At 39.4% G+C, this 288,358-nt stretch overlaps 2 protein-coding genes and 1 pseudogene across 2 annotated transcripts; 2 read left to right on the forward strand and 1 right to left on the reverse strand.

The window, feature by feature from the left end:
• Positions 1-4,924: 4,924 nt before the first annotated feature.
• Positions 4,925-173,468, reverse strand: MORC1 (MORC family CW-type zinc finger 1). Its single transcript, XM_069552938.1, has 27 exons — positions 173,314-173,468; positions 168,763-168,816; positions 164,823-164,857; positions 157,837-157,905; positions 153,852-153,942; positions 153,093-153,201; positions 146,311-146,470; positions 144,418-144,523; positions 120,776-120,901; positions 110,684-110,763; positions 108,033-108,106; positions 105,836-105,900; positions 102,419-102,562; positions 100,047-100,201; positions 76,301-76,429; positions 71,298-71,403; positions 65,876-66,014; positions 55,154-55,219; positions 53,961-54,203; positions 48,798-48,884; positions 32,671-32,740; positions 30,369-30,435; positions 27,869-28,015; positions 18,717-18,804; positions 17,178-17,231; positions 8,461-8,655; positions 4,925-5,692 (listed from the first exon to the last, which is right to left on the reverse strand). Exons 1-27 carry the CDS (start codon positions 173,376-173,378, stop codon positions 5,534-5,536), a joined length of 2,883 nt encoding a protein of 960 aa, XP_069409039.1. The 5' UTR covers positions 173,379-173,468; the 3' UTR covers positions 4,925-5,533.
• Positions 173,469-187,814: 14,346 nt separating this feature from the next.
• C1H3orf85 (chromosome 1 C3orf85 homolog) lies at positions 187,815-204,854 on the forward strand. The gene is made up of 4 exons (XM_069552939.1): positions 187,815-187,908; positions 188,009-188,061; positions 201,924-202,057; positions 203,585-204,854. Exons 2-4 carry the CDS (start codon positions 188,013-188,015, stop codon positions 203,672-203,674), a joined length of 273 nt encoding a protein of 90 aa, XP_069409040.1. The 5' UTR covers positions 187,815-187,908; positions 188,009-188,012; the 3' UTR covers positions 203,675-204,854.
• A 72,026-nt stretch (positions 204,855-276,880) lies between these two features.
• LOC138431573 (U6 spliceosomal RNA) lies at positions 276,881-276,979 on the forward strand (annotated as a pseudogene).
• The last annotated feature ends 11,379 nt before the right edge of the window (positions 276,980-288,358 follow it).

Below are 288,358 nucleotides of genomic sequence, written 5' to 3' on the forward strand. Positions count from 1 at the left end.
TTTGAATGAGAATTGCACATGCAAGGATACAAAGGAATATTTCAAAAAATAAAATTATTAACTAGCCCTAGCAAAACAATGGAGAAGGCAATGGCACCCCACTCCAGTACTCTTGCCTGGAAAAATCCCATGGACGGAGGAGCCTGGTGGGCTGCAGTCCATGGGGTCGCTAAGAGTCGGGCATGACTGAGCGACTTCACTTTCACTTTTCACTTTCCTGCATTGAAGAAGGAAATGGCAACCCACTCCAGTGTTCTTGCCTGGAGAATCCCAGGGATGGGGGAGCCTGGTGGGCTGCTGTCTATGGGGTCGCACAGAGTCGGACACGACTGAAGCGACTTAGCAGCAGCAGCAAAACAACATGAATCCAACAAGAAAATAAAAGATGAAATGATCAATAGAGAAAATAGAAAATTTTTGTTTTTTAGAACTCAGCACAAATACAAATAGAAAATTAACATGCAATGATATGGTATTGCAGATCACTGGGGAAAAGATTGATTATTCGTTTGTTAATTCTGGTTCATTATTATGGCTATCTTTAAATATACACAACAAAGTCAGATTTCTAACTTAAGCCTTACATCAAAATAAACTCTAGATTAATCAAAGATTTAGCAATATGATTATCAAAATTATTAGAGAAAGCAAGGTAAACTTTCTTTATAATGTTAGCATTGAAAAGTACTCTCTAAATATGACTAAAAACCCAGAGGCCATAAATGAAATTAAACCAAAAATTTCACATGACTCACAACACCATAAAAAATGAAAAAATGAAAAACTGTGATAAAATATTTGTGATACACATCATATAAAAGATATAAAAATATAAAATATTTAATATAAATATAAAAATAGCTCCTATAAATTAGCAGGGAAATATAGCCAAGTTGAACAATGAACAAAGGCCAAATTCTAAAATTCAAATGAACTCTAACCACAAAAAAGCACTCAGTTTTACTTATAAGAAATGTGTATTCTCATTATTAGAGAAATGCAAATCAAAACCACAATGAGGTACCACTTCACACCAGTCAGAATGGCTGCGATCCAAAAATCTGCAAGCAATAAATGCTGGAGAGGGTCTGGAGAAAAGGGAACCCTCCTACACTGTTGGTGGGAATGCAAACTAGTACAGCCACTCTGGAGAACAGTGTGGAGATTCCTTAAAAAATTGCAAATAGAACTACAGTATGACCCAGCAATCCCACTGCTGGGCATACACACCGAGGAAACCAGAATGGAAAGAGACACATGTACCCCAATGTTCATCGCAGCACTGTTTATAATAGCCAGGACATGGAAACAACCTAGATGTCCATCAGCAGATAAATGGATAAGAAAGCTGTTGTACATATACACAATGGAGTATTACTCAGCCATTAAAAAGAATGCATTTGAATCAGCTCTGACGAGATGGATGAAACTGGAGCCGATTATACAGAGTGAAGTAAGCCAGAAAGAAAAACACCAATACAGTATACTAACACATATATATGGAATTTAGAAAGATGGCAATGACGACCCTGTATGCAAGACAGCAAAAAAGACACAGATGTGTATAACGGACTTTTGGACTCAGAGGGAGAGGGAGAGGGTGGGATGATTTGGGAGAATGGCATTCTAACATGTATACTATCATGTAAGAATTGAATCGCCAGTCTATGTCTGACGCAGGATACAGCATGCTTGGGGCTGGTGCATGGGGATGACCCAGAGAGATGTTATGGGGAGGGAGGTGGGAGGGGGATTCATGTTTGAGAACGCATGTAAAAATTAAAGATTTTAAAATTAAAAAAAATAAAAAACTAAAAAAAAATAAAAAAAACAATTTAATTAAAAAAATAAAAATAAATAAATAAATAAAAGAAAGAAATGTGTATTAAAGCTACAAGTATATATCACTTTCAGCTATTTGATTAACAACATAAGAGAGTTTGATAATTCATGATTTTGGTGAAGATGGGAGGAAACAGGCATTCATATATTGTTGGGGGTGTTTATTAATACAATTTTTATGAAGTGCTATTAGGCAATATATAAAATGTACATACACTCTGACCCAACAATTCATCTTCTGAAATTTTATTTAACAAGTACAATTGCACACATATGAAATGAACATATTTATAAGAATGTTCACTGTTGTGTGCATGTAAATGCAAAAGGATGAGAAAATATAAATGTGGAAAAAAGAATGAATACTAACAATGAGATATCAGAAAGGGAATATAAAAAAAAATCCCTTTTAAAATTGCATCAAAAAATATTCAGGAATAAACTTGATCAAGGAGGTGAAAGATTTATATGCTAAGAACTCTAATATATTAATAAGGGAAACTAAAGATGATTCAAAGAAATGGAAAGATATTCCATGCACTTGGATTGGAAGAATTAACATTGTTAAAGTGGCTACACTACCCAAAGAAACATACAGATTTAACACGATCCTTATCAAATTACCCATTACATTTTTCACAGAACTAGAATAATCCTAAAATTTATATGGAACCATAGAAGACCCAGAATTGGCAAAGCATTCCTAAAGAAAAAGAAGAAAGTAGGAGGCATAACCTCATAGATTCAGACAATACTACAAAGCTACAGTAATCAAAACAGTGTGGGACTGGCACAAAAACAGACATATGGAACAGAATAGACAGCCCAGAAATAAGCCCAAACATTTACAGTCAATTAACCTTTGACAAAGGAGGCAAGAATATACAATGGAGAAAAGACACTCTTCAGAAAGTGGTGTTGGGAAAGTTGAATGGCTGCATGTCAATAAATGCAGTTAGAACACACCCTCACACCATACACAAAAATAAATTCAAAATGGTTTAAAGACTTAAATATAAGACATGAGACAATACAACTTCTAGAAGAAAACATAAGAAAAACATTCTCTGACACAAATCTTACCAATGTTTTCTGAGGTCAGAATCCAGATGCAATAGAAATAAAAGCAAAAATAAACAAATGGGACCTAATCATAGTTATAAGCTTTTGCAGAGCAAAGTGAAGTGAAGTGAAGTCACTCAGTTGTGTTTGACTCTTTGCAACTCCATGGACTGTAGCCCACCACACTCCTCCATTCATGGGATTTTCCAGGCAAGAGTACTGGAGTGGGTTGCCATTTCCTTCTCCAGAGGATCTTCCCAACCCAGGGATAGAACCCAGGTCTCCTGCATTGTAGGCAGACACTTTACTGTCTGAGCCATCAGGGAGTCCTTTGCAGAGCAAAGGAAACCATAAACAAAACAAAAAGAAAACCTATGGACTGGGAGAAAATATCTGCAAATTATGTGACCAACAATGGCTTAATTTCCAAAATATACAAACAGCTCATACAACTCAACAACAGCAAAAAAATTAACCAATCAAAAAATGGGCAGAAGACCTAAATAGACATTTATCCAAAGAAGAAATACAGATGGCAGTAGGCACATGAAAAGATACTTAACATCACTGATTATTAGAGATATGCAAATCAAAACTACAATGAAGTACCACCTCACACCAGTCAGAACAGCCATTACTAAAGAGTGAATGCTGGAGAGGGTGTGGAGAAAAGGGAATCCTCCTACACTGCTGGAGGGAATGTAAATTGGTGCAGCCATTATGGAAAACAGAATGGAGATTCCTTAAGAAAACTAAAAATAGAATTGCCATATGATCCAACAATCCCATTCCTGGGCATATATTTGGACAAAACTATAATTCAAAAAGATACACACACCTCTGTGTTAACAGCAGCACTATTTGCAACAGCCAAGACATGGAATCAACCTGTTTATCAACAGATAACTGGATAAAGAAGATGTGCTACAAATAGACACAATATTACTCAGCCATAAAAGAATGCAACAAGGCCAACTGCAGCAACACGGATGGACCAAGAGATTATCATACTAAGCAAAGGAAGTGAGAGAGAGGAGGACAGATACCATGTATCACTTATAGGTGGGGCCTGAAATATGAATTTACCTATGAAACAGAAACAGACTTACAGACATACAGAACAGACTTATGGTTGCCAAGGGAGGAGAGGGGTGGGGAAGGAATGAACTGGGAGTTTGAGATTAACAAATGCTAACTATTATATATATGTATAACTGAATCACTTAGCTGTACACTAGAAACTAACAAAACATTGTAAATCAACTATACTTTTAATAAAATTAATTTAAAAAAGAATAAAAAGCACAAGCCTTATAAAAGAGAAAAAAAGAAAAATGTAAATGTCCCTCATAAAATGTATATTTACATAAAATAAATTTTGGTGTACCTATAGAATGGAATAATAAGGAGCAGTTTAAAGATGAGATAGTTCTACATGTACTAATTCTGATATGGAATGATCTTGAAGATAAATTAAGTGCCAGGTCCATTTAACCTCTCGTCTCTGCTCTATTCCATCATAGTTGTTCAGGCGGAGGGAGTGAAAATGGCAAGATAAATTAAGTGGGAGAAAAACAACAGCATTTTTGGATGCTATTACATCCGTATTTATAGCCATATAATAATTTATAAAGTTTTATATACATTGACTGATTTTGGATGAATTCATAAGTAACTGTTAAAAGCATGCCTCTTGAAGAAGAGTAATTAAGCAGCTAAAGGCAAGAATGTGGTAAAAACTTTCACCATATTCCATTTCACCTGTTTTCAATTTTGTATCACAGGGCTTCCCTGGTGGCTCAGATGGTAAAGCATCTGTCTGCAATGCAGGAGACCCGGGTTCAGTCCCTGGGTCGGGAAGGTCTGCTGGAGAAGGAAACGGCAGCCCACTCCAGTATTTTTGCCTGGAAAATCCCATGGACAGCGGAGCCTGGTAGGCTACCATCCATGGGGTCGCAAAGAGTCAGACGCGACGGAGCAATTGTACTACATATGTGTACATAAAAATAAAATTATACAATTACACAAACTATTAAATGTTTTATTGCTTTTATCCAAAGTTGCAAACATTTCTAAACAAAAGTTATCAAGGAAAATGTACAATTCTTACATATATGTGTAATATGTATTCACATTATACCTAGAAGATTGTTTCTTTAACTCAATAATAAAATTATCATATAAAATATATCTCAAAGTTGTTTTGGGAATGTATATTACCTGCTTTACTGAGTGCTGACTGTAGTGGAGAAGGGGTATAATGTCTTTCTTTTTCAACTGAAGTTTCATAAGGACGTGATTCTGTAGTCCTTTGAGTATTGCTCTTAAGAACCATGCTTTTACAATCTTTTTAGTGAAAACAAAATATAAGCCTAAAAGACATATCTTTCTTAGTAGCTCACATGAGAATTAGAGAACTCTGGAAATGGTTTCTGAAAGAACAGGAATAGTTACAGAACAGAACTGGTAAATATGCAAATTATAACTCAGTCTCCATTTTTAAAATACAAAATTTTCTTACCATTAAACAAGGTGAACTTTACAATAACAAGAACAGAGGAGATTTCTCTTTTAAAAAAATCTTCCTTTCTTATTAGCATTTTAAAAAAGGGAATGCCTTTTCTGACTTCTAATTTTGAGAAATATTTTTCTTTTTTTCTAAAAGGAGACGATGCCCTGTATCTGTAGTCACTTTATTTACAAAAGCCTTCTGAAAAAGGAGATTATCTTCTTTCAGCAAAGCTTCTAAATAAGCATCAATCTGCTCCAGATCTCCGGCTGGACCACCCTGGAAAAGAGAAGCAGCAGTCACAACTGGGGAAGAAGCTACAGGGTTGAGCCCGGTTGTCTGGGTGACCTTGGACCAGTCTTCCCTACAAATCATGTAGCAACAAAACCCAGTTTGCATCTGAATAATGCTTTTAACCTTTTGAAATGATTTTGCATTTAATCTCATTTTATGTTCACAAGTGGTTAGGACCTTGGATCTTTTTATTCTTCTTCTGTAGTGGAGGTTGTTTAACTGTGGTCTTTTTTTTTCCCCTTTGATTTAATTACTTGTCATATTCCTAAAGCCCCTACTCATCTCATTTTTGTCTCTCTGTGTGTGTTATAGGCTCTCCTCTTAGGGATGACCGAGGATGAGATGGCTGGATGGCATCACGGACTCGATGGACGTGAGTCTGAGTGAACTCTGGGAGATGGTGATGGACAGGGAGGCCTGGCGTGCTGCGATTCATGGGGTCGCAGAGAGTCGGACACGACTGAGCGACTGAACTGAACTGAACTTCCATCTTAAAATCCATGAATTTTGAGTCTTAGAGGCAAAACAGATGGGTAGGCAAATTCTGACTTCTCTGTTTCTCCTCTTTCCTCTGCAGCATCTTCCCCCATAGCCTTCGGCTTGCTGCCCTGATCTGTCCCCCCTTCCCTTTCTCTGCCTCTTTCTCTCAGTACTCTATTGGGGTAATCTCAAGCTCTCCTTTCCTGAGTTTCTTGATCCATGAACAGTTGGACAAATGCTCCCTCTTTCCCTAAATCACAGTCCCCCAGGTCCAACCACAGGATCAACTTGCTCTCCAACTGAGCTTATGGACAGGAGAATTTTCAGGAAGGACCTTTCGGGAATAATCCTGATGTTATCACTACTTCCAAGTATCTGGCACTATGGTAGTCTCTCCATCCCTCATCTGGTTCCATTAAATGTGTTGTTTGCTTTGTTCCTTTTGCCCTAGACTTGTTCAGCCCTCTAACAAGTCTGTACTATACTGCATTCCAGCTTTGTAACTAGGACCCTGTTTCTGCAGATGGGTTTCCATGATGCTGATATTCACTAGGGTTTCAAAATATTCACAGACCCTGAGGCAAGCCCTGTGTGACCCTTTCTGACACTAACAGCTCTCAGCCTGTTCAGTCTGGTCTAATTCCCTGGCTCCTGCTTTCTACGCAGCAGGCCAGACTTCCTCCTAGGACTCCAGGTTGGTTCTTGTCCTCAGCTTCTTCATGAGTTGTCCCAACAGACTGCTCCAGGTCCATTTAACCTCTCGTCTCTGCTCTATTCCATCGTAGTTGCTCAGGCAGAGGCAGTGAAAATGGCAATTTCAACTAGGGAAAGCAGGAGCCCTTTGAGCACCTCTCCAGCAATACTGGATAAAGCATTTCACATAATGTGGCTAAAGCCCTTCACCTCTTTTCTAAAGTTTGTGAATAAAGCAAATTAAGTTAGAGATGATATACTTACTTTGGTTACTTTGAGGAAACTTAGGGTCTGACACAGAAAGAAGAGTAAACTACTATTCTTTCATTAATTTTTTCCTAGCTGAACAGATTTGCTATTATGAGACCCAATAGTTTTTATGAACTTTCTTGATAGAGAGCCGTATTCTATTACTGTGATGAAGAACTTTGGTCTTTATAGTTTTTCTTGTTAGGGAAACAACAGGCATCACTGAACCCTATCGTGGTTCACCAGCAAGGCCGTGCTCCAGGCCGAACTCTGTGGGAGACAGCTCCTGCCTTCTCACCCTGCATGGCCCAGGAAGGACCTGTCTCCTGTCCCAGACTCAGGGCCGATGTCAGAATTTTCTGTGCAGCCCAAGACAATTTTCTCCCCCTTCAGACCCTGTTCCGTATATTTTTAAAGCAGGTTTTATGATATCTAAGGATCTTCCAGGTTACCATGACAATGATCTGAGCCAAAGGCTGGGTGTGAAGCAGCCCCAGGAGTGTGCCGGTGTCCACCCCCAGGGCTGGGGAAGCAACACGATCTACGTTGCTGAGTGTGCGATGACAAGTTGCTCCAGACACAGACCTGCCCCGAGGGCCTCCACAAAGCTCTCTGAGCCCCTCTTAGGGATCTTTCCTAGGAGTCCCACTCAACCACCTTTGTTTACACCCCGAGAAAAGCTGAACAACACAGACATAGTTCCTGGGCTCACTGCTGATTTCACAATTTATTTTTTTAGCATCTACAGAGAGACTTTTTCAACATTGGCTATATATATTTGAATTTTTGATAGATTCTTCCCAGCATTTCTGTATACTGTAATCAAAGACAGACTGTTCCTTACTGACCCAATATATCACAGAAGCCCAATTCTTTATGTATTTAAATACATAAAAATAAACAAGAGGAACAGCAATTCATACTTACATGATATTTCCTGATTTCTCTAACCTTGCCTCTAAGATTAGAAAAGTCTATTTTTTAACCTATATATTAGGATAAAAATTAAAATCTTTTCAGTTGTCTGAAAAAAAATTTTTTAAATTCCTACCAGAAATAAGCTAATGAAAAGACAGAATAATTGAAATATATCAACAGCCCAAAGCTTCTGATTTTTTTTTAAGGGAAAAAATAATAGGCCTTTGAACAATGTTCTAACTTGTACTTTTAAGGCTCATTTATTTGTGATTTGCAGGTCTTAGGGAGAGTGAGGGCTACAGTAAGTGACCCGTCCACTCAGTATGTGGACGACGATGTCAGGAGAGGAAGTCAGCCCAGGGCTCTCTCCACAGCATGTGTTCCTACTAATCAAACAACACTTCACTACTTACCAGCTGAAGCTTCTGCAATAATACTGCCAGTTTTACACGAAGCTTATTCAGTTTATCTTCAGTAAGTTTTCTTTTTTTTTCACATTGTCCGAGAGATACTTCATTAACCATTTCTCTTTGGTTTGCGTCACAGATAACAGACTGAATTTTGGTCTTTAGTTTTTTTTCATATTGGACCATGTAAACATCACGGATCTGGGAAAGTTTTTAAAACAGTTTTAGTATATTTTAAAAATATTACTTTCCCCTTCATATCACAATTCTACACATCTGTCTCTATATGTATGTACTCTGGGTAGTCTACGTTTAAGATAGACTGGTCCCTTAAGGAACTGACAATCTGATGGAAGAGAAAGGAGGGAAAATGTACAACAGTCTAGTAACTATAATATGAGAGGGCACACCAAGGTTGGCTCAGAAACCCTTGCTTTGAAATGAAGAAGAAACTGAGTAACGGTTGGATTTGTTCTCCCAACAGGGCCACCATATTCTTCAGGGCACAAAGGGACAGGCGCCTGTGCCCCCTCTCCATAGCAACAGCAGAACAGCCAGCAACTTGGGGTTTCCAGACAGATTATGTATTGTCTATGACTCAAATTTGTAGCATCTGAAAAACATAGACGCTACAATAAGAGGAATTCATAGTTTGTCACTCTCCTTGGGTTGTTTAATATGACATAAAGACTATGGTTATCTACTAACATGTATGACCTTTGCTGATTCAAGAGCCTTGGTGATTTTCCGGAGCTCATATTTATTATGCCTGAGACACCTACAGGGCAGAGAGAAGGCATGGAGCAGCAAATGCTTCAATTTCAAAATGACATTAATTGCCTGTATCAACATTCTGAGGAGGCCAGGGGGTATTCTGAGAACAGAGATATAGGGCAAATTCTGTTTTGACAAACATTTGAATGCTTTTGCAATAAAGAGATTTCTGTGTTCTAACAGGCTGGGTTGCCAGGAAAATTGTAAGGTAGCCGTGTTTGTTTTCCACCACACTCACTGCACATGCAGGCTCTTTCCCAGCACTGTCCATGTATCTCCTTTCAGTACTCCTTGACCTCACACACAATTCTCCTTTTTCTATAAAATTCTTTAAACAAACAAACATCCCTAGGTACACTGATTTCTGTTTAATAGTCACTGACTACTTCCTAAATTCAAGGCACTGAATTTTATAATAGTGATGAAGAGATATACAGGGTTCAGTCTTTGCCCTCAACAACCTTCTAGTCTATAGAATAGGAGAATACAAGTATGTGAATATTATATCTTATGGGAGAAAATGGACTGTGCCCCAAGTAAGGCACAGATATTACTAAAGTTGAGAGGAGGGTGAGGAGTCTCCATTAAATTGAAGAGCATTAAAGTCCCAACTTAAGGTATTTGAGTTAGGTTAACATCAGTAATTTATCCCCAAAGGTAAACTTCCATGTGCTATTAACTGAGGGGATATTTGGGAGTGGGGACCCAAATACCACTCCAAAGTGGCAAACATTGGCCATATATACACGTGTTTACACACATACATACACTCACATATATCATGTGTGGTATTAAAGGCAAGACTTCATTTTGAGATCAATAGATTGCCATGTAAGGAAATCTTAGATGTTTTAAAGACTTACATTGCCTGGATGTTTGTGTGAGGGATGTTTGTGTGAGACTCTGAAATCCTTGACCTGGCTTTCCCTCTTCTTACCTTACTTCCTAAACTCTAGCCCTCGATCTTCCTGGTATACACCAAGCTCTCTCTTGTCACAGGCCCTCTTGCACTTGCTGCTTTCTTTGTTCAGTAAATTCAGCTCCAGGTCTACACAAGGCTCCTTCCTGGCCTCAACCAGTATTAAAACATGGCTCAGATATTCCTTGCTCTCTGTATCTGAAATAGCCTCTTCTTCCCCAACACACCAAGACTGTCTATCCCCTGGGCTTGCACAATTATTTTACAGCACATCACACTGGATATTTATTTATGTCTTATTTGAGTGTGTATTATCTATCTTTCCCTTTGGAATGTAACCTCAGTGTAAAAAAACAAAACAAAACAAAACAAAAACTGGTTTCATGCACCTTTATTTCCAATGCCACAGGAAACTAAACAGTAAAGAGCTGGGACAGCAGATGTTCAGCATTCACCAGCAAGGGGTTTTCACACATGTGGGCCAATCCTGCCTTGAAAAACAGGCTACATTCTGGATCTTGGAGGGGAAGCCATTTTTGAAAATCCTTCCTTCAACCTACAAGAAGCTGATGGCTTACAACTAAGGCAACCACCACCTCCTCCAGGAAGCATCATAGATACTTCTGGTGGAGGCTTCTGTCAAATCTAGGAAGTAAGATCTCCCACGGCCTGAAGGGAGAGCAGGGTAAATAATGCAACACAGTGGGAATAATGACGGCAGAGTGATAGACGGTTCAGAAGTCAGCAGCCAACTACAGTTCTTAGTTTTCAGAACTTCAGAATTTATAGCTTTTGCCATCCTGAACAATAGCCAGGAAACACTTTCTTATAAAAGGCAACAATAATAAAACAAACCAAAATAGATAAAATTAAAAAGAAACACAGAATATGAAAAACAATGATTACTTATTGCTCATCAGCAATAAAAAGAAACACACAACTGTTACACTTAATGGATTTGAAGGGAATTTCATTGATGAATAAAGCCACTCATAAAATGACACCTACTCTATAATTCCATTTCATTAACATTGCTCGAATGACAAAACTATAGAGATGGATAACAGATTCGTGGTTGCCTGGGGTGAGGGGTGTCTGTGCGGGTGGCCTCTGACTATAGCGGGCTAACACAGGGGGATCTTTGTGCTAATGGGAGCTTGTATTCTGACAGTGGTGCTGGTGACACAAATCCACACACATGATAAAATGAGACACACATTCTACCAATTTCAATTTCCTGGTTTTGATACTGTACTATAATTATATAATTATGAAAGATACAAGCACTGGGAAAAATTGGACGAAGGGTACATGGGACCCCTCTACTAGTCTATAATTTGCTGTGTATCTACAATTAATTTTTTTTAAGTTCAAAAGATAGCACTGTTAATACAGTATAGCTTTAAGAATGTTTATATAGCACACTATATTCAAAATCATATTCAGTCTCTCAAAGTTCACTATTTTGTAACCAGTGAACTCTATTTCCTTCAAACACTACTGGCTAACTTAGCCAGTTTCTTGATTTATGCTTCTTTCTCAGGCTAACATCTCCACAAGGTTTCTATAAAAGGTGACAATTTTGATAACTTTGAAAGCTGAATGTAAAAGGACTTCTGGCTGTTTTAACATTTTAATTAAGGTGGGTAGAGAATTGTAACAGGATGAGAGGCTTAGTTCTGCTGGTTAAACTCACTTTTGTAGAGGTATTTGTGGTGGATCAAAAATGGAATTCTTCCAAACCCTATTAATTCAGGATGGAATTAGGATTTGAAAGAAAGGATATTCAACTGAGATTTAATTTTCTGCCTTGAATTTAAAAAGTCAGAGCTCTGGCAGCTCTGGAGCTCCAGAATTTTAACAAGTTTGCACAAAGTAAGGCAGGCCTACAAGGTCTATAGATTTTAGTCCTCTATAAGAATATGCACGTGTTTGTGCAGGCAGGCATTACAGCAGAAATAATCACCTTTGATTCAATGCACAATAGTAAGGTCCAGATGCATCAAAGGTTCTTATTGATGCCTCTAGAATATGAGTAGATTGCTAATTTCAAGGATTCTATAGTCTAATTGGGGAGAAAATGAAATACAAGAAACTACTGTAATATAAGGCAGAAAATTTAATTAATACTAAAATATAGTTTTAAGGTTCTCTCAGAATACAGAAGTCAAGATGAGTTAGTTTCATATGGAGAGACTAAGGTAGGCTTGACATAGAAGGCAGCATTGGCTAAGCGCTACAAAGAGTGGGTAGACACCTGTGGACTGGGGAAATGGGAAAGAGTATTTGGTGGGGGGATAGCACGGGCAAAGGCTCAGAGGCTTGCCAGTGTAGTAGGTTGGGGCAATTCCATTTTGGATGGAGCAGATGGCTTGCAAAAGGAAAGAATGAAAGATGGTAGTTCAGGTTGGGTTACACAGGACCACCAATGCTGTTATGAATCAGCTGCTGTTCTAATAGTTATGGAAATTGCTGATGCAGTCAGGGCAAGGTGACCAAAGAAGTTTGTAACTGCCAGGGGTCCTCTCTTCATTAAACATACATACCTTAAAGCAAGGTGCATAGTTATCTCCTAACAGATTTCAACAAATGATTTTAATATTAAGTTTTTATAACCATGCACTTAAAGCTACTAGACATTAACAAAGTCCCTAAGATCAGTTTCATGTGAGGAAACTCATGATTTCAATTATTCTGTATTTTGCTTGTGCTCTCAGTTTCAAAAGGAACTCATGGTCTCCTGACTCTATTTGTTTTGATTCTTTGAATCCCACCTGCCCTGAACATTAAGAGGATTCTGCTGCTGTTGCTGCTAAGTCGCTTCAGTCATGTCTGACTCTGTGCGACCCCATAGACGGCAGCCCACCAGGCTCCCCCGTCCCTGGGATTCTCCAGGCAAGAACACTGGAGTGGGTTGCCATTTCCATCTCCAAGGCATGAAAGTGAAAAGTGAAAGTGAAGTCGCTTAGTCGTGTGTGACTCTTAGCAACCCCATGGACTGCAGCCTACCAGGCTCCTCTGTCCAGGGTATTTTCCAGGCAAGAGTACTGGAGTGGGGTGCCATTGCCTACTCATCCTCTATTAATATCTTGAATAAACAGTTATTCAGTCTGGCCTCCAAGACCCAACAACTTGGCTCCACTATCAAGTGTAGACACTGAAAAAATATCATTTAGAACAGATATGAAGGACATGTATATAGCTGGATAAGCTGAAGATGTATGACAAACTAATTTGTAGAAAATTTCTAAGTTTTACAGTGTAAATATTTAAAACAGAGTTCCCTAACCAACAGATAAAGATCTGCTGAGAGATTCAGGAGCCTTACTGGCAATTTGTTAAGCTGGCTACCACAGACTTGGGACAATTCCTGGCGGGACACTGAGCAACCTACCTACCACATGCCCTCTCGACACCATATCTTACTGTCAGTAGCTCGCCATATACAACTCGTCCTGTAATGTCAAGGTGGCTAGTAAGTAAACAAGAATCTTTTATACCAATAGGCTGAGAAGCTGTAGTATAGCTGTTGTTGTTGCTGTTTAGTCACTAAGTCATGCCCAACTCTTTGGAACCACATGGACTGTATAGCCCACCAGGCTCCTCTGTCCATGGGATTTCCCAGGCAAGAATACTGGAGTGGGTTACCATTTCCTTCTCCAGAGGATCTTCCAGACTAGGGGTTGAACCCATGTCTCCTACATAGCAGGAGGATTCTTAACCACTGAGTCACCTGAGAAGGCTGTAATATACCTACTACAAGTAATACATGAAAATTCTATAAAGATGACTGTTACAGTCTGAATAAGAGAAAGATGGAAGAAAGTGGGGTCATGAAGAGCTCTGGAGTGGGACAAATCTGGGTTCCAACCCTGAATCTACTACTTACTTGTATTATGACTTGGAATGTTATCTTTCTGATTCTCCATTTCCCTATTACTAACATGGAGACAGTGGCACCTACCTTCCAGGTATTGTGAGAGTTAAATGAGGCAACATAAATAAAAGCCTAGTTCAGTGCCTGGCACTAGTGACTCTTAGTCAATCACAGTGTTAGATGCACTGATGAAAATATTAGCACTAGTGCTAGAATAAGATCAAAAATATATTGGAAAAAAGGCTGTCTTTTATTCTAATTAGGGAATGCTGACAGCTAAGTCTTCATACTGAAAATGTTCAATTGCAGCTTTCTCAAAAAAACATTATCCAGAAAAGAAATTCATTTTGCAGTTGAACAATGATGAGAAATTGAGAGTTACAATATTCCTTCATTTCCAGTTGCTTATCACAGGCCAGCAGACACTCAGGGAGAGACATCAGAGGCAAATATATCAACAGGGGTATTAGGTTTAGACACACCCTAAAATTGAAACAGTTTGTGACACAGCCTTTTCAGAAGAAATCTAGATTAGGTTCGAATTTTCATTTCAAGTCTGCCTAGTTACATGCTTCGGGGAACTTACTTCCCAATTCTATTTCATTTATAAAACATGAATATTCAAATGTACTCCATTCCCTACAAAAAGGATAAGGAGATGCCTATGCTTATAGTTATACTGAACACAACTTCAGGGAGCATGATTCACCTCCCAATCTTTATAGATTTACATGTTATTATGAGAACTTTCCAGAAGATGGCTATAAACATAAGCACTAGGAAGAAGATGCTAGTATGTGAGCTAGTGATGGAGCTGGTGCACCTGTCGGAGCAAACACAGGTGATGTGTCAGTGGAGTCCAAACATCTCAGCATTGATCCTGGTGCCATGAAAAGTTCTAGACTGTTGTGGGCTCCATGAAGTATCTGGGAACTTCGGGGGTGGCACTGGCTCCAATGCTAATCCCTTGTATTGGCTGGGCCAAGTTCACACCTTGCAATCTCAGTTCCCTTGAGTGTGAATTAAGGAAGCTGAGGGCATATGATTTTGAGGTATTTCTCCAGTAGAGCCAAAGGACTCTGTGGACTCTCTTCCCCTCCCCCACCAAGGGAATCTTTAAGAACTAGATACAGAGTATTCTAAGAAAACTGTAAAAAAAAAAAAAAAGCATCTGCTGAGAGAAAGATTATAATGAAATACACCAAAAAATACCAGTGATTTGTGAATGGTTTGAGACTATGGATGAATTCCTTAAAATTCCTTTTAATTTCTTTTATTGCCATTAACTATTGAGCTATTTCAAATCCTAAAAGATGATGCTGAAAGTGCTGCAATCAATATGTCAGCAAATTTGGAAAACTCAGCAGTGGCCACAGAACTAGAAAAGGTCAATTTTCATCCCAATCCCATAGAAAGGCAATGCCAAAGAATGCTCAAACTGCCACACAATTGCACTCATCTCACACACTAGTAAAGTAATGCTCAAAATTCTCCAAGCCAGGCTTCAGCAATACGTGAACCGTGAACTTCCAGGTGTTCAAGCTGGTTTTAGAAGAGGCAGAGGAACCAGAGATCAAATTGCCAACATCTGTTGGATCATCAAAAAAGCAAGAGAGTTTCAGGAAAACATCTATTTCTGCTTTATTGACTATGCCAAAGCCTTTGACTGTGTGGATAACAATAAACTGTGGAAAATTCTGAAAGAGATGGGAATAGCAGACCACCTGACCTGCCTCCTGAGAAACCTGTATGCAGGTCAGGAAGCAACAGCTAGAACTGGACATGGAACAACAGACTGGTTCCAAATAGGAAAAGGAGTACATCAAGGCTGTTTATTGCCACCCTGCTTATTTAACTTGTATGCAGAGTACATCATGAGAAACTCTGGGCTGGAAGAAGCACAAGCTGGAATAAAGAATGCCGAGAGAAATATCAATAACTTCAGATATGCAGATGGAACTACCCTTATGGCAGAAAGTGAAGAAGAACTAAAAAGCCTCTTGAAAAGTGAAAGAGGAGAGTGAAAAAGTTGGCTTCAAGCTCAACATTCAGCAAACTAAGATCATGGCATGGAGTCCCATCACTTCATGGGAAATAGATGGGGAAACAGTGGAAACAGTGTCAGAGTTTATTGTTTTGGGCTCCAAAATCACTGCAGATGGTGACTGCAGCCATGAAATTAAAGATGCTTACTCCATGGAAGGAAAGTTATGACCAACCTAGACAGCATATTAAAAAGCAGAGACGTTACTTTGTCAACAAAGGTCCAACTAGTCAACGCTATGGTTTTTCCAGTGGTCATGTATGGATGTGAGAGTTGGACTGTGAAGAAAGCTGAGCACCGAAGAATTGATGCTTTTGAACTGTGGTGTTGAGAAGACTCTTGAGAGTCCCTTGGACTGCAAGGAGATCCAACCAGTCCATCCTAAAGGAGATCAGTCCTGGGTGTTCATTGGAAGGACTGATGTTGAAGCTGAAACTCCAATACTTTGGCCACCTGATGAGAAGAGCTGACTCATTTAAAAAGACCCTGATGCTGGGAAAGATTGGGGGCAGGAGGAGAAGTGGACAACAGAGGATGAGATGGTTGGATGGCATCACCGACTCAATGGACATGAGTTTGGGTAAACTTTGGGAGTTGGTGATGGACAGGAAGGCCTGGCGTGCTGTGGTTCATGGGGTCTCAAAGTGTCAGACACGACTGAGCAACTGATCTGAAATGAACTGATAGCCACTTTTAAAATAGAAAGATCATAAACCCAAAAATCTGTTGATAGAATTTTAAAAAACCCAGAGAGATATCATATTGTCCAAAATAAAGATGTTAACATACAAATGATTTCTGATTTAGCACAGTGTATCAAAAATCCAATGACTCTATTTCTTAAAGACTCCAAATGTCATATTTCCTGTTCAAAATATAGTCCAATAACAAGTGTTTAATAAGCTTTATGGTTTGGAAACATTTGCATCTTTAAAATTAAAAAAGATGTTGCTTTGTGACATCTGATATGCTACACATTAATCTAAGTCTTGATAAATGAGTGCAAATTTGATTTTCTTTCAAATGTAACATTTGGAAATGTGTATTATTTCTCCTTTGGAATACAGGATCATTTAGAATATAAATGACTACACTGAAAGGAAGCTTACCTGGTTGAAACACATTTTCAGCTTTTTGTTTGTCTGTTCTGGGCACTGCTCCAGCTGTTTTCATAAATGATAACAGAACAGGATATTAACTTTTAGAGAATGAGCTGTCTACAGTTGAGCTACAGCGTGTAAGTATCTAGTAGTATAAACAAAGCATCAAAGCCTAGAACTTGCCAATATTGGTACTATGGGTTTTTAAAATCCAAGTTAAATTAATTACCTACAGTAGACCTCACTTCATTCTAAAAATTATTAAGATAGCTTACATTATACAATATGGTTTTAAAAATTTGCAGATGAAAAAGAAAATCAAGGTGAGGGAAAGTAAATGATAAATAATAAATAAAGAAGCTGGAGTTAGGATATCATGGATGGGGGCACAACAGCAATAATCTGGGGAGAGACACTGACACATGGGTCAGTATTTAAAGTTAGAGACTAGTTGAGGTCACCTAGAAACATTTAGTAGAAGAAAGTGGTACAGGAACAAGCCCTCAGAAATGCCAATGCCTAGCAAACAAATAGAGAAGTTGCCAGCACAGAGGATGGGGGAGGGAAGCAGGAAAATGAAAATTTTGTGCTGTCATGGAAGTTACAAAAAGAAAGTGCTCCAGGAAAGAAAGAGGGGCCAACTGAAGTGATGTCTCTGAGAGGTCAGGCAAGAGAAGTGACTACGGCATTGGTCAGGAGAGTGGCCACTGGTGGCCTGACAAGACAGTCCCAGTGAAGTCGTGGAGTCAAGCTCCATGGGAGAGAACGAGGTGACAGTGGATGGTGAAGAAGCAGAAGCGATGATGGACTTCATCCAGGATCAGATGAAGGCATACGGCACCTCTGCAGATTATCATGTGGTGCTCTTTTCACTGATACCTTTTCACGTGCATCTATCTTTTCCACAAGCAACACCAGGCATGAGATTGGAGACAGAGCCCCCTAACCTCATGTACCCGGTGGGCCTCCTCCAGCTCTGGTGAGCAGCTCTGGTGGCCTCGGGCCCGCACCCCTCACTCAGCTTCTGCCCAGCCTGCCGGGACTCAGCAGCTTGGGGACTGCTCCTGGTGAGCGGTGCCACACTCATCCTGTGTGCCCCAGGGAGCTGCTGGTCAAAGTTTTCCTTCTCATCATATATAGTATTGCCACTGAGAGGAGATTGCGTAAATATGGATACAATGTTCCTCATCCTTGCCTGTGATGTCTTACTGATTCTAACCCAATCTTCTCCTTGGTTCTTCATAAAAGGTGGCTGAGGGAGAGTATCTAAGGAACAGGGACTATTTCTGGTGCAGGGAAGGAAGTCAAGGACTATGTCCTGTCTCTTTCCATCTCAGTGACCAACTACTCTCAGTCTGTACAATCTTCCCAGAGTTTAATTAAACTTTGGCCACGTTTGTTTCCAATGCAGCTTTAATTCTCAGCCACCCACTTGCTATAAAGTTCCTAATTCACTAAATCTATTCTAGGTAACCCTTTACCTCTTCACTGAAGATTCAATTCAGGGTATTATGTCATCTCCTCAAAGTTTAAAAAAAGCCAGCTTACCTCAGAACTTGCTGTAAGTTCCTCCAGAGATGTCTGGCCAAACTCTGATGGTAGCTGATACTCAGGAAAAAAATACAGAAGAATCTCCCTAGGAAGGTAAGCACAGTAGAGATGGGAATACACCAAGAAAAGAGACGCAGCACTCATATGTCAGAAATAGATCTGTCTCCTGGGTTCTGTGAAGTTATCTTGGCAAAGATAAACATTCATAACTGGCAAATAGTTAGTTTTTATCACTGGCATCAAACTGTTCTACAAAAGGCACTGACTTTTGTAGCGGGGACAGGGAAGTGGCTATCTGTGAAAGGGCAGCACGAGGGATCCTCTTGGGGATGGAAGTGTGTATCTCGGCTGTGTCAATGCCAAATATCCTAATTGTCATACTGTTCTATAGCTTTGCAAGATGTTACAAAACCAGATAAAGGGTACAGGGGACACCTCTGTATTATTTCTTACAACAGCATGTGAATCTGCATTTATGTTAAAATAAGACGTTGATTAAAGCAAGCGAGCATGAGCTCACAATGCCCATCCCTAACCAAGCAGTCCAGAAGACCCTTGCACCTACTTGAATGTTCTCCCTGGCAGAGGTCCAAGCCAACACTGCAAATCTCCTGGAGGAAAAGAGGCTGACTGATTTTTTTTTTTCCCCTAACAAAACCAAGGAACTTAACTCTCGGGAGCAGTTTTTTCCTCCAGGACTATTTCAAGAGCTCATACTGGACCCAGCCCTTTCTAGACAGCAATGGTCATTGTCTGACAGGTGCTTCATTTTGTCAGAAGGCAGTAGCACTCTGCCCTAGTGTGGTGACTTTTCTAGGATTAATCACATAGATGATACACATTTCATTCAGGAACAAGAAATCTAGAAATTTACAGCTACCACATCTTAAAAGTGAACAATGTTTTATGTTGGAGTGTTCCAAGAACTTCCAAGGGATTTACAAAATTTTTTCAATTATAAAATAACTTGGCACACAAAGAAAAACATCTTTTTCTCATATAATTTACACTACCAGTATTTTAAGTATATTATTGGTGGTGATATTCATTTGTAATTTTAAGGAGATTTAATCTAAAAAGTTAAAACTCCTCAGGATTTCACAGTAGTGAAAGTAATACACACACATACAACACCTCAGAATTATTTGCCTGGCTAGTAAGAAGCTGAGCGAGTAGGAGGCAAGATGAAATGGAGTTTCTGGGTATTTGAGCTGAGCAGAAATCAGCTCAAATAGAAATAAATGCTTCAACTAGACTCCCTGGGAAAGGGGGCCTGTGGTTAAGAGTATGCTGGTTTGGTGAAGCAGAATTGGTGAGAGGTTTTTAAATCCAAACCATCCCTTTCCTTCCCTAAATCTAGCCTCCTCCCCTCCAATATGAACACAGGGTTGAAACCTCATCTAAGCACTGGTCCTTTTCACGGTGGGTATAAATTCTTTTGGGTTTATATTTAGAGCTAATCAGCAATCTTCCAAGGAAGTATTTCTAGAAAAACAAATATGTGGAGGTGGTGGCATGTGGTGGGGAGTGGGAGAGGGCAAAGGGGCAGGTTGAGGAGAGACAAAGCTCTGAATCAGTTCTGCATTATTCTCAATCTGTAAAATCTCTGCATCAAAATTTACATGAAACATCATTATAGTCTGAATAATGTCTCACACATGTGTACTACTATTTCTAAAGACAGAGCGGTAAAGAGACACACACACACAGAGGGAAAGACCATTTTAAAGTAAAACACTTTATATAAAGGTTTTATGGAATCGCTTGTTACAAATAGCTCTTGTCATGGTTGTATTTTCTCAATATCCTTAAGCTCATTCATTCCACAGACATTTCCCAAACCTCTGCTAAAACCCAGCCTGTATCTAGTGGCACTTTCCAGAGACTGGCATCATGCCCCCATGCTAGGAACCCAATACAACCTTATTACGCTGAATTCAGCCTCGTAGAGAATGCAGACATTATGAAGCAAACTATCCAATCCAGTGTCACAGAGGCTAGAATGAGAATGCAGCCTCATGGTTACCTAAAGGATGGGACCCAACCTTGTGCTTGGGAAGCCCCAAAGGAAGAGCCGGAATTAGCCAGCTGGAGGGGCAGGGGATTCAGCCTGTGAAAAAAGAATTGCAGGCCAAGCGCACTATATGCTGGAGCACTGAGTGTTTTCTGATGGCACTGAGAGCCCTGGTCAGATTCAACCACTCTTTCTAAAGTGCTAAAAATGTGCTAAATGTTGCTGTAGGCTTTATATGCAAAACTTCATATAATACTCATGGAAGCTCTTTGATTGAGGACTTTTTCCTACTTCAATCTGTCTGGTTCTCTAATCGTTAAGGACCCTCATCCCTACCCTGGGACTTCCCAGAAGGATCAGTGGTAAAGAATCTGTCTGCCAGTGCAGGAGATGCAGGTGACGTGGGTTCGATCCCTGGGTAGGGAAGATCCCCTGGAAGCAGAAATGGAAACCTATTCCAGTATTCCTGCCAGGAAAATCCCACGGACAGAGGAGCCCGGTGGGCTATGGTCCATGGGACTACTAAGAGTCAGACACAGCTGAGAAACTGGGCACATCCCCACCCCAACCTTCAGTCTCCCTCTCTGCCCCTCTCCCTCTGGGACCTCAGTATCTAGCTTTGTACCCTCTTCTCCACATGGCTTCTGCTAAACAGTTCTTCCCTTGGGGATTCTGTCCCATGAGACTGACAAAGGAAACAAATTATTAATATCCTGCTCTGCAGTTTGTAAGTACAAACACACAGACCTTCACATTTTCCTTTTCCTGAAAAATTAATTCAGGAAAACTGTTAGACACTACTGAAAAGAGGGTAAGCTACCAACAATTACAAATGTAGGGTCTGAATGTAGATGCTTAAGAGCTCTTTAAAAATTCCTTTATTTATTGCCCTGAGTCCCTTTCTTCAGTGATAATCTTCAATGACACCTTCTTTTGTTCCTGAGGATATATTTCATCAAACCTCTCTCCACCCTCAAACTTTAGGTTCCCTTTAAGACAGAGATAGTGATACTCTAATCCACAGAAGGTCCCACAAGGAGGTGCTCAGCACAAAACAATAGGAATAAACTGGTGTCTGGAGTATCCAGGTGGATGCTGTGTATTTTGGGGGGGACTCATGAACAAAGTGGGCTTTCCTAGTAGCTCAGACAGTAAAGTATCCGCCTGCAATGCAGGAGACCTGGGTTCGATCCCTGGGTCAGGAAGATCCCCTGGAGAAGGAAATGGCAACCTGCTCCTGTATCCTTGCCTGGAAAATCCCATGGACAGAGGAGCGTGGCAGGCTAGAATCCATGGGGTCACAAAGAGTCGGACACAACTGAGTGACTAACACACAGACACACCAACCAAGTGCCACCATTCACCGGGAGTCTTTTGGCACCAGGAACACCCCTTCTTCCCTTGGAGCATTTACTCATAGTTCTACCCCCAAACTTGACAATAAAATCAGGAATTTGTCTTTAATAACATTATCTCTCTTCTTGGAAGCTCAAGACGTAAGTATCCTGAAGATCCTTCAGAGCTATTGTTTGCATCCAGGACTGTGATCTAGGACTAGCTAGGATGCCCATTTCTGCAGAAATCATATCTGTATCTGCAAGTCTGAGCTGCAAATTTTTATTGAGTTCAACTACTTGAGCTACAACACTGAATCAGCTCTGTCTCCATATATATGACGACCAGGCTTTGAAAATCTCCAGCTCAGGGCCATTTCCTTTTCAGTCCATGGTCATATCCTTTCTCAACAGAGTACTTTTTCCTTAAGAAAAATCTTTCTTGCATTAACACAGCTCCACTCTTTCTATATATGAGCAGAGATACATAGAGTTTCCACATTATCTTGTTGTTCTCTTTGAAGTGTAAATTAGTTAATAATAAGCTTGGTCTTGGCTAAGCAGAAGAGCAAGCCTCCTACCTGAGGAAGAGTGAAACTCCCTTCTTCACCTCAGTGAAAAGGCTATAGAAATGACATGGCTCCACTTTTTAAACCCAGGAGTCAAATCCTGATTTTTGACAGACCTCAATTGCTAATTAAAAAAAAAAAAATTGTGATCTTTTCTTTTGCTTCCGTAACAGGCATACATGCTCAATTGTTCAGTCATGTCTGACTCTTTGCGACCCTATGGACTGTAGCTTGCCAGGCTCCTCTGTCCATGGAGTTCTCCAGGCAAGAATACTGGAGGGAGTTGCCATAGCTGGTAGCAACCTATAAAAAGTGACTTTCTTTTTAAATTTTTTTTGGCATTTTTTAAAGTTAAGATAACATAAAGCATACTTGTACTTTTGTACAGGTGAAATCAATGAAGTCTGACATTATCAAGTTTACATCTACAATGATAAACTAAAAAGGCACTACAGGTTAGGATTTATGAGTAAAAACTGTGAGACCAGATTGCCAAGATTTAAATCCCAGCTCTACCACTTAAGAGTTATGTACTATTGGGCAAATTACTTAACCTCTGCATACCTTAATTTTCTCATCTGTAAAATAGGGATAATGAAACTATCTATTTATAGGGCAGTTGTAAGATTTAAGTGAGTTAACATATGCAGAGCCCTTAGGACAGTGCCTGGCACATAATAAGTGGATAATAAATATTACTATTGTTGTTGAAAGTGATCTGAGATTTGATACTGTTTCAATATTTAGGACCATCTGACAAAATTCAGCAATCTGGATCTCAGTTTACCTTATTTACCTCTTACTTACACAACTCAGATGCACCCCATTATCTGAAAATACTTTAACATCCAGCAATATTATTCACTGCTTTTTACAAAAATCCCTTTCAAAAAAAAAAATCCCTTTCAATTTAATTAAAAGAGTTCTTTGAAAATCTACTAATATATGTTAGACATGGTGTGAAAGATTCAATCTGTTTTAAAAAGGAGTTACTATATTTGCAGATTAAACAAATTAATATACAGAAAACAAAAATAACACAAGACAGGAAAATGCTAAAGTAAGCATAATAGGTGATAAGATGGATGATAAAAACTTCCATTTTTAGTGGAAGAGGCCCACTTAGCAGTGTTGAAAGGGGTAAAGATGATGTCACATTCAAAGTGACCCGAGTGGAGGGAACACTCCGCACCCTGCAAAGGAACTGACTGCTCTTTTATCTGTGACAAGCAAGACAAGTCTGGTGGACAATCATGATTATAAAGAATATGGTGCCCTCCATACTGTAGACAGGCCACCAAAACCTTCATGGCTGGAAGAATTTAAAGTCTAGTTAACATAAGGACTAAGATATGGACCAAGCAATATATCAGTGCAGTATAAGAAGGAAAAAAAAAACAAACATAACACAGAAGGCAAGAAATCTTTCTTCACTGGTGAAATGTAAGAAAACACACTGCTGCTGCTGCTGCTAAGTCACTTCAGTCGTGTCCGACTCGGTGTGACTCCATAGACGGCAGCCCACCAGGCTCCCCTGTCCCTTGGATTCTCCAGGCAAGAACACTGGAGTGGGTTGCCATTTTCTTCTCCTATGCATGAAAGTGAAAAGTGAAAGAGAAGTTGCTCAGTCATGTCTGACCCTCAGCGACCCCATGGACTGCAGCCTTCCAGGCTCCTCCATCCATGGGATTCTCCAGGCAGGAGTTCTGGAGTGGGGTACCATTGCCTTCTCCGAAGAAAACACACTACATCTTGCTAAAGGCAAAAGAGAAAACAGGTAAATGAGGAGCTCCTTTTATTCCAGTTAAAACCTTGTGTTGTGTGCAATTCTTTTCCCAGTGAATATTTTTATAAAATAATCACCACAAAAAATTCAAGCCACTATAGAAAGGAGCTTATTTATTAACTCATTTGGCTTTCAGAGAATTCAGTTGATAATAGTATGATGATTTTAAGTACTAAAGATTCTGCATGTTCATTAGGGAGATGGTTTCTGGGAAATTTTAATTTTCGACTGATGCCTAATTATAGAAGTGGATGCACCTTACAGTCTTAGTACTCTCAATCAGATCATCTCCTTTTTGATCACATGTAACTCATTAAAATGAACAGTAATGATACACTTGGATGCAGAACAAAAATTAGACAAGTGAAAAAATAAAGAAAATGATAATGTATAGTTGTACATCCAAACTCTGCTACAAGATAACCAGGCAAGTCTCTCCAGGCTTACAGTGTAGAGATGGCAAAGCATGTGTGGTATCTGTATGTGTGTATGTATTACAAAAAGTGTGTGTGTGTATATGTAAGTGTGTACATCTGTATGTATGTGTGTCTGTGTGTATACACTGTGATTAAGAGGATGAAATTCCAAATCAGGGAGCCTGGACTCAAACACAGCCCTGTCCTTGGCAGCTGTGTAATTATATCTGTGATCTGTGACTTCAAGAGTTACTTAGTTTCTATCTCCCTTTTTCTTTTTGGCCATATCACGTAGCATGTGGGACCTTGGTTGAATTGAGACCAGGCCCCCTGCACTGGACGCTCAATGTCATAACTACTGAACCATTAGGGAATTCCCTAGTTTCTCTTTTTCAGTTTAACTTTAAAAAAAAACAGTTAAAAATAATATCAGCTTTGTAAGTTTGTGTAAGGAGCTAATGTATAAAAAGAACTTGAGTGAATGAATAAAATAAAATAATAATGATTTTTAAATGATAGCTATTATTATCAAGAAGGCCTGGTTCACTTGAAGCAATGTTCCAGTCATTGGACATGTCATATACATTGTCCATACATTTGAAAATAATATGCATATATTTATTTGCATAAATAAATGTACACAGACATATTCATATATAATTTATTGCATACTACCATATCTTAGGGACCAATTGACATGCCTGAATCTTATAACTAGTAAGAATCCAGGATTCAAATTTATGGCTACCCAACATCAAAGATGAGGATCTTACATAAAGCTTCTGATCAAGTACCGATAGAAGGCAAGAAAATGGGTGGAGAATCCCATTCTTTAGGGACTAGACTGTGGGCCATGGCAATATGACACGGACATCCACCATATAATCGGGTGATACTGGTCCTGTCCTGAGGTCTGGTTTTCTCTGTTCTATTCCCATGCTAGTACAAGCTTGCCAGCCAGGCAACATGCAGAGCTGGTGGTCACGACTTAGTGTTCGGGAACGCAGCACTCTGACTTCATTCCTTGGTCAACAACTTGTCACTGGGTTCCCACTGGCATTAGTGAAAATGTGTCCTGATGCAAAGTCCAAAGTGGATCCACCTACATACAACAAGAGCTTCCCTCTTTCACCTGGGGCAGGATAGGCATTAGTCGTTACGTTCCTAAAGGATAGCAGGTGAGCCTTCATCTCATGTAGTAGAGCCCCATGGCCCTGGATGCTGCCACAGAGACTTCCCTAGAGCCCAGGGCAACGACAGAATGGCATCCATGTCTTCCAGTGGTTTGCAGTCTATTTTCACACACAGGGGGCTTCCCTGGTGGCTCGGACAGTAAAGTGTCTGCCTGCAATGCGGGAGACCTGGGTTCGATCCCTGGGTTGGGAAGATCCCCTGGAGAAGGAATGGCAATCTACTCCAGCACTCTTGCCTGGAAAATCCCATGGACGGAGGAGCCTGATAGGCTACAGTCCATGGGGTCGCAAAGAGTCGGACACGACCGAGCGACTTCACTTTCACACACAGGACCCTAGACCCTGTCCTGGGCCTGAGTAGGGGCCTTGGCTCCCTATATATATCCCCTACCTCACCTTTCTCTTCCTACCTGTCTGCCAACTCTCTTCTTCAGGAAGATTGTCAGTCTCTGATAAGAAAGTCAAAATGTCCCAAGGGAAAATACTATTCCAGCTAGAGCACACTATGTGTTTCCTTCTGCTAAAAGTCTCTTACCTTATCCAGGCTGCTCACAGTCTGTGAAGCCCAACCAAACCAACTGGCTGTGCTAATTTAGTGGTGTTTCTGCTCCTGACCCCCACCCTCTCATATGACACCTATTTGAGGGCATTCTTCTGTATAGTCACTTCTTTGGCTTGATCGTGAAGCCCCCTATCTTTGGCCCCTACTTGGAACATCTCTGAACTTTGAACTTTACACTCATGTCTCCATCCTTGCCGGTAGTACAGATGTGAGACTTGGGCCATAAAGAAGGCTGAGCACCAAAAAACTGATGCTTTCGAGTTGTAGTGCTGGAGGAGACTCCCGAGAGTCCTTTGGACAGCGTGGAGATCAAACCAGTTCAATCCTAAAGGAGATCAACCCTGAATATTCATTGGAAAGACTGATGCTGAAGCTAAAGTTCTAATTTTTGGCCACTGGATGCAAAGTGCTGACTGACTGGAAAAGACCCTGATGCTTAGAAAGACTGAGGGCAGGAGGATAAGGGGGCCACAGAGGGTGAGATGATTGGATGGCATCACCAGCTCAATGGACATGAATCTGAAACTCCAGGAGAAGGCCATGGCAACTCACTCCAGTATCCTTGCCTGGAAAATCCCACAGACAGAGAAGTCTGGTAGGCTAGAGTCCATAGGGTCTCAAAGAGTTGGACACAACACAGCAACTGAACAACAACTCCATCCTTTGAGAACTGAGACCCAGACATTTAAATCCCTCATTAACCATGCCCGTGAATGTTAAGGTTCTACACTGAAGCAAAAGGTAGAACAGTTTCTCTCAATAAGTTCAGCATCTAAAGCTACAAAAAAGACTTCTTAGAAGGCCATAATGTCATTAGGGTCTTAGTGAGGCAGAATTAAAAAAAAAAAAAGGGGGGGGGGGAAACAAGGGAAGGAGGGAGAGAAGGAGGGAAGGTAGAAGAGGAGAAGGAAGAAGGAAGGAGAACTTCAGTAACAATTTTCTTTTTCCCCTTTCTGATAAATGTCCCTCATTCCTTTGTTTTTAATAGCCCTTTCTGTCCTATCTTCTATCCTTATAAATTCTGATTCTTTATTACACTGGAGAGAAAACTAACATCCACTAGATTGCTGGACCATGTAACAATAGGACAGTTAGTGACAATAATTTGATTTGAAAAGACATGTAACCCACACTATATCTAAATCAGTGCAGTTAGGAGACAAATCATAAAGTCATTCTATTGAATTTTCTCAATAATATCACCACTCAATAGAGAAAGAAAATCAGGAGTTGTCACTGCTTAGAAAATTCAACAAAGCAGGTAAACATCTTTACCTTAAATTAGATGTCAGTTTTCTTACTGTTTCCTTGACAGACGTGCTTTGAGAAGATTCTGTCAGTGAAGAAGCAACTTTACAACCACCACTCACAGAAACTCTGGCTTTATATCCAGAACTTGGATTTAAATCTTCCACTGGCATACTGGGCAAAAACAAGCTGAGGGTTAGAATTTCTAAGTGGAAATCATATTAGATCTAATAAATGAAAAAATATTAATACACAACAAATGAGGTGTTAATATGTAACAAATGAATGCATGGACATAAATGTAATGCTGAAAACTGTCATTTACACAGATATAAAAAAGCAATTCTCAATTATATGAATACTGTTTATTCCTAAAAAATCTTGTTTCAAGGTTTTTGGGTAACCACAATTAAACAGAATTGGCAGTACTTTATTTTTAACAACAGCAGTGATCTACCACTTGCCTCCTATTTGTTGGAAGGAGTTTTTAAACTCAAGTTCTACTTTAGCCTGTGGGAGAGTGAAAATGTTAGTTGCTTCAGTCGTGTCTGACTCTTTGCGGCCTGCCAGGCTCCTCTGTCCATGGAATTCTCCGGGCAAGAATACTGGAGTGGGTTGCCATTTCCTTCTCCAGGGGATCTTCCTGATCCAGGGATCAAACCCAGGTCTCCTGCATTGCAGGCAGATTCTTTACAGTCTGAGCCACCAGCCTGTGGGAGAGTGGGTGCTAAAGGTAGGTCCAGAAATAAAGCAAAGTCAGTTGAAAGAAATATTTAGTCAAGATCTGATGGAGGAAGAGGGTTTCAGGTAAAGTGTAATGATACTAGGGTAGAAACAAAGTAGGGTCCTTGAGAGATACTTGAGAAGGCCGGGGCTGCAGGGCTAGGGCACACAGGAAGATGCAGAGTGGACCTGAGAGGTACTGGCTATGGCGTGGGGACTGGAGCTTATTTAAGCAGAGCAGGTGCTCCCACTCGAGGGTTTCTTACATGGGAGGGAGGTAATCTGATTGACACATGTTTTAAAAGGATAACTGGCTGCAGCATGGAGATTAACTAACAATGATGATTCATGAAGTAGTGTATAGTGTGTTAATGAGGCCTACAGGTTTCAGTATTATGAGAATAAAAATGCTTAAGAGGGCTAGGGGATACACAATATGGGAGGCAAACCTGGGTAGGTAGGTTGGGACCAGATGATGCAGAGTCTTGTCTATCAAGTGAAAAGGAGATTTTTCTAACCCCTTCGTGCTAACATCCATAAATTAAGACCACAGCTCTAGAGAGCTTCCTGTATTCACACTATATGGGTCTTTTTTAAAAAATTGGATAATAGTTTACGGCAAATGGAAAGCGCTTCTACTGTCAACAGTTCTTTGGCATTAATTATACTGTCTAACTTGAGCTGATACTTTATTTAAGATTAAGAACATTATAACTAATGCTTAATTGTCCATTAAAGAACATTCACACAGGGTCTGGCACTTATTAATTATAACCTCCTTTATGCTGAAATTTTATTAGAGAAGTCCTTAAAGTTTTTTTTTTTAACTTTACCACTTTGGGGATGCTGGACACTCAGCCTGCTGTTGCCATGGAGGGTAAAATGCACTACACCAGAAGACACACATGCCTCCCTGAACCTTCGTTTCTTCTCCTGCCACATAATAACAGAGCCTACTTCACAGGGCTGTGCCAAAGATGATACAAGATACACACAGAATTTATGCATGCTGTTATTAAGTCCTCAGTAGAGGGTACCTAGTTATCACTGTCTTTAGAATCATCTTTATTATTACTACCACTACTAAATGAATTTGATAAGATTCTTCCATTAAGATTTTCTTAACTGGATCATAGTTCTAACATTCACATTTGAGATATGATTCAAAGATTATTTGAAGAAAACCAAAAGTTCATAAAAACCTAAGAGTAATATATGAAATAATACACAAACACACATAGACAACATGTGTATACACATACACACCCACACACACAGACACATTCAGAGCAGAGTGAGGCAAGAATTTGCTTCCTTGAAAACACTTTTTCCCTCTATTGGATAGCCAAAATATTCAGCTGATTACATTTAAATGTGACAAAAGCCTCATGTCAAGAATGTCGTAGCATACAATGATTATTACACTTACATATATGTATGCAAATAAGATTATAAGCCATACCAAAAAAAAAAAAAACTTGGTCATGACTTCATAGTCATACCTTACATGACATTTTCATTCTTTGACTATATTAGAATAATTTGAATTAGTTGCTTGCTATGAGTAGGAAGTTACGCCTGTTCCATTCCTGAATCCTCACAAAAGAAAATAAAAGGTTTGGGAAAAGAGTAAGAAATCTAGGGTATTCTATTCTTTCCTGTCTCCTTTAAAATTCTGTTCCACTTTTAATTGCCTTTGCTTGTTGCTATTATTTTCTTTCTCCTTGTATTTAAACACTGATAATTACTTTTCAACAGTATAATTGTACTCCCCTGGAATTTTGTATAATTGCAGTACACTCACCTTTCCCATTTAGGTGATGAAGAATTTCTCTTTATTTCTGGGGTATCACTGCACAGCTCGTGTTTTTCTTCAAAAGAACATAGACAAAAATGAAGATAACCACATTTTGGCAATCACACATAAGAGTGAACTAAAGGAAGTGTTAGCAGCTCATTAACAACTTGCATGTAATTTGGCTTTGTATTCAAACACTCTTTTGTAAAACTGCACCAATATCTTCTCAAGACAATTTACAATAACCTCTTAATAAAGTGTACATAGTGTACAAGAATCTGAGAGCCTCTGTAGCTTGTTTTTTTGTAATTTACTTCTAGTGATGCTTATTTTCTGTTATTGGTGTGCACGGGATAACTAACTGGAACTGTTTAGTGTCCCTTCTCTCAGCAGCCTCTGCACCCAGACAACTACTTGTCTTCCCTAGTATCTTACTCTCTTCCTTTGGGTTCAGGTTCAAAGACATCCTGAAAGACCCCAATCAGAAATGTGCCCCTAGAAGAGACCTGGATTTTAAAGCAGTAAGAGACCTACAATCATCGAGTTCGTCTTCTCACTCAGGGAACCTCGGAATCAAGAGGTTCAGAGAGGTGAGTGCTTTGTTAACAGGCCATAGAAAAGCAGAGACTTCCCTGATGGCTCAGATGGTAAAGCGTCTGCCTGCAATGACGGAGACCTGGGTTCGATTCCCGGGTTGGGAAGATCCCTTGGAGAAGGAAATGGCAATCCACTCCAGCACTCTTGCTTGGAAACTCCCATGGACGGAAGAGCCTGATATGCTTTGATCCCCTTGGACTGGTTTTGAGAGGATCTTGGGGAGAGCCTAAGAAATAAGTCAACGTGTCCTTCTTCCATCTAACTCTAGAATCCTTTGTGATAACTGTGATATTGTTCCACCAAGTAAACCCTTGCTACAAAGTCCAAGGCCATTGAAGGCCAAGTGGAACAGGAAAGCAACAAGAAATGTTTTAGATGGTTAGGACCTGCCTGACTACTCTAAGGAGACATAAAAGAGAATAGACAGAGAGGTTTTCCAAGCACACAGCAGGCACTGTTGGTTTTACTCATGATCTGCATGCAAAGTGAAATTTCTTAACCTAATAGCCAACTAATTCATGATTACAGTCATTTGAAAATATTTCACAATTTGTTCCTTCCAAATCCAGGATGAGTATTTGAAATTAAATGTTAATTTTAGGATCAAAATTGTACTAACAATTTTTCTATTACAATTTGGAAATCCAACTGGCACATACTTGAAGGCACGTTAATAGCTTGAAACTTCTATAAAAGATTGGCTTTAAAATTAAGAGATTCTTACAATAGAAATCTTGATTGTATAATGGCAAATTATCCCAATTATGATGAAAAAGAAAAAGTGTGATTTCTTATGGCCCGCACTAATGGGTTCAAATATAAAGATGTGAATGAATGACTGATTAGGTTACCTAAGCAACAAAGTATAAAGGAAAAGAGTGCTTACATCTAAGGGTGAACACGAAATGATGGCATGGATCAATACAAAAATGACTGGGAGTGATTGAGTCAAAATGAACAGAGACCTATTTAGGAGACTAAGAAAGCCTTTAAAACTTATTTCAGATTAAGAAGATGACAATGAAAAAATAGTGGTTCTGCTGTTTAGGCCAATGGCATAATATTACTATAAAGGAGACAATGGTATAATAATAATATGAACATAATGAGTTCTAGTAATAATAACAAATGAACACTAAAGAAAATGAAATTTTCTGAGTCTAGCTTGTTTCCAGCTTCTCTGTCCTGGGAAATTGTCTTTAGATTGAAAATTATAACATGGCAACTTTATGTTTTAAGAAAGGTCAAATCTCTCATCTGAGACAAATTACACCCCATGGATAATAAATGTGTTTGTTGAACTACTCTTAGTGATCTCAGAGGAGTCATGCAAAATAGGGAAAGAGCTAAATGATTGAAAACAGAGGAAGGTCATCATCATTTTCAAAAATAGCTTTTGAAAATGACAGACCGGATATCAATCCACAGCAGATTTCTAAATAAAATTCGATGAGGAGGGTGGCATCTGTGCACTCTTGGGAATTCTAGGCAGTGAGGTCATGCAGGGGGCATTACTCTCAGGCAGGGAAGGCCACTTCAAAATGTGGGAGGCTGGCAGCTCAGTCTCTATCACCTCTCCTCCCACTGCTGGAACAACAGATTTAATTTTTCAAAATCCAAACTGCTACCATAAGACATGTCACATAAGTCAAACTGAAAAAAACTCAAGACATTACAACTAATATATGTAAACTGAATTCTTTTTTTTTACCTTTTTTCATAAGAGAAACTTCCTTTTTTTCTTGTTTCAATGGAACATCAGTGTCACTTTCATCTAAAATCTGAAAAACAAGCTCTTTATTTAAAGCTGCACCAAAACAAAGGGTATATTGTAAGGTGAAAAAATGACCTTGAACATCAATGCCCATATCAGAGAGAGAACATAAAGTATACTTTAGGGACATGTTATGAAGGGAGACAAACATACATGTTGTCAAAAATTATACTGGCATGCAGCTCAAGTATGGTTGCATTATAAATGTCATATTTACATCTATCATTTCTCCAAAGGAATATTTATATTCCTACCAATACTGCAGTAGATTTTTTAGAAAACCCAAATCTTAGGTGGACGTCATGTTGACTATAACACATGGGCCAAGTATTTGATCACTAGGAGCAACCATGGCGCCTCTGTTGTTGGGAAGGGCAGTCCCAGCCCTGGTTGCTACAGAATAGACATAGAGAATGAACTCGACATCAGCGCAGTGAGAAGTCTGGGGAGGCTGGGGCCTCGGGCCCAAGAGTATGATGGGGAAGAATGCAGCCGAGGCTGGGAGCACACCTGGGAAGTTGAGGGAAGGGACACCTGGTCTTCTGACAAAACAGGAAATCTGCTTCAAGTGGGTTGCAGAGCCTTCATGTGTTGAATGCAGGAGTGAGGAGGGTTGGTGGCACTGAGAATGAGGGGAGGGGTGTGTGTGTGTGCGTGTGTGTGTGCGTGTGTGCGTGTGTGCATGTGCGTGTGTGTGTGTGTGTGTGAGTGGTGGTGGTAGGGGGAGGGGATGGAGGCTAAGTGGAGTTGGGAGAATTTGGGGGGTAGAATATGACAATCAGAAGCCAGGTATCCCATAACTTTGTGAACTCTGTAAGCCTATTTTTCAAGGCTCACACAAAATAAATTTACATTTTGGGAATACACTTCTTTAGAGCAGAGAGATGGCAGGGGGAGGAGTAGAGAGAGAGAGTTTATTTATAAGTGTGAGTTGCTCAGTTGTGTCCAACTCTTTGCTACCCCATGGACTGTAACCCACTAGGCTCCTCTGTCCACGGAAGTCTCCAGGCAAAAACACTGGAGTGGGTAGCCATTCCCTTCTCCAGGGGATCTTCCTGACCCAAGGACTGAACCCTGGTTTTCTGCATTGCAGGCAGATTCTTCACCGTCTGAGCCACCAGGGAAGCATGAGTTTGTTCATACCACTCAGGAAAATAGACCCAGAAGCTCCTTCCATGTGTTTTCAAGTGTGTGAGAAGGTAGGGCAAAGACAGTAAAAAAGGAATATGGAGAAGACAGGAGGCAAAGCAAAAGCTCTGTCTGCTCCTTGATCTGAAAACCTCTGAACACGTGCTGAGATGCATGAGGCTCCTGACTACATCACCTGTTTGTGAGGAGCTGTCAATTTTCTGGAGCTCACCCTTTGTGTGTGTATCCTTCGCCTTGTGTGTCCCCTCTAAACTACTAGACAAATGTGGAACAGAGAGGCTATCAACCCTTCTTCGCTCCTCTCCCAGGAAACAAAGGCATGTATTTTACACGGTGTTCGGGAAACAATGCTCTGTCAGGAAGCAGGTTAAATGGGCACACATGTAACCTAGCAACAAAACAGCAGTGAGGCTGTCCATCACCATCATTTTCTATTCCACCCAAATCAAGAGAAAGCAAGCTTTGCAGGTAGGGGAAATAAATAAAACTGATTCTAAGCTACTTTGGTCTATTTCAAAATGTTTTTATTCTTACACTGTGAATAAATTCATGTGCCAGGAAGTAAATAAAATGCATATACTTTCAAAAGTTCATCTTGCAAAATGACTTTAAAATGGTTATCTTATTTCTGATGTAACAGAAAATTTAAAGTTATCTTCTGATGTGTTGACATGTAAGGAAGATCTACATACTTTAAGTGTCTCTCCTTTGAACTGAATCTTTTTTGACTACTTTATAAGCAGCATGGGCTTACCTGGTGGCTCAGATGGTAAAGAATTTACCCACAATGTGGGAGACCTGGGTTTGATCTTCGGTCAGGAAGATCCCCTGTAGGAGGGCATGGCTACCCACTCCAGTATTCTTGCCTGGAGAATTCCATGGACAGAGAAACCTGGCAGGCTACAGTCCATGGGGTTGCAAAGAGTTGGACAGGACTGAGTGACTAACACTTTCACTGAAGCAGCACACACTATTTCCCACCACAGTTAACAGCAATCACAAGGGAACCTCAGGAGAGGAATGAACTACTTAACGCCTTTAGTAATAACCACTTTGTAATAATCTATGATGATCCTGCTCAGATGTGTTTATTTTCTTTGGTAACCTCTCCTTATGATGGAAATCAGACAAGATAAAAGAATCCAAGCTTAAAAAAAAAATGGCAGGACTCTCAGCAGGAACTCTTCGGGGTGGTATTATTAACTCAGTCTCCTGAAATTACTTTTGCATTTTATTATTTAGCTCTCTGCTTTGAGCTGGCTATGTGTAGGTCTGTTTCCATGAGGATCAGATATGTCCACTCACCCCCCTTGCCCAGATATTACTTAAACAAAGCTTTACCATCTCTATTGCAGGAGAGACTTCTTCTTTTCCTTTCTTATATTTCCTTTATTCTTTGGCATAGGAATGTTTAAAATATTTTGGATAAATAATTCACAGTCTACAGTATTTCTTTTTGAATGACACTGTATAAATATCTGAGTTCATAGGAAACTGTTTTTTGTTTGTTTACAATGTAGTTTTGAAGGTCTGGATTTTTTCAAGCTGAGACAAGAAAACATGTAGTTGTTTTTTCAATGACACTATTTGTATACTTTGATACTTGCGGAGCTCTTTCACATACATCATTTCATTATAGGAATGTTCTCCAGTCTCTTAGGCTTAACTGTGTCTCATACTCTGCAGTCTGGGGATATCTCTTTCCTAAGATTTTACCTCTAGTCATGAAATAGATAACACTTCCCACACAGTAAATGAGATTACAGTTAAGTCTTAACGAGAGGTTTTAGATACCTTAATTAAAATTATGTTAACAATGAGTAGAGTGGGATTTGTCAGTTCTCCAAGGGATGCAAGGGATCAGCATAATACCACATGTTCAGTTTTGTGAAGTATCTATTTAAGAGGATAAATAAATCATAAAAAAGTTGGAGAGAGGAGAAAGAACACATCATAGTCAACTGTGTAACAATTTTCTCTCAACCGTCCTTAAGGAAGCCTGAGAACTGTTGATATCACTTAGGTTTCTCTCCGTTTCCTTGCCCCTCCACACCCATCCCAAACATCTTATCAAGGACCCATGAAGGCTACCAGGCCAGTTTGTGCCCTCCTGCCGAGTTCCAAGACCCTTCCTGGTTTTACTCTCTCATAGTTAATGCTATGTTCTAGGTACCTCCCTTTGGTTCATTAATGTATTCAATAAAGTTGAGTTTCCTGCATGGGTCAGATGCTGCTATGATGAAGACAACAAAGTCCTTCCTTTGTGGAGCTTATTTTCTAGCGAGGCAGAAAGACACTAAACAAGAAAAATGACAGTTATGTAACTCTGCAAGTTCTGTGAGAAAATAACGCAGCTGAGAGGAGAGTGAATCAAGTTATACAGCGGCCTCTCTGGGCTCACAGTTCTCTTCCACACTCGCCTCTTCCAGGTCTTGGACTTGCTGTGGACTTGTTTATTCCCCCAACTTTTTTCTAGTCTCTCCTCACACACCCTCGTTCAGCTTGGCCTTGCTTGCCCCCTCTATATAAAACCGCTCTCACTCTCATCGCCCAACAAGGACACTTCTACCCCTTCCTCTGCTCTATTTCTCACCTAGGCACTTACCATTGCCCACCATGCAACAGAGGTTACTTACGCATCTTGTCTGCTGTCAGATCCCCCGCTAGAATGGAAGGAGCATGAAGGCTGGGAGTAGGACCTAATTTTTACCTGCTGTATCTCCAATATCTAGGTCAGTAACTGACACTCCATATATTCATAGAAAGAAAGGGAGTTAAAAAGCAAGTCAAGAAAATCCATGTGTGTCGCTGAGGGTGGGGAGTTGTGGAGTCCAGGCCTTATGAACAAGGGAAAAGGACGTGAAGGAAAAATAAACTTTTAGAGTTGGAGGCCAAGGTCGATGAGGGTGACTAGAGTGAAGTGAGAGAAGGAATGAGTAGTAGGCAGTGAGGACAGAAAGGAGGTGAGGCCAGGTCATACAGGGCCTTGGAGGGCACTTCATTTTGTTCTAAATGTGAGCAGAAGCCATCAGAGGGTTCACCTCCCATACTGTTGGTGGGAATGTAAACTGGTGTAGCCACGATGGAGGTTCCTTTAAACACTAAAAATAGAGTTGCCATATGATCCAGCAATTTCACTCCTGGGCACATATCCAGACAAAACTCAAATTTAAAAAGACACATGAACCCCTATGTTCATGCAGCACTATTCACTGTAGCCAAGACATCGAGACAACCTAAATGTCCACTGGCAGATGAATGGATCAAGTGGTGGAACAGCATTCATCTATAAAAAAGAATGGAATATCATTCATCCATAAAAAAGAATGGAGTAATGCCATTTGCAGCAATGTGGATGGACCCAGAGATTATCATACTAAGTGAAGTGAGTTAGAAAGAGAAAGACAAGTACACATAAGACATCACTTACATGTGAAATCTAAAATAACCCCACAAATGAACATATGTATGAGACAACAGACTCACAGACATAGAGAACAGACTTGTGCATCAAGGGGTAGGGGAGCAGGGGTAGGAAGGACTGAGAGTTGGGGATTAGCAGAGGCAAGCTACGATATATAGGGTGGATAAACAAGGTCCTACTGTATAGCAGAGGGAACTACATTCAATATCCTGTGACAAACCACAGTGGAAAAGAATATGACAAAGAATATATGTATGTACGTATGTATAACTGTGTCACTTGCCGTACAGAAGAAATTAACACACATTCTAAATCAATTATACTTCAGTAATATTTTCTCGAAAACAAGCCATCAGGAGGTTCTATTGGTAAGTAGGACAAAAGCATAATCTGATATATTTTGGATGAGATACTCAGATTTTCACACTGTGGAGTCAAAAATAAGCAGTGGAAACATTTATAGGGCTATTATTGTGGTCCTGGTGAGAGATGTTAGTGAATTGGCCAAGCGGGTAGCTATGGAGGTGACAGAACAGAGTATATATTTGAAGGTTGAGTCAGTAAGATCGGTAGATAGGTTAAGTACAGGCTGTGAAAGATGGAGAGAAATTCAAGTTTTGGCCTGAGTAGCTATGAGTGATGGTAACATTTACTGATATGGAGAAGCATGCAGAAGTCCCTTGGAATTTTTTTCCCTCTTGATTTAGATATCCTTCTGTGTCCCAACTCATCCTGGTAATTATTATTTTTCTGTCTATACTCAATCCCTCAAATAAAACTTCAGGGGGTTAAATTATACTAAACTGTGGAAAATTCTGAAAGAGATGGGAATAGCAGACCACCTAACCAGCCTCCTGAGAAATCTGTATGCAGGTCAGGAAACAAGAGTTAGAACTGGACATGGAGCAACAAACTGGTTCCAAACAGGAAAAGGAGTGTGTTAAGGCTGTATATTGTCACCCTGCTTATTTAACTTATATGCAGAGTACATCATGAGAAATACTGGGCTGGATAAAGCACAAGGTGGAATCAAGATTGCTGGGAGAAATATCAATAACCTCAGATATGCAGATGACACCACCCTTATGGCAGAAAGTGAAGAAGAACTAAAGAGCCTCTTGATGAAAGTGAAAATGGAGAGTGGAAAAGTTGGCTTAAAGCTCAACATTCAAAAAACTAATCATGGCATCTGGTCCCACTGCTTCATGGCAAATAGATGGGGAAACAGTGGAAACAGTGGCTGACTTTATTTTGGGGGGCTCCAAAATCACTGCAGATGGTGATTGCAGCCATGAAATTAAAAGACGCTTGCTCCTTGGAAGGAAAGTTTTGACCAACCTAGACAGCATATTAAAAAGCAGAGACATTACTTTACCAACAAAGGTCCATCTTGTCAAAGCTATGGTTTTTCCAGTGGTTATGTATGGATGTGAGAGCTGGACTATAAAGAAAGCTGAGTGCTGAAGAATGGATGCTTTTGAAGTGTGGTGTTGGAGAAGACTCTTGAGAGTCCCTTGGCCTGCAAGGAGATCCAACCAGTCCATCCTAAAGGAAATCAGTCCTGGGTGTTCACTGGAATGGCTGATGTTGAAGCTGAAACTCCAATACTTTAGCCACCTGATGCGAAGAGCTGACTCATTTGAAAAGACCCTGATGCTGGGAAAGATTGAAGGCCCGAGGAGAAGGGGACGACAGAGGATGAGATGGTTGGATGGCATCACCAACTCAATGGACATGAGTTTGAGTAGACTCCAAGAGTTGGTGATGGACAGGGGTGCCTGGCGTGCTGTGGTCCATGGGGTCGCGAAGAGTCGGACACAACTGAGCGACTGAACTGACTGAACTGATGCAAACAATGGCTTCACTGCATCAGCCACCCTAACTCCACATCTTTGCCCCAGTTATTTTCAACTGATTTAAGGACACTGACCCTGCTAAAATTTCAAATCCTCAGTGCCACCCTTGCCCACTTAGATTCCTCTGGTCAAGTCCTCTTTATATTTATAATGACATCATTGTTCCAGGTTTCCATCTCAAAACTGTCATCACTGTTTATGGTTTAATCTACCATACACCCTTCCAGGTTGTGCTCTTTTTCCTTCAAAATGTTTCAATATCCCATGTCTTCCTGTACTAAAATCTCCAGGCAGAAGATTCCAACTTGGTTTTTTCATCCTTAGTTTCTCATCTTTGCAGTACTGCTTGACTATCACATTTTCATAACATAAAGAATTAATTCTTTAGAGAAAATCTCCACTATTCAACTTTCCTTCTCAAAACTGGGCTCTAGGTCCTGACTACTTTCTCCTTCAGGTACAAACCCTTAACTGGTTTTCAAAGCTCTTTTCAATGTGATTCTAAGATATCTGGAAATATTTTCAGTCTTTCTTAATAAGCATCCTCCGTAAGAACCAAAATAGTTCTCTTCAGAATCCCCTGTGAGCATCAGGTAACCTTCTGCCTCCATGCCTTGCCCCACACCGTCCTCTCAACCTGAAATACATTCTCTCCTCCTTTTCTTGTAAGTCTCTCCCACATTTTAAGACAACTCCCACTCTTTCCAAAATGCCTTTTTTAATTTGCTCTAGCATATACTCTTTTCCCTGAAGAAGTATTAAAAGTAAATTACAAATAGTTTTAATTATTTTCATATCTATGGGACCCAGACAAGAGTAGAATCTTGTAGCAGCCTTGATTCTTATCAAGACACTTCAAAACAGAATTCAACACCTGAATCCATCTCCCAAAATCAAATCCAACTGTGCAAAGCATTAATAAATATACCGGTTTTACTGAAAATTCTGTTGAGAAAAGGAGGAAACATTTAAAGAAGGCAAAAATCAGCTTAAAATTACCATGAAAACACTCTAGCTTACTTCTTCAGTTGCTAGCTGCCTCATCTCTCTCTATACACCTACTCCTCCAGACTCCACAGCACCAGTGTTTTTCTACTTGTGGGATTACCTCCTTTTCCCTCCCTCCCACCTCTTCCCACATACACAGGGTCACTCTTCAGCTCTGGCTTCTTTTCCACATTGCATTGTCACTCTCTCAATTTGCATTCTTTACTCCCACCTCCTGGCCCCGCCCCGCCGAAGGCAACTGCCTTCTTTGGAATTACAAAAGGTGGTTTTTAAAAATGTTTTTCATAATATAAAGAATTATTTTCATTCTGTTACAAATCATCCCATCAGTTCTCATAATAACCCTAAGAGTAGGTAATATCATCATTCCCCTTTTATAGGTAAGAAAACAGAAGACCGTGAGCTGATACAGCTGACATGTGGCATGTAGGGCTGAATGTGAACCTGGATGAATCTGTCAGAATTCATAGTCTGTCTCCTTTCCATAAAACAATGCTAACTCGTGGTTTTATAAAATCGTCTTCCAATTTTTCTGCTCCTCTAGGGTAGAGATAATGGTTTTTGTATGTGTGTGTGTCCTTCCAAATCCCTAATGGAGATTCAATAAATGTGTCTTAAATTGGTGTATGGTTGCTGACAGTTCACAAGCTGGTATTTGAATATTTAGATTCATTATAATCCACCCACGAGACTTCCCTCTAGGTCAAGGGCGGTATCACATATTGTCTTTGTGTCTGTCAATCTGTCGGTGAGTTGATGAATGATGCTGCAGAGGCTGAGTATAGACAATTTTTCCTCCAAAGCCCTTGGGGCAGCTCTGGTTTTTATCTCATAAAGGGGCTGCTATATCTGAAATTTCTGATACCGTCAGCAACAATCACAGGACAATACAGGCTCCTACAGAGGCAATGGTAACATCATCAACCAGGAAAATGGACTAAGAAACGGCCTGCTTTTGAAAGTAACACATCTTCAATCATCTGAAATCATATGGCAATATCAATGCAGTTTCCTACTAAATTTTTTTTCTGTTATAAGTCTGAAAAATTTATATATCTAATTTGTATATTTAAAGGGTGAATGTGGCTGATTTAGGGATTAGCTATGCAAGTTGTTTACTTTTTTTAATCTTTTTTTGGGTTACTGAGTCATCTTTTCATTTTCACTGTCATACAGTACTAATGCTAAAACTTATTGTTGTCTTTTGTTTGTTTTTGGATTTGGGTTGCTTCTTGGGGGTACTACCATAAAGCATAAACCTAGACATGGGGAACTCATCAGCTCTTCCAGACCTTCCTCAGCTTCTGTGTTACCCCACAGAGGCCCTGTCAATGACCTCAGGGATTCAGAGTTGGTTGATGCCTTTCCTGGGCTGGCATCGGCGTCTTTTGAAAGATGCCAGAAAGAGCTAATCAGGTGCAACTGGTAAAGGATTTAATTTATGCTGAGACTGGAAGATGGTTCCACCCACTCATTCCTTTACTCATCAATCTTTTTTCAGCCCCAGAAAGTGCCACACTCTGAACTAAATGCTGGAGGTTACATCTTTCAGAGAAAACCCTGGAGACACCATAGTCAAATTCTCAAAATACATCTGTCAGTGGTGATGAGGCCACTGAGTTTTTTAAATGTCTGTGGTTTTGAAAAATGAAAGGAATCCATCTGTCAGTGTGTTCCTAAGGCCAGGTACAAAGCAAAAAAAACTTAAATGACCACAGAGGACAAAAGGGCTAAGGCGAGTCCAACCAAAAAGGTAGTATGGTTTGTGATTATTAAACAGGCAGGTCCAACCTGAGTTAAAACAGCTATACTCTAGATATTCTTTCCTTACCTTAGCAAATGATATTCAGAGCAGTAACTGAAAGAAAGATTATTATAAAATATGGAAAAGCAACAGATACTGGTATAGGAAAAGGTAAATGCTGTTTTGTGTTAGAGTCAGAAAATTTGCATCATGTCAACTTGGAGTACATGCTGTGCCAAGAGGAACAAGAGCATGTGTGTAACAAAAAGTACTTTTATCACCCTGACTTGAGTCTCAGAAAATTATTCTTGCTGAACTTTTCTAACTTACTGTTGGCATTGGTAATTTTATTCCCTGCAGGTTCCTGCATTGTGAAGCATTCTGCTAATTGATCATTTGCTTGCCTGACCATCTGTTGTGGTTTGGCAACCTAATTTTCCCCATCACCTTTCGGAATAGATCCCCGAGAATGTCTATTCCATAGAGTCACTCCTTATATCTCAACTGGTGACATAACTTGAGACTGCTTACCTCTTTGACAAGATGCTTGAGAATCTAGCCTATTGCTTCCTTTTTATTGTTATTGCTTCTATTAAGCATGGTACAATGACAGGTGATCAGATCACATCACTTTGAGGGGCACTAGGGTCCTATGGAGCTCATATGCCAAATTTTTGCCTGGAGTAAAGTTGAACTGCCAATTTATCACAGAACAGTGTACAAGGAGCTTTTAATTGAACTCAGACAAACCCTTAATTACAACAGTACCACGGGGCATTGCTCCAGTAAAGCAGAACTGTCTAGCAAGCTTCACTCAGACTTGGATTCCTCAGACATCTGTGAGAGGTGCTGCAAAAGAATTTCTACTTCCTCCCCTTCTGGAGTTAACTGGGACATGTTTGAACTTTACACTTGAGTGTGTAAATATCTGAGACAGAAACAGTTCAGAAGAGCCAGTATTCATTAAAAGGGAGGGCAGGGTGTGTGTTTTGAGCATGGAAGATGGAAAATAATATTTTCTGGAGGCCAAGGGTCAGGAGACACCAGCTCGTGGGAGGAGTTGACAGTACAGTTATGATCACAACTCTATTATCACACTTACAATCTTAGGAGAGGAGAAAACTCTCCTTTCTAGGAATCAATCCTGAGACGATTACCCTGATGATTACTATGAGATTCTAGGTTGACTGGAAAGAAAAGCGTCAGATCTTGCACACAAAAGGTCAAGTTTGGGGTGGATAAGGTAAGAAATGCATTAAAGGGAAGTTAGCTTAATCTGGGCAATGAACGGATGATGACTGGATTTAAAAAAAATGAATTCAAGACTCTTGGCTAGAGAATGCCCATCTATGAAACTTTGGAAACCTATCTAAGCCAAAACAGGCTGAATGTGAATCAATGCAGTATTTATCTGTGCCTTCAAATCCTGACCCCTGAGTAAGGAGTATCTGTGCACTCCACCCAATCTGCGTGGGATGGTCTGGCTGAACTGATGTGGGGTCAGCACACGGACATGAATGACAGAGGGAGAAGTCCTAGTGAGAGGTTAAGGAAGCGGGAGCTAGGGTTGAAGGTGACCACTTCCTGAGAGTGTGATCCTCAACAAGTTTACTTTCCTCATCTGTAAAAATGGGGATGAAAAGAGAACATATCCCTTCTGTTATTAAAAAAATTAGATGAGATGATACATGTGAAGTATCGTAGCTGAATTTCATCATGGTCACACAGAAAAAGGAAAGGCTAACTCCATGAAAACACACATAGTATACACACACACACACACACACACACACACACACAGAGTAAAATTTCAGAAAAAAAATACAGTTTTGCAGGAGCTGAGATTTAAAAAACTGGATTGCACTAGTTACCTTGAAATGGGGGAGGAAACCATGGCTAACAAGCTTGTGCTAAATAATGAAAGAAGTCTGCTGCAGCGCAGACTGGTGATCCCACAAATAACATCTCTGAAGGTCCAATCGAATGGCTATGTAGGGCATTCTGAAGAGGGTTAAGATGTCCTTAAAAACAAAACTCATTATTTTCATGACAGTTTTTAATCTCTAAAAAATGCCTGGAGTTTTAACTGAATCCCAGTTGGATATTTCCGCAGCTCCAAATGACATGCAAGCAAGGTCTTATCAAGAACACTCTTACTGCATGGATTTGGAAAATGAATGGCCCATGGTGGCTGAAAGGCCAAGCATAAATTAGTATCAAAAAGGAAAAAGGAAGAGAAAGAAGGGAAACTGCCACAGAAGTGACACCTGCAAACTACGTGATCAGAAGGAACTGGAGGTAAGGAATATGAAGTCCAGCACCCCATGAAGGATTAAGGAGCATGTGAAAGGTGATACACATGAGATGCAAACATTAAAAGTGACTCAAAAATAAGGATTACCCCACTGAGAAAGAATTTTTTTTTTTTAAGAAAATAGCCTCCAGAGACTAGGCCTTGGAGAAAAGAAATATAAAAAGCATTCAATCAAGGACTAAGGGGAGTAGGAGGAGGAAGAAGTTAGGAAACAGGTCAAACTGCTGTAACCTTGAGCCCAGCAAATGAGGTGACTTTGGAGATTATGACAATATAACTGAAATAATCAGCAATGGTTGGATTCAATATAAATCTGAAAAACAATCAATGCTTTTATCATTTCACTTGAAATGGCACAACTGTTGGTACAAGAGCCAATGTAACATGTGTCTGAAACTTGGAAGAGAGGAAGATGAAGTACTCTAATATGAAAAAAAGATTCTTTCCGAAGGCAGACGGACAGACATTAACAACACACAAAAGACAGAATGTGCTGATCAGAATAAAGACATTCACAGTATTATTTATAATAGCCAAGACACTGAAGCAGCCTAAGTGTCCAATGACAGATAAATGGATAAAGAAGATGTGGTAATACGTACAGTGGAATATTACTCAGCCCTAAGGCAGAATGAAATCTCGCTATTTGTGACAACATGGATGTACGTGAAGGTCATTATGCTTAGTGAAATAAGTCAGATAAAGACAAATGTTGTATACCTTCATTTATATGTAAGCATATACATGCATTCATGCTTAGGGAGCATGTGAAATGTGATATACATGATATGTAAATATCAAAAGTGACTCCAAAATAAGGATTATTCCACTGAGAAAGAATATTTTTTTAAATAGCCTCCAGAGACCGTAGGCCTTGGATAAAAGAAATAGAAAAAGCATTCAATCAAGGATTAAGGGGAGTAGGAGGAGGTAGAAGTTAGGAAAACAGATCAAACTGCTGTAACCTTGAGCAGATCATTCATTTGAATAAATATAACAAAACAGAAACAGATTCACAGATACAAGAACAAACCAGTGATTGCCAGAGGGAAGTAGGTGGGAGGAGTGGTGAAATAGGTGAAGGAGATTAAGAGATACAAATTACCAGTTATAAAGTAAATAAGGTACAAAATGTAATGTATAGCACAAGGGATGCATTCCATGTTTTATAATAGCTTTGTACGGTACCCGATCTATGACACTAGTGAATGACTACATTATATACCTTAAACTAATGTCATGTTGTAAGTCAATAAGTATTTCAATAAATATTTAAAAAGAGTGGATATAAAGCCTACTGTTGGGCACTGAAAAAAAAAAGAAGAGAGACGTTCTCCATGTAATGTGAACAACAACAACAAAAAACACACACTGGAAGAGCACAGGATGAGGGAGCTGGGCCAGTGCCCTTCCAGTGTTACAGTTGCAACTGGTCACATCATTCCAGTTATCCTGTGCAGGGAAGTGGACACAGCAGGCTGTCTTAGCTGGGAGCTCTTTAAATATTCAGGCACATAGCTTACCAGCACTGTCAAACTGCACTGGCCAACCCATGCAGACTGGCATAAAGGGAGAAAACACACGGTGAAAGTCAGAATGTGTCTTCCAATTGGACTGAGGCTGGGTTTATCTCTCAAATGACTAAACGGCTGCTATGATATTATACAACGGTCTTATGAGTTTGGATAATGTGAAATCATTTCTGTGAGATAAGACTTTCTTTGGTGAACTGAAGATATATTTTAGAGCCTATCACACCTGATGCTTTCAAACTGTGGTGCTGCAGAGTCCCATGGACAGCAAGGATATCAAAACAGTTAATCCTAAAGGAAATCAACCCTGAATGGTCATTAGAAGGACTGATGCTGAAGCTCCAATACTCTGGTCACTTGATGCGAAGAGCTGACTCACTGGAAAAACCCCTGATGCTGGGAAAGATTGAAGACAGGAGAAAGGGAAGAAGAGGATGAGATGGGTGGATGGCATCACTGACTCAATGGACATGCGTTTGAGCAAAGTCCAGGAGATAGTGAAGGACAGGGAAGCCTGGCATGCTGCAGTCCATGGAATCACAAAGAGAAGGATACAACTTAGTGACTGAACAATAGCATGACCCCTGAAAATAAGACCCTAGGCTGCAGTAAATTCATCAAAATAAATAAAAACCACCTAACTGTGGCAACTGGTGGGTAGCCAACTACTCTTCCTTAAGGGATAACCCAATGCAGCCCTGCGTGCCCTCTTTCTTGAAATTTGACAGGTGCACGGTCAGAATTAAAGCTCACACACACGTACACACACACACACACATACAAGTACCACAGTTAGAAGATAACTGGGGAGGAGCCCAGGGGTTAAGAACAATCTTTTTTAATTTCTAAGTTTAACAAAGTACAGGCAGACAAACATGCGGAAGCGATTATTTCCTACTTGAATTGCTGCAACCACAGCCACACAGAAAAATTAACGGGCATCTCTGGATAATGTATAGTGTTTATCCAGATTAATTAGATACCATGAATTTGCAAACGGACTTCCTGCTAGGATCACAGGGACCCAAATCAGTCATACCACACACATTCATGCAAGTAACATAAGAACTTGAGAAGTATTACATGAAAAGACAACAACAATTTTAACATAAATGTTATACTTCATTTGTGAAAAAGCACTTGCTAAAAGCTGCATGCAGAGGACAGAGAAGTGACAAAGCAATGGCTACATGAAAAACACACAAAGACTTTGAAGATTCTGCACAGCAGGTGGGGACGAGTAATATGCAAGGGTACAGTTCTATCCATTTGGCTTCAAAGAGGTTCAGAGGCTGTGGACCCTTTTCCTTTTGAAACTATGTTGGTGCTCACTTCCTCCACATCCTATATTTAGTTGTTCCTTCCTGTCAATGTGAGGGGTTTTTTTCCTTTTCCCATTCACAAATCACTTCTAGAGCTTTTCAACATCCTTTCAGATTCCTTCTTAAAACAATTATAATTGTGGAGGAAATGATATGATATTTGGGAGTAAAGGGGGTGACCGGGGAGGGGGAGGACACAGATGAAACAAGGTCAATCATGAATTGATAACTGTTGGAACTAGGAAATGGGCACACATGGGTTGACTGTGCTGTTTGAAATGTTCCATCTTGGAACCTTTTAAAAATAAACCTCCATTATTGTTATGTCATGTACCTTGTGACAATGTTTTTCTGCTGAAGGGCACATAAATTAGGCTAAAATTAGAAGACATTGTGCTTCTCATTGACTCATTTGTAATTAAAACTTAATCCATAATTCTAAACTGCATTTTGAGATAACTTACCTAAACACATGAAAAATGAGGCAGGCATTTGTCTAAATACTCTCACTTATATTATCACGTCAAAAACTTACCATCTACGCAAAAATAGTTATTCTTATATAGATTACAGTTCAGTTATAAGCTTCTTGGAAATCAAGGTACAAAGAGAACTATAGTGAGTAATAAAATTCATATTCTGATAAAAGAAAGTATCAAATAGATTTTTTTCATGACATTAAATTCTAATATTCAAATGAATCTTTTCATTATTTATATAACACAAAGGGTGCCGTATAACATAACAAAGTCTTCAACATGGCTTCACAGATAAAGCATTTTTCATAGTCTTTGTGTCAGTTCTTCCCACATATGCATGATGAGTCGCTCAATCATGTAGGACTCTGTGACCCCAGGGACGGTAGCCTGCCAGGCTCCTCTGCCCATGGGACTATCCCGGTAAGAACACTAGAGTGGGTGGCCATTTCTTCCTCCAGAGGATCATCCTGACTCAGGGATCAAACCTGCCTCTCCTTGCACTGGCAGGTGGATTCTTTACCACTGAGCCACCTGGGAAGCCCTCTTCCTACGAACCAAGGACTTTTACACTAGGTTCAGTCAGGAAAACGACCTCTGCTAGGGTATATGGTAGAATAGTACGAATATGCAGGCCTTTGATATTGACTACCAAGTTAGAATCAGGGACACACAGTCTATAGAGAAGCCCATGGGAAGCGTGTCCAGATTTCTTGAAGAGACTTCTCTTTGAAGGGTTTTTGGCAGTGTCCTAATTTAAGTCAGTTTAGAATTATACTTTCTAGTAAGAATCCACACAATGAATTACAGAAAGGTTCATATGCTTTGGATTTGGGCATGTAGGTAGGTTTTGAGATGAACTTCAAGTTTATATACATACACACACACACATATACAGTTTATGTATACATTAATACAATAGAATGGGGTCACAAAGAGTTGGACACAACTGGGCAACTGAACAATATTAAAGCTTTCTCACCTTGACAACTAAAATGAAAAACACTACAGATTAGTGGTCAAGAGGCATAAATCTCAGTTGTATTTTCACTAATTTGTGTAGTTTTGGGCAAGTAACAAAACTTTTCTGAGTCCTGTTTCTTCACCTAAAAGCAAGGTTATTCAATTAAATGTTTCAGTTACTTTGGGCACTAATGTGAAATACCTCTTGGGTTCCTCTAATCTTTACAAATGTGAATAAATTTCAAGGCATCATTTAGTCAGCAAAGTTTGTCTCACCTGGATTATGTCTGAATTGCTGTTGCTGGTTTCAACTTCAATTGAAGGAAGGTTTTGACTCCTCTTTCTCTTCATTTCCCAGGAGGCCTATAGCAAGGTATTAACAAAAAATATACAAGGATTAGTAGCAATCAATGGTACACATTAAACCAGCGTCACTATTTCCTTCCTTCAGCTTCTATTAAGTGCTGGCTTCTGTAGGATAAACAGAGGAAATTCAACAAAATAACATCATAATGCAAGTTAAGTATGAAATGAATGGTGTAGACTATGGCACTCAACAGTGAATCAAAGGGCTTGTAGTATTTTGCAAAGAATCTGCATGAATTACTTTCTATATATTGGATATATAATGTTTCATATGGATATATATATGTATATATATACATTGTTCTTAAAATTTATGTAGATGTTGCTGGGAGGAATAAGATATATGTTCATTAAAAAATATCTATGATGGCTTTATTTACTATGTCATCCTTAATCAGTAGATGTTGAATATGCCTAGTATGTGAGGTATCTGCAGTCATTAAAAATTTTTTTTGACAGTTTCAATGTACATTTTATAAAATATTGGGTATATTTCCAATGTTGTACAATATATCCTTGTAGCTTATTTTATATATAATAGCTTGTATCTCTTAATTCCCTGCACTTACATTGCTCTCTTCTGTTTCCTCACTGATAATAACTAGCTTGTTATTTATATCTATATATCTGCTTCTTTATCCTTATATTCACTAGTTTGTTGTATTTTTTGATTCCATATATAAGTGATATCATATAACATTTGCTGCAAATGGCAAATTTTCATTCTTTTTATGGCTGAGCAATACTCCATTGTATATACATGCCACCTCTTTAGCCACTCATCTGTTGATGGACACTAAGGTTGCTTCCATACCTTGGCAATCATAAATAATGCTGCTATGAACTGCTATGAACACTGGGGTGCTTGTATCTTTTTAAACTAGAGTTTGGGTTTTTTCAAAAATAAATACCCAGGAGTGGAACTGCTGGATCATGGGGTAGTTCTTTTGTTTTTTCGGTGTCTACAATCAATTTCATTTTAATATAATCTAAACACATACCATTTAGAAAATACCAAGGAAAATTTCTGTACAAAAGTTGATACTATTGCATTTGGACAAAGCTGGCAAGTTCCTGCTATGAGCACAGCCCAGGAGACACCACTGAGGAAACCTAATATATTGGACTAGATGTTAGCTATTTGGTCCACGGTTTGACAGCTCTCAGGGTTAACACTGAAGTTGTCAATGTTTGGTACTAGATGTAAAATTTCACTGGTTACCCTGTAATCATTAAGACTTCTTAGACATATCTAAATTTTTAAGCAGATTTTCATCTAGAAGTCCAAGTCTTCTAGAATAGTCTGCAGTGCTAACCTTGCAAACCAAATATCAATCTCTATCCCATCAAAACACTATTTTTTGAGAAACCTCCATACTGTTTTCCACAGTGATTGCACCAATTTACATTCCCACCAATAGTGTACGAGGATTCTCTTTTCTCACCAACATTTATTTGTGTTCTTTTTAATGACAGCCATTCTGACAGATGTAAGGTGATATCTCAAAGGTTTTGATTTGTATTTCCCTGATGATTAGTGATGTAGAGCATCCTCTCATGTGCCTTGTTGGCTTCTGTATGTCTTCCTTGGAGAAATGCATATTTAGATCTTCTGCCCATTTTTTGACTAGGTTGTTTCATATATATATATATATATATATATATAGCTGTATTAAGTTGTTTGTATATTTTGGAGCTTAATCCCTTGTGGTTACATCATTTGCAAATATTTTATCCCATTCTATAAGTTGTCTTTTCATTTGGTTTGTGGCTCCCTTTGCTGTGCAAAAGCTTTTAAGTTTAATTAGGTACCATTTGTTTGTTTTTGCTTTTGTTTTCCATTACTCTAGGGGACAGATCCAAAAAAAAAATCTTGCTGCGATTTATGTCAAAGAGTGTTCTGCCTATGTTTTTCTCTAGGAGTTGTATAGTATCCAGTCTTACATTTAGGTCTTTAATCCCTTTTGAGTTTATTTTGTCATCAGTTACAAGGAAAAAACTGGAAAAAAAAACCCACATGGAGGCTAAACAATATGCTACTAAACAACTAGTGGATCACTGAAGAGATAAAAAAAGTACCTAAAAATAAATGAAAACAAAAACAAATTTTTCCAAAATAGAATATGCAGGTCTAGGAGGGAAGTTTATAGTGATACAAGCTTACCCCAAGAAACAAGAAAAATCTCAAATAACCTAAAAATTCTTCACAAGAGTTGACGTACAACATGTCTTTATTTCTTCCCCTTCCACTTGCTAATCAATCCACTGTAACCTGGTTTCTATGCTCTCCAATAACAATGAAATTCCTCCTGTGATCATTCCTATTACCACTAAGTCATTAAGTTAGCGGACTTTTTTGGCCTTTGGCCTGGTTGAGTTGACCTCTCAACGGCATTCAGCCTCTCTGATCATCTACACCCAATATCTCAGCAAATGGGTCAGTGTTCTCTCCTCAAGCCAAATACACAGGAACAAATACATCCACTTCTCTCCCCGCCACATGATCACCTCACTCACACCACCATTATTTCCCCCCAAGGCCACTGCAATAGCCTTTTAACTGCTCTGCCCACATTCATTCTGTTTGCTGAGAATCCATTTTTCATACTAACCCAAAACAATCTTTTCTAAAGGAAATTTTGATCATACCACTTCCCTGCTTAAAATCCTTCAGTGTTTTTCTGTTGCTTTCAGGGTAAGTACAAAATCCCTTATCAAAGTATCAGCTTGCATGGTTCTGATCACTCCCTGCCCATCTCACACCACAGCCCCCTTTCCCTCACTGCCCCACCAGAGCTTAGCTGTCTTCTTAGTGTCAGTGAAGTGTCAGCCGCTCAGTCATGTCCCACTCTTTGCAACCCCATGGTCTGTAGCCTGCCAGGCTCCTCTGTCCATGGAATTCTCTAGGTAAGAATAGTGGAGTGGGCTGCCATTCCCTTCTCCAGGCAGCTGTCTTCTTAGGTACTTTGTACTCCACGTTCCCTCATTAGCAAATAATGTTTGCACTGATTGGAAATGATCTTCCTCTTCATCTAGCCGCTTAATTGGAATTCAGTCCTAAAAGTTATGTCATCACTTTTTCAAGGAAGACTTCCCTGTCCTCCCAGGGTCAAATCTCCTATTATAAGGACTCACACTACTATGTCATAAAAACTGCCTCAGTGTCAGCTTCCACTTATCTGTATAATCATTGGATTGTCTGTCTCTATCACTAGACTATAAGTTTAGCGGGGACTTGGGACCATAGGTGGTTTTGCTCACAGCTAAATCCCCTGTAGCTGGCTAACATACTGAACGGCACAAAACAAATGATTTTACACATATATACATATATATATTCACATATACATATGCGAATCTCCATATTTATGTTCTAAAATGTGCTATTCTGATACAACTTTGTGATCACTTGTATGTTGTCTTTGGAGCATGCAATCTACCCATAAAAAAAGTCTACAAATCCCAAATCTTGAAATTCCACAGTTAATGAAATCAGGAGTTAAAGGAGATATAATTATAAAGTGATAACAACTGCTTTTTATATTATAAGCATGCAAAAGTTGAGTATCTGCTGAATAGATGAGTTCCTACACTCAAATATAATGCATAATTCAAACTAAAATTCTGAAGAGGGTAGACAGATTCAGTTTGGCCTCTACAGTCTCAAGAAAAGACTGAGGGCCAAAACTTCAAAATTATAGCGATCCGTATTTCAAATAATCTAAGAGAATGAGCTATCCAAAAATGAAGAAAAGGCTGCCTTAGGAGGTAATGAGCCTATATCACTAAAGATTTTCAAGAATCCACATACCATTTTCCAAAGATATTACAAAGGAATGTGTGAGATATTTCTGTAATGTAACTATTATTCAGAATAATTCTTTTTTAAAGAACCATGCCTGAAATCTTGTCTTCCACCATGCTTAATACAATATTTTACACAGGGCAGAAGCTCAGTGGATATTTGCCAATGAAATCAGTTCCTTGCTTTCAGAGATGATGTCAACTCATTGGAATATCTTCCATGTGGCCCATATTCACCCTTTCAGGGTAAACTTAATTTTTAGAAACAGTAAAAAGACATCAGTAATCAAGTTTTATCAACAAGGCAGATAAACTAAGCAATAAATTTTGGCTTATAAAAGATTTTTTAAAGGTAGTAAGATAACAAAGTGAAGTGAAGTGAAAGTGTTAGTTGCTCAGTGGTGTTCAACTCTTTGCGACCCCAAGGACTGTAGCCCTTTGGGACCTCATGGATTGTAGCCTGCCAGGCTTCTCTGTCCATGGAATTCTCCAGGTAAGAATACTGGAGTGTGTAGCCATTCCCTTCCCCAGGGGATCTTCCCAATCCAGGGATCGAACCTGGGTTCCCCATGTTACAGGCAGATTCTTTACCGTCTGAGCCACCAGGGAAGCCAGTAAGATAATACCTGTGGTCACTGAACACTGATCAGGCACAGGGTAAATGCCCACTCAATTTTAAGTGTTGTTATTATTATACACCAAAACTAAGAGCAGATTCTCAAAGAGGAATTAAATAAACGTCAACACTGTAAGAATGAAAGTGTAATTTTTTTTAAAAAAAGAAACAAACTCATTTAGATACATGGAAATCCCAGGGTGTACATTCATTATAATCAAGCTCAGCATTTAGCTACATTATCAATATCACATTTTATTTTTCCAGAACTTGGACTACAGGGATAACTACTTATGTAAAATTTGACCAAGCATTTTTGCTATAAAACATTGAATGCAAAACTCTCAAGATTACAGGTTTATCCTATATGGATATTTCTCTCTTAAATACAGATTAAAGTCTTTATCCCATAGAGGTGTTCTTTAGGAGCCCTTCAGTGCTGATATTAGCAATCTGACTTTTCCTCCAAAAGAGACAATGTAGGGAAAAAATAGAAATTGGGACTTTGTCCAGGGAACTCAGATTACAATGTGTATGCCGTAATTAGAGTGCTTTAAAAAATGTGAAATGAAACAAAACCTTTAAAAAATGTTATTTCTGGAAAAGTGAATGACTACACATTTTTGTGAAAAAGTAACAACAAAAAAAATCACCTGGTCTCTGCTAGCTAGTTTGACGTTTTCCAGTGGAACTGCTGGATACCTCTGCTGTTGAGGTTTCACTTTCTTCTGCCCAGACTTTTTCATAATTTTAGTCTCTGAAATAAACTCTACATCGGAGTCCGATCCTTCTGTTTTTTTCCAGCCTCTGTGGTTGACCAAAAGCTCAAAGGATGAAAGAGACTCATGCTTCAAGTCATCACTGGAAGGTCTGATTCTCTGAATTTTCTTATTTCCCTTAAATAAGAAAGAACATGCTTTTAATTTGGGGTAGCTGGCTTATTTATAATTAATTACCATTCCCTTATAATCTTATGATATTAGGTGATATTTATTACTAACAACAGTCTTAAAAATCAGAAGCTTAGAAAACAAACTTTGGCAAAGGTATACTGCTATAATGGCTCATTCAGAATTTGATTCAGCAGAGCTGGGCTGAGTCAAGGAGTCTGATCTTAAAAAAAAAAAAAAAAGATGCAAAAGACTCCAAATTGGTAATACACTGTTGCTTCCTGACTTACTCCTGAGCAGAGATTTTCTTGCTTTTGGATCCCTGGTGCATGTAGGTCAGCTATCGATTAGCTTAAAATTTGGTTGAGGTTTACAGTCTCATCATTTGCCTGTTAAGAAATCTGAATAACCAAAATTGTAAAGAGTTTTCTATAATCCTGTGTGTGTGATTGATGTAACTCTGAAGGTTCAAAAATTTTTAAATTTTAGATAATAACAGACATTGGAGGAATAAAATGTAATATGACATTTAGGAAACATAAGAAACAATGTAGGAATTATGTATAGAACATATTTCTAGGTAAATATATACCCACAGAGTCACATACACATTCTCTCTCTGATTTTATATGCATAATTTTATATAACACATATATATTATAAATAATATACTGGAAAGATATAATTATAAACATGTTAATATATCTAAAATGGTCATCATCTCCACACAGTAAGACAATGGGTGGTTTAAATTTTCTTATTTATACTTTATTATTTTCTGAGTTTTTCCTAATAAACATGAATTGTTATAATAAAAAAATGATGATGATATAAAAATATCTATGAGTGCTTCACTTTCTGAACATATTAAACCATGATGACGTTTGGCCCTTGGTAAGTCTTATCATTCATATGGGAAATGTCACAAATGACTCAATCCCACTTTAATTACTCACCTTAGATGTTGAAGCTTGGCAGGGACTAGTGAACTCAGTGATACTATTCACTGGTATAAACTGAGGCTATTATGGGAAAAAAATCATTAGACAAATGTAAGTAAAAACAACTTTTAATTGGCATATTATGATAATTCAGTGTTCTTCATTTTTTTAAAGAAGTGCCAAGCTCACACATTCTTGCCAGTCATTAAGGAGTCCCTTTCAGTTTAGACATACAGCAATGGTATATGATTGGTAGTGACGGAACAGTAGAGATAATGCAATGAAGTATTATAAGCAATACAAGCAAAGTTACAAGCAATTACAAGCAAACATCTTACGAGCAATCCAAGGGTGCCATGGTATCAGAAATTGTCTCCACAGCCCTCATCTCCCCTCTCTGGAGATCCTTTTTCTCCATGTGTAGTTCCCAGCATCTGAAACAAATCTTGACCTTTAGCAATAGCTCTGCACAGGTCAGAGCCCTGGGTCTGAGCTTCAAGGGACTGCTGAGGATACACTGCCCTTAACTGTGTCCCTAATAACTGACATCCATATTTATATGGTGCTATATTCATATATTACTGGGATATTCTTTTCTTTTTTGTAGATATTTAGCTGCTATCACAGCATCTTAAACACATCATTGTAAGAGTTTGGTTTTCCTAGACTAATTATCTGCCAGAATTTTCTATAGGAAGGGTAGGTGGAGGATAAGAGTCTAGGCGAGTTTTTCTTTTTTGTTTCCATAAGCAAAATCTCTTTTCTCATTTCTCCCCAAGAGATTCTTTTTCTCATCTTCTGCAAACATGGCTTTTTGAGTACTTTCATGTGCATTCCACATCTTCTGTGAACCAAAGCAGGTCCAGTAAGGTTCCAAGGCTATAGATTTTCCATCTGCAGATGAACCCTTCTTTAGTAAGTGTATTTGTGTTGGTTCTTTAGAAGTGCTATTGCTGGGCTCTTTCTTCCATTTCTCTCCTTTTGCTTCTGTGGGATTCTTGCATTATCTTGACTGCCTAGGGCAGCCCTGGGGTATTCTGGTATATATTTCCTAGCTCGACTGAAATTGGAGTTTGCATTTTTGTTCTCTGTTTTCCTGTTGCTCTTACAAGACTCCCAGGAAAAGAACAGGAAGATGCTACATCTACATAGCCATATTTATAGCAGAAATCACGGTATGTATCACATTGTCTCATAGTCATGGTAACACTTGTATCTCTCTCTGAAAGTCATTTTTTTAATCTGTAATACCCATCACAAAAGTACCTATAAAGTTTAGCACTTTATAGGTACTCAATAAAATGTTGGTGATTAACAGGATAAACAGATGTTCCCAGAGACTATTGCTCATTTCTTTCTCTGTTGAAATACCGCCACAGTTCTATTCTGCACTCATAATGTGACTACTTCTTCATTACCTGTCAGATGTTATCACATATTTGAGATGCTTTATATTAAATGCCAGTGTCTTGTTCCTGATATAGAGAAATGGATTGAGGGTAGCCTAGTAACAAGGTATTATACACTTACATCATTTGGCTTTGTATCACTTTTGGTGCTAGCTTAAAGATAATTACTTTTTGATAAAAAGTTTTATTACAGTGAGTAATAATCACATCACTGAAGTTGTAATAAAAATTTTAAATTCCATTCATTTTCCTTTTTTTATATTCATTTCAGAGTTGTATTTCTACAAAAGAACTTCAGACATCATAAAAATACACAGCAAAAATGTCTCAACTACATTTTGAATAGAAAAATACCACTAATGGTGGCACGTTTGTATTTTTTGTAAAACAGAAATCTAGGTACCATAGCTAATCCATCTCAAATTCTGTCTCAGTTACTTAATGAATAATTGTTTGCTAGTGGTAATATCTTTATCATCACCATCACCTCTTCAGATTTCAGAGACTCATCATCACCTTAGAAAGCTTGCTAATATTGGTATTTGTTTTTATATGATACTCATAAACTCTCCCCAGCAAGACTGTTACATTTCTTTCCATGTTTGGAAAGTCCTGAAAATCACAGATTCAATAGCAAAAGCTGCAGAACATGAAGTATCTCTGCCAGCAGGAAAAACAAAGGGTCCTTAAGTCAGGAATAAAGGAGAAAAAGGCTGTGGTGCATAAGAATCATGCGAAGAGAGGGACAGAAAAGCAGATTCCAAGGCTTCTGTCTCAGAGACTTGTTGAATCAGTCTGCTGTAGACCTCAGGAATCTGAATTTTTACAAACATGTGAAGTTCTTACACAATGACCTGATCATCACAGACTCACAGCCCTGGAAGGCAGAGAATTCTACCTTTTAATTTTGGATTCATGCTTAGTGGGACTGTAGAGACAATATTTTTATGTTTCTGTACCATGAAGGCTTTCTGATCAAATTTTACCAAAACTTTAGACCTAGCCTAGAAGAACAAATTTTAGAATTTAATTTATGACTAATAGTGAGAGAGTATCTGAAGAGATTTATCTCCCTAGAGGTATGTATTTACATGTTAAGGAAGGAATGAGATCTGAGGACACAGAAGCATAGCTAAAGAAGCTAGTCTTATCTTTCCCCTAAGAGATTTATTTATATTCCAAAGGATAACAGTAAGAATCCAGGATCCTTCTCAAAGAGCAAAGAAGTATGTGTGTCTGACAGGCAATAAAGTAGAGTTAGGGAGGAGGCTGTCCCTCTCCTATATAAATAGCCAGATTCTTTTTTTTTTTTTCCAACTTTCTTGCTGATGGTACAAACTCCAGTATATGTAGGATAACATATGATCTGCCTCATCTCATCCATTTCCCCAGGGGTACAAATTAGGACAAAAGGGAATCAGAGTAATTATTTGCTATAATTAAATAATAGATCTGCTCTGCTCCAGAAACCTCATATTTGTATTCAAAATAAAACAAATATATACAGGCATTACAAACTTAACACCCTGTAAATGAAGATGGGCAACTAATACTCATGGGCTCTAAAACTGGACAAAAGTGAAAGTAAAAAGTAAAGCGTCAGTTGCTCAGTGGTGTCCAACTCTTTGCGACCCCATGGACTGTAGCCCACCAGGTTCCTCTGTCCATGGAATTCTCCAGGCAAGAATACTGGAGTGGGTTGCTATGCCTTCCTCCAGAGGATCTTCCTGACCCAGGGATCGAACCCAGGTCTCCTGCATTGCAAACAGATAAAACTGAATGGATATTCACAAATACCTAGTTTAATCCTATTTTTACTGGGCTGAAGGGGGAGAGGTGTGCTAGGATCAAGGACTAGTGACATCAAACGGACCCGAGGTCACTCAACTTATAAACAACTCTTCAATAAAAAAGAATAAACTCTCACCATTTGTGACAACATGGATGGACCTACAGGGTATAAAGCTAAGTGAAATAAGTCAGACAGAGAAAGACAAATATCACATGATCTCACTTACATGTGGAATTTAAGAGGAAAAAAAAAGAACAAACAAAGCAATTAAGAAACAGACTCATAGATATAAGTTAGTGGCTGTCAGAGGATAAAATGGTGAGGAAATGGGCAAAATAGGTGAAAGGGATTAGGAGGTACAAACCTTCAATTATAAAATAAATAATTTTTATCAAGAGGATGCAATGTACAGCATAAGAGATACAGTCAGTAATATTCTAATAACTCTCTATGGTGGCTAAACATCACGGTGATCATTTTGTAACATAAAAATATTGAATCATTATGGTATACACTTGAAACTACCATAACACTGTATGTCAATTAAAATTCAAGAGAAAAGAAAAGATCATGAACAAGCAAATCAAGCCAAGGAGTTGAATAGCTACTGTTGGACATCGACTGTGCCCAATACTGAGCCAGATGTAGTGAGGGGAGATACATGAGGAAGTGATCTCATGGTATCTGCCCTCAAGGAATTTCCACACTAGTTCCTCATGAGCAATAGTGGCTCGTTTGCTATACTGCGAACACAGGGCCCAGAGATGTGACCGTATCATGCATTATCTCTTTTGGAATGACAGGCATCACCACAGAGAAATTAGATCTTTGTCACAAGAGTAATCAAGTAAAACATTTCAATTACAGTGAGCATCATCAGCCTCTTGTTAGACAGAGTGTCATAACAGCTTAGGTGTCATAAATTTTAGATCATGGAAGTTTATGTAAGGAGGCTGAAAAGCTTGATAAACAAATAGATTTTCTAAGGCATCTAGCTCCATAGTATACAGATTAGAAATCTCAGCATCCTATACAACAATGACACATTAAAAAGATTACATTCTAAATGGGAAAATGTATTCACATTCTTCATTATAAAGTTGTGCTCAGATATACCATTTCATTTTGAAAAACACAGCTAAAAGTTCAGCAAGGCTTCTCTGCCTTACATTTACTGCTAAAATGTACACCTCCTGTGGGAACTGTCAGACCACACGGCCTCAGTTTTTGTGTCCATGCAAGCACCATGAAAGAACAGAATGCTATTGAGTTTTCTCAACAGGCATGGAATTTTACAAAGGCTCTTCATGTGATGCAAAGACTATGAATGTAACAAATGAAATCCAAATATAGTCTCTATACTCCCACTCAAATGCAACACTTCATTTTGACCAAGTGTGAGAACATTATAGTGTCCAAGAATAGATGTAGACAGTTTTAAGTCTAACCTACATAGCTTCAACCAATCCAATGAAAAATACTTATCTTTTTATCTAATTGTGAAGAATTCTGCATAAACCAAATTGTTCCTTCAACCCTTCACTCACTTGGCGAACATCTACTAAAAGGTCCAGGTCTAAGTGTTATTGGGAACACAAAGATGAATAAAAATGTTCCCTTATTTCAAAAATCTTACAGTCAAACATAGGAGACAGATCAGACACATGATGAACTATAACATCAGGTAGAAAGTGAAACACGGGGACTTCCCTGGTGGTCCAGTGGTTGAGAATCCATCTTCCAAGGCAGGGGATGCAGGTTTGATCCCTGGTTGGGGAACTAAGATCCCACCTGACAGGGGCAACTAAGCCAGTGCACCGCAGCTAGAGAGAAGCCCACATGCCACAAATAAGACACGACCCAGTCAAATATATGGAGAAGGCGAGGGCACCCCACGCCAGCACTCTCGCCTGGAGAATCCCGTGGACGGAGGAGCCTGGGAGGCTACAGTCCATGGGGTCGCGAGGAGTCGGACACGACGGATCGACTTCACTTTCACTTTTCACTTTCATGCATTAGAGAAGGAAATGGCAACCCACTCCAGTGTTCTTGCCTGGAGAATCCCAGGGACGGGGGAGCCTGGTGGGCTGCCGTCTCTGGGGTCGCACAGAGTCGGACACGACTGAAGCGACTTAGCAGCAGTCAAATATATAAATAAAGTTTTTTAAAAATGAAATGTGCCCTTAAGAAGGACACACATGAAGGGTAAGAGGAAGTGGAAGAAGGGGATATTTTTACAAGCAGGGAAATGAGAGAAGACTTCATACAGCAACGACATTAGTTTTGGACCTTGAAGGAAGAGGGAAGGGGCAGGAACAAAGGCACTCAGACAAAGTGGCAGGAATGAAGGCACGCGGCATCAAGGAAGTGGAGAACACAGAGGAACCTGGGGGAGCTCAGGGAAAGAATCCTGCAGAAGAGAAGAAACTTCCGCCGAAGGACTAGTGTCAGATTAGAGAGAGCCTGGACTGTGGCTCCAGGTGGGAAATTAACATTAATCAGAGAAGGTTAACCCAGAAGGACCCAGAGAATACACAAGCAACACAGCACGTCTGTACAAATGAATTGATTATATAAATATGCTATACTACCCACTGACTTTGAAAAAAGTGAAAGTATTAGTCAGTCAGTCTTGTCCGACTACATGAGATGCTATGGACTGTGCTCACCAGGTCCCTCTGGCCGTGGAATTCTCCAGGCAGTGGATTGTTAATGGATTCTCCAATGGAGTGGGTTGCCAATCCCTTCTCCAGGGAATCATCCCAGTGGTACAAACGGGTAAACAGAGTAGGCTTCATTCAAGGAATCAAGTTATCATTTGCCTTATAATGATTTGAAGGCATTAAGTGGATTTAAAGTGGTACCAAAAATCCCTGAATGAAATGGACCTAAAACAATACTCCACGTGTGTGATTATGACACAGCTGTCCTGTTGAACAACAGAAAGTAGAAAAGACTGTAAAGTGTGACGTTAAAACCGAGAAAAGGGCAAAACTGAGTACTGCCAAATCCTCAAATGCAGAGGACTTGATTCTGACACTCTGTCTTATGGTTTTAAAATTCTCGTCTAGGTTTACTGAAAAACAGAATGACAGTTATCTAGCTGATGGACCAATTAGTAGCTAAACAATCAAGTGATGATAAAAATGAAAATGCTTCATTACTTGGCCAGCAGGTGTCACTTGTCACTCGGTATAGAAAACAGCAGGTGATGAGGAATGAGGGGAAACCACAGTGAGGAACCCTCATTCATCTCTTCAGAGAGGAGAAGGAGCAGAATGTGCTGCTTCAGAAGCACAATTTATAAAGTGGCTCTTGGCTTGCTGGCACAACTTATCAATTACATCTTGGATTTGAGCCCTCCTACTAGGTTTATGAACTTATACATTTTTCTTAACAAATATGATTTGCATTACATCAGCTTGTTGCCTTTGTGAATGTTTTCATATCCTTCTTGACTGTATTTTCATATGAGATTGTGAGCAGATTGTGTTGGAATTAGGCAAAAAGGAAACCAAAGTTAACTTCACCATTTAAAGACGTATGACTGATTCAACTTACTGAATTGCTCTGAAATTCACTCTCCTTCTGATGTTATAATTGTTATAACGGTAATGTGAGGATTAAATACAATACTACCTGTGGAAATGATAGTAGCTTTGAACCAACATGTTTAACTTTCTCCTAGAGGACAAGATCTAATCACTGAGGTACCTCTTCTACCAGCAGTTTTCTGACCCACTGTGAATCTTCTCTAAGTAGGGCATCCTACAGCGGGGCACCTAGAATCTAGACTTTGTCACTCTGCATACCAGTAGTATTTATAAAGGGTGGAGAAGATACTGCAGCTGCTGACTTCTGATACTAGTACCATCATACTACCCTTCCTACCATTATTCCATCCTCCCTGGTTGTCAATGACACAAAACCAAGAACCAAAGAATCTAAGATCCTGAAAGGCTTTTGATTTACCAAGTCAACTCTTTGTTTTTCAGATCAAGATGCCTTCTGCCATTAAAATGGAAATGCAAGAGAGTAAGAAATAAGGTATGCAGATTTGGGCCATTTTAAGTGAACATCGGTATGCAGAGGCAGGAAGAGAGAACAGGAGGTGGGCAAACCATAATTTCACGGCATGCAACTCATTATTTCCTGATATTGAGAGAATGGGCACCGCTGATAGATAGAGTGGAATGATGGTAATACACTAGCCATTACTTGATTTTCCAGTGGTGTCTATCCTACACCTGAACAGTGTGTGCACTGCACCTGAACGGCACCAATGCACTGGTTTTCTGACTTTTCCACCCTTCCTATGTCATGGTCTAACAGCACCTCTTCTAAAAAGCAGTCAGGAACAAAGTAAATTCTCATTAAATATTGGATGGTTTTGAGTCTTTTTTTCTGGCATCAGACAGCTATTACCAAATTAGTTTTTGAATACTTTCCTAAATAATTTTTGTGAAAGGGGAACTGAGCTCACCTTTCAGAGGTCCTCTATTCAGTAATTACCATATCTTATAATGATTTATACAGTTTTTAAAAGACACATATGTCACAGAAATGCTGAGTTTATTTTTAAAAATATCTAAGTTTAGCATGTAATTTAAAAGACTGGTTCCATGAAGGAAAAAGCCCATGCTCATCCCCAAGTCTTTGTTTATAATGTTCTTCTCACCTAGAATGCCCTGTTCTTTCCCTTTATTTACCCTAAATAGACTTTAAGATACAAGTTGTGTCACTTCCTCTATGAAACTTTTTAGAATGAAGCTGCCCTCCCTATCTCCTTGTAATAAACTTCTGATTTAGTTTCAGCTATGGTAAAGAATCTGTCTGCAATTCAGGAGACCTGGGTTTGATCCCTGGGTTGGGAAGGTCCCCTGGAGGAAGGCATGGCAACCCACCCTCTCCAGTATTCTTCTCTGGAGAATCCCCATGGACAGAGGAGCCTGATGGGCTGCAGTCCACTGGGTCACAAAGAGTCAGACACAACTGAGCGAAAAAGAACAGCACGTGATCAGACAAGTACTGAACTAGTACTGTTTTACAGTGGTTGTTAATGTTTAAATAGCTGTCAGACTTGGTCCTCGAAGGGACTGTATATTATCCAAGGTCATGTTTTATTTCATGATTCAACAACTATCTGTTGAAAACTACTACACGCCAGGCAGTGTTTTTGGTAACAGAGACAGTGAACAAAACCAAAACTATCCTTGCAATCATGGGGCTTACATTCTGGCATTAGAGTTACTCTATTCCTCACCCTGCCAAGCACAGGACAGAGCCAAGGCCAAGTATGTGTTTAATGACCACCTCAAAATTATGCCAACAACAGAGGAATGGATAAAGCAGATGTGGCACCTATATACTCAGCCATAAAAAATAATGCCTTTTGCAGCAACATGGATGGACCTAGAGATTGTCATACTGACTGAAGTAAGCCAGACAGAAAAGGACAGATATATATGATGTGGTTATGAATGGAATCTAAAAAAAAAAAAAAAAGGTGTAAATGTTATTGACAAACCAGAAGTAGAGCCATGGATATAGCGAACAAACTTATGGTTACTAGAGGATAAGGGGCAGGGAGGATAATGGATGGCTGGGATTGATGTATACACACTACTATATATGAAACAGGCAAGTAACGAGAATCTACTGAACAGCATAGGAACCTCTACTCGATACTCTGTAATGTCCTATATGGAAATAGAATCTTACAAAGAGCGGATATGTGGATATATTCGATCGATTCACTTTGCTCTACAGCAGAAACTAACACAATATTGTAATTCAACTATACTCCAATAAAAAAAAAATTAACTGGTTGCCCATGGTTAGGTGAACCCTAACCAAACCTTTCCTTGATTACCACAAAAACAGGGTCGGTTAAGGACCCCGAACCCTGGAAGCATGTTAAAGACGTAAGGATTGTTTTCACAAAAGCAGGCGAGGGGAAGATAATGACTCTTAACATCTTTTGAACTGTTTGGAGTAGGTTTCTATTCAAGCACTGCTAAACTTTTTTGTTTATATCTGAAACAGACTGAATCTATAAACCTGGCTCAAATTTTTATGAAAAAAGAAAGAAGGAATAGGTAGAATGGATGGCTCAAATCTGTTATTCCATCAGCCTCCATCAAAATCTCTACCTTGATGATGAATAAAACATCCAATCCTAAACAGAAAAAGGTAATTAAGACTTCATGACTGACACTCTCACTATCCAAGGGTCAGTGCTGTCCTCTATAGGAAAAAAATATCCAGAGACTGCAATAAAGATAAAACCAGTTCAAAATGTGCTGAATGCCTTCACAAAAATACAAGGGGTGGTAAGGGAAATAAGAAATAAAACAAATAAAGATATTTAACATTGAAAAGCTCTTTCACATAATTGCTTATTAAAATAACAACCAGTGATGATCTCTTTATGTCTGACCTGTTATAAAATGCAAAAGCAGACACTCAAAGATGTGTAAAAAGTTGAGCAACTTTGAGGATTGAAGACTGGTTAGGTGAATATGTTTCCAAATGACTTTCACTCTCCTCCCCAAAGAAACCCTGAGACTTCAGGCTAAAAGGGAAGAGTCGGTGTTTGTTGCCTGTGACCCCAGGTGGTGGCTGACCTGCATGGTAGATCCCCAGCAAAGGGAGAGAGGTAAGAAGATAAAGCTCGGGTAGGAAAGAAAGTTGATTTTCCATGAACCCAGGAATACACATAATAAGCAGGTAGTAAGCCTGAGTGTCTTAACTCCCAATTCAGGAAGGGAATTTTCTACTCAAATGAGCATTTTATTTCCTGACATCCACACAGGAGTCAACACATTTGGACACATGCTGCTGACCTCCTCAATTTCTATTTGAGGAACTTGACAGGCAACACAATTAAAAAATGTTGAACTTGGGTGCTAAATCTATACAAAGGGATGCAATTACTTGATTAGTTAAGAGAAAAACAGTAATTCTGCACACCACTTTTTCTTTCACTTCCAATTGTCATGGTTATCTATATTCACTGATACTGCGTTATTTATTGAATTTTCTTAACAATTAAATAAGATATTAAGTTCCTGTATTAAGAGGCTAATATTTTTTAAGAGAATAACTCTTTATCTCTAAACATTTACCCTCAGGGAAGAAGCCTAATGAGATAAAAAGACCATAATTTTTGTAATTATATACATTTGTGTCCTAAACTTGACTCTGTGACCTTTGACATACTGGCGGACCTCTACAAGGCTGTAAGTGGAAATATATTCCCCTATTTCTCACACACTGTTGTGGAGATGGACTTAGATGATCACATATAAAAATACAGCATTATTTGAAGAAATCCTTTCTCTTTCTGGATCCCTGGAGTACCTGTGCTCACCTCTAGAACAGTCCTTAGATTGAAAATGAAAAGGAGGTGACAAAAAAAGAAGAGAAAAAGAAGCTACACATTTACTTGGGTAAACCACTTTAGTTAATCTGTTCGCATGAAATCAACAGCTCAAGAATCTGGGTAGCTTCTGGAAAGAATTACTAACAGCTCACCTGTTGACGCGGTTCTACCAGTTGATTTTGATACCTCTGGACTGACTCTCGAAGCTGCTTGTCTTTCTCATTTTTTGACTGTGATACTATGCTCGTAGTGCCCAGGGGTATGGAAGGTAGATGTTCTGTCCGATGACAACTTTTCACAACCAAGTACAAGAGAGAACATCAGAAAGAAATATAAAACTATTTACTGTCTGCAAAAGATTATTTACTTCGACAAGGAATTGTCTCTGGCTTATACCCAAAACTCAAATACAGCATTGCTCAAATATAGCATTATATTGAGAATTTAGGTAATACATTAAATCTCCACTTTTCTTGGAAAAGAATTTAATGGAAAATGTGGAGGGTACTATAGATTTACAAGAAAGGGAGAATATTCATTATTTACTAACGTTTCATTTATCCTGAGTTATCACCAAATGAGAACTTTTGAAAAAATGTTTTTTAGATAACTGACGCTTAATTCATTACTACCATACATTATTCTTTTCCCAAAAAATCTGGGATAGAAATCTGTGGTGGTGGTTTAGTCGCTCAGCCATGTCCAGCTCTTTGCAACCTCATAGACTGTAGCCCTCCAGGCTCCTCTGTCCATGGAATTCTCCACTCAAGAATAGTGGAGTGGGTTGTCATTTCCTTCTCCAATATGTCTCTGTAAAATAGACCAAATAATTCTGCTTCGGAAGCACACAGATCCTTCGTTTGAGGACTGAGACTCTCTGTGAAGACCAGTGACTACTATGACGGGAGGCAGCACCCTGTGGTCACCTCAGGGGTTATGGAGCCACATGGTGGAGCCCCACCGAGCTGCCCAGCACCCTATCTTCCTCTCTCTGCTGCTGGAGGCACACCAGCTGCTAGTGGACTCTCAGCTTCCTAGCCTTACTGATGGGCTGTCTCCAGTTTGATTATGCATTACATAATCAAGCAGAATTGTCTATAAATTGCAATAAGCAGGCTGTGCCTGAGGGCTTCTGTCTTTATGGTTACAAAGAATACTAACGATTTTTGAGACAGATGCTTGGGAAGGTTTGAGGCCTTTTTTCCACCCTACTTCCGGTTTCATGGGTATGTTCTGGGGAGCTGAGCTAGCCAAACTGCTGAAAAATTGAGTTACCATCTTATTTCACTTTGGTATGGCGGCTTGGGAGGGACAAGAAGTTCCATTCCTATTGGACATGGCCTCAATCCAGGGCATGGCTGAGGACATGCAGTGTGGGAAGGGGGTACAAGATGCTGAAGTTGATTCTCAGAGGCTTACACAGGAGTTTTTCTACCACTGGTAGGTACCAAAAAGAGGGGGAAGTGAGTGTCATAAAATACATGGGTGCTAAGCTAGGAAAGGGAGGAGGAGGTTGAGAATAGAGAGGAGAGCTTCTTCAATCTGAAACACTGCAGGGAAAGCTAAGCATCTCACTCCCACTACATTTCTCTATTTCCCAGGGTTCAGCATGTATTTTTCTTGCCCCCACCAACAGAGAAGAGTGAGGACTACAATCAAATTCAAGTACTGCTGTGAAAAACACTTAATTCCACCCACATATGGTATTTGTTTTTATTGTTATTTTCAAAGAAAGGTGGTAGATAAATCAGGGGGACACCTACCTATACATATAAAATCTATATATATAAAACCACATGTAGTGTTCATCTGAAGACATCTGTGGGATAGTACCCACACAGGTTTCTATTTCATTTGAGAAAAGAACTTTGTGGTAACATTAAGTTTTTATTTAGAAAAGAAAAACCTCAATTAATTTATTAAAATGCAATCTGTTTGATTGTCCTCAAAGATTTTTATAAACAAATTAAATCTTAATATGCAATATAAGCCATATTTAAAATATTTTTAAATATCCTTTCCAAAACTCAGACTTTTGGGTCTAGTCAAATAATAGGTATCATTTTCACCCTGCTGGTGATCCCTATTCTAATATATACAAATACATAGAATGGATGTAATGGAAGCACACTGATATTTATTTCTTGGACACTGTGACCAAAATGTGAAGCCTCCCTCTGTGCTTAAGGTGGAAAACAAAACAAACAAACAAAAAGGTGACTTGGGAAAGAATGAGTCCATTTTAAGCTGCCTGAGTCACCAACGCAGAACACCATCATTTGTAAAATGGTATGTTTTACCACCATAAATTATTTGTCTGGAATTAGGCTTCCTGAGCTAAAGATCCCTACAGAGTTGGGGGAGTAGTAAGGTAGAAAGAGCACAGGTTTTGAATCAAAGTGCTTGGATTCAAGTTTCAGGCTTAGGGAGGATTGGTGGACAGGTCACTGAACCTCCCTTAGCTTCACTGTTTTCTCCTCTGAGAAATGGAGAAAGCTCACGTTGTTATTCAGAGACGGCGATGGCACCCCACTTCAGCACTCTTGCCTGGAAAATTCCATGGATGGAGGAGCCTAGTGGGCTGCAGTCCATGAGGTCTTGAAGTCGGACACAACTGAGTGACTTCACATTCACTTTTCACTTTCACGCATTGGAGAAGGAAATGGCAACCCACTCCAGTGTTCTTGCCTGGAGAATCCCAGGGACGGGGGAGCCTGGTGGGCTGCCATCTATGGGGTCGCACAGAGTTGGACACGACAGAAGCGACTTAGCAGCACATGGTTATTGTAATGAAATGATATAACATGTAACTGCAATGTAAGAGGGAGCTATTATTATGTTTCCTGTCCCAGTTCTGGTTACACAGACTTTGATCATTCAAATGCTGTTCACTGGCTTTAACCCTGCTGACAATTGGCAATTAACTGCTGACAATAAACTGCATTTTCTGTAAATACAGATGATGCCACTTTTCACCCCATATTGCTATCCTTTCACTCATCCAGTATTGCCTAATAAATAACTATATTTCCTTTCTCATCACTTTAACACACATTTTATCCAGGTCCAACAGTGCATATATATCAGAGTTTTGCTATTTCATGGCATAGTCTCAAAGTATGCATAGTCCATTTAAACATACTGAATCAGAGGACTGAATGAGGTCATCAGATCAACTTCTTTTCCCATGGGAATCTTCATCTGCATTGCTGTTGATAATCTCCCTTAAAGGAAGTATCAACTTTCAAGTAACTGCCCTTATAATCAAGAGTTTTTCTCCATAGCTCCCGTTTCTAAATCTCTTGCTACCACTTTAAGCATTGTTTTTGTCCTCATCTTTTCAGTGGAAATGAAAAGCAGATGGTCAAAATTATGTCAGTATATTTAAAGAATCAAGGACTTAAGAAATTATAAATATAAGACTTTTTGCATTTCAGGCTTTTAAGGGCCATCCGTTTTCTGTGAACATGGCAAATTTATCTCGCCTGTCATCAGAAATGGCAGTGTTTTGATGTATAAAAGAGACAGAATTAGTATGGCTTTGAAACTAATTTTATAACATTCAGTGATGGCATCACCACTTTTCAAGGAGAAGGGACCAGCATGTCAATTCAAGGATAATGGTTAACTGGAAAAAAGGGAATCTATAGAGGTCAGATCCCCAGTTCTGTGAGAAGTCATAGACATATGGCTAAAATATAATGGAAAAAAAAGTGAAAGTGTTAGTTGTTCAGTTGTGTCCGACTCTTTGCGATCCTGTGGACTGTAGCCTGCCAGGCTTCTCTTTCCATGGAATTCTCCAGGCAAGAATACTGGAGTGGGTTGCCATCTCCTTCTCCAGGGGATCTTTCCAACCCAGATCTCTTGCATCGCAGGCAGATTCTTTACCATCTGAGCTAGCAGAGGAATCTAAATTCTCATGGCTTATTACTCAGGGGCTCCCAGTGACCAGGGACTGAAGACTGTCCTTAACAAGGGGTTCAGCTGGACCTAGAAAAGGTGCAGAGGGTACTATTATTGTACTCTATTATTCTAGGTGATAGGAAGATGAGTTAAAGAGAGGTTTTATCATTTGTCTAAGGCTTCACAGGCTAAAGGAGACAGGAGTCAAACCCAGGCAGTCTGGCCCCAGAGTCTAAACTTTAAACACTATCCTACACTGCATGAAAGTTTTGAGCTCACAGAAAGTGATCAATATTTTCACCTTATTTTTGGACATTTGCGGGGTGGGACCAATTTCATTTACATTTCCAAGCACAAGCCTTTCCACAGAGAAATTTAAAAAACAAAACCAAAACAACAAAAAAACTTCTTTTAAACAACACATGGGTGAAAATAATGAGAGTAACAATGAAAATACTATCTATCAGACTATTCTTAATATTGAAACTGAGCCACTACTGTGTTCCTATTTGAGAGATAGTCAAGTTACAGGTTAGGACTAGAATCAGGTTGGCAGTTAGAAGATCAAGGCCAGCAGCTTCATAAATAGTCTTCTCAACCCCTGTTTGGGCTTCAATTTCCACTTCTCTTAAATGAAGAAGTGAGTCTAGATAAGTGTTTTATAATCATGCTCCCTGGAGCTCTAGGCTATTTACAGAAAGCAGGAGACAGAAATGAGAAGTAGATACCTCTGGCCCCAAGATTCTCAGCCTCCAATTCAATCAGGACAGTTCTGTTTTTATCTGTTTTATATACCTTAGGTCAGAGACAAATTTTATTTGGGGATTAAAAAAAAAAAAAGGTTCTGCTGCAAACCAAGAAAGGGAGACTGAAAAACCCCTTGGGCCATGTGAAATCTAAGAGTCCTATCACCTATGACATTTTTCATTAATCTCTAAATATGATTAACTTGAAGACTCCAGGTTGAAGAGGTTTTAGTAGCAGTTTCTAAATGTTTTCTTCCTTCTTATTTCTTTCTCAGGTGCTCTTTTTTTTCAGGGCTGGATAAAAATAAACAAGAATTATTTCCCTAATGTCTGTATTAGCAATATCGATCCACTCATCCAGGTCAAAGAACTTAGAATAAACTCCATGGAAAAGTGATGCTTCACTTAAAGGTGCCTCTGGTAAAGGGGCGTATTAACTCTTTAGCCCACAAGGAAAACAAGTAAGTCAAAAGGGGTTTGCAATAAGGTTGACATCCATCAATATTTAATTGACCTTTTTCCTGTTTTAGTCTGAAGTTCTTCCTCCAAAGGCACAAAGCAATGAAATCAATATATGACTTAAACAGAAAAAGCACATGGTAAGTATCTAGATAAGACTCCTGCACTATAAGATTGTACTTTGTGTGAAAATGAACTGGAAGGCAGAACTCTTAAACACCGAGGTAAGGTTTTCTGCCAGTGGAGGTGCAGAGCTGCACACTCAACATTAACAAAAACGTACACCCAAGTGTCTTTTAACTTGATGGAAAAGAGCACTAATGAAATATCCTTCCGGAAGTGGCAATAGGCTAGAAAGAGTTACAAGGGATGATAGCTGCTAAGGGATGACATTTTTAAGCTTCATACATGTAAATTATAGGAATTAAAAATGGATAGAGAATTTTAGAAAACTATCAAAAACTACCTGTTTTCCGAGAGGTTAGGGTTATTAGCACAAATCCAGATATCAAACAGTTCTTTTTCCTGATAATCAGTAGAAGGAGGCAAGACTCTCCACTTAAGGCAAAGATCTAAAATCATCAAAACAAAAACCACATATAAGAAAGACCACAATCAGAAGTGAATCTACCATAGTAAGATGTCAGGCTGTATATACTGAAAGTATGAAACTATCTTTCAGTCCAAAGACAAGTGAATTCTTGACCATATACCATTATATTTGATGACACAAATGGTCCAGGATTCTGAGCTACCTAGAACACCATCGATAAATTATTATTGTTGCTGCCATTATTATTATTATTGCCACCATTGCTTAAGTTTTTTCCAGTTGGTTTCTGCTGGTTCCAGCCAAAAGAATATGAAGTAATAGGTGTCCCTTCACCTTTTCTTAAAACACAGGAAGGCATCCAGACTGACTCTTCCTTTTTTTCTCACTGTTTATCTGCCAACACCCCCATCCATCTCCACCCACATGACTAAGATAAGAAGGAAAACCAAACTCTACCATTTACACAGTTCCTTGTTCTGCGTTTCTTAGCGTTCTTATTCTGCTCTCCAGTCTGCACTTCTTGACTTCCTTGTCTCTTCCCCCTCTCAGTCCCTCCTCATTTCCAGGCACTCCACTCTCTTCAGACTACTCCTAACTTCAACCCTGACTCCTCTCTACACCCTTTGTTGGCGGCTCTTGGGTAAATACTTCTTTCTCTCTGTTCATCTGAAATGGAGGCAGTCTGCACAGTGGTTAAGAATACGAGTGGTTTCACTACCTACCAAAAGGGGTTCCTGAGGCTTCTAAGATATAATATAATGATTAAAAAGACAACATTAGTAGCCATTTGGGATGGTTAATTTTATGTGCCAATTTGACAGAGCCATTGGGTACCTGGATATTTCGTCAAACATTATTCTGACGGTGTCAGTGCTTTGGATTAGATTAACATGTGAGTTGGTGGAATGAACAAGGCAAATTATGTTTCCTAATATGGTCAGTTGAGTTCAGCTCAGTTGCTCATCATGTCCGACTCTTTGTGACCCCATGAATTGCAGCACTCCAGGCCTCCCAGTCCATCAACAACTCCTGGAATTTAACCAAACTCATGTTCATCAAGTCGGTGATGCCATCCAGCCATCTCATCTTCTGTCGTCCCCTTCTCCTCCTGCCCCCAATCCCTCCCAGCATCAGAGTCTTTTCCAATGAGTCAACTCTTCGCATGAGGTGGCCAAAGTCCTGGAGTTTCAGCTTTAGCATCATTCCTTCCAAAGAACACCCAGGAGTAATCTTCTTTAGAATGGACTGGTTGGATCTCCCTGCAGTCCACGGGACTCTCAAGAGTCTTCTCCAACAACACACTTCAAAAGCATCAATTCTTTGGCACTCAGCTTTCTTCACAGTCCAACTCTCACATCCATACATGACCACAGGAAAAACCATAGCCTTGACTAGACGGACCTTTGTTGACAAAGTAATGTCTCTGCTTTTTAATACACTATCTAGGTTGGTCATAACTTTCCTTCTAAGGAGTAAGCGTCTCTTAATTTCATGGCTGCAATCACCATCTGCATTGATTTTGGAGCCCCAAAAATAAAGTCTGAAACTGTGTCCACTGTTTCCCCATCTGATTCCCATGAAGTGATGGGACCAGATGCCATGACCTTCGTTTTCTGAATGTTGAGCTTGAAGCCAACTTTTTCAACTCCTCTTTCACTTTCATCAAGAGGCTTTTTAGTTCCTCTTCACTTTCTTCCATAAGGGTGGTGTCATCTGCATATCTGAGGTTATTGATATTTCTCCTGGCAATCTTAATTCCAGCTTGTGTTTCTTCCAGTCCAGCGTTTCTCATGATGTACTCTGCATATAAGTTAAATAAGCAGGGTGACAATATACAGCCTTGACATACTCCTTTTCCTATTTGGAACCAGTGTGTTGTTCTATGTCCAGTTCTAACTGTTGCTTCCTGACCTGCATACAGATTTCTCAAGAGGCAGGTCAGGTGGTCTGGTATGCCCATCTCTTTCAGAATTTTCCACAGTTTATTGTGATCCACACAGTCAAAGGCTTTGGCATAGTCAAGAAAGCAGAAATAGATGTTCTTCTGGAACTCTCTTGCTTTTTCCATGATCCAGCAGATGTTGGCAATTTGATCTCTGGTTTCTCTGCCTTTTCTAAAACCAGCTTGAACACCTGGAAGTTCATGGTTCACGTATTGCTGAAGCCTTGCTTGGAGAATTTTGAGCATTACTTTACTAGTGTGTGAGATGAGTGCAATTGTGTGGCAGCTTAAGCATTCTTTGTCATTGCCTTTCTTTGGGACTGGAATGAAAACTGACTTTTCCAGTCCTGTGGCCACTGCTAAGGTTTCCAAATTTGCTGGCATATTGAGTGCAGCACTTTCACAGCATCATCTTCCAGGATTTGAAATAGCTCAAGTGGAATTCCATCACCTCCACTAGTTTTGTTCATAGTGATGCCTTCTAAGGCCCACTTGACTTCACCTTCCAGGATGTCTGGTTTTAGGTGAGTGATCACACCACACTGATTATATTGGTCGGGAAGATATTTTTTGTACAGTTCTTCTGTGTATTCTTGCCACCTCTTCTTAATATCTTCTGCTTCTGTTAGGTCCATACCATTTCTGTCCTTTATCGAGCCCATCTTTGCATGAAATGTTCCCTTGGTATCTCTAATTTTCTTGAAGAGATCTCTAGTCTTCCCCATGCTGTTATTTTCCTCTATTTCTTAGCTTTGATCTCTGAGGATGGCTTTCTTATCTCTTCTTGCTATTCTTTGGAACTCTGCATTCAGATGCTTATATCTTTCTTTTCTCCTTTGCTTTTCTCTTCCCTTCTTTTCACAGCTATTCGTAAGGCCTCCCCAGACAGCCACTTTTCTTTTTTGCATTTCTTTTCCACGGGGATGGTCTTGATCCCTGTCTCCTGTACAATGTCACAAACCTCATTCCATAGTTCATCAGGCACTCTATCTATCAGATCTAGTCCCTTAAATCTATTTCTCACTTCCACTCTATAATCATAAGGAATTTGATTTAGGTCATACCTGAATGGTCTAGTGGTTTTCCCTACTTTCTTCAATTTAAGTCTGAATTTGGCAATAAGGAGTTCATGATCTGAGCCACAGTCAGCTCCTGGTCTTGTTTTTGCTGACTGTATAGAGCTTCTCCATATTTGGCTGCAAAGAATATAATCAATCTAATATGGTGGGCCTCAACAAATCAGTTGAAGGCCTGAATTGGGGGAAAAAGTTGACCCTCTTTCAAATAAGAGACAGTTCTTTCCGTCTTGAATCAAGACATCAGTTTTTCCTGTCTCCAAACTAGAACTAAACATCAGCTCTTCTTGGGTATCAAATCTGTCAATATTTAGATTGGAGCTATGTTTTCAGGCCTCCTAGTTCTCAGGCCTTGAAGCTCTGGAATTAAACCAACGGCTCTCCCAGGTCTTTAGCTTGCTGACTAAGATCTTGGGACTTCTCAGCCTCCTCAATCATCTGAGCCAATTCCCTATGATTAATATCTATCTATCCATCCATCCATCCATAAATCTATCTATCCTATTGTTTCTCTTTTTCTGGAGAACATAATACACGATCCTAAGCACTGAATAAAATTTACATGTGTTAATTAATTGTATTTTCACAAAACTGCATAATGTAACTATAAATACTAACTTCATTTTATAAAAAAGAAAATCAAAGCTTAGAGAAGTTAAGAAATTTGCTCAATTTCACATGGCTTTCAGGTACTAGAGATTGGATTCTGGCAATAAGTTGCACATATCAAATACACACAGTCATTTTTAACCAGCAATGTTATCATCCAATAGGTTGTTGCACACAGTCATCAATTTTCTCAATTACACCTTCTAAGTGCCTGTCATGTGTGTTCCTCTTAAATCTCACTGCCATACCTTTATTCAGACCTGTGTAATTCCTCACCTGGATCCTGGATTATGCCAAAAGTCTTGTCCGCAGAGCTATGACCCTAACCTTTTCTTTAGGCCTTCTCCAAATCATCTTGCACTGAGCTGCCAGAGCAACCTTGCTACAAGTGACATCTAACCAGTCAGGTCCCGTTTGGACCACCCCAGGCTCAAGGCTGGGGAGGTGTTCCCTTGTTGTTCTGTCACTAACTCATGTCCGACTCTCTTTGAGACCCCATGAATTGGAGCATGCCAGGCTCTCTTGTCCTTCACTATTTCCCAAAGCTTGCTCACATTCAAGTCCAAGGGGTTCCCTTGGCCCTGTGTAAGGAGCTACAGTGTGATTGTTTGTTTGCTTGATTGCTTCCCCCACTGGACGGCAGATTCCCTGCAGACAGTGGAGACCCATAATAAGCTTCAATGCTTTAGTGATATTTCTCTCCTTTTGAAAAACTTCCAATGCCTCTCCATTGCTTATTAAAGCTAAAACTCCTTATCCTGGCATTCAAGGCCGTTGAACATGTTTACACAACCTAATAATTTTATCTTTTATTATTTACTCATTATTGATTCACTCAGTAGTCAATTGCTAAGTATCTACTATTATTTAACACAGTGTTAAGTATTAAAAACTGGAAAATGACTGTTTCTATTATTCACCACAATAATATTAGCTGAAGGGCACACTATATATTAACACATATTTCCAACTATACCTCTGCTTTCAAAAACTGACTTGAAAGACCAAGGCAAAGGCCGCCTTGTCATGAAGGCTTGCTTCAATTTTCTCTCTTCCCTTTCTTTGAAACCTCAAAGAATTATGGGTCTCTTTGAGATTATTTACATTATTTTCACCTCTATTACAATTACTTTCATGCTTGTCTTAACCTTTCTCTTAGACCCTAATCTCTTGGAAAGCAAGAAGCCTGTCTTACTTCATCTTTGTCTTTTTTTTTTTTTTAACACAGTGACTTGCAATATTAGGCTCTTACTAAAAGTGTGCTAACTTGAATGGAATTTAATACTCACCACACTGAATCATGCATGGGATGGCCATGGCTTGTCTTCTTTGATACTGAACAGAATCTGAAGATTTTTCCATGTCCTTATTATCTGGGTATCCAAATTCATTCCAAAATAATGTTAGATTTCTGTTACCTAGAAAAAAAGAAATTAAAAAAAAAAGGCAAGAAGAAAATAATGAAAGAAAGTAAAACCAATAAGATCAAGATGATAAGTAAAGGGAAATTTCGACATAAACACATGTACATACAATATGATTTCAAATATGTAAAAACTAATAACATATAGAAACAAGTGATTAAGATGTTTAACACTGCTTTTGAGTATGGATGAAATTGGTTTTCTACTTTATACTTTCTTGCACTTTTCTAAACTATATACAATAGATATGCATTATAATAAAACCACAATTATAAAAATAGATCTATACTTTTATTGTTATAATAAAATACACTGACATTTAAAACTGTACTGATTAAAAAGCCACCCTTAAGACTAGTGGTACAAATATTTATCATCTTGTTTCACAGCCGGTTTCTATTTTATCTCTGGCTCCCTTTTCTTTCAGGCTGTATTGTTTATGCCCTACCCTTGCCCCGGATTCTGAACTGCTCCCTTGTTTAGAAGCAGCACTTGTCAGGCATCCTCCTTAAGAGGCTGTGTTCTTACCCACTGATCCAGCAATAGAACTGTTAGGAATCTTCCCTACAAAACATACAGCACAATGGCCATATACATGAGAGCACTGTATGAATAGGAAAACAAAACAAAAAAAACCCTGGAAACAAAGTAAAAGCCTAGAATTGTTTAGTCACTAAGTAGTGCCCGACTCTATTATGTAGCCCGCCAGGCTTCTCTGTCCGTGGGATTTCCCAGGTAAGAATACTGCAGTGGGTTGCCATTTCCTTCTCCAGGGATCTTTTTGACCAGGGATCAGACTCACGGCTCTTGCATTGGCAGGTGGATTCTTAGGGAACTGACAAATCCCATTTTCAAACAAGGGGACACTAGGCAACCTTTAAATTAAAAAGTTAGAGCTAAATTTATTATTGTGTCAAGATCTTTAAAAGATGTAAAATAGCAAACCTAGTATAATCAACTTTTGTAATGTAAAAAAAAGAGTATATGTATAAAATGCTGATAGCCATGCTTTTCTTTTCCTAACAGCAAACAAAAGAAAGTTTTAATAGTGGATACCACTGGGAAAAGGATAGAGAGAGAGAGGAAGGCAGGGAAAGGTACTTTTAATTTTCATTTTTCACTTTCTGAACACCTGAGTATTTTTACATGTGAATTTATTACTTTAAAAACTGGGACGACCCAGAGGGATGGTACGGGGAAGGAGGAGGGAGGGGGGCTCAGGATGCGGAACACGTGTATACCTGTGGTGGATTCATGTTGATGTATGGCAAAACCAATACAATGTTGTAAAGTAATTAACCTCCAATTAAAATAAATAAATTTATATTAAAAAAATAAAAATACTTTTTTGAAAAAGAATCCAAATTTAACATTCTGTCCAACATGGTAATCAACTGGCCACATGTAGCTACTGAGTGCTTGAAATGTGGAAGACACAGAACATTTCATCAAAGTACATGTAAGGTTCTAAAATATATACCTTAGAAATAAAATATATAAAATAGGGCCAGCCTTATATCAACCTTAATATATGACCAAGTAATCCAAGCAAAACACCAATAAACACCTTTACATTTTCCTATACCTGTTAAGATTTAGGTTCAGAATGTTATATGCCTTTAAGACCAGCAGGGAAGGGACTCAGTGTTGAAAAGGCGCTTTGCAGTTGGATGCATTGACAGTTCAATTCAGTTCAGTTCAGTTCAGTCGCTCAGTTGTGTCCGACTCTTTGCAACACCATGAATCGCAGCACGCCAGGTCTCCCTGTCCATCACCAACTCCTGGAATTCACCCAAGCCCATGTCCATCGAGCTGGTGATGCCATCCAGCTATTTCATCCTCTCTTCCCCTTCTCCTCCAGCCCCATATCCCTCCCAGCATCAGAGTCTTTTCCAACGAGTCAACTCTTCGCATGAGAGGGCCAAAGTACTGGAGTTTCAGCTTCAGCATCATTCCCTCCAAAGAAATCGCAGGGCTGATCTCCTTCAGAATGGACTAGTTGCATCTCCTTGCAGTCCAAGGGACTCTCAAGAGTCTTCTCCAACACCACAGTTCAAAAGCATCAATTCTTCAGCTCTCAGCTTTCTTCACAGTCCAACTCTCACATCCATACATGACTACTGGAAAAACCATAGCCTTGACTAGACGGACCTTTGTTGGCAAAGTAATGCCTCTGCTTTTCACTATGCTATCTAGGTTGATCATAACTTTTCTTCCAAGGAGTAAATGTCTTTTAATTTCATGGCTGCAGTCACCATCTGCAGTGATTTTGGAGTCCCCCCCCCCAAAAAAAATGAAGTCTGACACTGTTTCCACTGTTTCCCCATCTATTTCCCATGAAGTGATGGGACCAGATGCCCTGATCTTAGTTTTCTGAATGTTGAGCTTGAAGCCAACTTTTTCACTCTCCTCTTTCACTTTCACAAGAGGCTTTTTAGTTCCTCTTCACTTTCTGCCATAAGGGTGGTGTCATCTGCATATCTGAGGTTATTGATATTTCTCCTGGCAATCTTGATTCCAGCTTGTGCTTCTTCTAGCCCCACAAATTCCCTGGTCTCCTACCTTGTCTCTTCACAAAATCTCTGCTAGTTCTTGCCAAAATGTCCCTTTGTATTCTGCTTCCTTGGTCTTTCTCAACTCAGACTTTCAGTTTTCTGCTTTTTGCTCAGCATGTGGTTTTGGCCCAGCCCAGACTTTACCCTTTCACTGTACACCAGAACCTGATTTACTCTTTGGTGTCTGGACAGGACTGCTAAGGTCTTGTTCTCTGATTTCCAGAAGAACTACTCAATTCTTGCTATGTTAAGGCAGAAAGAGCTGTAGATTAAAGTCAGGTAACTTTGAGTGCTGTCTCTACCACACACTTATTGTGTAATTGTGGGAAGCCAGTAAAGTTTCTTATTCATAAAATGAGTGTCTACTCTAACTTACCTTACTTACATGGTCATCACTAATAATAAATATGAAGGTGCATTAAAAATTATAGTGTTGTGCAGAAACTTATGCTGCTGTATCATATTTGTTCTTTCTTTAAATGTTATTTCCTCAAGAACACCTCACCTTCTCAAAAAAGGAACTGTGTTTATTAGGTACTGCACCCTGTACCTAATAAATCCACAAAATGTTTTGCTGCCGTTCTTGACAAAATAGCTCCTTACTGTGTTCTTTAGGGTAAAATCAAAGTGAAATAATGTCTCTCCCTAAAAATATTAACTAATCACAGCTAACACAACCCAGCAAACTTATAAAACAAGTATCAACTGTGAAGCCAATTATAAACATCTTAAGAGCAGGAAAACTACTAGGATGTTAGAAACACAAGTACATGCCTCTCAGGGGTGGGTGATAGCTGCTCTGTGATCATATCACTCTTACAATGCTTACACATTATATTTCAGTCCACTTTATGCCTGTTTTCCCTCTAAAAAGTGAAATTCTTAAAGATAATGGCTATGTTTAGGATCTTGTTTTTACTAGCTGACATTCAGAGCTTAATGTTTACTTATGAAACTGAATAACTCTAAAGAATTACTGGCTATCAAAAGCATGAGAACACTCAGTAGCTCAACATCTAATGACCAGGACTTACAGAAGATATGCCATTTGAAGTCAGTATCAGGGCAAAAGAAACAACCAGCTATATTCAATCTGGGAATTAGAAATGGTTTTCCCTAACTGCCAATGCAATCTTGGCTTTTTTTCCCATCAGACAGAAGCTATGCCAATATGCACAATTTCTAATGTGTTAATAAAACAAATTTCCATTGAATGAACCCTGAAGACTATATAGATGCTTCAGCAAGTGGCTAAGTTGGCTAAAGAAATGGCCACGGGAGGAAACATACCACACACAAATTTTTTTTTCATGTGTTACTCAGTCTACAGAGATTTTTACAACTATCCTGAGGGGGAAAAAATTTCTTCCATACAAAAAAATAATCAGTGGATTTCCAGCAGAAGTCTTATAGATGAGGAGAGAGTGGTATGATATAATCAAAGCACCAAAAGGAGAAACAATAACCTGCCAACCAAGAATACATTACCAATATTGAAACTGTCCTTCAGAAATGAGGTAGAGATAAAGAATTTCCAAAACAAACAAAATTGAGGGGGTTCATTACTAGATCTGCCTTACAAGAAATGCTATAGGAAATTCTTCAAGCTGAAATGAAAGGGAAATAGTAACTTAAAAATTTGAAAATACAAAACTCACTGGTAAGGGTAAGTATACAGTCAAATTCACAATATTCTAATTCTGTAATGATGGTATGTAAGTCACTTAACTCTAATATTAACATGAAGGCTAAAAGACAAAGTTTAAAAAACAACCATAGCTACAATAATTTATGAATGAACACAATATTAAAATATGTAAACTGTGAAATCAGTCAGTCAGTTCAGTCACTCAGTTGTGTCCGACTCTTTGCGACGCCCTGGACTGCAGCATGCCAGGCTTCCCTATCCATCACCAACCCCCAGAGCTTACTCAAACTCATGTCCGTTGAGTCGATGATGCCATCCAACCATCTCATCCTCTGTCGTCCCCTTCTCCTCCTGCCTTCAATCTTTCCCAGCATCAGGGTCTTTTCCAAGGAGTCACTTCTTCACATCAGGTGGCTAAAGTATTGAAGTCTCAGCTTTGGTATCAGTTCTGCCAATGAATATTCAGGACTGATTTCCTTTAGGATGGACTGGTTGGATCTCCTTGCAATCCAAAGGACTCTCAAAAGTCTTCTCCAACACCACAGTTCAAAAGCATCAATTCTTCGGTGCTCAGCTTTCTTTATGGTCCAACTCTCACATCCATACATGACCACTGGAAAAAGCACAGCTTTGACTAGACAGACCTTTGTTGGCAAAGTAAAGAACATAAAATGCTTGTAGGGGGAGGGAGTAAGAAGGTTTTTCTATGTGACTGAAGTTAAGTTGCTGTAAACTTAAAATAGACTGTTGTAACTATAAGATGTTTCATAGTTATAGTTTCACAACCACAAAGCAGAAATCTATAGCAGATGTACAAAAGAGAAAGAGAAAGGAGCCAAAGCATAGCACTACAGGAAATTATCATATCACAAAGGAAGAGACCAAGAGAGAAAGAAACAAACAAACTACAAAAAAGCCAGAAAACAACTGATAAGATGGCAATAGTAAGTCCTTATCTATCAATAATTATTTTAAATATAAATGGACTATATTCGCTAATCAAAAGATGTAAAATTACTGAATAGATAAAAACCAAGACTCCACTATACGCTGTCTATAAAAGACTCACATCAGTTTTAAGGATATACATAGGTTCAAAGTGAAAGGATGGGAAAAAACATACCATACAAATGAAAATCAAGAGAGTGGGTAGCTATATCCAAAACATACTTTAAGTACGTTGGAGGAGAAAAGAAGATCATTATTTAATGATAAAGAAGTTGATTCACCAAGAGGCTATTAACATCATATAAATACATACACTCACCGTCAGAGCACCTAAATATATTAAGCAAATATTAACAGACCTAAAGGTAGAAATAACCTCAGATATGCAGATGACACCACCCTTATGCAGAAAGTGAAGAGGAACTAAAAAGCCTCTTGATGAAAGTGAAAGAGGAAAGTGAAAAAGTTGGCTTAAAGCTCAATATTCAGAAAACTAAGATCATGGCATCTGGTCCCATCACTTCATGGGAAATAGATGGGGAAACATTGGAAACAGTGTCAGACTTTATATTTTTGGGCTCCAAAATCACTGCAGATGGTGACTGCAGGCATGAAATTAAAAGACGCTTACTCCTTGGAAGGAAAGTTATGACCAATCTAGATAGCATATTCAAAAGCAGAGACTACTTTGCCAACAAAGGTCCGTCTAGTCAAGGCTATGGTTTTCTAGTGGTCATGTATGGCTGTGAGAGTCAGACTGTGAACAAAGCTGAGTGCTGAAGAATTGATGCTTTTCAAGTGTGGTGTTGGAGAAGACTCTTGAGAGTCCCTAGGACTGCAAGGAGATCCAACCAGTCCATTCTAAAGGAGATCAGTCCTGGGTGTTCTTTGGAAGGACTGATGCTAAAACTGAAACTCCAGCACTTTGGCCACCTCATGCGAAGAGTTGACTCATTGGAAAAGACTCTGATGCTGGGAGGGATTGAAGGCAGGAGGAGAAGGGGACGACAGAAGATGAGATGGCTGGATGGCATCACTGACTTGATGGACATGAGTCTGAGTGAACTCCGGGAGTTGGTTGATGGACAGGGGGGCCTGGCGTGCTGCGATTCATGGGGTTGCAAAGAGTCAGACATGACTGAGCGACTGAACTGAACTGAAAGGTAGAAATAGAGAGCAATGCAATAATATAGGGGACTGCAATACCCTTCTTTTAACAATGGATAGACCATCCAAAGAGAGAGTTATAAGGAAAAATGGACATTAAATATAAAATGTACCCAACATTAGAAAATACAATATTTCATCCAAAAGCAATAAAATTCACATTCTTCTTAAATGCCCGTGGGATATTTTCCAGGACAGATCATATATTAGGTCACAAAACAAGTTAACAAATTTACAAGGACTGAATTGTATCAAGTATCTTTTCTGACCATAACGGTATAAAACTAAAATCAACAAGTGGAAGATAGCTGGAAAATTCACAAATATGTGGAAATTAAACATCAGACTACTGAAAAACCAATGACTCAAAGGGGAAATTAAAAGGGCAATTTTAAATATATTAAGGTGAGTTCTACACAACTGAAGTGACTTACCAGCAGTAGCAGCAGCAAGGTAAAATTAAGGAAACAATTCCATTTACTACTGCATCAAAAAGAATGAAATACATAGGAATAAATCTACCAAAGAGGCAAAAGACCTATACCCTGGAAACTATAAGACACTGATGAAAGAAACCAAAAACAACACAAAAAAAATGGAAAGATATACTATGTTCTTGGACTGGAAGAATCAACATTGTTAAAATAACCATACTACCCAAGGTGATCTGTAGATTCAGTGCAGTCCCTATCAAATTACCAATGGCATTTTTCATGGAACTAGAACTAGTAATTTTAAAATATTTATGGAAATACAAAAGAGCCTGGATGGCCGAAAGAATCTTGAGAGAAAAAAAGAACAGAGCTGGATGAATCAGACTCCCTGACTTCAGACTATACTACAAAGCTATAGTCATCAAAACAGTATGGTACTGCCCCCAAAACAGAAACATAGATTAATGGAATAGGACAGAAAACCTAGGAATAAATCCATGCATAGCGATAAACACTTCCATTAAGAAATAAACAAGAATGATATAACAAATAACATTAAATTAAATACCTCAATGAACTAGAAAAAGAACTAAGTCCCAAGTTAGCAGAAGGAAAGAAATGGAAAAGATCAGAGAAGAAATAAATGAAATAGAGAACAGAAAAAACAATAAAACAGATTAATCAAACTAGGAGCCTATTTTTTGAAAAGATAAACAAAATTGCAAAACCCTTAATAAGACTTGGGTTTTCCCGGTGGCTTAGATGATAAAGAATCTGCCTGCAATGCAGGAGATCTGGGTTTGATCCCTGGGTCAGGAAGATCCCCTGAAGAAGGAAATGGTAACCCACTCTAGTATTCTTGCCTAGACAATCCCTTGTACAGGGGAGCCTGGCAGGCTACAACCCATGGGGTCACAAAGAGTTGGACATGACTGACAGATTAGCACTTAATTAGACTAGATAAGAATAACAGTGAAAATTCAAATAAATAAGATCAGAAATGAAAAATGAGACATTAATGTGGATACCACAGAAATACAAAGGATCTTAAGACACTACAATGAAAAATTATATTCCAACAAATTATATAACATAGAAGAAATGGGTAAATTCCTAGAAACATACAACCTACCACGACTGAATCATGAGGAAATAGAAAACATGAACAGACCAAGAGTGAATAAAGATACTGAATCAGTCATTAAAAATCTCCCAACAAAGAAAAACCCAGGACCAGATGACATCAGTGGTGAGTTTTATCAAACATAATAATAATAATAATAATAATAATGCCTATCAATCTCTTCCAAAAAACTATTCCAAAAATTTTTTCTTCTTTAAAGAAAGAAAATTTCCAAACTCTTTTTACGAGGTCCGCATTACTTTGATTCCAAAACCAGATATGGGCTTTATAAGGAAAGAAAAATACAGTCTAGAATCACTGGTGAACATAGATGCTAAAATCCTCAATAAGTAGAGAAGGGAATGGCAACCCACTCCAGTATTCCTGCCTGGAAAATCTCATGGACAAAGGAGCCTGGTGGGCTACAGTCCATGCGGTCACAAAGAGTTGGCCACAACTGAGCGATGAACACATATAGTCTTTTTAATAAATGGTGGGAAAATTGGATGTACAGACAAAAGAACAAAGCTGGACCCTATTTCACACCACTCATAAACATTAACCCAAAGTGAATTAATGATTTAAAGGTAAGACCTGAAACCATAAAGTTCCCAGAAGAAAATATACAAAAAGCTCCTTAACATTGGTCTGGGCAATGAATTTTGTTGTCGTTGTTCTTGATATAACACTAAAAGCATAGCAGAACAAAAAATAAACAAGTGGGAGTATGCTGCTAAGTCACTTCAGTTGTGTCCGACTCCGTGCGACCCCATAGATGGCAGCCTACCAGGCTCCTCCGTTCCTGCGACTCTCCAGGCAAGAACACTGGAGTGGGTTGCCATTTCCTTCTCCAATGCATGAAAGTGAAAAGTGAAAGTGAAGTCGTTCAGTCATGTCTGACTCTTAGTGATCCCATGGACTACAACCCACCAGGCTCCTCCGTCCATGGGACTTTTCAGGCAAGAGTACTGGAGTGGGTTGCCATTGCCTTCTCCAGTGGGAGTATATCAAATTACAAAGTTTTTGTATAGCAAAGGAAACACTCCAAAAAAAAAATGAAAAAGCAATATACAGAAAGGGAGAAAATATATGCAAATAATTTATATGATAAGGTATTAATGTCTAAAATATATAAATAACTCAAATAATTGAATAGCAAAAAAAGAAAAAAAAAAACCCTCTTATTGAAAAATGGTCTGAAGACCCGAATAGACAGTTTTCCAAAAAAAAGACACACAAATGGCCAACAGGTACATGAAAAGATGCTTAACATCACTAATAATCAGGGAAAGCAAACTGAAATCACAGTAACTTATGACTTCACACCTATTAGGATGGTATTGTCAAAAAGAGAAGTGATAGTGTTGTTGAGGATGTGGAGAAAAAGGAATCCTTGTATACTGTTGGTAGGAATGTAAACTGGTACAACCATTATGGAAAATAGTGTGGAGTTTCCTCAAAAATTAAAAATGTAGCTGCTATATGATCCAGAAACCCACTTCTGGGTATATATCTGAAGAAAATGAAGACAGTATGTTGAAGAGATATCTGCACGCCCATCTTCACTGCAACATCAGTCAGTACCGGCAAGATATGGAAATATGGAAGCGACCTAAGTGTCCAATGATGGATGGAAGGTTGAAGAAAGTATGCATGGATGTGTGTGTATGTGAGAGAGAGGGAGGAGAGAGTAGAATATTATTTAGCCACAAAAGAGTTGAAGATTCTCCATTTGTTATAAGAATGAAACTGTAGGGGATTATACTAAGTGAAATAAGCCAGACAGAGAAACATATAATATGATTTACATGTGGAATCCAATAATACTAATAATAAGGTTGAATTCATAAAAACAGAAAGTAGAATCACGGTTGCTGGCAACTGTGGGCCAGAGATAATGGGGAGATGTCAGTCAAAGGGTACAAACTTTCATTTATAAGCTTGATAAGTTCTGAGGATCTAATGCACAGCATGGTGACTATACTAAATAATACTGTATTGTATACTGGAATGTGCTGAGAGAGTAAATCTGAAGCATTCTCACACCTACATAAGCAACATGGTAACTGGGTGAGATGATAAGATGTTTTAATTAACTTGACTGTGGTAAATATTTCACAATGTATATGTATAGTGAATCACTCTGTTGTTCACTTTAAGCACATATAATTTTTTGTCAATTATACTCAAGAAACCTGGAAAAAAAATTATTGCCTATCCTAGTCTGGCAAGAAAGAGTAAAATGTTTAATAAAATTCATTAAATTAGGTAGGCCTTAACATATGAAAGTGAAAGTATTAGTTGTTAGGTCATGTCCAATTCTTTGTGACCCGCAGCCTGTAGCCCACCAGACTCCTCTGTCCATGGAATTCTCCAGGCAAGAATACTGGAGTGGGTTGCCATTCCCTTCTCCAGGGGGTCTGCCTAGGCCAGGGATTGAAGCTGGGTCTCCTGCATTGCAGGCAGATTCTTTATCATCTGAGCCACCAGGGAAGCTCAAAAGGTTTTAATAAACCGTATTTTGTTAATGTGTATTAGAGAAGTTTTTAAAATTTCTCTTTGATCCAGAAGTCAATTAAGAACAAAATATTGTGTCTCAAATATTTCCCCCCACCTATAGAGAATGCTATTTCCCTTGTGGTTCAGGCGATAAAGAATCTGCCTGCAACATAGGAGACCTAGGTTTGATCCATGGGTCACGAAGATCCCCTGGAGTAGAGAATGGAAACTTACTCCAGTATTTCTGCCTGGAAAATCCCATGGACAGAGGAACCTAGTGAGCTACAGTCCATGGGGTCTCAAACAGTCGAACAGGACTGAGTGACTAACACTCAGGGAGAATGCTATGTAGATAATCCCCAAATTATTAATTTCATAATTATATTAACATCCTCAAGGTATTCTGATTTTAAAATCCATTTTACTTTCGTGAACAGGAAATAGAGGAGTATATATTTTGAGACTTTTGTTTAAATAATCAACAAGCTTGTTAAACCAATGGAATAATCAGGACTTAATGCACATAGAGAATTAAATTGCTAATTTCTAGAATAAGTATCTGAGACAAGCTGTGAAAATCTAATTTACTGCTAGCTAGGTATGGAGTACTGTATTCAGAAGATTCCCAAAGTTTAAATTAATCTAATTTTTCAGGAAAAAATAATGGAAACTACTGAAATAACTTACTAAAAAGTTGTCAAAACCCAGTAACTAAAAGAGCAGTTCACATAGATTTTGTCTCTTAAAGGGGGAAGAAATCTAATAGCCTCTTAGAGGTCTGTTTCATATGTATTCTTCGAATGTACAATGACATCCAGGGAATCAACTGACCAAGTGGAAAAGTAATAAAATTCAGTAATAAACTACCAAAGCAATGTTTGATGTTTCCAATCAAATAATAAAACCTAAAACAGTTTATGAAAACAAAGCACCAAGAAAATCTGAAGATGGCAATGGTATTTAAACGAGGTCCCTGCCTTCAGGTAGTTCTGCATCTAAATAGATATTTATGTTCTACTTTTAAAGATTTCATGATCTGAGCACAGTCAGGTCCCAGTCTAGTCAAGGTTATGGTTTTTCCAGTAGTCATGTATGGATATGACAGTTGGACTATAAAGAAAGCTGAGTGCTGAAGAATCGATGCTTTTGAAGTGTGGTGTTGGAGAAGACTTTTGATAGAGTCCCTTGGACTGCAAGGAGATCCAACCAGTCCATCCTAAAGGAGATCAGTCCTGGGTGTTCATTGGAAGGACTGATGTTGAAGCTGAAACTCCAAAACTTTGGCCATCTGATGTGAAGAGCTGACTCATTTGAAAAGACCCTGATGCTGGGAAAGATTGAGGGCACGAGGAGAAGGGGACGACAGAGGATGAGATGGTTGGATGGCATCACTGACTCAATGGACATGAGTTTGGGTAAACTCCAGGTAAACTCTTGCCATCTCCTGTTTGACCACTTTCAATTTGCCTTGATTCATGGACCTAACATTCCAGGTTCCTATGCAATATTGGTCTACAACATCGGACTTTGCTTGCAAAACCAGTCCCATCCACAACTGGGTGTTGTTTTTGCTTTGGCTCCATCTCTTCATTCTTTCTGGAGTTATTTCTCCACTCTTCTCCAGTAGCATATTGGGCACCTACTGACCTGGGGAGTGATGCTGAAGCTGAAACTCTAATACTTTGGCCACGTGATGCAAAGAACTGAGTCACTGGAAAAGATCCTGATGCTGATTAAAGGCAGGAGGAGAAGGGGATGACAGAGGATGAGATGGTTGGATGATATCATCAACTCAATGCACATGAGTTTGGGTAAGCTCCTGGAGTCCATGATGGACAGGGAAGCCTGGGGTACTGCAATCCATGGGGTCGCAAGAGTCGGACACGACTGAGTGACTGAACTGAACATTAAAGATCTCAAATAGAAATTACACATCCATTCTTGGAGGACTGTAGATCACACTTTCTCCTCTGGTGAATACTGTCCTGTTTGTCCTTATCTTTGTAATTCTTAGCCAAGCCAGATATGAGACCCTTGCTAAGCTGATCCCTTGTGTGATCATTTATCATTTATGGTCTCGACAGCGTCTCTGGGTCAGGGATAGGAAACTGGTTTCAAGTGACATGCCAACTCCGATCAGCTGGTGGTGATGCCTATACACTCTCGAGGCCAACTACCACTTATCAGAAAGAACTGCCGTGATGGCTTAGAGAGTGTGCGGTGTATGTGAGATGAGAGAGGCCCTATATGATCACTTCCCAGAGGACTTGATTTGAATTGAAGGAAAATGAGGCGAGATGTCTTCAGCAGTGGTGAAGATGTTTCCAGCACCCTTCTTTCTCTTGGCTCCTGGGTGTGGTTGAGGTGGTTGGGATGGTGTACCATCTCCCAGTACAGCACAGTCGATGGTACAATTAGGTGGCAGCTGCACACAGCAGGCTCCATAGCAAAACTCCAGGAATCTGCAGAGTTGGTCCAACTTTGCAGTAATGTCATGACTTCATCTGACAATGGAGCATCATTTTCTTTCATTCCATATTAGCTGCTTCCCACGAGGATCTCCTTAAGCTGAAAAAAATGATTTTAGGACCACCACCATCCTGACTTGAGAAAATACATGATGACAAAATAAATAGATAAATCATGAATTCAATCATACTTTTAAGGGGTTTTATGTTTTACTACTTACAACTATATCTCTATATTTGAAAATATGTAGCACATACATGTACAAGACATAATGCTGTCTTCGACGATCATCAGTAGCCAGGGATTCAAGGATTCCAAGCCACACTCTAATCTCCCCTAGGCTTTGTGGCTCCTCCCAGTTCAGAACAACACTATTATGTGCAGGAAGATGGAGGGAAGCCTTATGAGGACATCTTCAAACACAAACTTAGGGAAAGTTAGGTTTCTACTGAGTTCTTCCTTATAAAGAAACAATTTCACTTTCCTTTTTTTGGTTATATTTTTATTTAGTCACATTCATAGCTTTTCTATATGTGCACTAATTTTTCCTATTGTTTCTAAAGAATGGAACTCAAAATTAGACAGAATAATATAAATATATTCAAAAAACATACTGTGTTATCATGGGCAAAAGCCCAGTCAGCTACCTAAGTCTCCCCAACACCTAGGTTAGCATAATTTTTCTTTCTACCAGGATTCTCTTTATCTTCGGTTCAGTTCAGTCACTCAGTCATGTCTGACTCTTTGCAACCCCATGAACCACAGCACGCCAGGCCTGCCTGTCCATCACCAACTCCCGGAGTTTACTCAAACTCATCTCCATTGAGTCAGTGATGCCATCCAGCCATCTCATCCTCTGTCATCCCCTTCTCTTCCTGCCCTCAATCTTACCCAGCATCAGGGCCTTTTCAAATGAGTCAGCTCTTCGCATGAGGTGGCCAAAGTATTGGAGTTTCAGCTTCAACATCAGTCCTTCCAATGAACACCCAGGACAGATCTCCTTTAGGATAGACTGGTTGGATCTCCTTGCAGTCCAAGGGACTCTCGAGTCTTCTCCAACACCACACTTCAAAAGCATCAATTCTTCAGCGCTCAGCCTTCTTCACAGTCCAACTCTCACATCCATACATGACCACTGGAAAAACCATAGCCTTGACTAGACGGACCTTTGTAGACAAAGTAATGTCTCTCCTTTTTAATATGCTGTCTAGGTTGGTCATAACTTTCCTTCCAAGGAGTAAGCGTCTTTTAAATTCATGGCTGCAATCACCATCTGCAGTGGTTTTGGAGCCCAAAAAATAAAGTCAGCCACTGTTTCCTCTGTTTCCCCATCTATTTGCCATGAAGTGATGGGACTGGATGCCACAATCTTAGTTCTCTTAGACATACACAAAGCACCATGACAATGTTCTCAAAAGTCTAAAGATTCGTTGTTGTTGTTGTTAACACAACTTATGTTTAATTGTTTAATTCTGATTTTGCTGTCTTAAATTCAGTCATTAGATACAACTTATTCTTTTTTCTAAAGTACACACATGCAGGCTAATGAAGAGTGTTGAGGCTTTGCTTCTTGTGTGGCAGGGAAAAGTCAAACTGTAAGACTCAAAGTGTATTTAATTCTAGACAAAAGAAGGGCTGGCTTTTTTCATATTTTATTTGCAATATAGGTGAGATCTTCTGAGATGTTTTAGCAAGAAATTTCCTTGTAGATGTTAAAAATATCATTATCATGATAATAATGCAAGCGCAGTCAGAAAGAAAAAGAAGCATTAAGTGCTGTCAATGGTGATAATTTCAATTATCAGGTGAAAGCACTGTAAATGGATAAAATCTAAGACTGTGATATTTTAAAAAAAACAGAAGCCAATGCATTGAACTCCTGAACCATCCTGCTATTTTCTGGAAACTGGTACAAAGTAACAATTTTAAATAGAATATATATTTATGCAATAAAAATCAAGCAAAAATGTCTATAATGTTTTTTGATATTTTATCTCCAATTCCTTTCACATAAAGCTTTTAGCCAATGCAATTTTTTTAGTGGTATAGAGTTCTACTGTTGCTGCTGTCAAGAGTAAGGTCTCAACAAACATGGGTAATCAAATGGTTGATAAAAGAAGTTCTTCTTTATAGAAGTATTAGTTAATAAGCAATGAAAATTGATTGAGTTAGAATGCAAGATTTTGGGACTCTAAAGGGATATGAGTCTTGATCACTAATTGTTAATATTATTAAAAGAGAACAATTTATGGCTCCTGATAGAACACCCTACAACCTATGAAGCATCTTGATAAAACAGCAACAAAAGAACACACCTGAATTTGGTCAAGTTGCTAGATTCTACCAATTTACAGAGAAATAAAATAAACAGAATGAAAGAATCTGTTAAACTACACCAAGTAATGCAGTCAGAAAAAATTAAACTGTGAAAACTGTAAGACAACCAATTCTTCCTACAAGTAAATGGCCAAAAGAGAGAGAGAGAGAGAGGGAGCAATAAAGAGAAACATGAGGATAGGATGGAGGGGCTATGAAATATAACAGAAAATTCAAAATATAAACAAGAGATAGGATATTTTTATGATATTAAGAAAGTATTGATAATTTTTAGAGGTGATATTCATATTGTGGTCATGTTTTTAAACAGAGTTCTTACTTTAAGAATACATGCTAAAATATATACAGATATAAAGTGTCTGGAATTTCCTTCACATTCCAGTTGTGGGGGAGTAGGTGGAAGTATGGATAAAATCAGTTTGCTGAGGAGTTGATAATTGTTAGGGTTGGATGATGGGTTTATGGATTTCATAATCAGTTCAGTTCAGTCTTTCAGTTGTGTCCGACTCTTTGTGACCCCATGAACCACCACACGCCAGGCCTCCCTGTCCATCATCAACTCCTGGAATTCACCCAAGCCCATGTCCATCGAGCCGGTGATGCCACCCAGCCATCTCATCCTCTGTCATCCCCTTCTCTTCCTGCCCTCAATCTTTCCCAGCATCAGCGTCTTTTTAAATGAGTAAGCTCTTTGCATCAGGTGGCCAAAGTATTGGAGTTTCAGCCTCAGCATCAGTCCTTCCAATGAACACCCAGGACTGATCTCCTTTAGGATGGACTGGTTGGATCTCCTTGCAGTCCAAGGGACTCTCAAGAGTCTTCTCCAACACCACAGTTCAAAAACACCAATTCTTCAGCGCTCAGCTTTCTTTATAGTCCAACTCTCCCATCCATACATGACCACTGGAAAAACCATAGCCTTGACTAGATAGACCTTTGTTGGCAAAGTAATGGCTCTGCTTTTTATTTTTTTTATTTTTCTTTTTTACTTTATTTTAATTTACAATACTGTATTGGTTTTGCCATACATTGACATGAATCCACCAGGGGTGTACATGTGTTCCCAAACATGAACCCCCCTCCCACCTCCCTCCCCATGACATCTCTCTGGGTCATCACTGTGCACCAGCCCCAAGCATGCTGTATCCTGCGTCAGACATAGACTGGCGATTCGATTCTTACATGATAGTATACATGTTACAATGCCATTCTCCCAAATCATCCCACCCTCTCCCTCTCCCTCTGAGTCCAAAAGTCCGTTATACACATCTGTGTCTTTTTTGCTGTCTTGCATACAGGGTCGTCATTGCCATCTTTCTAAATTCCATATATATGTGTTAGTGTCTCTGCTTTTTAATATGCTCTCTAGGTTGGTCATAACTTTCCTTCCAAGGAGTAAATGTCTTTTAATTTCATGGCTGCAATCACCATCTGCAGTGATTTTGGAGCCCCCCAAAATAAAGTCAGCCACTGTTTCCTCTGTTTTCCCATCTATTTGCCGTGAAGTGTTGGGACTGGATGCCATGATCTTCGTTTTCTGAATGTTGAGCTTGAAGCCAACTTTTTCACTCTCCTCTTTCACTTTCATCAAGAAGCTCTTTAGTTCTTCTTTACTTTCTGCCATAAGGGTGGTGTCATCTGCATATCTGAGGTTACTGATATTTCTCCCAGCAATCTTGATTCCAGCTTCTGCTTCATCCAGTCCAGCATTTCTCATGCTGTACTCTGCATATAAGTTAAACAAGCAGGGTGATAATATACAGCCTTGATGTACTCCTTTTCCTACTTGGAACCAGTCTGTTGTTCCATGTCCAGTTCTAACCAATGCTTCCTGACCTGCATACAGGTTTCTCAAGAGGCAGGTCAGGTGGTCTGGTATTTCCATCTCTTTCAGAATTTTTCACAGTTTATTGTGATCCACACAGTCAAAGGCTTTGGCATAGTCAATAAAGCAGAAATAGATATTGCCTCTAAATCCATCTAATTTGCAATTTACCATATATATTAGTTTACTGCTGCTGCTGCTGCTAAGTCACTTCAGCAGTGTCTGACTCTGTGCGACCCCATAAATGGCAGCCCATAAGGCTCCCCCATCTCTGGGATTCTCCAGGCAAGAACACTGGAGTGGGTTGCCATTTCCTTCTGCAATGCAGGAAAGTGAAAACTGAAAATGAAGTTGCTCAGTGGTGTCTGACTCTTAGCGACCCCATGGACTACAGCCTACCAGGCTCCTCCGTCCATAGGATTTTTCAGGCAAGAGTACTGGAGTGGGGTGCCATTAGTTTACTAGGGCTGTTATAACAAAACACCACATACTCGGTGGCTTAAACAACACAAATGTATCTCCTCTCAGCTCTGGAGCCTGGAAGTCCAAGATCACAGTGCCAGCAGGTTTGGTTTCTCCTGAGGCCTCTCTCCTTGGCTTGCTCATGGCCACCTTCTCCCTGTGTCCTCCCGGGGTGTTCTCTGTGCACACCCATCCCTGGTGTATCTTTGTGAGTCCACAGTTCCTCTTCTTGTAAGGACACCAGTCACATTAGATTAGGGTTCACCATAATGGCCTCATTTAAACAAAATCACCTCTTTAAAGGTCCTGTCTCCAAATATAATCACATTCTGGGGGTTCTGGGAATTAGGACTAAAACATATGAATTCAGAGGAGACACAGTTCAGCCCCTAACACCAGAATGAAAATGTTTTAAAATAAAAGATAAAATACAATATTTTTAAAATAGAATACACAAAATTCATAACTTCAAAAACTGAATTTTAAAAAAAATGTGACTTGTTGGGGCTTCCCTGGTGGTTCAGTGGTAAAGAATCGGCCTGTCAAGATAAGAGACACAGGTTGGATCCCTGGTCTGGGAAGATCTCACGTGCCATGGAGCAACTAGGCCCATACCCCACACCTACTGAGCCTGTGCTCGAGAGCCTGGGAACCAAAACCGATGAGCCCATGCACAGCAACTAATGAAGCCCGTGAGCCCTCGAGCCCAAGCTCTGCAACAGGGGAAGCCATCACAACGAGAAGCCTGCGTACTGCAACGAGAGAGCAGGCCCCGCTCTCTGCAACTAGAGAAAAGTCTGCACAGCAGTAAAGACCCAGAACAGCCATAAATAAATCAATCTAAAAAAAAATATGACTTGCTTCTCAGCTGGCATCTTTAGACAAATTTGTCTCATAGTCTCACCTTTTAATACTTCCACAGGCCTCCTCACTCAGTGTGGATTCCTAGCAGAATGTTGTGTTTCACTTTTCTTAAAGTACTTTCCTGTGATCTCAGAGACTTAAATATAGCGTAAGAGAAACAAAATTTTGCTGTAGGCAGCTAACTCTATCGGGCTACTGCACAGTTATGGGCTGAATGTTTGTGTACCTCCTAAATTTCTATTTGACACCTAATTTCTAATGTGATGGTATTAAGAGGAGGGGCCTTTGAAAGGCAATGAGATCATGAGGGAAACCCAGCATGAACTGCATCAGGACCCTTATAAGAAGAGGCCAGAGAGCTTGCTCACACCTGTTTCCACCACAGGAGGATACAACAAGATGTTAGCAGTTTGAAAACCAGAAGAAGAGTTCTCACCAGAACCCAACCATGCTGGTACCCTGATCTTGGACTTCCAGTATCCAAATCTATGAAAAATAAATTTATGGTGTTCATAAACTGGTCAGTTTATGGTATCTAGCTATAGCAGCCCAAGCTAAGGCATCAAGAACTATCTGTTTTAAAAAGGATTATTCATTTAACAAATATCATCCCTTACTCTCAAAATCATACAGACCGAGAAATTGCGAAGAGGGCTAACTGTCCTCACCCAGTGTCCCATTTCTACCTCACTGGAGGTCATCAGGAGAAGGCCAAGTGCTTGCTTTCTGTATCCTGTGCTACAGGATTTAAATAAAATTCATAGCGAAAATGCTGGCCAAACCTCATGTACAAGGAAAAACCGCACATTAGGTAAAAGTTAACATCAGATTCCAAAAAAGCTCCCATTTTTTCATACAAAAAACTGAGGCCTAATAAAGTGATTACGTTTAATAGGAATAAATGTAAGAGTCTACTCTAGTGTCCAAAAACACTTACTGGAAAAACATAAAAGAGATATGACTTCACACACATTAAACATTTTATTAAGGATTTTAATTGTTAATAAAGACACTGAGGGTCAATAATATGCTTACTGAAATGAATATATTACGCTACAGCAACAGAATTACAACTTAAAGAAATGATAATCCCACTTTACACAAGATTTCATCTGAAATTTGTTTCTAGGTGATACACTTTATGAAGAATAATGTTAAAATGGTGAATATATTTAATGCCTTGTCAAAGAAAGAGTATCGACAGAACTTGAAAGTGCTGGAGTAAAATAAGACTGAAAAGAGAGACAAAAGACTTCAAACACCTGAAGGTCTGTCATTTGGAAAGGCTTTAGGCCTATCCTTCCTGCCCCAAGGGGAAAGAAGGACGTTAGCCTTGCTAACTCCTCATCCTTCAGGAAGTATCTCTTCCTCAGGGAGGCCTTCCCTAGCTTCTACACTGTGAGCTCCTGATCGCTGGCTCCTACACACTCATTCTCTCTTGGGCACCAATCCCATTTCTAATTGTCAAACTGTGTTAGCCCTACTAAACTGTAAATTCCCAGAGAGGGTGGGCCACGTCTGACGTATCGGTCCTGTAACATTCTGTGCCTGGCACCAATGAATGAATGAATAAAAGAACACATGAGAAACAGATTTGACATTAATATAAGAATGTATTTTCTAACACAGTTGTGCAAAGATTCATAGCTGCCTCAAGAAGGAGCAATTTTTCTTTCATGAGAAAAATTTTACCCTGTTTAGGCATAAAATGGCTCCCACTTGCCTGGGACTTCCCAAGCGGCTCAGTGGTAAAGAACCTGCCTGCCAGTGCAGGAGATGTGGTTCTGATCCCCGGGTCAGGAAGATCCCGTAGAGGAGGAAATGGCAACCCACTGCAGTATTCTTGCCTGGGAAATCCCATGGACAGAGGAGCCTGGTGGGCGATAGATAGTTCGTGGGGTTTCAAAGAGGCGGACAGGACTGACATGACTGAACAGACGGACACACACACAGTGCCTGGGGCAGGGTTGGGTGAGGTAACGGGGGGTTCATGCACAGTGGGGGTGGGTGACTGGATTAAACAACTTTTAACCTTACTGCCAACCCGGGCCCTGTGGTTTGCGTTCTGCTGGTAAAGGCTGTGTTTATTACATCGTAAATTTCATTTTAGCTGATCAGCTATAATCTGATCTGTTTTGAAAAATTTTAGTGATACATTTCTGTGTAATTACTTCTGTTCAAATTCAAATTTCATTTGCTATTTCTCCCTATCTTTTCCTTCTCCTTCTCTCTCCATTCCAAAAAGCTGATGATTAATATTTCCATTTTACTGTAAGGATGCATAAAGTTTCAGAAAACACAGTAGCAGACAGTGATGTGAGGACAGATTCAGAGACAAGAAGAATACTTCTGAGATTCTTAGCATCAACTGCGCCAAAAGTAAATGCAGATCTGACAAATGACACAAAATCATTACCTCGCCATTTCCTTTTCTGCTGATTGGATTTTTAAATACAAGGGCCCAATTTTCGATAGAAACAGATCAGATTTACAGCAAATACAAAAATTGCATCTTTTATTTATAAGGTTAAAAATCTACCCAAATACTGTTCATTAAAATTGTGTGTCTGTAATATTGACTTTCAGAGGGTTAGTCAAGCATTACATAACTTTGCTTCTTCCTGTGGGAATTAATAAGCAGAGACCTTGAAGGTCAATCTCCTCATCACAGTTCCTGAGACTACTGATTCTGACCTTGATTACTTGATTCAGTTTGATATTGAAGTAGTTGTGAGATATGTGAGGAAATATACATGCTCACTCTCCTTTCTCCACTCTCTGCTTTCTTTCTAGAGGAACATCTTTTGTGAGAGCAACCTCTAGTCCTAACTCCATTCATGGACAATTATGGAACTAGGACATCAACATGTTTTTAACCATTAGTGATTAACATAAAAATATAACTTACTTATTTTGAATCATACTACATCTTCGGTTGAGAAGACTTCGAAAAAGTTAGGTAGATAAAATAGGGATAGGAAGTTATACAGAGGGGAGAAACTTGGCAAGTCACACTCTGTGGAGTTGACAGCACCATGTTGGGAGGGCACCCACACTCCAAAGGAACTTACAGAGACAACCCGTATAATCAGGACTGTGTATGACTGTCTTGAGTAAATCTGGGCTGGATTGAAATCATTCCTATAGTCTTTAAACTGAATGCCTAATTCCTTCTGAGGACTTAATTCTTTACTCTAAGGATAAGCTGAAGGTTCAATACTTTGGCCACCTGATGCGAAAAGCCAACTCACTGAAAAAGATGCTAATGATGGGAAAGATTGAGGGCAGGAGGAGAAGGGGGCGACAGAGGATGAGATGGCTGGATGGCATCACAGACTTAATGGACATGAGTTTGAGCAAACCTTGGAAGTTATTGAAGGACAGGGAACCCTGGTGTGCCACAGTTCACAGGGTCGTAGAGTCAGATGCAACTTAGTGACTGAACAAAGATATGCAAGGATAAACAAGACAAAGAGATTATGGAGAAAATATGAGGATGGAGGAAGTTACATAATTTTCAAATGCTTAACGTTTACTTTTTGAACCATGTTATGCTAGCATTTAAAGACCAGTGAGTAGATCACTGATTTACACAACCTCACTCCGTATCTTCCAATGTTTTATATAGCTTCAAGCACACCCTGCCAAATAACGTAGTCTTTCCTACATTCACTATAACTTCAAACATGTCTCTGAGAAAAAAACATACATGTGAAACAGTATGCCTTTGCTAAGCATAAGTAACATGCACGTACTCTTCAGAGAAGTGTTTCTTAAACTTTATTGTATATTCGCATCTCCTGAAGACTTTGCTAACATGCAGATTTTAATCCAGTAGGTCTTGGGTGGGGCCTCAGATTCTGCATGCACACCAAGCTCTCAGGTGATACTGATGCTGCTAGTCCACAGACCACACCCTGAGGAGGCTTTAGACTATGACAGGAAAATCCAGCACCCACAGGAAATTAACACCCTCAATGTCATTCCCACCTTTATATTTGTTTCCCCTGAGCTCTTTCACTCTTTCCTGTTTCACTGGTATGAGACAATTTCAGGATCAAGCAGAGTGGGCGCACACACAAAAAAATTCTAAAATTACAACTTCAAGTGAAACAATAATAAGATTTTAAGTTGTCTCAAGGGTAGGACATAATTTCTGATATGCATGAATTATACATACTTCATGCAATTCACTGAACAAATACACAATAGCCTGTGTATTTCCATAAATGAAGCAATATGTCTGCAAAATTTAAAGGAAGCCTAATTAATGCACAGCACACCATTTCATGTGGCTTCCCTCATAGCTCAATCGGTAAAGAATCTGTCTCCACCTGGGTTTGATTCCTGGGTGGGGAAGATCCCCTAGGGAAGGAAATGGCAACCCACTCCAGAATTCTTGCCTGGAGAATTCCAAGGACAGAGGAGCCCAGCAGGCTACAGTCCATGGACTTGGAAGAGTCAGACACGACTTAGCGACTGAATCACTCGTCATCATCACACCACTTAATTGTCAGGCGTCTCTGGAGAGTGAGGTGATCTGAATAAATCAAATTTTCTAGATAGTTCAGTTTATCTCTTTACATTTCCAAGTGTATGTAGTGATTTTTCTTCTAAATCTTTCTGTAATTAACATATTCAAGACTTGTCAGATATACAAAACAAGGTTTAATATATCTACAATTATTCAGGGTCAACAATGATTACTCTATAGAAAGATTGAGGGGAAGAGGAGAAGGCAGATGAGATGGTTGGATGGAATTACCGACTCAATGGATATGAGTTTGAACAAACTCCAGGAGACAGTGAAGGACAGGGAAGCCTGGCGTGCTGTATTTCATGGAGATGCAAAGAGCTGGACACAACTTAGCTACTGAACAACAACAATAGGAGCTGCTTAGGTCTGTGTGGGACTCTGCACTCCTATACAGCAGAGTCCTAGAGTGTCCTTTCGGTGGTTCTCAGCGTATTTCCAGCAAACTTCTGCCCCCTTCCTACATGATCAGCTGCCACTGCATACTGCTCTTTGATCGCCTTCCTCTTACAATTTTTAATCTGCTGGCTTATTTTTCATGTAATATTCTAGGGAAGATTCTGAGACTAACTTCTTTCTTATTTCCCCTTTGTTTGTCTTATTAATTCAGGTGAATTAATAGTTCATTCATCTCTTTCAGGCTTTTGGGTTACTGTTTATCTGAATGAGTACAATCATTCCACCGTACAGACATCATCAATTTAATCCCCATTAAGCATCTCTTATCATGGCTACTGAATACTCACTGATCCTGGTGTCCTTACAGTACTGGACCAAGTATTGTCCCATAACTTTTAGAAGATGATTATACTCATGGACATTGAGAAATTCCTGCTTATTATGGGATGGTTCCATGATCTCCAAGGGTATATTAACAATTCCAACTACACCTGCACCGAGTCTGGAAGAATAAATACATATATAAATTATGTGAAATTAAGCTAAGAAAACAGAAAAGGCTAGTATTTATCTTTCAAAATCCATTAAAAAAATAAATTCAGTCATTTGGTCCAAAGCATGTCAAAATTAACAAGTTATAACTTTTTAATGTAAGTCTATGGTCATTCCAGTTGTGTTTGGTCCCATAATATAAAATGTCTTAATATGTCATTACTGAGTTAATATGACTCCTTTTCTAAACCTATAACCTGACATGGGGAGTCAGGGTGAGTAAGAAAATGAGGACTTGAAGCAGTAAACAGCCCTAACAATCCCTTACAGAGATAAACTGACACAGTCCTCTTAACAATACAGGCCAGACAGTTGCTTTTTTTCATCCTTGTTTCACCTGTCAGGTTAGATTTCTCCTCATCATTATAGAGGTCCCCGGGTGCTCAGTGAAATCTATTAAGGGAATATACAGGCTGTACTATCTGAGAAAGGAATAGCCTGATGGATAAACTTGGTTTTTTTTCACATTTCAGCAGCTCTTGATGTATGTGGCTGGGCTCTTCTGCTTAATGCTGTAATCTGTTTGGGGAAAAGGCATCCAGAAATCGGGCTCTTCAGGGGCTCCCAAGGCCTCTGCCTACGGCTGGTGCACAAGCCATGCCTCCCCAATTTGTGGCTTTCCGTCATATTTTCCATCACTTTCCCTTTCCACCCTGCCCTTCCTTCAACTATTCATTCTGTGAGACTAAATTTAGGCATCATTTCTTCCAGGAGACCTAACTTAACTTTCTCAGGTTTGGTTCACTGCCCCTCATAAGGGTCTTTTTGCACCTGGTCCTTGCCTATAACAGATATTTGTTTGTTCATTTATCAATTCATTCATGCTCAGCACCTGGTCCCATGCCAGAAACCAGGAATACGTTATGAATAAGGAAGACAAGGTCCCTGTTTATGAGATTTCTCTTCTATTAAAGGCTGAAAGCCATTACGGGTGACAAGATAATTTCAGATGGTATAAGCGGTGTAAGCAAAATACAGCAGGTGCCATAATATGTGAAGAGAGATAAGGTGGAAGGAGTGATGTCAGAGGCTAATTTTAATTATATAGTCCAAGAAACCTTCCTATGGAGCAGATTTCAGAGCTGATGCCTGAGCGACATGCTAGGACCATCACTTAAGAAGATCTAAGGACAAAAGGTTCAGTGCAGAGGGAATAGCAAATGTCAAGGCCCAGAGGCAGAAACGAGTTTAGGATGTTTGAGAAACAAGATGCCTGCCGGTGTGCAGGGAATGCTGTCGGAGGGTGGGTATTGGAGTGGATGTCCCAGAGCCAGGCAGAAGCCAGATCACTGGCAGGACATGAAAACCAGTGCTATTCTACACGCACTGGGATTTTAAGCAAGAGAGTAAACTAATTTATATTTTAAAAGCTCATTCTCACTGTTTCCACAGAATATAAAAAATACGTATTTATACACTTGTCCTTCTCACCTGACTATAAGTTCCTTAGCAAAAGGTAGTAGGTCTTCAGCATTTTGTCTGTAGAGTTTAGTACAGTGCCTGGCACATGGTACTATAATACCAGTGCTTGCTGAATAAACAAGTGAATGAATCATGATCTCCTTGAGAGTGAGGAGACAAGATGAAGAAATGTTCCCCTGAGCTATCCTATTGCTCTTGGTTATCCTGTCTGATTCTGTAATTTTCTACAGTCTCTCTTCAGGGTTCTACGTAATTCACGAGAGCAGCTTGTGGAGCTTCAGACCAACCACTGGGAAAGCACCAGAATGTATTCCTCTGGAATCCAGGCAGGCTGGCGAGAGCTAAGAATATACGCTCATGCAGGTAACTGGCAAGAACTCATACATGCTGGGGCTACACAAAATGTTGAAAGGGTTGTGTTACAAGACTATGGATTTTTCTTTTCTAAAATTTCTTTACTCTGCTTGCATTATTTTTTAATTGGAGAAATATCAGCAACTTCACCCGAGTAGATGGCACAGAAATGGTAAAATTTCCAAAAGTGTGCTTTTTCCTTAGAGCAGGCATGCAATCCTACTGATATTATAAATTAGGCAGATGAATGACTGCACATTAATGGGAAGGGTGGATGGGGGACACGACACCTGCTCCCATTATGATTAATTACTCATCTAACTCCACAGACAGGATCCTACCACATCTTCCCTCAGCCTGCCTGTGCCTCTGAAAACAAAAACATACTTACAAGGACTTCAGTTTCAACTGTGGGCCGACTTTCTCGTGCATTTTGATCAAGCGGTTATTACTATAAATGAACATCCCAGCTTGGCTTCGGTTTTCTATGTTCACACCAAAGAACAGGGTGAGTGTCCTTGCTTTTTTTAACTCTCTAGCATTACATTTAGAAAGTTAAAAAAAAAAAACATTAAGTAAAAATATACATTTTACAAACTAATAATAATTAAATAACTCAGAAGGTAAACATAAAGGAACTATATATATACATATATATATAAAATATCCAGGTATTTTGCAAAACCTAGTTGGTGCATTCAGTATCTCTCTATTGGCAATAACCATACCAGTCAAACATAAGCATTGCTTGATTCACATATGAGTTTGCCAATTAAATTTATAAGAACTAGAAAGTGCAGTGGAATTGTGAAACATTAACTGGTCTAATAAGCACATTGCAGCATTTTTGAAAAATGATCATCTGACCATGTGAAAATATAGGTATTTCCAACACTGAATGTGATTTCTAACCTTCATGTTCTCAAACCTCCAAATATTCTACACAGATTCAGTTCAGTTCAGTTTAGTCGCTCAGTCGCGTCTGACTCTTTGCAACCTCATGAACCACAGCACGCCAGGCCTTCCTGTCCATCACCAACTCCTGGAGTTCACCGAAACTCACGTCCATTGAGTCGGTGATGCTGACTCTCAATGATCTCATCCTCTGTTGTCTCCTTCTCCTCCTACTTTCAATCTTTCCCAACATCAGGGTATTTTCCAATGAGTCAGCTCTTTACATCAGGTGGCCAAAGTACTGGAGTTTCAGCTTCAACATCAGTCCTTCCAATGAACACCCAGGACTGATCTCCTTTAGGATGGACTGGTTGGATCTCCTTGCAGTCCAAGGGACTCTCAAGAGTCTTCTCCAACACCACAGTTCAAAAGCATCAATTCTTCAGTGCTCAGCCTTCTTCACAGTCCAACTCTCCCATCCATACATGACCACTGGGAAAACCATAGCCTTGACCAGACGGACCTTTTTTGGCAAAGTAATGTCTGCTTTTCAATATGCTATCTAAGGTTGGTCATAACTTTCCTTCCAAGGAGTAAGCCTCTTTTAATTTCATGGCTGCAATCACCATCTGCAGTGATTTTGGAGCCCCCCAAAATAAAGTCAGCCACTGTTTCCACTGTTTCCCCATCTATTTGCCATGAAGTGATGGAACCGGATGCCATGATCTTCGTTTTCTGAATGTTGAGCTTTAAGCCAACTTCTTCACTCTCCTCTTTGACTTTCATCAAGAAGCTCTTTAGTTCTTCACTTTCTGCCATCAGGGTGGTGTCATCTGCATATCTGAGGTTATTGATATTTCTCCTGGCAATCTTGATTCCAGCTTGTGCTTCTTCCAGCCCAGTGTTTCTCATGATGTACTCTGCATATAAGTTAAATAAGCAGGGTGACAATATACAGCCTTGACGTACTCCTTTTCCTATTTGGAACCAGTCTGTTGTTCCATGCCCAGTTCTAACTGTTGCTTCCTGACCTACACAGATTGGAATGTGCCAAAAGATATTCTTCAGTTATCTTTTTCCAAATTCAAAAGTAAATAAGAGTTAATGAAGCATGTTTACAAGGACAACAGCTTCTGTTTTTCTGACTCTATCTGCTGTACTATGTTTTATGTGACATTTGCATTAAAAGTATAAAAGCAGAAATTAAGAGACAGCAGAATACACAAGAAACCATCATAGGAGCAGGAGGCTGAAAAGCACTTGCATGTAAGAACCAGAAAGAGGGGCATTACTTCGAGTACAAGCTCATCTCTGTAATAACCATATGACTACGGATGAGCCACTTCAACTTTTCGTCTCATCTGAAAAATGGGCATTGTATCTGTCTAGCCACTTGGGATGCCATGAAGATTAAAAGAAATGATACTCTGCATGAGTCTGGAAGACTTTAGGTGCGTGGCAAATGTCATTCTCCTTTTCCACCAAGAATGGTATCAAACGTAGTTCTTTCCCTCCACTCATCCCGTAGCTCCCCTCATTCCACAGAAACAGCTTCTTTCTTTTCAAATTCATGATCATAGGCTATTAAAATTAATACAATATACTTGCTAGACTGGTTAAATATATCTATCATTAAAGGACAATAATAAAGCTTCAGCAGTCCTTCTCTGTGGATGTAATGACAGAGTACATTAGATTTTCTGAGGGAATTACTGACATGAATTAATATATTATGTATTTTTAAATGCACAAACATGTAGGGTTAAATATATATGAATCAAACTTTTTCTCAAAAATGTCTACTCTATAATTAGGTCCCTGCTGTTTAACTAAAAAGAATATTGATTTTGTAAAGAACCCCAAAACAGAGTATTAGAGGGTATGACATAATCACTCTGCGATATGGCATACTGATTGTCTTCAAATATTAAAAAAAGCATTTTGCTATAAAAACAAGTCCACCCCAACTAGCATTATCATAAAATATAGGTTTCTCACCTTTTATGTCTATCATTGTGATAACAAAAAAGTCATCAACCAGCTCTTTCCTTCTGAAGACTTTAAAGTGGCCTTTGCTTTTCAGTAAAGGATCCTATGGCAATTGTTTGTTATTTATTTTGATACATGCATAATTAGCAGTTCAAATTTAAGTTGTGAGGAAAGTTATGGCTATATAGTGGGCTTCCCTGGTGGCTCAGACAGTAAAGAATCTGTCTGCAATGCAGGAGACCCAGGTTCAATCCCTGGGTTAGGAAGGTCCTCTGGAGAAGGGAATGTCAACCCACTCCAGTATTCTTGCCTAGAGAATTCCATGGATAGAGGAGCCTGATGGGCTACAGTCCACGGAGTTGCAAAGAGTTGGACCTGACTGAGCAACTCACACACACATGGTCATATAGCACATCACAATTCACACACACCAAAACATGCTGAAAACCAGTAACACTTCCCTATAAATTTGTTTCTAAAAGTTACCACAGTTTTCAAAGTCTGGCTTAACTTGGACAACAGCTATTATTTTCAGTTTAATTTGTTTAACACTCGAGCTGGACAGCAAGTCAACCTTACCAATGTAAACAATGGTTTTGTAATACAGGCTTGCTATTTTTATTTTAATTGTATATAAGCGACACTTTTACCTGAAATATCGTCCATCTTAAATTGAAAGCAGTACTGGAAGAGGGAAGAAACTGGGACTAACCATTCAGAGTTCAAATACCAGAGGACATAGAGAAAGTGAAGCTGCCAGGTAACCCCTTGAGCAGTTCACTTCTTCATCATAAAATGATGACTAGCATAAAATGTCACAGGCTAAGGAAGAGACACTGTCATAATAATCACCAAATCTGTCTACAGTGAAATCAGAGTTTAACAAAGTGCAGAGGGTTCCAACGCACAATATCTCCTGTCTTACCTCTGCTTCTCTTGAAGAATCTTCTGCTTTGCTTTAACATCTTCCAGAGCTTTCTGTAATACATCCTAGAAAAGTACATTTGGTTAGGAGAAAACATAATGCCACTAAATTAATGAGAGCTGAGTTGATATTTATTATCCTATTATCCAGGGGTTTCACAAGGGTAACAGTGATAGGTCACACTGCCTAATGCAATTCTACCACAGCAAATACATACTCGATAAATACTTGAGAGATATGAAGTTCCAACAGCTAAGAGGAGAAACCAAATCCAAGCCCACAGTTCTCTTTCTGTACATATTCCAACGTCCTCTCTGTCTTTAGAGAAATAGCCACTGCTCCCTTTAAAATCACAGCGGCTTTCACACAAACAACGTGAAAGCTTGGGAAAGTCATTCAGTGTATCTGGCCTTTGTCTGTGAGAATGGACAACGCTTCACCATGTGATCCATCACTAAGGCCCTTTTCAGGAAAAAAAAGAAATTGTGACTACAACATTTTGTCAAAGGCCAAAAGAAAATGTCTCCTCTGTGTCAAGCTCCACACAGTCTTCACTAATACTCCCCAAACTTTCCCCTTAAGGATATCCCATCCCTGGATTTTCTCCCTTTCAGAATGCCTCCATACCAGTGCCTGCCTGTCTTTCTTTTCTTCTAACTTGATATATCAGCTCATTCATAACACTATCCCTAGTATCTTCCCTCCAGTCAGGCAGAAAAGAAATAATGCATCATCACTATTTCACAAATAAGAACAAACTTTTAACCTGCTCCATCCACCTGATGTGAAAGATGGGCATCTCATTTGATGGGTAGACCAGAGTGAACCTATTTTCACCGACTTGTAAAAGAAAATGGTAAATGCTTGGTAAGTATTTCACTTCAAATTCAACCACTCAACTGCCTAGAGGAATTTAAGATGTCAAAAGCTGAGGTCATTCTGCTTAGCTCTCTTCTCTGAGTTAAGAAGTCAGGGCATATCAGAGCAACAAAGTAAGTTGCTCAAAGATGTCCCCACCTTTCCTGTCAATAGACTTAGAGCACAGAGCAGAGAGGTGGTGAGAGGTAATGGGCTCAGGCAGGGAGAAAGCGAGGTCCTGACCCATTAGAAAGCGTCTGTTTCTTTTGTTTTGCAAACACATAAAACTAAGGAAATTGATTTTGTTTAGAGACAAAATAAAGCTTAAACTTTCTTTTAAAAATCTGTAACAATAAGATAGGTCTATATTTACCTTAAAAAAAGTGAAAAGAAATAGGTAAAAGAGTTTTGGGAAAACCATGGAGCACTTTGGGGAACTACCATGTGCCACTCTCTGACTTCATCCCGTATTCATGACAGATATGAGATATGAAAGCTCTTCCTCACAGCCTTGGTCCTTGAAAGTTTAAGAGCAAATTACAGAAAGAATTCCTACACTGAGACTGTAGAACAGGAAGAAGGAAGGGTGACGTAAAGAATTTTTTTTCTCCAAACACCTCCTTACCCCATGCAAGCAAAGAAATATGCCAAATGATAAATATGCACTACAGTAGAAAGTCTGGTACTGTATTTTTGGTAAAAGTTAGCAAACTTACATGTCCTGCAGCAACATTCTTTTCCTCTTAGTTGCTATGTATTGTAATTAATAATAATAGTTCTTTACAACCTATCTTACTCATGGGCATATTGCAAGGATTACAGAGAATGCTTATGAACTGTGTGGAATAACTCATAAGAAAAGAGCTTTGCAAGCTGGAAGCATTGTTATTAATATTCATAATTACAGTATATAGCTCCTGGCAATAGAAAGAAGGATTGCTTATTAGTGTTCTCTTTGCTCTCCCCATTCATTTAGGTCCATAGGGAGCTATAATTTGAAGAGATATTTTCAGGGAGACTCGATGGGCTAGTTTTTCCTTTTAGCTTTTCATTATTTTCTCCCTTTCTTTATACTTTTCCCTTCATTTCAAAGAAATGAGTTGTGATGCCCTTCCCCACTGTTCCCAATTCACCCCATGTTTAGTTCATCTTTGCTCTCAATCTCAGCCTTTTCCCAACTTGCTGAGTTTCCTCCCCTTTCTCTGCACTCATCTGTTTCCCTTGTGTTAAAACGAACTTAATCTCCTCAGCTTGTTTAGGAAGTAAGTGATAAGAGACAACTATGTACAGGAAAAAGCAAATGACCCTGTTCGCCCTTTAAGAAGACTATATGTCATACCTTGGCAGAGGAAGACAAAGAAGTTCTGTCAGAGTAGTTTACTTTGATCTGTGCTTCTTTCAGGATGAGTTCAGCTAGAAACAGAAGCAAGATAATTTAATAAAATAAAATTCTTTCAAACATCTTTAAATGAATATTACATACACATAATACATACATGACCGGTAAGAATGGCTTACAGATAATAATTTCAGAAAATTCTATATTCTACAGTTTTCCCACATTCCATGATTAGGTAGCTATACAGTGTTTCCTCTAAGGCATGACACCTTACAGAGCATACACTTGTCATTTAGTTGCCAACTCATGTCAGACTCTTTGCAACCCCACGGACTGTAGCCCACCAGGCTCTCTCTGTCCATGAGATTTCCCGAATACTAGAGTGGGTTGCCATTTCCTCCTCCTGATCTAGAAATCAAACCTACAGCTCCTGCCACCATCTCCTGCATTGCAGGGGGGCTGTCTATGTCTGAGCCACCTATACATATACATACAAATTCAAAAGTCATGAATGAATGTTTGGTTGACTGAAACGCTCTAAAATCCATGAAATATGGATTCAGAGCTACTCCTCACTCCTGGATCACTGGGGAAGGATGACTTTGTCCTTTTGTGGGAGGACTGATCGTGTATAGCATTCTGTCTTAAAGTGGATGTAATGTCAGTCTCTAAAATTATCTAACTCTGCAACGGAACAATGGGGGTTTCTTTTTTTTTTTTTTGGCTGTGCTGGGTGGTTGTGGCATGTGGGATCTTTAGCTACGACATGTGAACTCTTGGTTGTGGCATGCGGGATCCAGTTCCCTGACCAGGGATCTAACCCAAGCTTCCTGCAGTGGCAACAAGGAGTCTTAACCGCTGGACCATCAGGGAAGTCCCTGGGGTTTCCGATATACATCAATCTAGTTTCAAGTGTGTCCTTAGAATTTAATTATTTTGTAATAATAAATAATAAATAACATATTTAGATAAAACCAAAGACGGAAAATGTGTTATAAAGTTCCTGAGAGGGAGCAATTACATTTGACTAATTGTGGTTATTCCTGCAATGGTGAGAGCAGTGTTCAGCTCAGTTCAGTTGCTCAGTTGTATCTGACTCTTTGCCACCCCATGGACTGCAGCATGCTAGGCCTCCCCATCCATCACCAACTCCTGGAACTTACTCAAACTCATCTCCATTGAGTCCATGATGCCATCCAACCATCTTATCCTCTGTCGTCCCCTTCTCCTCCCACCTTCAATCTTTCCTAGCATCAAGGTTTTTTCCAATCAATCAGTTCTTCACATCAGGTGGCCAAAGTACTGGAGTTTCAGCTTCAGCATCAGGCCCTCCAGTGAATATTCAGGACTGATTTCCTTTAGGATGGACTGGTTAGATCTTCTTGCAGTCCAAGGGACTCTCAAGAGTCTTCTCCAACACCACACTTCAAAAGCATCAATTTTTTGGCGCTCAGCTTTCTTTATAGTCCAACTCACATTCACCTATGACTACCAGAAAAACCATAGCTTTGACCAGACAGACCTTTGTTGGCAAAGTCAAGTCTCTGCTTTTTAATATGCTATCTAGGTTGGTCATAACTTTTCTTCCAAGGAGCAAGTGTCTTTTAATGTCATGGCTGTAGTCACCACCTGCAGTGATTTTGGAGCTCCCCAAAATAAAGTCAGCTACTGTTTTTCCAGTGGTCATGTATGGATGTGAGAGCTGGACTATAAAGAAAGCTGAGCACTGAAGAACTGATGCTTTTGAACTGCGGTGTTGGAGAAGGCTCTTGAGAGTCCCTTGGACGGCAAGGAGATCCAACCAGTCCATTCTAAAGGAGATCAGTCTTGGGTGTTCATTGGAAAGACTGATGTTGAAGCTGAAACTCCAATACTTTGGCCACCTGATGCAAAGTGCTGACTCATTTGAAAAGACCCTGATGCTGGGAAACATTGAGGGCATGAGAAGGGGACGACAGAGGATGAGATGGTTGGATGGCATCACCGACTTGATGGACATGTGTTTGGGTGGACTCCTGGAGTTGGTGACAGACAAGGAGGCCTGGCATGCTGCGGTTCATGGGGTCGCAAAGAGTCGGACATAACTGAGCGACTGAACAGAACTGAACTGTTTCCACTGTTTCCCCATCTATTTGCCATGAAGTGATGGGACTTGATGCCATGATCTTAGTTTTCTGAATGTTGAGTTTTAAGCCAACTTTTTCACTCTCCTCTTTCACTTTCATTAAGAGGCTCTTTAGCTCTTCTTAGCTTTCTGCCATAAGGGTGGTGTCATCTGCATATCTGAGGTTATTGATCTTTCTCCTGGCAATCTTGATTCCAGCATGTGCTTCATCCAGCCCAGCATTTCTCATGATATACTCTACATATAAGTTAAATAAGTAGGGTGACAATATACAGCCTTGATGTACTCCTTTCTGGATTTGGAACCAGTCTGTTGTTCCATGTCCAGTTCTAACTGTTGCTTCCTGACCTGCATACAGATTTCTCAGGAGGCTGGTCAGGTGGTCTGGTTTTCCCATCTCTTTAAGAATTTTCCAGTTTGTTGTGATCCACACAATGCAGCATATGTCTCAGGATAATTTTCAGTGAATGTTTGCTGATTAAATGGACAATAATGATGTAGGTCATATAACAATAATGATACATACCTCTCTTTACTGCTTCTTCTGCCTTTTTAACTTCACATTTAAATGCTCCTTTAAAAGAAGATGTGACATACATATACTTTCTGAAATAAAATAGGAAAGAACATAATCAAGTCAGATTATCATTTTAAAGTTCACAATGCAAAAATATTCTCTAAGAAGACTATATACTCCAGAGATACATTATTATTCAGAAAAATTCATCAAGTAAGTTACATTCAGCTGTTAAATCAGCAAAGTTTATAACTAAGAAAATTTCCTTGCTTTGTAATACTAAGCAATTTTGTTTCTGTAGGGAAACTTCAGCAGAGAGACAGGAAAATCTCTGCCCCCACAAATATTCACTTAAACATGTAAACTGTGATAATTTTCTTAAAAAGAAAATTTTCTATTGAACTGCTTCATTATCAAAGTTTCTGGTTAATATACCCATCCTTCTTACCCAGAGCATCATTGATACTGGGTAAATTGCTTCTCTCTCTCCGTAAACAATTATCTCTAACTGAAATGCTCAAAAACACACATTAATGTATCATTTTAAACTACTAAAACATTTTTCTAATTTATTGCTCAAGAAGCCTGTTTTCAAGATTCAGGGTTTTAATGAAAGCAAAGGTACTCGAACAATCACAGAGAAAGAAATGCATATATATTTTTTTCCTCACTCAAAGTGAGCAAAATAGAGATGAGAAAGGCTCTGCAGAATCAGAGGTTCTCTGAAAGCAGTTGAAACTATGTTTTTCTATAATAGAGGATTCCTGGAATAAGGATTTTAAATGCTGGTTTAAGTCATCATAGAGAGAAAAACTCCAGATCAATATTTGGTCTGAGAATACTCAAAGCTCTGTATACTTCATTCTACAACTTTTGCCTCTCATATCCATGTAGACTTGGAAGCTTACAATTCTCTGATAAGGCAAGGTTTAGAAAGACGGTGAGAGGTGGATGGAGAATTCTAGAACATCTTTTGAAGCCAAAACATTTTAAGACATGTAAAAAGAGAAATTTGTTCATGCAGAGGAGAGAGTCTAAATCTATTAATATATATATGCCCAATGAGTCTATGCCAGGGATAGGCAAAATACTGCTCCTGGGCCAAATTAAGCCAGCAGCTTGTTTCTGTTATAGCCTAAGATCTAAGAATTTTTTTTTCCATTTTAAAAGACTTTTTAAAAAGGACAAAATTAAAATATGAAAAAGAGATTGAATTATGTCCAGATACCTACTCTCAGGCCCTTTATAGAAAAAGTTGACCAATCCCTAGAATCTAGGCTAATATCAATGGTTTTTGAATCAGAGCTTGATCTAGAATTGCTTTTCTATGCTCTGGCTTTTAAACAACGTAAGCAGTAGTGCAAATTCTTCACAATACAAACAGGCCACACATAATTTACATGGCTGTTAGCTGGAGTCTATTTAAGACTCTTCCATTATCTCAACAGAGGCTGTAGAGATATACTCTGGACAGAACATCATCATGATTAATCAAGATTTGGGCTACTTGGAGCCCCTTCTATATGGGTTAAAAGCCTTTGTTTGTCCCTTTCTAGGAATACAAATTACAAAAGACTGGGCAAATGACTTCATTTTCTGTGGTTCCATTTCCTTATCTGTAAATTGAGATAAAAACAGTGATTTCTGTCTCACAGGACTGTTAAGAGAATTAAAGATATCAGCATAGCTAAAGAACTTAGAATAATGCTGCTTCATTGTAAACTGACTTAATAGAATGTATTTTACCTAATAAACACCTTATAAGTTATGTCTATTAGATATATGGTATAGAGGAAATATTAGTATGCATTTTAGAGGTAATAAACATTGGGAATATGAAATAAAATGAGTAGTTGAATCAGTTCTTTTAAAAATCTGAAAAACTTGTGGAAGTGTGCCTAATTATCTACAAAAAGGCTTAATGCTAAAAAAATCAATAAAAACAAAAAACCTCACTAAATGACATCCTAAATTCATCTACTGCAATGGTTTAATGAACAATTCAAGTTATAATAACTATGTATCTTTACCTCTGACTTCAATGATCATTTTCCAAGAAGATTTACACAGTTAGTACAAGAAAGGAACACTCATAAAAATCTAAGGTAAAACAGTTCTCCATTTGTTCCTGTGATTTTCTTTTACAATAAACATTGTTCATGTAAGTCATAACCTAGGTGTATTTCAAATCAGTCTCTGTTACATTTAGAGAACAACAAAATCTAAGTTTTAAAGTAGGAAATCATTGACCACTATATACTGGAATTATCATTTGCTTTCTAAAACAAAATCACATATTAATCACATAATTATTTTTATTTGAATCATTTAAATCAAATCTTTATTTAAAAAATCAAAATGAAATTAAGGAGAAACTGAACAATGAGGCAATCCTTCAAAGATGATGTGAATTACACTACTCAAGCATTTTTAGAGACTACATTTTTACAGACAAGAAAATATAGGTGGCATAAAAGGTGCCAACTGTGCATTAGTGCTTAATTTTAAACAACAAAAACAAAAAAATGCTCTCTCTTCATGGCGTGGGTCATTGAGATAACCTGTCAGATAATGTGTACATCTCAGATGACAGTTTAAATTTTATTATTCCATGGACAGAGGAGCCTGGCAGGCTGCAGTGCATGGGGTCACAAAGAGTCGGACACGACTCAGTGACCAACATACACACACACACACTGCTCACAACAGTTAAAGAAAGCTACGAAATATATGTGATTTTGTAAATCTGGTAGCAAATCTGCCTGTTCTCATAAAAGAATGAATCTTTGTTCAAATCCCCATCCATAATCAGAAGCCCCCATCAGCCTCACACACTATTTTTTCCTACTCGTGGTCTCTTGAAGATAAAAATGCTCCTGAGAATCAGAGTAATACTGGAGGAAAAAGAACCGAATCCATCCAGCTCTATTCCTCAGTCCTGGCAACATTCCCTGCAAGGGAATGGTTTCCCCTCTAGAACTGGGCTTCTAGTTTCTCAGAGGTTAGAATGGTTTCAACACCATCTCCCAAACTCTGAATATACTTGATCTCTGCCCACACTGGAGGTTGTGGTCTCTGTTTTCACTTTGTTTCTGCCTTCTTTCTCTGCCCATTCTGCCTCATTCTATGTCTCCACTCTTCCTCACACATTTCACCTTCTCCATCCCTACTTTCTTCCACCAATGAAATTGCATTCAAATGTTTTGCTTATGTCCACTTTTTATATAAATCAATTTATTGAATAGTTTCTTTTCTAAAAGAGCTTAAAAACATAAGGTCAAAGAAAAGTATTGAGGAAAAATGAAAACTAACACAATACAAAATAAATAATAAACGTTTTGTTCCTTAGAATGGCAAAAATAAAATAAGAAAATACTATTAATAACACATGGATTTGCAACCACACAAAAGCTCTCTTACACAACTATTGGTGTGAAAACAAATTGGTCTCTACTTCTTGGAAGGTAAATTAACAGGACCCCTCAAAATTAACAGTGTGTCTATCTTCTGACTCATAATTTACTTCTGTAATCCGTTCTACAGAAATAATCATATTTGAGCATATATATGCATATGGCAAATGATGCCCAAGCATATCCAGTTTAGCACTGTAACAATGAGTTCTTTAAATTTAATTTTTTGCTGTGGTGGGTCTTTGTTGCTATGCACGGGCTTTCTCTAGGCGTGGCAAGTGGTGTGTGGGCTCAGTAGTGTGACACATGGGCCTAGTTGGCCCGCGGCCTGCGTGATCTTCCCTGATCAGGAATCGAACACGTGTCCCCTGCATTGACAGGTGAATTCTTACCCCAGGGAAGCCCCTGTTTGAGTTTTAATTAATAAATTTTACTATTTTAGGAGTAAAATGAAACCATATCCCCTAGAGAGAAATAAACCTCTAAAGAGAAATCAAAATATGAAAAACTATTTAGTAATTTTTAAGACTTTATGTAGCAAAACTATAGGCTGTAGCATAATACAGCACTTTGAGTGACTGTTTTAATCAGGATCACCTGCAAAAATTTAAATTTTCATTGGTTTTTAATGCTCATACTTACAAAATTGGTCCAAAACATGTTGGCTAATATAAAACAGAGTATTTTTTAAATTTTAAGTTGAAAAAACAGACTACAAGAAAATTAAAGTTCTAAACTTCTAATTATGCAGAAAAAATCAGCTCACAGTTATGAACTGCGCCATTATAGTACTCAAAACCATAATTATTTTCTTTTTAAGTACAAGTTTGCCTGATTAGTCACACTGTAAAATAGTTATAGTCCTACATTATTTATCAAAACATCTAATGAGGAATGATCAAGAATTTTCTGGCTCGTATGATGTTGACAGTGAGACCTGGGTGTCAGATAGACTTTTCAAACTTAGCATGTCCAGTACAAGTGGAAAGAAACCCATCACCATTCTCCCCGACCCCCACATGCGCACCTCCCGTATCATTAGAAGGCTTTCATAGCTCCTTGTCTTCGTGTCACATCCAATCCATCAGGAGGTCTTGTGGACTCTTATCTTTACAATCTAAAGATAATCTAAACACATATAATCTAAACATGTTTCATTACTTCTACCATTACCACCTCAGCTCAAGCCGCTGTAATTTCTCACCTAGAATACAGTAATGGTATTCTACTCATTTCCCTTCCTCCCTTCTTGCCCCATAAAATCAATTCTCCACTAAGCGGCCACAGTAATCCTCTAAAACAATAAATTAAGTAATGTAATTCTTCTTAAAAGACTTCACATTCTCAATACAAATTCCTCTTATTACCGTTTTGGTCAAGCCCTGCAGAACCTGTGGCATCTTCCTCGCCGCTTTCCAATCACCGTGCTCTAGCTCTACCGTCCTTTCCCCCCTGCCTCTATGAGCTGTTCTTCTCTTCCTGGAAACATCATCCCATAAAATTCTTATACAATTCACAGTAGAATCCACCCTCCAAGATGTCCTCTAATGGGTCTTACTTCCTGGTGTACATGCCTTTATGTAGTCCTCTCCCACATTGAATCTGTGTGACCAAAATATGGAAGAAGTGATGGTAGGTGACTCTCGAGTCTAGCATCAAAAAGACTGCAGTTTCTACTCTGTTCTCTTGAATTGCACACTCCAGTGAAAACCAATCCCTGTACAAATACTCAGGCAGTCCTGTGTAGTGGTCGAGGTAAAGAGGAACCAAAGTGCCAGCCAGCCATGGGAGTCAGCCAGTTTGGAAGTGTGCTTTTTACTTCTCATCAAGCTCCATAGCAATCCTGGCCAAAATCTCTTGTCAACCTCATGGGAGGTCCCAAAACAAAGCTACCCTACAAAACCACTATCAAATTACTGACCCACAGACATTGAGCAAGAACTGATGGCTACTTTATTATTAACTCACTCAATCTGCAGGTGATTTGCTTATACAGAGTTAGATACATTCACTTTCTCAGTTTGTTCAGCTGTCAGCTCAAAAGCTCTTTACTTTAAAAAGTAACTTCGCTAATTTTCTATCTAAAATAGTCATCCAAAACCCCTCAGTCCATGAATCTCTGTCTATTCACAAATGTGTGGGAACTATGCTGAGCATTACGTTTAAAATAAACTTATTTTTATTTTAATCCTTTCAACCACCCTGAGGGAGAGGGGAATTTTCAATACATAGTGGAGAAGTATCAAGTGTAAGCAATTGCTGAAGGTCCACAACTAGCGAAAGGCAAAACCTAAACTCAAAGTGTCACTGATCCACATTTTGCTTTCAACTGCTTACAGATATTGAAAGATTAAATGAAGATGGCAATGACGACCCTGTATGCAAGACAGGGAAAGAGACACAGATGTGTATAATGGACCTTTGGACTCAGAGGGAGAGGGAGAGGGTGTGATGATTTGGGAGAATGACATTCTAACATGTATACTATCATGTAAGAATTGAATCGCCAGTCTATGTCTGACGCAGGATGCAGCATGCTTGGGGCTGGTGCATGGGGATGACCCAGAGAGATGTTCTGGGGAGGGAGGTGGGAGGGGGGTTCATGTTTGGGAACGCATGTAAGAATTAAAGATATTAAAATTTAAAAAAAAAAACTAAAAAAATAAAAAACAAAACAGAAATAGAGTCACAGATGTAGAAAACGAACTTATAGTTACCATGGAGGAAAGGAAGAGAAGTATAAATCGGGAGATTGGGACTAACATATACACACTACCATATATAAAACAGGTAACTAATAAGACTCTATTGTATAGCATCTGGAACTCTACTCAAAGCTCTATAATGATCTATATGGGAAAAGAACTAAAAAAAAATGAGTGGATATACATACATGTATAACTGATTCACTTTGCTGTACAGCAGAAATTAACACAACATTGTAAATAAGGTACACTCCAATAAATTGAAAAAATAAAAAAAATAAGATAATACAAACTCATGAAGGAATACATAAGATGCACAGTTTACAAAAGAGACACTTTCAAAACATTGTTAGTCTGTCCCAGTGGGTAGGAGGTGAGCAGCTGTGGAATATCCCTAAAAAATGAAGACTGTCCCAGAAGCACAGCATTGCAGCATATTCAACAGCAGACCATAAACTCAATGTCCCTGAATATCTTTAAAAGGATCATGCTGCTCCTATGAAAATGGGGGACTGCAACTCCATACCATTTGGGCTCCTTTCATTGCTACGAATCCACAGCAAAGCAGTAACAATGAGGAATGGAGATCTTCAAACAGATACTTTGGCTCTGTCTCCCTTAAGGAGCTTTCAAAAGTGTCCTTCCTTAGTCCTAATGTGCAGAGATTTAACGCCTGTATAAATCTGAGAGTTATTTCTCTACTAAACCCAAAGAATCTAAAGCCAAAGGAAATCAGTAATGTCTGTTGCTGAAGATCAAATAATACAGCCATGTATTAGCCTGTCTGTATTATATAGATAAACAGTATGTAAGATCCCTAGACTTCTAAAATCTTTACATTGAAAAATGTAAAGAAATCACCTAGCTGAAATTCTTACCTAAACAATAATTCTTTCTACAATCTAGGCTCTTTTAGGGACAAATTTGTCCTCATCTTGAATGAGAGTGCCTTTCACTGCTTCATTAATTTCGTGCCACACTCATAACTCTGAGTTGGTGTATTATACCTTGTCAGGTGTCTGGAGAAACTAAACTTCCCATCCTGGACATACGGGATTTTGTATTCTGGATATCAAACCTGCTAACTGGTCCAGGGACTGCTTCAATCAAAGGAAACTATGAGAGGGATCAAACCTTCCCAAACTCTTGTCTTGTCCCTAGACTCTGTCCAATAAGGAAGCTTTGAATCTGATGGTGGAAAATCTACCCTTCATGAAGCAAATACTAAATATACATGGCAAAGTCAGCTTACTAGAGCTCAGGTGTAACCTGAGCAACACTGGGCTGCTGCTTCAGTTCTCGAGAACACCCCAGCCATGGAGAAAACACTGAGACGAGTGACAGCGAGCATGCTGTTTGGTGCCCTGCTCTGTGACTTCTCTGAGTGTCCTTATCTTAAACATCAGTGGGAAAAGGTAATCTGTGTGTCTCTGCAAAAAAAATAGCACAACACTCTTGTGCTGAGCTAGTCTTCTACTTCTACCCAGCCATCAAGTTCTGCCCTCTAGAATTCCAACCATCACATGGCAGCCTTTCAAGTTTTCACTTACTCTTCTCTCATTCCACAACATGATGCTCAATTCCATTAATTAGCCCCTACCCGACAGTTACCTTACTATGAGCCAGGAAGTCCCCTTCCCTTCTAAAGCATCCTCATCTGAACATCACCCTCCAGACATGGTGTAAGCAGGACACAGTTTATTAACATCTTGTTCTGTTCACTAAGTTCCATAAACATTTTCAGCAACCCCATCATCCTATCAGCTTGTATCAGGCTTGTGGTCAATGAAAATACCTAGTTTTTTCATGTAAATCAGTATCCAGTCTAGTATTAATATATTAACACAAATAGATTTTAAAAATCTAAATTCAGGACTGTATGTATTTATATTACATTTATCTTTTGTACTTCAACTCATATTCATATTATGCCTGATATAAGGTATTCCTCCCAGGTAAGGGTCAATTATGAACTCAAAATTGCTTTTTATCCAAATTATTGATACACATACTGAACAGAATATGATTAAGGGATTAAAAATACCCCTCAATCCCTTTTTTAACTTGTTAGAGACACTGGGGTAAAGAAGCTCCAGTAATTATAAGTCAATTCACACAGCTAAAATCCAATGTTCTTTTTTGTGTTTGCAATAAAAACACAAAGAAATGACTGATGTATAGATATGTATTCTTACAAATAATATCCAGTGTTCATTTCTAGAAGTATACTGGAGCTTGGGTGGTCAAGTGGACAGAATATTTAAACATTTTAATATATTTTAAATGTTTCTATTCTGGTCACATAGGGTCATTCCCAGCTTTTAATTTGTTCTGATATGGCCATTAGAGATAGAGTGCCTTTCAGGGAAGAAATAAAGTAAGGGTGACCCCACAAGTAGTGAGATAACAAGGACAGAACTTCACATATTTCTTACATAAAACTTTTGCCACTAGAGAACCTGTGAGGAAAATAATATGCAAGTAAATAAGGCAAATGGAGAGAAAGTTAAGCCTAAGGGATAAAGCCATGGAAAATTAAATAGGTCCTTACTGTAGATACCAAATATCAGATTTAACAGTTTATCAGAGCCCCGTGTAACACATGGCAAAGGTTCAAGCCTCCTTAAGTATCTTTTAAGGAATAAAATAAATATTTATATTATATCTATTCCTGGTAAGATATATCTAAAAATAGTACAATGAAACGTGCATTTAAAAAATACACTAGGATGGGAAACAGCCATCACTTGATTTAAGTAATTTAGGTAGACAAAATTCAATTTAATAAAATTTCCCCAGAAAATAGAGACAAACCCACATCTTCCATTGGCTTAAACCATTTTGTACCCAAACTCCCTGAGAGAGAAATAATTTAATTTGAAAAGATCAGCTATATTGATTGATCCAGGAGACTCTTGGTACTTCCCAGAAGAATGAGGCTGATGAAAAGAAGTATCACTTTGATATGAATTAGGGAACAAACAGATTTATAGAGTAAGTCTCAGGCTTCATATACTTCATTTTTCAAAATATGACCTACAGTATAATCAGAAATCAAAAGTAAAGCTTTTGAGGAACCCATTGGTGTGTGGTCAGCTCCTTCGATTCAGAGATCCACAATTTTTAATATCAGTATTGACATGAGTGATTGCAAGGCCTCAGGACAGCAACTACTTTTTCAAGAAAATAAGACAACATAACAAATGTGGGTCTATTATATAGAATTAGTGTGCTGTTGGGGAAGGAGCATGGAATTTGAATTGATAAAGAATTCAGAGTAAGAAAATTTGAGTTCTTATCCAGTTCTGACATTTATTTATTTCTAAATAATGATACACGCACACACACAGTGTACAAGCATTAAATGTTCCTCCCAGGAGATAGTAAACTGAAAGCTAGAGCTAATCTTATCTTTCTAGCACAATCTCAGACTCACAGAAGGTTTTGATAAATGTTTAGTAAATAAATGAATGACCACCCACATATCACACTAAAAAAAAGACTGTCTTGATTGCACACATAGTTGTACAAGGTAAGTTATACAATATGCAAATATAAGCTTAAAAAAAGCTTATGCTAAAACATAAATGAATTAGATGCACATTCATACATATATTCTTTCTATATATAAAATATACATATATGTATATGATTTAATAGTTCAAATATATTATATAAAAAGAAAATGTAAGAGAACTGAATTTTTTTAATAGAACCTATCATAATCAAAGCACCTAGGATTCAGTGCAGTAAATAACAAATTCCTACTTGAGGGGGACAATCTGACTGAGAGTGTTCACTACACCATATTGCTTTTATGGCCAAATATTTGTTTCATATGATTACTCTTCAGCAAACCTTCCAGAATGCAGTTCAAATTTTATTTGCCATTGTAAAACTTCTGCAATCAAATTAACAATTGGGGTCGGGGGGTATTTTACAAATGAAAACTCTATGAACACAACTGAACGAAGGTGGATTACCTGGGTCTGTAGAGGCAATAGCATAGGTATTTTGTTCTAACTCTTTTGGCCTGAATGAATATTCTCATCCAAGGATCAAAATATAGAACAGATGTATAGGCTCTGAATGACCACCTCTCTGGAAAACTAGGAAAGAAAATAATTGAATATATTAATGACATTGTATGAGAAGAAAAAAATGACTACCAAATCATAATGATTACAACTAGCAACTCCAGAAAGTTTTTTTCCTAAACTTAATGACATGACAAATACCAGCAAATCTTATAACACACACAGACCCCTAAATACAAGGGCTTACCTGTATTTGTATAGGTAATAACCTACACTTAGGTTATTGTAAGAATAACCTACACTTAGATTAGAACTGCCCACAGTGCAGGAGACCTGGGTTGGGATGAGCCCCTGGAGGAGAATGTGGCAACCCACTCCAGCATTCTTGCCTAGAGAATATCCATGGACAAAGAAGCCTAGTGGGCTAAAGTCCACGGGGTTGCAAAAAGTCGGACACGACTGAGCGACTTCACTTTCACTTTTCCCTTTCATGCATTGGAGAAGGAAATGGCAACCCATTCCAGTGTTCTTGCCTGGAGAATCCCAGGGATGGGGGAGCCTGGTGGGCTGCCATCTATGGGGTCGCACAGAGTCGGACACGACTGAAGCGACTCAGCAGCGTCAGCAGCAGCAGTAGCAGACTTACATCAGTGGAGAAGGAAATGGCAACCTACTCCAGTACTCCTGCCTGGAGAATCCCTTGGACAGAGGAGCTTGGTGGGCTACGTTCATGGGGTTGTAGTCAGACACGACTGAGCAACTGACACACACACACACAGACTTACATCAGCAATAGAAAAGATACTTTTCATTAAAACTATCAGCCCAGAAAGACAAAATCACATCAAATAAACAAAATAATTCCCTTGCTTAAGCATAACAGAAAGAATCTAGGCCCTCATGAATGAAATACATTTCCATGAAGTTACTGTGCAGAGAGAAATACAATAAAATGTTTAATTCACCTTGAAAATTATGAACAAGAAACATAAAACTTCATTCTATAACTAAGTATTAACATAAGGATTACAATAAATATTAATGGACAGTTGAAGGGAGGAATCCAACAATGGAAGTGAAAAATAAAAAGAGAAAAGTAAAGGATGGAAAGGCAATGAAACTGAAGCAGAACAACGTAAACAGCCTATGAAGAAAACTGCTCTTGTAAAACTGCATAGTGTTGAGAAGTCTTTGTGTTGCCGTATACTAACAACTCCAGGGACCTTCAGAATTCAAGTATACTTACAAACTGTAAATCCTCTCCAAACAGACAAGAAATAAAGATCAAAAAAGGCCTAGCCATGCTGAAGAAGTAGCACTTTTCATCTACTAGGTCCAAGAAAAGACTGCTATAAAGGCCATAAGGCACAAACAGAAAGCAGGCAGTAGTAACTCTATCATTTTTACAATCCCACCTCAGTCCAGAGGGAGGCAAGCTGATGGAAAAGAAATATAAAGCCTGTCTGGGTGGGGGTGTTGTTGCTCAGTGGGTCACAATGTTGGCAGTTACTCAGCAAGAAAGAACAGAACTCTAAGGAATTTATAAAAATGATGACAAAGCTCACAGGCTTGCAGTCTAAGGATTTCCTGGTTGGTTGAAAGTTCCTCCAGGCAGGATTTGAAGCTCATTATAAATCCATTAATTGTTTAAAAATAAATTCTTTTAAAGTAAGCCTTCAGTAGAATTTCTCAATGTTAATTATATAAAAGTATCTAGTCATGGCTGTTGTTTAGTCACTAAGTTGTGTCTGACTCTTTGCAACCCCATGGACTGTAGCCCGCTGGGCTCCTCTGACCATGGGATTCTCCAGGCAAGAATACTGGAGTGGATTGCCATTTCCTTCTCCAGGGGATCTTCCTGACCCAGGGATCGAATGTGGGTCTCCTGCATTGCAAGCAGATTCTTTACCATCTGAACCACCAGGGAAACCCAAGGTTAATTGCAGTGGTCTTTAAATGGCAAATAAGAGTGTAGCTTTAACGTGACAGGAAAGGCTATGTGCATGAAGGCATAATAGCACTGCAATAATGAAGTTGATTATTAGTATACCAGAAGCTGCACAAGCAAGTTAAGTCCTCACCTATAAAGAAAAAAAAAAAATCACCTTGGGACACTATAAAAATTCTGAGTACTTTTCCCATTATTCAAATCCTTTCTGGATCTCCTAATTTTAAATTACCCCTACAGCTAGAAGCATTCTTTTAACTTTCCTCAAAGCTAACACTTCTCGTCATTTGAAGGTAAAAGTCAAAAGTAATTCAGAGCCAAGTTTGAGAATTTGAGAAATATGGTAAGAGATCAAACTGAGTTAGACAAGTTTTGATTAAAAAAACATCACACAAATATAAAATAAGGACACGAATCCTTCTACCTCTTAATAGGTCATTTTCTACTCATTCAATAAATATTCAATGAACATTCACAGCACGTGTGTAGGGGATCCTCAAGCCCTTCCTCTGTGACGAGGGGAATACACTAGAAAGTCTCACAGGACTTAGCATATAACTGTACTCAAGGCTAAGATTCATCATGGAGATGTATCAGGATATACAGAACTCTTGCAGAAAAGATAACGGTGTCTGGAAGAATCTTTGCCGGCTTTCTCATGTTCTCTCCTTCTCATGAAGGGTCAGACAGACAATACTCTTCTACAGCTATGAATATGTAGCAACATGTGTGTGATGCTTCTGCCTAGGGAAGCCCGTTAAGAGAGTGAGTACTCAAGGTTTTTTGTCTTTGTTGTTTCTGTCATATAAGCACCCTCTTATATGACAGAATAAGAGGCTGTCATATAAGCACCCTCTGCCTAGCATGTATTAGAATTCCAGGGTCCCAGAAATAATGTAGGTCTTCAGCATAAATCAGGTTATTTGCACAGTCTGTACACAGTAAGCCACCTTTACCTGTTAGAGAAAGTTCTGTATCAGTGATGGGGGACTGTTTACTAGCTAAGTTCCCAGAAGCCAGCCAAGGGTCAATCTTGCAAACAAACCTTTTAATATTAACTTCCCATTCACTTGTGACTAACAGAATGGCAATAATTCTTGTGCTATTATGATGGTTCAGTGATAGAAAAAGAAGGCTAAATAGGAAATCTGTCTATGAAATAGGCCAATCAATGTCATTTTCAAATGCTTTTATATGATTCTTAAGGTCCTTCATGACCCTGACCCCACTTAATTTTCTAGCCTGATCTCCTGCCAGCTTCAGTCTAGCCATTCAGGACTACTGACTTCTCCAGATATGGGATCAAGCTTTATAATCCTCAAGGCTTGGCACATTTTAATTCGTTGGCCATTTTCAGTTACCTCCTCTTCACGCTTCAGGAGATGTCATTTGCTGTCTTCCCTCACTCCCCAAGGTTGGGTGACTCATTCTCTTCCAGTGCTTCCCTCCTTCTGTGCCTCCTTTTCAGAGCACCTGGGCTTCCCAGTGACTCAGCAGTAAAGAATCTGCCTGCAATGCAGGAGACCTGGGACCGATCCTCGGGTGGAGAAGATCCCCTGGGAGGAGGCATGGCAACCCACTGGAGTGGGAGAGTTCCATGGACAGAGGAGCCTGGCGGGCTGCAGTCCATGGGGTCAGAAAGAGTCAGACACAAATGAAGTTACTGAGCATGCATGCACACCACTTAGTCTCGTCACTGCCTGTTTACCTACTGTATCCCCATCAGGCTGTATCCTCTATGAGGCTATCATCCTCATCAATAAGTATTTGTCAAATAAGTGAAAATTATTCAGGACTTCCTTGGTTTAATTTAGAATGAACAACAGAGGAGTCTCTGTTGTTTTTCAGTTGCTAAGTTGGATCTGACATTTTGCAATCTCATGGATTGCAGCACACCAGGTGCCTCTGTCCTCCACTACCTCCCAGAGTTTGCTCAAATTCATGTCCATTGAGTTGGTGATATTATCTACCCATTTCACCCTCAGCTGTCCCCTTCTCCTTTTTCCTTCAATCTTTTCCAGCATCAGGATATTTTTCAATGAGTCAGCTCTTTGCATCTGGTGGCCAAAGTATTGGAGCTTCAGCTTCAGCATCAGTACTTCCAATGAATATTCAGGATTGATTTCCTTTAGGATTAACTGGTTTGATCTGATCTCCTTTCAGTCCAAGAGGCTCTCAAGAGTCTTCTCCAACACCACAATTCAAAGGTATCAGTTCTTTGGGTTGTTGGAAAAGGGTGTTTGCTATGACCAGCATGCTCTCTTGCCAAAACTCGGTTAGCCTTTGCCTTGCTTCATTTTGTACTCCAGGGCCTAAACTTGCCTGTTACTCCATGTATCTCTTGACTTTCAGCTTTTGTATTCCAATCCTCTTTGATGAAAAAGACAACTTTTTCTGGTCTTAGTTCTAGAAGGTCTTGTAGGTCTTCATAGCACCATTCAGCTTCTTTGGCATCAGCGGTTGGGGCATGGACTTGGATTACTATGATGTTAAATTGTTTGCTTTAGAAATGAACTGAGATCATTTTATCGTTTTTGAGGCTGCACCCAAGTACTGCATTTCAGACTCTCTTGTTGACTATGAGGGCTACTCCATTTCTTCTAAGGGATTCTTGCCCACAGTAGTAGATATAACGGTCATCTGAGTTAAATTCGCCCATTCCCGTCCATTTTAATTCACTGATTCCTAATATGCCAATGTTCAATCTTGCCATCTCCTGCTTGGCCACTTCCAATTTACCTTGATTCATGGAACCAACGTTCCAGGTTCCTGTGCAATATTTTCCTTACAGCATCGGACTTTACTTTCACCACCAGACACATCCACAACTGAGCATCATTTCTGCTTTGGCCCAGCTGCTTCATTCTTACTGGAGGATTAGTAATCACCTTCCACTCTTCCCCAGTAGCATACTGGACACCTCCCATCCTGGGGAACTCATCTTTCAGCATCATATCTTTTTACCTCTTCATACTGTCCATGGGGTTCTCCAGGCAAGAATATTGGAGTGGGTATCCTTCTGCAGTTCAGAAAATGACTCTAAAATCCAGCTACTGGACTAAATTAGATCCCTTCTGGAATATCTCAGAGGTTCCATATTTCTACTCATGAAAACATTATAAGTTATAACCAAGACACTTTTCTAAATTTACTGCCAAAGTCCCTAAAAAAAATCTCTGAAGATTTTTTGAAGTTGAAACTAACAAAGCCTAAATTATCTTGAATATACAGAAGTACATAAAGATTTTTAACTAGTTTAAGTTCTGAACTATAAAGGGGATAACCAAATTTAACCTTAGGGTAGATTATACCTAAGAGAAATGTCAACTCAAAGAGGTAATTTAAAAGGAAAGTTATAAGCTTCGCAAAGTAATGAAAGTGCCTCTACTATAACCATAGTACAGTAAGAAGCACATTATAACAATTTGAAGCTGTAACTTTTGATGTGTTCCCAGGCAGCTCAGTTAAGACATAAACTGGAGACATTACAGAATGCTGCCCAATGACTGTCAATTTAGAGATACATACACTGACAATATGTCACCTAATTTCAAAACATTACTTAGTACAAAATTTCAACTCTGTGACTCTGTATTCTATCACTGCTTTCAGAACTGCTTTGTCGGATGGGTTCCTCTAGTTGCCTGAGATCTGGAACTGTGATGGATTCCAGGGGAATGAAAGGCCCTTTTGATGGCAGTCAATTCCATGACATGCCTTTTTTTGGTCATGAATCTGTGACAAGAGTCCATGCTTTCTTCCATTGTATCATAAGGGTTGGATATGTTAAGAAGATAATAAGTACCTGAAAGCAACATGGGTACAAGGAAATCACATGCACAACAGACCAGATGAAAATGGTTATACGATCCTAGCCCCTACAAAAAGGGGAAAATGCTACAGCAGCAATTAAGCCTTCACAATTTGAAAACATAATTCACAAAGACATATACACCCCAATGTACGTTGCAGCACTATTGACAATACCCAGGACATGGAAGAAACCTAAATGCTCAGCAATAAATGAATGGATTAAGACGTGTTACACTTACATACAATGCAATATTACTCAGCCGTGAAAAGGAACAAATTTGAATCAGTTCTAGTGAGGTGGCAGAATCTAGAGTCTGTCATACAGAGTAAAGTAGGTCAGAAAGGGAAAAACAAGTATCATACAATTACGCATATATATGGAATCTAGAAAAATGGTATGGATGAATCTATTTGTGAGGCATGAATAGAGACACAGATGATGAGACAGACTTGTGGACACAGGGTGGGAAGGAGAGGGTGGGACGAATGGAGAGAGTAACACTGACATATATATACTGCCATATGTGGGAAGCTGCTGTATAGCATAGGAAGCTCAACTTGGAGCTCTGGGATGACTTAGTGGGGTGGATTGGTGGGGGGGTTGGGAGGGAGGCTCAAGAAGGAGAAGATACACATATACATACAGCTGCTTCCCTTGCGACTTAGCTGGTAAAGAATCCATCTGCAATGCAGGAGACCCGAGTTCAATCCCTGGGTTGGGAAGAACCCCTGGAGAAGAGAAAGGCTACCCACTCCAGTATTCTGGCCTGGAGAATTCCATGGACTGGTATAGTCCCTGGGGTTGCAAAGAGTCGGACTCGACTAAGCAACTTTCACTCCATAACTGATTCACCTTGTTGTACAGCAGAAACTAATACAACACTGTAAAAAAATATTTCGATTAAAAAAAAGAATATTTTACATAAAACTCCATACCAACAAATTTGAAAATCTAAACAAAATGAGTATTTTTAATAAGAAATTATAAATAATAAATTTGCCCTAAGAATTTTAAATTTTGAATAGATTAACAGTTATAACCCAGCTGAAAAGTAATAAAAGTAACGAAACTAGTAATAGGACCACAAAATTTTCAGGGAACTTCTATCCAACCTATAGGTAAATGAAAGATTCATTTTTTAAAAATTTTATTTATTTATTTATTTTTTACTTTACAATACTGTATTGGTTTTGCCATACATCAACATGAATCCACCACAGGTGTACATAAGTTCCCACTCCTGAACCCCCCTCCCACCTCCCTCCCCATACCATCCCTCTGGGATATCCCAGTGCACCAACCCCAAGCATTCTGTATCCTGCATTGAACCTAGACTGGAGATTCGTTTCTTATATGATAACAAAAGAGGTGAAAAACTCTCCAGCTCATTCTACTGTAGGCTATACACCAATAGTAGGATAAGGATAATAAAAGCATAATTATAGGCAATCTCATATGTAAACATAGAGACAAAGAAACATTAAAAAAATACTAGCAAAATTAACACAGTGAATAATACATCATAAACTAGTTGGGCTTATTTAAACAAAGCAAGGATGGTTCAACATTATAAACTCTAATAACACATTGCTTTAACAGATTAAAGGAGAAAAACAAATCTAAATCACCTCAACAGACATCAGAAAGCACTGACTAAAATTTAATACCCATTTTCTGATGTAAAAAATAAAAGGAACTCAATAAACTAGAAATAACTGCCTTCCTGAAACTGAAAAGGCATTGATTCAAAGGAATACTAACTAGAATAATCATCACACCTAATAGTCAAATGTAAAAAAACTCTATTAAAATAGACGAAAACAAGACAAAAAAGCATGTCTGCTATTACCACTTCTATTTAATTAGCTAATTAGTTAAAACAAGGAATAAAGAAATAATAAGTAGTTGGTTGGAAGGTATCATTGACTCAATGGACGTGAGTCTGAACAAACTCAGGGGGATAGTGAAGGTCAGGGAAGCCTGCCATTCTGCAGTTCAAGGGGTTGCAAAGAGACATGACTTAGTGAATGAACAACAGAAATGAAGACATAAAACCATCATTGTTTAAAAATAAAACTACATATAAAATTTAACTGAAAACTATTAGAATAAAATAGTTCAGTAAATGATGAGATATAAAATCAACAGGCAAAAAGTCAATGCTTCACCATCAGCAAACAAACAAATAATTTGAAAAAGCAATGAAGAAAAAAATAAGTCTTACCTGAATGCTAATAAGAGTCAGAAAATGCGCAAAAATAAACCTAACAACAAATATACAAGACTTAAGTGAAGAAATAATAATAGCTAACAATTACTGGGTATGTACAATGTGCCAAAGAAGAATTTAAGCACTTTTTACATCATATATCGTTTAATCTTCACAACAACCCTGTGATATAATACCATTACTATCATTACCACTTACAAATGAGTAAATTGAGGCTCTGTGAGGTTAACTACCTTCCCCATAAAAACACAGCAGGTAGAACTATAAATTGAACTCAATCTAACTACCAAAGCTCTGTTCTTAATTAGTATGATATAGTATGCTGTTATAAAACTCCACTCAACTATATAGAAGTAGACAGGAATAAGGACCAAAACAAATATGCTAGTTCTCCCCCAATTAATCCATAAATGCAATGGACTACCAGTAAAAAAAACCCAAGAATTTTTTGTAATAAAACTTGAAAAGCTTATTTTAAATATTCATATAAAAATGAACATTTACAAGTAAGGCAATTTTTAAAAAGTTTAGGGGCATCTTTTCATGTGTTTGTTAGCCATCCGTATGTCTTCTTTGGAGAAATGTCTATTTAGTTCTTTGGCCCATTTTTTGATTGGGTCGTTTATTTTTCTGGAATTGAGCTGCATAAGTTGCTTGTATATTTTTGAGATTAGTTGTTTGTCAGTTGCTTCATTTGCTATTATTTTCTCCCATTCAGAAGACTATCTTTTCACCTTGCTTATATTTTCCTTTGTTGTGCAGAAGCTTTTAATTTTAATTAGATCCCATTTGTTTATTTTTGCTTTTATTTCCAGAATTCTGGGAGGTGGATCATAGAGGATCCTGCTGTGATTTATGTCAGAGAGTGTTTTGCCTATGTTCTCCTCTAGGAGTTTTATAGTTTCTGATCTTACATTTAGATCTTTAATCCATTTTGAGTTTATTTTTGTGTACGGTGTTAGAAAGTGATCTAGTTTCATTCTTTTACAAGTGGTTGACCAGTTTTCCCAGCACCACTTGTTAAAGAGATTGTCTTTACTCCATTGTATATTCTTGCCTCCTTTGTCAAAGATAAGGTGTCCATATGTGTGTGGATTTATCTCTGGGCTTTCTATTTTGTTCCATTGATCTATGTGTCTGTCTTTGTGCCAGTACCATACTGTCTTGATGACTGTGGCTTTGTAGTAGAGAAGACATACGGATGGCTAACAAACACATGAAAAGATGCTCAACATCACTCATTATTAGAGAAATGCAAATCAAAACCACAATGAGGTACCACTTCACACCAGTCAGAATGGCTGTGATCCAAAAATCTGCAAGCAATAAATGCTGGACAGGGTGTGGAGAAAAGGGAACCCTCCCACACTGTTGGTGGGAATGCAAACTAGTACAGCCACTATGGAGAACAGTGTGGAGATTCCTTAAAAAATTGCAAATAGAACTACCCTTTGACCCAGCAATCCCACTGCTGGGCATACACACCGAGGAAACCAGAATTGAAAGAGACACATGTACCCCAATGTTCATCGCAGCACTGTTTATAATAGCCAGGACATGGAAACAACCTAGATGTCCATCAGCAGATGAATGGATAAGAAAGCTGTGGTACATATACACAATGGAGTATTACTCAGCCGTTAAAAAGAATTCATTTGAATCAGTTCTGATGAGATGGATGAAACTGGAGCCAATTATACAGAGTGAAGTAAGCCAGAAAGAAAAACACCAATACAGTATACTAACACATATATATGGACTTTAGGAAGATGGCAATGACGACCCTGTATGCAAGACAGGAAAAAAGACACAGATGTGTATAACGGACTTTTGGACTCAGAGGGAGAGGGAGAGGGTGGGATGATTTGGGAGAATGGGAATTCTAACATGTACACTATCATGTAAGAATTGAATCGCCAGTCCATGTCTGACGTAGGGTGCAGCATGCTTGGGGCTGGTGCATGGGGATGACCCAGAGAGATGTTGTGGGGAGGGAGGTGGGAGGAGGGGTCATGTTTGGGAACGCATGTAAGAATTAAAGATTTTAAAATTAAAAAAAAATAAACAACAACAATGAAAAAAATTTAAAAAAAAATGCATTGTTAAAAAAAAATAAAAATAAAAATTAGCTTGTAAAAAAAAAAAAAAGTTTAGGGGTAGTCTTACCAAATAACAAAATGCCTTATAAGGGCTATAGCAATTAAGAAATTCTAATGGAGCAGGAATAAAAAATTATATCAGTGAAAAGGGACAGACTGTCTAGAAATAGATCCATGAATGGTTGGCAATCTAGTTTATATTAATAATACACTTCAAATAAATAAAAAAGGCTGGATTATTTTTTAAATTCTATATCCTTTAGGAAGCACAAAATTAATCTATCCTTCCCCATGCATATAAACTTCAAAAATAAATCCCAGATAGATTAAAAGGCTATATGGAAATAAATTACAAACATTAAAAGAAATGATAAGAAAACATATTTGGCTAAAGATGGACTTTCTCAGTTCAGAATGCAAAAGAAACAGAGAAAGGAAAGTATCAGTATTAACAGATTTGACCTCAAAAAATCAAAAATTTCTGTAAGACAAAGGACAATACTAACAATGTTAAAAGTCAAGGGTGGAGCTTCCCTAGTGGCTCAGAAGTAAAGAATCTGCCTGCAAACGCAGGAGACACAGGTTCGGTACCTGGTCCAGGAAGATCCCAGATGCCACGGAGCAACTAAACCCTCCACACCGCAGTCACTGAGCCTATGCTTTAGAGCCTAGGAGCCACAACTACTGAGCCCAGATTCTGCAACTACTGAAGACCCCATGACCTAGAGGCAGTGCTCTGCAACAAGAGAAGCCACCACATGAGAAGACCATGCACTGCAACTAGAGAGCAACGCCCGCTCGATGCAACTGGAGAAAGCCCGCACGCAGCAATGAAACCCAGCACAGTCAAAAATAAATTAAAAAAAAAAAAGTCTTAAAAACAAGTCAAGTGGGGAAAAAGGAAAGGAGGTGTGTGTTTATAAAAAGCAAAAGAAAGCACCTTGTGCTGATGCACTGGTGGATTTGCATCAAAGTTTATTCATTATAATAATGTTGGTATCCTCGTTATGATATTACAATGTTGTGAAAAGAAGAGAGGCGAAAAGCAAAGGAGAAAAGGAAAGATATAAGCATCTGAATGCAGAGTTCCAAAGAATAGCAAGAAGAGATAAGAAAGCCTTCTTCAGAGATCAATGCAAAGAAATAGAGGAAAAGAACAGAATGGGAAAGACTAGAGCTCTCTTCAAGAAATTAGAGATACCAAGGGAACATTTCATGCAAAGATGGGCTCGATAAAGGACAGAAATGGTATGGACCTAACAGAAGCAGAAGATATTAAGAAGAGGTGGCAAGAATACACAGAAGAACTGTACAAATAAGATCTTCACAACCCAGATAATCATGATGATGTGATCACTAATCTAGAGCCAGACATCTTGGAATGTGAAGTCAAGTGGGCCTTAGAAAGCATCACTATGAACAAAGCTAGTGGAGGTGATGGAATGCCAGTTGAGCTATTTCAAATCCTGGAAGATGATGCTGTGAAAGTGTTGCACTCAATATGCCAGCAAATTTGGAAACCTCAGCAGTAGTCACAGGACTGGAAGGTCAGTTTTCATTCCAATCCCAAAGAAAGCCAGTGCCAAAGAATGCTCAAACTACTGCACAATTGCACTCATCTCACATGCTAGTAAAGTAATGCTCAAAATTCTTCAAGCCATGCTTCAGCAATACGTGAACCGTGAACTCCCTGATGTTCAAGCTGGTTTTAGAAAAGGCAGAGGAACCAGAGATCAAATTGCCAACATCCACTGGATCATGGAAAAAGCAAGAGAGTTCCAGAAAAACATCTATTTCTGCTTTATTGACTATGCCAAAGCCTCTGACTGTGTGGATCACAATAAACTGTGGAAAACTCTGAAAGAGATGGGAATACCAGACCACCTAACCTGCCTCTTGAGAAATCCGTACGCAGGTCAGGAAGCAACAGTTAGAACTGGACATGGAACAACAGACTGGTTCCAAATAGGAAAAGGAGTACGTCAAGGCTGTATATTGTCACCCTGCTTATTTAACTTCTATGCAGAGTACATCATGAGAAACGCTGGACTGGAAGAAACACAAGCTGGAATCAAGATTGCAGGGAGAAAGATCAATAATCTCAGATATACAGATGACACCACCCTTATGGCAGAAAGTGAAGAGGAGCTAAAAAGCCTCTTGATGAAAGTGAAAGAGGAGAGTGAAAAAGTTGGCTTAAAGCTCAACATTCAGAAAACGAAGATCATGGCATCCGGTCCCATCACTTCATGGGAAATAGATGGGGAAACAGTAGAAACAGTGTCAGACTTTATTTTTGGGGGCTCCAAAATCACTGCAGATGGTGACTGCAGCCATGAAATTAAAAGACACTTACTCCTTGAAAGAAAAGTTATGACCAACCTAGATAGTATATTCAAAAGCAGAGACAATACTTTGCTGACTAAGGTCTGTCTAGTCAAGGCTATGGTTTTTCCTGTGGTCGTGTATGGATGTGAGGGTTGGACTCTGAAGAAGGCTGAGCGCCAAAGAATTGATGCTTTTGAACTGTGGTATTGGAGAAGACTCTTGAGAGTCCCTTGGACTGCAAGGAGATACAACCAGTCCATTCTGAAGGAGATCAATCCTGGGATTTCTTTGGAAGGAATGATGCTAAAGCTGAAGCTCCAGTACTTTGGCCACCTCATGCGAAGAGTTGACTCATTGGAAAAGACTCTGATGCTGGGAGGGATTGGGGGCAGGAGGAGAAGGGGACGACAGAGGATGAGATGGCTGGATGGCATCATGGACTTGATGGACGTGAGTCTGAGTGAACTCCGGGAGTTGGTGATGGACAGGGAGGCCTGGCATGCTGCGATTCATGGGGTCGCAAAGAGTCAGACATGACTGAGCGACTGAACTGAACGGAACTGGGAAAGGGTACACAGCCTCTCTGTATTGCTTCTTATCACTGCATGTGAGTCTATACATATCTCAATAAACGTTTCAATTTATAAAAGGTCAAGTGTCAGTCTGTGCGTGTTCAGTCAACTCAGTAGTGTCCGACTCCTTGGAACCTCAAGGACTATAGCCCACCAGGTTCTCTGTCCATGTGATTCTCCAGGCGAGAATACTTGAGTGGGCTGCCATTTCCTCCTCCGGGGGATCTTCCTGACTTAGGGATTGAACTCAGCCTCTTGCTTCTCTTGCACTGGTAGGCAGATTCTTTACCACCATACCACTTGGGAAGAGTGTCAGACTAGAGGAAAATGTTTTCTTCATATTTAACACCCAAAGCATTAAGAGCGGTACTACATTAAATATTCCTTAAAATTAACAAGAAAAACTATGTAAAAGAAATATAAACAAAACACACAAGCAAATTATGGAAATAAGTGTCCAAAAAACATGAAAATATACTCAATTTTTTCAATAATTAGGAGGAAACTGGAGTGCAAAGAAATATTTAATCTACCTGCTAAATTTTTTTAAGTAACAAAAATTCATTATCTCACAGTTCTAGAAACTAGAACTGTGAGACAAAGATGTCAGCATAGTTGGTTTTTCTGTGTGAGCTGTGAAGAAATCTGTTTCATGAGTTTTGCCTAGGTTCTAAGAATTTGCTACTTGGCAACATTTTTAAAGATTGATTACATCAAATCATGGTGAGAATCAGGGCACTGAGAAAATTCAGACCATTGGTTAGGTGTATAGAAATGTAAGGATTTTCACACAGCACTTTAGCACTATTTAAATTGAAAATTACTACCACTTAATCCAGCAATAATTTTTCTAAGAATACCAAAGAAGTATTTGCACATGTGCCCTAAAATAAAACAATCAGCATTGTTGAAGAGTGAAAAAATGAAGTTTAATCAATTGAGGAGCATTGATATATAACATCATATTATACATTAAACCCACACATTATACTGTAGTGTATAGTAACTGAATATTACACAAAATTGTTATATACCAATATACAGTAATTGATCACTATACAGCCATTTCAAAAATAAGGCATAGCATTTTTAAAAGTCATCTTTTAGAATGAAGTACAGCATTATCTTCTAAAGGGAACCAGGGTCTCTTGGAAAAATGACTGCAGTGCTACATCAGGGAAAAGAGGAAAGTAATACGAGCCCAGAACATCTTGTGGATCCAGCAAGTACAGAAGTGTTTTAAAATGATGATGACATGAAAAGAATATAAGATTCAGCTTGAACAGGCTCCCACTAGACAAAGCCAAATTTAGAACACCTCTAGCCAAATAATTTAGAACACCTCTAGCCAAATAATTCAGAGAAGGCAATGGCACCCCACTCCAGTACTCTTGCCTGGAAAATCCCATGGATGGAGGAGCCTGGTGGGCTGCAGTCCATGGGGTCGCTAAGAGTAGGACACGACTGAGCGACTTCACTTTCACTTTTCACTTTCATGCACTGGAGAAGGAAACGGCAACCCACTCCAGTGTTCTTGCCTGAAGAATCCCAGGGATGGGGAAGCCTGGTGGGCTGCTGTCTATGGGGTCACACAGAGCTGGACATGACTGAAGTGACTTAGCAGCAGCCAAATAATTTATACAGACAGTAACAGATTATGATCCTGAAAATAGAAAGAATAAAAAAGAACCCAAGGATCCAAACTACATATAAAAAGAGGAAGAGCAAGAGGTTGAAAGATAAAGCAAGTGTGGTAAAATACCAACATTTGTGGAATCGTAGTGAAGTACATTGGAATTCTTGGTATTATCTTTGCAAACCTTTTGAAAAGTTTAAATTATTTCAAAAAAAGGTAAGGAAGAAAAAAAATCTGTGTTAAATCTAATACAAAATGACAATTACTGAGAAGAAAACTAGATGATATATTTAAAAACTCAAGGTGCAGAATTTAAAAGGAACTGGGATAGAAAATGAGGAAGCACTATTACACTGATCTGTATGTCTATGAAGTTCGATTGGTTTTCAATAAATTAATATATGTATACTACTTGAAGCCCCTCCTGTCATACATACTCAATCCTCTTCCCCAAAGATTAATGCCCCTGGAACAGGTGATGAACCACCAGGTAAACAAGCAAGAATGAGATGTAGTAAAAAAAAAACTAATACACAGATCCAGGATTCATTGGCATATCTTACATCAATTGCAAATTCAGTTCAGTTAAGTTCAGTCACTCAGTTCAGTTAAGTTCAGTCACTCAGTTCAGTTAAGTTCAGTCACTCAGTTCAGTTAAGTTCAGTCACTCAGTCATGTCCGACTCTTTACAACCCCATGAACTGCAGCACGCCAGGCCTCCCTGTCCATCACCAATTCCCAGAATTCACTCAAACTCATGTCCATCGAGTAGGTGATGCCATCCAGCCGTCTCATCCTCTGTCGTCCCCTTCTCCTCCTGCCCTCAATCTCTCCCAGCATCAGACTCTTTTCCAATGAGTCAACTCTTCGCATGAGATGGCCAAAGTATTGGAGTTTCAGCTTCAACATCAGTCCTTCCAAAGAACACCCAAGACTGATCTCCTTTAGAATGGACTGGTTGGATCTCCTTGCAGTCCAAGGGACTCTCAAGAGTCTTCTCCAACAACACACTTCAAAAGCATCAATTCTTCATCACTCAGCTTTCTTCACAGTCCAACTCTCATATCCATACACGACCACAGGAAAAACCATAGCCTTGACTAGACGGACCTTTGTTGGCAAAGTAATGTCTCTGCTTTTTAATAATGCTGTCTAGGTGGGCCATAACTTTCCTTCCAGGGAGTAAGCGTCTTTTAATTTCATGGCTGCAGTCACCATCTGCAGTGATTTTGGAGCCCCCCCAAAATAAAGTCTGACCCTGATTTCACTGTTTCCTCATCTATTTGCCATGAAGTGATGAGACCAGATGCCATGATCTTCATTTTCTGAATGTTGAGCTTTAAGCCAACTTGTTCACTCTCCTCTTTCACTTTCATCAAGAGGCTCTTTAGTTCTTCTTCACTTTTGACCATAAGGGTGGTGTCATCTGCACACCTGAGGTTATTGATCTTTCTCCTGGCAATCTTGATTTCACCTTGTGCTTCCTGCAGTCCAGCATTTCTCATGATGTACTCTGCATATGAGTTAAATAAGCAGGGTGACAATATACAGCCTTGGCGTACTCCTTTTCCTATTTGGAACCAGTCTGTTGTTCCATGTCCAGTTCTAACTGTTGCTTCCTGACCTGCATACAGATTTCTCAAGAGGCAGGTCAGGTGGTCTGGTATTCTCATCTCTTTGAGAATTTTCCACAGTTTATTGTGATCCATACAGTCAAAGGCTTTGGCATAGTCAATAAAGCAGAAGTAGATGTTTTTCTGGAACTCTCTTGCTTTTTCCATGATCCAGCCGATGTTGGCAATTTGGTCTCTGGTTCCTCTGCCTTTTCTAAAACCAGCTTGAACATCTGGAAGTTCACAGTTAACGTATTGCTGAAGCATGGCTTAGAGAATTTTGAGCATTACTTTACTAGCATGTGAGATGAGTACAATTGTGCGGTAGTTTGAGCATTCTTTGGCATTGACTTTCTTTGGGATTGGAATGAAAACTGACCTTTTCCAGTCCTGTGGCCACTGCTGAGTTCAAACAGGAGATGGCAAGAGTGAACATTGATATTCTACAAATCAGTGAACTAAAATGGACTGGAATGGGTGAATTTAACTCAGATGACCGTTATATCTACTACTATGGGCAGGAATCCTTTAGAAGAAATGGAGTAGCCATCATGGTCAACAAAAGAGTCCAAAATGCAGTACTTGGATGCAATCTCAAAAATGACAGAATGTTTGTTTCCAAGGTAAACTATGCATTATCACAGTAATCCAAGTCTATGCCCCAACCAGTAACACTGAAGAAGCTGAAGCTAAATGTTTCTATGAAGACCTACAAAGACCTTTTAGAACTAACACTCAAAAAAGATGTCCTTTTCATTATAGGAGACTGGAATGCAAAAGTAGGAAATCAAGAAATACCTGAGGTAACAGGCAAATTTGGCCTTGGAATGTGGAATGAAGAAGGGCAAAGGCTAATAGAGTTTTGCCAAGAGAATGCACTGGTCATAGCAAACACCCTCGTCCAACAACACAAGAGAAGACTCTACACATGGACATCACCAGATGGTCAACACCGAAATCAGATTGATTATATTCTTTGCAGCCAAAGATGGAGAAGCTCTATACAGTCAGCAAAAACAAGACCAGGAGCTGACTGTGGCTCAGATCATGAACTCCTTATTACCAAATTCAGACTCAAATTGAAGAAAGTAGGGAAAACCACTAGACCATTCAGGTATGACCTAAATAAAATTCCTTATGATTATACAGTAGAAGTGATAAATAGATTTAAGGGACTAGATCTGATAGATAGAGTGCCTGATGAACTATGGATGGAGGTTCGTGACATCGTACAGGAGACAGGGATCAAGACCATGCCCATGGAAAAGAAATGCAAAAAAACAAAATGGCTGTCTGGGGAGGCCTTGCAAATAGCTATGAAAAGAAGAGAAGAGAAAAGCAAAGGAGAAAAGGAAAGACATAAGCATCTGAATGCAGAGTTCCAATGAATAGCCAGGAGAGATAAGAAAGGCTTCCTTAGCGATCAATGCAAAGAAATAGAGGAAAAGAACAGAATGGAAAGACTAGAGATCTCTTCAAGAAAATTAGAGATACTAAGGGAAAATCTCATGCAAAGATGGGCTCGATAAAGGACAGAAATGGTATGGACCTAAAAGAAGCAGAAGATATTAAGAAGAGGTGGCAAGAATACACAGAAGAACTGTACAAAAAAGATCTTCACAACCAAGATAACCACGATGGTGTGATCACTCATCTAGAGCCAGACATCCTAGAACGTGAAGTCAAATGGGCCTTAGAAAGCAATCACCAAGAACAAAGCTAGTGGAGGTGATGGAATTCCAGTTGAGCTGTTTCAAATTCTGACAGATGAAGCTGTGACAGTGCTACACTCCATACGCCAGCCAATTTGGAAAAGTCTTTATTATAAAATTATAATTTCATACCAGTATCCACATAATGGGCTTCCCTGGTGGCTCAGATGTTAAATAATCTGTCTGCAATGCGGGAGACCTGGGTTCTATCCCTGGGTCGAGAAAATCCCCTAGAGAAGGGGGTGGCAACCCACTCCAGTATTGTTGTCTGGAGAATTCCACAGATAGAGAGGAGCCTGGAAGGTTACAAATCCACAGGGTCACAAAGAGTCAGACACAACTGAACCACTGACACATCCACATAATAAGGTTGCATGTCTTATGAATGAAACTTAAAACATCCAAATTACAGAACTGCAATTCCACACCTGGCATCTACATAAACTCTCTGAGTAAGGAATGTCAAAGCAGAATGACAATGCTGTAGATTTTGTATATGCCAATTCACACTAACCACATATGAGGTTAATGATGGGCACTGACTCATTTTAAAACCTTCCACCAGCCTGTCATCTTGCACTTTCTTAGTCCTACTACCCTCCATCAATATGTAACCTTTGAAAATGACTTTTAATTTTAATAATCTGTGTGACTGTGATTGAAGGTTACTAACAACCACCAGTGAGAAGGTAAAAATGGACTAACTTGATTCTGTCTTGATTCTATTCTGCACAAATAGACTACTTCAAGGAAAAAAAAACAGTTTGGGGGGAGAAAATGTTACAAAGGTTTGAGGTGTGGGACTTGGTTGAGAGTTTCAAAAACTACCATAACATAAATAAACAAAAATTGGGGTGTCCATGGTGGCTCAGTGGTAAAGAATCCACCTGTCAATGCAGGAAATGTGGGTTCAATCCCTGATCTGGGAAGATCCCACATGTTGTAGAGCAACCAAGCCCATGCACCACATCTATGAAGCCTGTGCTCTAGAGCCTGGGAACTGCAACTACTGAGCCCACATGTCACAGCTACTGAAGCCCACGGGCCCTAAAGCCTGTGCTGTACAGCAAGAGAAGCCACAGCAAGGAAAAGCCCCCACAACACAACTAGAGAGTTGCCCCCTCTCACCTCAACTAGAGAAAAGCCCGCACAAAGCAAAGACAGCACAGCTAAAAATAGATAATAAATTTTAAAAAATTTGTCTAAACAAACAGGCCCAAAAGAGACACCTTGTTTCCTGTTATTAGTTCACTTTTATTTCTTTAATATTTAGTATTCTCAGCCCTCTCCGGTCCCTCCATTTTGTTCCAAATTTTATTTTGTTATGAAACTGCATTTCATACCATCTTCTTCCCTTTCAAGAACTCTGCCTAAGTTTAACATGATATAATTCAACACTATTCTTTTTCTGTAGCTACAACTCTCTCTGCATGTTGCCCTGGAACCTCTGCACCCCTCTCTTGCACTCTCCACATACCACAATCACAGATCCAAACCCCAGTTTAATATATCACACATTAAATGCAAACTTATGCCTCATCTGCATTCTGAAATTGTGAGATGAATGTTATATATCTACACATAATTTTTCTTAAGTGGAAGCAGTTTATCTTTAGACTGATACTGCCAAAGCACAAGCCACCTCCCTGTGCTTGAACATCACACTTAATGAAATTTTCATGAGGCTACTGTCATCTTGAAACAAGGCCCTGACAATGGTCAGATTACTACTGTTCGAGCCTCAGCCCAAGGTAAAATGACAAAGGATTCTGATTGCTAAGTTTAAAATAATAAAATATTGGTGATGCCAAATATTCACAAGAACTGTATGAAAGTTCAGATCCTTTCACTCACTGGTTCCCTTCCTGGGAATCTGCCTTAAGAAAATAATTTTTTAAAAAAGTACACATTTACAAATATGTTTATTTCAACATTCAGTTCAGCTCAGTTCAGTTCAGTCGCTCAGTCGTGTCCGACTCTTTTACCCACAAATAATTTGAAACACTGAGATTAATGTTACTATACAAAAATGCAGGAATTGTTATGTAACTTATGATGAATCAATGCAATGGCCACTTATCAAGAAATCATGAAACGAGGCTTATTAAGACTATACATATAACTTAGAATAAAGTTTAGAAGCAAATCGTAAATGAAAAAAGAAAACTGAAAAATTGCACTTAAAAACACTAGAATGGACAAATATAAATTAATAATCATGATATAGAAATTCTTTTCCTTAAAAAGTTTTAAAATATTGTTTTACTTTTGATTTTACAATAAGAAAAATTGGAAGGAAATAAATTATACCAGAAAATCAATTCTCTGAAGCCAAACGAAGCCTGAAAACTTGGGTTTTCCTATTCCTATGTAGAAAATTAAATTATTTTCAGAATTGGCAGGACCTCACCATTTAAGGCTAAAGGTGAAAATTAGTTCAAAACCTTGAAACTTGTTTTTGGACAGATGTCAAATCATGCCCTGTGGCTTCAAAGAGATACCATAGCCAGAATAGAAAGAAATAGTGAAAAAGTTGTCTTATTACAAACCACTTATTCTCAAAACCAAGATATGTAAACTGTACTTGATTAGATGTTCAAAGATCAGAAGTCATAAATGGAAGAGTCAAAAAAAGATCCATCTGGGACCAGATGCATTCTTTCAGCCTCAAGCTTTAATGGTTTTACTAATCCGTTAGTGAAGAGGAATTAGATGTTTATTGTCAGAATCCACTGACTTTTTAGAGGAGAAAACTGTGGCATTATTACTGCCTCCCCAGGAAGTAGTATTGCTGTCTCTACTTGGCACCAGCTGGTACTTATAAAAGAAACCATGCAATGTACTGCATCTTTGGTGCAGAAATTATGCCACCTCTTTACAATAAATCCTTCCTCATAAAATCCCATCCTTGTCTTTAGAAAACTTTTCTTGTGATTGAAATGTGAAACATTTTGTTGAAAAATCAATCAAATAAAAAATTGCAGGGTGGTCAATGTTCCAAAGTGAAATCGTGTATTTCCTAGGTCTGATCCATTTTCTTTACTTTGTAATTAACTGCCTAAGTGCCTTAAGAGGGCTTCCCTGGTGGCTCAGATGGTAAAGAATCTGCCTGCAATGTGGGAGACCTGGATTCGATTCCTGGTCTTGGGAAGACCCCCCCTGGAGGAGACTATGGCAACCCACTCCAGTATTCTTGCCTGGAGAATCCCCACGCACAGAGGAGCCTGTGGGGCTATAGTCCATGGGGTCACAAAGAGTCGGACATGACTGAGCAACTAAGCACAGCACAGCAAATGCCTTAAGAAGCTTCTGGCTTCATTAAACAATCTGAGAACAGTCGGAATTTTCCCCGAAGAATTAGCTGTCAAATTATTCTTCTAATCATATGTTATTTCCTAATGCTAGTGTTGAAAGGCTAAGGCATTCTGACAGATAACTGTTTGAAAATTTGAGCTCAAAGCTGTTAAGTAGTATGAAATATTGGTTTTGGAACCAGTTCTTAAGTAGAGGAAAAGGCCAGCAAGAGAGGAAGAGACAGTAATGAAGGTGCCAGTAACAGTTCTGGGCGCCCTTTCTGATGTTGGCATGTTAATGTTGGCAAAGGGGTTCCCAACACTTGCAGAACAGTAATTAAGTTGGATATTAAAAACAAACAAACAAACAAAAAACCTTCATTTCTGTGTAAAAGGAGAATTCCACATTTTAGAATGAGATGAGAAAAAAATATACATTAGAAAAATATAGAAAGGATAATTTAAAGTGGGTTATCATATGTTAAAGTCTCTAACTGGGAAAAGAACTTTCAAAATTTCACCTCCAAGGAAAAAGAAAAAGTTGTCTAAGCTGATGTGCTTACTTGGGTCTCAATGCTGCTGCTGCTGCTGCTGCTGCTAAGTCGCTTCAGTTGTGTCCGACTCTGTGCGACCCCATAGATGGCAGCCTACTAGGCTCCTCTGTCCCTGGGATTCTCCAAGCAAAAACACTGGAGTGGGTTGCCATTTTCTTCTCCAATGCATGAAAGTGAAAAGTGAAAATGAAGTCACGCAGTCGTGCCTGACTCTTAGCGACCCCATGGACTGCAGCCTACCAGGCTCCTCCGTCCATATCTTAGTCTAAAACTTCACTGTCCAATACTGTAGCTTCTGGCCATACATGGCTATTGAGCACTAGTCCAAGCTGATATGTGGTACACATGTAAACCACACTGGATTTCAAAGATTTGGAATGGAAAAACTTGAATGGAAAATGTCTTAATATTTTGCATACTGAAATTGAAATTATAATATTTTATATATATTTGATAAAATAAAAACATTGTTAAATTAATTATACCCATTTCTTTTTACTTTTCCTAATGCAGCTACTCATAAATTTAAGATGACATACATTGTTCATATTTTTGGCTTTCACTATATTTCTACTGAACCACAATTGTTCATTAAATAAATCAGTCCAGATTAAATTCCTTTAAAATCCCTTCTAACTGGAGCATTCTGACACTAACAGAATAATGGTTTAAGCTAATAAGCTTTTTTTTCCTTCTTCCTCTTTCATTAAAAGTTTTTTATTATTGGAATATAATTGCTTTACATGTTACATTCATTTCTGCTGTACAACAAAGTACATCAGTTATATGTTTACATATATCTCCTCTCTCTTGACCCTTCCTCCCATGCCAGCACTCGCGGTCTTCACACCAAGACTGGTGCTCAGTACCGAGTACTGAGCCCAGCTCCCCGTGTTACACAGTACCTTCCCAGTAGCTACTTATTTCACACTTGGTAGTATATACATGTCAATGCTGCTGCTGCTGCTGCATCGCTTCAGTCGTGTCCGACTCTGTGCAACCCCATAGATGGCAGCCCACCAGGCTCCCCCGTTCCTGGGATTCTCCAGGCAAGAATACTGGAGTGGGTTGCCATTTTCTTCTCCAATGCATGAAAGTGAAAAGTGAAAGTGAAGTCGCTCAGTCGTGTCCGACTCTGTGCAACCCCATGGACTGCAGTCCACCAGGCTCCTCTGTCCATGGGATCTTCCAGGCAAGAGTACTGGAGTGGGGTGCCATTGCCTTCTCCACATGTCAATGCTACTCTCCCAATTTGTCTGCTAATAAGTTTTAAATACAAAGTGAAATACAAAGTTACTCTAGAGAAATCTAGGTTTAATCACTATTTCATATTTCGCCATACTTTTTCACCCATGCCCTCTACTAATTTCTCATTCTGTTCCCTATGGATCCCCAATAGCCAAGAAAAGTGAATATCCATTTATTTAGTTATAAACTGCAAGTAAGCAGTTCATAGGACCATTCTGAACTATCATTCAGTGATATTCCTCTGAATCACCTCTGAAACATATGAAAAATATTGATTCCTAGGCTTGATATCCAGAGATTCTGACTCAGTAGATGTGGTATAAGACAGGATCTTGTACTTCTCAAGAAGCTGTCTCACAGGCTCAGCCAGATTTGGGAATCAGTGGTCCAGCCTAACATACTTTATCTGTAATTGGGGTAAAATGAATGGCTCTAGTGCTGAGGCCCAGTGGCCTCCGACCTGGAACCAGGATGCAGGTTTCCTAACCCCAGTTCACTGGCATCACTGACACATGTTCTGACAAACACTCATATTACTCACTCTCCAAGAGCCCCAGCCACCAGTATATCTTCTCTGTCAGTTTTAACATCCAACTCAGGTTCTCCACTAAGCAGAAGCTTCAAGTTATAAATAACCAGCAAAGTACCTAGTGGAAAAATAGATGTTTGACTTTTGTCAATATTTAACTACCCTAAGCATTATTCATGGTGCTATTATCTCACCTAGGGAATTAAGCCTACTATAGACTAAATTTTCTTTTGTACTTCAGTAAATAAAATGCCTTGGTAAGTTCCGATATATATGTCTTATACATGTCTTATAGTAAATTCCACTTTCTGCCAAAGAGCATTGAGTTTCTATAGCGTTGTGCTTCTTTTTAACTATCCAACTTATTATGTCTTTCAGTGTGGATTCTTTTCACAATTTGCATTATAAAAACTGTTAGAAGCCGGAGCCAAATTTGTATTATAGGTAAAACTCTCATTGCCAGAACTGAAATCAATGCACATAAGAACAAAGATGAATTTTTACCATTTGTATAAATCTGAAGTATTGCTTTTGCATAAATGTGTATAAATATGAAGTAGACACTAACAGAGGCATTGGTAAACTTTTTCTGTAAAGGGCCAGAAAACAAATATTGCGGACTTTGCAGGCCTCTTACAACTACTCATAACTCAGCTCTACAGTGTAGTATAAAAGCTGCTGCAGGGAATACACAAATGAATGATGTAGCTATGTTCCAGTAAATGTTAATTAAGAAAAACAGCCATGGGGCTGATTTGACCTGCAGGCCCTAGCTTGCTGATCCCTGCTCTAAAGCACAGTAAACAAAAACAATCCAAAGTGTTTATAAAGTTGATTATAATATAAAGACAAACAGCACTGTCAGAGAAATTTGAAGAACAACCAATTACACTGTTCTTTTTGGTAATACTAAAATGAAGGGGAGAACAGCAGAGTGACGGAGAATCTGGACTTGGACTTGGGAGCCTAAACACATGTGTCAATACCCTGGACCAACCATTTGCTATCACAATGACTTCAGGTAAGTGTCCTAATCTATATGATAGAGCTCACGAGGCATTTAAAACACAAGGGTTGTTTTGAGGATTAAATGAGTTAATTTTTATAAAGCATTTAGGAAAGTGTTCAGGAAATAGTATATCTTTCAAGTATATACATCAGTATTTCACAATTAGAAGGCAACTAAAGAGATTATATATTAACCATCTTTAAAGTATACCATGTATCTTAATAAAATGAATATTTAAGTGCTATTATTTTTCTTCTATGAGAAAAGGAAAAGGATGACATAAAACATTACTTTTAAACAAACTGCCACAAGTTAGAGAAGAAATTTTCTATAAACATTACATAAAACAGAATTTTAATATAAACAGAATAGAATTGTGCATGTTAACATTAGAAAAAGCAGGATGCAAATAGCTTTCTCTAGAGCAGGAACCTTTTCGCTTCTAGATATGAGGTGGTAGAAGTCTGGAGAAAGACTGGCACAGAAGCCTGGACTTGTTACTTTATAAACTGCCAACTCTCTTATAAACCCTGGGGTCATCTAGTCTTGGATGCTGTGGTAAAGCATCTCCTCATACAGAGAGATGGGGAGAGAGGTTGTCTCTGGCACAGAGATTGTGATTCCCTATGATCACAGCCTGTGTCAACCTCTCCTTAGCCGGTTTCACCAGGCTCTTACAAGTACAAACATTTCTCCCAGTGCCAGTGACTGAAGAGTTATTCCTGTTTGGACTCTCTAAGACAAAATTTATATAAATAAAATGAATAACTGCCCCCATTTGAGATTCCACATGGCATTTTAAATAGAAACAAGTATGAAATCATATTTACAGTCTTTTGTACGACACTGAAAACAAACACTTCCACATTAAAGTTTCAGGGTTGTGATGATCTTACCACACTTGCCATAGATCACATTAAATTGCTGCATCAATTCAGCTTCAGTTTTAAATGGAGAATATTTATAAATTATAGACAATTCTGTTGAGAATTTTTGAGGATCATCTGTGACAGATTCTCTGGTTCTTGTTAACCATGAAGGTATTGGAACCACAACCTATTAAAAAAAAAACACATCAATTTACTATGAAACACACAAATAAAAACCATCATTTTTTTTTTGTCTGACCCTGTCAGTCAGTTTACAATCCAGCCAAATTATACAACACTAGGTTAAGAGTGGACTTGCCCCAGGTATTCTAGTTTGATAAAGAAGAGGCACAAAACAAAAGTGTACACTTAAGAGTTTTATTCTAAAATGTTCCACTACAGAACATGGTGACTGATGGAATCTGCCTCAGCCCCCTACGGAATTATGGGTCAAATGGCAGAGAGAATAACAGTATCAGCATTTCAGAAGTTGAAAAGTACGACAGCATATCCAAGTAACCAATCCAAAGCCCATGCCAGAAATGAGAAGCACCAGATTGATTTACAATTCAGAGCCCCCTCAAAGTCTCAGAGATTGATGGCATGAATTAGCTCTCGAGGTGGAGGTAAAAGGAGAAGAAGAGAGCTACAACTAGTCCAGCTCCCCATCTGGCGTTAGCTCCTCCTTCTCCTCCATAGGGAATGGATGTTTACTCTCTGGAAAGAGTGGAACAGAGCACGTCTGGATTAGAGGATATGTCAGGCACAGTTGGCAGGTGACCTTACTGAGACTGTGTGCTTAGCCACTCAGTCATGTCTGACATTTTGGGACCCCATGGACTGTAGCCCACCAGGCTCCTATGTCCCTTGCCTGGGGATTGTCCAGGCAAGAATTTTGGAGTGAGTTGCCATGGCCCTTCTCCAGGGGATCTTCTCAACCCAGGGATAGAACCTAGGTCTCCCGCATTGCGGGCAGATTCTTTACCTTCTGAGCCACCAGGGAAGCCTATGAATACTGGAGAGGGTAGCCTATCCCTCCTCCCAGGAATCAAACCAGGGTCTCCATGGCATTGCAGGCGGATTCTTTACCAGCTGAGCTACCAGGGAAACCATTACTGAGATTAGAGGGATTCAATGAAAGTACACATATTAGATGCTGAGAACTGCAGATCTCTTCTCTCATTTGGCTCCCGGGTTCTGCCAGCTAGACCTTCAGGTAGAGGACTGTAGGAGTCTTCTTTGAGATACCTGACCAGCCCAGAGGGAAAGACAAGGGAAATTACACTGAAGATTTCTCAATAAAACAGCCTGGTATGTATCATTGTGACCTGCATGGCTGCCAAGCCCCAGCCACACTCTCAGAGCTTTCAACTGGCATTTTATTGGACTAACCTTAAAATCTGGAAAACTCGGCAGTGGCCACAGGACTGGAAAAGATCAGTTTTCATTCCAATCCCAAAGAAAGGCAATGCCAAAGAATACTTAAACTACCGCACTGCTGCTGCTGCTGCTAAGTCACTTCAGTCATGTCCAATTCTGTGTGACCCCACAGACGGCCTCCCACAAGGTTCCCCCGATTCAGGGATTCTCCAGGCAAGAACACTGGAGTGGGGTGCCATTGCCTTCTCTGAACCTACCGCACAATTGCATTCATCTCACACGCTAGTAAAGTAATGCTCAAAATTCTCTAAGCCAGGCTTCAGCAATATGTGAACCGTGAACTTCCAGATATTCAAGGTGGTTTTAGAAACGGCAGAAGAACCAGAGATCGAATTGCCAACATTTGCTGGATCATTGAAAAAGCAAGAGAGTTCCAGAAAAACATCTATTTCTGATTTATTGACTATTTCAAAGCCTTTGACTGTGTGGATCACAATAAACTGTGGAAAATTCTCAAAGAGATGGGAATACCAGGCCACCTGACCTGCCTCTTGAGAAACCTATATGCAGGTCAGGAAGCAACAGTTAGAACTGGACATGGAACAACAGACTGGTTCCAAATAGGAAAAGGAGTATGCCAAGGCTGTATATTGTCACCCTGCTTATTTAACTTATATGCAGAGTACATCATGAGGAACGCTGGGCTGGAGGAAGCACAAGGTGGAGTCAAGATTGCCAGGAGAAATATCAATAACCTCAGATATGCAGATGACACCACCCTTAGGGTAAAAAGTGAAGAAGAACTAAAGAGCCTCTTGATGAAAGTAAAAGAGGAGAGTGAAAAAGTTGGCTTAAAGCTCAACATTCAGAAAATTAAGATCATGGCATCTAGTCCCATCACTTCATGGGAAATAGATGGGGAAACAGTAGAAACAGTGTCAGACTTTATTTTTCGGGGCTCCAAAATCACTGCAGATGGTGACTGCAGCCATGAAATTAAAAGATGCTCACTCCTTGGAAAGAAAGTTATGACCAACCTAGACAGCATATTAAAAAGCAGAGACATTACTCTGTCAACAAAGGTCCATCTAGTCAAGGATATGCTTTTTCCAGTGGTCATGTATGGATGTGAGAGTTGGGCTATAAAGAAAGCTGAGCACCGAAGAATCGATGCTTTTGAACAGTGGTGTTGGAGAAGGCTCTTGAGAGTCCCTTGGACTGCAAGGAGATCCAACAAGTCCATCCTAAAGGAGATCAGTCCTGGGTGTTCACTGGAAGGACTGATGCTGAGGCTGAAACTCCAATACTTTGGCCACCTGATGCGAAGAGCTGACTCACTTGAAAAGACCCTGATGCTGGGAAAGATTGAGGGCAAGAGGAGAAGGGGACGACAGAGGATGAGATGGTTGGATGGCGTCACTGACTCAATGGACATGGGTTTGCGTAAACTCCGGGAGCTGGTGATGGACAGGGAGGCCTGTCGTGCTGCAGTTCATGGGGTTGCAAAGAGTCGGACATGACTGAGCGACTGAACTATATTCTATATTAAAGTACTCAAGATTAACAGTAATCTAAGAAAAGTCTCTAATGTGACAGACAGAGACCAAATAAACAAGCACAAACAAAACAACTCAGTGGTAACAGAAATTATAAGAGGAAAATGAAAATTTCAGAGGAAAAAATTAATCATAGTTAATATCTTCAGAGCTCTAAGCAGAAATATTGTATCTATGAAATAAGAACTATGTATCTTTCAAAAGGAATACTGAGATACTAAAAAGACTCTTTAGAAATAAAGAACATGATTACAAAACCTGTCTACAAGAGGGTTGGAAGATAAATGTTAGAGAATCTCCCAGAAAACAAAACAATAATTTAAGGATGGAAGACAGGAGAAAAAGGATAAGAAAATTAAAATCATCTTCAGACATCCACAAGCTAAGAACAAATGTTGTAAAATGAGAGAAAAGATAATACAGATGGAAGAAAATCATCAAATACTATAGGAAAACAGCACAGAATTAAAGAACATGAGTGTTCAGACTGAAACATTCAACAAACACCCAGCACAATGGACACAAATAAACCCACCCAAAGGCAAAACACTGAAATCAGAACACTGGGGAGAAAGACCCTCAGAAAACAGAGCGGGTGGGGAGAAGAATGGGTCACACAGAAGACCCAGGAATGAAAACGGCTTCAGACTTCTCACCAGAAATCATATGATAATGGAGCAATGCCTTCAAAATCATGAAAGAAAATTCATTTGAAGAAAAAAAATCAAGACAAACTATCAGTAAGTGTTTGGATAGGAGAAAAACATTCTTATCCATGTGAAGTCTCAACATGTTTTACCTCTTAGACACCCTTGCTGAGAAAGCTAATGGAGGACGTGTTACACCAAGAAGAGGCAGAAAGCTAGGGAAGATGATCTGGAACCAGAGAGGTGAAGAGAACCGCCAGGACGACGGCAGGGGCAGATCCCAGGATGGCAGCTGAACACCAGCCATGGATAGCAGGAGTGTGAGGGGCCGCATTTGAGAAGACTGCAGAGCAGAGTCCTTCAGGAAAGTGGAACTGACAACACAGCAGGTGAAATTGTCTGGCAGGAGACTAGCTTGCCCACTGGGATTAACACAGTGAAAAAGACACATAAAACCAAGCCAATACTCAGTGACAATGATAACTACACAGGGCACTAAGCAAACAATTATTAACTGTTAATTAAAATAAAAAGTTCTGCAGGAAAAGGAAAAATAGCTTAGGATGTGGTATAATTGTGTCCAGTATAGTGCTTATATAGTCTCATAATAAAAATACTGAATATTGACACAACCAAAATTAAAATCAAGTTATATTGAAGGTGGAGAATTGGAAGGGTGTAGATGTGTGATAGGAGCAAAGAAAAAGTAATAGATAAATCCTCATCTTTTATAGTGGGAGCTTAACAGATAATGCCAAAATCAAATCAAGAAGTAACAATACAAGCATGTTACACAGAGATTTGCAGGAAAATATCAAAATAGTTAGCTAACATTGTTAGCTGCTGTATATTGTCACCCTGCTTATTTACTTATATGCACAGTACATCATGAGAAATGCCAGGTTGGATCAAGCACAGGCTGGAATCAAGATTGCCGGGAGAAATACCAATTATCTCAGATATGCAGATGACACCACCCTTATGGCAGAAAGCTAAGAAGAACTAAAGAGCCTCTTAATGAAAGTGAAAGAAGAGAGTGAAAAAGTTGGCTTCAAGCTCAACATTCTGAAAACTAAGATCATGGCATCTTGTCCCATCACTTCATGGCAAATAGATGGGGAAACAGTGGAAACTGTGACAGATTTTATTTCGGGGGCTCCAAAATCACTGAAAATGGTGACTGCAGCCATGAAATTAAAAGATGCTTGCTCCTTGGAAGAAAAGTTATGACCAACCTAGACAGCATATTAAAAAGCAGAGACATTTCTTTGCCAACAAAGGTCTGTCTAGTCAAAGTGACGGTTTTTCCAGTAGTCATGTATGGATGTGAGAGTTGGACTATAAAGAAAGCTGAGTGCCGAGGAATTTATGCTTTTGAACTGTGGTGTTGGAGAAGACTCTTGAGAGTCCCTTGGACTGCAAGGAGATCCAACTAGTCCATCCTAAAGGAAATCAATCCAAGTATTCATTGGAGGGACTGATGCTGAAGCTGTAACTCCAATACTTTGGCCACATGATGTGAAGAACTGACTCACTGGAAAAGAAATGAGATTCCCAGCAACTTTCCCTGATGCTGGGAAAGATGGAAGGCAGGAGAAGGGGAACGAATTGCTGGGATTGTTGGATGGTGTCACCGACTCTATGGACATGAGTTTGAGCAAGCTCCAAGAGTTGGTGATGGATAGGGAAGCCTGGCGTGCTGCAGTCCATGGGGTGGCAAAGAGTCGGACACGACTGAGCAACTTAACTGAACCTTGTTGAAAGTCATTGCCACTATATAAGTGGAAATGAAAAGGTCACTGGTTTTACTTTTTTAAAAAAAGAAAAAAGGAAATGGCTCATTTTAGCAAAGCTATAATCACAGCTTTGGTCCAATTTCCCATGTCCTTTACACACGTAAAGTACAACACAAATGCTTAAAGTATTGCTTTTCCTCATGTCAGAATCCTACTCAGCTACCCTCTGTTGCTTTTGCTGCTGCCAAGTCACTTCAGTTGTGTCCGACTCTGTGCGACCCCATAGACGGCAGCTCACCAGGCTACCCCCGTCCCTGGGATTCTCCAGGCAAGAACACTGGAGTGGGTTGCCATTTCCTTCTCCAATGCATGAAAGTGAAAAGTGAAAGTGAAGTCGCTCAGTCTTGTCCCAACTCTTAGCGACCTCATGGACTGCAGCCCACCAGGCTCCTCCGCCCATGGGATTTCCTAGGCAAGAGTACTGGAGTGGGGTGCCATTGCCTTCTCCACTCTGTTGCTTCTAGACTACTCCTATTAACTAGCCAGACTCCAGCACTGCCAGCAGGCATGCTGGGCTCCTGCTGGACAATCCTATATTTCCATACTATCCTCCAAACCCTACAGTCATCTCAGGTCTGAGACTTGCCATGCGCCATTTCTCACCACTCCAGCCTTTCCAGATGCAAGTGGTCTTTTCCCCATAAACTCTCACTCAAGGCTCTCTAGTCTCTTCATCCATATCCTGCTTGTGACAATTTACTAACAGCAGAAATACACACTCACTGAACGGCATGCTTTTAAAATCCCTTCATTTTGTTATTTATCCAGTTCATACATGTCTGCTTTATTTTGTGACTACACTGAAAGCACTCTGATGGTCAGGTGGTCTTCTTGTTTTCTACCTTCCACAGGGTATATCCAGCGCTGGGCAAACAGCAGTTACTCAACATGTATTTGTTATACTGAATTATAACTGATGTTCATAATACTAAAACTCAAATGCTGCAAATTAATAAAATGTCTCTGGGTCAGAAAAGGGAGTTAAAATTATGGTCTAGAGAGTAATATTTTTAAATCTGTTTTGCATTCAGTTTCTTCAGATGTTGTTTTCCAAGTCTTCTGAATCCAATATTCTATTTACTTTAAAAGTGATAACCTATTTATGGATAGGTGGTGGAAATGTTTTGCAGGCTTCTTCCAAAAATCTCACAGTGCCAAAGGGAGCCTCTTATTCTGGAAGATATGTGTACATGGATAATACATAATGTTCTGAAAACAGGCTAGGATTAGAAAAACTATTCAAAAAAAGATCAATAGGACAGGCCTCCAATGACCCCAAAATGGCCTGCCACCCTTTATCTATTTCCAAGATATACTCCTAAATTTCTAAATCATAATAGGCAAGCACCCATGACAGACTTTACCTCCTGAAATGGTAAATTAAAATAACTTTATTACCATGGAAACCAAACGAAACTCTTAACGCTTACCTCACTCAGACCTTCTCTTTCACAGAATGTCTGAGAAAAAAATACACAGGTCATCGTTTCTTCCTTCTTTGTAAAAAGAATAAAGTCTTTTCCAATCCTCATGGATCCACTATATTAAAAATCAAGAATATAATGGTTTATATCTCAAACATTAGCGAGAAGGGACAGGGGAGCACAATATTGTTCTTTTCACTGAAATAACTCCACTGTTTTGCTGACTCTTAACCAAGGGAGTGTAAAAATAATTTTTTTGTTTGTTTTCTCAAAACAGAGCAGAGTTTGAACTAATCCAGCTCCACATTCTCACTTAAGATATGACTGCTGAGATAAGGTGCTGTCCAGGGTTGCAGCAAAGAAGGATCATCTGGTAGGTGCCACACAGGTAGCCGTGGCCTCATGTCCTCAGTTTTCATTGAGCAGACTAATCACATAAGCTCTGGACACATATAACGCCAATGCGGAGACATGCATTAAGAAACAAGCACAGAAATGCAATGAAGCTCTATGGTACACGGGTGTTACTTCCCCAATCTCTGAAAAAGAGACTCATCCTCCATTTGTGAATTAAATTTTAAAATGCTGTAAAGATTTGAGTCAGTTTGGGCATGGAAATTATAAAACAAGGTGGGACTCTTGGGTTTATATTCCTTTTTTAAGTTTTTCAAACTTGGATCATTCTCAGTAAGACTTCCCTTAACCAAATATCATTCCTGATAATCAATAGCAATAATACTTACATTATAAGAAAGAAGTCCTCACCTTTTAAGGCCATTGCCATATTGCCCAATAAACTTCAAGGTTGATAACCGTTTCTTGGATGTTCCAAAGTAAATGATATCTGATGCTTCCTCTACAATTGACAAAGACAATATAAGTGGTTAGGACATAGGAGTCTTCACATTGGCCAGATGTCCAGTTGTCAGGATGTCACATATATATTAGGGCAGACCCATACTTCTTGCGTGAACACAGAGAAAATGATCCTTGTCAAGCTCCATAATCTCTGACCAGGATCTTAAGAGCAATGTACTGATAAGAGGTCAGAGAGACCTAGCTGTGTGACCCTGGGAAGTAGAGCCTTAATTTCCTTGACCCTAGATGGGAGCTATTAACACATCACAGAGTTGTTGACCAAGAAAAATAATACATGAGATGATGTGTCAAACTTGAAAATACTACATGCCATTTGATAAATGCTAAGGTGACTGCAGCCATGAAATTAAAAGATGCTTACTCCTTGGAAGAAAAATTATGACCAACCTAGATAGCATACTCAAAAGCAGAGACATTACTTTACTGACTAAGGTCTGTCTAGTCAAGGCTATGGTTTTTCCAGTAGTCATGTATGGATGTGAGAGTTGGACTCTGAAGAAGGCTGAGCGCTGAACAATTGATGCTTTTGAACTGTGGTGTTGGAGAAGACTCTTGAGAGTCCCTTGGACTGCAAGGAGATCCAACCAGTCCATTCTGAAGATCAGCTCTGGGATTTCTTTGGAAGGAATGATGCTGAAGCTGAAGCTCCAGTACTTTGGCCACCTCATGCGAAGAGTTGACTCATTGGAAAAGGCTCTGATGCTGGGAGGGATTAGGGGCAGGAGAAGAAGGGGATGACCGAGGATGAGATGGCTGGATGGCATCACGGACTCGATGGACGTGAGTCTGAGTGAACTCCAAGAGTTGGTGATGGACAGGGAGGCCTGGCGTGCTGCGATTCATGGAGTCGCAAAGAGTCAGACACGACTGAGCAACTGAACTGAACTGAACAGAATATATTAAAGATGCTATAATTATTTGTACCACTAGTAATTTTTCCATGGTTTTGGCCCTTATCCAGCCCCATGTGAGGCTGCTAACTGGGGAAGACAGGCTATCTACTTCTGACTTTGAGAGTTATTCTCTTGATCTCTCCAGGCATTCTAGAATCCTGGAAAAGAATCCTCTTAACTTCAAAACATACATACCTCTAAGAAAAAGGTATGCTCCCAGGGTAAGGGAAAGACAGAAATGGCTCTCCCAGTCGGGCTACACACCCTGGATACACGCCCCAGGTCTGTCCTAAGGACCCTGTGTCAGGCTGGGTGCAGACATGCTATCGTGCGGTGGCAGGTTGTGTAAAGCACTCCATTTGTCTGAAGCTACCTGGACATTTTATCACATGCTCTTATTAAGGGTTGACTATTAGATGAGGGTATCAATAATGATAGTATTAGCTACCCCTTATTGATAATTCAGTATATGCCAGGGACTACAGCATATACTTTATTTGCAACACTTATTTAATATTTACAACAAGCCTACAAGGAAGATATTATCTACATGTTACAGATGAGGAAATTTAAGTTTCAGAAGTTTATGTAACCTTCCCAAGGTCACACTGATAAATGGTACCCCTAGAACTATAACCCAGAGTTGTAGAAGACCAAATCCTATGGTTTTTTATCACACACTGAACAGACTCTCATGTATGGTGGCCAGAGTTCTGAGCACATGGACAGAACACTGAATAGGACAGATATAATCCCTGTCCTCGATAACTTTATGTCATGGAATGAGGAAAAAGCGAACTAACAAGATCCTTTCAGAGAGTATTAAGTGAAGGCAACAAAACGAGGAGAATGTTACAAGGAATTAACAAAAATGTAGTTTGCAGACAGAATGTTCAGGAAAGGCCTCCTTCATAAGGTGTCCTCTGACTTGAGATTTAAAGGCCTCCTTCATAAGGTATCCTCTGACTTGAGATTTAAATGATGGAGGGCCAGCCAGGTGTGGCTGGGGTGCTATAAGCAAGGTAGTGCAAGGTACGAGAAAAGGTCAAAGAGGTGGATAGAGGCCAAGTAATGCAAGAAACTGAAAGTGTTGTGGAGTATGAATTTTATTCAAAAGTAATGAGAAACAACTAAGCGCTTTAATCAAGGGCATCGCTGCTGCTGCTGCTGCTGCTGCTGCTGCTGCTGCTAAGTCGCTTCAGTTGTGTCCAACTCTGTGCGACCCCACAGACGGCAGCCCATCAGGCTCCCCCCTCCCTGGGATTCTCCAGCAAGAACACTGGAGTGGGTTGCCATTTCCTTCTCCAATGCATGAAAGTAAAAAGTGAAAGTGAAGTCGCTCAGTCGTGTCTGACTCTTATTGACCCCGTGGACTGTAGCCCACCAGGCTCCTCCATCCATGGGATTTTCCAGGCAAGAGTACTGGAGTGGGGTGCCATTGCCAAGGGCATCACTATGATCTACTAAAAGAAAAAAGCCGACTCAGGATTGCTGTGTGAGGAATGCACTGTAAGGGGGCAAGGCTGGAAGTGAAAACAGTTTGGACATCACCTCTTCCAAAAGGTTGAGACTGATCCAACTCAGCTTGGACAACTGATAGATTCTATTTTCAGTTAACACTTGAGTTCCAATGTTAATAAAGAATTGCTCTCAACACTAGTGACCCTTTTTAAAATACAACTGTATGGGTCAACTGAAGTGTGGATTTCTTCTGAAGAGTTCAATATTTGTCACTTTTCTGTGTTTTGATTATTTTGTTTTTAGACCCATGTAAAAGAGTTGCTTCTTTTTTAAAGAATTGCCTTAGAATATATCACACATAGTCTTTGACTATTTAGACCAAGGGGGTCTTCTGAGACTTGAATATAATTGCTTTAGTTTTTATTCTGAGCTTCTATTCGCACTGACGATCATTCTTTCCTCTGGTGTGGAACTGACCAGAACATTTCCATATTATTTGAACTCCCTCACCATTTGTTAAATCTGGCTTGTGGGATATACACAACTGTTATAAGAATTCTAGGAGGACTTTCCTGGTGGTCTAGTGGTTAAGAATCTTCCTGCCAAATCAGGGAACATGGATTCAATCCCTAGTCCAGGAAGATTCCACATGCTTCAGGGCAACTAAGCCCAGGTGCTGTAACTCCTGAGCCTGCACACCCCAGAGTCTGTGCCTTGCAACAAGAAAACCACCGCAGTGAGTAAGCCCGCACACCACAGCCCCCACTTGCCACAACTAGAAGCCTGCACATAGCAACGATGACCCAGCACAGTCAAAAATAAAATAAGTAAATAAAATAAAATGAAGAATTCAAGGATAAGGCATCTCAATTCATGAAAATTCTTTCCCTAAAGGAATCATATCTCAATTCCACAGCAAACAGTAATTTGTACCTACTATGTACTGCCTTTTACTAGCCTTGAAGATACAAAGATAAATCATGCAGTGCATGGCAGATGCTTTCACTATGATGGGAAAGCATTCAATTGAAGCAACTAAACCTTTGAACACGCAGGAAAGAAACACAAACCACTAAAAACAAGAAAAGGTGACCCCTACACCTCAAGGTTAAGCAGAAAATTTTAAACAGTGTAAAGCCACTTGAAACTGCCTCGGGTCTCTTGCAAGTAGTACCTGCAGGGTGTGCTGTAGATCATCTCGAGCCCATCCAATTACTGTTCGGTTCATTCATTCCCAGATGCTTTTCCTTATAAGAAATCTGTACCTTACATCTGTCATTTTTCCAGCAACATTGATTTACCTTCACTTTTGGTCTTGCTTCAGATGGTTACAATGAATTTACTCTGTCAGCGGGAACACTTAAGCCTAAAGAGCTCAACAGTAAGTCTGGGGTTTATTTTCCCTAATAGCTCCATACCAGTTTTTATATAGATAGCTCAATTTTTTCTTATTTATTTTATGGGTTTTCAGACTGTTTGTTCTAACGGGCAGGTAGGAATCTAAATAATTAACTTACCAGGGCTCATACCACATCCATCATCCAGGAAGCACAACATGAATCCACCCTGCAGTTCTTCATTATCCACTGTAAGGGAAAGCAGTTATTACTAATAAATAATGGCCTTAATTTGTTCATCAGAAAGGCATGCTGCTCACATAATTATTTGTCCTCCCCAAATATAGCCACTGAGTGACAGAGTTATGGCACAAGGAAGAAGCTCAGAAAGTCATCTGGGCTATAGTTTCATGAGAAGCTGCAGCGGGAAAACAATCATGCAACAAAAAGGCTTTAAACTGACTTAAAACATGTCAATAAAATACATATACAGGATGAGTGCTGCAGTCCATGGGGTCGCAGATAGTTGGATACAACTGTGCGACTGACCAGAACTGACCGCATGACATGCCCTGTTTTGGAATCGGACTGGTCCTTTAAGCTTCAGGTGTTTTGTCCCTGGAGGAGGGAATAAAAGGAGCCAGGGATGTGACTCCAGGATCTCTCTATCAAATTGATCAATGCTGATACCCTTCCACCAAAGCACTAATTTTAAAGTCAATCCAGGTCATTCTCATTAAACTCATCAGGCTCTCTTCCAGGTAGCTAATTCCTGTAAGAGCCATTTGTGGCTGCTTCTTACTGGCAGCAAATATTTACCTCTTGAAAATGTAAATATTTTTGAAAATACCTAAGTTATTTGGAATCAATTTTGATGATGAAGAGATATCATTCAATTACATAATGTAATCTCTTATTTAAAAATCGTGAAGGTTTAACTAAAACTAATGGAGACTAATTTCAATGCACAGTTTGTAATCTGGCTCTCAAAGTAATTTCAACATTTGGATATATGAATTCTAGCAAGCCTCTCTTTTTCAGTAACAACTTTATTGAGAAATAGATTACATATTTTAAAAAGCTACACATATTTAACACATACAATCTGACACATTCTGACACAGGTAAATATCTGTGGAACCATCCCATCAAGGCAGTGAACATAACCGTCATCTCAGGTGCCTCCTCCTGCCCCCTGAGGTCTCTCCCTTCTGACCCTTCCTTGCTCTGTTATCCCCACCCCATCTCCAGGCAGCCATGATTTACTAATTCCATCCTAACAGAGTCATTTCTAGCACACCAGTTAAGTCAACTCTGTGTTCAACGGTTACCTCTAATCTACATTTTTTTAATGTTCAAGATAATCTATAAATAAGTACCTAAAAATCTTACCTGAGCTTTCTGGGTTCATAATGTTATAGCCATGTGTCCACTTGTAATCCCCTCTCCTCCAGTTCACTTCCTGGTTACACTCCCTTTGGATCTCCCCAACCATCGCATTTCTCCAGCTCTTCTCTCTACCTGATTTCTGGTCTGCTTACCTCAACTTCTGTGGCAGAATATTCCTACCCTCTTTACGAATTTGCTCTGTTCAGCCCTCCCCTGACTAAGGCTGATACTTCGCTATTCAACTCCAGTTGAGTTCTCTGCGCAATGCAGTAGCTCTCAACCTTGGCTGCATATGTGAATCATCGGGAGATAGTTTAACTGGTCTCGGATGGAGTTTAGGAATAGAAGCTCCTCCTGATTACCCTAAGGTTTATCAGAACTCAGAACCACCTGACACAAGTCTCAGGCTATGCAGTTGTGACAACTGATTTTGCAGCTCTTGGTATATAGTTCTCATCTAAGAAAACAGGGCATTTCTTTGGTGAATGATAGAAAAGACTCAAAATTCCCAAGAGTTACATATGCATGCTCAGTTGCCCAGTGATTTCCGACTCTTTGCAACCCCAGAGGAGCCTGCCACGTTTCTTTATCCATGGGATTTCCCAGGCATGAATGCTGGAGTGGGTTTCCATTTCCTTCTCCAAGGGATATTCCTGATCCAGGGATCCAACCTGCATCACCTGCCCTGGCAGGTGGCATCTTTACCACTGAGCCAGCTTGGAAGCCCATACAATGCTTAATTGTTCTATAAATTCCAATGAGGGCTTACAGACAATCACCACCTCAAAATGTAATATTCCCTCCCCTAGTACTCATTCTAAGGCTTGGCCTTGTTTACTTCAGTCCCTTAAAACTATGGATCTCAAATTGATTTCTACTATCGGTTAAGAGTGTGTGTGTGTGTGCACACGCGTGCTCTTAGTCATTCAGTCATGTCTGACTCTTTGTGACCCCACGGACTGCAGCCTGCCAGGCTCCTCTGCCCATGGGAGTCCCTAGGCAAGAATTCTGAGTGGGCTGTCATACCCTCCTCCAGGGCATCTTCTTCCTGACCCAGGGATCGAACCTAGGTCTCCTGCATTACAGGCAGATTCTTCACCATCTGAGCCATCGGGTAAGTATGCATGTCCAAACCAAACCACAGCACTTTCTCCCTTGTCAGACTACCTCCTCCTTCTTGTGCTTCCTGCTCAATAAATGGCATCACTTTGCCATTAGGCTTTGGCTGCCTAAGTCAAAGTCTCAGGATCAAGTTCTCCACTTCCTTACCTGATGTAGAGACATGTCTTCTCAATTCCACCTCCTCATGTTTCTCAGATATGACCACTTGTTCCATCCCCCAAATACTGCCTTGGTTCAGGAAACCACCATCGCTCTTCTGGATTCCAGCAGCAGTCCCTACCCCCTCTACTCCTTGCTCTCTCAAATGAGAGAGTTCAGCCAGTCTGCAGCCAATCATGTGTTTCACTGCTCTTCTGCTTATAAGTCCCTTGGACTGCAAGGAGGTCCAACCAGTCCATCCTAAAGGAGATCAGTCCTGGGTGTTCATTGGTAGGACTGATGTGGAAGATGAAACTCCAATACTTTGGCTACCTGACGAGAACAACTGACTCATTTGAAAAGACCCTGATGCTGGGAAAGATTGAGGGCATGAGGGCAAGGGGATAACAGAGGATGAGATGGTTGGATGGCATCACTGACTCAATGGACATGAGTCTGGGTGGACTCTGGGAGTTGGTGATGGACTGGGAGGCCTGGCATGCTGTGGTTCATGGGGTCACAAAGAGTCAGACACGACTGAGCAACTGAACTGAACTGCTTATAATCCTTGCATGCCTTCCCACTGCCCACAGGATGAAAGCCAAACCAGTTAACAAATCTAGCTGTCTTTCATAAACTGACCCTCCTACCTCTCTAAGATGGTTAATTTTATGTGTCAACCTGGTTAAGCTATGGTGTCAGTTGTTTGGTCAACTAGATGTTGCTTTGATAGTATCTGAATGCAACTGACATTTATAATCAGCTAACTGCAAGTAAAGCAGGTACCCTCTATAATGTGGGTTGGCCTCATCCAATTGGTTGGTTATAGGTTGTAAAAGCAAAGACTGAGGTTTCCCAAAGAAGCATCGATTTTCTGCTTCAAGACTGTAGCATAGAAACCCTGCTTGGTGTACAGGCTGCTGGCCTGCCTAAAGATTTATAACTCAAGACTGCAATATCAACTCTCACCTGGATTTCCAACCTGCCAGTTGCCCTGCAGATTTCACACCTGCCAGCTCCCATAATTAAGTCAGTCAACTCCTTAAAATAATGCCCCTCCTCCTCTTCCTTTCTCTCTACCATATGTCTATCAGATAGAATGAGAAAGGCTGAGATAGACAGACAGACAGACAGACAGGTAGGTAGATAGGTAGATAGATAGATAGATATAAAGGGCAGACAGAGAACGGGGTTGGCAGAGATCTCCGTCTACCTACCAATGGTTCTGTTCCTCTGAAGAACCCTACTGCACCCTCCAGGCTCATCTCTTGCCATCCTTTCCCTGCCCATATTGCACTCTTCCACTTCCATACAAATAATCACCTTGGGCTTAATCTCGAACATCTCAAACATTCTGCAACACTATCAGCATCCTACGTTCTCTCTAGATTCAAGCAACTATATATTTTGCTCCTTCACACTTTCCATGCTCGATTCTCCAGGCTCAGGCCTATTTTCCTTTCAGTCTCTAGTTCATAGACTATTTCTTCTAGGAAGACTTCCTAATCCTTCCACATCATCAGGTGGCCACAATGAATGTTTTCCTTGTAACTTGTGTTTCCTACTTTCCAAAGTATACTCAAACACCTGCTGATGCATCCATTTCTCTTCCAGACGAGTGGTTCTACTTTTTGGAACTCAGATAACTCAGAGATGAAAGCTAAGGGCCTTCTACTCATAAAAGTGAAACTGCATACTGTATTTTCCACAGATCCTTTATTAGGATGGTGATTTCTTAAAAGGAGGCACTGTGTATACTCATCACTTAGCCCAGAGCCTGGCACTTGGTAAGCACTAAAAAATGTATGGAATGCGTATCCATGTTTACTAGAACTAGTATACACAGACAGTTAAAACAGCCATGTCCGAACATATTCAGTTTGGATTTTATAGCCTCTAAAATTAAAGGAAACTTAAGATTGGAAAGTAACGCACATGCCTCAGTAAATAATTTAAAAACTAGTCCAGTGCTTAATTTTGCACCCCGATATTAATTCTAGCTATTGGTGCATAAGCCTTTGCCCTAGTTTATCATTTTTCATTTTTTCAAGAAAAATCAATTTGCTAGGTTGATAGCCATATTATGGTTCGCAGTAATAAAAAGTTTTATAACATGAATAGGTAATTTAAAATTATAAAACCATAAGTTCAGTTTTTCACAAAACACATAAAACCTAAATACAGAAAAAGTGCCCCTTTCAATGCAAACTGCAAAGATGCTTGTTTATTTTTTGTAATAATGCCAAGTGCTAGAGAAAGTGGGGTGAAGTGAATACTGCCATGCCCTGCTGGTGTCCTGTACTCCTCGAAAAGAACATACTGTGTGAATTCTGATCACTTGATCACATTTGTTGAACTCTGTGATTCCAGATAATTCTTCTCAACCCTTCAACACTTTATCAATCTTATGTGTGCTCTGAATGAAATTCAGCTTGAATGCTTCCTCCCTTCTCCACTGTAAGGACTACTGCCTTTGTTTGATTCCTCATGAAATCTTGTGTAGATCATTCCACAGCCCCTCTTGTCTCCTATCCTTTCACACTTCTGCAAACCATCTACAAGCCATCCTGTAATCTCTTGCTGGAGTAGCTTTCTTTAAAAAGAAAAGATCACATTTCTAATTTGTCAAATGACATTGCTCTAGACTACTGAATGGTCCACTGGCTACAGAAAGAAAATAACCTTAGTATGATATTCAAGGTGCTCATCCATTTGGCTCTAAGTCTTAGCTCTAGTCAACCTAGCCCATTGTCTCTTGGATGCTTTTTCTCCAAATATATATATATATATATATATATATATATATATATGGCTCACTCCCCTGTTGTCATTCAGATCTTGGCTGGCTTATTACCTATTTACCTTAACTTTTCCTAATCACCCCATGAAAAACAGTACATCTTTCCCATCACTCTCTGTTCTCTTATCGCCCTGTCTTTTTTCTTTTTAGCACTTATTATGGCCTGGTATATTATTTACTTGTCCACTTCTTTATTGCCTAGCTATCCTCATTAGGATGCATGTTCCATGAATGCACAGGCTTCATCAAACATGGTGCTCCTTGCTCTGTCCCTAGCACCCAGAAAAATTGCTTGGCTCATTCGTAATAGATACTCAATAAGTTGTTACTGAATAAATGAAAGAGTCTCCGAACTAGTCTACCTCCATTCTTTTTCTCACAATTATTCCTCAGACAGGAAAATTCTTCTCTTCCTACACTACTTAACACAAATCATATCCATATTTCAACCCCTGACTCTTTAATAAGAGGCATTCTTTCTCTGTGTTCCTACCATGCTTCGAGTTTCTCCTAGGCAAGAGACACTTTATCCCATTTTCACTTATATAATTAGATATGGATGGAAGGTCACTTTTTCTCCACTGCTGACATTTCCTCCTATGGGGAACGAAGTTCAATCAGCAGTGGTAAGGGGCCCACCCGTTTCTGTCCCTTGATCACCTTCTCTTGGAGCAATGAGCACATTCATCTGACTAGTAATCTGGGGAAGAATAACTTATGAGAAGGTGCAGCTCAAATCTCTCCTGTTCCCTCTGAGAGCGAGCTGCCTGCAGAGAGCACGGTGCTGCTATAAGGGCGAGTGCCTGACGCTCTCCCACAGCGAGCTCCACACTCCACCTAGAATTTGTCAGCAATGAAGACCAATGCTCTTATTTTATTTCTCAAACTTCTAAGAACACAAGGAGTAGAAAGGGAAGAAGAGTGGCATTTACTTCGTTTCCTCAAATCTTTCAAGATGTCCATGAACCAGAACCAAAACGTTTTCCTCATGGGCCAGAGGCACCCACCTAGCACAGAATCTTAAACACTTAGAAAAGTGAATTGAACTGAGTCGCTTTTTAAATACTGATAAGGATTTACATCATGAACCACATCCTCTGGCCTGTGATCAACAGCCAATATTTACAGGAGAGCTGACAGGATCTGGATTGGGGATCAGCTTTAACACAACAGCTGTTTCTCCAGGTAGTGTTAACTACAGCACTGGATCACAAACCTAACTTCCTCTGTGTTCTAATAAGAGAAAAAACCCAGTAAGTGAAATAAATATTTGGTGACTGAAAATTAAGTCAGTAAAGAAAACATGCTTGGTTTGAATTCTGTGGCCGTCCAACATTCATACTGCACATTCACTTATGCACTTTAAGACTATAAGTTGGAAATGACATATAGTTAATTATGAATACCCATCAAGTTAATATTCATTTTAAAATAAAACAGTTTTTCTGTGGCAGACAAACTGCTCCAAATCCCTCTGCTGCTTTCACAAAACCCTGAAAGATCTAATTTTGTAAATGAGTCCCCTAACAAGTGAACAATTTCACTCAGAGTGTACTGTTCTCAACCTGGCTCCCCACAGGGTCCCTGAATTCATGAAGCTCTTAGATTGCATTAATAATCTATACAATGTGGTTTGATTTTCATGAAATAAAAGGAAATCAAAATAACTACAGGGCTTTCCATTAGAAGAAAAAAATACAAAAGCAAATGTGCTCACCTGAAAACACATCAAGTCTCGCAGCCCCTGCATCTCTGAAAACAATATAAAAATATTATTGCTTCAGTTTGATATTGTGTTTTTGAAAATTACATTAATCTGAATTGCTCATGTGACAGATGATCTATCGTCAGATAACAAACAATGGAGAAACCCACTTAAATTTCTTTAAAAACAATTACTAAAATATTCTTCCCTGCATCTGTAGACTAAGATTTATGATCACTCATAATTTGAGAATGCTACAAAGCCTAAAACTCAGAAATTTAAAAGAGATAGAATTTAGTGGTAGTTATGCAAGAAGCTTAAGAAAATGGATATGAACATTAAAAAAGGTGGTTGGAAAATAATCCAGAAGTCATATAAAGATTTTCATATATTTTAGAATAAAAAAAATTGCTGATGTGTACCATATAATCACATTTCAAAAGAACATATATGATATACATGTGTGTATCTATAAGGAAAAAAATCAAATGTTAACAGTGGTTTTCTCTAGGTCAGAGGCTGACAATCTATGGTCCATGGGCTAAATCTTGACCATAACTATTTTTTGTGAATAAAGTTAATGGGACACAATCATGACCACTTATTTACATCTTGTCATTTACATATTTGTTTCCATGTTGCCTACAGTCTGCCTTCACACTGTAATGGTACATTTGAATGGCTTCAACCGACGACATGTGGCCTTCAAAGGTGAAAATACTTAATACCTGGCCTTTTACAGAGAAGTAAGTTGTATATACCCCGCCCCCCATGATGAGGTTACTAGTCCCTTCATTTTTTTCTTAGTTGTCTACAATTCACAGATACTATTTGCGTATTTTCTTAAATTAATTTTTAAAGTAAAAACTTTAAAAGCCAAGGAAAAAGAGCCAGAAGATCCAGGTTTCCACATGAAAGCTGTGAGAGAAAGGAGGAAGACAATGAGGTCTTAACTGACGAGGAAGTGAGGATGTTGAGGGGGAATCTAGAAGGAAGCTCAGAATAGGACTCAGATGGGGAAACCTGTGTCTCCGAAAATTTCTGTAAGTCTCAACCCAAAACTAGCATAGGTCAATCAAGTAGGTACACTGTCCTTGCTATACAAAGCTGGCCCCTTTGCTCCTTTCGCTACCCAACTGCTACTTCTAATGCCTCCTCCACAGAAATTCTGGAGTTACCATGGCCATTTCTTAAGCATTTTCTATGTGACAAATTCTGAATGAGGTATTCTTAAACCTTTCCATCTAATCCTTACCGCAACACATGACACATAGGTACCATAATCTCCATTATATAAGCACACATTATACAAAGTACCATGTATACAATAATTGGTCAATAAACACCACTATACTAAATTTTTTTCATAGAAACAGTTTCTTCATAGAGAAATTCCATGGGGTAAGACAAAGAAAAGTGATTCACCTTTATAGCATGTTAAGATATTCATAATAAGCTTTATACTTAAACCCAGGTACTTTCTCTCTGAACACCTTTTGTATTAGGAGTCCCCTAAGGATTTTCTTCCTGTCCCATCATAGTTTTTCCTGCTCTTTCCACAACATTCTTTTAATACCTTCCAGTTCAAATTTAGACAAGTATAGGAAACCATCAGAATCTTGAAAAAAAGGATATGAAATAACATCTTAAGAGTAACACAGGGACTTTAAGAAGACCTTCATAAGATTGACAGAGTATCTTGAGTAGGTCTGTTAAATAGCTTTATCTGTTGTCAATTACTGGCATATAAGAACTGTGGTGTTGGAGAGGACTCTTGAGAGTCCCTTGGACTGCAAGGAGATCCAGCCAGTCCATTCTAAAGGAGATCAGTTCTGGGTGTTCACTGGAGGGACTGATGCTAAAGCTGAAACTCCAATACTTTGGCCACCTCATGAGAAGAGTTGACTCATTGGAAAAGACCCTGATGCTGGGAGAGATTGGGGGCAGGAGGAGAAGGGGGTGACAGAGGATGAGATGGCTGGATGGCATCACCGACTTGATGGACATGAGTTTAAGTAAACTCTGGGAGCTGGTGATGGACAGGGAGGCCTGGCGTGCTGCGATTCATGGGGTTGCAAAGAGTCGGACAAGACTGAGCAACTGAACTGAACTGAACTGAAGTAGTGGTGACAACCTCCTGTATCCCCTGAAGACAGACAAGTTGAGGAGTTCAGGCTGGCCATGGAGAACTCTGAGAATGGCAAAGCTGAAGACACAGGCTGGTCCCAAGAGAGCACCTGCTACATGCCTGATCCTATTGAGTTGGTCTCAAAGTTGCTACATATAATCTTAGGGGAAAAAAAGCATGGGGAAAAAAGTTTCGTTTTTCTTTTTTTTTACATGGCACTTCATCTTCTCAAACTTCATGAACAATTCCTTCCTCTTATTCTTTACGAATACTGTACAAAGTTTCACTATGAGTCAAACTAGACTTGGTCAAGGTGCTGCCAGATTACAAGAGCTGCTCAAAGAACTGCTCAATTGTTCATATTTCTGCCACTCCCCTGAGTCTGCAGTCAATCTTTCTTTGCCAGTCACTCTCCATAAACTCGTCCCACCGTTCGATTTCTTCTATACTCTGATATGACTTGCCCTCCTTTGTTAAAATGAATAAGTGAAACAACTTTATAGGAGAAAAGACAGTTGGCAAAATGGACCAGTACATTCTTTCACAGTTACAGGTATCAAGTTGCTGAAAACAGAACTTTAGTAGGACAGAGGGTTAGTGGATACAGGACTATTGCTTCAGAGCTTGAGCAGCCACACACAGTAGAAACCCTGCCCTCCTGTAGAGAGACTAACCATGAACATTCATGTGCAGTGGCTGGGTCCCTGTTAGCTCTATCTAAGTTGAGTTTACAGTTCTTCTGACCAACCAACTTTATTTTTTCTTCTTTTCCCTACTTTTTTTTGATGACTATGATTCCAGTTGTTCAGCAGAGTTTCACAAAAAGAGGTGCTAGTGACTTTGTGCTTAGTGTTGAGCTCTGCCAAACAGGAAGGAGGTCTTGATGGCTGGTGAAACAGCTACACCCTATGGTCACAGTCACCTCCCTTCTAAAGCTAAAAATGAGGGGAAAATGTAAAACACTGAAATACAGTCATCAATCAGTGGCAGGGAATATACTTATTAAATATATATAATGTACACTGTGCTGTTGTTTTAAGTTGCTAAGTCATCTCCAACTCTTTACAACCTCATGGGCTATAGCCCACCAGGCTCCTCTGTCCATGGGATTCTCCAGGCAAGAATACTGGAGTGGGTTGCCATTTCCTCTTCCAGGGTATCTTCCTGACCCAGGTATCAAACCCATCTCTCCTGCACTGGCAGCAGATTCTTTACCACTGAGCCACCAGGGAAGCCCTGTGCTGGGCTATTCTTAACTGCTCAGTAATGTGCAACTCTTTGTAACCCCATGGACTGTAGCCCACCAGGATCCTCTATCCGTGGGGATTCTCCAGGAAAGAATACTGGAGTGGGTTGCCTTACCCTCCTCCAAGGGATCTTCCCAATCCAGAGATCAAACCTAGGTCTCCCGCATTGCAGGAGGATTATTTACCGTCTGAGCCACCAGGGAAGCCCAAGAATACTGGAGTGGGTAGCCTATCTCTTTTTCAGATCTTCCTGACCCAGGAATCGAACCAGGGTCTCCTGAATTGCAGGTGGATTCCCAGCTGAGCTACCAGGGAAGCCCCGTTACATGGTTATTTACACAAAAACAGATGTCCAATTTACAAGTACTTCAAGTCTAATCATAAATACAAACTGAATAAAAATGAATAATTTCTCCCTTCAACTGTACTTTTTCCTATCATACCTTGATTTTATAGAAAATCAACTCATGTAGCATTCCAAGTGGAGACAATGACATCATATTTTCATCTAATATGGCTAGACTTTATTAATGTCACAAAATGCCTTTGAATAACCTTTGTTTACAATAAGCCTTACCTTGCATTGTCCAACAATTCAGCTAGTGCTCCAAAAAGGAAACTGTGAGTGGTGCTAATGAAGAAACAGAGGGAAAATAAAAGTTAAACCAACTCTGTAATCAACATAAAAGGTTCAAGACACATGCAGTGTTCTCTAGTTTGAGGAAGATAATCAGTTAAGAAGTTATTCTAGAAATTTCTCAGCACAGTCAAGATTCTGAAGTACATATCCTCCATGACAAAGCCAGGGCTAAGAACCCTATCAGCAAAATATCTTATTTACTCCTAATAAAGACTTCAAGGACCTGACTGTACTTAGAGCAAATTTTGACATTTTAATATTGCTTTATAAGCATTTAAGTTTTTCAGAGAATGTTTCATCAAAACTATATTATTTAAGGCCAAATACTTTCTGAAAAGCCTTGACCAAAATCCAGACTCACTGAAAGACCTTAAGATTTCAACTGCAGACACAGGTATTGGCAGGTTACCCCGGTCTGCGCCACTAACCTACATTTTTCTGTGGAATCTTTCCACCTCAGAAAAGCCCACGCCTTAAATAACTTCACAGATGACCAGCATTCACTCTCGCCTGTACCCTTCCTGACAAGTCCTGGGCACAGGAAGCACTAGATAGCCATCACTGTTTCTACTTTGAAGGCTGAATGTTTCTCTGTGGGTGGGATCAAATCGCCTTCAGGTTCCACATTTGCTTTCCATTTCCTGATGTGGATATTTCAATCAGCAACATTATGAAGGAAGATTCAGTCAGTAATTTTCTTTTTATATATAGTAAACAGGTAGCAGACACAAAAGAAACATATTTATCAACAAACATCTGCTCATTTGTCTAATATTATACCCTCCTCTGTTTCACTCTAATCTGTGAATAGTTCAGAAGGGCCACTCACTGGCCTGTTTATGCCACTCCTGCATTATTAGAGAGAAATTAAGTTTGGCCCTATTTGCCAGATTTGGGATAGTTAGGATGACAGAAGAAGGAATCCTCAGTTCCTGCTTCGATTTTCTAAAACTCTGAAGTTTTGTTTGGATAACTAAATTGGAATTTAAAATGGAATTTATTTTTATTTTAATTTAATCCTTTAAAAAACCTTAAATTCGCTAGTATTCAAAGACTTTGTTGATCCCCTCTAGTTTGAAAATATTATCTTCTTATAATAAGAGTGAAAATCTTGGGTACAAGCTTTAAAAAAACAAACTCCATGGATTGCAATTTTTGCTTTAATGACACGAAAATTAATAGACTGTCTTATATACAGCTATCATAGAGTGTTCTGTGATTTTTTTCCCCTGAAGAGTTGTTATGCATGCTGACTGATTTCATTGTTTGATTTACAAATATCTATCTTTGCTTTCAAAATGTTAGTATTTTAACATTTTGATATGTTAAAATATGGTTAGCATTAGTACTAACCATCTGTAATTTCCTTCATTTCTCAATAAGGAAATAGCATAGGATGGTCAACAATTAAAAAAAAACAAAACCTGCTCATTTGTACAGGAGAAAGGATCGTCTGCAATGTGTCAACAACTCCAAATACCCCAGACCATAGGACAACACTGTAGCCAAAAATTTATTTTTTAAAAATGCATACATATATCTATTTTGGGAATCTTAAACTATAAACCCATGCTGATGACGGCAGGAATCTCTTGACTCTAGTCAGCTTTCAAATTTTTCATCAAAATAAACCCACTAATACAATTGTTGCAAAAATGTGTCCTTCAATCAAAAGAAATTTATACTTAAAAATCTAAAATGCAACAAAAGAAAAGTGTCAGTGATATGCTTTACAAAAGCAGTACTTCAAACCATAAGCCTTTCTAAACAATCCTTCAGAAAAGTAACTTCAATCATTCTGACCAAAAAAAAAAAAAGAAAGAAAGAAATCCATATAAGCTTCTGTACTATTTCACTCAAGACTTTTACTGACTTCCTGCCACATGCCAATGTGGGCAGACACGGTCTTTACATCTTTAGGGGCTCAAGCGAGTGGGGGATATGAAAAATACACAAGTAAAACATAGAGATGATAACACAGGTTGTGATTCGGTGCCATAGACGAAGAGCGGTGCGGAAGAGTCTTCTGAGGAAGGCAGAGCCTCTCTTCACAGAAGACATGGACTGAACCCTGGAAGATGAGACTTCAGCCCCTTGCAGAGCTAGAGTGGAAACCCTCTAGCAAGAACAGGAAGTGCAAAGTCCTTGAAGCAGAAAAGAGTAAAGGAGGCCAGTCTGCTCTCGCTGCAGTAAATCTAGGAGATCACATTGAGAAGTGGGATGGTCAGGTCATGTAGCACCTCCTTCTCCACAGTTAGGAGCGCATACTTAGTCCACACGCAACTGGAAACCACCATTGTGCTTTAATAAAGTGACGTATCTGGTGTAAAGTTTTAAAAGCTCACTCTGGCAGCTTTCAGAAAACCTGATCATAAGGGAGCAAGAACAGGAAGCAGAGAATCCAGTTTAGAGCCTATGTGATATCCAGAAAGGAGATGGCATTAAGTATGAAGAGAAACAGATGAATTTGAGACACAAGAGTTAGCATGAAGAGGACTTGAAGATGGATTGGATGTGGGGGTGATGCAAAGGAGGGATAAAAGAATCACTGCTGTTAATCAAAAACCTTAACTCGAATTACTGTATGATGACCCTTGTATGTACAATCTAAAAAGAAATGATACAAATGAACTTATTTACAAAACAGAAACAGAGACTCACAGACTTAGAAAACAAACTTATGGTTGTTGGGATGGACGTATACACATTGCTATCTTTAAAATGGATAACCAACCAGAACATACTGTATAGTACACAGAGCTCTGCGCAGTGTTAATGTGGCAGCCTGGATGGGAGGGGAGTTTGACGGAGAATGGGTACATGTATATGTACGGCTAAACCCCTTCACTGTTCACCTGAAACCATCACATTATTACTCGGCTATACCCCAATACAAAATAAGAAGTTAAACAAAAATCTTATCCCAGGGACCTGAGAGTAGGCCAAGTTGTGGCTGATTTTGTGGCTGCGGCTTCATGCTGCTGTCACTCTTGTTATTAAGTTAACAGACCACCAGATAATGGGGTGGCTTGAGGGAGGTAGTTTGGGGAGCAGGAGGAGGCTAGGGAGAAAAATAGCCACAGAAACTATACAAAAATGAGGCGAAAGAACTTCCTAAGATAAAATTCCGCCTTTCCAGCAGTCGTAATTTTTCTTCCACATACTCAAAATTACTAGCTTTTCATTTGTCTTCCAGAGAAGGCAATGGCACCCTACTCCAGCACTCTTGCCTGGAAAATCCCATGGATGGAGGAGCCTGGTGGGCTGCAGTCCATGGGGTCGCTAAGAGTCAGACACGACTGAGCGACTTCAGTTTCACTTTTCACTCTCATGCATTGGAGAAGCAAATGGCAACCCACTCCAGTGTTCTTGCCTGGAGAATCCCAGGGGAGGGGAAGCCTGGTGGGCAGCCATCTATGGGGTCGCACAGAGTTGGACACGAGTGAAGTGACTTAGCAGCATTTGTCTTCTGCCTCAGCTGACGTTTAACATTTTGTACCATCCTTTCCAGCTTAAATCATTCTCCATGATAACAAGTTAAAACTAAGTCCCTGCTGAATTTTGCCTGGGTGTTTTCTTTTGTGGTCTATAAGAAGTACACTGTCCCAAGCAGCAAGGCCTGGCTTCACACTTTCATTTTTGTTGCTTCACGTCTGCCACATTCTTTCTATCAATCAGAATTTTTGGTAAACCCAAATTACCTAATTTAATTACCTAAATTAGGCCGATTTAGGTTCCCCAAAATCAAATCAACCTAGCACTCACTGCTAGGCTTTGCTGTACTAGAAATAACAGATGAAAAAACGCTGTCCTTTGCCTCTGCCATGTGAATATTCGAAATAACCCCTAAAGAGTATTCAAAAAGGATACTGGCCTGACAGAACAAAGTATCCTAATAAGAACCAGAATGTGAGATTCCTGTCTTCAAAGAGGTTACACTTTCAGAAAGACTGAGGAGGCAACAGAAGCTGGAATCAATAAACACAAACTGCTCTCTGGCTTCAGTCGCTCAGTCCTGTGGGACTCTGCAACCCCATGGACTGTGGTCCGCCAGGCTCCTCTGCCCATGGAATTCAACAGGCAAGAATACTGAAGTGGGTTACCATTGCTCTCTGGAGGGCAAATTTAATCTTTAAAATGTCAGCATGTTCGGTAGAGAAGTGACTATAGATAGGCCAAGTTGGTAGAATGAGGCTTCTGTTGACCTACAATTAAATAGTTTTGTTTAGTGATTGATATGGGGCCTTCCTACCACTTGGTGTTCATTGAAGGGCACCAGAGGCCTTCAGCCTAGTTTAGAACATACATTTTCATCACTTTTTCGTTGCTTTTTTTTTTTAAGCATATACATTTTAAATAAATAAATCCACGAATCAATGATACCAAGTTCCTTTTTTTTTAAAAGGGCACCTGGCGAGGAGACGGGCAAGAGTCTTCTCCATTGTGTGGAAAGCCTCCCCACCGCTCCGGCTACAAGGGGGCACTCACGAGTTGGCGTGGATGAAATCCAGATGCAGCTGGGCCCGGAGCAGAGCAGGATACTTGTCGCCCATGTCCCGGAACGCGACCCGCGCGGCCCTCAGAGCCCAAGCCTAGGGGCTCAGCAGCTTTCCGCTCAGCTCCACGCCCACGTCCAGGCCCACGCCCACGCGCGGACTCCCCGTGCTGCGAGCACGTGCTCCCCCTGGCGGCCGGACCGCGAAGCTCACCCTGCACTGGGTGTGTCCCAGACGTTAGGCGAGCGTCTGATTAGGGGAGCCCGTTGCTGATCTTGGATCCACCTGGCGAGGCTAAGGAGGCTGAGCTAGACTCCTCTTCCCGAACTGAGGTTTAGGTAACCTTACTAAACACTCGTTCTCTGTTATTCTCCAACTGGAAAATAGAGCCCAAGGCTGGGGTTAGAGTTCGATCAGGAATGATCACACACAGAGACACACAAAACCACACAGAACGGGAAGAATGCGTGGTGAGGTCGGTAAAGGAGCAGGAAAGGCAGGGCGAGAACAAGGGTCGTTTCCCTTGTGTGGCTGTCACGCCGCAGAGGTAAAGACGCTTGTGTTCTCACTCAGCACTTAACCTATGTCACTTGGGCTGTGTTTTCTTCACTTGAAGGAAAGAAAGAAGAAAAGAGATCCTCCAGAGAGAGAATGGAAAGAGCTAAAAGCCATCAGAACAGAATGCTGAGGCGTGTGTCCCGAGGGAACCGTTTTCACTTGTCAGCTGACGTTCAACTCAACTATTTGACATGCTGGCCGGGCTTGAAGAACAGACATTCTGCATTGTTCCGAAAGATAGAACTGGGAAAGTGGAAGGTGGAAAGAGAGAGATTGGGGATAAATATAAGGAAGGGCTGTGTATGCCAGCTATCCAAAAGGGGACACAAAGCAGTTACCAATACCCAAGCTAAAACAGGATTTCTCAGTGATGTGTTATGGAAAGGTCCTGCTGCAATAAGAAATTAATAGAACTGGTTGGCTGTAATTGCTCAAACTCATTTATTCTAAGGCAAATGACTTGCAAATAAGGTAGTTCAATAGTACTAGGCAGGTGTTTTATATGAGAGTTTTAAAATCAGAAACAAGCATCTATGGAATAAGAAAGTTGAACTAGCTGTGTTGGTGATTTACAGGCATTACACAAGCAATGAGGCTCACAAAAAAGAAAAAAGACAATATCAGCTTTGGGGTGCTCATTCTACTTCTAGAGAAAGAAGTTTATCAGTTACTACATTTATAAGACTCAATAGAGGAAGAAAGAATTTGAATGGCAACCCAAGGACACATGATGCTCCACTTTAATTTGAAAACTGGAAGTAAATATAAACATTTCAAGTAATCTTCCTGATTGCATTTTTGTTTTAACAGTGGCTATGATGGTGTTTTGATAGCAAAATTCTCTTTACTAAGCAATGTGAGCTATCTTTCCAATTTTTCCTTTCATAGAACTTCAGTGAAATATGACATTTTATTTTCATATTACGGGTAAGAAAAGCTTGACGAGCCTCTTCTGGATTTATTTTACTACCCCAATTTCCAGCTGCTACCTCAAAGCAATTTACTATTGGGAGGGCACCAGAACCACAAGCCTGTAATTAGTAAAGGGCTGTGATACCTAATTTCTATCAGAGGGAAGGGTGTGATTATCACAGAAGCACTCCTTCTAATAATCTGAGCAGAGCCCTCCTACATTGAGTGGGCAGTCCTAAAGCACCAGACAGTACTGCTGGCCCGGATGACAGGAATACAGGGGGATCTGTTAGATGGGGCTGAAAAAGAGTCCTGAGATCACTGTGCGTGCGTGCTCAGTCACTCAGTCATGTCTGACCCTCTGCGACCCCATGGACTGTAGCCTGCCAGGCTCCTCTGTCCGTGAGATTTGGACATCTGTCCTGGCAAGAATACTGGAGTGGGTTGCCATTTCCTCCTCCAGGGGGATCTTCCTGACTGTACACAATCCACCAAAAGTCCTTTCCCCATTTCAACTCGGCTTCACCACACTGCCGCCATAGAGGCAATTCCTGTTCCTCTTTAAGGTATACTTGTGGAATTGCCTCTCTTAGTCACGTCCCTCAGCCCTGCCTCAAGATTCATTTAACATTATTTCATGATAAAATAAATACCAAGGGAACAGCAGAGAGGGGAGATCTTAATTGAGAACATCATCTGCTCATCTTATGGTTGATCCTGATGTTAAGGACAGTCAATCTGGGATGACTAAACATTTCAACTTGGCAACATTCATGTATTAGTCACAAATGATGGATCAAATCTTTCAGACTCCACTTTCTCCCTACCACTTAAATAGTTGTCTATGAACAAACATTTAATTACACAAACATGTTTAAACTCAAGACAAAGTTTATAAACATTAAAAAAAAATGCTTGTACCTATCAACCACACACAGTTATGCCATCTCCAAAGAACTATAAGAAATAAATTCAGCATATGATGATAAACACAGAAAGCAAATGCTGTTTAGGTGATACTATTTAAAGAGGCTAATGACCCTCAACTGATAACAATGAAATATCTCTGGAAGCAATTCACACCATTCTTGCTCATGTTCTTGCTTTTGTGTGAACCTAGTCAGTACATTTTCATTTCTTCCAGTCTACTCCATGTTAGACAGCGGTGGGGTTTTCAATACAGAAATTCTGTTACCCATATAATTGACCATCTTCATATTCCAGATATTCAGCACTGTGATAAGCACCCCTGGAGATGGTGGCAAATATGAGGCCCAAAGCGTGCCCAGAGAATAATGATGGTATTAAATGAATTAGAAAATATGGTATTCACTTTGGGTTGGTGAACCCACTAGCCATTTCCCCAGTTTTCCTCTTTCTATTCTCAAAGCTGAAAATATGCTTTTCTAAACTCCCCTGTAGCAAGGGTGGCCATCTGACTCAGTACTCATACATAAGATAAAAGCAGACCATGTGCGGAGTGGTTTCTAGAAAGCCACTAGATAAAAGGCACAGGCGGGGCTGGTTCCACCTTTCTTCCTGTTTCTGCCTTAAGCACGGGCACAACACCAGAATTTGTGTTGTCATTTGTATCCGTGAGGGGAAGTTCAAGAGAACTGTATGAAGCAGTCCCACGCATTCTTGAATTACTAAATCAAAGCCAGAAGTCACTCACCTCCAGTTTTTTCATTATGAAATAAAACTTGATCTTTATTAGTTTAAGTAATTATAATTGGATTTTCTTTTCAGTTCAGTTCAGTTCAGCCACTCAGTCGTGTCTGACTCTTTGCGACCCCATGAATTGCAGCACGCCAGGCCTCCCTGTCCGTCACCAACTCCCGGAGTTCACTCAAACTCGCGTCCATAGAGTCAGTGATGCCATCCAGCCATCTCATCCTCTATCATCCCCTTCTCCTCCTGCCCCCAATCCCTTCCAGCATCAGAGTCTTTTCCAATGAGTCAACTCTTAGCATGAGGTGGCCAAGTTGGAGTTTCAGCTTTAGCATCAGTCCTTCCAAAGAATACCCAGGACTGACCTCCTTTAGAATGGACTGGTTGGATCTCCTTGCTGTCCAAGGGACTCTCAAGAGTCTTTTCCAACACCACACTTCAAAAGCATCAATTCTTCGGCACTCAGCCTTCTTCACAGTCCAACTCTCACATCCATACATGACTACTGGAAAAAACATAGGTGTGATGTATAATTTGAAGCTGTTATTGGCTCATGTAATGAATCACTTATTTGGTGACAGCCAACTCCATGGTAGGCTCCAAGAATATAAAAGTAAAAATACCTTGTTTTTTCATTTGAGGTGTTACTGTTTAATACAGGCAGAGTGTATTTGATTTTAATGTAGGAAAAAGAAACCATTCCAGGTATACCAGAAACCAAGGACTATAATAAAGGGAAATAGATTTTGACCAAAACTATGGAGCAGATAGAAGGGCTCGAATTAGGGGTCCACCACAGGATAGCTGAGTGCAACCTCACACCATGAAGCAGAACAGAGGGCAGCAGTCTCCTGATGCCTCTGCTATGAGTGTCTCCAGCTACCCATGAGGATGGTTTCCATGTACAGGAATATGAAGGCTGGCCACTGCCTCTGTGCACTCGCATCTCATGTCCTGCAGGATAGCAGCAAGATAAAAAAATATTTTTCACATCCAGAACCTAAGAATATTTTCTAGTTTTTTAATCTCTCTAACTGGAGAGATTAGAGAGAAGATACATGGTCACTAAGGGAGACAAGCACAGTTTCCACCACATTGATGAACCTTTAAAGCTTCTATTAGTGCATTAAGGTGTTACAGGTCCTTTGAGAGACGTTCAGACTGCAGGTAGGGAGGTGAGTTAGGAAAGATTTCAAAGAAGTGATGGGACTTGAACAGTACTTTGAAAGATGATCTTACATCTGCTAGATGAACAGAATCAGGATTGCCATGCTAGGTAGAGTGCTCAGTTGAAAACAGGAAAAGCGTGAGGCTACGCAGACATTTTATAAACAGCTCATCATGTCTGGAGTGTGGGGTGCAAGCTGTAAGAAGACTGGGGAGGAAGTGGGAGTCAGATCATGGTGGACTCTGAATCTGCACTGAAGAATTTGGAATGGCTCCTGTGGGGGTGGGAAACCAGAGTCAGGCCTTCAGCAATGGAGTGCTATGAGTGAATTTCTGGTTCCTACAGATCACTCTGGATGCATATGAATACCAGGTTGGAGGAGTTCAAGCCTAGAAGAAGGAAGGCCAGTTAGCAGAGTATTGCAATAGCCAGTGAGGAATAACATCTTGGGCTGGGGAGAATTTGATGTTATGGGGGAAAGAAATGGACTGGATGCCCTGGTAGCTTAGATAGCTAGAAAGGTCATCTCTAGAAGATTTGCAGTAAAGTGGAGAAGAAACCATGGAGATGAGGACTAGAGAGAAAGAGATGAATATGAAATGTCTTGATTAGGAAAATGTGGAAATTGAATTTCTAAGTAAGATCATGATATATAGCAAATGCAGGGAGAAAACACAAATTTGGTTGGCTTAACTCAGTTCTTTAGGGGTCTGAGTGAAGCAGGGGAAAAAAAGAAAAAGGGCAAGTTACTCTATGGTTTTAAGGTTGAAGTTCTAGGGAGATGGTCTTGCTCCTGCCAGTATTAGATAAGTCACCCAAAATTACCCATTTGAAAGGTAGAAGAGAATAAGTTCATGTTTGTGATGTTAGGATTTCGCATTACACAGCATATCCAAGTAGAGGATTGTCTGTGCATTTTAAACAAATATGTGGTTTTTCTGTCTTAAATGGAGTTAAGACAGGTTATCATTTTTCAATAAAACATAATTTTGTGTTATGAAGGATATTAGTGAAAGTATTGAGCTTTGTGTGCCCCTGAAGTTAGAGGCTGAGGAGTTCATGGGACTGGAAGAAACTGGTTAAAGACTCCAGAAAAAAAAGAAACACACTTAGGGAAATGTATAGAGAAATGTGACTTTTTTTGAACATGAGTTAATAGTGTCAAAACTGATCCAAAAAAATCTGCAAATAAATTTTCTGTATTGAATCTCCGTTTAAACGTGGATGTCTAATTTCTGAATTGATACTATGTATCAACTCAATAGGTTGCCAAGAAGTATATACTAGCCTCACCCTGAAAAAACAAGACAGTGTTTTCTAGAATTATATTTCCTGGGATTTGTTCATAGAAAATGAAGGGGAAATAATGTATCCAGATCGCTCTCAAACTTGTTCTGTCTTCTTTCCACAAAACTGGTTTTAGCTACAAAACAAAAATAAAGTTACAGATACAGAAACAGACTAACAGTTACCAGGGGAAAAGTGAGGGGGAGAGGTAAATGAGCAGACTGGGCCTGACATATACACACTAATATATATAAAATAGATAGTTAATCAGAACCTGCTACATAGCACAGAGAACTCTACTCATTACTCTGTAATGGCCTATGTGGAAAAAGAATCTAAAAAACAGTGGATACATGTATATGTATAACTGACTCACTTTTCTGTACAAAACAAACACAGCATTGTAAGTCAACTATACCCCAGTAAAAATTAAAAAGAGAGAAAAAAATCACTGCAAATAGCCAAATTTAGTGCATTGTTAGAATGCAAAGTGATGAAACAACACACGTTGATCTTTGAGACACTGTAATAAAAGTCTTTAAAAGTTCAAAGGTAGGAAAAAACTTCACATATGTAAGTAAGGCTTGTACCCTGACCTTTGGGCGCACAGCACTTAGAGATGTGCAATGAATCACTGACAATTCAGAAGCAGGCACATGTTTCCTGCTGTGGCAAAAAAGAACCAACTCTTAAAATTTCTTGTCTAACTCAAAGTGCAGACCTTTGAAATGAAACAAATAATCCCCTATGGTCTCCAGCAGATAATTTTCAGTCTAGGGACCTTCCTTACCCATAATTGTATTATCTTCTCCTCATATCATACCACAGTAACATCCAGAAAATGCCTGGCATATTTCAGGTACTTAAACTTTTGTTTCTGATGTAAAATGTGCTATTTTTACTATTATTCTATCTCTCCCATATCAAATTGCCAGGCTTCTGGTATTTGAGGTAAGCTCAAAGAATATCCTAATAATAATAAAAAGGTTTTTAGAGCAGGGACTACTTTTGTCTATAATAAAAGCCGCACAACAGTTTTAGAAGAGTTTTTGGGTTTATTTCTTTTACTGTTGAACTTCAGTTATCTTTGTTCTACCATAAATGCAAAAACAAAATAATGCTCCCTCCCAAAAAAAAATCCAACATGTAAAAGAAATGAGCCTGTGATGTGTTATCAGGGATCTTCCATCACCAGCCTAACACTCCACCATCTTGTTATTTGTAGCCTGAAATTTCCTCAACAAGGTGTGAAACCTTTCATTTCACAGATACTGCTGGGGAAAATAATAGGGTGCAGTGGAGAGGAATTACTGAGTGTGGGCTGAATACAGAAGTAGCTAGTCTCAGGGTTCCCTGTTCAAACACTGATGCCATCCAGCTCTTCTGGCTCAGAGGTACTTGCCAGATACCCCTTCCTTGGATGGGGACTGGAGCATTGTCCAAAAGGGGCAACTTGCTCTCTTTACCCCGGTAACATGGTTTAATGATGGAGCACCTTCCTGGGTGTGGTGACTGATAACACGTAATGCTATTGGAAAATTATCTATCAACAAAAAATGCCAACAGGCTTTGATATGAAGTGTGCACATGGGGATTGAGAGTGGACAAGATCTCTCAAGTTTCCAAATTCCATACTCTTTCACCCCAAATCATTCAGTCTGGGTGTGGCACAAAGGTTGGGGGTGGGAAGTGAGTTATTTGTTCAGAGCCTGCATCCTTTTCACAGTGGCTTCCTGACTTTGTGTCAGTTTCTGTAACATGCTTCTCTCAGTCTCTCTTTCTTTAGGGGTTATCTCTTTCTTATTGATTTTCTCACTTGTTCCTCCCCATTTCCAGAAGAAGCACCCTTACCCTCTGATCACTAACCACCAAATTGGCCACCTGGGTTGTTGTCTCTATTCAACACATCACTTCCTGCCAAATCTAATCACCCCATCTTTTAAGGGACTCCCATCACGAGGTAGTCTCTCACCAATGAAAAGTCATATTTGCCATAGATATCACCACTCCAAAAGTGGTATTTCCTTTTTTCTTGTTGTTGTTGTTCAGTTACTAAGTAATGTCTGACTCTTTTTGACCCCTTGGACTGTAGCACTCCAGCCTTCCCTGTCCTTCACTATCACCCAGAGTTTGCTAAAAATTCATGTCCATTGAGTCAGTGATGCTATCTATATCTAATTCTTATAGATAAAAATACCCATAATACCAGAGGTGATGAGTAATTATTATTATCAACTTTCTACTGGTGGGATCTTCTCCCACAGAGGCATGCCTTCAAATGCTGAGTTCAAGGGAATGGGTGCATTAAACTTGGCTGGATTTACTAAATTTTGCCTTACTCTATTTAATAAGTTAGAGACTCAAAAGTTCCTTCAAGAGCTAGGTGCATGATGTAACAGTATATAGTTGGACATTTACCTACCCATTCTCTCTCTTTCAGTTTCTCCTAGAGCACAAACATATCCCAGTCTCTGTCATAGTCTTGTCTTTATAATGTATCAGGCAGACCATAAAATATCTTTAATAATCTTAGTCTGAGTCCTAATGCTTATTCTTTCTGGGTTTGGAGTTTCTCCCTTTTTCTCATCCTTCTTTGCAAAACCACCTCACTGTTCTTATCCTCACTTAAAGTTCTCTTCTTTCTGACATCATAATTCTCATCTAGAGTAACCAGAGGATTATTAATCCTGAACAGAATCTGATGATGACAGTGGAAGATAAGACAACTCTCTGACCTAAAGGGTGCTGGGGCATTGAAACAGGCTGAGATTCTATAGCCATTATCCTTCTGTTAAAAGTTACACCTCTGTTCCTTATAGCAACCCTCTGTAAGGGGGTAATCACAGTTTCAAGAGCCTGGAACCTAAAGTAAAATTTGATTGTTTTAGTTCCAAAAGATAATATTCTCAAGATTTCTTGAGAATGATATTACAGTGAATAACAACAAAAAAATGAGTATAATAATGTACTTAATGCCTATTATATGACTAGGAATAAACCAAATAATCTGGTTTTAGTGCTTATAATAAATTTGTGAATTCTATCTGCATAACTTCCTAAAAATAAAACCAATGTTTCCAAGGTGTGAAGGCCTCTTCCCAAGCTCCCTAACTCTTTCCCATTTATACCTGACCTGATACGCTTTGTTTCCATGGAAAAGAAATGCACCCATCAACCTGCCTGGTGGTCAACCTTTGTGGGAATGGGAACTAACATTTCACATTAGCCTCAGCATGTTGACCCAGAGATATAAATCACTCAACAATTTAAAAATTCCTGGGATGGAAACTGAGTCAGGAAAGACAGTGAGGGAAACCTGTGAGAGAGGTTTTATTTCATTATCCCTTCTACTGAAGAGTGAAAAGCAATTTCACCATGCCAGATATCATCAGCTGACAGAGTCTTATGGGACTCTTCTTCCATCTACTATTTTCCGTCAACTTTTCAAATACTCTTTCCTATTCCTTATGGACAAGCAAGAGTTGGGAGAAGCAAAACTACCCAAGTTTGAAGGTTTTTTCCTTTGCTAACTTGTTATGGAGTGAATTGCAAACCGCCCTCCATTCATATGTATTCATAAGAATACATACCTAAGAATGTGACTGTACTTGGAAATAAGGCCTTTGAAGGGGTGATTAAATTAAAATGAGAACACCAGGGAGTGCTCTAATTCTATCTGATTGGTATCCTTGTAAGAAGCGAAGATTAGGACAGAGACACCAGGGATGTGTGCATGCACAGAGGCAAAATTATGTGAAGAGGCAGCAAGAGGGGGACCAAAGAAGAGCTGAGGGAGGGGACTCAGAGGAACCAAATCTGTCAACACCTTGATCTTAGATTTACAACCTCCAGCACATTGAGAAATGAATTTCTGTTGCTTGTGCCACCCATTCTGAGGCATTTGCTATGGCAGCTCTAGCAAATTAATACCCCCTTGTTCTTGTTTAGTCGCTCAGTTATGATCAATTCTTTCGCAGCCCTATGGACTGCAGCCCGCCAGACCTCTCTAGTTATGATCAATTCTTTCGCAGCCCTATGGACTGCAGCCCGCCAGACCTCTCTGTCCGTGGGATTTCCCAGGCAGGAAGACTGGAGTGGGTTGCAATTTCCGTCTCCATGAGGTCTTCCCAACCCAGGGATTGAACCCACATCTCTTGCATTGGCAGGCAGATTCTTTGCCCGTTGAGCGACCAGGGAAAGTAAGAGTATTAGTCTCTCAGTTGTGTCTGACTCTTTGCAACCCCATGGACTGTAGCTTGCCAAGCTTCTCTGTCCATGGAATTCTCCAGGCAAGAATACTGAAGTGGGTTGTCATTCCCTTCTCCAACAACAATTAATGGTAAGCAGCTTCTGCCACTCTTATCCAGCCACTGCACCAACAAATGTTCTTCTTTTAAACTCTTGTCCCTCCAGCCCAGGACTCAAGATTCTCTGTTTAATGCTCCCCACCTATGGCACTTTCAAATGCCCTCACCCACAACCTTCTCCAATATCTTAACTCTCCCATCTTTTCCTCAAGGAACAAGGCATTACAAGCAATAAGTTAAATCCTTTAAAGCTACTCCTTTCCTAAAGAATCCATCTCGTTGTTTTTATACGGTAAACTGAAGCACATGCAGGCACACTGTGAATAAGTCACACTGGTAAGGGCTCCATTATAGGCAGCAGCAGAAAAACAGCATCACAAAGCGACAGAACAGCCTTTACGTCAAATCTGCACTAGATTATTGAGTTTATCTTCTGAGATTACCAGAACCACGGGAACAGACTGCTTCCCTATGGAACTAATACTAATGCCCACAGAGCCACCTGCAGAGAAAAATCTGGCCCCACTCACTACTGCAGTGATTCTTGAAAAATGCTTTCTTTGCTTTTGGTTTAGTGGAGCATGGAAGACTTAGCAAATGACAGACTGTGTTTTGATAGTGAGCCAACTGGGCAAGATCCCTTGATAGTTTTGTGCTCTGTAAACTAGCTAGCACATTGCTGATGCTCAATAAATGTCACATATTATCAACTATCAATTATTCAGTGTATAATGAGGACGATGTCTTGGCATGCATTACCTCAAAGCTTAATCAAAAAGAGTGTGATTCCAACACCATATCATAAAACAGATTGGCATTTTTACTTAAACTGCTAGACTATCTACATTTGTATTCACAACACATCTTTAAATTATTCCAAGTATTTGTTTATAGTGACAACCAATAGAAATCACTGAAATTACTGAACATCAATAACAGAGAATTGCTTTAGTAGGTCAGTACAATATTCCTAAATGTTTTGTGATAGCCTCAAATGTGTTGTCTGCATTCCAGCACCTTGATCTGTACCCATTTTCTTTCCTTTCCTGGAATTTTCTTCCTCCATCATCTGGATTCGTCCTCATGAAAAAAATCCAACTGGCCTCACTGGGAAACTTTCCCTGAAATGATCTTCTCCCACACAAGAAACAATGTTTGATACATCTTTGTAACTCTAGTACTTGGATCTATGTGTATGGAATGTGTTCAAAACAGACTGATTCTGAAAAGTGCCTGAGTCATAGGAAAGGCTCAGTAAATAGCTGAGTGAAGGAATACCTGAAGGATAAATCTATAAACTCTCCATTGGCTTCACACCGCTCTGTGGCCAGTGTCCAGATTTAGGGAACAAAGGAAAAGAAACCCTTGCACAATAGGGGTAGCCTAGCTCTCAAGAGGACAGTGAGCCCTGAGTATGGGGCTCTCTCTCCTCCTCTCCAAACCAGGATGAGTTCAGTCTTTCAAAGACCCTGAAACACCCACATCTGATAAAAGAGAAGTCTATTGCAACTACTTAATTTTACTAAACCACATTAAACCTAAGGCATCTCAAGCTGTAGCAAGTTTTAAAATCTGTAGCAGTCACATTGAAAATGAATACAAAAACAGAATACTTTTCTCCAACATTTTGGCTAATTTCTCCAAGTGAACCCAACTCCTACAATTATTAAATGGTGGGAGGAGCATGTGTGCCTCTATTTCTTGACAACAGCATTGAAAACTCAACAGTTAAGACGGTAAGAGGAATATACTGTACTTAAGTGGAGAGGGAAGGTTAAAGGAAAACTATACTTTTTATTTGCCTTCAACAGGGCTTCATTGTATTCACATACTGAGAAAAATAAAATAAAAACAAAGGTTCCAGCTTCCAAGGCAAAACAATATTCTACCTAAGTAATTCAAAAATGGTTTCTGCATTCTACCAGCTACATCTGAATCTGACATCTTGTGCCTCCCTAAACTACTTAATGCCTGCAGGACAGACTATAGAAGCTCTCATTCATTCTTGGGATACAGATGCTGTGCCATTTTGTGCCTAGATGTAAAATAAAACTGTAAACTGTGATGGGCTAGTCTCTCAGTCCTAGGAGGGAAACAGTACCTCTAAGAGGTTTGACCTGATAATAATGACATGTTATTATTATGACATATACTCTATCTTATAATATAAGCTATACCAAACCCATTAGCAGTCCAATCAGTGTAAAACTGACTCCTTTACCAGTTACTACGGTAAAATTTTGTTCTCAGGTAGTAACTCTTTGAGAATCTCAAATAACTTCACAAAACCAAGTGCTATCACCAGCTTATTTTCAATAGGTTGAATGCCACAAAGACTTAGTACAGTGGTTATAAGGAATATAGTATTCTCTCCTCCTTCAACACGTGGGCTCACCCTCCACCTTTGCTGATGCTGATGATGTCATTGAATAATATAGGCTGCACTATGCCCTCCCTAAGAGCACTGCATTTTCCAAAGCTTTGCTTGCAGTTTGTTGTATCTGATTGCATTGGCAGCATGACTCAAGCAGAAATTAAAGTCAGCTTGCTCCTTAGTAGAATAAAGTTTTCTTTATTTTCTTTTTTTTTAATTAACAAACAAAAAAAAAACTTTTATAGTATGAGATCTGATTTCACACTTTTCCCTTCTAACATGTATATTACACTGATATGAAAGAGACCAAGGGAGATTACCAGGTCTATCAGACCACATTAAAGTAATAATTTCTAAAAATAAAGCATCAAATTTGTAAACAGACTCCACTGATGAGTTTCATTAATTCATGTCACTTGATATTTCTATTTTTCAAATACAGATATTCAAATTTCATTTCAAAGAAAGTTTCTTGTCTTTATAATTAAGATTACCAATTTTTATGGATCTGACTTTTTTTCATAGATCATAAGAAGAGAAAAGTTATCGGGAACACTGTTTAACCTTAACATAAAAATAGAACTGCTATATTTTAGTTGTGGTTTTTTTTGTTTTTGTTTTGTTTTGCAGCCAGTAGGATAAGTCTGTATATTGATAGACTAGTGCAGGAAAATGCTGACTCAGTTTAATGAAGTTAAGTTTAATTTGAATTGGTTGATTCAATTAAGTTCAATAATGTTTATTGAGAGCTATTATATGAGGCTGTTGTATGAAAGGTCCTGTGCCTGGTGTGTGCCGAAGGCATACAAATAGGAGCAAGATGCAACACTAGCCCCTTCAGGCAGCATGTAATCTACTCCGGAACACTGAAATGTACACACAGAACCATAATACAGGGAAGCATGACCTAAGGACTGCTCCCACCCTCCTCATTTTAGGTCTTAGAAGCTGAGTGATGAAAGGAAGAGGAGAGAGGAAGACGAATCTCTCCTTTGGTTCCATAAACTTTAAATAAACAAGAAAGTACATAGTTTGCTGTTCAGAATAAATTGTATAATAATGAATTTATTCATTTAACTGTTAATCATACCACTGAAGAAGGGAGTTGTTTGAAAAATAAAAATGAAAAAAGTGTTCTGATTTTATCATTGTATTAAATGATGCGTAGTTTGTTTGCTTTGTTGGAAACAAACAAATTTACCATGCAGTTAAACACTCTTTTTCTTTCATTAAAATTTTTACTTTTAGATCCGTAGAATTATTTGCATTTGTAAGAGTGCAATACAGAGCGATCCTGAGTGTCCTTCACTGAGCTTCCCCCAAAGGTAACATTTTGTAAAACTACAGTGCAGTGCAATCTCACAACCAGGATACTGACACTGATATATCTACTAATGCTACTCAGATTTCTCCAGTCTCATACGTACTCATTTGTGTGTATGTGTGCATATGTGTGTGTGTGTGCAAGAGAGGGAGAGAGATTTAGTTTCATGGTATTTTATCACATTTATGTTCACACACCCACCACCACAGCCAAGACACAGAATAGTTCCATCACCACAGGTGTCCCTCGCACTGCCCTTTTATAACCACACACACCTACCCTATTCTATCCCTAAGCCCTAGCAACTAATAAAATGTTCTTAATCTGTAATCTTGTCATCTCAAGAAGGTTATATAAATGGAATCATTCAGGTTAGTAACCAGTTGAGATTGGCTATTTTTACTCATTATAATTCCTTTGAGATTTATCCAAGTTGCTGTGTCTATCAATAATTTTTATTAAATTATTATTGAGTAGAAATTCATGGTGTAGATGTACCTCAATGCATTTAACTTTGAGCTGTTGAAGACATCTGGGTTGTTTACACTTGTTTTCCAGGTTTTGCCTATTATTAATAAAGCTGCTAGCAACATCCTTATACAGGTTTTTGTATGAACATAAGTTTTCATTTCCCTGAGAGGAATGTCCAATAGTGCAATTGCTGGGTTGTATGGGAATTAATTGTATACTCAGATTTATAAGAAACTGCCAAACTGCTTTCCAATGTGACTGTACCATTTTATATCCCCCAGCAAAGTCTGAGTGATCCAGTTTTTCCACCTTCTTTGCTTTGTTTTGGTATGGCTTTTTAGATTACATAAGGCTGTGTGGATGGTAAAACTAGTAAATAAATACGTGGCCCATATAAGAACAGCCTGTAAAAAGTCAGTCCAAACAGTCCAAAGGGTAGAAAGGCAGGAGTCATATAAAAAAAGTCATCTCAAATCAAGCAACAGGCTCTCTGACTGAGGTCATAGGGCTTCCAGGTATGCAGGAAATGCTTCATATTCTTGGGAAGTAACCAGTATGCCCTAAAGCTCTGCTCAGTCTAAATTAAAATAAATAAATCTTTTGTTTCCAAAACAGGATCATGGCCTGTAAAATGCTTCAAGCTGCCCTGTGTTCAACATTGCTCATAGGTAAGAACCTATTTCTTTTTCATTCCTTTTATAACTATTAGATTGATAGATAACCTCTTTTGACTTTTTAAAGAAATGGACAAGCATGTTTTATTCATAGGCCAACTTAAAGCATTGGGGAAGCTAAACTATTGTGTTATGCTGTGGTTTTGAACGTGTCAGTGTTAACTGTATGTGTGATCATTTTATTCCTAATTATGTATTAACATATTACTATTGCTAAACAGTCTATTTAACTGCTGCCTCTAAAGAAGTGCTCTGGTGTCCTTGAACAAAGAAAAATTTTAAATGTCTTTTAGAAAATGTAATATGTACATAATACAATTATGTGGAAACCTCATACTTTGAGAGTGTGAATTCATTAAACTTTTAGGCAAGCTGTAGCTCAGAGAAGCGCTGAAGGCACCAAAGGCCAGAGATTTGCTGCCAGACTGACCCAGTAACTCAGTGGCTTATATCTGAATTGAACTGAGATGTCATTTCATATACAAAACTCCAAATACTTAGAAATGTGTAAATTATTTTCATGCTTAAATCTTTATAATTTATAAATACTTCTGATGAAGATGTTTAAATCAGAACTTCTACATTTATAAGTCTGAGACCCAACCAAAAGAAATGTGTATTTCCCTTGAGATACACAGAGATGAATAGTTATAGATACATATCTATATCTAGATATGTGTGTTTATATATATGTGTGTGTGTGTAATTAGCCCTTTATTCTTCAGTATATAACTAATTTTGACAAAGAGTTTTAATAATCTATATTGAACTTTGCATTTAGGACATGTTTAAACAAATGATTTAGCAAATTTTAGTGAAGTTCTTATTAAGCCATTGTCCGCAAGGCATATACAGCCATACCCAGTTACAGCCCACACCTCTAGATGAAGAAAGTGTGGTTGGTTCCATTTAAGAGGTTGATTATAATCCAGTGGTACAATGCTTTGCATGGACTGCTCATCCACACAGTTGACTTCAGAGTGGGTGATAGTGGATGACTGACTACAAGGCTAAAAGCACTACTATTGGTCCACACTCCATCTGTGAACACAGCAGAGTCAAAAATACCAGCCAAAAAGGAAAATGGTCTGTAAATGGACTTTTATAGACTTTCTTTAAAAACAAGTTGGAATTAACTTTAAGTCCAGCTGAAAAGAAAGTATGTTTACCTATAAAGACAACTGGTTTGACTAACTGTACTTGATAGATAAATAAATAAGTAAAATTAAGTAGTCAAAGTTCATGAAAGAACAAATTGAGGATCAGAATCCAAGGATGAAGGGATGTTGACACTGCTGGATTAACCCTTCAGATCTCAGGAAAGAAGCCTTTACTGCTTGCAAGTGGAGGAGACTGAAGTCATTAGAACCAGATTCATTTGTTCCACTAAAAACTAGTTCAACTGACATTTTCTAAATCACATAGCTCTAAAGTAGGAAATAATAGCTTGAATCAACTTTCTTTGTTCTTTCCCCACCCACCCATGCCTGCTTTTTCATTTAAGAACATAGCCTATTCATCTGCACTTCCCTGGAGCCCTTCTTCTTGCCATAAGAAAACAATGATTTTTTAAAGTTTGTTTTTATTATGTAAAAAAGTTTTCTCTGTTACAGATTAGTTGTCTAATAAATTACTTTTGTCTAGAACTTAATTTGAAGTAAGTAGGGAAGAGATCTCATTATCTTTTTCCCCAGTGGGAATGCTGAAGAGCCTACTAAGTAATTAAATTTATGAGCAGAGCACCCAAATTGTTTTACTGATTTTCTCAAAATAGTAACTTATACACCTTGGGGCTGATTCCCTGGTCAGAGAATTAGAAGTCCAAGTGTCACAATTTCATGAAAAAACAAAACAAAATCGTCTCTTTAGCATTTAGGTCAAGAATTGCTTTGTTCTATAATAAGACAGCAAGTATTAATACTACTATTTTAAATATTTATTGTATGTCAGGGGCTTTCCATATATTACCTTAGTTCAACTCTCATAATCACTCTGAAAATAGGTGTTATGAGTCTTGTTGTACAAAGAGGAAACTGAGGCTTAGAGAAGTTAAATGACCAAGATACACAGTCAGTCAATGGTTGATGCCAGATTCATAGGGGCATCGGATAGGCAGCACAGCACACAACAACTCCTCCCAAAAAAGTGATAGAGCCAAAATCATAGCCACTGGCTCCACAAGAAAAGGTCAGAAGTTAGGGAGCTGGGGAATTGTATCTGAGAAAATAGAGCCAAACAAGGACACAACTAAGAACTGTTCCTGCTGCTGCTGCTAAGTCGCTTCAGTCGTGTCCGACTCTGTGCAACCCCATAGATGGCAGCCCACCAGGCTCCTCTGTCCCTGGGATTCTCCAGGCAAGAACACTGGAGTGGGTTGCCATTTCCTTCTCCAATGCATGAAAGTGAAAAGTGAAGGGGAAGTCGCTCAGTCGTGTTCGACTCTTTGCAACCCCATGGACTGCTGCCTACCAGGCTCCTCCATCCATGGGATTTTCCAGGCAAGAGTACTGGAGTGGGGTGCCACTGCCTTCTCCAGAACTGTTCCTAGTCGTACCGATTTAAAGAAAAATCCCAAACTCAACATGTTCCTCCTCAACAGGGCATACTACATTGTGAATCAGCCATAAGTATACATATATTCCCTCCCTCTTAAGATTCCACAAAGAAAGTGATATCATATGATATTTATCTTTCTCTGTCTTATTTACTTACTATGATAATCTGTAGGTCCAACCATGTTACTCCAAATGGCATTATTTCACTGTTTTTTTATGGTTGAGTAATACTCCATTGTATGTGTGTATATGTATGTACCACCTCTTCTTTGTTCATTCATTTATCAATGGAAACAGGCTGGTTCCATGTCTTGGCTATTGTAAATAGTGCTGCTATGAACACTGGGGTGCATGTATCTTTTTGAAGTAGAGTTTTCTCTGGAAGTCCATGAGTGGGATTGCTGAATCATATGGTAATTCTATTGTTTGTTAAGAGACTGTTCTCCATAGTGGCTACACCAAGTTACACTCCTGCCAATGGTCTAGGAGGCTTCCCTTTCTCCACACCTTTTCCAGTGTTGGTTATTTGTAGACTTCCTGATCATGGCTCTTCTAACTGGTGTGAGGTGATTTGGATTTGCATTTCTCTAATAATTAGCAATGCTGAGCACCTTTCCATGTGCCTGTTGGCCATCTGTATGTCTTCTTCAGAGAAATATCTACATAGGTCTTCTGCCCATTTTTTGACTGTATTGTTAGTTTTTTTTTTTTTTTTTTATTGAGTTGTATGAGTTGTTTATATGTTTGGGAAGTTAAGCCCTTGTTAGTGACACTGTTTGCAAATGTTTTTCTCCCAATCCATAGCTTGACTCTTCTGGTTTATGGCTTCCTTTGCTGTGCAAAAGTTTTCAAGTTTCATTAGATCTTTGTTTGTTTCTGCTTTTATTTCCTTTGCCTTGGGAGATTGACCAAGAAATCGTTGCTACAATTTATGCCAGAATGTTTTGCCTAGGTTCCCTGCTAGGAGTTTTATGGTGTCATGTCTTATATTTAAATCTTTAAAACATTTTGGGTTTTATTCTTGTATATGGTGTGAGGGAGTGTTCTCACTTCACCAATTTACATGTGGCAGTCCAGCTCTCCTAACATCACTTGCTAAAGAGACTGTACTGTTTTTCCACTGTATACACTTACGTCTTTTGTCAAAGATTAATTGACTGTAAGTGGGTGGGTTTATTTGTGGGCTCTCTATTCTGTTCCATTGATCCATATGTCCGTTTTTGTGCTAATACTATGCTGTTTTGATTATTATAGCTTTGCAGTATTGTAACAGGGCAGTTTAAAAACTGAAACAGCCCCACTTCACATTAAGAGGAAATATGGAAAGAGCACATATTTGGAAAGTGCTTCACTAAGTAAACCAATCCTTGGGGCTGACCCATCCATTAAAGAATTTGGGGGTTCATGCCCATTCTGTTGGCTGTGGTCAGATCTAGCCATAAAATGCAAGCATGCCTTCTGGTTTTAGACAGGGCATGTATACTATCATGTGAATTGAATCGCCAGTCTATGTCTGACGCAGGATGCAGCATGCTTGGGGCTGGTGCATGGGGATGACCCAGAAAGATGTTATGGGGAGGGAGGTGGGAGGGGGGTTCATGTTTGGGAATGCATGTAAGAATTAAAGATTTTAAAATTTAAAAAATAAAAAACTAAAAAAAAAAAAAAAGTAAATGGCCTGTGGTCTGTTTCTCTAGCATAGTTCCAGCTCTTGTTTCTCAATCTAGAGTTAGTAACCAAGGGCAATTTGTCTTGAAAGGTTTTCTTGTTTGCTTTTGTTTTGACAAGAGCCTTTAAGCTCACAGTTCTTCCCCCTAACACTGTCAGTACCTCCAATCCTTGCCTTTGCCTTCTTCTCTGCAGAGAAGGAATGGCCCTTCTCCATCATCACTGCAAGTGCTCCACTTCCTCAGAAAGCCTATATTCCCTGATATAGTTTTAGTTTATTATATAAGATTTTGTTCTTAATTTTACCTACTCACTTTGGCTTAAGATTGACTATTGCTTTCAAGAAAGTGAGCAGTGAGAATAAACTCACCACCTATGACTAGATTCACTGAGCACTCTATGTGTTGTAGAAATCTGTTAACCTACCCACATGCCAACATCAGTTATGGCTCTAGGATTGGGAATCCCATCCACGTGTGTAGGCAGTGACTGTGGAGTCATTACTGATTGAATCACATAAAAAGCTGCCTTTTGTGAGTCACAGATGTCTCTGTCCACAAGATTAAAAACTAATAAAAGACCTGCCAGCTTTAAAAATACTCCCCAGGAAATTACATGGTCATGCGTGGGAGTACATATATGGGTGTATGTTACTGTGCTGAGAGTGGGTTAAAACAGATTGAAGTTAAACTCAAGTAATACCAGTTTCTGTTTGCTTTTCAAAGTACTCGATACATCAGCAATGGTAATGTCAATAAAGCCAAAGTTCCCGAGTTAAAAGTTCAGTTTCGAAAGCTTTTTATTAACAGACAGGTTAATCATGAGGATCTGTAAGCCGGTCCTACAGCTTAGCACCTCTTTCTTTTCTCCAAGTCACTCCCATTGACCCTCTTTGTTTTCCTGCCTTTACTTCCCCTGTTTGCCTTGCCCCTTTCCCCCTGACTTTTCACCTTTTATAGCCTTTGTAACTCCCCTACTTCTGTCTCTCCTTCCTTTGATTTTCTTTCTTGATTTCTCTCTTCTCCTTCTTCCTTCTTTTCTCTTCTTCACCATTTCCCCCTCACAATCCAAATTTCTCATCTCTTTCTCTCTTCCCCCTCCCTTCTCTTTCTCAATTTTATGTGCACTGCAGCAAAGTGAGAGAATACATTATACTAAAATACAACTCTTCAATCTTCTACCATGAAGTTTTTGGTTAGTGACCAAAGTTTAGAGTGGGAAGGAAAAAATAACAATTTCACTATTTGTAAAGAAAATTCTTTACTTACAGAATTTTTAAATCCAAAAATATGAATGTAAACATGGGCATTTTAATTTCTCACAAAATCATAAAATTTGTCCTACAGTTAGAGAGATCTTTGAAAATTTTATCATATTGCCAGGACATCTGTGTATTCTTTTCTCCTCATCTTCTTTTGTACTTAATTCTTAATGATCATTTATACTTTATTTTCGTACTTAATTTACAAGCACACACACCTATTTCATCTCTTTTTTTTAAAAGACATAAACATTTTAAGGACAAGAGCTGAGACTCAGTCTTAAAAAATAGTAAATAATAAATATTCTTAATACTGGTTGGCATTGGTTGGTTGCCATTCCCCTTTCCAGGGAATCTTTGCAACCCAGGGACTGAATCTAGGTCTCCAACACTGCAGGCAGTTTCTTTACCATCTAAGCCACCAGGGGCTTATACTGAGTTCTAAGTGCTCTACTTCCAGAATCCCATTCCTAAGTATTTTTGAGCTGGTGGCAGGACTGTAGTGCTCATCTCCATGTTCAGCATGTGCATCAGTATCCCCTACACCTGAGGGAAATAGCTTGCTGAGGACTTATCCTATGAAACTCTGGCAGTCTTTCTGTCCCCACTGAATCCCTTCACATTTACTTAATAGACAGTGAATCAGGAATGACAAGCTACCACTGGTTGGAGTGCCCTTGTCTGTGCTCTTTTTTGTTTCCTGTTTCTTAGTGAGGCTCTGAGACAACTGACCTGTTGGGTTCTCTGACACCTTCTAACACATAGCAGTCCACTTCTTGGTCCTGATTTTGATCAAGTTGAGAAATAAATCAGAGCTGATTATGGGAGGCAGCCCTTTATTACTGAGAAAGGCTAACGAGGCAAATGGAACATAGTTGGATCCCAGAATTCGGCAAATTTCATACACAGTTTCAGCTTGTAGAACCAGAACAAAAAGTGTGCAAAAAAGTGTGCCCTCTGAGGGCAGCTCACTCTCAAGAGGAAGAAGGATGAATGAGCTGGACATGCCAAGTTATGCCTCTTGGATCTACCAAGAGGGAGCTCTCAGGGAGCCCCCTCTGCACAAAAAGAAAGGGAGTCTGCCATCAGACTCTGCCCTTCCATTCTGCATCTTGCGTTTCACCTCAGGCTTTCTGATCTTCTTAGTGTATGTGCTGTGCTTAGTTTTCAGTCATGTGCAACTCTTTGTGACCCCGTGGACTGTAGCCCGCCAGCCTCCTCTGTCCGTGGGGATTCTCCAGGCAAGAATACTGGAGTGGGTTGCCATGCCCTCCTTCAGGGGATCTTCCCGACCCAGAGATCGAACCCAGGTCTCCCACATTGCAGGCGGATTCTTTACCATCTGAGCCACCAAGGAAGCCCTTCCTATTACAAGTACCATTTTCATAGTCATGAGCATATTATATAGACCATTTAGTCATTTCCCCATTATCAAATTTAAAGACTCTTTTTCAACCTCTCCTGGGTAATGGCAATATGGGGAGTCTTTCCATTTCTGATTATACAGCTTCCCTTTTAAATATTTATTTTATTTATTATTTATTTATTTGGATGTACCACATCTTAGTTGCAGCTCATGGGATCTTTAGTTGAGGCATGTGAACTGTTGGCTGCAGTACATGGGATCTAGTTGCCTGATCAGGAATGGAACCTGGGCCCCATGCATTGGGAGCAGTGGGCCACCAGGGAAGTACTATACAGCTTCCCTGACTTCCACACTGCCTATCAACCCATGATGGGCACTCATCTGATGTTTTTGCACAATGTGAATACATTTTTATTTGTATTGCTTTAATTGGCCAGGTCTGTTTTGATTTCCCTTTCACTTATTTCCATCTGTCTCAGTTTGAACAGAACCAAATCTCAGTAAATTCCTTGACAATAGTAGGGGCTGTGCCCACTTAGCATATTCTATACACTTTCAATAATATAATATCATAGAGAGAAAGTAATTTTCAGTTAATGACCTATTTGTTATGAACACAGTCCAGTTCAAAATGTTAGAGCTGAAAAAGACCTTAGAGACCATATGATCCAGGCTTGTTTTGCAGAGCAGAAAATGGAGATGCAGGAGAAAGAAGTGGCGTAGTGATCTAAGTTATTGCAGGGCCAGAGTAAGATTCCAGGTCTCTGACCCTTCTTGGCTTGCGTGGGGAAAGCTGTGATTTCAAATATCTCTGTATTCTGAAGTGTATGCCTTATTTCTAGCATACAGGCTTTTCTGCAGAAGATATTCCACAAATGTTCAGATGATAGGTTGAGCTTGACAGGTCCTATTAAAACCGACTATAATACAGGATGAAAGCAAAGAAGGTATGTAGGGAGTTGGAAAGAAAGAGAGGAAGAATTTTTTCATAGCTTATGATTATAAAGTTTAGAACTAACCTGGTTGATACTGCTTACATTAACACACACACACACACACACATATTTTAAAACCAAAAGAGTAATAGAACTCAGGGTTCAGTTTTCAGTCCCCAGCAGTATTCTATAGGTTTGCAAACACAAGTCTGATCTTGCTCTCACTAACTTTCAAGGTTGATCAGACAGAATGAAAAAGGGAGGGAAAACTTCTCAAGCAGAGAGGATAATAGCATGCCCTTCTATATTACTTGCATTTTATTTCCAGCCCTGCCTCTGACTTACTATGTGACCTTGAGTGAGTCATTTCATCTCCAGATGTCAATTTTCTCATTTGTAAAGTAGGATAATAAATACTGCTTTTTGTCTTTCTCATGGGTGATGTTATTATCACCACCAATTAATATTTATTGGGTGCCTGTTGGGTGCGTAATACTGAGGTAGGAGCTTTGTTCTGGAAGGTGGGAAGAAGAGGAGATGAAACATTTTCCGTAAGCATAGAGATTTACAAAAGACAGAAGTATTAGAGCTTAAAATAGCTATGGCTTATATTTTAAAGCATGCCTCATTGCCAAGGTTTATGTAACAACATTTTTTCTTAGTTATTGTACAATACACCAGGATAATTATGGTACAGAATATTGGTTTTACTTTTGGATGTTATGTTCCATAAAACATTATTTTAAGCAATTACTATACTTTCTTATGTAGCTGTAATTTATATTCTAAACATAATTTATTTCAAAATATTTATTAGATATGGATGTCATTAGATCTATTTGCCTAGCCACTACCTCTGCTTTTCTTTCTTTTTTAAAGAAAAAAATCTACATTAAACATGTAACACTATAATTAACACCTTTTCAAAGAGAATGAAGAGAAATCTGAAAAGTCACTTATTAACACATCCCAGCTAAAACCAAAATTTTAATGCTGGTTCATCCACAGAAATCATTCTGAATGAATGAGTTTCCTATTCTCTACAAATCAAGCCTGTCTTCTCATTCCTGCTGTCACTTACCTGATTCAAGTCCTACTAACCTCTCGTCTGGACTATTTGATGAGCCTCCTACTTTGCGCCTCTCACTCTGCTCTCTTCCTTTTGCCACCTGTTCTCCACACCCCTGACAAAGGAGTTTTCCAAGGTTAATCTGTGAATAGATAAGCAAAATGTTGGCATATACATACACAATATTATTCAGCCTGAAAAAGGAATGAAACGCTGACATATGCTATAACATGGATAAACCCTGAACACTAAGTGAAGTCCGTCAGATACAAAAGGACAAATGTTGCATGCCTCCTCTTAAGGTACCTAGAATACGCAAGTTCATAAAGACAGAAAGTAAATGGTGGTTACCAGGGGCTGGGGGAGAGGGTAATGGGAGTTATTGCTTAAAGAGTAAAGAGTGTCTATTGGGAATGATGAAAAAGTCTGGAGATGGGATGGTTGCATGACATTGCAAATATATTTGATGCCACTGAATCATACAATAAAAGATGATTCAAATGATATCACAATAAAGAGATTTCAAAAGTACATCTAGTCTTATCATTTTCCCTGTTCAGAAAAGATAAATATTTACAGAGTAAAGTCCAAATTCCTTGGTATGATAGTAGGATCTTCCTGAATGTAGCTCCAGCTTATCTTTCCAACATTAACTCTGACACATCTATACCACAAACAACCCTGCCTTTCAGTCATGTTGGCAAAGTGAGGGTCACTGAGTCACATAACATCAAGCAGAGTAGTTCCCTGTGCCTTACTCTGCTCCTCTGATCCTCGGTTCTCCAAGTTTTTTCAGCCTGGAATGTGTGTTCTTTGCTTCCCCTCCCTTCCTCCTAACTGTGGAAACCTCATCCTTTGAAGCTTAACTCAGAACCAACTTCTCTGTGAGACCTTCCTTCCAGTATTGGAATTAATTACTGCCCCTTCAGATAATCTAGTCAAAATATATCTTTTTATAATTATTTTTCAATTCTGAATATAATATGTGCTTCCTAGTGGCAAGAGTTATTTACTGATTATCTTTCCATGCAGTGATGATTATAAGAGTAGGAATTAGGGTGAGGCAAGTAGAGGTCTTATGGCACAAAATTTGTATAATCCTAAGAGATAACTCTTTTTTTGTACTTTTTAAATTGAGGTATATTTCATTTACAATGTTGTGTTAGTTTCAAATGGGGCTTCCCTAGTGGCTCAGATGGTAAAGAATTTGCCTGCAATCTGGGAGATGCAGGTCAAATCCCTGGGTCTGGAAGATTCCCCTGGAGAAGAGAATGGCAACCCACTGCAGTATTCTTGCCTGGAGAATTCTATGGACAGAGGAGCCTGGCGGGTTCTAGTCCATGGGGTTGCAACTTACCAAATAACACAAGTGAATTCTTTACTTTTTTGTATATTTTAAATTGAGATATAGTTCATTTACAAGTTTGTGTTAGTTTCAAGCATACAACAAAGTGATTCATTTATACATATATATATATATATACACATTTTTTCAGATTCTTTCCCATTATAGGTTTTTATAAAATACTGAATATAGTTCCCTGGGCTATACAGTAGGTCCTTATTGTTTTATCTCTCTGCCCCTCACTCCCCCATATGTCAGTTAATTCCTTTTTATGTTTTATGCCCTACTGACTTCACTTGCCTCATCTAATCTCAACTCTGGTATTTAGCAGTTTATACTGACACCAGTTAGTGCTTATCATGCATTGTTTTATTTATCTACTACAGCATAACTAATTTCCCCAAACTTTAGCAGCTTAAAACGTTAAATACTTATTATTTCACGATTTCTAAGTGTCAGCAATTTGGAAGTGTCTCGGGTTCTGACTGAGGATCTCTCATGAGGTTGTAGTAAAGATACTAATAGGAGCTGTGGTCCCCTTAAGGCTTGGCTGGAGCAAAAGCATCAGGTTCACAGGTGGTTCACTTACATGACTGTGGAACACTTCAGTTCCTTGATGTGCTGGCCTCTCCTTTAGGGCTGCTTGAGTGTCCTTACAACATGGCAGGTGACTGCCCTTAGTGTAAGCCATCCAAGAGCAGGGCACAGCAGGAGCTGTAATGTCTTTTATGTCATAGCCACGTTGCCTCAGTAGTCTGTGATTACACAGGTCAGCCCTACTAAGGGAAAGAGGGGACCACATGAATACTAGCAGGCAGGGATCTTTGGGGATCATCTTAGAGGATGGCTTTCATAGACAGGTTACTTTGATTGTGTTGATTAGATTACCTAGCAGCAGGTTAGTAACTATTAGCTTCTGAAGTCAACATTTGCTTTTTACTTTTAAATCACTGAATAAATAAAAATGCTAATTTTTTATAAATGGAGAATATGTCTGAGTCATTTTTCGATCCTCTGTTAGTAGTACTATGTTTTGCACCCAGAGGCATCTTGACTGATGTATAATATCCAGAGAGGCTGTTGTTTTCTTTTTTTAAAAAAAACTATTATATTGAAGTATTGCTGACTAGCAATGTCGTGATAGTTTCAGGCGGACAGCAAATGGACTCAACCATATATATACACGTATCCATTCTCCCCTAAACATCCCTCCCATCCAGGCTGTCACATAACATTAAGCAGAGTTCCCTGTGCTATACAGTAGGCCCTTGCTGGTTATCCATCTAAAATAAACAGTGTGTGCATGTTGATCCCAAACTCCCTAACTATACCATCCTCCCACTCTTCCCCACTGGTAACCATAGTTTGTTCTCTAAGACTCTGAGTCTTTTTGTTTTGTAAATAAGTTCATTTGTATCATTTCTTTTTAGTTTCCTCACATACGGGATATCATATGATACTTAAGGGTTATCATATGATACTTCTCTTTCTTTGTCTGACTTACTTCACTCCCTATGACAATCTCTAGTTCCATCCATGTTGCTGCACATGGCATTATTTCACTCTTTTTAATGACTGAGTAGTATTCTATTGTATATATGTACCACATTCTCCTTATCCATTCAATAGACTATCATTTTCAATACCTGTTTGGAACTAGAGCTTACTAGATTGACAAACTACACTAGAAATAATAGAGGTGATAACTAGAATCCTGCTTAGAACTCAAGGCCAATCTTGGGAAAGCATGAGAGCATAAGGAATGTGTAAGTAATGATTATTTCCTTTTTTTCCATAAACATAAAATATTTTTATAATCTGACCCCAAGCAACCCTCCCTCTTAGTAATAATATAGTGCAATGGCTCTGAAGGGAGAATTCTATCTCCCTCTCCCACTAGCTCTGTGGCCTTAGACCTATTACTTAACTTTTTTTGTGCTTTAGTTCCCTTGTATACAAAATAAAGTGATTAACAGTACCACTTCTTAGGTTTGTTGTGAGTATTAAATAAGGGCTTCCCTGATAGCTCTGTTGGTAAAGAATCTGCCTCCAATGCAGGAGACCTCGGTCCAATTCCTGGGTCAGGAAGATCTGCTGGAGAAGGGCAAGGCTACCCACTCCAGTAAATAAGGTAATTCAGGTATAATATTTAGCACAATGCTCAATAAATGTTAACCAAATTTATATAAAACTCTATCCAGCCACCTCTAACCACTGTTTTCAGACATTGGTCTTGTAGATTTCCTAATGTCATACTTTTGTTCACATCACTTTTTAAGATTCAAATAAAAGACTTTCCCCTTCTTTCCTTATGCTAGACATACTCTTCCCTTCACAGAATAGGTTAAGCAGTTTCCCTGACCATTACAATATCTGCTTGTGCTCTGGTACTCCAATGCTTCCTAAGCTCCCTTGAAAGTAAGTGAAAGTACTGAAAGTTTTAGTCGCTCAGTCTTGTCTGATTCTTTGCAGCCCGATAGACCATAGCCTGCCAGGCTCCTCTGTTCATGGGATTCTCCAGGCAAGAATACTTGAGTGGGTTGCCAGGGGATCTTCCCAGCCCAGGGCATCTTCCCAACCCAGGGATCAAACCTGGGTCTCCTGCATTACAGGCAGATTCTTTACCATCTGAGCCACCAGGGAAGCTCCCTTAGCACAGTCAAATCCTGTGTATCCTCGTTTTGTTTTGTATCTTGGACCCTTTATCCCCTTTCCTATAGAAGGGAGGTTTCATATTTATAGATAACTGTAATCCTAACCTATACATATTATTGGTCAATGAAGGCTTGTTAATAATGAAGATATAAAGTGTCTAATGTAACATTACTTACAGTTTGATTCATAATAAATGCTTCTTTGTCACAAGCAATGAACAGATTTATATTGTTACCATTAATAAGTCAGGAGTATGTTCTTCTTTTATAACATGATTGTGTTTTATTCAAGGATGAAAGCATAATATAGACTGTTAAAATTTCAAGATCCTAAAGATGTGTGGGTTTTTTAAAATTATTTTTTTCTTAATTCTAGAGTGAGAAGAAGATAGAAAATGCAAGCCTGCTTGCATTTAAAGAAGGCTCTCTCAATGTTAACAATCTTAACTACAGTTTGGGATCAGTCTACTTCAAAATGAAAGATACATTCTAATTTAACAGGCTGAGAAAGCAAAAATAAAATTGTAGACTTACAGGTTTGAACCAAGTGGTTTACATCTGTTAATTTATCCAACCTTTATAGTGAGCCTGTTATTGTCTGTGTTATTATTGTTTTTATTATTATTACATCTCCTTACAGACAGGAAAAATAGAGCTCAGAGAAACTAAGCAACTTGCCGAAAAAAGGGATAGAGCTGAAATTTAAATTTAAGTCTGCAGTCTCCCATTCATGAACAGAACTCTGAAACTCTTCTCCACCCACCACACAGCATTGGCTGCATGCTGTGTGATACGCAGGTCACAAGGGTGATGACAGGACAAAGACGCCAAAGGATTGAGGAGCGGCCATCGGCCCCAGGGCATAGATTTCAGAGTTTCCTTCTTAGGTGCCCTTCCTCTCAAGCACCATGGCTGCTTTAAGAGGACACAGTTTCTTTAATAGGAAACACTGAGATGTAAACTATTGCCTTAAAAGATGCTGTGCTGTTGGACTCAATTACAGGAGTACTGGGAGCACCATTTTTATTGGAGGACCCAGCAAACCAGTTCCTACGTCTCAAAAGACACATATATTTGCAGGATTACTGGAACCCAGATCACAGCCCGAATATGTGGGGAAACACACTGGTTGACCAGGTATTTGCATTACAAACAAAAGGCCCTTCACCATCTCCCTTTTTAATAAAAATGAAATTTTTATTTTATATTGGCATACAGTTGGTTAACAATGTTGTGTTAGTTTCAGGTGTACAACAAAGTGATTCAGTTATACATATGCACCATCTCTATTTTTAAATAAGCATGGTAGCAGCTGGCATTACACACCACCAGCCCAATTCCTATTTTTCTCTCTAGCTGTCCTGAGCTATACCTGCTCTTTCCTCCCCATGAAGAGGCTTTCATCTGGTAAATTCCACCTCCTCCTTCAAGACTAAGATCAAATGTTCCCTTCTTTCTGAAGCCTTTTCTTTCTTTCCAGGAGGGCATCTGTCCTTCCTTCTTCTCTCATCTTTGCAAGCTGTTCACATGTGAATAGTTCTCAAATGTCACCCTGGAATTATTTGTTGCATGCACCTAATCTCCCTACCTAGACTAAAAATGTAAGGTGGTTGTCTTATCCATCAAGGTCATTATTCTCTAGTTTCAGTGAATTAATTATTATATGGTTGGGCAGATGGATGGAGGGATCATGGTCATATTTTAGTTCCCTCTTAGCAGTTGACTAGCTAGTTTTATTCTGTGATAATTTTCCAATGCTTTACCGTCCTTCCTTCATCTGCTTGCTTGTTGCTCATTATCCTATTTATTTGTATTCTCACCCCAAGAGAAATGAAGACATTTTCATTACCCAGTTTTACTTCATTCTTACTTTTTTGATGGAAGACGACATTGAAACTCCAGGCCAAATGAAATTCCTGGATTATTTGAGGATCTCAATTATTCATGACTTTCCACTATAATTTTGTAATTTAGGAAATAAAAATGTACAATTAATTGATTGATTAATTAATTAATTCCTTCAATTATTTATTCTTTCTTTTCACTGTATCAGGCTCTGATTAGCACCAGTCATAAGAGTATATAAATAATATATTTATATAACATAAAGTCAGAAAGAAATGAATGTCCTTGTTTTGCTGGGGCCTGGGTCTTATCCTCACTCTGCTTGGCTGGATTTTAACTGGTCAACTAGGATCAGCTTGTTTTTGCTTAGCATTTGTTGTTGAAAAACACCAGCTTGAATAATGCATTTAGTTTTATGCCTGTTTTTCTCCAACAGCCATCATTTAGAGGTATTAAAACAAGACATTTGTTTATTTGGCAAATAAAATAATTACATAAGCTGGTAGACTGGGTCTTCTTTATGGAATATTGAAATTTCCAAGCACATTCTTGCCTATAATTGTAGACTATTGCTATAATCAACTGACAGTTACCATAATGTAACAAGACTCAACTGCATTGTTTCACCCCATGGCCCCATATGTACTGCAAAATATTTGAGCACTTGAGTAAACAGATCACTGAAAGTGTGAAAACCAAACCTTACTCTTCCATAGTGTTTCTTTCAGTCTTTCAGGAATATCTGCATGATTATCAGAATAATTGATGAGATATGTCCTAAATACTGAGAGATCATGACTAAAGTTTCTTCTGTTGCAGGCTCATGAAACATGGACTGCTTTGAAAACGACAGCACAGTATTATCTGAATCTGAGTACTTTCACCCTTGACACGTCTACTGCCCAGTAAATGTACCTTGCTGGTTAAACCAGGATAACAAGAATAGTGGGACCCCAAAAGCGGCGATGTACCCCAACCACCAGCTTTGGGGACCTGAGGGCAAATCCACACCACTTACTGTATTATTTATGTCTGCCTCATGGAGCTGTTGAAAGGAGTAAATATGGAAATCCACACTGATACTTCGAATTAGAAGTTCTCAATAAATGGTAGCTTTTAAAATGATAACTGAAATAAAGACTGTAGTAATAACACTTACCAAAAAGGAGCTTTTATGAGAACAGAAAATATAAAGCAAAACATAGTGTCATTAAAGCTCTCTGTCCAGGGATTTCCTTGGTGGTCCAGTGGTTAAGAATCTGCCTTTCAATGCAGGGGATGAGAGGTCAGTTCCTGGTCGGAGAACTAATATTTCACATGCCGCAGGGAAGTCTGGGCACCACAGCTACAGAGCCTGAGTGCTATAGGGCCCAAGCGCTGCAACTGGAGAAAAGCCTGTGCACCTTAATAAAAGATGCCACATTCCACAGCAAAGATCCTGCGCACTGCAACTAAGTCCAGATGCAGCCAAAGTTTTAAAAAATAATTAAAATTTTAAAAACTGTCCGAAAAGGAAACAAAACAAAACAAACCTCCTGTTGGTAACTCCTACATTCTACTGCCTTTTCTTTGGGAGAGTTAGTTCACTTTCCATTCAAGGAAGGAAATGGAATCTCTCACATGGAGCTGGTCCTCGCCTCTTTTCTTCAATATTTGTCACTTCCTGAACAACAACAAAGCCAATCTATTCCAAGACCATACTGTTTTTAAAATCAAAGCTGTACTGCTGTGGGCAATAAATAGAGAACAAAATCTTAACTCATTTTGGGAAATAGATGATGACTAGGAATCCAGTGGAACCCACAAATCTGTAAGCTTTCCTTAGAAATTTTGTAAAATTTGTGCATTTTTTTGTATTCTGGTTTATAATATATTTATGATTGTTTTAATATGAAACAACAACTTTAAAGAAGTCTCACATCCATTGTCAGTCATTCCCCATCCCTACCACGGCCCAGCCCCTAGTAACCACTAATACATTTTCTGAAGCTATTTTTTAAAAAAAAAGAAGAAATAATATTTTAAACTTACCAGTCATGTGCTTTTATTCATCTTTCCAATAAAGCTGAAAAATTGACTCTACAGAAAAGTGGACTACATTTATCCTATAGTTTCCCGTATATCCATGGAATACTTCAGCAGTCTAGTTTAAGAAGTGCTGAGAGATGATACAACCAATCATCAAGACACTCTCCCAAATCACAGATAAGTGGATTTGCCTTCAAAAGTCCATTTCTCTGTACACCTGCATCAATTGTTCTCTGCAGGGATTTCTTTTGGTAAATAAAAGCATCCTTGCAAGAACATAGTTGATCTAATGGTCTTAAAACAGTCTTGAACATTTTTTCAGCAGCAAAAATCAGATGTCAAGAGCTGCACTGTAAAGACACTGCCCAGCACTTTATTCTCCAAAAGGGCACTGGCGACTACTCAGTATTCCACATTTCTGATCCCATCCCTTAGAGATATTTCCAGTGAGAAATTTGAAGCTAATGCATAATTTATTATGTTAACTGTTATCCTTTTCTAATACAGATAAACAGATTTTTTAATCAAAGCACAACCAAATGAAAGAAAATAAATCATTTGGTTTTATACTAACAAATTAATTTGACAACAATAACATACATTTTTCTACCACAAAGTTCTACACTTTTATTGTCGAATAAAAAAAAGTAGAGAATGTCTATGTATTGTTCAGGGATTCAGAGTCAGAATCAATAGAATGTGTATATAAATAGAAAGAGATTAAGGAATCCACTCATGTTTACAAATGATGCAGAGTCCAAAACTGCAGGATAGGTTGGCAGACTGGGGATCAGAGAAGAATCAATGTTACAATTCAAGTCTAAAGACCACTGGGCTAGAAAACCAGGGAAGAGCTAATCTTGCAGTCCTAGGCCTAAAGCCATCTGCTGGCAGAATTCCCTCTTGCTCAGGAGAGGTCAGCCTGTTGTCAGGCCTTTAACTGATTGGATGAGTTACAGAAAGTAATCTGCTTTACTCAAATCCACTAATTTAAGTGTTAATCTCACCCAAAAGCACCCTCACTGAAACACGCAGAATAATGTTTGAAGACATATCTGAGCAGAGTGGCCCAGCCAAGTTGACACATAACATTAACCATTACAACCTATTTTAAGTGATTAAATTGTCTACACACACACACACACACACACACACACACTCAGTTGTGACTGGAACAATATATGGTAGGGAAAAAATAAAAGACTTTGATTCATTTTATTCAGTATAACATAAGAAAGAATCTTGGTGGATTGTGAGGCACTAATAATGGTAACTTATAAGTTAGCTACCATGTTGATTTTGAAGTAGGTAAACATTAAGAAACAATTCTACAATTAATGATGCTGAAAAAAAAAAGTGTTCAGAGAAATGCAAATCAAAACCACAATGAGGTACCACTTCACACCAGTCAGAATGGCTGCGATCCAAAAATCTGCAAGCAATAAATGCTGGAGAGGGTGTGGAGAAAAGGGAACCCTCCTACACTGTTGGTGGGAATGCAAACTAGTACAGCCACTATGGAGAACAGTGTGGAGATTCCTTAAAAAATTGCAAATAGAACTACCTTATGACCCAGCAATCCCACTGCTGGGCATACACACCGAGGAAACCAGAATGGAAAGAGACACATGTACCCCAGTGTTCATCGCAGCACTGTTTATAATAGCCAGGACATGGAAACAACCTAGATGTCCATCAGCAGATGAATGGATAAGCAAGCTGTGGTACATATACACAACGGAGTATTACTCAGCCGTTAAAAAGAATTCATTTGAATCAGTTCTGATGAGATGGATGAAACTGGAGCCAATTATACAGAGTGAAGTAAGCCGGAAAGAAAAACACCAGTACAGTATACTAACACATATATATGGAATTTAGAAAGATGGCAATGACGACCTGTATGCAAGACAGGAAAAAAGACACAGCTGTGTATAACGGACTTTTGGAGTCAGAGGGAGAGGGTGGGATGATTTGGGAGAATGGCATTCTAACATGTATACTATCATGTAAGAATTGAATCGCCAATCTATGTCTGACGCAGGATACAGCATGCTTGGGGCTGGTGCATGGGGATGACCCACAGAGATGCTATGGGGAGGGAGGTGGGAGGGGGGTTCATGTTTGGGAACACATGTAAGAATTAAAGATTTTAAAATTAAAAAAATAAAAAACTAAAAAAAAAAAGTGATGCTGAGAGAAAAAAAAGGAAAAAAAAAGAAACAATTCTACAATTAGATTGTTATCTGATCAAACAAGCATGGAAAGAAGGTTTCTTATTTAAAGATAACTTTATGAAAAATCATTACAAATTAATATATCAGAAAATGAACTACAAAGAAAACCTAGGTCTACCTAAAATAACTTATCTAGAAATCTAGTGGTTAACTTCCACATAACTGAGCAGGAAGTGAGTAGTCAGTTGTATAGACAGGTTTTAAGAAAACCCAGATACCACATATTTAGCATCCACATACAAAACTGGCTTAGAATACAACTACTCTGAATTCAGTGTTTAAAGAAATTGATTATATTGAGATACCAATTATCTGATTGACTCCATTTAACTGATTATTTTCCCAATAGTATGTGAATTGACATAGTGATTTTTTTTTTTTTTGGTGGGGGTAAGGGGATACTTAAACTTAAGTAATAGTCTGCCTATTTAAAGACTGAAGACTCTCAACATTTTTAAAGGTCCAGAACAACCTAAAGCAATCTGGACAATATCAGGAAAAATAGAGAGAATCAGAGACTACCCTTCTGCTCCCTTACTTCCTGAGACTCTACACGACCTCTGTGGCTGGGGTGTTCACATGTTCTATTGTAGCATTAAGAACATATATGCTGTGGTGACTCTGAATTCTTCTAACTAGAAAGTTTTCATTTTAGGGCTTAAAGGGAACTGTGTTGATTTACTCTCTTTGTCTAATTGATTAAAAAGGCCAGTATTTAAGTGGAACTGATTGATAATGATATTACCGCTAAATTCAGACTCCACTGAGATCTTGGTGCAAATTGAGGCTGACCAACTTCACTCTCATTACATAAACATTATCTGCTAGGTTTTCAGCATTTTTTTTAATAGAACCAGTTAACCAATACGCCCAAAATCAGAGTGATCCTTTCGGTGGTCTCTTGGATACTCTGCCCTCCAGAATTCCTGAAATGTTATTTCATATGGTTTCCCATTAGATGTTCCAATGCTAAACTAGTCCAAGGAAACAATTCTAAGTCTTCCTCAATGCAATTCATAAGAAGCATGGCTCTAATATTGTTATATATATTTAAAAAAAACTGCCATTGTTTTAAAACTTTTGGCTGATTAAGAGGGGAGAAAACAATTTTTTTACTGACATAGTCTTTCTGGTGTACTATACTGGACAGTTTATATACTTTATTGTATTAAATTAGGATAGCATTCTGATAAGGCAGGTCCTGCAGATCTTACCTTAAAGCAAAAAATTAAGGCTTAGATATATTCTGCTGATACAGCTAACTTAGAGGCAGCTCTAAAATGGTAGAATGTCTACACTTAAATGCTGGCTTTACCATTGCTAGCTATGCCATCTTGTGCAAGTAACTTACCTCTCTGGGCCTCAGTTTTCTCTTCTGTAATGTGGGAATAATTGTGACAATAATTAATGTGAGGAATACTTAAAATGGTATGCATAAAGCACTTAGAACACTGCCTGGCATGTATACAAACACTCAATAAAAGCTAGCTATTACTCTCAAGAAAAAAAGTGAGCTATTCTTACCTTGCCAAAGGTTACATGAAAGTTCATGCTCTTTTCACTTACCACAATATTGTTCTAGAATTCTGTTGCCCAGAACTCAAAGCTCCCCATGGTCTGTCTGGTTTCTCTCCTATTTATTTCCTCTACTCCCCTGAAATATTCTTGCTACTTTGCATCATTTATTGATTCATTTATTTACTTATCTAACAAACACTATGGCCATCTCTCTCTGGCCTAGTCAAAGTAGAGATACAAAGAGGACTGAGACATAGTCCCTTCCCCATAGAGCGTTATATTCAGGAAAAGTGATAAATATCCATTGTATTTATCCAAATGAATTGGGTTGTGCTCAGTCACTCAGTCATGGCTGACTCTGCGACCCCATGGACTGCAGTCCGCCAGGCTGTCTGTCCATGGGATTCTCCAGGCAAGAATGCTAGAGTGGGTTGTCTTTTCCTCCTCCAGAGGATTTTCCTGACCCAGGGATCAAACCCGCGTCTCCTGTGTCTCCTGCATTGGCAGGCAGATTCTTTACCACGGAGCCACCTGGGAAGCCCCATACAGATGAATTACAGAAACTCAAATGACAAACCATGTGTACACAAAGGACAGACAGCTTACTCAGCCTGGGGGAATCAGGCAAATGCTCACTGAGGAGATAGCTTTAGATTCAGGTTTTAAAGGATGCATGAAAGTAGTATGTTTATGCCATCTTTATAATAACAGCTTTTCTATGATAATATGTTTTATACTTACAGTATATACTTATACTACTATAGTATAAATTTATACTATTACACTATTGTAGTATAAGCTTTTTAAGATCAAGATTTATAAGAGATTTATATTTGTAACTCCACCAATATCCAGGATGGTGATGTGTATGCAGTGAGAATTTGATGAGTAAATTGGTACTATTTAGGAAGATGTTTTGGAGAAGGCAATGGCACCCCACTCCAGTACTCTTGCCTGAAAATCTCATGGGCGCAGGAGCCTGGTGGGCTGTAGTCCCTGGGGTCGCTAAGAGTCAGACACGACTAAGAAACTTCACTTTCACTTTCATGCACTGGAGAAGGAAATGGCAACCCACTCCGGTGTTCTTGCCTGGAGAATCCCAGGGACAGGGGAGCCTGGTGGGCTGCCATCTATGGGGTCCGCACAGAGTCAAAGCGACTTAGCAGCAGCAGCAGCAGGAAGGTGCTTATCAAGGAGGTAAGTGGTATACACAAGATTTTTCTGCTACCCTTTACTGTAGACCAAATGTTTGTAACTCCCCCAAAATACATATATTGCACTCTAATTTCCAATGTAATGGGTTTGGAAGGGGGAACTTTGGGGTGATTAGGTCAGAGAGTGGAACTTTCGTGAATGGGATTAGTGCCTTTATAAAAAAGACCCTAAAGAGCTCCTTTGCCCTTTCTGCTATGTGAGGACACAGCAAGAAGATGTTCCTAGAGGATACATCTAGGAACCAGGAAGCAGGCCTTCACCAGACACCAAAGCTACTGGCACCTTGATTTTGAACTTCCCTGCCTCCAGAATTATGGGAAATAAATCTCTGTTGTTTATGGTATTCTGTTATAGCAGCACAAACGGATTAAGGCACATTCTTATATCAGTGGTCAGACAAACTAATGAGATGCAGTGTAATTTATCCACATACTGTCCAGTGAATCAGTAAGAGAACTAAGAACTTAATAATATTTTTTTTTCATTTCTGGCCTTTAGTTTCATCTACACAGCAGATCCAATCTCAAAAGACATCCATCCTCCTGTGCCAATTCATTATAATTTAAACAGACTAACTAATGGATGGGAGTACTGTACATATAGAACAAATTAAAAATGGAGTTATTTATTTTCATGTGTTGATTTTACTTATTCCATTCATTTTCTTCAAATTGATCTAAAACATCTTAAGCAACAGAACCAGCAGAGAATATATATATATATATATATATATAGTGTGATATATATATATATATCACACAATTACCTTCAATGATAGAGACAGCCTGAATGAATTTTATTGAAAGTAATTTAACATTGACTGGTTAAACATATAAACTACCCATCTGAAGCAGAGATACTGCCAGACTCCTTCAAATTAGAGACAAAAAATAAATGTCTGGAGATTACATCACAAATTGGAACTGTCTTAGGTGGCAGTTCATATATAAAAATAAAATAAATTATATAAATTCAAAATATTCTATCATCCATCACGGTGACAAAAGCAGCTGCATTTTCTCCTTCTGATCATAATGTTTTTTTAACAGACAATTTCAGGAAAGGTACGTCTTCTTAGCTCTACTCTCTTTTACTTCATCAAAAGTACATTTTTAAAAGAAGTTCCTTGATGATCTTTAATCCAGGCAATAACTACAGAGAAAAAAAATGACTTGTGGTGTCACTGAAATTTTAAAAATCTTTAAATTTACCATACACTCTCTGACATTTTTCTTGAGAGGCCTGAAGTTTAAATCCTGGTTCTCCCCCTTTGTTGAGGGATGAGGAGGATGCAGTCTGGTATTGAAGAATGTGGGCTTCCCTGGTGGTTCAGACACTATAGAAACTTCCTGCAATGCGGGAGACCTGGGTTCAATCCCTGGGTCGGGAAGATCCCTTGGAGAAGGGAATGACTTCCCACTCCAGTATTCTTACCTAGAGAATTCCATGGACAGAGGAGCCTGGTGGGCTACAATCCATAGGTTGCAAAGGGTCAGACACAACTAAGCGACTAACACACACACACACACACACACACACACACACACACACACACACTGAAGAATGCAGTCTCTGGAGCCAGAGGCCTGGGCCATAGTTCCCTTCCTAGCATTGTGGTGTTCCCATTCCCTTCCCATCTCCTTGGTTGCATTACTTGATCCCACTGTGGCTAAGTTTGCCATCGTGAAACAGCAATGATAAGTGCCCCGACTTCAGAGACGTGGAGTGGGAGATAATCTTTAGGAGATGAGCTTTAGGCACGTAATAGGCTCTACAAATACATGCTTGCAGTAATCGAATGCACATATCTCCACTTTGGTTTCCAAAACAGGTTTAATTATAAAAAAATTCTTCATCTTATAAGCACACAGGGGGTACATTTTTTAAGCTAGAAATATACCTGATTATGACAACAGTGTTGAAGAAACTTCCCCTAGGGGCCCCAGTCAACGATTTTGTTTTATCACCTGAATTTCTGCTTTTTAGTTCACATACCAACACAGATCATTTTCCCTTAATGTACCATAAAATGGTTACCCAAATGATGACTAGCAGGAAGAAATTAAACTTAGGGAGCTCCCAAGTGTGGATATTTCCCAAACAACAGAGATGAATCTTACTAATGCTCTGTTTTTCTGAAGAATCTCAAACACTGACCCCACAGTCATACATTTGTGACTTGTTATGTTTGAGCCCTCTCCAGAACTCCTGCCTGGAAAACTCCAAGGACAGATAAGCCTGGTGGACTACAGTCCATGGGGTTGCAAAGAGTTGGACATGATTGAGTGACTTCACTTCATGTTTGAGCCACCACAATATTTTGTGCTGAGGGTCAACGATGAATGGGAGCAATCCCTGCTCTAAAGGATCTTGAGGGCTCAAGTGTATGAGGGGTTTCCTTATGTGTCCATTATGGTAATGAAAGTACCACATTGGAAGTTACAGCAGCAAAAGACATCTGATTGCCTGCACCTGCCTTTAGCTCAGACCTCATCCTGGGCTCCCCACCGTGACATGTTCCAGTCACACTGGCTTTCACCATGACTTAAAACATGCCAAGTCTGCCCCACCCTCAGAGACTTACATTTCCCCCTACCTGAACTCTTCTTCCCACGAGGTTCCCAACGTTGAGTTCGTCTTCCCACTTAGATCTCAGTTCAAGTGTTCCTCCTCAGTGAAATCATCCCAGCGCAACGGGTGTTAAGTAGCTTACTGCATTAGTTTACTCCTGCCTTGTCACAAATTACCACAACCAGAGAGGATTCAACAATATAATTTATAGTCTTACAGCTCAGCAGGTCAGAAGTCCAACACCCATGTCACAGGAATCAAATGTCAGCAGGGCTGTGTTTCTTTCAGAACAATCTTGGTGGGAATCTGTTTGTCTTTCCCAGATTCAGGAAATCCTTGGTTCATAGTCTCTTTCCTCCATCGTCAAAACCAGCAGTGTTGCATCTTTTGCCCCTTTAGCTATCACCATTCATTCTCTCTCCCCTTCTCTCTTCCTCTCTCTCTTCCCTCCCCTGTCCCCACCGCCATCACTTCTCTCTCTTTCCTACCTGTGCCCCCCATCACTTCTCTCTCGCCCTCTGTCTGACCAGAGCTGGGAAAGGTTCTCCTTTTGTAAGGACTTGTGATTAGATTCAACCCACCTGCTAACCCAGCACTGTTGTTGCTGTTCAGTTGCTCAGTCATGTCTGTCTCTTTGTGACCCCATGGGCTGCAGCATGCCAGACTTCCCTGTCCTTCACCACCTCCTGGAGCTTGCTCAAACTCAAATCCATTGAGTCAGTGATGCCATCCAACCAACTCGTCCCCTGTCGCCCCCTTCTCCTCCTGCCTTCAATCTTTCCTAGCATCAGAGTCTTTTCTAAGGAGTCAGTTCTTCGCATCAGGTGACCAAAGTAATGGAGTCTCAGCTTTGGTAATTGAGGTAAGCTTTAGAGAAAAATGCTTCCTAAATTAAGTCTTGAAGATATGTAAGGAAATTAGGAGGTGAAAATCAGGGGTTGGACTTTCTGACCTGTGCAAGAGACAGCAGAGTTACTGCAGAGTCACTGCAGAAAGACAACAGTACTCTTGGGGAACTGGCCAAGGATGAGAGAGGCTGGAAAAAATAAGTCACCAGCAAATCACCAGATACTTTTCAGATTTCATCTTGCGTGTAATGAGAGCCATTGAAGGGTTTATATGGAGGCTAACTTGATTAGCTTTGCATTCAGGAAGACACTGCCACTGGTGTCATTGTGAAAGGAGATTATTTGCAGGAGGGCCAAATGGGAGGCTGAGAAGTGAGTTTTGTCCTTTCTTCCAAGGTTTTAGCTGATTAATCTGATAAATGAAAGAATGCAAAAGTCTTAGTAGGAAATCTCTTTATTCCACCAAGTAAGGCATATTATAATAATTGACCATTGGAGATAATTTTCTTCTTTCCCTTAGCAACTGTGAAAGATTTCAAAAGCATACTGGACTGCCTTCTTAAGATTTTCTTGAAATCTTAAAGAAGATAGGTTATGTAAAAGCTAACTGCTATAATAATTTTTTAAAAACCCTTAAAGATTCAGTTTTGTATGTTCCAGTCTATCGGTGTCATGTAAAGTTACACTTGGCATGGTAGTCTAGCTGTCTTTTTCTCATTTGCTCCAAGTGTACAATGGTATAAACAAAACAAAACACTGCTATGTGATGATGGCTTATAACTAAGTGGTGAGAAATAGGAAAGAGTCAAAGATGACACCCAAATTTCAAATGTGGGTGACATGGGTAATGAAGCCTTCAGAAAAGGTTGATGACAGGAGGAAAATCTGATAGGTTCATGAGGTCAGGAGATGCCGCATTTGATTTTAAAAACATTTAATTTCATGGTCCATTCTCATTTCTTTGTCCTTTATATTCAGATCATATTACATACAAACACAGCTGTTTTATTTGGGAAGTTATGGACTTATTTCTTAATTAAGATTTTTATGTGAAAAAGACAGTGCTACTCTGGAAAAAAAGCAAAACAGACATCAAATAAGTAAATAGTCAAAAAACCCATGGTATTTGCTAAATTGAAAAATGCTTCCTTCACCTCTCTTTTTGTCTCTCATTTCTTCAGTGAATACTTTTGAATACATGGCAATTTAAATATTAATAGTCATTAAGGAAACAATTCCATTCACCATTTCAATGAAAAGAATAAAATACTTAGGAATATATCTACCTAAAGAAACTAAAGACCTATATATAGAAAACTATAAAACACTGATGAAAGAAATCAAAGAGGACACTAATAAATGGAGAAATATACCATGTTCATGGATTGGAAGAATCAATATAGTGAAAATGAGTACACTACCCAAAGCAATTTACAAATTCAATGCTATCCCTATCAAGCTACCAGCCATATTTTTCACAGAACTAGAACAAATAATTTCAAGATTTGTATGGAAATACAAAAAACCTCGAATTGCCAAAGCAATCTTGAGAAAGAAGAATGGAACTGGAGGAATCAACTTGCCTGACTTCAGGCTCTACTACAAAGCCACAGTCATCAAGACAGTATGGTACTGGCACAAAGACAGACATATAGATCAGTGGAACAAAATAGAAAGCCCAGAGATAAATCCACACACATATGGACACCTTATCTTTGACAAAGGAGGCAAGAATATACAACGGAGTAAAGACAATCTCTTTAACAAGTGGTGCTGGGAAAACTGGTCAACCACTTGTAAAAGAATGAAACTAGATCACTTTCTAACACCGCACACAAAAATAAACTCAAAATGGATTAAAGATCTAAATGTAAGACCAGAAACTATAAAACTCCTAGAGGAGAACATAGGCAAAACACTCTCAGACATAAATCACAGCAGGATCCTCTATGATCCACCTCCCAGAATACTGGAAATAAAAGCAAAAATAAACAAATGGGATCTAATTAAAATTAAGAGCTTCTGCACAACAAAGGAAAATATAAGCAAGGTGAAAAGACAGCCTTCTGAATGGGAGAAAATAATAGCAAATGAAGCAACTGACAAACAACTAATCTCAAAAATATACAAGCAACTTATGCAGCTCAATTCCAGAAAAATAAACTACCCAATCAAAAAATGGGCCAAAGAACTAAATAGACATTTCTCCAAAGAAGACATACGGATGGCTACCAAACACACGAAAAGATGCTCAACATCGCTCATTATTAGAGAAATGCAAATCAAAACCACAATGAGGTACCACTTCACACCAGTCAGAATGGCTGCGATCCAAAAATCTGCAAGCAATAAATGCTGGAGAGGGTGTGGAGAAAAGGGAACCCTCCTACACTGTTGGTGGGAATGCAAACTAGTACAGCCACTATGGAGAACAGTGTGGAGATTCCTTAAAAAATTGCAAATAGAACTACCTTATGACCCAGCAATCCCACTGCTGGGCATACACACCGAGGAAACCAGAATTGAAAGAGACACATGTACCCCAATGTTCATCGCAGCACTGTTTATAATAGCCAGGACATGGAAACAACCTAGATGTCCATCAGCAGATGAATGGATAAGCAAGCTGTGGTACATATACACAATGGAGTATTACTCAGCCATTAAAAAGAATTCATTTGAATCAGTTCTGATGAGATGGATGAAACTGGAGCCGATTATACAGAGTGAAGTAAGCCGGAAAGAAAAACACCAATACAGTATACTAACACATATATATGGAATTTAGAAAGATGGCAATGACGACCTGTATGCAAGACAGGAAAAAAGACACAGCTGTGTATAACGGACTGTTGGAGTCAGAGGGAGAGGGAGAAGGTGGGATGATTTGGGAGAATGGCATTCTAACATGTATACTATCATGTAAGAAATGAATCGCCAGTCTATGTCTGACGCAGGATACAGCATGCTTGGGGCTGGTGCATGGGGATGACCCAGAGAGATGTTATGGGGAGGGAGGTGGGAGGGGGGTTCATGTTTGGGAATGCATGTAAGAATTAAAGATTTTAAAATTAAAAAAATTTTAAAAATAACAATTAAAAAATAACAGAAAAAAATATTAATAGTCATAGATTATATTACTTTCCAGTTTAAAATAATTTTTAAATAATAGTTTAATAGAAAATACTATCTTTTATGTAAATTCTTTATCTGACCAAAAATAATCATGACCTTCTTCCTTATTGTTGATGGTTAAGACTGTCTCTTTCAATTAATCATATTTGATGCATTTTAGGGGACCCAAATTGGAAAAAATTATTCAATTACTTTAACATATGCACAAAATGACTTACATAATTAAGGAAATTCTGTTTGTATATGATATGGAGGCCTACATGAATTACTGATGAGTCGAGAGAAACAAAAAGAATTTCAAAACTGCCTATATCTCATGTGGCAATAATGCAGAACAATGGAAAGTATTCATTGCTGGTAATACAAAATGGTATAACCACTTTGAAGACAGTTGGACAGTTTCTTACAAAGCTTACACACAGTTTTATCATAGGATCCAGTGATCACATTTCTAGGCAGTTACTCAATTAAGCTGAAAACTTACATTCACACAAAAGCCTGCATATAAATATTTATAGCATCATTATTCATAATGGCCCAAAATAGGAAGCAACCAAGATAACCTTCAACAGGTGAATAAATAAACTGTGGTATATCTGTACAGTGCAATATTATTTAGCAATAAAAACATATAAGCTATCTAGCCATGAAAAGACATGGAGAAACCTTACATGGATACAACTAAGTTAAAGAAGCCAGAGTGAAAACAATACATATTGAATGACTCTAACTATACGATCTTTCAGAAAATGCAAAACTAGAGAGAATAAATAGATTAATGGTTGCCAAAGGACTAGGGTGATAAATAGGGAGGGATAAATAGGCAAAGTACAGGGGATTTTTAGAAGGTGAAACAATTCTGTATGTTACAGTGATGGTAGATTCATGACACTGCCAAAACTCATAGAATACTCATTATAGAATAAACTTTAGTGTAAACCATGTATTTTAATTAGTAAAAATGTCTAAATATGGGTTCATTACTTGTAACAAATGTACCATCAGTTCAGTTCAGTCACTCAGTCATGTCCGACTCTTTGTGACCCCATGAGTCACAGCACGCCAGGCCTCCCTGTCCATCACCGACTCCCGGAGTTCACCCAGACTCATGTCCATCAAGTCCGTGATGCCATCCAGCCATCTCATCCTCTGTCGTCCCCTTTTCCTCCTGCCCCCAATTCCTCCAAGCATCAGGGTCTTTTCCAATGAGTCAACTCTTCGCATCAGGTGGCCAAAGTATTGGAGTTTCAGCCTCAGCATCAGTCCTTCCAATGAACACCCAGGACTGATCTCCTTTAGGATGGACTGGTTGGATCTCCTTGCAGTCCAAGGGACTCTCAAGAGTCTTCTCCAACACCACTGTTTAAAAGCATCAGTTCTTCAGTGCTCAGCTTTCTTCACAGTCCAACTCTCACATCCATACATGACCACAGGAAAAACCATAGCCTTGACTAAACAGACCTTTGTTGGCAAAGTTATGTCTCTGCTTTTGAACATACTGTCTAGGTTGGTCATAACTTTCCTTCCAAGGAGTAAGCGTCTTTCAATTTCATGGCTGCAGTCACCATCAGCAGTGATTTTGGAGCTCAGGAAAATAAAGTCTGACACTGTTTCCACTGTTTCCCCATCTATTTCCCATGAAGTGATGGGACTAGATGCCATGATCTTCGTTTTCTGAATGCTGAGCTTTAAGCCAACTTTTTACTCTCCTCTTTCACTTTCATTAAGAGGCTTTTTAATTCCTCTTCATTTTCTGCCATAAGGGTGGTGTCATCTGCGTATCTGAGGTTATTGAGATTTCTCCCAGAAATCTTGATTCCAGCTTGTGCTTCTTCCAGCCCAGTGTTTCTTATGATGTACTCTGCATAGAAGTTAAATAAGCAGGGTGACAATATACAGCCTTGACATACTCCTTTTCCTATTTGGAACCAGTCTGTTGTTCCATGTCCAGTTCTAACTGTTGCTTCCTGACCTGCATATAGGTTTCTCAAGAGGCAGGTCAGGTGGTCTGGTATTCCCGTCTCTTTCAGAATTTTCCAGTTTATTGTGATCCATACAGTCAAAGCCTTTGGCATAGTCAGTAAAGCAGAAATAGATGTTTTTCTGGGACTCTCTTGCTTTTTCGACTATCCAGCAGATGTTGGCAATTTGATCTCTGGTTCCTCTGCTTTTTCTAAAACCAGGTTGAACATCTTGAAGTTCACAGTTCATGTATTGCTGAAGCCTTCCTTGGAGAATTTTGAGCATTACTTTACTAGCGTGTGAGATGAGTGCAATTAATGAAAAAGTTCAGTTTTCATTCCAATCCCAAAGGAAGACAATGCCAAAGAATGCTCAAACTACCACACAATTGCAGCATACTAATGCCAGAAATTAATAGAGGAAATTGTATGTGTAGGGGTGCAGTACATGGGAACTCTATGTACTGTCTCCTCAATTTTCTGTAAAGTAAAACTATACTAAAAATAAAGCTTATTAATTTATTAATGAAGAAGGAAAAAAGCACTATACTGACATTTTATAAGCTATTTAAGTGCCAACAAGCACACCTACCTTCCAGAAGATTTTACTTGGAGGAAGAGTGATCATGCACCTGATTAGCCTGGGATAGCCCCAGTTTATGTCAGTTATTCAGTTATAATTATTAACTAAGCCTCTCTTTGTTCCCAAAAGTGCTTCATTTGGGATGATAAATTGCATGATCACTGTACTTAGGAAAAAGGGAAGTAACATCTTTCTAACATTTGTCTTTGAATGCAAGGAACGGGACCATGCCCTTTCCTTAGTGTCTCGTTCAAGACTCACAATGTTCCTATAAGGATGACTCTGTCCTCCGCAATTTGCAGGTGGAAAAATTGAAGCATAGAAGCTCACTTACTTAACCATACACATAGTCACTGGAAAATCCTGCAGTTACACCTTCATCTCTAGGACTCCAAAGATTTTGCTCTTTCTACTGCACTATCTGAATGTTGAAGAAAAGCCAGATCATCTTTGGACTTTTTTCTAGACCTTGGAATTCTTTAAATAATTCTATGGTAGTTATACCTAAGAAGCTCATATGCATGGTACTGAGCTAGTATAAAGTAGACAGTTTTAGAGTTTCATTTATAAAACTCCTTAGGAGCTTTTTCAATAAATGATGATGACGTTACATGTTATTTTCTGTTTATCCCTGTGTATCTGACAATGACTCATAAGTACAGTGCCAGGTAGCACCCAGATCTACTGTCTGATCTGAGTAGAGAAAAGCTACTGGCCTGTGCCACCGTATGTCTGCAGCAGGAATGAATTCTGGGGGAAGCAGAGAATCCTTTGGATCATGGCAGCTCACTCTTCTGACTGGCTGGAAACAACAAAGCAACCTTTTTCTTTTTTTTACTCTCAGTACAGCTAGCCTCAGTTCAAAGACTGCAGTTTCCTGGTAGGTCTTCCATACAGATTCTTCTCTGTCACTTCCATATTCTTCTCAGAGTATATCAGCCCTCTCAGGCACTTGCTATCTTTCCAAAAAAGAAAGGCCTGCCTTGGGATATCATTTTCAGTTGTGACAGAATACACTGGAGTGAAAGTTGTTTCGTAAAGGATCTCTTCAAAAGATGATTAAACTTCCCTACCTAGGTGAAACTTTTGAAGAGTGGCTAAGAACTTCACTCTGTGCCATGCTTTAGGAAGCAGATTGTGTAGCAGATACGAGCATCAGCTCTAGACTGGGCATGAGGTCTGCCGTTTTGAATCCTGCCGGTAGTACCTCTTCTCTGGTCCTCAGTTTTCTCAGGCGAGATATGGAAGCAATGAAGCAGATGTTTCATAGGAATGAGCTTGTTATGAGCTTAAACAGGTGTAAAAGAGACTTAGCCTTGCATGTAAGTTCTGTGAGGGTAGGAGAGATTTGACTCCATTCTTACAGTTCCAGAAGTTTTTAAAGTATGATCTATGGACTTGGGATGGGGGCAGTCTTGAGGTCAAAACTATTTTATTAAAAACACTAAGACATAGACTTATGGACATGGGGAGAGGGGAAGAGAGGGTTAGATGAAAAAAAAAAAAACTAAAAACACTGAGACATATTTGGCTTTTTAACTTTCATTCTCAAATGAGTGCAGAATGGAATTTTCCAGAATCTACATGGTGAGAGATATTGTAATAGATAGAATGCAGAAGCAGATATGAGAAAATCCAGCTGCCTTTTACTGAAGAGATTTGCAAAATTATAAAACAATACCACTCTTCTCACTAACATTTTTTCCTTTGGAAAAATAGTTGTTCACATAAAAACATGTTTTATGTTAGCATATAATGGGTTTATATTATTATTGGTAAGAGAATACATGAATACAAATTTTTTAATATTCCAGTTTAACTTTCTAATATAGTAAATATCAATGGCTATACCTCCATAATCAAAGTTTCTTTGAGGCCTAAAACAATTTCTAAGAGTGTGAGGGGGTCGTGAGACCAAGAAAATCAACAGCCACTAATTTAGCACAAGCATGGCACATGGTAACCACTTAATAAGACAATGATTGAATCACTAGGGCCTGGCTTAGTGTAACTGCTCAATAGATGAGATTGCTGTTGCTGCTGGTGATGTGTTGATGGTGATGATGAAAATCATGATGTGAAGTTTGTTGGGAGCCTTCTATATGACTGGAGTAAACATAACAGTAACTTTTAACGGAAATCTTATCTTGCCTTAGGCATAGCAGATGTTAAAGTTTAAAGTAATACAAAATTATTTTCAGTGTTTAGACTCCTTTTTTTGATCATTCTCTTCCTAATGGGTTGCTCATTCTCATTCTACCAGAAGCACTTTGGAATTGAACCAAGGTCTGAAAAATTTGAAATACTATGTTTGGCACCAGACTGAATGATATGAAGGACAGGATCTTTGTGTTTCACAAATTAAGGAGTCATGGGCATGTACTTAATACTGCGGAAACTAGAGGGAGAACACGCCTCTAAAATTCCTCAACAAACAGGGTGATGGAGGGTTCCATGCCCCCAACCCTCCTCTCAGTTTCCCCTTCCTAGGATAAACTGTCTAGTCCAGATACTGGAACACACACATATTTTGTCTAGATGCGCTGCTACACTGGCTCACCAGGAAGAAAAACATTTCTGGGTACTGTCCGCGGATTTCCATGGTATAAATACGGAGTTTCTCAGCTGGCTTAGTGGTAAAGAATCTGCCTGCCAATGCTAGGAGTCATTGAGTCGGTGCTTTAGAGCCCGGGAGCCACAACTACTGAGCCCATGTGCCACAACTGCTGAAGCCTGCATACCCTAGAGCCCACGCTCTGCAAGAGAAGTCACAGCAATGAGAAGCCAGTGCCTTGCAACTGGAGAGTAGTCCCCACTCGTTACAACTAAAGAAAAGTCCAAGCAGTGATGAAGAACCAGCACAGCCAAAAATATATAAATTTTTTTTAAAGTTTGTGAGTCTTAAATATTTTTGACATACTGCAAATTAAGTATTTTGTATGTGATCTCAAGGTCTAAAAGGAACCATTAGGAAAAAATGATTTGAGAAAATATCTTGTTCACATGTAGCTTCATGGGTATTATATGATGATGCAGTCTCAAAATTCAGAAAACTAAGATCATGGCATCTGGTCCCATCACTTCATGGCAAATAGATAGAGAAACAGTGGAAACAATGGCTGACTTTATATTTTTGGGCTCCAAAATCACTGCAGATGGTGACTGCAGCCATGAAATTAAAAGATGCTTGCTCCTTGGAAGAAAAGTTATGACCAACCTAGATAGCATATTCAAAAGCAGAGACATTACCTTGCCAGCAAAGGTCCATCTAGTCAAGGCTATGGTTTTTCCAGTAGTCATGTATGGATGTGAGAGTTGGACTATAAAGAAAGCTGAGCACTGAAGAATTGATGTCTTTGAAGTGTGGTGTTGGAGAAGACTCTTGAGAGTCCCTTGGACTGCAAGGATATCCAACCAGTCCATCTTAAGGGAAATCAGTCCTGAATATCAATTGGAAGGACTGATGCTGAAGCTGAAACTCCAATACTTTGGCCACCTGATGTGAAGAACTGACTCATTTGAAAAGACCCTGATGCTGGGAAAGATTGAATGTGGGAAGAGAAGGGAACAACAGAGGATCAGGTGGTCAGATGGCATCACCAACTCAATGGACATGAGTTTGAGTAGACTCTGGGAGTTGGTGATGGACAGGGAGGCCTGGTGTGCCTCCCTGATTCATGGGGTCGCAACAGAACTGAACTGAACAGAACAGTGGGATTAATTTTTATATTGACTGGTAATACTAAATGATTCATTTTTAAATTTCAGCTTTACTGAGGTATAACTGACATACACAACTGCATGATTTTTAAAGTGTACATGCATGCCACAGCTAGAGAGCCCACATGCCACAACTTCTGAGCACACATGCCCTAGAGCCCATGCTCAGCAACAAGAGAAGCCTGCAGCTCCAACCTGAGAAAAGCCATGCATCGCAACCAAGAGCCTGCACACCACCGCGAAGACCCAGAACAACCAAATAAAAATAAACAAATAAATAAAGTGTACATTGTGGTGATTTGATATAGGAATACATTGTGAAAGAATCCCCCCATTCAGTTAATAAACATATCCATCACTTCAACAGTTCTGTTTTGTGTGTGTGAACATTTAACCTTCTTAGCAAATACCAATTGTGCAAAACAGTATTACCAACTATAGCCATCACGTTATACATTAGATGCTTAGAACTTATTTATCCTATACATTAGATGCTTAGAACTTATTTATCCTATAGCTACATAATAAAAGTTTGTACCTGCTTACCACCCTTTCCCTGCTTACTTCGTCCTCCAGCCCCTGGTAACCATTTTTCTGCTCTCTGTTTTTATGTTTGATTTTTGTTTTAGATTCCACATAGTTAAACTGTATTCTTAAACAAAACAAAACTAATCTAGGATTAAATCCCACAGTTCTTTCTTTCGTATCTTTCATCACTAAACTCAAGTCTAGCTCCAATCTTTTCAGAATCGTGTGCTTATTTTCTCCTTGCTCTTGTTAACTCACAGTGTGTGGTGAGGTAATTGGAAGGCAAGGAGCTGTGTTTAATCCTTTTGTGCATGGTTCGACTTGGCATTCCAGAATGCAAAATTTCACGAAGAGAGACAAGCAGAATGACTCAAGCTAATATCAAATGCAAATTTCCAGCCTGTCTCTCAGCATGCTAGGTAGTAAAATCAAGGAACTATAGGTTGTAAATGAATTTAGAGGTCATTCATTTCCTTTGCAACTTACAATATAGTTAGGAACCAGCAGCATCAGCAGCATCAGTTTGTTCAAAATGTAGAACCTCAGATCTCATCTCAGATCTGCTGAATCAGACTCTATTATAACAAGACCCCAGGTAATTTGCTTACCTGCCATATACCAATTCTGAAGTGGCAAATCAGCCTCTCCTTGAATGTGTGCAGTCACAGGAACTCATTCCAATTTCTTTTTCCTCCAAAGCATTTTAGCCAGTACTTAAGATTAATTTGGAACTATTGTGTTTTTTTAATTTATTTTTAATTGAAGGATAATTGCTTTACAAAATTTTGTTCTTTGTCAAACCTCAACATGAATCAGCCTTAGGTATACATGTATCTCCTCCCTTTTGAACCTCCTTCCCATCTCCCTCCCCATCTCACCCTTCTAGGTTGATACAGAGCCCCTCTTTGGGTTTCCTGAGACATACAGAAAATTCCCATTGGCTATCTATTTTACACATGGTAATGTAAGTTTCCATGCTACTCTCTCCATACATCTCATCCTCTCCTCCCCTCTCCCCATATCCACGTCTATTCCCTGTGTCTGTTTCTCCATTGCTGCCCTGCAAATAGATTCGTTAGCACCATTTTTCTAGATTTCATATATATGCATTAGTATGCAATATTTATCTCTCTCTTTCTGACTTATTTCACTCTGTATAATAGGCTCTAGGTTCATCCACCTCATTAGAACTGACTCAAATGTGTTCCTTTTTATGGGTGAGTAATATTCCATTGTGTATATGTACCACAACTTCTTTATCCATTCATCTGTCGATGAACATCTAGGTTGCTTCCATGTTCTAGCTACTGTAAATAGTGCTGCAATGAATAACAGGATATGTATCTTTTTCAATTTTTGTTTCCTCAGGGTATATGCCTAGAAGTTCGGATTGCTGGGTCATATGGTGGTTTTATTCCTAGTTTTTAAAGGAATCTCCATACCGTTTTCCATAGTGGCTGTATCAATTTACATTCCCACCAACAGTGTAAGAGCATTCCCTTTTCTCCACACCCTCTCCAGCATTCATTGTTTGTAGACTTTTTGATGAGGGCCATTCTGACCAGTGTGAGGTGATAGCTCATTGTAGTTTTGATTTGCATTTCTCTAATAATGAGAGATGTTGAGCATCCTTTCTTGTGTTTGTTTGTCATCTGTATGTCTTCTTTAAAGAAATGTTTGTTTAGGTCTTTTCCCCACTTTTTGATTGGGTTGTTTGTTTTTCTGGTATGGAGTTGTATGAGCTGCTTGTATATTTTGGAAATTAATCCTTTGTCAGTTGTTTCATTTGCTATTATTTTCTCCCATTCTGAGGGTTGTCTTTTCACCTTGCTTATAGTTTCCTTTGCTATGCAAAAGCTTTTAAGTTTAATCAGGTCCCACTTGTTTACTTTTGTTTTTATTTCCATTAGTCTAGGAGGTGGGTCATAAAGGATCTTGCTTTGATTTATGTCCTTGAGCGTTCTGCCTATGTTTTCCTCTAAGAGTTGTATAGTTTCTGGTCTTATATTTGGTCTTTAATCCATTTTGAGTTTATCTTTGTATATGGTGTTAGGAAGTGTTCTAACTTCATTCTTTTACATGTAGCTGTCCAGTTTTCCCAGCATCATTTATTGAAGAGGCTGTCTTTGCCCCATGGTGTATTCTTGCCACCTTTGTCAGAAATAAGGTACCAATAGGTTCATGGGTTTATTTCTGGACTTTCTAACTTATAATTTGGAACTACTGTTTCAGTGGTAGCATTCACTTGCTCAAATTAATCACTTGATGATTAAATCATTAAATACTTGATGTCCACAAGTATTACTCCAGAATTTGTACCCAAACACAATCTAGACCTTTCCATTCTTCTTTTCCAGTTTAGTTTATATGGTGCTTCTACTCCAGCAAAATTGACTATCTTAAAAGTACCCTGAAAAATTGATCTACCTGTGTCACAGAACAAACCCAGCAGTCAGTTCTGTAGGTACCATGTTCTGTATCACTCTTCCTCTCTGGAACCATCTTTCCTCATTGATTTGCTTGTGTAGATTCTATTCACCCACGAAAGCCCACCTCAGGGCTCTCCAGAGGACAATCCTACTCACCTGTACTTTCAAAGACATTCACTGGAGCAGGGCCAAAGGACCAGTGCCTTATCATTGTGTTCCACTTAACCTGTATGGGGGCTTTAGAAAATTAAAATTTCAGTGCCTTTAAATAGGACATGCACTGTCTGGTTTGACCACAGTTCTCACTTTCTTTTTTTTAATATTTTTATTTTTTAATTTTTTTACTTTACAATACTGTATTGGTTTTGCCATACATTGACATGAATCCACAACAGGTGTACATGAGTTCCCAACCCTGTATCATCCTTGAACAGATTCATACATTTACAATACCAACTTTTCATTTAGCATACTCTTTGGAAGGAATGATACTAAAGCTGAAACTCCGGTACTTTGGCTACCTCATGCGAAGGGTTGACTCATTGGAAAAGACTTTGATGCTGGGAGGGATTGAGGGCAGGAGGAAAAGGGGACGACCGAGGATGAGATGGCTGGATGGCATCACTGACTCGATGGACGCGAGTCTGAGTGAACTCCGGGAGTTGGTGATGGACAGGGAGGCCTGGCGTGCTGCGATTCATGGGGTCGCAAAGAGTCGGACACAACTGAGCGACTGAACCGAACTGAACTGAACTGACCTGGTAATTCTTCCCTAAACAGAGGGCTCCTCCAATGGTCTGAGCCAATTCCCAAATTATACACAATTTTTCTTTCTACATTTAACCTCTTGACCATGCTCTTTCATCTGTATTAGTCTGCATAGGCAACAATAACAAAATGCCACAGACTGGGTGGCTGAAATAACAAAAATTTATTTTCTCACATTTCTGAAAACTAGAAGTCCAAGATGAGGTGCTGTCAGGGTTGGTATCTGGTAAGACCCCTCTTCTCAGCTTACAGGCAGTCATCCTCTCGTGACCTCAGGGGGCTCTTCTCTGTGCATGCACATAGAGAGAGATCTCTGGTATCTCTCCCTATAAGGACACCAGTTCTATCAAATTAGGATCCCACCTTTATGACTTCATTTACTTTAGTTACCTCCTTAAAGGCGCTATTTCCTACTTCAGTCACATTGGCAGGGGTTAGAGCATCAACATATAAATTTGGTGGTTGTAGAGTATGTAATTCAGTCCCTAACATTATCAAAACACATTTTTATCCTGAAGAACCACACATGACATTGTACAAATTTCCTCTGTCTTTATCATCTAAGGACTTTATCATCAAAGACATTCACCCAGACTTGCCAGCTGAACTGAATGCAGTATCAGAACTGCTTTCTGCTCCAGCAGCAATTCACAGGAAACAGAACCCAGCTATTTCAGCTTAGTTGCCACTGACATAGAGGCAACAACATAACACCTGCTTACAGAGAGTTTGCTATGTACTAGACACTAGTGTAAGCATTTTCATGTATACGTATAGATTTTTGGCCTCCTGACACTGTATGATAAAAGTATTGCTTATATTGTTCCCATTTTCCTGATGAGAAAGCCGACACACACTAAGTAAATGGGCTGCAAAGTTACACATTAGAACGTGCTCAGCTGGGATTCAAGACCAAGCTGTTTGGTTCCTATGTCTGTGCTCTCGGCCACTGTACCATACTCTGCTTCCTGACAATGAAGACAAAGGCATGAGGTGGATCTTACTGGAGAGGATTACAGCACAGCCCCAATATAATTATATATTCATTCATAAATATGTATTCATTTACATATATTGAGCAGTAGTAGTCAGTAGTAAAAGTTGAAAAATACATTCATTGATAGGACTATTTACTGTCCAAACTTGGAACACTGGGTAAAAGTTGGGGGTGCTGTTAATAATTATGTTAGAACAATAGGAGTAAGCAGAGTATCCCAGACAAAGCAAGATGTAGAATCATACTACTTATTTGGCATCTCCCATAATGCCAGTACTATGCTAACAACTTTACATATATGATCCTTATAAAATCCCTCAAAGACAGGTATTGTTCTCCCTGTTTTACAGGTGAAGAAACTGAGGATCAAGAAAGTCAAGGAACTTGCCCAAAGATACAACTAACAATAAATATATTGTTAGTATAAATAGTATTTAAAGTAGGTCTGTCTGAATCCAAAACAGTGCTCCTAAATAGCACCCAATGTCATTTTCCTCTTCCTACAGACAGCAAGCAAGTTATGGGATGATAAGTTCAGGGAAATAATTAGGTATTTATTAGGCTTAGAAATTTATTTGTCTGAAGAAAACACTTAGCAGTTTTATAACTGGGGCTCATCATATACAGTTATCTGCAACAAGAAAGTTCAGAAAAGACAAAAAATAGTAAGATCTTTGTGAGTTTGGGATCAAGTTTAACAAGTTACATCTGTGCATTCATTCATTAAATCATCAGTTATTGTTGAAGATACTAAGAATTATACTCTGAGGAAATTTATATTTCAGTTAGAAAAACAAGATATACACAAGAAATTTAAAAGACATACAGTATCAGGAAGGAACATGTTTAACTGTCTAATGAGAGTCATAGGTGATAATGCTGGATGTTCATAGGAGAGTAAGTTCATTTTAAGTTGATAAGGTCAGGGAAAGTCTCATGGAAGAACTATACCTCAGGGATGGCCTCTTGAGATTTGCCACTCAGTATACCATGCTTTCCGTGTTTTAGTTGTTTTATTATTATTGAGGTATGGGAAGGCCAACAGACCAGGAGACTATTGACACTGAAATGATAGTTTGTTACTCATAGGTTATTACAGGGAAAAGCAGGAGGGTCAGTCAAGAGGCACAGGGCTAACATGCACCAGTCTTAATTCTGGTTTCTATGGGGAGAAATGAGAGAGACAGAGAGAGCAGGTTTATGACTGGCTAGATGAAATAATTTCAGTGGGCTCTGGGGCAGAGGGACTGTCCCCAGTTGTAGAACCTGATAAAGGAGGTGACCAGGAATATGAGCCCTGGATTGATTGGTTTCTATTTGAAAGGTATCCTAATGGGCGAGTTGTTTACCATGTCTTAGAATTGGCTAGTCCTGAAAGGGTCAGCAAGACCGCAAATGTTAAAGCATCGAAATACAGAAAATTAAAGAAACTCAGGAGTGGTTTTGTCTTAGTCTGCAGCAGCAACATTTGTCTTTGTACTTTCCATAGGAGGTTAAGAGAAGGAAATTTGAACAATTCGATCATCCTGCAATAGTGCCTTCAGTTTACACTCTTAAAGATAACAGTGCATAAAGGCATCATGGGCACAAAGAAAGATTAATGAAAACGGCAAAGATGCTGATAAGAAAGTCCTTCCCCAAGCATTTGTCTCTCTCTCCCTCTCTCTCTCTCCCCACCCCCTTCCTATAGGGAAGCTAGAGGCGCTCTCTAGAGATTGTATGCAGGTTTTAATTCATCAACCAAGATGTTCACTGGTGACAACACTGGCTGACTTCCGCAGAACGGTCACATGGATGGCTCTGAGTTCAGCAAGAAGGGTATCTCCTCTGGGGTTCTGACTGTTTTGCTAAATTCTTGATTTCTCAAGAAGAAAAGTCAAAGTGTACCAGTAGTCTGGTGCATTTCCTGTCAGGGAGCTTGACAAACACTTACTGGTTTGCAGTGGAGCCTGAGTGATGAGTGCAAGCATAAAGGAACATAGGTACACGTGTGCATACACACGCACACAAGCGTGTACACCCAAAACACATGTACGCCCACGGCTGATTCCTGTCAATGTATGGCAAAAACCACTACAGTATTGCAAAGCAATTAGCCTCCAATTAAAAAAAAAAAACTGCAGATAACAGAATACTCTGATTTAGATCCCAGTCAATATGTATCGGAACCAAAAGCAATTTTCTCCTCCTTCAGTCTGACCAGAAGCCTCACATTGTTACAGGAGGTCAGGAAATGCAGCAAAGATTTACATAGGTCCTTGTTCATTTAAGGATCATAGGCAAAACTGTAATCAAGGGAAAAAACAAAGGTGTGGATAATTTAAAACAGGAAATAATTCAGAATCCATTTTATAATGCAAAATGACTATTCAAAACTGATTTTTGGCTTCTGGTCATCCTTGACTGCTCATGCACTCAAAAGAATGAGCTGCCAAGAAACTGACTGAAAGTTCCATGTTTCTCAATCAAGCTGGCTTGCTCACTAGAGGTGGAGGGAAGGATGTGTACCATATAACTGAGAGATCCCCAGTTACAGAGGAGGTCTTTTCTCTTGGTGTATCAGATTGTCCAGTGTCCTAACTGGAGAGGTAGACATAGTATAAACTGAGCTCCTGGGGTTCTGGGATGAAAGAGGGAAAGATGAGCTGAACAGACATGCCATTCAGTATAGAGTCAGTTCAGTTCAGTTCAGTGGCTCAGCTGTGTCTGACTCTTTGCGACCCCATGAATTGCAGCACGCCAGGCCTCCCTGTCCATCGCCAACTCCTGGAGTTCACTCAAACTCATGTCCATTGAGGCGGTGATGCCATCCAGCCATCCCATCCTCTGTCATCCCCTTCTCTTCCTGCCCCCAATCCCTCCAAGCATCAGTCTTTTCCAATGAGTCAACTCTTCACATGAGGTGACCGAAGTATTGGAGTTTCAGCTTTAGCATCAGTCAGTATAGATTAGCTTTCTTTATTCTCCACTTTTCCGATGGGCTTCCTTCTACTCCAACCATGTAATCATTCTCCACTCTAGAAAGCGGACTTCTCAGCTTCCTTGACAGTGAGGAGGGGAAGTGACCTGGCTGCTTAGATTGGAGGAAGGGACCCAAGGTATTATTAGCAACTGTTCCTTGAGCAGAATTTCAACCAATCCCATTTCTGATTGCATTTGCACCCCTGCCTCCGTACATACCTGGTTATCTCCTGCTGCTAATTCTTTTGAACCTCTGTAGCAAGAATCAGCTTGCTTCTTGTTAGCTCCTCCCACTGCAAGCACCGATGTCTCTTAAGACACATTGATCCATTGCTGTCCCAGCTGTAAAATTCTCTTGTCCTCCCTTGAATGTTGTCATAACCTCTCTTGTTTTCTAGGTTCATGATGTTTGGGACAAGGAGGGAGAGCAACATCTGTTAAAGAAAGATGAGTTAACCACACATCTCAGTTCATGACACATCATTATTTTCCAATACAAGGGTCTTCTGCAATGCGGGGGACCTGGGTTTGATCCTTGGGTCAGGAAGATACCCTGGAGAAGGAAATGGCAACCCACTCCAGTATTCTTGCCTGGAGAATCCCATGGACAGAGGAGCCTGGTGGGCTGCAGTCCACGGGGTCACAAAGAGTCACACATGACTGAGCAACTTCACTTTCTGTATTTTTATATGTATATTTATTCTCATCCATCCGCCCACTCCCATCTCTTTCCTTCTTGAAAGGGAGTGATACCTTGTAGGTTTAATGCATATGTTTTATTTTAAAGTCTTTACTAAATTTGTTACAATATTGCTTCTGTTTGATGTTTTGGTTTTTTCTTCTTTTTTTCTTTTTACTTGAAGGGCATGTGGGATCTTAGCTCCTTGATCAGGGATCAAACCCTCACCCGCTGTGTTACAAGGAGGATTCTTAACCACTGGACAACTGAGGGAATCCCCATGCATATGTTTTTATCTGACTTCTTAGAAATGTATATTTTTGTTTCATGTATATGAATTTAAGACTAGGAGATGACTGTGGCTCAGATCATGAACTGTTTATTGCCAAATTCATACTTAAATTGAAGACAGTAGGGAAAACCACTAGGCCATTCAAAATGAAAGTGAAGTCACTCAGTAGTGTCCGACTCTTTGTGACCTCGTGGACTGTAGCCTACCAAGCTCCTCTGTCCATGGGATTCTCCAGGCAAGCATACTGGAGTGGGTTGCCATTTCCTTCTCCAGGGGATCTTCCCGATCCAAGGATCGAACCCGGGTTTCCCGCATTAGAGGCAGACGCTTTAATCTCTGAGCCACTAGGCCATTCAGGTATGACCTAAATAAAATCCCTTATGATTATACAGTGGAAGTGAGAAGTAGATTTAAGGGACTATATCTGATAGACAGAGTGCCTGATGAACTATGGACAGAGGTTCGTGACATTGTAAAAGAGACAGAGATCAAGACCATCCCCATGGGAAAGAAATACAAAAAAGCAAAATGGCTGTCTGAGGAGGCCTTACAAATAGCTGTGAAAAGAAGAGAAGTGAAAGCAAAGGAGAAAAGGAAAGATATAAGCATTTGAATGCAGAGTCCAAAGAATAGCAAGCAGAGATAAGAAAGCCTTCTTCAGCGATCAATGCAAAAAAATAGAGGAAAACAACAGAATGGGAAAGAGATCTGTTCAAGAAATTAGAGATATCAAGGGAACATTTCATGCAAAGATGGGCTCGATAAAGGAAAGAAATGGTATGGACCTAACAGAAGCAGAAGATATTAACAGGTGGCAAGAATACACAGAGAACTGTACAAAAAAGAGCTAATCACAATGATGTGATCACTCACCGAGAGCCAGATATCCTGGAATGTGAAGTCAAGCGGACCTTAGGAAGCATCTCTACGAACAAAGCTAGTGGAGGTGATGAAATTTCAGTTGAGCTATTTCAAATCCTAAAAGAGGATGCTGTGAAAGTGCTGCACTCAATATGCCAGCAAATTTGGAACACTCAGCAGTGGCCACAGGACTGGAAAAGATCAGTTTTCATTCCAATCCCAAAGAAAGGCAATGCCAAAGAATGCTCAAACTACCTCACAATTGTACTCATCTCACATGCTAGTAAAGTAATTCTCAAAATTCTCCAAGCCAGGCTTCAACAATATGTGAACTGTGAACTTCCTGATGTTCAAGCTGGTTTTAGAAAAGGCAGAGGAATCAGAGATTCAATTGCCAACATCTGCTGGATCATGGAAAAAGCAAGAGAGTTCCAGAAAAACATCTATTTCTGCTTTATTGACTATGCCAAAGCTTTTGACTGTGTGGATCACAATAAACTGTGGAAAATTCTTCAAGAGATGGGAATACCAGACCACCCGACATGCCTCTTGAGAAACCTGTATGCAGGTCAGGAAGCAATAGTTACAACTGGACATGGAACAGCAGAATGGTTCCAAATAGGAAAAGGTGTACATTAAGGCTGTGTATTGTCACCCTGCTTATTTAACTTAAATGCTGAGTACATTATGAGAAATGCTGGGCTGGAAGAAGCACTAGCTGGGATCAAGATTGCCAGGAGAAATATCAATAACCTCAGATATGCAGATGATGCCACTCATGGCAGAAAGTGAAGAAGAACTAAAGAGTCTCTTGATGAAAGAGGAGGGTGTAAAAGTTGGCTTCAAGCTCAACATTCAGAAAACGAAGATCATGGCATCTGATCCCATCACTTCATGGCAAATAGATGGGGAAACAGTGGAAACAGTGGCTGACTTTATTTTGGGGGGCTCCAAAATCACTGCAGATGGTGATTATAGCCATGAAATTAAAAGACGCTTACTCCTTGGAAGAAAAGATATGACCAATCCAGACAGCATATTAAAAAGCAGAGACATTACTTTGCCAACAAAGGTTCATCAAGTCAAGGCTATGGCTTTTCCAGTGGTCATGTATGGATGTGAGAGTTGGACTGTGAAGAAGGCTGAGCGATGAAGAATTGATGCTTTTGAACTGTGGTGTTGGAGAAGACTCTTGAGAGTCCCTTGGACTGCAAGGAGATCCAACCAGTCCATCCTAGAGGATATCAGTCCTGGGTGTTCATTGGAAGGACTGATGTTGAAGCTGAAACTCTATTACTCTGGCCACCTGATGGGAAGAACTGACTCATATGAAAAGACCCTGATGCTGGGAAAGATTGAGGGCAGGAGAAGAAGGGCACAACAAAGGATGAGATGGTTGGATGGCATCACTGATTCAATGGACATAAGTTTGGGTGAACTCCAGGAGTTGGTGATGAACCTAGAGACCTGGCATGTTGTAGTTCATTGGGCCACGAAGAGTCAGACACGACTAAGCAACTGAACTGAACTGATTTGAATTTAAACTCACACACATGGTATTGTGCTATAGTTCTTATTCAATTTCTTGCCTTTTTTCCTGCATAATGCTTTTAAGATCCAACTATTACTGTGTTTATATCTAGTGATTTATACCTTTTCTTATTTATTTTTTGGTAATTTCTTTTTATTTATTTATTTATTTTTTTAAAATTTTAAATCCTTAATTCTTACATGCGTTCCCAAACATGAGCCCCCCTCCCACCTCCCTCCCCATAACATCTCTCTGGGTCATCCCCATGCACCACCCCCAAGCATGCTGTATCCTGCGTCAGACATAGACTGGAGATTCGATTCTTACATGATAGTATACATGTTAGAATGCCATTCTCCCAAATCATCCCACCCTCTCCCTCTCCCTCTGAGTCCAAAAGTCCATTATACACATCTGTGTCTTTTTTCCTGTCTTGCATACAGGGTCGTCATTGCCATCTTTCTAAATTCCATATATATGTGTTAGTATACGGTATTGGTGTTTCTTTAATCATAGTTCTACCAATTAGAGTCCATATTATTCTTATTTCTTAAAACATCTATATCTCACTCTACAGTTTCCAATTTTAGTCTTTTTTTTAATAGAACAAGAACTTGAAGATCTTTTTCAAACAATTCAAGTGAGAAATTATCTGATTTTCTCACTTGCTCACATCTAATCCAAGACTAATTATTTTTGAGATTCCTTTTAAAAGTTACTTTCCTGAATAGTCTTAATTCTTACTGAGAAAATAATTTTCTTTCAAATTCATATTTTATTGGCAAGATGTAATCAAATTAGATCATTGAAGTAATCAACACAAATAGCCTAATCCAGTTTGAGTATAAACACACAGAATCTTGATAAATATATTACTCAGCTCAAGGGAGCTGTATGTCAGCATAGTAGAGAACATGGAGTATTCATTCAACAGGCTGCTGGCATCAGGTGGGATATTTTACAGTGACCATAAACATTAGTTAACAGAGAGTGGTCTGAGAAAACTTCTAATACAATAGGTCCCGTTGGTCTGCTTGTTTTTGAAAACACCATATCTATTTAATTGCTTTTTGTTTAATTTATTCAGGTTCTATTGTACTTAAGTAAGAGTAGCTTCATAACAGGACAAAATGCAAACAACTTAAACGTAGCTGTCTCAAAAGCTGAAAGGTAGCTATGGGTACTGTTGTGAGATTATTTATTCCAAATAAGCAGTATCAAAGTTCCAACAAATCAAATATCTTCTTTTACCCAGGATTTAAAATGGGACCGGAGACGGCAATGGCACTCCATTCCAGTACTCTTGCCTGGAAAATCCCATGGATGGAAGAGCCTGGTAGGCTGCAGTCCATGGGGTCGTGAAGATTCGGACACGACTGAGCAACTTCACTTTGACTTTTCACTTTCATGCATTGGAGAAGAAAATTGCAACCTACTCCAGTATTCTTGCCTAGAGAATCCCAGGGATGGAGGAGCCTGGTGGGCTGCTGACTATGGGGTCGCACAGAGTCAGACACGACTGAAGCGACTTAGCAGCTTAGCAGCAAAATGGGATCATGGGTGACTTCCTTGGCAGTCCAATTGGTTAAGTCTCTGAACAGTTCCATTGCAGGGGGTACAGGTTTGATCCCTGGTTGGGAAACTTTAAGATCCTATATGCCATATATGCAGCCCAAAACAAAACAATAAATAAATAAATAAAATAAGAACATGGTTGAAGACCAACCAAAGAGATGTCTGAGCTGAAAAACAAATAATACAAGGCTTTGGGTTATTTCTGATCATCAGCCACCCAGGCACGTTCATTTTCCCAGCCTGTGTTCTCAGTGTCAGTCCCAATATCATCTCAGTTGCTGTTCAGTTGCCCAGGCATGTCCAGTTCTTCAATATCCCACAGACTGAAGCACTCCAGGCGTCCTTGTCCCTCATCATCACCTGGAGTTTCCCCAAGTTCATGTCCACTGCATCAGTGATGCCATCCAGCCATCTCATCCTCTGATGCCCTCTTCTCCTGCTGCCCTCAAGCTTTCCCAGCATCAGGGACTTTCTTCCAATGAGTCAGCTTCTTGCATCAGATGACAAAATACTGGAGTTTCAGCTTCAGCATCAGTTATCTCAGGTGAATATTTATGTTCTTCCAGAAAACTTGTCCTTAAAATGCTACAGAGGAACTCTGCTCTAAGAAATACAAAAGATTCTATGGACATTATCTCATTCTCTCTTCCCATGTTTTCCACAAGGGATAGATAAATGACAAACTGATGCTCTGTTTTACTTTAAAGGAAACTGAGGCTCAGATAATGGTATTCAGAGACCAAAGGTGACAGAAGTTGACTGGCAATAGCCCGGGGCCACTTTTTATGGAAACTCCTCTTCTCATTCCAAGTAACAAAAAGCAAAGGAAAACAGACACATGGATAATAAAGTCAACCATGTTTGTGACACTGGTGTTATAATCCTTATTGTTTTAATCTAGCATGACTAATCTAAGTAGTGTTCATTGAATTAATGTTGAAGCCTCTTTTTCTCCTGAACTAAAAGAAGACATCACTTTGCTGCTGTTTTTAATTGACACTTGGGAAACAGAAATGGAATGCTGAAGTGAAAATGAATAAATAACCCAGTAGCACACGGCCAATGGCAAGGTTTTTATTTTTCTTATGTTTCAAGCACCCTAGGATTCTTCTTGGCACATGGAACCTTTATCAACCAATGGCAAGGTAGCAAACAACTGGCCAGAAAGGACATAGGATTTTAAATTTCAAAGGCAAAGGAAATAGAAATGAAAAATAATCATGCTGCCATTTCCAAGATTTTTTTTATTAAATTTTACACTTAGGTCAGGTCTTGAAGGAAATCTGCAGCAAGGAGGAAGCAAATATTTATACTTGTGGTCTATTCAAAACCAAACTGAGATAAAATTAAACAGAAATCAAATCTATTTTCATGTGTAGCAGGAGCCTCAGCATGAATCTAAATTGTATCTGTCCTCAGATTCACTTCTCTTGGCAGAACTGAAGACTGTGGTTCAAGAATCCCAAGAGTCTACCCACAGACAAGCCTGAAGACCTCTGTTCTGGGAGGAAGGGGCTCCTTATCCTAAGGAAGGGCCCATGTAAAGTTCTCCCTTTTGAGTCAAGAATAATGGGACAGGATGTGAGAGGATGGTATCTCCCTCCAATGGCAAGTCAGGCAGTAAGACCAGAGGCAGCACAGGGTCACAATGGCTGGAAGCAGAGCCATCATCAGCTGTGGCAGTGATGAATCACCACCCGACGAAACTCATTTCTCTATGCTTTTGGTTCCCATCATGATGAAAAATGCAAGATTTTAATAAGGTTGCAGAACAAATGGAATTGATTTATAGTTTACAATTACATAGTTCATACTGCACATTGCTTTATTTCCCATTTCTAATTGGTGCATTTTGTTTTCCCTCCAGGAAAAGAGTATACAAAACTTTTTCTGTAAAGGGACAGGCAGTAAATATTTCAGGCTTTCTGTGTCACATGTGTCTGTAGCGTATTCTGCTTGATTTTTGGTGTTTACAATCTTTTAAAAGCGTTGAAATCGTTCTTAGCTCACTGATCAAATAAGAACAGCCCATGGACTGGCCCTTGCTCTAAGAAAGGGGACGCTTGTGGAGCATGCTGTGATAGCCTGGGGGTTTGGTGTACCTGCGTTCCACCTTACCTCCTCCCTCTTCCACAAATAGGAGTCTTAGTCAAGTCATTCAGGTGCATTTCACCAATCCCGCAGAGCCATATCTGAAACACTGAGCTGTGGATAAGGACTAAACAGATAATTCTGCTTTACTGGAGACTTAGGAAGCGATGCCCTGCTCTCCAAGGTCCAGACATGGTGCTAAATTTGAGAAGGTGCAGGAAATTCTCTCCATTTCAGGGGAATATGGACACATGGACACCACACAGGGGCTCTTAACAGTGAGCTGACTGACAACCAGAATCCTGCAGAAGAAAGGAAGAGACAGCTGCGGCTCCGCAGGTGTGCCAAGCCTGTAGATGTGCACTGGCAAGCCCTGGCTATAGAGCTCATGCTAGCAATTAAAATAAGAAAGCAATGCAAAGACGGGTGTCACGTGGGAGCTGGCAGAACTGTGTCTGCAATCACATGCAAGATACCACCTGGCAACATCCAGGAAAAATGGCAGCAGGAACTTTATAGGAGGGTGGAGTGAGACCCAAAGAAACACTCTTTCCTATGGTTGCTGCTGCTGCTACTAAGTCACCTCAGTCATGTCCAACTCTGTGCGACCCCATAGAAGGCAGCCCATCAGGCTCCATCGTCCCTGGGATTCTCCAGGCAAGAACACTGGAGTGGGTTGCCGTTTCCTTCTCCAATGCATGAAAGTGAAGAGTGAAAGTGAAGTTGCTCAGTCCTGTCCGACTCTTAGCGACCCCATGAACTGCAGCCCACCAGGCTCCATGGGATTTACCAGGCAAGAATACTGGAGTGGGGTGCCATTGCCTTCTCCATTCCTACGGTTAGTGTTAATGAATTTTATATTTTAATTGGCCTGGAGAAACACGAGTTTGTTAGAATGGTCCTGGTATTATTTCCTCTTACAGAAATGGAAGCAGTCATTTTTAAAAGAATAGAGTTGTGTGAGCGGAAACCAATGTGCTAATTCAGTCATGCTACTCAATAGCTACGTAACTTTGGGAAAAGCCCTTTACTTCTCTTGGACTTATGTTTGTTCCTCCATATAGTAAGAGGTTAAAACAAAAATGTCTAAGGAATCTTCTCATTTTCAGTGTGTTATGTAATAGATTAATATTAAATTGTTAATATTAATTAAGGGCTCCCCAGGTGTCGCTAATGGTAAAGAACCTGTCTGCCAACGCAGGAGACACAAGAGATGTGGGATAGATCCCTGGGTCGGGAAGATGTCCTCGAGAAGGAAATGGCAACCCATTCCAGTATTCTTGCTTGGAAAATCCCATGGACAGAGGAGCCTGGTGGGTGCCAGTCCATAGATTCGCAGAGATTCAGACACGACTGATGCAGCTTAGCACAGCACAAGCCATTAATTAATTAGCCATTGTTTATCAAATCACCCACCATGTTCTAAACATGATGCTAAGTAATGAAGCTGCTGAAAGACAGTCTCTTATGAATCTCTCTAAAAGTAAACTAATAATTATGACACAGGTTATTTAAAGTTAGGATAGAGATTGCCACAGGATTTTGGAGGACAGATCCTTCCATAGACATCAGAACCTAGGCCAAAGTTCCTGGGCTAGCATTTTATTGAGGAGCAAGAAGGAGAAAAGAAAGGAAAACAAAGGTTTGAAGAAACAGCTAAAATCTTGATCACACTAGAATTTTCCAAGGCTGTATGGATACCTCTGTGCTTTGGAACTGAATGGGGTTAGGGAACAAGGGAAGAAGAGATAGGAATAAGCCTGTCTCTCATTGTTTAAAGTTCGTACTATAAAAGGAATCCCCTTCCTTGCATTTCTGGATTATATGACCTCACCTCAGGGCTGGTCAGAACTCAGACCCCACTGCAAGGTGTTTCATTTGGCCCTGAAGTGGTTGGGTAGATGAAATAAACAGGGCACAGTGGGTCAGCCTCAGGAAGCAGGGTCTCTGCAGTGCCACTGTGGTGGGTACGACGGAGCCATGCCACAGCCAGTCCTCACCCGAGAAAGCCTGAGAAAGGAGAGGAGGTAGGTGATGTTTGAATTGCTGCTGGAAAGAAAGAAGGAATTTCCTGTATACAAGTTAGAGGTGAGTGAGAGGATGAGGGGCATAGCAACAAGCTATTTTCAGACTAAGAAAATCATATTTGCAAAAGCATTAGGTGTAATAGAAGATTATCAGTGTAACGAACTACAAGCATCACCTGGTTGGGGAATGGTGGTGCATGAACAACCAGAAGCTTCTTCAACCTGAAGAGGCAGTCTACCATCACTAATTACCAACCAGAAACTGAACCTACATGGGGCTGGTGAAATAGGAAAGATTTTATCACAGACAAATGTCATGTTTGAGAAATGACTCCTCATCATTTATTTATTTAGTCAATACATTGAACAAATATTTGTTTTATGAATACTGTGTATAAACCATTTCTTTGTACTCAGGATTTAGACCACAGAAGGAAAGTCTGCATTCCACATAAGCTGCCTTCTTTAGGTATTCTGACACAAGGATACTTCCAGTGACTACTTTTCAGTCTTTTTAATTTCCTGCATGGTTTTAATGATCATGTGAGATATAAATATAAATATATATATATATATGTATATGTATATTTAACTTCCATATTTACCTGACAGGAATTCATTAATTCTTTATTGTATAATTAATACTCTCATATTGTGCCATCAGTGAAATGAGCATGGCAATTTGTTAATTAAATATTGACTCTTGGAATATTTTTAGGCACCAACACATTCAGTCATGAACAGACTATTGCATTTTTCTTGCCTCTGTGCAATGATAACACATATTCAATTGTTGTTCCCTCTAAGAAAATGAGTAAAGGGATTTTTATTCACAACTTTGTGTATCATCACCTGAATTCACATGAAGAATATCTCAGTGAGCCTTGAGCTCTTAGTAGGCCACTTGTGCTGCTGGATTCAGACGTCTGGGGATAATGCAGAGTTAGTGTGCCTTCCGCTCAGGTCCTTCCCTTCTTTACTGGGCTTAAAGGTCATGGCTCATTATTGCAACATTTTTTGTATATACCCATAACTCTTTACATATTTTCCTGATTAATCCAACTTTGCTTACTCAATATCTGTTCTTATTTTGTAGGTGAGGAAAAAAAAAATGCACACAACTGTGGTGACATATCTCACTTTAAATTTCGTAACCAGTAATCTCTCACATGGGCCTTTGGCTTTGCCAAGGTCAACTATATTTCTCTAATCCTTTCTTTCCATCACTCTTCTAGAGAGGTATTTAATACTCTCCCCTTCAACAAACCTCACATAGCTCCTACCCTATCCTCACTCTTGGCCTGGCTTGGTTTCTATTTCTCTAAGAGGACAGAATTGGTAAGGAGAAAACTACATACTCCTAACCACATCTAGCAGCCTACTTGCACCTGTGCCCAATACATCCATACTCCTCCTGTTAAACAAGGTATAAATTGTCTGGACTCCTACCTAAGGATAATCCTCCACTTGTCACTAGACTCCATCCTCCTCATGTCCATTCACGGATATCACTACAACCATAATCTTTCTTTTCCCTGAATTATCAATTTTTACTCCTTCCGTGGTTATTTGTCATCAGCCTACAAACCTAACTTATTTCTCCCACTTTATTTTCATTCTTCTAGGCAAAAAAGAAAATGTTACAACTAGAAACAAGAAAATTATGAAATGAAAAAGTTCACTAATAAAGGCAAACATACTGTAAAGTAGGAAGTCATCCACACATAAAGATAGGGAAATTAGAAAACAAGAGTAGTGAAATCATTTATAGTCAATATAAGCAACTAAAGGTACACAAAATAATTATATATAAAATATGATATTGAAAACAGTTATCATGAAGGAAGGAGAATACAAAGACAAGGTATCAAAATGCATTTGAAATTAAGAGATCAGCAACTTGAAATAATATATATATACTAATATATACATATATATATATCCAGTCCCATCACTCCATGAGAAATAGATGGAGAAACAGTGGAAACAGTGTCAGACTTTATTTTGGGGGGCTCCAAAATCACTGCAGATGGTGATTGCAGCCATGAAATTAAAAGACGCTTACTCCTTGGAAGAAAAGTTCTGACCAACCTAGATAGCATATTCAAAAGCAGAGACATTACTTTGCTGACTAAGGTCCATCTAGTCAAGGGTATGGTTTTTCCAGTAGTCATGTATGGATGTGAGAGTTGGACTGTGAAGAAGGCTGAGTGCCGAAGAATTGATGCTTTTGAAGTGTGGTGTTCGAGAAGACTCTTGAGAGTCCCTTGGACTGCAAGGAGATCCAACCAGTCCATTCTGAAGGAAATCAGCCCTGGGTGTTCTTTGGAAGGAATGATGCTGAAGCTGAAATTGCAGTCCTTTGGCCACCTCATGCGAAGAGTTGACTCATTGGAAAAGACTGATGCTGGGAGGGATTGGGGGCAGGAGAAGAAGGGGACGACAGAGGATGAGATGGCTGGATGGCATCACTGACTCGATGGATGCGAGTCTGAGTGAACTCTGGGAGTTGGTGATGGACAGGGAGGCCTGGCGTGCTGCAATTCATGGGGTTGCAAAGAGTCAGACATGACTGAGCGACTGAACTGAAACGAACTGATACATACACATATACATATATATATGCTGCTGCTGCTGCTGCTGCTGCTGCTGCTGCTAAGTCACTTTAGTCATGTCTGACTCTGTGCAACCCCATAGATGGGAGCCCACCAGGCTCCGCTGTCCCTGGGATTCTCCAGGCAAGAACACTGGAGTGGGTTGCCATTTCCTTCTTCAATGCATGAAAGTCAAAAGTGAAAGTGAAGTCGCTCAGTCATGTCCGACTCTTCGCAACCCCATGGACTGCAGCCTACCAGGCTCCTCTGTCCATGGGATTTTCCACGAGAGAGTACTGGAGTGGGGTGCTATATATATATATACTAAAACCTCATGGAAACTGCAAACCAAAAATCTATAATACATCTAAACACAAAAAAGAAAAAGGAATCCAAACATAACACTAAAGATAGTCATCAGATCACAATAGAAGAATAAAAGAAAAAGAGTAAAAAGACCTATAAAAACAAATCCAAAACAATTAATAAAATGGCAACAAGAACATATATATTGATAATTAGTTCACATGTAATTACCTCTCACCTTTGCCTATCACAATGCTGAGACTAGAAATCAACTTTAAGGAAAAAAAGAAAAGAAAAAAAACTGCAGGGGACACAGGTTCTACCTCTGGTTAGAGAATTAAGATCCTTCATGCCACACAGTGTGACCAAAAGAGGAAGAAAAAAAAAACCAGCAAAAAAATACCCCAACAACAACCCATAAACACATGGAGGCATGCTACTAAACAGCCATTGGATCACTGAAGACATCAGAGGAAGTAAAAAATACCTAGAGCAGTCAAGCATGGCTGTAAAAGTTTGACCATAAAGAAAGCTTAGCACAGAATAATTAATGCTTTTGAACTGTAGCATTGGAGAAGACTCTTGAGAGTCCCTTGGACTGCAAGGAGATCCAACAAGTCCATCCTAAAAAAAATCAGTCCAATATTCATTGGAAGGACTGATGCTGAAGCTGAAGCTCCAATACTTTGGCCACCTGATGTGAAGACTGACTCATTGGAAAAGACTGATGCTGGGAAAGATTGAAGGCAGGAGTGGAAGGGGACGATAGAGGATGAGATGGTTGGATGGTATCATTGACTTGATGGACATGAGTTTGAGTAAGGCCTAGGAGTTGGTGATGGACAGGGAAGCCCAGTGTGCTGCAGTCCATGGGGCGGCAAAGAGTTGGACACGACTGTGCAACTGAACTGAACTGAGACTGAGAGACAAATGAAAATGAAAACATGATGATCCAAAGACTATGGGATTTGAACAACAGGAAAAGCAGTTCCAAGAGGGAAACTTATAGCAATAAACACTTACCTCAGGAAACAATAAAAATCTGAAATAAACAACCTAACCTCACAACTAAAGGAACTAAAGAAAAAAGAATGAAAAAATCCCCAAATTTACAAGGAAAAAATCATAAAGAGTAGAGCAATAATAATTGAAATAGACACTAAAAGAACAACAGGAAATATCAATGAAACTAAGAGCTGGTTATTTAAAAAGATAAATAAAATTGATAAACTTTTAGCCAGCCTCATCAATAAAAAAAAGGAAGCAGGCCCAAATCATTAAAATGAAATGAAACACTACAGAAATATAGAGGGTTATAAGACACTACTATGAACAACTACATGCCAACAAAATGGACAACCCTGGAAAAATTCTTAGAAAGATATCTCCCAAGACTGAACCAGGAAGAAATAGAAAATATGAACAGGCCAATTACTAGTAATGAAATTGAGTCAGTAATTTTAAAACTCCCAACAAATGTTCAGGACCATGTGGCTTCAAAGGTGAATTATACCAAACATTTAGAGAAGACTTAACACCTATCCTTCTCAAAGTATTTTGAAAAATTGCAGAGGAAGGAACACTTCTAGACTCATTCTCTGAGGCCAGCATCACCCCAAAACCCAAACCAAAAATCTCAGTTACAGGTCAGTATCACTGAGGAACATAAATGTAAACATCTTCAACATTCTCAACAAAATATTAGCAAACCAAATCCAACAATGCATAAAAAGGATCATACACTATGAACAGGTTGGATTTATCCATGGGTCACAGATGGTTCAACATACATAAAATCAGAGTGATACACCACATCAGTAAAAGAAAAGACAAAAACCACATGATTATCTCAATAAATACAAAAAAAAGGTTTTGATACAATTCAATATCCACTCATGATAAAAAGAAATACCTCTCATCAAAGTAAGTATAGAGGGAATAAACCTCAGCATAATAGAAGCTGTTTGTAACAAACCCAAGCCAACATAACACTCAATGGTGAAACGCTGAAAGCCTTCCCACAAAAATCTGAAACAAGACAAAAATATCCCTTCTTACCACTGTTATTCAACATAACACTGGAAGTCCTAGATACAGAAATCAGACAAGAAAAAGAAATACAAGGTGTCCAAATTGGAAGGGAACAGATAAAACGTCATTATATGTCAAGGACATGACATTATGTGTGTGTGTGTGTGTGTGTGAGTGTGTGTGTGTATGAAAACCCTAACAAGACTCCACATAAAAACTATTAGAACTGATAAATTCAGCAAGGTACCAGGATACAAGATTAACAAACAGAAACTTGTTATATTTCTTCATACTAACAGTTAAATATTAGACAGGGAAAGTAAAAAACTAATCCCTTTTAAAATCATGTCAAACAAAAAAATAAAAACTTATGAATAAACCTGACCAGAGAGGTGACAGATGTATATGATGAGAATTATTAAACACTGATAAAGGAAACTGAAGGTGATTTAAAGAAATGGAAAGATATTCCATATTCTTGAACTGGAAGAATGAATATTGACATACAGATCAATGGAACAGAATAGAGAGCCTAGAAATAAACCCACATAGTTATGATAAACTAATCTATAACAAATGGGGCAAGAATATACAACAGAGAAAAGACAGTCTCTTCAAAAATTAGTGCTGGGGCTTGGAAGATTCAAACTGTTTCATAAAAGTCCATTACCAATACAATTCATTTAAAATTTTTTTATTGAAGTAAGATTACTTAAAATAATATATTAGTTTCAAGTATACAACATAGTGGTTTGATATTTCTATAATTACATGCCACATAAAGTTACTTTTTTAAACTGAAATAAAGAAAAAATAGCACTGGGAAAACTGGATAGCTACATATAAAGCAATGAAATTAGAACATTACATAACATCATACTCAAAAATAATTTCAGAATGGATTAAAGATCTAAATATAAGACCAGAAACTTTAAAACTCCTAGAGGACAACACAGGTAGAAGACTTTTCGAAATAATTCAAAGCAAAAATTTTTTGGCTCTGTCTCCTAAAGCAAAGGAAATTAAAGCAGAAAATAAACAAATAGAACTTAATTAAACTTAAAGCCTTTTGCACAGCAAAGGAAACCATCAACAAAACAAAAAGACAACTAACTGAATGGGAGAAAATATTTTCAACTGATAAGACCAATAAGTGGTTCATATACAACATATACAAGCAGTTCATACAACACATCAAAATATAAACAACTCAATTAAAAATGGGGAGAAGAAATGACTAGACATTTTCCAAAGAGGAAATGCAGATGGCTAACAGACATGAAAAGATGCTGAACATTACTAATCATCAGAGAAATGCATATCAAAACTACACAAGATATAACCTCACATCTCTCAGAATGGCTATCATCTAAAAAACACAACATATATTGGCAACGATGCGGAGAAAATGGAACCTTTGTACACTATTGATGAAAATGTAAATTGGTGCAACCACTGCTGAAAGCAGAATAGAGGTCTCCCAAACAGCTAAAAATAGAACTGCCACAGTTCGGTTCAGTCACTCAGTCATGAACGACTCTTTGCAACCCCATGGACTGCAGCATGCCATGCCTCCCTGTCGATCACCGACACCCCGAGTTTACTCAAATTGTTCATTGTGTCGCTGTGATGCCATCCAACCATCTATCCTCTGTTGTCCACTTCTTCTGCTGCCTTCAATCTTTCCAAAAATCAGGGTCTTTTCAAATGAGTCAGCTCTTTACATCAGGTGGCCAAGTATTGGAGTTTCAGCTTCAACATCAGTCCTTCCAATGAATATTCAGGACTGATCTCCTTTAGGATGGACTCGTTGGATCTCCTTGCAGTTCAAAGGACTCTCAAGAGTCTTCTCCAACACCACAGTTCAAAAGCACCAGTTCTTCAGCACTCAGCTTTCTATATAGTCCAACTCTAACATCCATACATGACTACTGGAAAAATCATAGCCTTGAGAGATGGACCTTTGTTGGCAAAGTAATGTCTCTGCTTTTCAATATGCTGTCTAGGTTGGTCACAGCTTTCCTTCCAAGGTGTAAGCGTCTTTTAATTTCATGGCTGCAATCACCATCTGCAGTAATTTTGAAGCCCCCTCCACCCACCGCCACACACACACACGCACAAAAGTCAGCCACTGTTTCCACTGTTTCCCCATCTATTTGCCATGAAGTGATGGAACCGGATGCCGTGATCTTAGTTTTCTGAATGTTGAGCTTTAGGCCAACTTTTTCACTCTCCTCTTTCACTTTCATCAAGAGGCTCTTCAGTTCTTCTTGCCTTTCCGCCATAAGGGTGCTGTCCCCTACATATCTGAGGTTATTGGTATTTCTCCCAGCAATCTTGATTCCAGCTTGTGCTTCTTCCAGCCCAGCATTTCTCATGATGTACTCTGCATACAAGTTAAATAAGCAGGGTGACAATATACAGCCTTGACGTACTCCTTTTCCTATTTGGAACCAGTCTGTTGTTCCATGTCCAGTTCTAACTGTTGCTTCCTGACCTGCACACAGATTTCTCAAGAGGCAGGTCAGGTGGTCTGGTATTCCCATCTCTTCCAGAATTTTCCACAGTTTATTGTGATCCACACAGTCAAAGGCTTTGGCATAGTCAATAAAGCAGAAATAGATGTTTTTCTGGAACTCTCTTGCTTTTTCCATGATCCAACAGATGTTGGCAATTGAATCTCTGGTTCCTCTGCCTTTTCTAAAACCAGCTTGAACATCAGGAAGTTCACGGTTCACGTATTGTTGAAGCCTGGCTTGGAGAATTTTGAGCATTACTTTACTAGTGTGTGAGATGAGTGAAATTGTGTGGTAGTTTGAGCACTCTTTGGCATTGCCTTTCTTTGGGATTGGAATGAAAACTGACCTTTTCCAGTCCTGTGGCCACTGCTGAGTTTCCCAAATTTGCTGGCATACTGAGTGCAGCACTTTCACAGCATCATCTTTCAGGAATTGAAATAGCTAAACTGGAATTCCATCACCTCCCCAGCTTTGCTCATAGTGATGCTTCCTAAGGCCCACTTGACTTCACATTCCAGGATATCTGGCTCTCAGTGAGTGATCACACCATCATGATTATCTGGGTTGTGAAGATCTTTTTCGTACAGTTCTTCTGTGTATTCTTGCCACCTGTTAATATCTTCTCCTTCTATTAGGTCCATACCATTTCTGTGCTTTATCGAGCCCATCTTTACATGAAAGGTTCCCTTGGTATTGCTAATTTTCTTGAAGAGATCTCTAGTCTTTCCCATTCTGTTGTTTTCCTCTATTTCTTTGCATTGATCACTGAAGAAGGCTTTCTTATCTCTCCTTGCTATTCTTAGGAACTCTGCATTCGAATGAGCATATCTTTCCTTTTCTCCTTTGCTTTTCACTTCTCTTCTTTTCACAGCTATTTGTAATGCTTTCTCTGACAGCCATTTTGTTTTTTGAATTTCTTTTTCTTGGGGATGGTCTTGATACCTGTCTTCTGAACCTCCATCCATAGTTTATCAGGCAATCTATCAGATATAATCCCTTAAATCTACTTCTCATTTCCACTGTATAATCATAAGGGATTTTATTTAGGTCATACCTGAATGGTCTAGTGGTTTTCCCTACTTTCTTCAATTTAAGTCTGATTTGGCAATAAACAGTTCATGATCTGAGCCACAGTCAGCTCCCAGCCTTGTTACTGCTGACTGTATAGAGCTTCTCCATCTTTGGCTGCAAAGAATATAATCAATCCAATTTCGGTGTTGACCATCTGGTGACGTTCATGTGTAGAGTCTTCTCTTGTGTTGTTGGAAGAGGGTGTTTGCTATGACCAGTGCGTTCTCTTAGCAAAACATTATTAGCCTTTGCTCCGCTTCATTCCGTATTCCAAGGCCAAATTTGTCTGTTACTCCGGGTGTTTCTTGACTTCCTACTTTTGCAGTCCAGTCCCCTATAATGAAAAGGACATCTTTTTTGCGTGTTATTTCTAAAAGGTCTTATAGGTCTTCATAGAACCATTCAACTTCAGCTTCTTCAGCATTACTGGTTGGGGCGTAGACTTGGATTACCCTGATATTGAATTGTTTGCCTTGGAAACAAACAGAGATCATTTTGTTGTTTTTGAGATTGCATCCAAGTACTGCATTTTGGACTCTTTTGTTGACCATGATGGCTACTCCATTTCTTCTAAGGGATTCTTGCCCACAATAGTAGATATAATGGTCATCTGAGTTAAATTCACCCATTCCAGTCCATTTTAGTTCACTGATTCCTAAAATGTTGATGGTCACTCTTGCCATCTCCTGTTTGATCACTTCCAATTTGTCTTGATTCATGGACCTGGCATTCCAGGTTCCTATGCAATATTGCTCTTTACAGCATCAGACTTGCTTATATCACCAGTCATATCCACAACTGGGTGTTGTTTTTGCTTTGGCTCTGTCTCTTCATTCTTTCTGGAGTTATTTCTCCACTGATTTCCAGTAGCATATTGGGCACCTACCGACCTGGGGAATTCATGTTTCAGTGTTCTATCTTTTTGCCTTTTCATTCTGTTCACGGGGTTCTCAAGGCAAGAACACTGAAGTGGTTTGCCATTCCCTTCTCCAGTTGGACCACATTTTGTCAGAACTCTCGGCCATGACCCCTCCGTCTTGGGTGGCCCTACCTGGCCTGGCTCATGGTTTCATTGAGTTAGACAAAGCTGTGGTCCATGTGATTATATTGGTTATCACTGTTTAGTCACTAAGTCATGTCTAACTCTTTTTGTGACCCCAAGGACTGTAGCCCACCAGGCTCGTCTGTCCATGGGATTTCCCAGGCAAGAATACTGGAGCAGGTTGCCACTTCTTTTTCCAGGGGATCTTCGCAACCCAAGGATCAAGCGCACATCTCCTGCATTTGCACACGGATTCTTTACCACTGATCCCCCCAAGGAAGCCCCACAAATGGAGCATAATTTTTAAAAATTGTGAATCACTAAGTTCATTATATACCTGTAAATTACATAATAATTGTACATTAAATATAGTACAAAAAAACAAAAGAACATGGATTCCTGAAGAAGTTCAACCTCTGATTAACATATAACCAAGCAATTCCATTCCTAGGCATATAGCGCCACAAAATGAAAATATCAATACATGTCCCCACATAAACTTGCACATAAATGTTCACAGCAGTGTTACTTATGATAGACAGAAACAGAAGTAACTCAGTTGTCCTTCAATTGATACAGTAAGAAGCCACACAGGCGTGAGGACTCCAAAGAAAAGAGAGAGCTAGGAGAGCAGAAGGTGATGGGGATGAGAACAGAGGAACAAGATCACACAGAGACTTACAGGCTTGGTTAAGACATTTATTTTTTAATATTAAATAAGAGGAAGCAAAACAATTGAAAACAGGGACTCAGTTATGTGTGAATGTTCACATCAGCATTATTCACAATAGTCAGAATGTGGAAATGAATCAAATGTCCTTTAAGAGATGAATGAGTAAACAATTTGTGATATATTATTTTTTTCCACCCATTCATATTATTTTTATTTATTTATTTATATTTTTAAAAATTGGAGTATAAGTGCTTTAAATGCTGTTAGTTTCTATTGTTTCTAATGTTGTTAGTTCCCAGTTTCTAATGACGTGACTCAGCTATATATATACATATATATCCCCTCCCTCTTGTACTTCGCACTTTCCCCTCCCCATCCCACCATTCTAGGTTATCACAGGGCATGTGGCATATTCTTAGAAGGACACAAAAAGAAATGAAATTCTGATACATAGACATCAACAACATGGATAAACCTTTGAAATATGAAAAAGGCCAGACCAGAAAAGTACAAATATTATATGATTCCATTTGTATGAAACATCTAGAGTAGATAAATTCATAGAGAAAGAAGGCAGATGAAATGTTAGTAGGCCCTGTGGGGAGGGGAAATGCAAATTGAAGTGAAGTGAAGTGTCCAACTCTTTGCAACCGCATGGGCTGTCCGTGGAATTCTCCAGGCCAGAATACTAGAGTGGGTAGCCTTTCCCTTCTCCAGGGGATCTTCCCAACTCAGGGACTGAACCCAGGTCTCCTGCATTTCAGGCAGATTTTTTACCAGTTGAGTCACAAGGGGAAATGAGAAGTTATTGCTTAATGATTACAGAGTTTCTATTGGGGATGATGAAGTTTTAGAAGCAGATAGTGATGATAGATGCACAGTAAGAATGTACTTAATTTCACACAACTGTACACTTAACATGGTTAAAATGGCAAATTTTACATTGTCTATATTTTTACCATCTTAACATATTTCAAAAAAATGAAGAGAAGCCATTAACAAGTTCAAAGTAGACTGTAGGAGTGTGAGGCATGACTTGATCAAATTTAGGTTTTGCAAGGATCACTTTGGTTTTAGCACAGAAGAAGGATGGAATGAATTCCAAGATGTATGTGAGGAGATCAGCTAGATTTGCAATGGCAGTGGACAGAATTGAGATACACAAATTTTATTTTCTATCTGTAAAAATTTTGGCTTGGTGATTAACTGAGAGGTGGGGAGATAGTAAAGATGTCAGTCTAGAGACTACTGGAGTAAGTCCAACTTTGAGTATGATAGGTTGAGTGATGTCCATGGAGTGACATCAAGTAGACAACTTGCCATATGAGTCTAGAATTCAATGGAAATGTGTACACTAGAGATATAAAACAAAGATTTGAATCTCTCTTCTAAAAACTGTCAAAATGTTTGATATCCAATAATAATTTTTTAAAACTTTGGAGATACAGAAAAGAGAGAGATATATGCAATCCAGAATTAGTAGAATATATTGCTTGAGGGATAAAATTATTGGTACCCTGTGAAGAGACACAAGATTTAGTTTATCAGAGAAGGCAGAAATTTCAATACAATCAGTGGTGTAAAAGCTATACTAATTAGTAAGAGACTTAAAAGGCTTAGCAAAGATAGAGCTAAAGAAACAACTGGGACTATGACAGATGGTATAACAGTTATACATCACCATTCACTAGGCATTTCAGACCATGGACTTAAGTCCAGAGAAGGCCAGGTGCCTTTGAGAAGGCTGGCCTCTCACCCTAGTGCCTTTGAAGCAGGCTGGCCTCCTAGCAGGACTCCTGCTTTCCTGCTGAACCTCTGTGCTGGGAGCCAACCATCATGCCCAACTTGGCGCTAAGAGCCTCACCACTCTGCAGAGCATTCTTGCTGTTTCCTGTAGGTATGGCCACCTGGCCTTGGGAAGGGGCCATTAAAGACCCAGGTCTATCGATGACTGCCACAGAGTCAGCTAAGGGAGATGAGACAATGAGGAAACAATATTCAAAGAGGAGCATCACACTGGGGCTCGGAGCACAGTGAACCCCTTTCAAACAGTGATTCATAATACACCCCCACTTCTGAATCAGTGTTCAGGTTATAATCTTATATTTGTTGCATAGAACCTGGCATAAAGAAAGTCTGGTGTAGTGCAACAGGTTTAAGGCCTCTATCCACACTTACCTATTAAGACACGGTTTTGAGGTGGGAAAAAGCACCAAATCAGCTGAAATTTCAGAAAGGAAGAAAACACCTATTGTTGAAGAAACTTTATATAAAGAGTGCTGGTTTCATGGTTTCATATATATTTATGTATTTTATATATATATATATATATATATATATATATAAAAGAAATGTGTGTGTATAAGTACATATATATATATATTTGTAAGCAATTTGGCAGTATAGTAAATTTTCCTTAAAATTAGCACAGTCATTCTATTTCTGGAAATGATCCTCAAGAAATAATCTAAAATACAAATATAAGCTTTAGGCACAATGATGTTCTATTATACAATTATTTAAAATAGTAAAAAGTTGGAAAAATCACAATGTTCAGCAATTAGGGAGCAGTTAAGTGAATTAACGGAGACGGCAATGGCACCCCACTCCAGTACTCTTGCCTGGAAAATCCCACGGATGGAGGAGCCTGGTAGGCTACAGTCCATGGGGTTGCGAAGAGTCGGACATGACCGAGCGACTTCACTTTCACTTTTCACTTTCCTGCATTGGAGAAGGAAATGGCAACCCATTCCAGTGTTCTTGCCTGGAGAATCCCAGGGATGGGGGAACCTGTTGGGCTGCGGTCTATGGGGTCACACAGAGTCGGACACAACTGAAGCGACTTAGCAGCAGCAGTAGCAGCAAGTGAATTAAGACATTACTATGCATTATAATACTAGTCACCAAAAATATTTTTATTTGCTAAAAATGTTTATATGTAGCGTTAAGCCACAAAACAAAAACAGAAAAAACTCTATATAGAATGTGACCTCAAAGATACTACGAAGAAAAGACAATGATTAAACAACAAAATAAATTTAGTTATCTCTGTAGTTCACAGAATTATGAGTGACATTTTAAATCTCCAACAGCACTTTACAGATTTTCTGCAATGAGCAGATGTTTATTTTGTCATTGTAAACAATAAACATTAGAAAAAAACAGAAACAGAAGGGTAAATTGGAAATTATGACTGAATTGTTTTACTTATATGGGATTCAGAATTATATTAAATTTTGTCCTATCAGTTGACCATAAACACTGCCTTTCTTCTACCCAAAGTCATCCCTTTTCATCCCATATTAAGTCAGCAGAATACCACTGTCAGAGGAAGTCCCAGAGCAGGCAATCTTGTTATGTTTATCATCAGGGAAGCTGGCTGGCCTGGGTTTGGAAGGAAGCTTTCCCGCCTCATGAGTGTCAAACACTGATTTCAGCATGGCCCCTGCTCTATCACGCCTAGTGTGGCAAGGTGCAGGGCCAGCAGGGCAGCCTAGACTGACAGCTGGTGCCTTGGGCTTTGCCAGCTTTGCTGAGTGGCTAGCCAGCTTGAAAAGGCAACAGGAAGCAGATGGCCAGCAGTCCCTTCTTTTTCTGGCCGGTGAGCCATCTGGAAAAAAGGAAATTGATCCGCCGCCTGGAGAGGAAGGCACTGGTAATAAATATCTCTGATCCTCACATTCTACAGTGTACGATGTCCAAGGAAGAAGGCAGGTATCTGCTTCAGGAGCTGATGGGAAAACAATCCCAAGCATCATAGCTCATAGGAAAATAGTGTGTGTGCTTAGTCATTTAGTCTAGTCCAACCTTTTGTGACCCTATGAACCACAGTCTGCCAGGCTCCCCTGTCCATGGGGATTCTCCAGGCATGAATAATGGAGTGGGTTGCCATGCCCTCCTCCAGAGGATCTTCCCAACCCAGGGATCGAACGCAGATCTCCTGCATTGCAGGTGGATTCCTTACCATCTGAGTCACCAGGGAAGCCGAATAATACTGGAATGGGTAGCCTATCCCTTCTCCAGAGGATCTTCCCTATCCAGGAATCGAACCGGGGTCTCCTGCATTAAAGGTAGATGCTTTACCAGCTGAGCTACCAGGGAAACTCCATAGGATATATACGGCAACCTTATTGGAGGGGGCAGCTTTCTGTGGTGGAGAAAGCAATGGCACCCCACTCCAGTACTCTTGCCTGGAAAATCTCATGGATGGTGGAGCCTGATGGGCTGCAGTCCACGGGGTCACCAAGAGTCGGACACGACTGAGCGATTTCACTTTCACTTTTCACTTTCCTGCATTGGAGAAGGAAATGGCAACCCACTCCAGTGTTCTTGCCTGGAGAATCCCAGGGATGGGGGAGCCTGGTGGGCTGCTGTCTATGGGGTCCCACAGAGTCGGACATGACTGAAGTGACTTCGCAGTAGCAGCAGCTTTCTGTGGGCCAAGAGCCCACAAGGCTCCACAACCCTACTAACACAGTGACTCACAATGGCACTGTGAATGCCAGCGAAGCAGGCATGGAGAATGCAGAAAGTTCTTTCTTCTTCTGGGAATGCAGCCTGGACAACAACCACACTATGTGGGATCCTCCAACCCCCTGCATTTGCCTCTCAGTCTGCAGGTCCTCCAAATGCCCTCCATGCTACTGAGGTAGAATAGGTTTAGCAAGGAAACATTTGCAGCCTCAGAACACTCCAATTATCTTCAGATGCTTTCCCTTTGATTTAAATGTATTGCTTCTGACATGGAGGCTATAATCCACAGTATTTTTAATGGTAGGAATATCTGTGTTTTGGAAGTTGAAATGTAAATAAAGGGATGCTCAAGTGAGGGCCAGAGGTAAAAAGAGAAAGAGGTGAGATAGTCTCCTGCTTCTGAGGGTCATTGTGCTGTTCCTTTCTTATGCTTTCCTGCACCTCTGTAGTCCACAGATGGCCAAGTAGACACCACTCCCTGGTTAAAGGCCTCCTGAGCCTCTTAGACACCACCATGGACAGCCAGGTGTAAGTTCATATAGAGACTCTGGGCAAATAGAAAAAGTACTCTCTCCAGGATGATTGTATTAAAGCAGTGACCAACCAGCACAACCATACGCAGAAACCCTGCCTGTGGGGGTTGCTGCTGCTGCTGCTGCTAAGTCACTTCAGTCGTGTCCGACTCTGTGAGACCCCATAGACGGCAGCCCACCAGGCTCCCCCGTCCCTGGGATTCTCCAGGCAAGAACACTGGAGAGGGTTGCCATTTCCTTCTCCAATGCAGGAAAGTGAAAAGTGAAAGTGAAGTCGCTCAGTCGTGTCCGACTCCTAGTGACCCCATGGACTGCAGCCTACCAGGCTCCTCCGCCCATGGGATTATCCAGGCAACAGTACTGGAGTGGGTTGCCATTGCCTTCTCCAGCCTGCGGGGGTTAGCCAGCCTGTATTCATCACCAACAGGAAAACAGTGCCTAAATTTTATTATCAGCATAAACTGCAATTCATCAAGGACCTCAAAAATCATGATTTAATTGTGCATGCATGCAGGCATGTATTTACTTATTCAACAGTTATCACAGACTTACTGTGTACTAGACATCAAGATAAAATGTTGAGTGAGCTATGATCTCTACCTACAAAGTCTTCCTTATGGTAAGGGAAACAGAAGTAAAAAAATTTAAATACATAGACACATATATGTATAATCATACATATATATCTTACACATAAGAGATACATAACAAATGTTTGATAAGCATGGGAGAGAAAACTTCTGCATGTGGAAGTTAGGGGGAAAATAAAGGCATTTTAGCTGATTTGTAAAGCGATGGATTAGACTTTGCCTTTCTGTCAGAAATCTTGCATTTACAAGGGGTTGGGAAAAAATCCAGTTCAAAATCTACATTTTGCAGCTTCTCAAGTAACTCTGCATGGTTATGTGACAAAGTTCTATACAATGAGATATAAGGATATGATGTGAGATGTCCAAGAAGTTACCTTACAGGGAAAGCAATGAATATTTCTTCTTGATGTCAGTTTAGAACTCAAATGTGGTCATTAGAGCTCTGAAAGCCACCTCGGGTTATGAGCATATTTAAGAAATACAGAAGGAAGTGCTGACAACGGAAGATAGAAAGAGAGGAATCTAGGGCTGAGACAACTGTGGGGGTGCCACATCTGCCTATCTCGTGACTCATTTTATGTGAAAGAAATTCAAATTTATTTCTTGTGTGAACCACTTATAACATTTTTTTTTTCCTGTCTCCTGAGTCCGAATTTAACCCTAATGATGTAGATAGAGACTTACAGGGCATGTTGTATTTTTTGAAATGACATAATTTCAAAAAATCAGAGTGGGTATATAGTAAATCTGCAAGCAATAAATGCTGGAGAGGGTGTGGAGAAAAGGGAACCCTCCTACACTGTTGGTGGGAATGCAAACTTGTACAGCCACTATGGAGAACAGTGTGGAGATTCCTTAAAAAATTGCAAATAGAACTACCTTATGACCCAGCAATCCCACTGCTGGGCATACACACCAAGGAAACCAGAATTGAAAGAGACACATGTACCCCAATGTTCATCGCAGCACTGTTTATAATAGCCAGGACATGGAAACAACCTAGATGTCCATCAGCAGATGAATGGATAAGAAAGCTGTGGTACATATACACAATGGAGTATTACTCAGCCATTAAAATGAATTCATTTGAATCAGTTCTGATGAGATGGATGAAACTGGAGCCAATTATACAGAGTGAAGTAAGCCAGAAAGAAAAACACCAATACAGTATACTAACACATATATATGGAATTTAGGAAGATGGCAATGACGACCCTGTATGCAAGACAGGAAAAAAGACACAGATGTGTATAACGGACTTTTGGACTCAGAGGGAGAGGGAGAGGGTGGGATGATTTGGGAGAATGGGAATTCTAACATGTATACTATCATGTAAGAATTGAATCGCCAGTCCATGTCTGATGTAGGGTGCAGCATGTTTGGGGCTGGTGCATGGGGATGATCCAGAGAGATGTTGTGGGGAGGGAGGTGGGAGGGGGGTTCATGTTTGGGAACACATGTAAGAATTAAAGATTTTAAAATTTAAAAAATAAAAAAATAAATAAATTAATTTAAAAAAAAGAAGCCAAAAAAAAAAAGTAAATATAGATATATATATATATACACACACACGCACACACACATAGGTATTCTGGAAGCAGCTTGATTAGATTTAGGGTGTCATTTGAAGGAATAATTTGGATGTCTCTGCATACAGAAGGGACATAATCACAACTGTTTCTTTGGAAAGTGTATGAAATAACAGTGGATTAAAAAAGATTAAAGAAATTTGTGGCAAGAAAATTACTTAGCAAACTGTTGCTAGAGTTCAGGTGAGAGATGAAAAGGGGTAGAGGAAGGTAGAAGAATAAAGATGCAAAAAATGTGATCAGTTCAAAAATCAGTTCTGACGTAGAATTAAGAGACATGCCCTCCTTAAAAGTGCATAAGCAGGATGGAGTTCATGATTCCATCCTGGAGAATGGTCATGGCATTAGCTGAAACAGCGATGCAGTAGGAGAAACAGATCAGGGGCAGCTTGTAGTCAAGCTCCCATATTAACTATTTGCCTTGTGATACAGGGCAAGTCACTTAACCTCCAGGCGTTAAAGCCAAAGAGGAAACAGAATGGGAACTGTGGTGAGATAAAGATGGGACGTGAAGTCTCGGGGGGTTTCCCTGGACTTGTTAAGATGACTAGACTCATTGGAAAAGACTCTGATGCTGGGAGGGATTGGGGGCAGGAGGAGAAGGGGACGGCCGAGGATGAGATGGCTGGATGGCATCACGGACTCGATGGACGTGAGTCTGAGTGAACTCCGGGAGATGGTGATGAACAGGGAGGCCTGGCATGCTGCGATTCATGGGGTCACAAAGAGTCGGACACGACTGAGCGACTGAAGTGAACTGAACTGAACTGAAGGTGACTTGTTAACTGTCTTTTCTGAGGGCTCACTGGGTTACAAAAGCAGAGGATGAGGTATCATGAGAGCTGCATGAACATGAGCAAGCTAAATTTTATGTGTTAAAGAAACATTCACTTTCTACCAGGTCTTTTTGTCTCCTCCTGATTTGAAATTTAGCTTATGAGCACAGAAGAGAAGAGAACTGATTTCAGGGACTGCTAGGAATTCAGTTCTGTTGAACTGTCTCCCTAAGAAAAATGTACTATTTTTCATTTTTATTTAGAATAAACTCGATGCCCTTGTCCACAGATGAATTATGACCTCCAAGAGTCACTCCCTGTGTGTGGTCCTGCAAGAGATATACCCATCTAGTGTTTCCCCAATGGGCTTCTGCCTTTTTAAAAATAAACCCATTCTATCATCCTTTCTATCATCCCACTCACCCTGATTCCTACTGCTGGTTGTGTTCTGCAATCAGTTTTCAACTCACAATGAAATTTTCATCAGCTGAGCCACTGCAGTTGAATGGAGACAGTTGTGTCTCTAGGAAGTGGAGCAGATGACCTTCATTTCCATCTCCAGTGATAGCATGAATACAATACAGCCGGCAGAGTGCCCAGCACTATGAAAGAACTGAACTTTTATATCTTTAAAATAATCAGTGCTCATTAGAAGCAGAATAGTGTAAATTAGCGACCCTATCACTGGAAGTTAGAACATGAATGTTTTATTCTTAGCTTTATTACTGATTTACCACAAGACTTTAACTGACATGTGCATTTTCTTTGGTCTTATTTTCTGTAGTTGGAGAGTCTGAGACTGCTTTCATTCTGAGCTTCTGATTATCGGTGCTATCAGGAATGAATGGGAGTACAGATAATCAAAAGTCATTTTCATTTGGGTTGAGAATTATTAATTTATGTTTGCAAAACTGACTTATGGGGAAGTCACAGTTCTTAAAATCAGAAAACAAAGCCACACTGTAAAAACTGATTTAAGAAAAATTGGGAAAAAAATATATATATACATATTTTGTATCTTTTTTAAAATTTTTTTTCTTTTTTTTGTTTTTTTACTTTTTTTTTTTTCAATTTTAAAATCTTTAATTCTTACATGCATTCCCAAACATGAACCCCCCTCCCACCTCCCTCCCCATAACATCTCTCTGGGTCATCCCCATGCACCAGCCCCAAACATGCTGTATCCTGCGTCAGACATAGACTGGCGATTCGTTTCTTACATGATAGTATACATGTTAGAATGCCATTCTCCCAAATCATCCCACCCTCTCCCTCTCCCTCTGAGTCCAAAAGTCCGTTATACACAGCTGTGTCTTTTTTGCTGTCTTGCATACAGGGTCGTCATTGCCATCTTCCTAAATTCCATATATATGTGTTAGTATACTGTATTGGTGTTTTTCTTTCTGGCTTACTTCACTCTGTATAAATTGGCTCCAGTTTCATCCATCTCATCAGAACTGATTCAAATGAATTCATTTTAATGGCTGAGTAATACTCCATTGTGTATATGTACCACAGCTTTCTTATCCATTCATCTGCTGATGGACATCTAGGTTGTTTCCATGTCCTGGCTATTATAAACAGTGCTGTGATGAACACTGGGGTACATGTGTCTCTTTCAATTCTGGTTTCCTCGGTGTGTATGCCCAGCAGTGGGATTGCTGGGTCATAAGGTAGTTCTATTTGCAATTTTTTAAGGAATCTCCACACTGTTCTCCATAGTGGCTGTACTAGTTTGCATTCCCACCAACAGTGTAGGAGGGTATACATATTTTGTATCTTTTAAAAAAATATTTTGTCTCCCTTCCTTCCTTCCTTCACTATCCAAAGTAAATTTGTCCTTCCTCTTTCTTTCCAAACAAGCATTCTAAATCTCACCTTGTTTAGAGGCTGGAAAACAAATGAGTTAGTTTTTAGGAAGGGAAGTTGAAATCTTTTGGACTTTAAACATTTATGTTTATAATACCTGTTGCCAAGTAAGACAGCCTGTAAAACAAACTGGATCAGATTATAAGCACCAAGGTCAGAAAAATCCATGTACACTGATTTCAGTGGCTTCCTGCTTTGAATGCCTTCAGGTAAGGAGCCAGAATGGCTTTCCATGACTGCCTGGTTCCAGGCTTTCAACCAGTAATCCCTGAAAAGTTGGAGAAAAAAAAACATGGCCATATGGCCACATGCTGTGTGCCCTGTGACCTTCCTTGCCTTGAACCTCTCTTGATAGGGTAATCTGTCAAATTGTTAATGGTTTAGCAATTAGGGAAAACTCTTCACAGTGTCCTCTGGTTATCACTAACCTCCAAGAAAGTTTTTAATTTGATGTTACTGAGGTTATCAGGTATTTTTTTCAGGAGCAGTGTACTTTATGCTGTGTCTTTACTTGCCTATCATAATTAATAAAGGTTTGTCAGCATGAATACATATCGGGGAACATCAAAAGCCTTGCCCTTTCTAACTTTAAGAAGTCTTTGCTCTAGCTTTTCCAGAATCCTGCCAAAAATGATTATGTCATCTAAATAGATAAATGCCTCTAGGTAATTTATATCCCTCAATTACCTCCTCCATTAAACACTGAAAACTGGCAGAGGACCTGGAAACACTTTTGGGCACCCTTTCAAATTGATACTCTATTCCCACTCGACACACAGGGAAGATGAAGTAGGTTTTTTTCTTGGTCCTCCTTAGATCAAATGGGTATTTGATCTTTCTTACTCTTCAAGTATAGGTATGACCTCCAGTGTCTCCTTAGCAGACAGCACAAGGCAGCTCAAACTCCAGGGACAGGACAGTAGTTGGTTTTAGTGCACAATTACGTAGAAAGCCACAGTCCATGGAATCATACTTGGTCAGGTTGCTTTCATGCCACCATGCTGGACCATACCAAAGGCTCTGGGACTCAGATGTAGTCCTACTGATGAATAACTCTTTGGTATGCTTATATATCCTAGAGAAGGGCATAGCAACCCACTCCAGTGTTCTTTCCTAGAAAAGTCCATCGACAGAGGAGCCTGGTGAGCTACAGTCCGTGGGGTCACAAAGAGTTGGACATGACTGAGTGACTAAACGTGCACAGACATACACACATGCTCACATATGTATTTAATTTCAGACCTTGAAATCTATCTAGAATGCTTCAAAGAAGTGAGTGGATCAGTTTTATTCTATTATTTGTTGTCTCTCTGAACATATTTCTCAGTCTTAAAAGAAGAAAAAATTACGGGTGTCTTAAAAAGTTTCCTCCTGGTCTCTTGCTCCTTTCATTAGGCACTGAGATATCTTCAAAATCCAAAAATTTTAACTTTAATTTGGAAAAGACTACAAATGCAACTCTAACTAGAAAAGCAAGGGTTTTATGGTGTATATCTGTTTGATCACTATGCCCATTCTCTCTCTTTCTGAGGCAGCAGCAAGAAAAATGAGGAGAAAAGGACATCTAAATACGAAGGTCTGCCCTTGCTGATGCTGCTGAACTCACAGAAAACTGGAATTCATTCTTGTAAGTAATGACACACTCCACAAGCCCCCCAAATTGGTGCATATAATGCTAGATTATCTACCTGCTAAATGATCCCAACGTCACTGAAATTCTAGTCTAAAATTAAAAGTAGACAAAAGATCAGCATAATTGTCTGAATGTAAAACATACAGGCTCAAAACCATCTACCTCTGCACTGTGGGATGGCATCAGTATTCCCCGTTAGGGCTGGATCCAGTCTTTTAGGGTCTTCATATTTTGGATCTTTCTTTAAGAAAAAGAATACAAAATTATGTATACAAGATTTCATACAAGGATGTTGGCCAGGGAGCACAAAGATGAATATTTAAGATACGTTCTTCCTATCCTGGAGCATCAAACAGGAAGTACCTCATCTTCTCTAACAATTTTGCTCCTTCAGTTATCCCTCCACACTTCCACAATCAACTAACCTTTCCTCCCTGCTGGATCATTCCTCTTATGCAAAGATGTGCTATTATCATCCATCCTTAAAAGTGTCACCATAAAAGTCTATTAAAAATTCCCAGGACATAAATATAGAATCTGGAAGATAAAAAGAAGTCTAACCTTTTTTTGGTCTTAGTCTAGTTTCACTTGTTCACAGGGTATGCATACAGAGGCCTTGCACCCAGCAATTTAGACTAGTGTTCCTGATGCAAAATGATGCAACTGACACTTTACCTCATCAGGTCGTGTGCAGAGATGGTACATCTGGCACTTCAATCTGGAGTGTCGGGAGCAGCAGAGCTATGCCCCGTCTGTAGAACTCCGCCTCCCTCCCCTTCCTGCAGACAAGAACGCTATAAAGCAGGCTTGCTCCCCATGGCCTTTCAGGGTGAACACGTACTCCAGAGTGTGAGCCCACACCACTCAATTCTTTGATCAAAGAATGAAGCTTTCCTTTGCCTCTGAACTGATTTGGTATTGTTCTATTGGTTTGAATGATACCGGGCAGAAGCAGCCTTGTTGGGTAACTGTAGGAGGTTCAGTAACAAAATTTTGGTGACCACAAAGGGACAGATCATGGCCTTTTTGGCTACACCTATCCACTAGGCTCGCCAACCTATAGGGTCAGCAGGAGCATTCTCCATAGTAAAGTTTTGATTTGGTAAAGAAAAGCTGCCAGCCCTGTGAGCCAAGAGGCAAGACCAGGAAATGGCTCAGTTATCAAGGATCACCAGACAAATCAGAACAAAGATGTTTAATCTGAGTTCAAGAAAAAGTATTGAAGATGCCTGAATGTCAAGGTTGGTACAAGACAGTGGCTTAACCTCTTTCAGTCAGTGCTAGGTTTTCTTAAGTGAGCAGGGGAGCCCTCAAAAGACCAGGAGCCCCATTACTGAGAAGTTCTATGAGCTGCTGGGGCTTCCCTGATGGCTCAGTGATAAACAATTGACCTCCCAATGCAGGAGATTTGGGTTTGATCCCTAGGTCAGCAAAATCTCCTGGAGGATGAAACGGTAACCCACTCCAGTACTCTTGCCTGGGAAATCCCATGGACAGAGGAGCCTGGTGGGCTACAGTCCATGGGGTCACAAAAGAACTGAATATGACTTAGCAACTGAACAGCAACAACATGAGCTGCTGGCAAGAACAGGAAATACCCCTGTCCATCTCTCCTCTCCTCTCTGTGGTGAGGTGAATCTTGGGTTATTCTTTACCAACTGAGGTGCTGCAGGCTTTCCTCCCAGTATCAGCACAAAATTCCAGTTACTTCAGCAACCTGGTGAGTATCCTGTGGGAATCCCACATACTTTTAGCTCTCATCCAGCAGGAAGTCTGCAAACTCCTCCTTTTCTGAAGAAAGGAAGAAAGACACGGCCGTCACCTCAGACAACTGTGCCACTCCCTAATGGACCAAACTGTTCAGAAACTAACATGGCTAAGCTGCTCTTGCCCAAAGGCAGTCCCATCTAAACTCCTGGGGGACATTCTGGCTGAGGAGGGACTAACTACAGATTCAAGGGGGACCACCAGTTACATCAGAGTCCACACCATTTGGATGCCTTCTATTTTGGTCTTTTGAGGACTCCATTGACAGTTCAGGGCTGGTTCCAAATTTCCTGAACTGGAAACCTTATTTGGGTCAAATCTTGTGATATTTGCATGACTAATTATCAGCCAGGGTCTAAACAACACAGGAAAAGTACTCCTTTTGAAGCAGGTCCCAATGGAGAAGAAGGGCACATCCAGGTACACATTCCATTTACCACTTCTGACCTATATAACTGGAAATGTCAGAGTAAAGGGCAGAGGGAAAACCCAGAGGGGTTTCCAGAATACAATTAGGGGAATCTTTCAGACTCATGACCCCACCTGGGCTGACACCAAGAACCTCCTCAAAGTACTCCCACTGAGGGAATAAAAGATCAGACAAAGAGGACAGAAACAGGGTAAATTGTGCCATTTTCACACTAGGGAATAAGTGGTCTCAGATACCAAGCCCACTAGGTCCATCAAGACAATGGAGAAGGGGATGGAATACAGAGGCTGGCCCATTAAAAAAGTACGATCCTAAAGGGAATCCAAGAAGCCATACAGAAGCCTATCAATTGGTATAAGACAAAGGAAATGGATCAGGAGCCTACAGAAAACCCTCCAAGATTTGTAGAGCACCTCAGGGAATGTCTCAAATCTACAACCACTGACCCTGAGTCATTGGAAGGGAATGCAATCCTGAGGTCATATTTTATTTCCCGAAGTGCCCCTGACACTAGGCATAAGCTTCAGAAAATGGAAGCAGACAAAATGCTACTACCTGTTGCCTGGTCAAAGTTGCCTACTAAAGGTTGAGGGTGTTTAATAATTGAGATATAGGGGGAAAAAACAGAGGACAAACAGGCCCAGAGGCAAGTTGTTGGCCTCCAATGTCAATTGGTGGGCAAGGCAATCTGAACTAACTGCCCTTGGAGACACTCAACTCCAATGAGTGGCACCCAGCCCCACTGAGGGATAGCAAGCCAAGGAAACTAGGACCTAATCAATGCACCATTTGCAAACAAGAAAAACACTGAGAAGGACAATGTCCTCACCAACCACAAAGAGGAATGCAAGTGGCAGATTCTGGCCACGACCCTCCAAGGCAGATGGTCCAAACAGATGAAGAATGATGGGACCAGAGGACTAAGCCAGCACTCCAATTGATCCCCCAAGGAGCCCCAGTTGACACTAGACACACAGATTAGACTGTCAAATTCTTAGTTGATACCAGTGCCACTTACTCAGTTCTGAATACCAGATCAAGCAAACTCAGTTATAAGAGGTGTAAAATTATGGGGGTACAAGGGAAGGCCAAGAACAGGCATTAATAGAGCCGTTAGAACATAAATTAGAGGAACACATGGTCATCAATTCCTTCCTGTGTGTCCCCGAATACTCTATATTTCTGCTAGGAAGAGATATCTTACATAAAGTGGAGGCTACTATCCACCTAATGGCAGACAAACTGGAGACTGATGTCCCCTTAGACAAGGGCACAAGATGATAATGTTAATAGCTACGGAAAAACCTCCCTAGGCAGAGCAAGTTGATCTCCCTGGAGGAAATATGTAGTAAATCAGGAACAGGTGGAATGAGCTGTAGAAGCCATCCTGTGATAAGTTCACCTAAAGTCTGGACATACATGACCCAACAGAAAACAGTATCCTCTCCACAGGCAGGCCTTTTTGGGCATTGCTGCCATTTTACAGAGCCTAATTGACCAGACCCTATTGGATGTTGCCAATCAGCCTGTAGTACCCTTTCTTCCTGTAAAGAGGAGAATTCCCAATGAAGAATGCCAGATGGTACAGGACCTCAGGGCACTCAGTGAAGCCGTCTGGGGTATACATCCAGTCGTCCCTAATCTTACACCCTGTTGGTCACTCTACCAGCCACCAAGTCTTGGTATTTTGTGTTAGATTTAAAAGATGCCTTATTCTATATTCCATTAGCCCCAGAGTCTCAAGAAATGTTTGCTTTTGAATGACAGGACCCAAACATGCAACAAAACAAAGCAAAACACTGCTGGACACTCCTTCCCCAGGGGTCAGAAATTACCCCACCATCTTTGGGGAAACTTGGACTCAAAATATCTGAGCAAGATGGAATCAGAATATAAATGACATTATGATTACCAGCCCAACTGTGGAAGCCTCTGACAAAAATACTGTAACCACTCTGAAATACCTAGTCCATAAAGGATATAAGCTGTTCAAGAAAAGGGCTCAATTATTATAAACTAGGATGACTTACCTAGGCTTCATTCTTCTGGAAGGCCAGAGAAGCCTATCCTAGGAGAGGAAAAAAGCCACTTGCTGCCTCATCCCTTCTAAAACCTGAGGGTGGCCAGGTTTTGCTCACCTGGATCCTTAACTATAGTCTAATAGCTAGACTTCTGTACAAAAAGCTGAAAGGAAAAGATAATGATCTTTTTGAATTGAATTTAGAATGTAAAAAGGTGCCTTCAAGAAGTACAAAGCAACTAGGGGAGAATGGATATATGCAGAAGATTAGCTGTATGGCTGAGTCCCTTTGCTGTTCACCTGAAACTATCACAACATTGTTCATCGGTTCTATGTGCACGCTAAGTCACTTCAGTCATGTCTGACTCTTTGTGACCCCAGGGACTATAGTCCACCAGGCTCCTCTCTGTCCATAGGATTCTCCAGGCAAGAATACTGAAGTGAGTTGTCATGCCCTTCTCCAGGGGATCTTCTCAACCCAGATATTGAAGAACCCAGGGAATCTAATCTGTGTCTCTTACATCTCCTGCATTGGCAGGCAGGTTCATTACCGCTAGTGCCAATTAGGAAGCCCCTTATCAGCTATACCCAATACAAAAAAAAAAAATTTGCAAAAGCAATTACTTCAGGCCTCTGCCCTGGCCCTCCCAGATTTAGCTAAACCCTTTGACCTTTAACATTTGGCTCAGACAGTAAAGTATCTTCCTGCAATGCGGGAGACCCAGGTTCGTTGCTCAGTCATGTCTGACTCTTTGCGACCCCATGGACTGTAGCCTACCAAGCTCCTCCGTCCATGGGATTTTCCAGGCAAGAATACTGGAGTGGGTTTCCATTTCCTTCTCCAGGAGATCTTCCTGACCTAGGGACTGAACTCAGGTCTCCCGAATTATAGGCAGATGGTTTACTGTCTGAGCCACCAGAGAAGTCTAGCCACCACAGTACTCCTATCTGGAGAATTCCATAAATAGAGGAGCCAGGCGGGCTACAGTCTTTGGGGTTGCAAAGTGTCAGACACGATTCAGCAACTAACACTTTTCACTTTGACCTTTATGTTCATGAGAGAAAGGGAACCACCCTTGGGATATTAGCTCAAAAACTAGGAGCCCTTATTCCAGTGGTTGCTTATTTCTCTAACCAATTAGATCAAACTGCTAAGGGATGGTCCTGCCTACAGGCAATAACAGCTACTTCAACTCTGCTAAAGGAGGCTGAAAGTTAACATTTGGTCAGCCAGTCACTATATGGACTTCACACCACATTCAGGCTTTAGTAAGTTCTAAGGGAACAGAATGGCTGTCCCCTGGAAGGTCAATTCAAGTTCAACCTATGCTTTTACACAACACAGTGGCTACCATAAAAACCATCACATAGACCCTGCCACCTTGCTACCCACAGAAACAGAGCCCCTGGAGCATGACTGTATAGCAACTGGATGAACGTGCTTAGTCACTCAGTTGTGTCTGTCTGACTCTTTGCAATCCCATGACTGTAGCTCACTTGGCTCCTCTGCCCATGGGGATTCTCCAGGCAAGAATATTGGAGTGGGTTGCCATGCCTTCCTCCAAGGGATCTTCCCAACTCAGGGACTGAACCCAGGTCTACTGAATTGTGGGCAGATTCTTTACTGTCTGAGCCAACAGGGAAGCCCAAGAATAGTGGAGTGGGTTGCCATGCCCTTCTCCAGGGGATCTTCCTGACCCAGGAATCGAACCAGGGTCTCCTGCATTGCAGGAGGATTCTTCACCAGCTAAGCTACCAGGAAAGCTCATAGGGACCATAGACAAAATCGATTCCAGTTGCCCCAACCTATTTAAATGATCCTTTCCCAAATGTCAATGAGGAATGAATCACAGATGGGAACAGTTTTATGACAGTGGGGAAAAGGCTAGCAGGGTATTCAATGACCTCCAAGACTCAAGTCAAAGAAGCACAAAACCTATCTCCATGAACTTCTGTCCCAAAGGTAAAACTGACGGTCCTCACCTGAGCCTTAGAGCTTGGGACAGAGAGGATCTTAAATGTTTATACAAGTTCCTGGTATGCATATGCCATCTTACATGTACATGGGATATTTGGAAGGAAAGGGGTATGCTCACTGCAGACAATAAGCAAGTGAAAGATGGATTAAGCACATTGAAGCTCTTAGAAGCAGTACAGCTTCCAAAAGAGGTGTCAGTGATTCCTTGTAGGTGTCACCAAAAGGGGACTGCAGAGGTAACAAAGGAAAACAAGGCAGATACAACTGCCAAAAAGGTGGCCCTAGAACCAGGTGATTGGCAACTACTCCTCATACCTCGAAGCCCAGAACCATATAATTATCTCCCAATCTACAAAAAGGAAAAATTAGACAAAGCCCCCAAACAGGGCTTCAGTAGAGATCTAGGAGGCCATGAGTGGCTCATTGATGAAAATTAGCCACTTTTCATCAACAACACTTCTTTCTCCTAACTGCAGCTTGTCAAGCCATCAGAGAGGCTTATCCAGGACTTACTATGGGAGAGAAGCTTTATATAATTAGTTGAGGTCATGGTAACTCCTGACATGAAAAGTATAATCAGTGGAATATTTGAGACATGTCCCACCTAGACAATGAACAACTCCAGCACTATATTCCCAGAGGCCCCCAGATAAGGCTCATTCAGACCAGAGGGACATATCCTGGAGAAGACTGGTAGACTGATTTCACTGTCAGGCCAAAATACCATGCAATTTCAGGTATCTCTTTGTACTAGTAGACATTTTCTGGTCAGATAGAAGCATTCCCCACTAGTCCCAGTTTGGGGGCAAGTCCCCTCCTATCATTCCTCACTTAGTTGAAGTGACTGCTGCTGCTGCTAAGTCACTTCAGTCGTGTCTGACTCTGTGCAACCCCATAGACGGCAGCCCACCAGGCTCCCCCGTCCCTGGGATTCTCCAGGCAAGAACACTGGAGTGGGGTGCCATTGCCTTCTCCAAGTTGAAGTGACTAGGGAATTATTAAAGAAATAATCCTCAGATTTGGCCTCCCAGGATTCCTACAAAGCAATAATTGTCCAGCATTTTGTCACTAGTGAAGAAGGGGATTACATGAGCCTTGGACATAAAATGGATCTTGCACTCAGCCCAGAGACTCCATCATTGAGGAAAGTAGAGAAGTTCAATCAGACTTTGAAAAGGGCCTTAGCCAATGGATGTCAGGAAACTCAAGAAAATTGGATTAAGTTGCTTCTGATTGCCCTGATCTGCATGTGGTTAGCTTTAGGGGGTAAGTTAAAGTTCAGTGCATTTGAACTCATATATGGTAGACCCATTTCCAAACTGAAGAAAAGGGACACTTTAACCCCCCTGAAATTGAACAACTCAAGTTTGCCTTCCAGGTAGGAGAAACCATGATAGCACCCACAGAATGTGGTAACTGGATGCTGCCTGTAACCCACTGATCTAGCCCTGTATCTCTTCCAGCCAGGAGACTGGATGAACCTAAAGACATGGAAAGCTGGTAGCCAACAAAACCAACTCAGTCCTAAGTGAAAAGATGCCACTTGGTGATCCTAACCATCCATTCTGCCCTGAAGTTGCAGGGATCACTCCATGAGTATACCACACTCGAGTGTAGGAGGCTATAGAGCCCAAACCTCCTAGAGACAACCTGGGGTAATGGACTCCTTTGAGTACTAGTGTGAACCACTCTCTGCCTTGAGGCAGCCCCACCCACAGCCTGTTGGGAAGAGCACTAGATCATATCTCTCCATCCTCTGATCTAAGAACAAAGCTTTCCTTTTGCTTCTGAGCAGCTCAATCTTATTCTGTTGACTTAAATGGGCAAAAGGACCCTTGTTGAGGATCTACTCAGGAAGGTTGGTTAAAAAGGCAAAATCAAATAAAACATTCTTGACCTTACAATTCCCTCCAGTTACTGTAACAATTCATTTTTCTCCCTTACAGTAAAACATTAAAGAAACTCTCTACACACATCGTTTCTGCTTCTTCACCTTCCATTACCTTCTCAATCTACTTCACTCTCAATAATAACCTAAAAATCCTTCATGCTAAGGTTACCAAAAACATCCAGTCCTCTGATATCATCTTACTTGACCACGCAGAAGCACTGACACCACTGTATACGGTCTCATTCTTGAACTACTCTCCTCTTAGCTTCCCTGACATCATCTTTTAGTCTGGCTACTTTACTTCAGTCTCTTTTGCCTGCTCCTCATCTAAATGTTACAAATTCACCTGTATCATTTTTCTCCCTACGCATTTTCTTTGGGTGACCTCATTTATTTCCATAGCTTTTAAAACCATCTATGCTGACAACTCCCAAATTTATGTACCTGTTTCACACTCTGACCCCCACAGTTGTACATCCAACTACCTACTTGACATCTCTTAGCAACTTTACATGCATTTCAATATACCAAAATAAAACTCATGACTTTTCCCAGGGCTTGGTAATTGAATGAGAAACTAAGCTTGCAAACAAAGCACCAACCAACAAAAATATGGGAAACTCCCCAATATTTTAAGGAACAAAATTAATATTTAATATGTTAAAATAAAACCATAAAAAAATAAAATAAAACCATACAGGTAGTCATCAGGGTTGAGGCTTAATTAGGCATCTTTCATTTATGTAATAACTTAGTGTTGCTTTTGTTTTGTATTATGCTTAAAGAAGCAATTCATTATTTTTTTTAAATATGAGACCTCTAAAGATCCTTATCTGCCCTCATCCATGCCCAGTTTTCCACATATCAGTGAATACATTGCCATTGTCATTCATTTGGTTTCAAAGTCAGAAAGCTGGATTTCATCCTTGATAACTTCCCTCATTTCCCATACTCAAGTCAGAAACAAGTCCTGGATTGAAGTCCTGGATTGAACTCCCCAGATAACTCAACCCTTGCGCTGTTCTTTACCACTGCCACTATTATCCACTTTAGCCATGTCACCCCAACTATTATGAGAAAATTCCTTACTGTATGTTTCACACTATGCTTACTCCCTTCTAACACATTCTCCACTCAACAGGCAGAATGTCCTTTAAAAACACAAAATGTTTCTCCCACGATGGTTTCTCATTGCTCTTCAAATATAATTTCAATTCCATGTCATAGGTTTTCAGGCCCCGCCTGCTCTGGTCACTATATATTTTATAACCACACCTTGACATCGGATCACAATCCAGCTGTGGCTTGATCCTTCCCATCAGCTGGTCTCAGCAGTCTTCAGCAACAGCCTCTCAAAGAAATCATGTAATTAGAATCTTCTCTCTGGTTTTCTATCACTTTGCCCTGTTTGTTACCACAATTTGTAATTTTTTAGTTATATGTTTGTTTGTATCCTTTTTGATTATCTTAGTTAGACTGTAAACCGAGTGAGAACAGAAGCCTGTTTTCTTTACTCTGGCTTCTCCTATGTCTGAAAGATAGTAGAAGGATCAAAAAATCAATGGTGAATTACGGATTCCACCCTTAAGTGGAATGAACGGTCAGCCTAATTCAGTGACAATAGACCCAGTGCTTCTTTCACTCTCTCTCCCACTGAAAGAAACAACTCTGAAATTCTGGACACTTCACTGAGCCACAACTTATTCACTTTTGATCATGGGATCTAATAGTCAAGCCTGTAGACTGTTTTTAGTGAATGACAGTGGAATGGATGAATGTGCAGTGAATCTGGTCTTTTGCTTCCCAGTAAATAAAATGAGGGCAATAATATCTAAGTTCCTTCAAGCTCTAAATTTCAAGACCCCTGAAAGTCTCATCAGACAAACTAGTTACAAGTCTGAATGCTGTTTCTGGAAGCTTCCTATCAAGTTTAGTCCTTAAAGTGCTATTGAGGGATTATCAGGCATTCAGTACAATGTCATCTTCCTGTTTTCATTCTGTTTGGAAAAACTGAGTAATATTTCATTGTCTACTTTATAAGAAAATGGAGGTGCTTGATCTCAATATGAAATTCACCTGTACTTTATATACACTGAAGACTGAAAGGTATTTACAGGTCATACTGTGATCCACATGAATACTTATTACAAAGTAAGTTTTCAATAAGTGACAGTATATATAAATGTTCTAAACGTATTGACATATACACAAAATTCACATGGTATAAGACACAGGAGGTATTTCCAACATTAAAATAGGAAAATCTGGTATTTTAAATCTTCTGACCCAATTCTGTCTGAAGAAGAAACATCACGACAGCTTTAAAAAATAACTTGAAAGCACAGATTTGGCCTTCCTAAGTATGTACACTTTCTGTTTTGCTACTCTGAAAATGGCATATTAAGGAGGGTAGACAAGTTGACAAAATTCAATAAGATATTTAACAGCTTCTGATGCATTCTGACCCACGGTTTCTCAGAATTAATATTCTAGCATTCGTGGAATTTTGTATTAGGCTTTAGTAAATATATTTGACACATTAAAATTCAGCCACACACTTAATGCAGCATGGCACTGAGACTGTTAATTTCAGTGCCTCTTTAAATAGTGGATATTATTTCAAAAAACCTATCATATTGAACAAAATTGTTTCCTAAGGCTTTTTTTTTTTTTTTTAAAGATTCTCACTAGTGTTTACTGTATTAGTGGTCAAACATTAAACCATAAAAATCATCCATTAGAAGCTAGGAAACATACAACCCAAGATGGAATAAACTTGGTAATCATTTTGACAAGGGCGAAATTGCAATAAGAGACCTTGCTTAATCCACAGCACAAAATGTGAGGAAGCATGACAAAGACACTGTCCTTCAGCACTGTTCCACCAGACACACGTGTCTGGGGTTAAAGAAATGGAGCCACCAGCAGCACCCTCACTACATGTGAGGATCTGTAGTCTGCTAGGCTTTGAACAAGTTGGCACCTAGTCCCTACTTGGGCACAGGCACACAATCTAAAATCTGCTCTTAGGCACAGATGCACTGGCATAAAATCTGTCCTTAGGCCCAGAAACTGGGAATGTTGGCTATAGTTACATAATACGTCATTCCAACAAAGTGATTGAAGCTGCATGGGGTGGGCAAATTTGATCAAATGAAGCAGGCAGAGCCGGAAGAATTCAGACATTGTTGGCAACAGAGCCAGAGTTTTAAGTAGGAAAAAAAATACGTTGTGTGGAAAATTTCTGCAAGAATGTATGCCAAACTAGTAATAGTAGCCATCTCTTATGGAAATAATTATTAGAAAAATTTAAAGTGTTTATTTCTATAATTTTGATTAAAAAATATATACAGGGAAATAATACAAATAATTGGAAAGTAATTAAAAAATGCCATACCCATAATCCGTTCATCAGCTATCATTTCCCAGATCTTTACTTTTAGATCACTGGAAGAGAAATTTGAGGTTTCTTCCTTTTGACATCTCACAATGGATAGTCTATCATTTCCTTCACTAATGTTAAAGGATTCCTTTTTTCTTTTATGGAGTAAATGTCCCACAAAGCAGATTTGCCTGGCATTCATTGTGAGGCTGAATCATGCATATAAAATAAAAGACTTTTAGTTCATCTTCAATAAAACAGAATATTCTTTAAACCAATAGTGATAAGAGGAAAAATGATTTCATTAACTGAAATGTTTAGCCAAGATACTGGATGGTGCTTTTCACCTGCCACAGCAATTAAGACGTCTCTAATAAAATACCATTGAGATAAATTATAGTCCTTTACTCAGAGCTCATCAGAGAAGATCTAATTTATAGCACTGACTATAACATGTTAAAAAGTCTCTATTTGAAAGCTAATTCCATGATAAATTTTAATCATGTGGATAGAACTAGCTTCAAAGCTGTATTAATTATACATTTAAGCTCTACATGCAAACTAGTACATTACAGTACAGCCAGAACATGTAAAATATAGTCTGAACTGAATTAAAATATGCCAATTTCCTCTGCAGTTATTTGCTTTTGATATATTGTAGTTCTTTCAGACCATTCTTTATTAACATTAAATTACTGCTGTGCTTTCTTAGCCATTTTGCTCCCCTAGAAATCTGTAATAAAACTCCAGGCTCTGGTTAACTTCATTGCATGATTTTATATTTTCACAGAGTACAAAGCAGATATCCATCTAAGATAAATACCTTAATAAAAGGGGTGAAAGTTGCTGGCAAGTTTTACTTCCTTATCCCAAAGTCTGTTCACCCCGCTCACTGTAATTCCTAGTCTCACCCGTCTATTTCTCTCTCTCTGGGTTTTCGTCTCTGGCTCAGAACATAGGTCAAGTCACCAAAGCCCTGTAAGTATAGGCATGCATTCCTTGCTTCAAAAACAGACTAGAGCAGTAGCCAGTCAGCAAACTCAGTCTTTGACAAGAGGCTTGTTCCATATGTAAACTGAACATTTCATTCTATCTAGAAAGCCTTAGTACCTAGAAAATATCAAGTGAATTGAAGAGCGTGCTTAGTGTTGTCACTATTACATGTATGTAATACCTCACACAGCGAAAAATGAAAATTTGCAGATTAAAAATTTACCGTATTTCATCTTTCCTGCCCCTTAGTTTCCTAGTTTCATTCCCTGGAGGTAAATTGATCACTTTACAGGTATACAATGCATATGAGAATATACAAGTATAAAACAACAACAACAACAAAAATGTACTGTGTACTGTATTCCTCACTTTAATCTTTCAACGTATACATATATTATATATTGGAAACTGTCCAAAATAAATACAAATAAATAGCTCCATTCTTTAAAAAGTTTCATAGAATCCCATGCCATACAGGCACATAATTTACTTAACCTGTGTCCTAACATAGATATTTACGCTGCTTCCAATCTTTTTCTTATTTCAAACAACCCTATAAGGAATATCCTTGTATGTTTGTCATTTAAGACGTGACAAGCATATATGTGGATAAATTCTCAGAGTAGTACTGCAGGATCAAAGACTATATGCATTTGCAATCTTGATAAGATGTTGTTAAATAGTTTTTTATAGAGTTTATACCAAATTACATACCTAATAGTAGTGTATTAAATACCTATTTTCTCACCCTTTTCAATATAGTATGCTATCAAAATTCTTTTATCTTTGCCAAACTAACAAAGGAAAATGGCATTTCATGTAGTTTTAATTTTTAAATTAATGTTTTTTCTCGTTATGTATTAAATGAATAACTTTTCATATTTTAAGACCCATTTACATTTCCTTTGATACCAACCATTTTATCCTTTGTCCATTTCTTGTAGGAGTATTGGACTTTTTCTTATATATTTATTTATATATGCTAAGAAACATTGCCTTTGGTCTATGTCATCAGTTGCAGAGAAAATATTTCCCCCTGGCTTGTCATTTGCATTTTTTAATGGATTTTAATGACAAGATAATTTTATTTTAGTTTTATATGGTCAATTTATTCTCTATTTTAACTTAATATTTCTTAGTTTTGGATTAACCCTAGGAATGTCTTCTGAACCTTGAAACATTTTACATATACACACACACACACACCTATGTGTATACATATATAGTGTTTCCATAGTATACTTAGATTTTTCTATTTAAATATTTTAAATATTTGGAATCTGGGGATAAGAAATGAGGTAAGAGCCCCCAGATATTTTTATTTTCCAGATTACTACCCAGTTGTTCCAATGTTGTTGCTGTTCGGTCACCCAGTCGTGTCTGACTCTGCTACCCCATGGACTGCAGCACAGCAGACCTCTCTGTCCCTCACCATCTCTCGAAGTTTGCCCAAGTTCATGTCCATTGCATTGGTGATGTCATCCAGCCATCTCATCCTCTGACATGCTCTTCTCCTTCTGCCCTCAATCTTTCCCAGCCATCAGGGACTTTTCCAAAGAGTCAGCTGTTTGCATCAGATGACCAAAATACTCGAGTTTCAGCTTCAGCATCAGTCCTTCCAACAAGTATTCAGAGTTGATTTCCCTTAATTTTGACTGGTTTGATCTCCTTGCTGTCCAAGGGACTCTCAGGAGCCTTCTCCAGCACCACAGTTCAAATGCATCAGTGCTTCCATGCTCTTCCTTCTTTACAGCCCAGCCCACATAACCTTATGTGACCACTGGGAGGACCATTGCCTTGAGTATACGGATCTTTGTTGGCAGTAATGTCTCTGCTTTTTAACACACTGTCTAGGTTTGTCATAGCTTTCCTGCCAAGAACCAAACATCTTCTGATTACATGGCTACAGTCACCATCTGCAGTGATTTTAGAGCCCAAGAAGCAGAAATCCATCACTACTTCCGCCTTTCTCCCTCTAATTGCCATGAAGTAATGGGGCCAGATGCCATGATCTTAGTTTTTTCAATATTTAGTTTTAAGCTGGCTCTTTCACTCTCCTCCTTCATCCTCATGAGGAGGCTTTTCAGCTCCTCTTCGCTTTCTGCCATTAGGGTGGTATCGTCCACATATCTGAGGTTGTTGATGTTTCTGCTGTCTATATTGACTGCGACTTGTAACTCAGCCAGCCCAGCATTTCTCACGATGTGCTCAGTGTATAGATTAAACAAACAGTGACAGCAGACAGCCCTGTTGTAATCCTTTCTCAATCCCGAAACAATCAGTTGTTCCATACAGGGTTCTAACTGTTGCTTCTTAAATAATTCATCACTTACCTACTGATTTGTTATGCTATTTTGCCATACACTAATATCCAACACATATTTGGGTCTACTTAACAGACTTTCTTGTCTGTTCTATTTATCTGCATGTCTAGTCATACATTATTACATTCAGTTCAGTCGCTCAGTCATGTCCGACTCTTTGCAACCCCATGAATTGCAGCACACCAGGCCTCCCTGTCCATCACCAACTCCCAGAGTTCACTCAAACTCACATCCATTGAGTCAGTGATGCCATCCAGCCATCTCATCCTCTGTCGTCCCCTTCTCCTCCTGCCCCCAATTCCTCCCAGCATCAGAGTCTTTTCCAATGAATCAGCTCTGCATGAGGTGGCCAAAGTACTGGAGTTTCAGCTTTAGCATCATTCCGTCCAAAGAACACCCAGGGCTGATCTCCTTTAGAATGGACTGGTTGGATCTCCTTGCAGTCCAATGGACTCTCAAGAGTCGTCTCCAATACCACAGTTCATTACTGTAACTCTATTTGCTTGGTCTTCCTTGCTGAGTCCAGGCAACTCAATATTTTAAAATATGGGAGAGACTGTAACTTGTTACTTTTCTTCGACCAGAATTTTCTTGAACGTTTTTCCTATTTTCCATGTGAATCAATCTTTCCAGTTCAAAAAACCAATAAATAAGTAACACTCTACTCTAGTTATTGATATAGAATTAAGTTTATTACTTACATTAGGAAGAGCTGACATCTATATAATATTAAATCTTCGTATTAAAGAAAATGTATGTTTTCCTAATTTGTACTGATTTTGCATATTTCTTGTTTATTTTTTTTCTATTGTAAATGTGGTATTTTGTTTCATTATAACTTCCAATTAGTTATTGTCTGTACTTATAAAAGTTGTTTGCTCTTTACTATTATACTCAGCCATCTAAAAATTCTTTTGTGTATTCATGTAAGCAAGTATAAAATTTGCAAATATTACAACCTTTTTCATATATGTATATATATATATATACATATATACACACCTCATAATCCCCTCTCTAATTTTACTGGCATGTACCTTCAGAACCATGTTAAAAAATCAGTAGTGAGGGCTTATGTGGGCAACACATATGCTAAAACTGGAGCAATACCAAGAGGATTAGCATGGCCTCTGAGTAAGGATGGCACAGAAATTTGTGATACATTCTGTATTTTATCTCCTTGGGCTCGGGACACAAAAGCAAAAATAAAAAAATGGGACTATATCAACTAAACAGCTTTGCACACCAAAGGAAACTATCAAGAAAACAAAAGTCAGCCTACTGAATGAGAGAAGATATTTGCAATATCAGATATATGCAATGAGGTTGATATCTAAAAAATATAAAGAACTCATGCAACTCAATATCAAAAAAACAAACTCAATTAAAAAATGGGCAGAGGCATTGAACAGAAATTTTTGTACAGATGGCCTACAGACACCTGAAAAAATGCTCAACATCACTAACCATCAAGGAAATGCAAGTCAAAACTACAGTGAGCTACCACATCACACCTATAAAAATGGCAATTATCAAAAAGACAAGAAACAAGTGTTGGCAAGGATATGGCAAAGAGGGAATCCTTGTTTGTGGGATCATACATTGGTGGAAAACAGTATGGAGTCTCCTCAAAAAATTAAAAATAGAACTGCCATATAATCCATCAACTTCACATCTGAGTATTTACCCAAAGAAAACAAAATCACTAATTTAAAAAGATACATTCACCCTATTGTTCACTGTAGCATTAAGTAGACAAGACATGGAAACAATTTAAGTGTCCATCAATAGCTGAATGAATAAAGAAAATGTGGCATGTACACACACACACACACAAAATGAAATTACTCTCTCATTAAAAAACAATGAAATTTGCCATTTGTGACAACATGAATGGATCTAAAGAATATTATGTTGCAATAGTCCTGGGGTGGATTGCCATTTCCTTCTCCAGGGGATTCTCCCAATCCAGGGATTGAACCCGGGTCTCCCGCATTGTAGACAGACGCTTTATCGTCTGAGCCACCAGGGAAGTCCTGAAATAAGTCAGATAGAAAGACAGACACTGGATGACTTGACTTAAATGTGGAAGCTAAAACTCAAAAAAACACAAATAAAACAAAATAAAAACAGACTCAGAACAAACTCGTGGTTGCTAGAAGGTGGGAGACAAAATAAGTAAAAGAGATTAATATGCACAAACCTCCATTTATAAAATAAATAACCCATGAGGATGTAATATATATTATAAAGAATATGGTCAATAATATCTTAATTATTTTGTATAGAAACAGATGGTTACTAGATTCGTCATGATGATCATTTCATAACATATGCAAATGTCAAATCACAATGTAGTACACCTGAAACTAAAATATTACTCTACATCAACTATATTTCAATTGTTGTTGTTTAGTCACCCAGTTGTGTCCAACTCTTTGTGACCCCATGGACTGCAGCACACCAGGATTCCCTGTCCTTCACCATTTCCCAGAGCTTGCTCAAACTCATGTCCATTGAGTCGGTGATGCCATCCAACCATCTCGTCCTCTGTCACTCCCTTCTCCTCCTGCCTTCAATCTTTCCCAGCATCAGGGTCTTTTCCAGTGAGTTGGCTCTTCACATCAGGTGGCCAAAGTACTGGAGTTTCAGCCTCACCATTAGTTCCTCCAATGAATATTCAGAATTGATTTCCTTTAGGATTGAATGGTTTGATCTCCTTGCAGTCCAAGGGACTCTCAAGAGTCTTCTCCAACACCACAGTTCAAAAGCATCAGTTCTTCAGCACTCAGCTTTCTTTATGGCCCAACTCTCACATCCATACATGACTACTGGAAAAACCATAGCTTTGACTATATGGACCTATTGGCAAAGTAATGTCTCTGCTTTTTAATACACTGTCTAGGTTTGTCATAGCTTTTCTTCCAAGAAGCAAGTGTCCTTGCTTGAAATAAAAAACATGGAGCAAGTTTTTCAAGTAAAAAAATAGTGATGCTCTGGCTTTATTCTTGACATTATGGGGATCTTCTCATTGTGTTTTTATTAACACATGATACTAATGTTTAGATGGTAATTATTAGTTTAAAACGTTACCATATAGTTTCTAGTTTATTGAGTTTTTTTTCCAACCCTTGATTGGTATGATTATGTGATTTCTTTTATTTGTTTTCCTCTAGGTGAATTATATTAACAAAGCTGCTGATATTGAATTATTTTTCCATTTCTAGAATAAGCCAGTATTATGATCCCTACCACGCTCAATCAGTGTCTGAGTGATTGCAGTCCAGGGGAAGGAAGCATGGTTTGTTATGAATACCATGGGTGTTTTATAGCGTTTGGAAGCTGGAGTCTGTCATCAACTACAGTCCTCACAGCATATTCTCCTGAAGGAAATTTGAGCAATGCATTTCTACAACCATCACGTGAGTCAGTAGAGGACTGGAAGTCAGAAAACCTGAGCTCCAGAACTATCACTGCCAACCAGTTACCAGTGTTATCTTAGGCAATATACTCGCTGAGCTTCACCTTTTCCTTGCTTGATAAAGACAGACATAATAACAGCACATGCATTTAAAGTGCTTGAAAGAGATTCTAGTACATAGTGTGTAGTAAATATTAGCTGTGATTATTGTTAGTACCAAAAATCCCTTCAGGGCGGAGCCCCAGAACCTGGAAAGTAGCAAGGTGCTCAGCAGCTCAGTCGTGTCTGACTCTTTGTGACTCCATGGCCTGTAGCCCACCAGGTTTCTCTGTCCATGGGATTTTCCAGGCAGGAATACTACAGTGGGTTATCATTTCCTACTCTAGGGGATCTTCCCAATCCAGGGATCAAGTCTCCTGCATCTCCTGCATTGGCAGGGGGAATCCTTACCACTGTACAATAGCTGCCATTTATTGAGCACTTGTTACATGCCAGTCAGTGTTGACAAAGACAGAGGATGAGAAGGAAAGCAAGAAAAGGAAGAAATCCTTGCACTAGCTGATTTTACCACCTTGAGCAACCTATACTAAAGGAAGAGGCTCTCTAGCATTTAGAATTTGCTAGAACAAAAAGAAAGACTTATAAGGAAGAAGAAAAGTGAGCCTAAAAATTCCTTTCTGGATGTGTTAAGTTTACTGAGAAGGAAAGATAGAAGGGATTTAGGGTATCAGCAATAGCTTCCCAGGTGGCTCAGTGGTCAAGAATCCACCTGCCAATGCAGGAGACACAGGGTTCAATTCCTGGGTTGGAAAGATCCCCTGGAGTAGGAAACAGCAACTCATTCTTGCTTGGAAAAAGTTCATGGACAGAGGAGCCTGGTGGGCTGCACCTTAGGGTTTCAAAGAGTTGGACTGACTGGGTACACACACAATGTTCAGCATAGAGTAGGCCCTTGGCTGGAGCTTTCATTTGGCTCTCTATCATCTGGGTCCCCCTGGTGGCAGGAAAAGTGAAGGAAAATGAACAATATCAACAGATACAGAGCAAGAATTCAGCACATGCAAGCAGGGCTTCCAAGCTGCATCTTCCACTTATCAAATCTGAACAAAATCCTTAACTTTCTGGTCCTCATCCTTGAAAGGGATTGCTCTGAGGAATAAATGAGATAATAATACATAATTTATGCAAAACACTTGACATAGAAGTTGTTTAATAAGTATGGCTATTATTATTAAAGCATATCTCATATGTTTTATAATGGCCTAAGTTTTACATATAAAACTACTCTCAAATATGATGTTAATTTGGGAATTCCTTGGAAATCCAGTGGTTAGGACTTCACTCTTTCCCCAGCAGGGAGCACAGGTTCAATCACTGATCGGGGAATGAGGACCCCACATGCCACATGGTGGTTCCAAAAATTAAAATATATGTTAATCTTTAACAAATATTGACTGCCACCAAGAATATTTTTCATGAATTTTAATCTTAGAACGTTCAGGAAAAACCACATTAGCTACAATGATTTTCAATAATCACATTGATGTTCTAATTGCAGTTTTGACCTTGCACTGAAAAAAATTTAAAGGAACTTTCTTTTATTTCTTTTTAAGTAAACTCATCTCTAACGGACAAAATACCCGAAAGGATCCTTTTAAAATAAACACTATACAAAAGCTACTCACTATCCAACTCCTAAGTTACATGTGTTCAGTTCAGTTCAGTTGCTCAGTCATGTACAACTCTTTGCGACCCCATGAATTGCAGCATTCCAGGCCTCCCTGTCCGTCACCAACTCCCGGAGTTCACTCAAACTCACATCCATCGAGTCAGTGATGCCATCCAGCCATCTCATCCTCTGTTGTCCCCTTCTCCTCCTGCCCCCAATCCCTCCCACCATCAGAGTCTTTTCCAATGAGTCAACTCTTCGCATGAGGTGGCCAAAGTACTGGAGTTTCAGCTTTAGCATCATTCCTTCCAAAGAATACCCAGGACTGACCTCCTTTAGAATGGACTGGTTGGATCTCCTTGCAGTCCAAGGGACTCTCAAGAGTTCTCCAGCACCACAGTTCAAACGCATCAATTCTTTTGCACTCAGCTTTCTTCACGGTCCAACTCTCACATCCATACATGACCACAGGAAAAACCATAGCCTTGAACAGTTAAAAACATGAGAATCCTGGAATGTGAAGTCAGGTGGGTCTTAGGAAGCATCACTACGAACAAAGCTAGTGGAGGTGATGGAATTCCTGTTGAGCTGTTTCAAATCCTAAAAAATGATGCGGTGAAAGTGCTGCACTCGATATGTCAGCAAATCTGGAAAACTCAGCAGTGGCCACAGGACTGGAAAAGGTCAGTTTTCATTCCAATCCCAAAGAAAGGCTATGCCAAAGAATGCTCAAACTACTGCACAATTGCAGTCATCTCAAACGCTAGTAAAGTAATGCTCAAAATTCTCCAAGCTAGGCTTCAACAATACATGAACTGTGAACTTCCACATGTTCAAGTTGGTTTTAGAAAAGGCAGGGGAACCAGAGATCAAATTGCCAACATCTGCTGGATCATCAAAAAAGCAAGAGAGTTCCAGAAAAACTCTGCCTTTTGACTATGCCAAAGCCTTTGACTGTGTGGATCACAATAAACTGTGGAAAATTCTGAAAGAGATGGGAATACCAGACCACCTGACCTGCCTCTTGAGAAATCTGTATGCAGGTCAGGAAGCAACAGTTAGAACTGGACATGGAACAACACACTGGTTCCAAGTAGGAAAAGGAGTACATCAAGGCTGTATATTGTCACCCTGCTTATTTAACTTCTATGCAGAGTACATCATGAGAAACGCTGGGCTGGAGGAAGCACTACCTGGAATCAAGATTGCTGGGAAAAATATCAATAACCTCAGATATGCAAATGACACCACCCTTATGGCAGAAAGTGAAGAACTAAAGAGCCTCTTGATGAAAGTGAAAGAGGAGAGTGAAAAAGTTGGCTTAAAGCTCAACATTCAGAAAACAAAGATCATGGCATCTGCTCCCATCACTTCATGGCAAATAGATGGGGAAACTGTGGAAACAGTGGCTGACTTTATTTTTCTGGGTTCCAAAATCACTGTGGATGGTGACTGCAGCCATGAAATTAAAAGACACTTTCTCCTTGGAAGGAAAGTTATGACCAACTTAGTCAGCATATTAAAAAGCAGAGACATTACTTTGCCAACAAAGATCTGTCTAGTCAAGGCTATGGTTTTTCCAGTGGTCATGTATGGATGTGAGAGTTGGATTGTGAAGAAAGCTGAGTGCAGAAGAATTGATGCTTTTCAACTGTGGTGTTGGAGAAGACTCTTGAGAGTCCCTTGGACTGCACGGAGATCCAACCAGTCCATCCTAAAGAAGATTAGTCCTGGGTGTTCATTGGAGGGACTGATGTTGAAGCTGAAACTGCAATACTTTGACCACCTGGTGTGGAGAGCTGATTCATTTGAAAAGACCCTGATGCTGGGAAAGATTGAGGGCAGGTGGAGAAGGGGATGACAGAGGATGAGATGGTTGGATGGCATCACCGACACAATGGACATTGGTTTGGGTGTACTCCAGGAGTTGGTGATGGACAGGGAGGCCTGGCGTGCTACGGTTCATGGGGTCACAGAGAGTCAGACACGACTGAGTGACTGAACTGAACTGAAGCCATAAAAACCCAGTCATCATATTAAAATGGTCTTTTATGTCAACATGAATCAACACATGCCAGACAGACTTTAATAGTCAATTTTGAGATATGGAAGTTCTTGTTTCCATGGATGATATATGTAAGCCTTTGAAAAATTCAAATGTGAACATTATTTAATCTAATAGATTTCTTCTGATCTGAAACGATAGCAAAAATCGGGTTAAAAGTTTGCATGAAAACTTTAAAAAGCAAAGATCACAGTTGATATAAGATGGTGTTGAGAGAGAAAGCATTTATTGTATGGCCTTGAAATTGTTTCCATTCACATGGAACAACCCCAGCTGTTTTCAAAAATCAACAAATAATAAGCAGAAGGAAGGTGGGAAGAAACAACAGCATTTTTGTTTTATCTAACTGATAAATACTGGGCTGTATATTATGCTAAGCATGATTAAGCACATAATTAACATAATTTCACTGCATTTGTAATACAGTAAAATAAGGCAGCTGAGACAAATAGAAAACGGTCTCCAAAACATTGCTTTGAGGATCTAAATTGGCACTGTCAAGTTATATATTTACAAAACATATGGACAAAAAGATCAAATAATTAATTTTTTCTGGATGTATCTGCATAAGCTCTGATTAAAGTTCATCCTGTTATTCACGTAGTTCGATAAATCTTAACCTCCCATGAATCACACCTCTCACAGTGTTTCTAATTACCTAGAATGGATCCAAAAACAGTACTAATCTTGCATTTTAATAGTTAAAGTATCATAAACAAAAGATAAATCTTTTCCTTGATAAAAAATGTTGGAGATGCAAATTTACAAAAGAAGTCAAGAACAAAATATTTTAAGTGCCAGGCAAGCACCTGAAATATGTCATTTATTCATTTAATATTTACTGAGCTCATACTCTTTGATGAGTAGGTTTTCTATTTAAATGCTAAAGACATAAAAGTTATAAGCATATCAGTCTAGTGGCAAGCGACAGGTATATGTAGATTCAATTTCAATACAATAAGAAATGCAATGATAGTAGAGGGTCCTGGTGTAGAGTTGGGGTGGGGGAATGCCCAGAGACAAGGCAATTTTACCTTATCTTATGGAAGAAGAGAGGCAAGAATACTTTTCAGAGGAGGACTGGCACCTCAAAGATGAATATTGGTTGATTTCCAGAATAATCTCTAATAACCCTCATATGTAGGTAGTAAATTATTCCCATTTTACAGATGAGGAAACAGATGTGTTCTGACTCAGAGATAATAACTGGTAGGACCAAGTCTACCTGATCCCAGTATCACACACTTTCCATTGCCTTTGAGGGCCAAGGAAAATACTCTGTATGTCTCTCCAAGTCATAACTTTTTTTCACCATTGCTTATCCCATTTAGTAATTCCAACATAACATTCCCTTCTTGCATTCACATTCTCTCTTTCTCTCTCTTTAGTTGCTAAGTCATGTCCGACTCTTACAACCCCATGGACTGTAACCTGCGAGGCTCCTCTGTCCATGGGATTCTCTGGGCAAGAATACTGGAGTGGGGTGCCATTTCCTTCTCCAGGGGATCTTCCCAACCCAGGAATCGAACCCTGGTCTCCTGTATAGCAGGCAGATTCTTTACCAACTGAGCTATGAGGGAAGCCCTATGCTTCCTAATTTGCATTATGCTGAACAAATATATATATATATCATAATTGCAGGCTTGTATTTCTGCCATATACTGTTAGAAATTCTCATGAAAATTCAAAATATTACCATTATCACGGAGAAGAATAGATACAAAAGTCTAAAACTGTCACCGGGAAAAATGGAAGCCCTATTATGACTTTATGATATATATCTGAAAACATTTCCTTTAATTGACCAAATAGTCTCAGATTTAACCAGAGGGAGGCAGTAGTCTTAAGACCATCTAGAATAAGGAGTTGATTTAGCTCTCCTCATGATGGGATGCACTAAAATTTTCTTGATCTTTTGCCTACCTTTATAAAAGGGGACAGTTTTATTTTCAACCTACTATCATCACCAATTGAAAGACACTGTGTAAGAGCTGTAGGAATTCAAGAGCCTTTCTGAGTAAGGAAAACTCATTTTCTTGTGAGTCTCCCCTTTACCACTCACACAGACCACTTCACTTCTGAGACTTCCGGTCACTAAATGTGTGGGAATTGTCCCCATACCAAGCAATTCTGTAACACCAGCTGGGTGTCCTCCAATTTAACTCCACTCTCACACTATCTACCTTGAGGTATCATTAGATACATCGCTTAAGCAGTGCTCAGTCCCACAAGACTGCTCCCACTCGAAGTTCAATAGTAAGTCCAGTTTGTCACCAGTGTTTCTGAGCCATTAGCTACAAATCAGAGATTCCCAAAACCCTCACCTTGGGTTCAATTAATTTGATAGAGCAGCTCATAGAATTAAGGAAAGCAGAATACTTGCTGATTACTGGTTTACTGTAAAGGGATATGATAGAAGATACAGATGAACATTCAGATGAACGAGACATGTAAGGAAGTGGCACAGAGCTTCTTCCATGCTTTCTCCCAGAGCACTACAGTCCTAGCTCCTCTAAGCAATCACCAACCCAGAAGCTCTTCAGACTCACTTGAGGGGTTTGTATGGAAGCACCATCACCTAGGCATAATGGACCATTAACTTCATTTCCAGCTCCTCTCCTTTCCCTGGAGAATGGGGAGTAGGGTTGAAAACTTCAAGTTTCTAATCATGGCTTCATCTTTCTGGTGACCATCACCCATCCAGGAGCCTACCAAGAGTTACCTCACTAGAACAGAAGGCAAAGAGCATACACACACACACACACACACACACACACACATATTGTTGTCTCACACATTCTAATCACTGATGTACTATGTGCTAGGCAATGTGCTACACACTAAGTAATTAAAGTTGAGCAAGCCATACTGCCTGACCTTAGGAGTTTGCCAACCATGGTGGGAGACAATCAGGCAAGAATATAAATGCATTTGCTCCAGCCAACTCATTTCACACATGTTGAAAAAAGGATATGAAAATAAACAGTTTGTCAAACTCTGATTATGCACTGTTGATGGGAGTGGAAACTGATATAACCTTTTTTGGAAGACAATTTGGGAATGCCTTTTAAATTTGCAAATGCTCTTATTCTAAAACACAGATATTCTAAACAGAAATTTGTCCTTCAGATGTACTTGCAGAAATTCCAAACATCAGTGAGAAAATCTATGCAGTTTCGATCATATTAAAGAAACACTGGGAACAATCTAAATGTTTATCAATAATCGGCAGGCTGAATGAACTCTAGAACACTGTGTAGCAATTTAAAAGGTGAAATAGATTTGACATAATGTAAACACAAGAGGTTATTCAAGAGCTATCGATATACGAAAAAACTGCATGGATGATGATGTTCTATCTTTGTTTAAAAAGGAAAAAATCACCACAAGTAAATGTTTAGAAAAATAAATATCAGGGAAATGTATACTAAACTACAAACAGTGGTTAATATAATGCCTACAGATAATTTCTATTTTTTATGTTATCATTTTATAATGCTGGATGATTTTTTCTAAATAGTGTGTTTGACTAAATTGATGTGATTTATAAACACTATATCTTGCAAAAAAATTGATATTCCTAAGTTTATATTTATTAAACTTCCTTGAAAACTGTAAAAGCTTAAACAAATTATGGGATTATCTATTTATATACTAAATAATATTAGACATTATTTTGAGGCACTCTAAAAGAGAATATACTTACACAGAAAAAAAAAAGATTTTAAAACTATTAAAAATAACATTAAAAATTAGGATAATAACATAGTTTCCTAGTTTCTCTCAAGCATTCTTGAACTTTAATCCAGGTCTCTGGAGTCTTGGCCTAGTTCTTTTTCTATGCAGTTATCTCTAGCCTATGGGTAATCTCTTAAAAGCTTTTCCTCAAAGGCAAAAATTCTTCTAAGCAACACTAATTCTCATTACAGAAAATGCAAATATTAGAGTGTCTCTATGAATGGAAAAGAAAGCTGCTATTATTGCTAATAAGCACTTGTGATGATAAACTGCAGAAACTGTAAACTCTACAGTACAAGAAAGTAAAACAACCAGTGACTTAGCCTGTCAACAGGCTAATATCTAAAATTCATAGTCACCAACGCATTCATGAGCTACATTTGTACAAAGTAATCATAATCTTATTCAAATAAAATATTTATATTTGCTTGGAAGAAGATGTAATATGAGGGTCCCCTCTTACCCAAATAGAAAACTATCAAACTGAGATCAGAAACTCAATGTGTAAGGTGTGGAATGACTGAACAATTGAAGTTCCCACGCCTCTGGGCAAACTGCAGTCAGGCTCTGAGCTCAGCTAAAGAAGAAAAGTTTGACTGATTAGCAAAATCAAGTGTGAAACCATCTAACAGGGACTCTAACATATGCTGGGTATTTTCTTTCCAACTCATAAAATTCACACCATAAACTGAAGAAGGTAAAATTTAAGGGAATGTAAAATTTATCAACCTTCAAATTTTGTTACTTCAATGTATAGAACTGAAAAGTGAAGATACAATTTTATTCAACCCAAGCTTTGAATATATAAGGGAATGTTAGGCTAAAATTTTCTGTTGAGACTTTAAGACAAGTGATATGATACACAAAAACAGGTGTGAAACAAGCCAGCCTCTAGAATTTGGAATAAAATCTGTGTATATATACATTCCCAAACCTTCTCACATAAAAGGTAAAAACTGGTACTCAGGTAAGAGTACATGAATGGTAAGAGAAACAGCCTTATTGCTGATACAGAGAAAATGTTAGTGGTCTGCATGGAAGATCAAACCAGCCATAACATTCTCTTCCTCAATCCACTTTAAAGAGGGAGACAATTTAGAAAAAAAAAAAAAAGTAGTGATTACAACAGCATGTGTCAAGAGCTATAGAGAGAGCGGTATGGTGAAAAGAATACCTACCACAGAGCAAGGCAGTGAAAGCAAAAGTATTAGTCACTTGGTCATCTGACTCTTTGCAACCCCATGGACTGTAGCCTATCGGGTTCCTCTGTCCATGAGATTTTTCAGGCAAGAATACTGGAGTGGATTGTCATTCCCTTCTCTAGAGGATCTTCCTGACCCAGGAATCAAACTCTGGGTCTCCCGCATTGCAAGCAGATTCTTTACCAACTGAGCCACCAGACTTGGGTTCGAATCTTGGCTCTAATCTTAGGAAAGTGGCCTTGGGCCGTTTCTCCACCGCTGCCTCACTTACATCTCCTGTAAGCATGACATTCCTCCTTTAGTTCTGACCTACATGGTACTAGCTTGTTCTAGACTGTCTTAGAAATAGCTTTACATTTTTTAAGAATGGGGTTTTTATTACTCTACTGAGCAGTTAAAATATATATTTTCTTCATGACCCATCAATCAACATATAGAGTAAGCAATATCATATGCTCC

This window comes from Ovis canadensis, chromosome 1 (assembly GCF_042477335.2).
Source record: "Ovis canadensis isolate MfBH-ARS-UI-01 breed Bighorn chromosome 1, ARS-UI_OviCan_v2, whole genome shotgun sequence".
Classification (NCBI taxonomy): domain Eukaryota; kingdom Metazoa; phylum Chordata; class Mammalia; order Artiodactyla; family Bovidae; genus Ovis; species Ovis canadensis.

Excerpts from the sequence above, each read along its gene's own strand:
- C1H3orf85 (XM_069552939.1), top strand. The coding sequence starts at position 188,013 with ATGGCCTGTAAAATGCTTCAAGCTGCCCTGTGTTCAACATTGCTCATA. Across the intron at positions 188,062-201,923 it reads GTGTTCAACATTGCTCATAG|GAGTACTGGGAGCACCATTT; the intron begins GTAAGAACCTAT and ends ACTCAATTACAG. Across the intron at positions 202,058-203,584 it reads GAAACACACTGGTTGACCAG|GCTCATGAAACATGGACTGC; the intron begins GTATTTGCATTA and ends CTTCTGTTGCAG.
- MORC1 (XM_069552938.1), bottom strand. The coding sequence starts at position 173,378 with ATGGGCGACAAGTATCCTGCTCTGCTCCGGGCCCAGCTGCATCTGGAT. Across the intron at positions 102,563-105,835 it reads ATTCTTCAAGAGAAGCAGAG|AGAGTTAAAAAAAGCAAGGA; the intron begins GTAAGACAGGAG and ends ATGTAATGCTAG. Across the intron at positions 71,404-76,300 it reads CCCATGCATGATTCAGTGTG|ATCTTTGCCTTAAGTGGAGA; the intron begins GTGAGTATTAAA and ends TGATGATTTTAG.